The following is a 288,358-nucleotide window of genomic DNA, read 5'->3' as shown; positions in this document are numbered from 1 at the left end:
TCAGGAGACATTTATGTCTAATCTTAACACTAGTATGTCTCTTAAGCAACTGGCTTGTTTGTATCTTATACACATTGAATTGCTGGAAAAGTTAGAAGCAATGTGTAGATCAATAAAGTATGAATTTTTAGTGCCATTAGTGGCTCCAGTTTATGTCCCACCTTTTTTAAATTTTTCTATCTACTTTCAATATATGTTATCTTGGATCCTTGTAAGACGATCATGAAATCCTTCTGGAACAAGATGAACTATAAGGAAATATCTAAACAAGATCCCTAGCATTCAAATACATAGGACAGCTTACCGTTTTTTATGCAGTATTGTTACCAGTAGCTGCACATCAAAATCACTTTTAATGTTTTATTCACACTCAACTGTCCAAGCCTCTCTCTAGACTTACTGAGGATCTTGAGGAAAGAGACCCAGGAATTAGTATTGAAATAAACATAAAACTACACAAATTGCTCCACAAAAGATGATAATTGATCAATTGGACTCCATCAAAATTAAGAATTTTTTGAAAATACTGTTAAGAGAGTGAAAAGACAAGCCACAAAGAAGATAGTTGCAAATAATACATCAAATAAAGGACCTATATCCAGACTACATAAATAATTCTCAGAACTGAATAATATGAAAACAGTCCAGTACAAATACAAACAGAAGATCTAAATAATTATTCATTAAAGAAGACATACAGATGGTAAATGAGCACATGAAATAATATTCACTATCTTTAGTTTATTGTTGTTGTTCAGTTGTGTTGCTCAGTTGTGTCCAACTCTTTGCAATCCCATGGACTGCAGCATGCCAGGCTTCCCCGTCTTTCACTGTTTCCCAGAGTTTGCTCAAACTCATGTCCATTGAGTCAGCTAATCTTTACTTATTAGGGATATGCAAATTAAAACCACAATGTAAATTAAAACCGTATCTTTTAGAATGCCTAAAATTTAAAATCTGACAACACCAGGTATTGGTGAGGATGTGGCATAACTGGAACTCTCATTTGCTGCTGGTGGGAAAGTAAAACATTACAGCCATTTTGGAAAACAGTTTGGTGGTTTCTTAAAATGTTAAACATACATTTACCATGTTAAAGGCATACAGTCACACAAAGACTTGTAGTTGAATGTTCACAGAAGTTTTATTAGTAAAAGCCAAAACTGGAAACAACCCCAATGTCCATCAACAGGTAAATCAGACAAATTAGGGTATATCCATAAAATGGAAAACCACTCATCAATAAAAGAACTAAACTACTGATACACACTACAATATGAATGAATCTCAAAATAATTTTGTTTAGTAAAAGAAGCCAAACAAATAAAGGATACATGATGTATGATTCCATTTACATAAAACTCTAATAAACACAAACTAATCTATAGTGACAGAGGCAGATCAGCAGTTGCCTAGAGATGGAGGGAGGAAGAAAGGGTGCAGGGGAGGAATTACAAAGGGATATAAGGAAATGTGGGGTGATAGAGATGTTCATAATCCTGACTGTGGCGATGATTTCATGGATGTAAACATATGTCAAAACCTATCAAATTACACACACTTAAGTGCAGTTTATTGTATGTAAGTACATCTCAATAAAACTATTTTAAAAAACTGTATATATGGTCCTGATGAAGAACTAAGATTGAGAGCCACTGGTCTTCAGGATAAAAAACTCCGAGTATGCCATTTAGTACTTTCACAATCTTTTTATTCTACTTCTTTCAACTCTGTCCAAACCATCCTGTGTTACTTACACCTTTTGAGTATACCTTCTCCTTTGTGTCTCTGAGCCTTTGGACATGGTGTTTCCTCAGTCTGTAGGTCGTGTTTTCTTCTCCATTTGTTAAATTTCTACCTATCCTTCAAAAGTCAGTTAAAATGTCCCTAACTTCTGGGATCTCTTCCAAACTCCCCCTACCTGTCCTTACTCCCTATGTCCCAGGACACTCTTTGTTTAAGTACCACTATTTTCAAACTTACAATGCAACAATTCCACATTTTCTGTACATATCATGCCCTGTAACCAGCCTGAGCAGCATTTCTCAACCTTTAAAAAATCCATGTTCTCTTTAATAAACGTCAGGACTTTAGCCCTCAAAGCTATTCTTAATTCTGAGACTCTTTGCAACATCTGCATATACTTACTAGTCCCAAATTATTATTCAAGCTTTAATTTCTGTTGTTCACATTATGAAATAATATATTTTTGTCCAAATGAAAAATGATATTGTGTAACTTAATATACTTTAAGTTATACCTGTTTTCCCTCCCTCCTGCAACCCTGGAGGTTCTGACATACATCCCTCTCACTCCCAGTCAACAAATATCATACCAAGGAAGAGGAATATGTCTTTTTCTTCTTTGAATCCCAATGTTGGGCAAACAGTAAGGTTTGGAATGAAGGTTTGGAATATCTAATTGAACTTATCCTATAAGGGGCAAAGAGAGACTGTTCTAATACATAATAGTAAAATTCATAAGAAGGTTCAGATCTAAGTGATAAAATTGTTATTGTTGTTTAGCTGCTAAGGCATGTCCAACTCTTTTGAGATCCCATGGGCTGTAGCCCACCAGGCTCCTCTGCCCATGGGAATTCCCAGACAAGAATATTGGAGTGGGTTGCTGTTTCCTTCTCCAGGGAATCTTCCCAACCCAAGGACTGAACCCATGTCTCCTGCATTGTAGGATTCTTTACCAGTGAGCCATCAGGGATGCCCCAAATGACAAAATCAGTTCTGTTCAATCACTCAGTCATGTCCAACTCTTTGCGACCCTGTAGACTGCAACACACCAGGCTTCCCTGTCCACCACCAACTCCTGGAGCTTGCTCAAATTCATGTCCATTGACTTGGTAATGCCATCCAACCATCTCATCCTCTGTTCTCCCCTTCTCCCCTTGCCTTTAATCTTGCCCAGCATCAGGGTCTTTTTTAATGAGTCAGTTCTTCACATCAGGTGGCCAAAGTATTGGAACTTCAGCTTCAGCATCAGTCCTTCCAATGAATATTCAGGACTGATTTCCTTAAGGATTGACTGGTTTGATCTCCTTGCAGTCCAAGGGACTCTGAAGAGTTTTCTCCAACACCACAGTTCAAAAGCATCAATTCTTCAGTGCTCAGTTTTCTTTATAGTCCAACTCTCACATCCATACATGACTACTGGAAAAACCATAGCCTTGACTAGATGGACCTTTGTCAGTAAATTAATGTCTCTGCTTTTTAACATGCTGTCTAGGTTGGTCATAACTTTTCTTCCAAGGAGCAAGCATCTTTTAATTTCATGGCTGCAGTCACCATCTGCAGTGATTTTTGGAGCCCAAGAAAAGAAAGTCTATCATAGTTTCCATTGTTTCCCTATCTATTTGCCATGAAGTGATGGGACCAGATACCATGATCTTCATTTTTTGAATGTCCAGTTTTAAGCCAACTTTTTCACCCTCCTCTTTCACTTTCATCAAGAGGCTCTTTAGTTACTCTTCACTTTCTGCCATAAGGGTGTTGTCACCTACATATCTGAGGTTATTGATATTTCTCCCTGAAATCTTGATTCCAGCTTGTGCTTCATCCAGTCTGTCATTTCACATGATGTACTCTTCATTTATGTTAAATAAGCAAGGTGACAATATACAGCCTTGACGTACTCCTTTCCCAATTTGGAATCATTGACTACAAGATGGCAGAATAGAAGGACATGCGCTCATCTTCTGTGAGAACTCCAAAACTGCACCTAACTGCTGAAAAACCATTGACAGGAGAATGTTGGATCCCACCAAAAAAAGATACCCCACATCCAAGGGCAAAGGAAAAGCCCCAACAAGATGGTAGGAGGGGCAAAACTGCATTTAGAATTGAACCCATAGCCACCAGAGATGCTCAGAGGGCTCAAAAAACACCTTGTATGCACCAGGATGCAGGGAATCTATAAGAGACTAAGCCAGACCTGCCTTCGAGTGTTGAGTGTTTCCTGCAGAGGCACAGGCCAGCAGTGGCCTGCCGCAGGGACAGGGGCTCTGCCTGCAGCAGACCTGAGAGGAACAGCATGTGAGCCCCACTACAGAGCCACTGAGCAGACAACTCACAAACTGGAGAGCAATTATACCAAAGAATTTCTTGCACTGTTGCGAAAGTTCTATGGCCCACAACAGATTTCCCAACCTGTGGATTTGGCAAAGACACTGAGAATCCCCAGGGTATTTGACTTTCTGAAGGCCACTGGAATTTGATTATAGAACTCCCACAGGACTGAGGAAATGGACTCTTGGAGGGCACAAACAAAACCTTGTTTACACCAGGACCTAGGAAAAAGCAGCAGTGACCCCAAAAGACACTGACCCAGACTTGCCTGTGAGTGTCCAGGAGTCTCCAGTGGAGGTATGGGTTTACAGTGCTCTGCCGTGGGGTCAGGGGCACTAAATACAACAGTTCTGGATAAGTCCCTTTTGAAGGAGGTCACCATTACCGCCATTACCCCTACCATAGTATGGCCTCACACAAAACTACAGGGAGGGAACACAGCCCCACCCATCAACAGAAAATCGGATTAAAGATTGCCTGAGCATGGCCCCACCCACCAGAGCAAGACCCACATTCCCCTCACAGTCAGTCCCTCCTATCAGGAAGCTTCCACGAGCCTCTTATCCTTATCCATTAGCGGGCAGACAGAATGGAAACCACAATTACAAAAAACTACCCAAACTGATCACTTGGATCACAGCCTTGTCTAACTCAGAGAAATTATAAGCTATGCCATGTAGGGCCACTCAAGATGGATGGGTCATAGTGGAGAGTTCTGACAGAACATGGTCCACTGGAGAAGGGTACAGCAAATCACTTCAGTATTCTTGCCTTGTGAACCCCATGAACAGTATGAAAAGGCAAAAAGATATGACACTGAAAGATGAATTCCCCAGGACAGTAAATGCCCAATATGCTACTGGAGAAGAATGGACAAATAGTGCCAGAAAGAATGAAGAGGCTGAGCCAAAGCAAAAACAACGCCTAGTTGTCGATGTGACTGGTGATGAAAGTAAGTCCAATGCTATAAAGAACAACATTGTATAGGACCCTGGAATCTTATGTTCCATGAATCAAAGTATATTCAATTCAGTTCAGTCACTCAGTCGTGTCTGACTCTTTGTGACCCCATGAACCGCAGCATGCCAGGCCTCCCTGTCCATCACCATCTCCCGGAGTTCACTCAGACTCACGTCCATCGAGTCCGTGATGCCATCCAGCCATCTCATCCTCAGTTATCCGCTTCTCCTCCTGCCCCCAATCACCCCCAGCATCAGGGTCTTTTCCAATGAGTCAACTCTTCGCATGAGGTGGCCAAAGTACTGGAGTTTCAGCTTTAGCATCAGTCCTTCCAAAGAAATCCCAGGGTTGATCTCCTTCAGAATGGACTGGTTGGATCTCCTTGAAGGGACTCTCAAGAGTCTTCATCAACACCACAGTTCAAAAGCATCAATTCTTCGGCGCTCAGCCTTCTTCACAGTCCAACTCTCACATCCATACATGACCACTGGAAAAACCATAGCCTTGAATAGACGGACCTTAGTCGGCTAAGTAATGTCTCTGCTTTTGAATATACTATCTAGGTTAGTCATAACTTTTCCTCCAAGGAGTAAACGTCTTTTAATTTCACGGCTGCAGTCACCATCTGCAGTGATTTTGGAGCCCCCAAAAATAAAGTCTGACACTGTTTCCACTGTTTCCCCATCTATTTCCCATGAAGTGATGGCACCGGATGCCATGATCTTCGTTTTCTGAATGTTGAGCTTTAAACCAACTTTTTCACTCTCCTCTTTCACTTTCATCAAGAGGCTTTTTAGTTTCTCTTCACTTTCTGCCATAAGGGTGGTGTCATCTGCATATCTGAGGTGATTGATATTTTTCCCGGCAATCCTGATTCCAGCTTGTGCTTCTTCCAGTCCAGCGTTTCTCACGATATACTCTGCATAGAAGTTAAATAAGCAGGGTGACAATATACAAACTTGATGTACTCCTTTTCCTATTTGGAACCAGTCTGTTGTTCCATGTCCAGTTCTAACTGTTGCTTCCTGACCTGCATACAGATTTCTCAAGAGGCAGGTTAGGTGGTCTGGTTTCCCCATTTCTTTCAGAATTTTCCACAGTTTCTTGTGATCCACACAGTCAAAGGCTTTGGCATAGTCAATAAAGCAGAAATAGATGTTTTTCTGGAACTCTCTTGCTTTTTCCATGATCCAGCGGATGTTGGCAATTTGATCTCTGGTTCCTCTGCCTTTTCTAAAACCAGCTTGAACGTCAGGAAGTTCATGGTTCACGTATTGCTGAAGCCTGGCTTGGAGAATTTTGAGCATTACTTTACTAGCATGTGAGATGAGTGCAATTGTGCGGTAGTTTGAGCATTCTTTTGCATTGCTTTTCTTTGGAATTGGAATGAAAACTGATCTTTTCCAGTCCTGTGGCCACTGCTGAGTTTTCCAAACTTGCTGGCGTATTGAGTGCAGCACTTTCATAGCATCATCTTTCAGGATTTGAAACAGCTCGACTGGAATTCCATCACCTCCACTAGCTTTGTTGGTAGTGATGCTTTCTAAGGCCCACTTGACTTCACATTCCTAGATGTCTGGATCTAGATTAGTGATCACATCCTCATGATTATATGCATCATGAAGATCTTTTTTGTACAGTTCTTCCACGTATTCTTGCCACCTCTTCTTAATATCTTCTGCTTCTGTTAGGTCCATACCATTTCTGTCCTTTATTGACCCCATATTTGCATGAAATGTTCCCTTGGTATCTCTAGTTTTCTTGATGAGATCTCTAGTCTTTCCCATTCTGTTCTTTTCCTCTATTTCTTTGCATTGATCACTGAAGAAGGCTTTCTTATCTCTCCTTGCTAGTCTTTGGAACTCTGCATTCAGATGCTTATATCTTTCCTTTTCTCCTTTGCTTTTTGCCTCTCTTCTTTTTACAGCTATTTGTAAGGCCTCCCCAGACAGCCATTTTGCTTTTTTGCATTTCTTTTCCATGGGGATGGTCTCGATCCCTGTCTCCTGTACAATGTCATGAACCTCATTCCATAGTTCATCAGGCACTCTGTCTATCAGATCTAGGCCCTTAAATCTATTTCTCACTTCCACTGTATAATCATAAGGGATTTGATTGAGGTCATACCTGAATGGTCTAGCGGTTTCCCTGTTTTCTTCAATTTAAGTCTGAATTTGGCAATAAGGAGCTCATGATCTGAGCCACAGTCAGCTCCCAGTCTTGTTTTTGTTGACTGTATAGAGCTTCTCCATCTTTGGCTGCATAGAATATAATCAATCTGATTTCGGTGTTGACCATCTGGTGATGTCCATGTGTAGAGTCTTCTCCTGTGTTGTTGGAAGAGGGTGTTTGCTATGACCAGTGCATTTTCATGGCAAAACTCTATTAGTCTTTGCCCTGCTTCATTCTGCATTCCAAGGCCAAATTTGCCTGTTACTCCAGGTGTTTCTTGACTTCCTACTTTTGCATTCCAGTCCCCTATAATGAAAAGGACATCATTTTTGGGTGTTAGTTCTAAAAGGTCTTGTAGGTCTTCATAGAACCGTTCAACTTCAGCTTCTTCAGTGTTACTGGTTGGGGCATAGACTTGGATAACTGTGATACTGAATGGTTTGCCTTGGAGACGAACAGAGATCATTCAGTCGTTTTTGAGATTGCATCCAAGTACTGCATTTTGGACTCTTTTGTTGACCATGATGGCTACTCCATTTCTTCTGAGGGATTCCTGCCCACAGTAGTAGATGTAATGGTCATCTGAGTTAAATTCACCCATTCCAGTCCATTTTAGTTCACTGATTCCTAGAATGTCGACGTTCACCCTTGCCATGTCTTGTTTGACCACTTCCAATTTGCCTCAATTCATGGACCTGACATTCCTGGTTCCTATGCAATATTGCTCTTCACAGCAGTGGATCTTGTTTCTATCACCAGTCACATCCACAGCTGGGTATTGTTTTCGCTTTGGCTCCATCTCTTCATTCTTTCTGGAGTTATTTCTCCACTGATCTCCAGTAGCATATTGGGCACCTAATGACCTGGGGAGTTCCTCTTTTCGTATCCTATCATTTTGCCTTTTCCTATGTTCATGGGGTTCTCAAGGCAAGAATACTGAAGTGGTTTGCCATTCCCTTCTCCAGTGGACCACGCTCTGTCAGACCTCTCCACCATGACCCGCCTGTCTTGGGTTGCCCCACAGGCATGGCTTGGTTTCATTGAATTAGACAAGGCTGTTGTGCTAGTGTGATTAGACTGACTAATTTTCTGTGAGTATGGTTTTAGTGTGTCTGCCCTCTGATGCCCTCTTGCAACACCTACCATCTTACTTGGATTTCTCTTACCTTGGCGTGGGGTATCTCTCCACAGCTGCTCCAGCAAAGCACAGCCGCTGTTCCTTACCTTGGACGAGGGGTATCTCCTTACTGTCGCCGTTCCTGACCTTCAACGTGGGAAAGCAGTACTTGCAGAGGAATCTCAAAAACGATGAATGATCTCTGTTCGTTTCCAAGGCAAACCATTCAATATCATGGTAATCCAAGTCTATGCCCCAACCACTAATGCCAAAGAAGCAAAAGCTGAATGGCTCTATGAATACCTGCAAGATTGTCTAGAGCTAACACCAAAAAAAGACGTCCTTTTCATCATGGGAAACTGGAATGCAAAAGTAGGAATTCAAGAGACACCTAGATTAACAGGGAAGTTTGGCTTTGGAGTACAAAATGAAGCGGGACAAAGGCTAACAGAGTTTTGCCAGAGAAGGCATTGCTCATAGCAAACACCCTCTTTCAATAACATAAGAGAAGACTCTACACATGGACATCATCAGATGGTCAACACTGAAATCAGACTGATTATATTCTTTGCAGCCAAAGATGGAGAAGCTCTATACAGTCAACAAAAACATGACCGCTTGTGGCTCAGATCATGAACTCCTTATTGCCAAATTCAGACTTAAATTGAAGAAAGTAGGGAAAGCCACTAGACCATTCAGGTATGATCTAAATCAAATCCCTTATGATTATACAGTGGAAGTGAGAAATAGATTTAAGGGACTAGATCTGATAGATAGAGTCCCTGATGAACTATGGATTGAGGTTCGTGACATTGTACAGGAGACAGGGATCAAGACCATCCCCGTGGAAAAGAAATGCAAAATGGCAAAATGGCTGTCTGAGGAGGTCTTACAAATAGCTGAGAAAATTAGAGAAGCAAAAGGCAAAGAAGAAAAGGAAAGTTATACACATTTGAATGCAGAGTTCCAAAGAGTAGCAAGGAGAGATAAGAAAACCTTCTTAAGTGAACAATGCTGAGAAAGAGAGGAAAATAATAAAATGGGAAAGACAAGAGATCTCTTCAAGAAAATTAGAGATACCAAGGGAACATTTCATGCCAAAATAAACACAATAAAGGACAGAAATCGTGTGGACCTAACAGAAGCAGAAGATATTAAGAAGGGGGGGCAAGAATACACAGAAGAACTCTACAAAAAAGATCTTCTTTACCTAGAGTCAGACATCTTAGAGTGTGAAGATCGGCCTTAGGAAGCATCAAATGGGCCTTAGGAAGCATCATTATGAACAAAGCTAGTGGAGGTGATGGAATTTGAGCTATTTCAAATCCTGAAAGATGATGCTGTTAAAGTGTTGCACTCAATATGCCAGCAAATTTGGAAAATTCAGCAGTGGCTTCAAGACTGGAAAAGGTCAGTGTTCATTCCAATCTCAAAGAAAGGCAATGCCAAAGAATGCTCAAACTACCGCACAATTGCACTCATCTCACACGCTAGCAAAGTAATGCTCAAAATTCTCCAAGCTAGGCTTCAACTGTATGTGAGCAAAGAACTTCCAGATGTTCAACCTGGATTTAGACAAGGCAGAGGAACCAGAGATCAAATCACCAACATTCATGGGATCATAGATAAAGCAAGAGAAATCCAGAAAAACTTCTGCTTTATTGATTATGCTAAACCCTTGACTGTGTGGATTGTAACAAACTGGAAAATTCTGAAAGAGATGGGAATACCAGACCACCTTACATGCCTCATGAGAAATCTGTATGCAGGTCAATAAGCAATAATTAGAATTTGACCATGGAACAACAGACTGGCTGCAAATTGGAAAAGGTGTATGTCAAGTGACAAAATACATATTGACAAATCACTAGGATCAAGTGACAATCAGTAGGTATCCTAGGATTGACAGTCACTAGGATTGACAATCACTAGGTATCCTTCCAAGAATTTGGAAGACCATTATAAACTATGAAAATACTAGACTGTTTTCCATTATGTCTAATGTGTGATATCAATAAACACTACTTTATGGGAGGATGAACTGCTAGGGCATCCAACCATAAAACAGGCTTCCCAGGCAGCGCCAATGGTAAAAGAACCCGCCTGCCAATGCAGCAGACGTACGAGATGCAGGTTAGATTCCTGGGTCAGGAAGATCCCCTGGAAAAGGGCATGGCAACCCACTCCAGTATTCTTGTCTGGAGAATCCCATAGATGGAGGAGCCTGGCGGGCTACCGTCCATAGGGTTGCAAAGAATCAGACACAACTGAAGAAGCTTAGCATACATGCATGCACCAACCATAAAACATACTTTCGAAAGCAAACAAAAAACTTATGTTTTGGAGGAGGCTCAGCTAATAATGTAGAGTTGGACATGACTGAAGTGACTTAGCAGCAGCAGCAGCAGCAGGTAATAATAGACACTGGAATCTCACTTCCATTCCTGTAGTAAAAGTTAGGCTCTTAGAGTATTTAGACAGTAAAGTTGTGAAGGAGCCAAAATAAAATTTCTGAGAAATAAGGCATCTGCTTGTCCTGGCATATTCTGATTTTGCAGGAGTCTCAGAGGCATCACACTGCAGCTGTGGTTGAGTGGGCCTGTTCAACTCTTGTCTGGCAGGGAGGGGCATCTACACCTCCTGCCTGAGGATAAACCATGATCTCTCTGCAAGTGTGTATTTCCTTGGGGCAGAGAATGGGCCTGATGGCGATTAAGTACAGTGTGAGGAACAAATAGTAAATGTTTCCCATTCTTTAGTGCAAAAACGGGAGGCAGTTTTACAAATCTTTCAAATCACTTTCTCAGATGAACAAAAAACACTTGAAAAAACTTTATTCAGCTTCATCTAATCCACGGTGTGAGCATGGAGCTTTAAAGCTTAGTATGGTTTCATGATAAATAAAATCTATATGTATGAATCATCCTTTCATTTATTTTTCCAAAATGATTCCAGAACTAGTCTTTAGAATCAAGACATTGTCCTCATCTTTAACATACTTTCTTAATTATTAGCTTCCTTAGAGTTATACAAAGACAAAAAACACAGAGTTCCTGACTTCCTATTGCTCACAGTCTTTCCCACAACTACCTGTAATATTTCCACAGCTGTTTTTTAGGTGCCAAACAAGTTAGGGAACTTAGTCTTTTACTCTTATTTCCAGCCCCATGCCCTGCATTCAGGTTTTCTGTGATGCACAGCTGTTAACCTGTCTTGTATAAGTTGAAAACGTGTATGTCAAAGAGTGACTGTCAGTCATTGATCTTTCTAATCCTGGGTACAGTTCAATACATTTCAGTTTAATAAATGAATATTATGTCTCTCACATTACTCTTTGAGAAAATTCCAATTACCATTTTAAAAAAGCTAATGGAAAGTGTTCTCTTGCGGCTCATGGGAGACTGTATCTGCCAGAATACAATGTGGAAAGAACAGATAGAATATTCTGCTCTTTTCTTGTTATACATTTTTCCTTCTAAGCACTGAACTCTCAAGGACATACTTGGCCTAATCAGAAATAGGGACTAAAGTGTAACAAATGGAGGGCAACTTCAGGAGGAAAATCACAGTATTTAATTCAGCCCATAAGGTGTAATTCAAGACAGCTGCTGCTTTGTGTAACAGTAGCAGTCTTCTCAGGACAACACATCTTTCTTTGTTTCCTAGCACTGATGGCTAATATATGCACAGCTTGGAGAACAACATTTATTATAGTAACTAACTTCAGGTAGGACACAAGTGATAATGAAAATAAATAGGTAGTTAGGCTCCAGTGTATTTAAGCTTTTTAGGTTATAAGAAAAAGAACAACAAAAACAAAAACCCAACAACAACATGTGGGACACAAAACTAGATTGAGTAGTCATTTCGCATTTTTTCCTCCACAAAGAAAACCACTGCAGAAAAAGATGGTATCTCTACTCACAGTTGAAATTGAGCCAACAATGAAAAATTGAAGAATCATGTTTGTTACAGAATTAGTTTGAGAAGAGTTCATTGCACTTTAAGCTGTTCAGCTTAATTAGTGCTATTTACAGTTAAGACTCCACTGTTTCTTTCCTACATCATTTTCAAACTTAAAAGTTACAACTTGGTATTTTCTGGGCATATACATCATCAGATACTCCTGTCCATGCTGCATATGTCACACAGGCCAAAGATGTGTACCCAGAAACGTGGGAATGGGACAGATGGGGGGTGACTTGGGAAGACAAAGAGAAGGAAGGGATAGAAAGGTACACTTAAGTGCCTACTACATGCCAGGCACTCTGCAAGATACTTTATGCATTATCCAAAAGCTGGCCAATCTCCTCTTCTCTCCCACCCAAGATTTTCCATTTAGTAGGGGTAGTGTGACTACTAATGACATCATGCTACAGGAAGCACCAGGCCAATTAATCCCAGGCATTCTCAAGTTGTGGAGAGAAGATAAACTATGTCCACAGAAATGGTACATTTGAACTTTCTACCCTGAAGAGGAATTTATTGCTCTTGCAACAAAGATTGCTGCTTGCACTGATAAGGAAAGCTCCAAGAAGGTTTTCTCCCCCTCTGCATTTGTTGAATCTCAAATATCTTCAGGTTAAAATAATCTTTATACCAAAGTACTCTTAAGATGGCATACTCTGATCTGCTTTAACAATGAAACCAAAGCAATCAATCCACAGACAATCTATGGCATGATGTATATGTATGTATGTGTGTGCACACACATGCACGCAAAACAACGTCTGGATGATGCAGAGAAAATTGAGTAGTTTGCCTACAAGGCTCTTTCTTGCCCTCTTCTGGGTATTAATTCTTCCTTGAAGCTGTAGCTGAAGGGTCACTTTCCTACAAAGAAGTCTAGCCTTCTGTGACTATCCCAGCACCAATTGCTAGCACCATTTCTCGTCTGCAGTGTTGCTTTTGCTCGTGCAGCTTGTTGTTTGTTGGATTAGTACCTATCTCCCTTCTACATTAACTCTATGAAAGTAGTGACCATGTCTTTTCCCTCATAGTTGTATATCCAGTATCTGGCACTAATCTTGAGACATAATATATGGGCAATAAATATTTGTTGAGTGAACAAACACAGGAGTTTTAACAAGGGAGAGTATGGTAGACACTGAAGTGAGGCAGAGTTAAGGCAGACTGGGGTTGTCACCAAGGTGCTCTGAGTAGCCAGGGGTCAGCAGGAAGGTGCCAGGAAAGGATCTCTGAAGCAGGTAGTGTCATGTGTTTAGTCATGTCCAACTCTTTGCAACCTCATGGACTCTGCCAGGCTCCTCTGTCCATGGGATTTTTCAGCAAGAATACTGAAGTGGGTTGCCATTTTCTCCTCCAGGGAATCTTTCTGACCCAGAGGTCCAACCCATGTCTCCTGTGTCTCCTGCATTGCAGGGGATTCTTTGCCCACTGAACCATTGGGTAAGCCTGTGAAGCAGACAGAAAGGCACTCAGAGAAAGACAAGGAATCCCAAAGACAAACTTTGGCTCAACATGAAATAACGTCTTAGGTCAGCTGGTATATAAAATGCCTTTTGAAAATAATAAAATGAATCTTCTTTTGATAGCAGAATTTGGGTATAAGAAAATGTATGTTCAAAAACATTCTGGTTCTTTCTATAATACTAACTGTATAAATTAGTAAGTGACAAACATAATGAAAGCTCACTCTTAAAAGATGATTTTTAAAGCTCTGAACTTTTGGAGAAAAAGGTCTACTAAAAAAATGCAGCTTCTAGAAGGAAGCCCAGACAAAGAAAGATCTTTCTACAATAAGGAAGGACAGTGAAGTAATAAGCAACTCAGAATTTAGACCCAATTACTCAACATAAATGTTATTAGTAAACTGAAATATTTTAAGATTCTTGTATTCTTATAAACTGAAAATTACAAACCATGCATACAGTTGTATTGAAGTACTTGAATTAAATTTCTGTACTGAAATTGTACAAGGGAGCTGATATGTTTAAGAAATAGGCTTGAAAATAGGCAAAACTATGTGTGAATCCTGACACGTTGGATGGGATTCTTAACCCCTGAAAGTCTCAGTTCCTTAATATAGACTTCAACCATGAACATAATTATGGTACCTCAGAAAGTCATAAAAATGAAAGGAGACAACATATAAAAAGAGCTTGACTGTGCTTAGCATATGAGGGTTAAATATGTGCTAATCATTGTGAAGTAACTGAAACTACCCCTTTAAACATTTAAAAATAGTTCTTAAAAACTTATCTCTCCATCAGATTTGCTCTTCAATTTCACTGAGTTGGGTTCTTTCTCATCCGTAAGAAGAATATTTAAATATATTCTTATTTTTCCTATTCAAAGTTAGCAAAAATGTGTTCCATAAGCACGTAGGAGAGAATTTCTCCTTTTTTCCTTCCCAGGTTCCTTCTTGTACTGGAGGAATTATTTCCTCTCTCCTTTTCTTCTCCTCCGCTTTCTGAACACACCTAGGCTGACTACTTGGCTAGAGTTCACACTCACTGACTCCCTGTCACTGGTGTGGAGAGCTGAACTCATTCATTATAGAAGAAGGGTAGAGAGTCATTTTTTAATCAGTATTTTGAAAGGATACTAACTTAGCATTTATAAATTAACAATCTATAAATATTACATGATACATACTTACTCTTCTGTTTTAGTATTTCTAAAGTTCTTAATGCAACCATCCTGTAGATAATTTTTTTCCTAGAGTGCTATATTATAGGAAAGGTTTATCATGTTCTTCTGTTCTCCTCCTTTTTTTTTTTTAGCTTAAAGTTAGGCATCTTCCAGATGCAAGCATGCTTCAACTTAACTGAAGCTTAAGAATCACTGGTGCTGCTGCTGCTAAGTCGCTTCAGTCGTGTCCGACTCTGTGCGACCCCAGAGACGGCAGCCCACTAGGCTCCCCCGTCCCTGGGATTCTCCAGGCAAGAACACTGGAGTGGGTTGCCATTTCCTTCTCCAATGCATGAAAGTGAAAAGTGAAAGTGAAGTCGTGTCCGACTCTTCGCGACCCCATGGCCATTGCCTTCTCCGTAAGAACCACTTGTATCCTCAATTCATTTCCTGTCCCCTAATCTGAACCTTACAAGGTTTAACTTAGGTCACAGGGAGCAACTTGAACTGTTTAACACCAGGTTTTTATATGATTATACAGCAAGCTAAAGACATTTTAAAAATACATCAAGACAGAATGATGATGGTAACTATACACACACACACACACACACACACACACACACACACATATATATATTGAGAGAGAGAGAGATTAGGAAAAACAGAATACATATTTGGTAGCACAGTTCCCTGTTTGAAAGCAAGATTAATCATACTAACCTGGCTTAGCTAAATATCTTTTGAAAGGTATATGTTTTTCACAGACGGATCCCTTATTCTAAATTTTTATGTTCCCATTTCATTTTTTTCTCTGTGTGAAAATCAAGTAAGGAGATAATAAATATGCAAATTAAAAAATTCAGTCCCACTATAGGCCATTTTTCGGAGAAGGCAATGGCAACCCACTCCAGTACTCTTGCCTGGAAAATCCCATGGATGGAGGAGCCTGGTAGGCTGCAGTCCATGGGGTCACTGAGGGTCGGACACCACTGAGCGACTTCACTTTCACTTTTCACTTTCATGCATTGGAGAAGGAAATGGCAACCCACTCCAGTGTTCTTGCCTGGAGAATCCCAGAGACGGGGGAGCCTGGTGGGCTGCCATCTGTGGGGTCGCACAGAGTCGGACACGACTGAAGCGACTTAGCAGCATAGACCATTTTTAGGTGAATGACTCTACCCAGTTTTGAAGACGGCACATAAGTAAGTATTTTAGACTTTCAGGAGTCCTGGAGAAATTTTAATGGCTAGGATTTGCACATGATATTGCTGGTGCCAAATATATGTGTTGCTTCCTTAGATCCTGATCTGCATCCTTTCTTCTATGAAAATGGTGAACTTTAACCTGTCAGCCCCTCACTTTGTTTTCAATAAGGTGAGAAGCAAGTATGTCACTGACCAGCCACTTCAATGACCACATCTAAGACACTGAACTGTTTCATCAAGTAACACAGACATGACATAAAGTATGATCAGAGTTAACAGTATGAAAAAAATCCAAACTGTATGCACTGAATGTTGTTACTCACAATTTGAAAAAGCATGATTTATACTCTCAAGAGATATAAAACTGCACAAATGTGATCACCCCAAGCACAGGGAATTTTATTTTTTGTACTCGATATATTTCAAGTGCCTAGAACAGTTTCTGGCAAATAAATAGATGTTCAATAGATATGTCAATTGAGTGAATGATTAACACAATATAAATGAAGAAAGGGCATCACTCCTAATAGATTCTTGCATTCCTTGATTCATGATTACTCTAGCTCTCTCCTATGAGTACAACTGCTGTGCCTTTTAAAAAATTACGAGAACTAGTATATCCTGGAATCTTGAAAATCAACACAGAACCGGTAAATGTAAATAAGAGAAAGAAAATATAGTATTCATAGTCTTACAGAATGAGATATTAGGAACTGAAAATAAAAATTTAGAACAGAGTGTCTGAGATGGGGCCCTAAGGGCAAGGGGGACTCAGGGAACAATGAGGCAGGCATCCAAGACAAATGTTACCTACTTTGTAATATTCCTCATGGTCACTTGGATTCCCACACCACAAGCAAAGTGTGTTTAACAAGTAGAAAAATAGAATGAGAAATTCTATCTATTCCTATTGGTAATACAACTGGACAAGAATAGATGAAAAATGTGTTGACTGGAGATTTGTTTTTATCTTAGATCAGAGTAATTTTTACTTTCTTTTAAAAAATCATCCTATTAATAAAGGGGACTTAAATTGTGAAAATCAAATGTGTGACTTATTTTCATTGGCTGTTACAGAATAGACTTTTTAAAAAGATATATTTATAACAAGTATACATCAGAGCAGCATTACCTAAAAGTGGAGGTAAACTTGAGGACTGACCATAATCCAACTCTGTCAATTAAGAGGATAGTAAATATAAGTAATTACTAGACTATGGAACCAAAATACTAAATCAATTGTATTAGTTCACTTGAGGGCCAATATCTTTAGCTCTTTCTCTCTTAACCTTAGATAGAACTCATGATCTCTAGCACGTCTGCAGATGCATGTTGCAACACTTTACAACCAGAATAATTACACAGCCCTTTCAGACACATGTACAAACAAGTAGTATTTTCCAGACCATGATGTTCCAGACAGGCACATATTACAAAAAAAACAAAACAAAAATGAGCAATACATCATTGATGGGTATGACTCACAGGACATTAGCCAATGTACTTTCCAATAAGAAGTCTGATCAACACATGTCATAGGAAACAGGAGAATTTTCTCAGTAATTTTTCCAATTTCATATTTTCACACTTGAGAAAAACATATGGTTCTGTACTTAACAGACTTAGCAGTAGTGGGAGGCCTATGAAAACTGCTTGCAGCCATGACTCGGAGTATATCTTCAGGGTTTCTTCCAGAACTCTCTTAAGGACTTCTTCTTTTTCTAATGCTAAAAATAGATATTGTCCTATTTTATTCACTTGTATCATTATTCATTATGACCAGCATGAATATTATTAGAAGAATATTTCTATTTTTACCCAGAGAAATAAACCATCACAGTTCAGTTGTAGAACTTTTTTTTTTTAAAAAAAAGAGAAAGAAATAGTCTGCTTTCTTGTTGTTATTACTTTTTGTTATACTAATTCTGAAATAGTTTTCAAAAATAATTCAGTTCAGTTCAGTTCAGTCACTCAGTCATGTCTGACTCTTTGCGACCCCATGAATCGCAGCACGCCAGGCCTCCCTGTCCATCGCCAACTCCCGGAGTTCACTTAGGCTCATGCCCATTGAATCAGTGATGCCATTCAGCCATCTCATCCTCTGTCGTCTCCTTCTCCTCCTTCCCCCAATCCCTCCCAGCATCAGAGTCTTTTCCAATGAGTCAACTCTTCGCATGAGGTGGCCAAAGTACTGGAGCTTCAGCTTTAGTGTCATTCCTTCCAAAGAAATCCCAGGGCTGATCTTCTTCAGAATGGACCAGTTGGATCTCCTTGCAGTCCAAGGGACTCTCAAGAGTCTTCTCCAACACCACAGTTCAAAAGCATCAATTCTTCGGCACTCAGCTTTTTTCACAGTCCAACTTTCACATCAATACATGACTACTGGAAAAACCATAGCCTTGACTAGACGGACCTTTGTTGGCAAAGTAATGTCTCTGCTTTTCAATATGCTATCTAGGTTGCTCATAACTTTCTTTCCAAGGAGTAAGCGTCTTTTAATTTCATGGCTGCAGTCACCATCTGCAGTGATTTTGGAGCCCCAAAAAATAAAGTCTGACATTGTTTCCACTGTTTCCAGGTATACACAAATTTCACCTGCCTTGGCTACCTTCACATTTTCAAATCTCCTTTCTTTCTTTCTTTGCCTATCCAACCATATTGCCTTCTCTCCTGACATTGCCAGACTTCAGTATCACATGTAACTGTCTGTACAGTGTACCTGTAATTCTGGCCACTCAGATCCTAAACACAGATCCTCAGGCAAGAACCACAACAGCAATCAGACAAATAAAGCAAAGACAAAAAACTAACAAAACAAAAACAAAGAGCACAGGGTGGAGATCAGGGCCAGAGGATGTAGTGAAAAGAGGTGCAAATCTGGGCATGATCTAGCAGCCTAGCAGTTGGTACTGGGACACTGGGTCCATATTAACATCCCTAATGGGATTTCATGTCCCACTAGGGTTGATGCAAGGACAAATCACAGACTACAGAAGCCTATATTCTTTCTGTATTATCTCATGCATCCCCCTAATCCCAGAAAAACAAATGGGACAGAACTGTTTTATAGTTTTTCTTACTGACTGCATTAAATTCTTTGTGAAGCTAATGAAGTTTAAGCTTTAGGACCCTTCACTTGAACAGACTTGGGAGGGATCTAGCAACATGCTCACATACTGGTCAAATACTTTTGCAAACTTTGCAAAACTGAGGTATTCTACTGCCTACACAACCCAAGTAAAACTAGCCCCACTAGAGCTTCTCATACTTTTTCTTATGGTAAAGTAACTGCTAGAGTAACTGCATGTAGACTCAACTAAAGGAAATCTGAGTTGGAAATATATCTAGTTTGGGTTTAATTGGAATGTTCATGTGGTCTACAGTCACTTCTGAGTACATGTAAGTTTTTGCTAGCCATCTCAATGTAGAAATGCCTCCTGGGAATATTCCTAATTCATTCATGACATCAGTTGTATCATGTCCCTAAGGTAAAGGGGCCAGAGAGTGTATCATGCTGTGAACAGGTCCCACAGTAGCAAGCACAGAAGTATACAATTAGTGGAAGAAAAACTAGATTTGAAATGTATGGAAACAGAAGCTAGTCTGGGGGCAATTCTTCTAGTCATTAGATGTGTATCATTACAAGTGGAGGATTTAATTCTAACCAATGTTAGTCAAAATAGAAGTTCTCTTCTGTACAAATGAACTTGACAGTGTCGCTTGTATAATTATAAATACACTATACACTTTTTTCCATTTTAGTGAGAATCGGGCAAAATAGAATTTATCATTATTCTGGAATCCATGGGGAACAAACCTGTAGCAGTATTACAAATTTCTGTGTAGTATTTAATGCATCTCAAAGTATTAGCATATAAACATACTAACAAAAGATTTAAATTCTTTGCTGATTTGATATAAAATACTGAATCAATAAAGATATTATAAAACTCATAACGGGAAGAAATATCTGCAAGTCTATGGCCAATAGGCAGTTAATATCTAACATATATAAATAGCTCATAGAACTCAACATCACAAAAGCAAACAATCCAATTTAAAAATGAGCAGAAGAAATGAATAGACATTTTTCCAAACAGGAAATGCAGATGGCCAACAGGCACATGAAAAGATGTTCAACAATGGTAATCATCAGGGAAATTCAAATCAAAAGCTCTTACCTGTCAGTATGGCTAAGCATCAAGAAGAGCGCAAATAACAAATGCTGGGAGGATTTGGAGAAAAGGGGATCCTTGTACACTATGGGTGGGAATGCAAATTGGTGCAACCACTGTGGAAAGCAGTATGGAGGTTTATTTAAAAACTAAAAATATAACTACCATATGACTCAGCAAAATTTCACTACTGGATATATGTTAATAAAAACCCTAAAAACAAAAAACACTAATTCAAAAAGGCATATGCACCTCATTGCTCATAGCAGCATTATTTACAATTGCCAAGATATGAAAGCAACCTAAGTGTCCATCAACAGATGAATGGACAGAGATATAGGATATGTATATCACATATAGCACATATATATCCTATATATATATATATGAATGAAATTTTGCCATTTGCAAGGATATGGATGAACTTGGAGGGATATCATGCAAAGTAAAATAAGTCAGTCAGACAAATACTGTGTGGTGTCACATGTGGAATTTAAAAAATATAACAAGCTAGTGGCTATAACAAAAAAGAAACAGAGTCACAGGCATAGAGAACAAACTAGGGGTTACCAGTGGTGAGAAGGAAGAGGGAGGGATACCATATGGGTAAAGGCTTAAAAGGTGCAAACCATTAGGTATAAAATAAGCTACAAGGATATATTATAAACACAGGGAATATAGCCAGTAATTTACAATAACTAAACTATAAATGGAGTATATAACCTTTAAAATTGTGAACTGTGAATAACTATATTGTACACCAGTAACTTATATAATATTGTACATCAGCTATACTTCAATTTTAAAAAGCCTCATAAGATACCACTAAATGAGGACATCATTGACAATTCATATTAAGATTTGCTAAGTTACTTCAGTCATGTCCGACTCTGTGTGACCCCATAGATGGCAGCCCACCAGGCTCCGCCATCCCTGGGATTCTCCAGGCAAGAACACTGGAGTGGGTTGCCATTTCCTTCTCCAATGGATGAAAGTGAAAAGTGAAAGTGAAGTCGCTCAGTCGTGTCTGACTCTTCACGACCCCATGGACTGCAGCCTACCAGGCTACTCTAAACATAGGATTTTCCAGGCAAGAGTACTGGAGTGGGTTGCCATTGCCTTCTCCAATATTAAGATTAGTCCCTGTATAAGAATAATTGAAATTCTTCAAATTTTATTGCTTACATATGAAGAAAACTTAATAGAGCTTTTTCCTAAATCTTAAAAATGTGGGGTTTTGTTTTGTTTTGTTTTTTTGCCAAGCCAGGGACCAGGTATTGAACCTATGCCCCCTGCATTGGGAGTGTGGAATCTTAACCACTGGTCTATCAGGGAAATCCTTTTTAAAAAATTTCCAAATGTTAAAAACTTACATGACATTACTAATAATGAGTAGTGAGGCTGAAAGAAATTTTTGTAAACTTTCAATTTAAAAAATTATATTGATCAACTATGCTAGAGGTCTCTCCATTATTTCTATAGAAAAAATTGTTTGTATAGACATAATTATTCTATAGAATAATTAAGCTTTTATAATTAAGAATAAGTTTTTAAAAACTTAAATTTGTCATGATTTCTTTATTCATTTTCGTGGCTTCTCTGGTGGCTCAGTGGTAAAGAATCTGACTGTAATGCAGGAGACTCATGAGACGTGTGTTCAATCTCTGTCTCCAGGAAAGATCCCCTGGAGAAGGAAATGGCAACCCACTCCAGTATTCTTGCCAGGAAAATCCAATGGACAGAGGAGCCTGGTGGGCTACAGTCCATGGGGTTATAAAGAGTCAGACACGACTGAGCACAAGCATTCATTTTCATACCTGCTTTTCGTTTGTAATTTAATATTATTTTTTAAAAGAAGAACTCCAAATTATACAAGTCTCAGGTCACACAAAACATGGATCTTCCTCTGCCAATGCCTGACACAAAACCTGGAATATTAGATATTTGTCAGAAGAATACACAGGAAGGGATATTGGCCCAAGAATGGTGATACTCAGTTTAGTGAAGGAGAAGTCAGTATATGCTGAAATTCTTCAGAGTATCCAGCCTTCAGGCCTGAGCACTTTGGGAAACAATGGAACTACACCTGCTAGTAGAAAATCTGGACCCAGTTAGTGGGAAGCCAAGATGGCAGAGGCAGAGAAAATGAGGCTGCAACCTGCCATATTGTTTCACAGTCAAGAAATTTTTTTCCTTGTGTGTTCATTTTTTTTTTTAGCAGCTTGATTCTTTATTTATTTTTTAACACCCAAACCATTTTTATTGGGGCATAGCCAATTAACAATGTTGTGGCAGTTTCAGGTGAACAGTGAAGGGATTCAGACATACATATACATGTATCCATTCTCCCCCAAACCCCACTCTCATCCAGCCTGGCACATAACACTGAGCAGAGTTCCATGTACTATACAATAGATCTTTGTTCGTTATCCATTTTAAATATAGTAGTGTGTACATGACCTTCCCGAAGTCCCTAATTATCCCTTCCCCTCAGTAACCATAAGTTTGTTTTCTAAGTCTGCAAGTCTCTTTCTGTTTTGTAAGTTAACTTGTATCATTCATTTTTAGATTCAACATATAAGGGATGTCATATGATATTTCTCCTCTGTCTGACTTACTTCACTCAGTATGACACTCTAATTCCATCCATGTTGCTGCAAATGGTGTTATTTCATTCTTTTTAATGGCTGAGTAATATTCCATCACATATATGTAGTGCATCTTATATATCCATTCCTCTGTCAATGGACATTTAGTTTGCTTCCATGTCTTGGCTATTACAAATAGTGCTACAGTGAACACTGGATACATGTATCTTTTCAGGCCATGTGTTTCTCTGGATATATGCCCAGGAGTGTGTGTATTCATTCTTGAAGGATGCTGAAATTAATTTTAAAAAATTCTTCCTCTCCCCAAAGAGTATGAAAATTAACTTTCAAGTGTTTGGAAATTTTTTCTTTTGAGTTATGTTTCTCATTTGAAGAAACTGGGTACTCTTCCTTTCCTTTAAACTGAATAATGTGGAACATATGTGAATAGGATTACATCAAGTCCCGAGATACGAATGTTCAGAAGCAACTGAAGTGTTTCACATAGAGTTCCAAATTAAAATGCCTTACTTCAATAAAATGCATATTGTGTCCTGATATTGCTATTCTACTCACATTTCTACTTGACAATATTCTCACCCTAAAGTAATTTTTAACCTCAAAATTTCTAGATTGCTTAATTTCCATCAAGTGCTAAAAGTCTAGGAAACTACTAACTAAACACAAAGTAAATTCTAGATATACAATTTGAGTTGTTTCCTGATGGAGCTGCCTCTGAGGTCTCAGCTCCTGGAATTAAACCCACCCACCAGTTAAGGCATGGGCTTTCCTGGTGGCTCAGCAATTAAGAATCTGCCCATCAATGCAGGAGATGTGGGTTCAATCCCTGGGTCTGGAAGATTCCCTGGAGAAGGGAATGGCAGCCCACCCTGGTATTCTTGCCTAAGAAACCCAATGGACAGAGGAGCCTGGTGGGCTACAGTCCATGGGGTTGCAAAAGAGTCGACATGACTAAGGGACTAAACAGCAACAACAACCAGTTGAAATACACCCTGATGGGAGAGCTTTGGAGCAGATAGTCCTCTTTTAAGGGGCTGGGGCAAAGTATAGAGCACCATGATATCTACAGGCCCCAGAAATAGATAGATTCAAACAGTTGATATCATTTGGGTTCTGTCACTCAGAGTAGGGAACCCTACAAGAGGGGAAACAGGGAACTGAGAAAAAAGTAGTGTGGAAGTCCTAGTAGGCAGAGAATCAGTATCAGGGATGCCTATCAACAAGTAAACTTAGCTACTTGTCTGGCATTCAGGAATAGAGTCCAGTCTCTGAGAAAGATTGATAGTAGAGATGGATACTAACAAAACAGGACTCTGCTTGTTGAAGATACTAAGTCTGATACCAGCCACAAGGATGCAAGGCAGAAACTCAATTAAATAAACTGAAGCATAAGCAGGTCTTAGAAAATGAGAGGCTTGTAATAAGAATTTGAGCATATAGTCAGAGCTAGAATAGAACCAACCGTTGACACTGAATTCACCTAAAATTCAGTTTCTTTGCTAAGTTTATGACTAGCCTCTCTGTCAAAAACTTTATTCCCTTTCATGTCCTGCCCCATTCCCCTCTGGATTCAGTGCAGTTCAGATCAGTTGCTCAGTCGTGTCTCACTCTTTGCGACCCCATGAATCACAGCACGCTAGGCCTCCCTGTCCATCACCAACTCCCAGAGTTCACTCAGACTCACGTCCATCGAGTCCGTGATGCCATCCAACCATCTCATCCTCTGTTGTCCCCTTCTCCTCCTGCCCCCAATCCCTCGCAGCATCAGAGTCTTTTCCAATGAGTCAACTCTTCGCATGAGGTAGCCAAAGTACTGGAGTTTCAGCTTTAGCATCATTCCTTCCAAAGAACACTCAGGACTGATATCCTTTCGAATGGACTGGTTAGATCTCCTTGCAGTTCAAGGGACTCTCAAGAGTCTTCTCCAACACCACAGTTCAAAAGCATCAATTCTTGAGCACTCAGCTTTCTTCACAGACCGACTCATATCCATACATAACCACTGGAAAAACCATAGCCTTGACTAGACCCACCTTTTGTTGGCAAAGTAATGTCTCTGCTTTTGATTATGCTATCTAGGTTGGTCATAACTTTCATTCCAAGGAGTAAGCGTCTTTTAATTTCATGGCTGCAGTCACCATCTGCAGTGATTTTGCAGCCTCAAAAACATAAAGTCTGAAACTGTTTCCACTGTTTCCCCATCTATTTCCCATGATGTGATGGGACCGGATGCCATGATCTTCGTTTTCTGAATGTTGAGCTTTAAACCAACTTTCTCACTCTCCTCTTTCACTTTCATCAAGAGGCTTTTTAGTTTCTCTTCACTTTCTGCCATAAGGGTGGTGTCATCTGATATCTGAGGTGATTGATATTTCTCCCAGCAATCCTGATTCCAGCTTGTGCTTCTTCCAGTCCAGCGTTTCTCACGATATACTCTGCATAGAAATTAAATAAGCAGGATGACAATATACAAACTTGATGTACTCCTTTTCCTATTAGAACCAGTCTGTTGTTCCATGTCCAGTTCTAACTGTTGCTTCCTGACCTGCATATAGGTTTCTCAAGAGGCAGGTCAGGTGGTCTGGTATTCCCATCTCTTTCAGAATTTACCACCGTTTATTGTGATCCACACAAAGGCTGAAATAGATGTTTTCCTGGAACTCTCTTGTTTTTTTCCATGATCCAGTGGATGTTGGCAATTTGATCTCTGGTTCCTCTGCCTTTTCTAAAACCAGCTTGAACATCAGGGAGTTCATGGTTCACGTATTGCTGAAGCCTGGCTTGGAGAATTTTGAGCATTACTTTACTAGCATGTGAGATGAGTGCAATTGTGTGGTAGTTTGAGCATTCTTTTGCATTGTCTTTCTTTGGAATTGGAATGAAAACTGATCTTTTCCAGTCCTGTGGCCACTGCTGAGTTTTCCAAACTTGCTGGCGTATTGAGTGCAGCACTTTCACAGCATCATCTTTCAGGATTTGAAACAGCTCAACTGGAATTCCATCAACTCCACTAGCTTTGTTTATAGTGATGCTTTCTAAGGCCCACTTGACTTCACATTCCAGGATATATGGCTCTAGGTGAGTGATCACACCATCGTGATTATCTGGGTCGTGAAGATCTTTTTTGTACTGTTCTTCCATGTATTCTTGCCACCTCTTCTTAATATCTTCTGCTTCTGTTAGGTCCATACCATTTCTGTCCTTTATTGAGCCCATCTTTGCATGAAATGTTCCCTTGGTATCTCTAGTTTTCTTGAAGAGATCTCTAGTCTTTCCCATTCTGTTCTTTTCCTCTATTTCTTTGCATTGATTGCTGAGGAAGGCTTTCTTATCTCTCCTTGCTATTCTTTTGAACTCTGCATTCAGATGCTTATATCTTCTTATATCTTTCCTTTTCTCCTTTGCTTTTTGCCTCTTTTCTCTTCACAGCTATTTGTAAGGCCTCCCCAGACAGCCATTTTGCTTTTTTGCATTTCTTTTCCATGGGGATGGTCTCGATCCCTGTCTCCTGTACAACGTCATGAACCTCATACCATAGTTCATCAGGCACTCTATCTATCAGATCTAGACCCTTAAATCTATTTCTCACTTCCATTGTATAATCATAAGGGATTTGATTTAGGTCATACCTGAATGGTCTAGTGGTTTTCCCTACTTTCTTCAATTAAAATCTGAATTTAGCAATAAGGAGCTCATGATCTGAGCCACAGTCAGCTCTTGGTCTTGTTTTTGCTGCCTATATAGAGTTTCTCCAACTTTGGCTGCAAAGAATATAATCAATCTGATTTCAGTGTTGACCATCTGGTGATGTCTACCTGTAGAGTCTTCTCTTATGTTGTCAGAAGAGGGTGTTTGTTATGACCAGTGCGTTCTCTTGGCAAAACTCTATTAGCCTTTTCCCTGCTTCATTCTGTATTCCAAGGCCAAACTTGCCTCTTACCCCAGGTGTTTCTTGACTTCCTACATTTGCATTCCAGTCCCCTGTAATGAAAAGGATATCTTTTTTGGGTATTAGTTCTAAAAGGTCTTGTAAGTCTTCATAGAACCATTCAACTTCAGCTTCTTCAGCATTACTGGTTGGGGCATAGGCTTGGATTACTGTGATATTGATTGGTTTGCCTCAGAAACGAACAGAGATAATTCTGTCATTTTTGAGATTGCATCCAAGTACTGCATTTTGGACTCTTTTGTTGACCATGATGGCTACTCCTATTTAGAAAACAGGTAATCAAAACTAAGCAAAACCTTGTTGGGCCTTCTCAGATACAGAAGTTCCTCTGTGTCCCCCATTCCTTGTCTGCAGGAAAAAAACTTCAGATCACTACAGCATCCTACAGCACTTCAGATTCCTACAGCATCACTCCAGATGCTGTAGGAATTGTACTGGCAAACTAGAAAGAAGAGATTTGTCAGTCAAGACTGACAGAAAAATTAATTTTATTAAGCTCAGACTCTCTTACAGATGGTGAATATCTGCAAATGAATGCTTGCAAGCTCCTGTGATTGGAGGTGTGCTCCAGGATTGGTTGCTGACTCTGGAAGGCTCACCTCCTGCGCCCCTAACCCCATCTGTTTCTGTAGGCTTTGATTGCCATGCACAAGCCCTTCAGAACAGTGCTTTTGAAGGACTGAGGGCTGTTGTTGCACAGAGATCAAGCACTGAGCCTTTGGAGTGGGAGCACTGACTCCAAGACCCTAGACTACCAGAAAACTAACCCTAGGGAGTACCAAACAGTGAGAACTGACACAAAGGAAATCACTTGAATACAAGACCCAGCATCACCCAACTACCAGTAGCACCCTGTGCAGGATGCCTCATCTCAACAACTAACAAAAAAATACAAACCAAATCATCAGCAGACAGGGTTACCACCTCACTCAGCCTTGCCCATCAGAGGAAAAACAAACAAACAGAAACTCAGCACAAATCTCACCCTATACAAAGTTTACACAAACCACTGGACCAACGTTAGGAGGGCAGAAACCAAAAGGAAGAAAAAATTCAACAATGAACCCTGGGAAAAGGAGACCTCAAACACAATAAGTCAAAAAAAATAATGAAAAGGCAGATAAATACTACACAAATTAAGGAACAAAACCGAAACACAGAAGTCCAAATAAATGAAGAGGAAATAGGCAAACTCCCTGAAAAAGAATTCAGAATAATGATAGTAAAGATGATCAAGGTTTTGACCATCAAGATCATCAAGATAACAACAAAATGGAGAAAATGCAAGAATCAATTAACAAAGACCTAGAAGAATTAAAGAATAAACATACAGAGACAAACAACACAATTATTGAAATTAAAAATACTCTAGAAGGAAGGAATCAACAGCAGAATAACTGAAGCAGAAGAATGAACCAGTGGGCTGGAAGATAAAATGGTAGAAATAACTTCTAAAGAGCAGAATAAAGTAAAAAGAATAAAGAGAACTGAGGATAGTCTCAGAGACCTCTGGAACAATATCAAACACACCAACATTTGAATTATAGAGGTCCCAGAAGAAGAGAAAAAGAAAGGGTATGAGAAAATTTTTGAAGAGATTATAGTTGAAAATTTCCCCAACATGGAAAAGGAAACAGTCAATCATGTCTAAGAGGCACAAAGAGTCCCATACATGATAAACCCAAGGAGAAACACGTCAGTTCAGTTCAGTTCAGTCACTCAGTTGTGTCTGACTCTTTGCGACCTCATGAATCACAGCTCGCCAGGCCTCCCTGTCCATCACCAACACCCAGAGTTCACCCAAACTCATGTCCATCGAGTTGGTGATGCCATCCAGCCATCTCATCCTCTGTTATCCCCTTCTCCTCCTGCCCCCAATCCCTCGCAGCATCAGAGTCTTTTCCAATGAGTCAACTCTTCACATGAGGTGGCCAAAGTACTGGAGTTCCAGCTTTAGCATCATTCCTTCCAAAGAAATCCCAGGGCTGATCTCCTTCAGAATGGACTGGTTAGATCTCCTTGCAGTCCAAGAGACTCTCAAGAGTCTTCCCCAACACCACAGTTCAAAAGCATCATTTCTTCGGCAAAGCAACAAGTAACATACAAGGGAAACCCCATACGCTTAACAGTTGATCTTTCAGAAGAAACTCTGCAGGCCAAAAGGGAATGGCAGGATATATTTAAAGTACTGAAAGGGGAAAATCTACAACCAAGATTACTATACTCCACAAGGATCTCATTCAAAATTGATGGAGAAATAAAAAGCTTTTCAGACAACCAAAAGTTAAGAGAATTCAGTACCACTAAACCAGCTTTACAACAAATAGTAAATGGACTTATATAGTCAAGAAATACAAGAAAAGAAGAAAGATCTACAAAATCAACTCCAAACAATTAAGAAAATGGCAATAGGAACATATATATCAATAATTAGTTTAAATGTAAGTGTATTAAATGCTCCAACAAAAAGACACAGACTGGTTGAATGGATACAAAAGCAAAACCCATAAATATGCTGTCTACAAGAAACCCACTTCAGACCTACAGATACATATAGACTGAAAGTGAGAGGATAGAAAAATATATTTCATGCAAATGGGAAGCAAAAGAAAGGTGGAATAGCAATCCTCACATCAGACAAAACAGACCTTAAAGAAGATTACAAGAGATAAGGAAGGACACTACATAATGATCAGGGGATAAATCCAAGAAGAAGACATAACAATTGTAAATATCTATGCACCCAACATAGGAGCACCTCAATACTTAAGACAAACACTAACACACATAAAAGGAGAAACTGACAGTAACACAATAATAGTAGGAGACTTTAATGCCCCACTCCCACCAATGAACAGATCAGCAAAACAGAAAATTAACAAGGAAACACAAGTCTTAAATGATACATTAGATGAGATGGATCTCACTGATATCTTCAGGACATTCCATCCAAATGAAGAAGAATACACCTTCTTCTCTAGTGCATGTGGAACATTCTCCAGGATAGATCATATCTTGGGTCACAAATCAAACCTCAGTAAATTTAAGAAAATTTAAATTATATCAGGCATCTTATCTGACCACAATGCTGTGAGACTAGATATCAAGTACAAGAAAAAAACTACAAGAAATACAAACACATGGAGATTAAACAACATGTTTCTAAGTAACAGGTTACTGAAGAAATCAAAAAGGAAATTAAAAAAAATTCTAGAAACAAATGACAATGAAAACACAACAACTCAAAATCTATGGGATGCAGCAAAAGCAGTTCTAAGAGCAAATTTTATAGAAATACAATCCTCAAGAAAGAAGAAAAACATTGAATAGACAACCTAACTTTACACCAAAAACAACTGGAAAAAGAAGAACAAAAACCCTTCAAAATTAGTAGAAGGAAAGAAATCATAAAGATCTGAGCAGAAATAAATGAAAAAGATAATAGTAAAGATAGTAAATATTACTAGTAAAAATTAATAAAACTAAAAGCTGGTTCTTTGATTAGACAAAAAAGATTGATAAATTTTTAGCCAGATTCATCAAGAACAAAAGAGAGAAGAATCAACTTAACAAAATTAGAAATGAAAAAGGAGAGGTTAAACAGACAATGCAGAAATACAAAGAATTCTAAGAGACTATTATGAACAACTACCTGGCAATAAAACAGAAAACCTGGAAGAAATGGACAAGTTTTTAGATAAGTTCAGTCTTCCAAGACTGAACCAGGAAGAAATAGAAATTATGAAACCCAAATACAAGCACTGAAATTGAAGCTGTGATCAAAAATCTCCCATAAAATAAAAGCTCAGGATCAGATGGCTTCACAGGAGAATTCAATAAAAACATTTAGAGAAGAGCTAATGCCTATCCTCCTAAAACTCTTTCAAAAAATTGCAGAGGAAGAAACACTTCCAAACTCATTCTATGAGGCCACCATCACCATGATATCAAAACCAGACAAAGACAACACACAAAAAAGAAAATTACAGGCCAGTATCACTGATGAACATACATGCAAAAATCCTCAACAAAGTTTTAATAAACAGAATTCAGCAACACATCAAAAAGCTCACATACCCTGATAAACTTGCATTTATCTCAGGAATGCAAAGAGTCTTCAATATACACAATCAATGTGATACACCATATTAACAAATTAAAAGATAAAAACCATATGATCATCTCAATAGATGCAGAAAAAGCCTTTGACAAAATTCAGCACCCATTTATTATTAAAACTTTTCAAAAAATGGAAGGAACCCACCTCAACACAGCAAAGGTCATATATGATAAGCCTACAGCTAACATTATTGTCAATGGTGAGAAACTGACAGCATTCCCCCTAAGATCAGGAACAAGACAAGGGTGTCCACTATTATTCAACATAGTTCTGGAAGTCCTAGCTATAGCAATCAGAGAAGAAAATATAAAAGGAATCCAGATTGGAAAAGAAGAAGTAAATCTCTCACTGTTTGCAGATGCCATTATACTGTACATAAAAAACCATATTTATGTACCCGTAAAGGTACTATCAGAAAATTACAAGAGCTAATCAGTGAATTTAGCAAAGTTTTGAGATACAAAATCAATACACAGAAATCACTTGCATTTCTATAAACTAACAATGAAAAATCAGAAAGAGCAATTTAAGGAATCAATTCCATTCACTATTGCAACAAAAAGAATTAAATATTTAGGAATAAACTTACCTAAGGAGACAAAAGAACTGTACACAGAAAATTATAAGACACTGATGAAAGAAATCAAAGATGACACAAACAGATGGAGAGATATTCCACGTTTCTGGGTAGGAAGAATCAATATTGTGAAAATGATTATACTACCAAATGCAATCTACAGATTCAGTGCAATCCCTACCAAATTACCAGTGGCATTTTTCACAGAACTAGAACAAAAAATTTCACAATTCATATGGAAACACAAAAGACCCTGAATAGCCAAAGCAGTCTCGAGAAAGAAGAAAGAAGCTAGAGGAATCAACCTTCCTGACTTTGGATTATACTACAAAGCTACAGTCATCAAGACAGTAAGGCACTGGCACAAAAACAGAAATATAGACTAATGGAACAAGATAGAAAGCCCAGAAATAAACCCATGCACTTATGGGTACCTTATTTTTGACAAAGGAGGCAAGGCTATACAATGGGGCAAAGACAGCCTCTTCAATAAGTGGTGCTGGGAAAACTGGACAGCTATGTGTAAAAGAAAGAAATTAGAACACTTCCTAACACCATACACAAAAATAAATTAAAAATGGATTAAAGATGTAAATGTAAGACCAGAAACTATAAAACTCTTAGAGGAAAACATAGGTAGAACACTCGATGACATAAATCAAAGCAAGACCCTCTATGACCCACCTTCTAGGGTAATGGAAATAAAAACAGATGTAAACAAGTGGTACCTGATTAAACTTATAAGCTTTTGCATAACAAATGAAACTATAAGCAAAGTGAAAAGACAACCCTCAGAATGGGAGAAAATAATAGCAAATGAAAAAACTGACAAAGGATTAATTTCCAAAATATACTAGCAGCTCATATAACTCAATGTCAGAAAATAAACAACCCAAACAAAAAGTGGGGAAAAGACCTAAACAGACATTTCTCCAAAAAAGACATACAGATGGTTAACAAACATATGAAAAGATGCTCAACATCGCTCAATATTAGAGAAATGTAAATCAAAATCACAATGAGGTATCACCTCACACTGGTAAGAATCAGTCAGTTCAGTTCAGTCATTCAGTTGTGTCTGACTCTTTGCGACCCCATGAACCACAGCAAGCCAGGCATTCCTGTCCATCACCAACTCCCAGAGTTTACCCAAACTCATATCCATTGAGTTTGTGATGCCATCCAACCATCTCTTCCTCTGTTGTCCCCGTCTCCTCCTGCCCTCTTTCCCAGGATCAAGGTCTTTTCCAATGAGTCAGCACTTAACATCAGGTGGCCAAAGTACTGGAGTTTCAGCTTCAACATCAGTCCTTCCAATGAACACCCAGGACTGATTTCCTTTAGGATGGACTGGTTGGATCTCCTTCCAGTCCAAGGGACTCTCAAGAGTCTTCTCCAACACCACAGTTCAAAAGCATCAATTCTTTGGTGCTCAGCTTTCTTTATAGTCCAACTCTCACATCCATACATGACTACTGGAAAAACCACAACCTTGACTAGATGGACCTTTGTTGACAAAATAATGTCTCTGCTTTTTAATATACTGTCTAGGTTGGTCATAACTTTCCTTCCAAGGAGCAAGGGTCTTTTAATTTCATGGCTGCAGTCACCATCTGCAGTGATTTTGGAGCCCATAAAAATAAAGCCAGCCACTGTTTCCACTGTTTCCCCATCTATTTGCCATGAACCATCATCAAAAAGTCTACAAACAATAAATGCTGGAGAAGGTGTGGAGAGAAGGGAATACTCTTGTGCTGCTGGTGGGAATGTAAATTTATACAGCCACTATGGAAGGCAGTATGGAGATTTCTTAAAAAACTAGAAATAAAACCACCATATGGCCCAGCAATCTGACTTCTAGACATATACCCTGAGGAATCCAAAATTGAAAAAGATACATGTATCCCATTGTTCATCGCAGCACTATTTACAATAGCTTACTTCCTGGAAGGAAAGTTATGACTAATCTAGATAGCATATTCAAAAGCAGAGACATTACTTTGCTAACAAAGGTCTATCTAGTCAAGGCTATGGTTTTTCCAGTGGTCATGTATGGATGTGAAAGTTGGACTGTGAAGAAAGCTGAGCGCTGAAGAATTGATAGTTTTGAACTATGGTGTTGGAGAAGACTCTTGAGAGTCCCTTGGACTGTGAGGAGATCGAACCAGTCCATCCTAAAGGAGATCAGTCCTGGGTGTTCATTGGAAGGACTGATGCTAAAAGCTGAAACTCCAATACTTTGTCCACCTCATGCGAAGAGTTGACTCATTGGAAAAGACTCTGATGCTGGGAGGGATTGGGGGCAGGAGGAAAAGGGGATAACAGAGGATGAGATGGCTGGATGGCATCACCAACTCGATGGACATGAGTTTGGGTGAACTCTGGGTGTTGGTGATGGACAGGGAGGCCTGGCGAGCTGTGATTCATGGGGTCACAAAGAGTCAGGCACAACTGAGCAACTGAACTGAACTGAGAACATGGAAGCAATCTAGATGTCCATCAACAGATGAATGGATAAAGAAGTTGTGGCACATATACACAATGGAATGTTACTCAGCCATAAAAACAAACGCAGTTGAGCTAGTTCTGATGAGGTGGATGAACTTAGAACCTATTAAACAGAGTGAAGTGAGTCAGTAAGAGAAACATAAATATTGTATTCTAATGCACATACATGGAATCTAGAAAAATAGCACTGATGAATTTATTTACAGGGCAGCAATGGAGAAGCAGACATAGAAAACAGACTTATGGACACGGGGAGAGGGAAGAAGAGGGTGAGGTGTATGGAAAGAGTAACATGGGAATTTACATTACCATATGTAAAACAGATGGCCAACGGGAATTTGTTGTATGGTTCAGGAAACTCAAACAGGGGCTCTGGATCAACCTGGAGGGGTGGAATGGGGAGAGAGATGGGAGGGAGGTTCAAAAGGGAGGGGATATACATATACTAATGGCTGATTCATGTTGAAGTTTGACAGAAAACAGCAAAATTCTGTAAAGCAACTATCCTTCAATAAAAAATGAATTAAAAAGAAAAAAAGAAAAGGAAAGCATTGATAGCTTAAACAATGTAACAGTTCCTCCTCAAGGGATAGACCTAACAATCTGACCCATATCCTTGAGTTGTTTTGCAGAAATTAAGACTCCCACCCAGGTGGAGGATGATGACTACATGCTAACCACAGCACAAAGACCCCAGACTGAATGTAATGAGAAAGTTGATGACTAAGATTCCCAAAATATCACCCTGTTAACTTATTAACTACTGATCAAAAGAAAGATCATGAGCTGACCACACGTCCTTCAACACCCACCCTAATACTGCCTTTTAAGACTTCTTCCTTGAGAGTTCAGGTCTCTAGAACATGAGTTCCCTATTCTCCCTGCTTTGTGCCTTGCAAAAAATGCTGTACTTTCCTTCATAATATCCAGTGTCAATGGATACACTGACACTGGCACATATTTTTCTCTTGACATTGTCTGACTCACCAGTGAGATAAACTGTGATGATCCTAGAAATCTCTGGGGTCCACCATTTACCTTCTCTCCCCATATCATCATTCAATTTCTGGATCTAGAGTAGGAAATACACTAAAATATTCAATATATTTTAAGTGGGATGTAAGAATTAGCCTTGTTGTCATAGACTTGATATCCTGTGATTCCTGGGTGGCCATATGTTAGTTTCTAACCCTATCAACTTGGATACATTTCAACTTCTGGTCTTCAATTTCCGCCCCCTAAAATTTCAGTTCCTTGCTGGGATGGAGCTTTAGGCACTAAGACCCATTCCACTTGGCTGGACAGCTGACCTGTCTCTGGATCTGGATTCCTGAAAGTATGAATCCTATTTCCTATACTTTCAGCTTCTGATTAAAATATTTTTCGAAGATGATGATAACTCTAAGCCATGGAAATGATGTCTGTTTATCTTGGAACACGGCTTACTGTGTGAATATCTGCCTGGAATAACAGTGAGACTGGCACCCTCTCATCCTTAGGGATTAGGGAGGATCTCCATAATGTCTTACATAGAGAAAAAAAGCAGAGATCTGGAACCCGACAGACCTGAGGTTCATCCCAGCTCTGTTAATTAATTTTAGATAAATTACTGAACTTCTCTAAGCCCATTTTCTCATCCATTAAAATAAGGAGTGAATCCTACTCACATGATAACTGTAAAAATTAAATGAAATTAAAAATGTAAAGCCTCTAATACAGTGCTTGCATGTAAAAGTTTTTTTAACAAATGATAGCTATTTTAATTACTAGCAAATGTAAGAAAAGGTAAATTCATTCAGCCCCAAAAATGCTTATTAAGTGCCTTTTTACTGCCAAATATTTTACTGAGCTCTGGGAGGAGGTAAAAAGGCAAAGATGACATGGTCCTCTGATAGGGAAAAAGAATAAGCCAATAGACACCTTCAACAAAATTTGTAGACAGTGCAATGGCAGACATCAGTCCAGAGTGACATGTATATTCCTCAGAGGAGCATCTGAACTGGAAGTTATAATCCTGGATGAGCATCCTAAAGAAGAAAGCTGATTAGTAAGAAAGGGGGATGAAAGGTGCTCCTGGCAGAAGCATGGAAGAATTTGGTGATTGGGAAATACCAAATACTTCGTCAATGTGGTTGGAAGATGGACTGGGAGTAGGGAAGTAAGTCAGCAAGGGAAATAGAAAGGTAAGTAAGGGTCTCTCCTGATGGCCCTATGGCCGAGCTAAGGAGTTTGAGATTCAACCAGAGGGCTGTAAATGGCTGCTGATGTTTAAAGCAGAGGAGCAACATGATCAGATTTACGTTTTAGCAAAATCACTCCAAAGCACTTCCATTGTGCTGGATTTGAATAGCACTGAAAACAAAGGCAGAACCACCACAGTAGAAGTCCATATGCTACTCATGAAGTATGCCCCCCTCTTTTTAATTCTATAATGTGATGTCATGCCAAAATAATTTCAAAGGTACTAAGATAACGAAATAAAAACCATTTTAAACATGAAATGTATTTTATTGTGAGCTTCTTGATTTTTTAAAAAACAAAATTATACATCTTCAACGATTAAAATGAAATTCTAAAATCCTGACATATGCTTCCATATACTATGGTCTTAATACTGTGCAAGTACCCCTAGAAGCCACAGGTCTGACTGAAAGTAACTTAATAAATAAAAATTTTATTTAATGTGAAATGCTTAGTCACCCAGAGATTAGTGTAGAGCTATATCTACAATTAACTCTATGTTTTTGACAACTGGTAGATTTTAAAATCTTAAAATTCTCAGTTTTGTAAAATACTCAGTACTTTCTCACATATATGTCACACTATTATTTTTAGGATGCTGACAAAAAATTTAATTTTTGAGAAATGAATATAAAAGGATTTAAGGAACTGAATTATAAGAAAGGTATCTCTTGTATCATACTCACATACAATGGACTATTAGGTTAAAATATCAGATATTGGTTATACTTATTTCTTATGTGGTCAAACAAGTCACACAGATCATCCAGGAAAGGCATTTTCCAGCCAACACCCAGCTCTGAGTTGACCTGTTTCATGCTTATATTTTGCTATTTACCTTTTACCCCTAATGCTGGCTTCCACGTGTGTAGCAGACACTAAGGTGTCTCTTCAACATCTATCCCACCTCTTGACACTGTGCATCTGCCATTTGGTTTAAGGAACTGACCTACGCAAGTGAGGCAAGTCCTGATCAATCTGCCTCAATCAATACAATCAGATCTTTCTTGCCTATAACTGGTCTAGGACCTAATGCTTAAACCTGCCAGCACATGGAATTCCTTTAGAAACAGGAATAGGAACATAATTGTTCCTAGAACAATAAGACATGCCAAGAAAATTATTTGGAGACTTCTGGGAAAAGTTCCTTCATTTACGAGTGATTCATTAGAAAATGGCTTAAAAAAAAAAAACAAATAAGAGTGTAGCTTCAATCATTAACACCACCCTATAACTATGAGGAAACCACTTTAGGATATAACTGATATTATCCCAGGTCCTTGATGACATTGTTGAACTGAGTTTTAACCAAACTTGAAGCCCAGTCTACCTCTGGACTTTGTTATCTAACCAATGAATTTCCTTACTGTTTATGCCACCACTTTCAGTTGGGTTTCTGTTATTTGCAGCTGAAAGTATTCTAAATGTAGCAATTTTCTACCACTTTTGCCTACCACTTTTGTTTCTAACATGATGAACCCACTGGCTGTTTTTCTTAGCCTTAACACTCAGCACTCATCTATCTAGACATTTACAGTGAACATTTTTGTTGTCTATCCAATATCCAGACCTATCTTCTTCCACTGGGTGATATCATGCAAGGATAGGTTGTATGAACCTGGTGCAGCCACAAAAGAAGCTAGCCTGATAACAAAGTTGATATCTTAAAATGACAAAATAGAAGAATGGAAAAAAAAAACAAGGCCTTGATAATTAGTGTCATTTAACTGATGGAACACTATTATCAGACTTCTATTATCTGAATAACAAATATTCTCATTGTTTAAGATAATTTGAGCTGGAATATTCTATTGTTTGAATTTGAAAATGACTAAAGTATTGTAGCAATTTCTAGTACTAGAGAAAATGGTAGCAAGAATCAGAATGCTAGTATATGTTGACTACTTCTTATGGTTTTCACTAAAAATGTACAACAAAGAGGAAGCTTAGACTGAAAAGAGAGAAGGAAGTGGGAGGCAGTAATAGGAGATAAACTTAGTTGCCAAAGTTTCTTCTATGGCTCTCCTGCTGAATAATCTACATTAGACAAAGGCAGTTAGTTTTATGTCAAATACAGGTTTACAGAAGGGGCGTCTCTATCTACATTCATTGTTTTCAATTATACTGGTGACATAGGTCATCAAAGTGTGAACCAGGGGGAATGGGTAAATCTCAGAGAGATGTCTATGGTTAGAAGACTGAAGTGCTCAGACCCAAGGACTGTGTCTAATTGGGTTTTCTAACCTTTTTTACTGATCTGTAGAATCAGCCAAAAGAAATCAGGATCTACTAATTTTGCTAAGTCTCAGGGAAATTATAAGCCTGGCCAATTCACAGCAATGAACAATTCTATGACAGTTCAATTCCTAAAGCACCCTTCCAGAAACTCAAACTCACACTAACAAAAAGTGCTAATCCAATACTTGTGTCAAATGTGGCTATAGAAGACAATGAACAAGAAAGATGTTCTCAAAAGAACAGAACTAAGGGTGATAGAAGGCAATGTTGTTTAGTTGCTAAGTAGTATCTGACTCTTTGTGGTGTCTGACTCTTTGCAACCCCATGGACTATAGCCCATCAGGCTCCTCTGTCATTGGATTTCTCAGGCTAGAATACTGGAGTGGGATGTCCTTTAATAGAAGGCAATCAGTTCAGTTCAGTTCGGTTGCTCAGTCATGTCCGACTCTTTGTGACATGAATCGCAGCACGCCAGGCCTCCCTGTCCATCACCAACTCCTGGAGTTCACTCAGATTCACGTCCATCGAGTCAGTGATGCCATCCAGCCATCTCATCCTCTGTCGTCCCCTTCTCCTCCTGCCCCCAATCCCTCCCAGCATCAGAGTCTTTTCCAATGAGTCAACTCTTCGCATGAGGTGGCCAAAGTACTGGAGTTCCAGCTTTAGCATCATTCCTTCCAAAGAAATCCCAGGACTGATCTCCTTCAGAATGGACTGGTTGGATCTCCTTGCAGTCTAAGGGACTCTCAAGAGTCTTAGGTTATCCCAAAAACCAGAATCAGAGACTACCATTCTGACTGACCAAGGGACTCATCACTAATGAGTGGGCAGTCCTCTCTTCTTTCTAATAGGATACAATATGGGCTCTAGGCCAATATCCACTGAATGCCATTTCCATTCTCCCCTTTCCAAATAAGAGTTACATTTATATCTATTTTGTTCCTTCTCAATTATTTCATATTGAAAATGAAGTAGAAAACTTATCTTTAAGCCATGGGTCCCTGAGTCACAAGAAGCCAAGTCCAGACCTGATAGAGAACTCTTGTCCTTGGAGCTAGATGTGGTTACTGGCTGAGACTTTGGGTTGTCTCCCCTGGGGAGACAATGAATGTGTCTCACATAAGTATGGACATTTTTTTAGATTGTATGTGGGAAAAAGGATGTATGAAGTTGACTTATATAATAGTGTTGGTTTTCTATTTTCTTTATTTATTTTAATTTTTATTTATTTTTTTACTTTACTCCATATCCATTTTCCCTTCTTACTTATTGAAAGAGTCCTACTTTTGTTCAGGTATCCACCCCTTTCTACATGCCCATGTGCATCAGGAGAGACTGGTCTCATGCCCACTCCCATGAGGTAAATCCTGACTAGTCTAGGCTAGTCATGATTTTTCTATTCTTCTTTCTGGTAACTATTTTAGACATGGGCATATTGAGCAATGACACGAGGAGAAGTTTGCTAGAAAACTTCTGGTAAAGATTTCCCTACTTTCTAAAAAATTACACAAGGAAGTCAGAGCTTCTCTCTGTGCATTTTATCATGTCAGGTCATGATACACATGCCTGCTGCAGCCATCTGGTAACCATTTGGAGAGCTTTGTGCGAAGTACAAAGCTGACATACTTAGGTGATGAAAACAATGAAAAGAAACAGGATCTTTCAGACAATGAATTAAATAGTCTTACAGACTCTCTAGCTCAGGATTTCTTGTCATGTATAATAGGAAATATCCTTATGGTTTAAATCTATTTAAACTGAGAACATCTTTTCCTCACAGTTCAAAGGATCCTCACTGATTTATCTCTGTTTTCACCTGATTAATATTTTGTAATATTTTATAACGCAAACTTTTCTAGAGGCACTTTATGGAATGCAGAGAGACTGGATACTGACCTAGATACTATCTTCCAGTGTACTTTTTGGAGCATGAACACATTTATTCAGTTATGCCACACAAATACTAATTCAGATCCTAGACTTTCAGTATCCCTTATGAATTGTGACCCCCTAAAATTGATGTGTTGAAGTTCTAACCCCTAGTCCCCTAGAATGTCTTATTTGGAGATAGGGTCTTCACAGAGCTAATCAAGGTAAAATGAAATCTTTAGGATGAGTCCTAATTCAACATGACCAGTGCACTTAAAAGAAGAGGTATTTGGACACAGACACAGAAAGAGAGAAAATAATGTGAAGACATATGAGAAGAGAGTCATCTACGAGCCAAGGAGAGGAATAAACTCTTCCCTCACAGACTTCAGAAGGAATCAATTCTGCCAATACCTTCACCTCAGACTTCTAGCCCCAGAACTGTGAGACAACACACTTCTGCTGTTTAAGTCACTCAGTCTGTAGCACTTTGGTATAGTAGTCCTAGCAAACTAATACAGTCTTTGTGCTATTTCTGCTAGGAACTAGGAAGAAGTCTTTCTTTCTTAACAAGTGCTAGTCACTTATTTACATATACAATTTAATTTGACAAGCATTTATTGAGCAACTACTATGTCCCAGGACTTGTTAAGTGATAGGTTCACAGAGAAGTACTCACTTCTTGTTCTCAAAGAGCTCAGTAAAGTAGCTGTGTGTTCTTTAAGAGAAGAGTTATTAAGAGAAGAGATAATCTCAAACACTTTAGAAGAAACTATTTAGAATTCAACAAGTCAGTGCTCACTTCGGCAGCACATATACTAAAATTGGAATAATACAGAGAAGATTAGCATGGCCCCTGCACAAGGATGACACGCAAATTCGTGAAGCATTCCATATTTTTAAAATACTTAGGAATATATCTACCTAAAGAAACTAAAGACCTATATATAGAAAACTATAAAACACTGGTGAAAGAAATCAAAGAGGACACTAATAGATGGAGAAATATACCATGTTCATGGATTGGAAGAATCAATATAGTGAAAATGAGTATACTACCCAAAGCAATTTACAAATTCAATGCAATCCCTATCAAGCTACCAGCAGTATTTTTCACAGAATTAGAACAAATAATTTCAAGATTTGTATGGAAATACAAAAAACCTCGAATAGCCAAAGCAATCTTGAGAAAGAATGGAACTGGAGGAATCAACTTGCCTGACTTCAGGCTCTACTACAAAGCCACAGTCATCAAGACAGTATGGTACTGGCACAAAGACAGAAATATAGATCAATGGAACAAAATAGAAAGCCCAGAGATAAATCCACACACATATGGACACCTTATCTTTGACAAAGGAGGCAAGAATATACAATGGAGTAAAGACAATCTCTTTAACAAGTGGTGCTGGGAAAACTGGTCAACCACTTGTAAAAGAATGAAATTAGATCACTTTCTAATACCGCACACAAAAATAAACTCAAAATGGATTAAAGATCTAAACGTAAGACCAGAAACTATAAAACTCCTAGAGGAGAATATAGGGAAAACACTCTCTGACATAAATCACAGCAGGATCCTCTATGATCCACCTCCCAGAATACTGGAAATAAAAGCAAAAATAAACAAATGGGATCTAATCAAAATTAAAAGCTTCTGCACAACAAAGGAAAATATAAGCAAGGTGAAAAGACAGCCTTCAGAATGGGAGAAAATAATAGCAAATGAAGCAACTGACAAACAACTAATCTCAAAAATATGCAAGCAACTTATGCAGCTCAATTCCAGAAAAATAAATGACCCAATCAAAAAATGGGCCAAAGAACTAAACAGACATTTCTCCAAAGAAGACATATGGATGGCTAACAAACACATGAAAAGATGCTCAACATCACTCATTATTAGAGAAATGCAAATCAAAACCACAATGAGGTACCACTTCACACCAGTCAGAATGTCTGTGATCCAAAAATCTGCAAGCAATAAATGCTGGAGAGGGTGTAGAGGAAAGGGAACCCTCCTACACTGTTGGTGGGAATGCAAACTAGTACAGCCACTATGGAGAACAGTGTGGAGCTTCCTTAAAAAATTGCAAATAGAAATACCTTATGACCCAGCAATCCCACTGCTGGGCATACACACCGAGGAAACCAGAATTGAAAGAGACACATGTACCCCAATGTTCATCGCAGCACTGTTTACAATAGCCAGGACATGGAAACAACCTAGATGTCCATCAGCAGATGAATGGATAAGAAAGCTGTGGTACATATACACAATGGAGTATTACTCAGCCATTAAAAAGAATACATTTGAATCAGTTCTAATGAGATGGATGAAACTGGAGCCGATTATACAGAGTGAAGTGAGCCAGAAAGAAAAACACCAATACAGTATACTAACACATATATATGGAATTTAGAAAGATGACAATGACAACCCTGTATGCAAGACAGCAAAAAAGACATAGATATGTAGAACGGACTTTTGGACTCAGAGGGAGAGGGAGAGGGTGGGATGATTTGGGAGAACGGCATTGTAACATGTATACTATCATGTAAGAATCAAATCGCCAGTCTATGTCCGACACAGGATACAGCATGCTTGGGGCTGGTGAACAGTGATGACCCAGAGAGATGTTATGGGGAGGGAGGTGGGAGGGGGTTCATGTTTGGGAATGCATGTACACCCGTGGTGGATTCATGTCAATGTATGGCAAAACCAATAAAAAAAAAAAAAGAATTCAACAAGTCATAAGCCTATGGCAAATCATTCTTATGTGCACATTAAAGCAGATTTCTCTTATTAATGTTCATGATAAATAAATGTTATATTCATGAGAGGAATAAATTGTATTAATGGTAAAATATTTCATAATGAATTCAGATTGGATTATATAATCAGTCCTAAATGGTGAAGTTTTACCCAAAAAATTTGCAATGAATAACTTTTTAAAAGTTGCTCAAGACTATCAATCAAGTTCCCAGGATATAAAGGTTGTAAAGGAAGAAGGATAGTAAAAAAATATTAAAATGTGGTATTGTCCTCACTTACATAATCTAATAGAATACCAAGGCAATGAAAAAAGATATTATTGCATCTATAAAGTAAGGTGTAAGGAAAAGAAACTCTAAATGAAGAAAAGAAGCTAGCACTAGAAAGAAACAGTCTTAGAAGGCTCTCTGTGTAGAAAGGAATAACTTTAATGCTGGGTTTTAAAGGAGAGGAACAAACATTTTACAGCCATCATTGGTCATTGTTCCATTTCTCTCCTCTGTTCAAAGTCAGAAGTTAGATCTACATTTACCTTGCCAAGCAAATACCAGGCTCCTCTTGTTACTAGACTTAACAGCCAGTCTCTGCTCCCTGAGAACTTGCCTTGGGCCAAAATGTGGTGAGCTATAAAGTTCTTTAGTCCAATTGATTTCACACACTTTTTCAAAATGAAAAAGTGCAAGTTTTACCAATGAAATAAGTGGTAATTAGGACAATAATATGTTAAATTTTATTTGAAATCTATTTATACTGAACTATACTAAGTTTGTCTGCATATTATAACCTATTAACTACTAGCAGGAAGTCATAATTCTTTAACAATTGAATTTTTTAAAGAAAACAAATTGATAAGTAAATAGCATATTCAACCTTATATGAGTATGTAAAAATAAGGTTCTTCATTTTAAAAAAATTAAAAATACCATTTTAATGTTCAAATGTTTCCTTTCTTCCAGAAGAAATTTATGACTAGGAAAATTAAATAAAAATAAACCTCTTTATCTGAGATTGCAAATAGACCTCAATTATCATAATTAGAGAACTTCCCCAGTGGCTCAGCAGTAAAGAATCTGCCTGCCAATGCAGGAGACATAGGTTCTATCCTTGGGTCAAGAAGATCCCCTGGAGAAGGAACTGGCAACCCACTCTAATATTCTTGCCTGGGAAATCCAATAGATAGAGCAGCCTGGTAGGCTGCATACAGTCCATGGGATCTCAAAAGAGTCAGACACCACTTAGTCAGTAAAACAACAATAACAACAAATCATAATTAGATATCAAATTAAAGTCTAAGATATCTTTCTTTTGACCAAACGGTAATAATTCTATACTTAGCATCTCTAAAGGTTTACATTTTTCAGTTGAAATGATAACAATCTTAGAAGTACTTATTTTGAGTTTTGGAAAATCATCAGTATTATAGATTTAAGATCTGTCCATGATCTGAAATGTTTTAAAAGTGAACAAATGTGTACTTCCTACTTTGCTTCATTATTATATCTATCAAGAAAACTTCAAACTTTAGAGTCTCCAAATGCAAATAATAGTTTTCTATTTATGGAATTTTCCTATTATGTAAATCAACTGCATTTCTGAAGAGCCATTTTGGTCAATGTGAACAGAGATGTCCAAGAAATTTAACCTGTGAGGAAATTAAGAAAATCTATCAATATCTTACTAGTTGTTGATTTTAAGAGGAGAAAATGAAGCTCCCTCCTTTTGGAAGTGCCAAGTAATCACATTGCTTCTGATAGCCTTCTTGTGACTAAAGTTCCAGTGCCCAAGATGACATATTAGGAAGACCTTGAGCTCACCTCCTTTCAGAGGCACACCAAAATTACAAAAATTGCAGAGCAATTATTGATGAGAAAGACCAAAAGACTAGCAGGAAAGATCTATAATTAAAGATACAAAGAAGAAACCACATTAAGTAGGAAGGGTGGAGATGTGGTATAAAGACCCAGGGCCTTGGGGTTGGCAACTCAAAAACAGGAGATAATTGCAATTGCAGAGATTCTCTCCAAGGAATAAGACCACTAAGCCTCACATTGGGCTCCTCAGCACTGGGGAGATGAACCCCCACAACATTTGGCTTTCAAAGTCCACAAAGGCTTATTTTGGGAGAGCCAGAGAGTGGTTAAAAAAAAATTACATTCTTAAAAGGTGCACACAAAATCTCACATGCTCTGGGACCCACAGCAGAAGCAGTAATTTAAAGGATCCTGGGTTGGACCCACTTGCTGATCTTGGAGAGGCTCCCAGAGAGGCAGGAGACAATTGACACTTACCTGGGGACACAGACATTGGAGGCAGCCATTCTGGGGAGCTGGTTTTACCATGTGGAAACTGGTTCTGGCAAACACCATTTTGGGATCCTCCCTCTAGCTTAATAGTCTCAGGACTCAGCCTTGCCCCAACCCACCTACAGGCTGACTTTCAGTGCCCTGGGACCTAGCCCTGCCCACCAGTAAGCCAACACTAGACTCAGGACCAGACTCATCCACCATGTCAGGGACTCATGGGCCCTGCAGCCAGCAATCTCAGGTCCTGGATCCACCTACCAATGGGCTGACAGCAGCTCCAGGACCCCCACAGCCCTGCAGCTAGAGCTGTCAGAACATAGCTCTGCCAAGCAATGGATCAGCACTAAACCCAGGGTCTGACCCCACCCACCAGTGAGAGGGCACCAGCCCTGGGATGCCCTGGGCCCCAGCCCTGCTCACCAGCAGGCTGACACCACTTCCAGACAGCTTAGGCCCCTCAGCTAGCTGCCTTGGGAATCTAGCCCCACTCTCTAACAGACTAACACCACCTTTAGGACACCCTAGAACCTACAGCCATAAAGTCAGGAATTAGTCCTTCTCACCAGCAGGTCAACACTAGATCAGGCACTGAGAACCCCAAAGTCAGCCACCCTGGGGCCTGGCTCTGCCCACTAGAGGGCTAGCACTAGCCCTGGGATACTCAGGAGCTCTGCACCCAGCAGGCTTGTGACCCTGCCCTGCCTACCAGGAGCTGGCAGTCACCTCACAAGGCAGGGCCTGGAATCAACTGAACTGGGGACCTGCCAGGCTTACCAGACTATCCACAGTAGTCAGCCTGCTACCACAAAAAGGCTTACTCAACCCACATTGGGGGCACCCCTAGGGTATATAGCTCTGGTGACCGGAGGGCAGTGCACTACTGGGGCACATAGAATGTCTCCCACAAAAGATGACTTCTCCAAGACTGGGAAACAACCAACCTACCGAAACAGAAATAAAAATAGTGAGTTAGGCAAAATGAGGCTACAGAGAAATATATTCCAAACAAAGGAATACAATAAAACCCCAGGAGACTAAGTGAAATAGAAATAGGCAATCTACCTGATAAAGAGTTCAAGGTAATGATTGTAAAGATGTCCTAAGATCTTGGTAAAAGAATGAACACAATGTGAACTTTAATAAGAGTTACAAATATAAAGAAGAAACAAATAGAGCTGAAGAATACCAGAACTAAAATGAAAAATACAATGGAAGGAATGAACATTAGATGATAGAGAGGAACAAATTGGCAAGTTGGAAGACAGAACAGTGGAAATCACTCAAGCTGAATAGAAAAAGAAAAAAATTTTTTTAATGAACATAGTTTAAGATATCTATAGGACAAGTGTACTAACATTCATATTATAAAGGTCCCAGAAGGAGAAGAGAGAAAGTGGCAGAGAACATATTTGAAAACATAATAGCTGGAAACGTCCCTAACCTGGAAAAGGAAAAAGACATTCAGGTCCAGGAATCAGAGAGTCCCAAGCAGCATCAACCCAAAGAGGAAAATGTCAGGGCAGACTGTAATTCAAAAGGTAAAAAATTAAAGACAAAAAATCTTAAAAGCAACAAGGGAAAAACAAGCAATGTATAAGGGAATTCCCATAAGGCCATCAGCTGACTTTTCAGCAAAAATCCTTGCAGGTGGCCAGAAGAGAATGGTGTAATAAATTTGAAGTGATGAAAGGGAAAAAACCTACAACCAAAACTGCTCCACCTAGCAAGGCTTTCATTCAGATTTGAAGGAGAGATCAAAAGTTATATAAGCAAGCAAAAGCTAAAGGAGTTCAGCAACAGAAAATCAGCTTTACAAGAAAAGTTAAAGGGACTTCTTCAAGAGAAAATAAGAGGCCACAACTAGAATTATGAAAATTATAAAAAGAAAAATCTCATTGGTAAAGGTAATTATATAGTAAAGATAGTAAACTGACCACTTATAAAGCTAGTGTAGAAAGCTTAAAAGATAAAAGTAGTAAAATCATCTATATCCAAAATAAGCAGTCAAGGGTATATAAAACAAAAAGATGTAAAAGATGTAAATGTGGGTGGGGGTGGTGAGTGAAAATGAAGGGTTGTTAAAATACATTTGAACTTAAAAGGTGAGCAACCTAAAATAATCATATATGCTATTTATTTTATATATGTATATAAATTTATGATATATATATAGTTACTATATATAAACCTCATGGTAATTACAAACCAAAAATCTATAATAGATACATATACAAAAAAGAGAAAGGAATCCAAACATAACACTGAAGTTAGTCATTAAACCAGGGGAGAAGAGAAGAAATGAACAGAAAAGAACTACAGAAACAATCCCCAAACAATTAACAAAATGGCAGTAAGTATCTACATATCAATAGTTACTTTAAATATAAATGACCTAAATGCTTCAACTAAAAGACATAGAAATGGTACATGTATATGTATGGCTGAGTCCTTTCACTGTTCACCTGAAACTACCACCATATTGATAACCTTAATACAAAACAAAACATTTAAAGTTTGGGAAAAACAAACAAACAAAAAAGACACACAGTGCCTAAATGGATACAAAAACAAGACCCATATGTATGTTGCCTACAAAAGACTCTTCAGATCTATAAACACACACAGACTAAAAGTTGGGGGATGGAAAAAGGTATTCCATGCAAATGGACAGAAAAGCAAAGTTGGAGTAGTAATAATTATATTAGAAAAGTGTGTGTATTAGTTGCTCAGTCATATCTGACTCTTTGCAACCCCATGGACAATAGGGCACCAGGCTCCTCCGTCCATGGGATTTTCCAGGCAAGAATACTGGAGTGGGTTACCATTCCTTTATCCAATGGGTCTTCCTGACCCAGGGATAGTACCCAGGTCTTTTGTATTGCAGGCAGATTCTTTACCATCTTAGCCACCATGGAAGTTCATATTATACAAAATAGACATTAAAACAAAGCCTGTAGTAACAGACAAAGAAAAATATTACATAATGATCAAGAGATCAATCCAAGAAAAAGATATAACAATTGCAAATGTATATGCACCCAACATAGGGGCACCTAAATATATTAAGCAAATATTAACAGACACAAAGAAACTGACAGTAACAAAGTAAGAATAGAGAATGTTAACACTTCATTTACATCAATAGATAGATCATCCAGAGAGAAAATAATAAGGAAACACTGACCTTAAAAGACACATTAGATCAGATGAGCTGATGTATATAGAGACAGCATTCCACCCAAAAGCAGAAGAATACACATTCTTTCAAGTGCATATGGAACATTCTCCAGGATAGATGACATGCTAGACCACAAAACAAATCTCAATAAATTTCAGGAAACTGAAATTATACAAAGCAGCTTTTCCAACCACAAGACCCTCAGACTAGAAATTAACTATAAGAAAAATCTGCAAAATCCATGAACACAATATCCATTAAACTAAACAATATGTTACTAAATAATCAATGGGCTCACTAAGAAATCAAAGAAAAAAATTTTTTTAATTCCTGAAGACAAATGAAAACAAAAACACGATATTCCAAAATCTATGTGACATAGCAAAATCAGTTCTCAAAGGGAAGTTTATAGAGATATAAGCTACTTCAGGAAACAAGGGAAAAAACTCAAATAAACAACTTAATCTTTCACCTACAGGAAAGAGGAGAATGAACAAAACCCAAAGTTAACAGAGATAAAAGCTACTTCAGAAAACAGGGGAAAAAAACCTCAAATAAACAGCCTAACCTTTCACCTATAGGAAAGCGGAGAACAAACAAAACCCAAAAGTTAATAAAAGAAAAGAAATTATAAAGATCAGAGCAAAAATAAATGAAATAGAGACTTAAGAAGCAAGATTGAAAAGATCAGTAAAACTGAGCTGTTTTTTGGAAAGATAGACAAAGTCAATAAACCTTTAACCACATTCATCAAGAAAAAAGAGAGAAAACATATCAATAAAGTAAGAAATGAAGGAGAAATTCCAACCAATACCACAGAATTACAATCATAAGAGATTGAAAAATTATATGCCAATATAATGGACAACTATATAGAGCTTCTCCATCTTTGGCTGCATAGAATATAATCAATCTGATTTCGGTGTTGACCATCTGGTAATGTCCATGTGTAGAGTCTTCTCTTGTCTTGTTGGAAGAGGGTGTTTGCTATGACCAGTGCATTTTCTTGGCAAAACTCTATCAGTCTTTGCCCTGCTTCATTCTGCATTCCAAGGCCAAATTTGCCTGTTACTCCAGGTGTTTCTTGACTTCCTACTTTTGCATTCCAGTCTCCTATAATGAAAAGGACATCTTTTGGGTGTTAGTTCTAAAAGGTCTTGTAGGTCTTCATAGAACCGTTCAACTTCAGCTTCTTCAGCGTTACTGGTTGGGGCATTGACTTGGATAACTGTGATATTGAATGGTTTGCCTTGGAAATGAACAGAGATCATTCTGTCGTTTTTGAGAGTGCATTTCGGACTCTTTTGTTGACCATGATGGCTACTCCATTTCTTCTGAGGGATTCCTGCCCACAGTAGTAGATATAATGGTCATCTGAGTTAAATTCACCCATTCCAATCCATTTTAGTGTGCTGATTCCTAGAATGTCGACATTCACTCTTGCCATCCATCTCTTGTTTGACCACTTCCAATTTGCCTTGATTCATGGACCCGACATTCCAGGTTCCTATGCAATATTGCTCTTTACAGCATCGGACCTTGCTTCTATCACCAGTCACATCCACAGCTGGGTATTGTTTTTGCTTTGGCTCCATCCCTTCATTCTTTCTGGAGTTATTTCTCCACTGATCTCCAGTAGCATATTGGGCACCTACTGACCTGGGGAATTCCTCTTTCAGTATCCTATCATTTTGCCTTTTCCTACTGTTCATGGGGTTCTCAAGGCAAGAATACTGAAGTGGTTTGCCATTCCCTTCTCCAGTGGACCACATTGTGTCAGACCTCTCCACCATGACCCGCCCGTCCTGTCTTGGGTTGCCCCGCGGGCATGGCTTGGTTCATTGAGTTAGACAAGGCTGTGGTCCTAGTGTGGTTAGATTGCCTAGTTTTCTGTGAGTATGGTTTCAGTGTGTCTGCCTTCTGATGCCCTCTTGCAACACCTACCATCTTAACTTGGGTTTCTCTTACTTTGGGCGTGGGGTATCTCTTCACAGCTGCACCAGCAAAGCAAAGCTGCTGCTCCTTACCTTGGACGAGGGGTATCTCCTTACCGCCGCCCTTCCTGACCTTCAACATGGTTTAGCTCCTCTAAGCCCTCCTACGCCCTCGCAGCCACCGCTCCTCGGGTTGCTCCTCCAGGCCGCTGCCCCTGGCCTCGGGTGCCACTCATGGCATCCAGCACCTGGTGGCTCCTCCCAGCCGCCACCCCTGGCCTCGAGCATGGGATGGCTCCTCAGGGCCACTGCCCCTGGCCTTGGGCGCGAGGTGGCTTCTCCTGACCGCCCCTGACCTCGGACATGGGGTGTCTCCTCCTGGCCACCACTGACTTCAGACGGGGGGTAGCTCCTCTCGGCCGCTGCCCCTGGCCTCGGAGGCGGGAAAGCTCCTCTCGGCCCATGCCCCTGACCTCGGACACAAGGTGTCTCCTCCCAGCCGCCACTGACCTCAGACGCAGGGTAGCTCCTCCTGGCCGCCGCCTCTGACCTTGGACTTGGGTAGCTCCTCTCAGCCGTTCCTGCGCTGTCGCAGCCTGGCACTCTCAGCCACTGCCCCTGACCTCGGAAGTGGGGTAACTCCTCTCGGCCACGCTTGGCGCGCCCGGTTGCAGCCACCCATGCTTAGTGGAGATGCACTATACAGTCAACAAAAACAAGACCAGGAGCTGACTGTGGCTCGGATCATGAGCTCCTTATTACCAAATTCAGACTGAAATTGAAGAAAGTAGGGAAAACCGCTAGACCATTCAGGTATGACCTCAATCAAATCCCTTATGATTATACAGTGGAAGTGAGAAATAGATTTAAGGGCCTAGATCTGATAGATAGAGTGCCTGATGAACTATGGAATGAGGTTCGTGAGATTGTACAGGAGACAGGTAACAAGACCATACCCATGAAAAAGAAATGCAAAAAATCAAAATGGCTGTCTTGGGAGGCCTTACAAATAGCTGTGAAAAGAAAAGAAGCGAAAAGCAAAGGAGAAAAGGAAAGATATAAGCATCTGAATGCAGAGTTCCAGAGAATAGCAAGAACAGATAAGAAAGCCTTCTTCAGCGATCAATGCAAATAAAGGAAAAGAACAGAATGGGAAAGACTAGAGATCTCTTCAAGAAAATTAGAGATGCAAAGATGGGCTCGATAAAGGACAGAAATGGTATGCACCTAACAGAAGCAGAAGATATTAAGAAGAGGTGGCAAGAATACATGGAAGAACTGTACAAAAAAGATCTTCATGACCCAGATAACCATGATGGTGTGATCACTAATCTAGAGCCAGACATCCTGGAATGTGAAGTCAAGTGGGTGGGCCTTGGAGGGCATCACTACGAACAAAGCTAGTGGAGGTGATGGAATTCCAGTTGAGCTATTTCAAATCCTGGAAGATGAGGCTGTGAATGTGCTGCACTCAATATGCCAACAAATTTGGAAAACTCAGCAGTGGCCACAGGACTGGAAAAGGTCAGTTTTCATTCCAATTCCAAAGAAAGGCAATGCCAAAGAATGCTCAAACTACTGCACAATTGCACTCATCTCACAAGCTAGTAAAGTAATGCTCAAAATTCTCCAAGCCAGGCTTCAGCAATACATGAACCATGAAGTTCCAGATGTTCAAGTAGGTTTTAGAAAAGGCAGAGGAACCAGAGATCAAATTGCCAACATCCGCTGGATCATGGAAAAAGCAAGAGAGTTCCAGAGAAACATCTATTTCTGCTTTATTGACTATGCCAAAGCCTTTGACTGTGTGGATAACAATAAATGGTGGAAAATTCTGAAAGAGATGAGAATACCAGACCACCTGACCTGCCTCTTGAGAAATCTGTATGCGGTCAGGAAGCAACAGTTAGAACTGAACATGGAACAACAGACTGGTTCTAAATAGGAAAAGGAGTACGTCAAGGCTGTATATTGTCACCCTGCTTATTTAACCTTTATGCAGAGTACATCATGAGAAACGCTGGACTGAAAGAAACACAAGCTGGAATCAAGATTGCCAGGAGAAATATCAATAACCTCAGATAATGCAGATGACACCACCCTTATGGCAAAAAGTGAAGAGGAGCTAAAAAGCCTCTTGAAAGTGAAAGAGAAGAGTGAAAAAGTTGACTTAAAGCTCAACATTCAGAAAACGAAGATCATGGCATCTGGTCCCATCACTTCATGGGAGATAGATGGGGAAACAGTGGAAACAGTGTCAGACTTTAGTTTTGGGGGCTCCAAAATCACTGCAGATGTTGATTGCAGCCATGAAATTAGAGACGCTTACTCCTTGGAAGGAAAGTTATGACCAACCTAGACAGTATATTCAAAAGCAGAGACATTACTTTGCCGACTAAGGTCCGTCTAGTCAAGGCTATGGTTTTTCCTGTGGTCATGTATGGATGTGAGAGTTGGACTGTGAAGAAGGCTGAGCGCTGAAGAATTGATGCTTTTGAACTGTGGTGTTGGAGAAGACTCTTGAGAGTCCCCTGGACTGCAAGGAGATCCAACCTGTCCACTCTGAAGGAGATCAGCCCTGTGATTTCTTTGGAAGGAATGATGCTAAAGCTGAAGCTCCAGTACTTTGGCCACCTCATGAGAAGAGTTGACTCACTGGAAAAGACTCTGATGCTGGGAGGGATTGGGGGCAGGAGGAGAAGGGGACAACCAAGGATGAGATGGCTGGATGGCATCACAGACTCGATGGACGTGAGTCTGAGTGAACTCTAGGAGTTGGTGATGGACAGGGAGGCCTGGCGTGCTGCAATTCATGGGGTGGCAAAGAGTTGGACACGACTGAGCGACTGAACTGAACTGATAATGAACAACCCTAGTGCAATTTAGTCAATAATTTTAAAAACTCGCAACAAAGAAAATCTGGGACCAGATGGCTTCACAGGTGAATTCTGTTGAACATTTAGAAAAGAATTAACATCCAACCCTTTGAAAATATTTCAAAAAACTGCAGAGGAAGGAATGCTTCTCAACTCATTCTACAAGGCCAGCATGAGTCTGATGCCAAAATCAGACAAAGATAACACACAAAAATGGAAATTACAGGCCAATATCACTGATGAACAAAGATGCAAAAGTCCTCAATAAAATATAAACAAGCCAAAATATAAACAATTCAATCATATAGTAAAAGGATCAGGCATCCTGATCAAGTGGGACTTATCCCAGGTATGCAAGGATGATTCAATATCCACAAATCAATCAATATAATATACCACCTTAACAAACTGAAGAATACAAACCATATAAACAACTCAGTAGATTCAGGAAAAGATTTTGACAAAATTCAATATTGATTTACAATTTAAAAAATCTCAACAAAAGGGGTATAGAAGGAACATAACTCAACCTAATAAAATCCACCCACAAGCCTACAGCTAACATCATACTCATTGGTGAAAAGCTGAAAAGTATTTCATCTAAGGTCAGGAACAAGATAGGGATGCTCAGTCTCTCCACATTTATTCAACTTAATATTAGAAGTCTAGCCACAGCAATCAGACAAGAAAATGAAATAAAAGGAATCCAAATTGGAAAGGAAGAAATAAAACTGTCACTGTTTGCAGATGACATGATAGTATATGCAAAAAATCCTAAAGATGTCACCAAAAAACTATTAAAACACATCAATGGATTTAGTAAAGTTGCAGGATACAAAATTAATATACAGAAATCTGTTGAGTTTCTATACAGGAACTATCACAAAGAGAAATGAAGAAAGCAATCCCAGTCTTTCACAACTGCATCAAAAATAATAAACTACCTTAGAATAAATCTATCCTAAGGAAGTAAAAGACCTACACTCAGAAAACTATAAGATATTGATGAAAGAAACTGAAGATGACACAAAGAGAAATATCATGCTCATGGATTGGAAGAATTAATATTGTTAAAATGATCATACGACCCAAAGCAACCTACAGATTCAATGCAATCCTTATCAAAAGTAACAATGGCAGTTTTCATAGAACTAAAACAAATAATTCTAAAATTTGTATGGAAATGCTAAAGACTCTAAATAATCAAAACAATCTTGATAAAGCCAGAGGTATCATGCTCCTTGGTTTCAAATTATACTACAAAGTTACAGTAATCAAAGAAGTATGGTACTGGCACAAAAACAGACACCTAGATCAATGGAACAGAACAGAGAGCCCAGGACTGAACCTATCCATGTACAATCAATTAATAATACAACAATGGAGGCAAAAATATATAATGGAAAAAAATACAGCCTATCAATAAATGGTGTTGGAAAAACTGGATAGCTACATGCAAAAGCATCAAACTGGAGTACTCTCTCACACTATTTAAAAAAATAAATAAATTCAAAATGGATTGAAGACAAATATAAGACCTGAAATTATAAAAGTTCTGGTAGACAACATAGGCAATAATCTCTTTGACATCAATCTTAGTAATTTTTTTGGATATATGTCCACAGAGAAGTGAATTAAAAGCAAAAATAAGCAAATAAAACCACTTTAAACTAAAAAGCTTCAGCACAGCAAAGCCTGCCCAGAGAATAAGAGAAGATATTTCCAAATGATATATCCTATAAGTGGTTAATATCCAAAAATACACAAAGAACTCATACAACTCAACATCAAAAAAACAAGCAGCATGATTAAAAAATGGGTAAAAAACCTAAATAGACATTTTTCTAAAAAAGACACACAGATGGCCAACAGGCACATGAAAAGATGCTCAACATCACTAATCATCAGGGAAATGCCACATCAAAACCACAGTGAAATAGTACCTCACACTTGTCAGAATGGCTATTATCAAAATACAATAAATAAAAAGCATTGATAAGGATGTAGAGAAAAAAACTCTCATGTACTGTTGGTGTGAATGGAAATTAGTACAGTTCCTATGGAAAACAGTATGGAAGTTTCTAAAAAAATTAAAAATAGAACCACCTTATGTATGATCTAGCAATTTTACTCCTGAGTATTTATCCCAAGAAGACAAAAACATATATTTGAAAAGATATATGCACCCCTATGTCCACTGCAGCATTATTTACAATAGCCATGATATGGAAGCAACCTAAATACCCATCAATAGATGAAAGGATAAAGAAGATGTGGTATTTATATACAACAGAATATTATGCAGGCATTAAAAAGAAAGGAATCTTGCCATCTGTGACAACATAGATGAAGCTAGGTATTATGCTAAGTGAAATATCAGGCAGAGAAAGACAAATACTATATTATTTCACTTATATATGGAATCTAAAAAACAAAACCAGTGAATAAACATAAAACAGAAACAGAGTTATAGATTCAGAGAAAAGCGGTTGTCAGAGGAGAGTGAGGAGGGATAGGTGAGGGAGATTGAGAGGTACAAAATTTCAGTTGCAAAATAAATATGCAAATGCATGTAAAATATACAGTGTGGGGAATAGTCAATAATTATGTAATTTCTTTGTGTACTGATGACATCTAGACTTATCATGCTGATAATTTTGTAACATGTAGAAATAATGGATCAGTATGTTATATAACAGGAACTAAGATACTGTTGTTGTAGAAAACCCATCAACCAAAAACAAACCCATATAAAAAGAGATCAAATTCATGGTTACCAGAGGCAGGGGTTAGGGTTTCCCAGGTGGCTCAAGCGGCAAAGAACCTGCCTGCCAATGCAGGGGATGCAGGTTTGATCCCTGGTTAGGGATGATCCCAAATGGAGGAAACGGCAACCCACTCCAGTATTCCTGTCAGGATAATCCCATGGACAGAGAAGCCTGGCAGACTACAGTCAATGGGGTTGCAAAGAGCTGGACATAACTGAGTATGCACAAACAAGAGGTTGGGGGTGGAGAAAGAGGGAACTGAATGAAGGCAGTCAAAAGGTATAAACTTTCAGTTATAAGACGAATAAGTATTAGGAATATAATGTACAACATAATAAATATAATTAACACTGCTGTATGTTACATATGAAAGTTGAGAGTAAGTCCTAAGAGTTCTTATCACAGAAAAAATATTTTTTCTATTTCTTTAATTTTGTAACAATATAAGATGTTGGACTTTCACGAAACTTACTAGTGTAGTTGTTTTATGATGTATATAAGTCAAATGATTATGCCATACACTTTAAACTTAAACATTGCTATATGTCAATTATATCAATAAAATTGGAAGAAAAATACCCTGTAATAAAATAGGTTAAAAAAAGAAGAAAGAATTTAAAGGAAAGTAAACCATAGAATGTTGGTGGTATTAGACTCTTAGATTTGGAAGTGACCTCAAGCTGATAGGCAGGAAGTTAGCTGAAGGCAAGGAGAGGTGGTTCCTTCAGCTAATCATTCAATAACTGCCTAATCCCACCAAGCAATTTACCAGCCCCACCACTGTCAATCAATGACCCCCGCTGGATCATGCAAATGACCTTGCCTTAAAAACTCTCCACGCCACCCCCCCAGGGCCATTTGCCTCCCTTGGGATGGCCCACTTCACTCTTGAGGAGTTCTCTCTGTTCTTTCTTTGTGTATGGTTAGTCATCTCCAACTTTTCGCCACCTATTCTTTCTTTTCTTATTGTTAGTAAACTTTCTTGCAATGGGTAAGACATTATATTCTTCTTTGCATCCTTACCAAGAACCAAGCCCCACAGGAGGAAGGGTCTCCAGATTTTCCTACTAACAAAAGCATTATCAACTTATAAATAAGGTACCAGGCTCATTGAGATTCAGTGACTTGCCTGAAGTTTCAGAGGTACTGGAAATTGAAGGAATACACCAAAGTAGTCTCAAGTGTAATCTTCATTGGCACTAGTTAAGAAATGATAACCAATCCACAGTAATCTCAATGACTTGTAGCAGTATCAGTCTTTTCTGAAGGGGTCTAATTCCAGGCTGACATAGATAAGATGTTTGCAATCTTTTTCTTTTCTGTGAGTGTCAGATAGTAAATATTTTAGGCCTTATGGACCACAACCAGTCTTTGTTTCATTTTTCTTTTTTTATTGCAACCATTTACAAAAGTAAAAACCATTATTAGCTCAAGCTCCAGTTAAAGGCTGAAGGCTGAATTTGGCCCCTAGACCAGCAGTTTGCCAGTCCTTATTATGGGTCAGAGAGTGTTGGTCAATATACTTTTCATTGACCCAGAGCAAAGTTTAAAGATAGGGTAATGTAGTGAGCTACGTTCATTCAGTTTAAAGAATTGCCCTCTTCTCTGAGTTCATGTCCTTCCTCCATTTTGGGGGTGAGAAATGTATTAAAATCTTCTCTTTCTTATTGATGATATAGGTATTGATATAGGAATATTGATGATATAGGTAGTTTTTTTTATTATCTCGGTTAAAAAGGAAACTAGTTACCTATGTTCCCATAATTAGAAAGCATATGTTTTTACCTCAAAGTCTAAAAGAGTCTTTGTGGGTATTTCCTGCTCCTAAATATAGTATTTTAGGTTGTTAGAGTGTTTCCAAATGCCATTTACAACTGAATGCAACACATAACTTAATACTAAGAAACCCCAATTGAAGTCTGGCAATTACTTCAGAGACATTTGACAAGCTCTTATGTTCCCTTTATTTGGATGACAGACTGTTCTTTTGTCCAAAGACTTATGAGTTCAGGAACCAATATGACTTATGAGATCAGTAAGAACCAATCTTGCTCTTACGTAATGCAAATAGCCTTTCTCAAGACCGATTGCCACTGCTTTGGTGTCACATATGAAGAGAGACCATATTTTGCCCATATTTTCAACCTCCTACAGCATCAAGCACAGTCATGAGAAATACATTTTTTTTCTGATTTAATAAATAAACAAAATGATCAGAAGTTCAGAAGAACATTGGCAGGATTACTGCTTTTAGCAGAAATGAATTTAGAGAAATTTGGGGAATACTGCAGGCTGAAATATATGTGTATTCCAGGTAGAATAACAATCTGGCATCTTTTCAAAGCAATATCTAAAAAATATATGTTCATCACTTAACCAGAGGTAAGTAAGGCTCAGTTCTTAATGGCAAAAGAGTGTATTACTTATTGATTGCTACACAACACATGACTCAGCAGGTTAAAACAACATATATTATCTGGAAATAACTGTAGGTCAGGAATTGAGAAGAGGCTTAACTAGGTGTTTTCTAGCTCAGGGTTTTTCATGAGTTTCTAGTTAAGCTGTGAGTTGGCACAGTTATCAGATGAAGGTTTGACTAGGTTGGAGGATATACTTCCAGGATGGCTCATTCAAAAGAAGACTCAGTTCTTCATCATGTGGGCCTCTTCATAACATTATTTGAGTGTCCTCTTGGGATGGGAGCTAGCTTCCTCCAGAGGAAGTGATCCAAGAGAAGAGCAAGGAGAAAGTCACACCTTTTGTAACTGAGTCTTAGAATTGTTTCTCATGCTATAGCCTATTCATAAGAAGCAAGTTGCAAAGTCCCAGTCAACACTCAAGCAGATGAAATAGGGAAGATGGTAAGAACCACCTGTTCAAGGGACGAGCATCAAAGAATTTGTCGATATGTCTCAAAACCACAGAAAATAACAAAGAACGGCCTCTCCTCCATTGTTCTGAATAACTTAGCTTTAATCTCAAACTTGCATATCCTATCATCACCGTCAAAGATGGTTTAGTATCCTTAGCATGCCCTATGGGAAGGAGGCTCCACCCACCAGCCTCAAACAGTTAACCCAAATATTTCTTTTAACCCATAAACATCAAACACCATCTATACAACTTTCTCCATAAAATATTTTCAGTGATATTTTAGTCTCACAATGAAGTCTATAAATGTCCTAAGTTAATGTCCCAAAGAACTGCCTTGCTGAACTTTAGCTCTGACTAAAGGCAAAATATTATGGAAAATACTGGACTGAGTTAGGAATCAGTGAACTAAAATGGACTGGAATGGGTGAATTTAACTGAGATGACCATTATATCTACTACTGTGGGCAGGAATCCCTCAGAAGAAATGGAGTAGCCATCATGATCAACAAAAGAGTCCAAAATGCAGTACTTGGATGCAATCTCAAAAATGACAGAATGATCTCTGTTCCTCTCCAAGGCAAACCATTCAATATCACAGTTATCCAAGTCTATGCCCCAACCAGTAATGCTGAAGAAACTGATGTCGAACAGTTTTATGAAGACCTACAAGACCTTTTAGAACTAACACCCAAAAAAGATATCCTTTTCATTATAGGGGACTGGAATGCAAAAGTAGGAAGTCAAGAAACACCTAGAGTAACAGGCAAATTTGGCCTTGGAATGCAGAATGAAGCAGGGCAAAGACTAATAGAGTTTTGCCATGAAAATGCACTGGTCATAGCAAACACCCTCTTCCAACAACACAGGAGAAGACTCTACACATGGACATCACCAGATGGTCAACACCAAAATCAGATTGATTATATTCTTTGCAACCAAAGATGGAGAAGCTCTATACAGTCAACAAAAACAAGATCAAGAGCTGACTGTGGCTCAGATCATGAGCTCCTTATTGCCAAATTCAGACTTAAATTGAAGAAAGTAGGGAAAACCACTAGACCATTCAGGTATGACCTCAATCAAATCCCTTATGATTATACAGTGGAAGTGAGAAATAGATTTAAGGGCCTAGTTGTGATAGATAGAGTGCCTGATGAACTATGGATGGAGGTTCGTGACATTGTGCAGGAGACAGGGATCAAGACCATCCCCATGGAAAAGAAATGCAAAAAAAGCAAAATGGCTGTCTGGGGAGGCCTTACAAATAGCTGTGAAGAGAAAAGAGGCAAAAAGTAAAGGAGAAAAGGAAAGATAAAGGCATCTAAATGCAGAGTTCCAAAGAACAGCAAGAAGAGATAAGAAAGCCTTCTTCAGCGATCAATGCAAAGAAATAGAGGAAAACAACTGATTGGGAAAGACTAGAGATCTCTTCAAGAAAACTAGAGATACCAAGGGAATATTCATGCAAAGATGGGCTCAATAAAGGACAGATATGGTATGGACCTAACAGAAGCAGAAGATATTAAGAAGAGGTGGCAAGAATACACGGAAGAACTGCACAAAAAAAGATCTTCACGACCCAGATAGTCATGATGATGTGATCACTAATCTAGATCCAGACATCTTGGAATGTGAAGTCAAGTGGGCCTTAGAAAGCATCACTACAAACAAAGCTAGTGGAGGTGATGGAATTCCAGTGGAGCTATTTCAAATCCTGAAAGATGATGCTGTGAAAGTGCTGCACTCAATATGCCAGCAAATTTGGAAAACTCAGCAGTGGCCACAGGACTGGAAAAGGTCAGTTTTCATTCCAATTCCAAAGAAAGGCAATGCCAAAGAACGCTCAAACTACTGCACAATTGCACTCATCTCACATGCTAGTAAAGTAATGCTCAAAATTCTCCAAGCCAGGCTTCAGCAATACATGAACCGTGAACTTCCTGACGTTCAAGCTGGTTTTAGAAAAGGCAGAGGAACCAGAGATCAAATTGCCAACATCCGCTGGATCATGGAAAAAGCAAGAGAGTTCCAGAAAAACGTCTATTTCTCCTTTATTGACTATGCCAAAGCCTTTGACTGTGTGGATCACAATAAACTGTGGATCACAATAAAATTCTGAGAGAGATGGGAATACCAGAGCACCTGACCTGCCTCTTGAGAAATCTGTATGCAGGTCAGGAAGCAACAGTTAGAACTGGCCATGGAACAACAGACTGGTTCCAAATAGGAAAAGGAGTACGTCAAGGCTGTATATTGTCATCCTGCTTATTTAACTTATATGCAGAGTATATCATGAGAAACGGTGGGCTGGAAGAAACACAAGCTGGAATCAAGGTTGCCGGGAGAAATATCAATAACCTCAGATATGCAGATGACACCACCCTTAAGGCAGAAAGTGAAGAGAAGCTAAAAAGCCTCTTGATGAAAGTGAAAGAGGAGGGCGAAAAGTTGGCCTAAAGCTCAACATTCAGAAAACTAAGATCATGGCATCCGGTCTCATCACTTCATGGGAAATTGATGGGGAAACAGTGGAAATGGTGTCAGACATTATTTTTGGGGGCTCCAAAATCACTGCAGATGGTGACTGCAGCCATGAAATTAAAAGAAGCTTACTCCTTGGAAGAAAAGTTATGACCAACCTAGAGAGTATATTCAAAAGCAGAGACATTACTTTGCCGACTAAGTTCCGCCTAGTCAAGGCTATGGTTTTTCCTATGGTCATGTATGGATGTGAGAGTTGGACTGTGAAGAGGGCTGAGCGCCGAAGAATTGATGCTTTTGAAGTGTGGTGTTGGAGAAGACTCTTGAGAGTCCACTTGGACTGCAAGGAGATCCAACCAGTCCATTCTGAAGGAGATCAGCCTTGGGTGTTCTTTGGAAGGACTGATGCTAAAGCTGAAGCTCCAGTACTTCGGCCACCTCATTTGCAGAGTTGACTCATTGGAAGAAACTCTGATGCTGGGAGGGATTGGGTGCAGGAGGAGAAGGGGACAACCAAGGATGAGATGGCTGGATGGCATCACAGACTCGATGGACGTGAGTCTGAGTGAACTCCGGGAGATGGTGATGGACAGGGAGGCCTGGTGTGCTGCAATTCATGGGGTAACAAAGAGTCGGACATGACTGAGCGTCTGAACTGAACTGAACTGAGTTTCTTAGAGGAACATTTCCTCAGTTCAGTCCAGTCACTCAGTCATGTCCAACACTTGGCGACCCCATGGATTGCAGCACACCAGGCTTCCCTGTTCATCACCAACTCCCGGAGCCTGCTCAGCTCATGTCCATTGAGTCGGTGATACCATCCAACCATCTTATCCTCTGTCATCCCCTTTTCCTCCTGCCTTCAATCTTTCCCAGCATCAGGGTCTTTTCTAATGAGTCAGTTCTTCCCATCAGGTGGCCAAAGCATTGGAGCTTCAGCCTCAGCATCAGTCCTTCAGTTGAATATTCAGGATTGATTTCCTTTAAGACTGACTGGTTTGATTCTCCAACACCACAGTTTAAAAGCATCAATACTTTGGTACTCAGCTTTCTTTATGGCCCAAACTTAAAGTTTCAAGTTTAGAGATTAGAACTTTCAAGCCTCATTCAAAATTTTTTAAATCACTAAGATAAATTTTCTAGACTTTCAGCAGTAATACTAGATGCCAAAATACATGGAACTATATCAAAGTTTTGAGTGAATATAAATTAGAAACCTAGCATTCTACTCACCCTAAGGTCAAACAAGTGGAATCAAAATGTCATAAATTTTTTAAGCTAGGCAAAAATTCACAAATTTTCTAAAATATATATTAAAAATTATATTATATTATAATTACATTATAATATATTATATATATATGTATACAAAAGCTTTTCTTCTACTCTTGATAAAGGCTTGAGAAAAAATAACAACAACAAAAAAGGAGACAGAGAAATTGGAAACAAGCTAAATGAAAAGGGAGAACTGAACATGAAACAGAAAAAGTGCAACAAACTAGATAAAAGTAAATGATCATCATATAGTCCAGTTGTTTCTAAACATGACTGCTCATTAGACTAAAACAAATATATTCTAATTTTCCTTGTTATGGCCTCTCAGATACATCCACCATTTAAAAGTGGACACTTAATTCCAATACATGGGATTTTGTTTAAAGTATCTTTAATATCAATTTTTTATTTTGATACTAATTTCTCATTTAAATGCTTCCTTCTCTGCAATCACTCTCTGTGTTTTTTTCGGTCTAACTTTATTGAGGCTTTCAATGGCTAAGTCGAAGATCTCTCCTGGTAAATGTCATATTGCACTTGAAAATATGTGGCTTATTTTCAAATATCTCTTGATATTGATTTCTAACATAATTCCACATTGATAAGAGAACAGACTCTGTATGATTTATATACCTTTAGGTTATGAAATTTTTGTACCTTCGTTTATATCCCTGGATATGTTCCAGCGTCTCTCTAGTTTACAGTCTATGGGAACTTGAATAGAATTTGTATACTACTGCTGTGTGAAAATTGTATAAATCTTAATTATGTTGAATTGGTTCATAGTGCTTTTCGGGTCTACTATATCCTTCTACTTCTCCGTATATTCATTCTATTAATTTTTTAGATTTTGATATTGAAACCCCAACTAAAAATCTTAATCTACTTAAAAAATAACTGTAATATATAGTATATGTAGGACTATTTAGGAACTATAAGTAACCTTGTCTGGTATTCTCTAAGTCTCCTGTAAATGTGTTATACTTTCACAATTAAAAAAAAAAGTTTTTAAAAATCATTCAATGACAGGAAAAAAATAAAATAAGACTAACGTAAACCAAGGGCTTCCCTCATAGCTCAGTTGGTAAAGAATCTGCCTGCAATGCAGGAGACCCCGATTCAATTCCTGGGTCAGGAAGATCCCCTAGAGAAGGGATAGGCTACCCACTCCAGTATTATTGGGCTTCCCTTGAGGCTCAGCTAGTAAAGAATCCACCTGGTAAAGAATCCCCCTGTAATGTGGGAGACCTGGGTTCTATCCCTGGGTTGGGAAGATTCCCTAGAGAAGGGAAAGGCTACCCACTCCAGTATTCTGGCCTGGAGAATTCCATGGACTGGACAGTCCATGGGGTCGCAAAGAGTCAGACATGATCGAGCAACTGAACTGTACATAAGCCAAAAGTTGAAAGTTTTGGTTCTTTGCTTAAATAACTTTGGGTGGTGAATTACATAATTTACCAGCATTTACCATCTGCTATAACCCCTTCCTTTTTATTTTCCTTTGTATTTAAAACTGTTTTTCTGGGTACTTTTTAATATCTCTTATTATAGAAATTATTATTCAAACATTACACTTATGATTTTTCATTAATTTTACAAAATAAATAATATCTTAGTTCATTCAGGCTGCTACAATAAAATACCATAGGCTGAGCTTATAAACACCAGAAATTTATTTCTCTTCGTTCTGGAGGCTGAGAAGTCCAAGATCAGGGTGCTTGCAAATTCAGTGTTCTAGTAAGATTTTGTTTCCTGATTAATAGATGGCCATGTTTTCCCTGTGTCCTCACAAGGCAGAAGTGGGGAGGAAGCTCTCTGGGTCTCTCTTACAACGACTTTAATCCCGTTTACAAGGTCTCTACCTTCATGACACAGTCACCTGTGTCAAAGGCCCCATCTCCAAATGCCATCATATTGGGGATTAAGCTTCAGCATGTGAATTTTGCTGGGACACAGTCAGTTTACAGAAGACACAAGGGGGAAAAGTGTTATTTCCTAGAGCTGCACTCAGTCATGTCCAATTCTTTGTGACCTCATGGACTGTAGCTTGCCAGGCTCCCCTGTCTGTGGGAGTTTTCTAGGCAAGAACACTGGAGCAGGTTGCCATTTCCTATTCCAGGGGATACAGGGATTGAACCCACATCTTCTGTGTCAGCAAGTGGATTCTTTACCACTGTTTTCCTAGTGCTGTCATTTCAGTCATGTCCAACTCTTTGCAACCCTGTGGACCATAGCCTGTCAAGTTTCTCTGTCCATGGGATTCTGCAGACAAGAATACTGGAGTTGGTTGCCGTGCCTTCCTCCCAGGGATCTTCCCAAACTAGGGGATCCTTGTCTCTGGTATCTCCTGCATTGACAGGTAGGTTCTTTACCACTTACTCCACCTGGGAAACCCCATTTTCTAGTAGCTCATCTATTTAATATGACTGAGGAGGTTATACAGTTCAGACTTGAGCTCTCCCTCAGTTTCACTCACCATATTCTAAAATTCAGAATATATAGATAAGAGATTTTTCATACAGGCTTTGGGAATTTAAATTATTGAACACAAAAACACATAATTTCAGTATTTACTTTTAAATACATACTTAGCATTGCTGATGATTAAATACCATGTTACCATATTTAATTTCACATTTTTCTTTCAGCCTCCTAGTTTCACATCTCTTCTATCACCAGAAAACTACAGGTAGCAGAGTGAGAAAAACTGGCACTGAAATGAAATTTGTGGGAATTTTTCTTTTTTTAATTTATTTTTTAATTGGAAGAAAATTACTTTACAAAGTTGTATAGGTTTCTGCCATACAACACACAGTTCAGTTCAGCCGCTCAGTCGTGTCCAATTCTTTTTGACCCCATGGACTGCAGCATGCCAGGCTTACTTGTCCATCACGAACTCCCAGACCTTGCTCAAACTCACGTCCATCAATTCGGTGATGCCATCCAACCATTTCATCCTCTGTCATCCCCTTCTCCTCCTGTCTTCAATCTTTCCCAGCATCAGGGTCTTTTCCAATGAGTCAGTTCTTCACATCAGGTGGCCAAAGTATTGGAGTTTCAGCTTTAGCATCAGTTCTTCCAATGAATATTCAGGACTGATTTCCTTTAGGATGAACTGGTTGGATCTCCTTGTAGTCCAAGGGACTCTCAAGAGTCTTCTCCAGCACCACAGTTCAAAAGCAGCAATTCTTCGGTGCTCAGCTTTCTTTATAGTCCAACTCTCATATCCATACATGACTACTGGAAAAACCATAGTTTTGACTAGACAGACCTTTGTTGGCAAAGTAATGTCTCTGCTTTTTAAATATGCTGTCTAGGTTGGTCATAATTTTTCTTCCAAGGAGGAAGGGCCTTTTAATTTCATGGCTGCAGTCACTATCCACAGTGATTTTGGAGCCCAAGAAAATAAAGTCTGTCACTGTTTCCATTGTTTCCTCATCTATTTGCCATGAAGTGATGGGACCAGATGCCATGATCTTCATTTTCTAAATGTTGAGCTTTAGGCCAACTTTTTCACTCTCCTCTTTCATCAAGAGGCTCTTTAGTTCTTTTCCACTTTCTGCTGTAAGGATGGTGTCATATGCATATCTGAGGTTATTGACCTTTCTCCCAGCAATCATGATTCCACCTTGTGGTTTATCCGGTTGGCATTTCTTATGATGTACTCTGAATGTAAGTTAAATAAGCAGGGTGACAACATACAGCTTTGACATACCCCTTTCCCAATTTGGAACCAGTCCATTGTTTCATGTCCATGTAATGTCCTGTTCTAACTGTTGCTTCTTGACCTGCATACAGGTTTCACAGGAGGCAGGTCAGGTGGTCTGGTATTCCCATCTCTCTAAGAATTTTCCACGGTTTGTTGTGATCCACACAATCAAAGCTTCAGCATAGTCAATGAAACAGAACTCATTTGTCACTTCCACTGCATAGTTGTAAGGGATTTGATTTAGGTCATACCTTAATGGCCTACTGGTTTTCTCCACTTGCTTCAAAAAGTCTGATTTTCACAATAAGGAGTTCATGATCAGAGCCACAGTCAGCTCCTGGTCTTGTTTTTACTGACTGTGTAGAGCTTCTCCATCTTCAGCTGTAAAGAATATAATGTCTGATTTCAGTATTGACCATCTGGTGATGTCCATATGTAAAGGCATCTCTTGTGCTGTCAGAAGAGGGTGTTTGCTATGAGCAGTGCGTTCTCTTGGCAAAACTCTGTTAGCCTTTGTCGTGCTTCATTTTGTACTCCAAGGCCAAACTTGCCTGTTACTCCAGGTATCTCTTGACTTCCTACTTTTGCATTCCAGTCCCCTATAAGGAAAAGGACATCTTTTTTTGGCATTAGTTCTAGAAGGTCTTGCAGGTCTTTATAGAACCATTCAACTTCAGTTTTGTCAGCATTAGTGATTGGGGCATAGACTTGGATTACTGTGATATTGAATGGTTTGCCTTGAAAATGAACAGAGATCATTTTGCCATTTTTGAGATTGCCCCCAAGTACTGCATTTCAAACTCTTTTGTTGACTATGAGGACTACTCCATTTCTTCTCAGGGATTCTTGCCCACAGTAGTAGATATAATGGTCATCTGAATTAAATTCATCCATTCCGGTCCATTTTAGTTCACTGATTCCTAAAATGTCGATGTTCACTCTTGCCATCTTCTATATGACCAGTTCCAATTTACCTTGATTCATGGGCCTAACTTTCCAGGTTTCTATGCAGTATTATTCTTTACAGCATCGGACTTCCACCACGAGACTCATCCACAGCTGGGCATTGTTTCCACTTTGGCTCAGCCTCTTCATTCCTTCTGGAGCTATTTCTCCACACTTCTCCAGTAGCATATTGGGTACCTACTGACCTGCAGAGCTCATCTATCCTGTCATATCTTAATAATCTATAAAAGACTTTTACTAACCTCTGTTAAACATATTAGCAAAAAAACTAATAAAGTTTAAACCACCATAAGTGTTTTTTCTCTTCTCAATGTTTTATCACAACAATTTACCTTACATGTCAAATCATGAATAATTTAACAAACTTACTTTGAAGGAAGTAATAGTGGAAACCAAACTGCTCTATATTAAAGAACTTTAAACCTAAGAAAATGAGTTTTGCTTGCAATTCAATTATAAATGATAGGACTTTGAAAATAAAACCTCAGGTAATGATTTCTCCAGAATCATGAAGTTCACAATTGTCATATGGAAGCCATCAGTTAGAAAGCAACCAAATCAACTAGGACAGTAACAGATCCATATCATAAGTGTTCAATGTTCTTGTTGAATTATTACAAGGACTGACTTATAAAATCTGATGAAATTAGGCTTTTAGCTCTGACATTAAGATCTTTAACTCATTCAGGGCTCATCATTTTAATAAAATACCTCAGGTCACAAGATATGAGTTTACATATTATGATCTTTAATAAAACTGTTATTTAGAACAGGAGTTTACAGAAATGAAACTGGTAGGATACTGAAAAACCATTCAAGTTGGCCAAATCATGAAAAATAAAATCTTCTATCTAAAGTTTCAAAATTTAATTTCCTCATAAGAAATATTTTTTCTTTAAATGAAATTTTTTCATGTATACTATACCTTATTGAGACTACAGTCAGACTCCAAACCACTCTACAATATTTGTCTAATCAATCTAGTAAAGAAAAAAAAGTAATTTTTTAAAAAAGCAATATAAAAAGCAGAAAAGTCCACAAGAAGCTGCAAACACAAGGTTAAACACTTCATTGAGCATCTTAATTAGAGGTTCTATACTGCCTTGATTTGAACTTTTCTATTCTCTTTTGGATGACGTCATCTACTCTTATAATTTCAAATATCACCTTATATGTTAATTACCTTCAAACATGTACTCCAGCTATCACTTCTTTCCTGCTGTGTTAACCTGTATTTCTCTTCCCACAGGGCAACATCTTTAAGAGGTTTACAGTTTCATTAAAAAAAAATAAAGGCATGTAAAAAAATTATGGAAGTGTTATAAACATTAATAATATCAGTGTGTATAAGGTACTGTGAGTACAAAAGAAAGACAGACAGGAAAAGCTTCATAGAGGACATAACAGAAGTAGACATTTAGGGGAAGAAGTAACAGAAGGGGAGGAAATAGACTATCATTGTAGTGAGTCAAGCTCCTGAGTCATGTATCAGCCTACAAGATAGTTCCTTAAAACATGGGCACTGGAGTGCAAGTGGGAAATGGCCAGAAACCATAAAAGGACCAGACAAGGGAGGGTGTTACTTATTATACTTGGAAATTTAAATGTATTTCATATTTCTTATGCTTATTGTGAAGAAACAGAGAACAATTAAAGGGCTTTTTAAGCAAAGGAGAAACAGGATCACATTTGGATATAACAGGAAAAAGTTTTTCTATTTTAATGCCTACTGCCTTCTAAATAGCAAGAGTGAAATCTGTTCTGCTGATCCCCTGAAGAGATTTGGCTGTACATATTTGTGAGTAGAAAGCTGGAAAAGCTGAACTGCTGTGCTTTCCAGGGGACGAAGGAATTCCTTAGAACAACTGTGGGGAAGTGGGACAGAAGTGAGAAAAGCCAGCAAAATAGCCAAAGGCAGTGCCCCTATATTTTCCAAAAAGTACTCACTAACAAACACTTTCAGTCATTGATTCTTCACTTGTTTAGGTAGAAACTAAGCTTCAAGGTCATTCCCAGAGACAGTGCCCCCAGAGCAGACCTCAAGGATAGAGAAGACTATGAGAGTACTGTGACAGACAGACTTAAGGTGGCTCCCCATGTTCTTTACCTCTGGTGTTCATATTTCTGGAGATCAGGCCCCTGTGGATGTGGGCAGGATCTGTAACTTGATTATAATAAATATACTATAGCAAAGGCTTTCACTCCCACGAATATACTGCTCTGTCTTGCTAGCAATGTCTCACTTTAAGAGACTCTCCTTGTTGGTTTGATGAAGTAAGCAGCCATATTGGGCAAAGTCCACATGGCAAGTAACTGTGGGTGGCCTATCAGAGCTGAGGGCAGAATGAAGTGGGGCTCTAAGTTATATAATCACAAGCAAATACATTCTAACCGCAACCTGAGCAAGTTTGAAAGCAAAGTACTTTCCCAGTTGAGCCTTCAGTTGAGAACACAGCCAGTTCTTTGTACTCTTGTAAAACTCTAAGCAGAAGATCCAGCTAAACTGTGCCAGACTCCTGATAGTGAAACAACAAATGTGTATTGTCTTAAACCTCTAAAATTTGGGGTAATTTGTTATACAGCAATAGAAAACTAACACAAACAGTAACAAATCCCCTTCTCCATCTCCCCTTTTACCAAATTGGCAGATATTTTCTAATCTTTGGCTTTAATATGATCTCAAGGTTATATAAACTTGGAAAAGTCATGTCTAAAGTAGCTGAAAAGATGGATTAGAAGAGTGGAAAGTACAGAGACAATGGCAATAGCCCAGGTAAGAAATGGTGAGGGGCTAAACCAAGTCAGAAAAAAAAAGGAATAACAGCAGGTTTCAGGAGAAATATAATGAGACCATTTGGAACACACAGTAAGTTCAAGATGTCTGTAGTACCTCCAAGATTTGGTTCTAATTGTGAGAGATGTTAGTTTTGATCTGGCAAAATTCACATTGTCCTGGACATAACAACAAAACCTGACAGTGCCTTTTCAGCCCTCACCATGTATTCTATAGTTCATGGAGCTACTTTATGCTCCAAAAACAGAATATACATTCACACTTCCATGTATTTGCTCATGTTGTTCTCTTTGAATGAAATGCATTTCCCAATTGTGTGTATTTATGAAAATCCAATTCACTTCTTAAAATTCAATTAAAATGTTCATATGCTTTATTAGAATGTAGGCTTCCTCAAGGACAGAACGTTTTGTTTCGTTCACAGATGTATTTCAAAACTCCAAAATAGTATCTGTCACATAGTAGCCAGTCAGTAAATATCTCTTGAGTAAATGGATGAAGTCTTGGAATCAGTCATTCCTAATTCTCTCTCCACTTACAGAGTAACTAGTGTATTCCGCATGCTTAACAAATGCTTGATAAGTAGTACAACCTCTATTATGTTTATGAACAAATGAGGAAAACAAAATATAAATTTAATAGGAAAGATAATGGGTGTATATCTGAATTTTAGTTCTGCTGAACACTGTGGTTAAATTGCTAGTTCACTACTGGTGACTCAAAAGTAATTCCTAACCCTTCTCTCTTGCCTTTCTCTCATTACAGAGGTGAAGTAGAAACTCATTTTCTAAGCCTCCTTTACAGTTATTGATAGTCATGTGACACCATTATGGTCAATGAACTGCAAGGAGAAAACTACTGGATAGATGATTTGACAAAGATAAATCTTTTCTAGTAAAGAGCTTTGCATCCATCTTGTGACTATGAAGAGAAGGCAAAGGGAATCACAGAGCTACCAACCCAAGCTCCCTTACATTAAGCTGCTAAACCAGTGCCAGCAAGCATCTATTCTGGATTTTTTTGTTATCTTAGACAAACAAGCTCCTCTTGCTTAAGATCTTTCAGTCTGTTATTTGTAGCTGAAAATACTCCCAAACAAGTAGAGGAGGTTTAAAAGTTTGGATAATAATACAATCTGGTAAATAATGCTATATAAGAAATGCTTTCAAAATGCCTGGTTGAAATTGTGGTTTTGAAAGTAGCATCTATGTATCTTTTAAAAATATGCATCATAAGTTACACTATCTCATATTTGACTGTGCTATCAGTCTTCACTGTCTCTTCTGTTAAACCTTATCCTGTAGACAATTGTGTCAAAATGAAGAAATTATGATTTCAACAGAGTCCGTTCCTCAAATCTGATTTCAGAGAAAGGTCTATTAAAATTAAAGGGACAGAACAAAGTAAAAATGGAAAATTAGGATTAGTGAAAATTCCAAGTTTATCCACCCAGAAATTTCAAAGTAATTATACTCCAAAATAGTAGAGCTGTTATCTACATTTTTCAAAGAGTTAAGCAAACTTTTTGATTTATAGACATTGCAAAAGATTGAGGTAGTAGTGACAGCATATTACATAATTTTGTTCCTATTTTTAAAACTCCAAACCATCTTACAGGAACAGTTCTAAGTTGTCCAAGTATAACGAGAACTCTGTGCTTTCTCTGTCACACTTGTCAAGTTTCATCAGGGCTTGAGTAGTGTTTTAAATTGCTTTTATAAACGAATAGTGTAGCCAATCACAAGTTTTTAGTATTGATGAACAAATGAGGCAAAGCGGCAATAAGAAACTACCAGTGTAACAAATAATAATATGAAGACTTTCCAATAGATTTAAAAAGGAATCATTTATTAAAACTATTTGTAAGAAATTTATATCAATTGAAATTACTCTATATGAACAGAAATCAGCATCATCCTTATTTTTTATTCACAGGCATTATTTAGTCAGGAAACATTTATAAGCATTGAGCTGGGCCTGGAGTTGGAGGACACACAGATGAAGAAGACAGAGTTCCTCTTCTGCAAGATGCTTTTGTTTTAGAGCAGCAGCCAGCCACATACATGCAAAAACCTCTAAACCACTTCCCAGTATTTCTGTTAAGGTGGCAACTACCAGAATCTAAGGGTAGAATATCCCAGATGAATGGTCTTGTTTATGAAGGAGATGTATTTAAATCCCTTACAATGGAATGGTCCATGTTAGTCAGGCCCATAGTGAGATAAATGTATCAAATTTAGCCACAGGTGATGGCTATAAGCACTAATGTAAAGTACCAAAACAAAAGAACTGACATAATAGAGTCAAACTGTGCATTTGTTTTTCACTTTAATCAAGTATTTCTATTACTTTGGCAAGCCACTTCAGTATTCTTGCCTTGAGAATCCCATGAACAGTAGGAAAAGGCAAAATCATAGGATACTGAAAGAGGAACTCCCCAGGTCCTGGAGATCAGTGGAGAAACAACTCCAGAAAGAATGAAGAGAAGGAGCCAAAGCAAAAACAATACCCAGTTGTGGATGTGACTGGTGATACTAGCAAGATCCAATGCTGTAAAGAGCAATATTGCATAGGAACCTGGAATGTCAGGTTCATGAATCAAAGCATATTGGAAGTTGTCAAACAAAAGATGGCAAGAGTGAATGTCGACATTCTAGGAATCAGCAAACTAAAATGGATTGGAATGGGTGAATTTAACTCAGATGACCATTATATCTACTACTGCGGGCAGGAATCCCTCAGAAGAAATGGAGTAGCCATTATGGTCAACAAAAGAGTCTGAAATGCAGTACTTGGATGCAATCTCAAAAACGACTGAATGATCTCTGTTCGTCTCCAAGGCAAACCATTCAATATCACAGTTATCCAAGTCTATGCCCCAACCAGTAACGCGGAAGAAGCTGAAGTTGAATGATTTTATGAGGACCTACAAGACCTTTTAGAACTAACACCCAAAAAAGATGTCCTTTTCATTATAGGGGACTGGAATGCAAAAGTAGGAAGTCAAGAAACACCTGGAGTAACAGGCAAATTTGGCCTTGGAATGCAGAATGAAGCAGGGCAAAGACTAATAGAGTTTTGTCAAGAAAATGCACTGGTCATACCAAACACCCTCTTCCAACAACGCAAGAGAAGACTACACATGGACATGACCAGATGGTCAACACCAAAATCAGATTGATTATATTCTATGCAGACAAAGATGGAGAAACTCTATACAGTCAACAAAAACAAGACCAGGAGCTGACTGTGGCTCAGATCATGAACTCCTTATTGCCAAATTCAGGCTCAAATTGAAGAAAGTAGGGAAAACTGCTAGACCATTCAGGTATGACTTCAATCAAATCCCTTATGATTATACAGTGGAAGCGAGAAATAGATTTAAGGGTCTAGATCTGATGGAATGAGGTTTGTGACATTGTACAGGAGACAGGGATCAAGACCATACCCATGAAAAAGAAATGCAAAAAAGCAAAATGGCTGTCTGGGGAGGCCTTACAAATAGCTCTGAAAAGAAGAGAGGCGAAAAGCAAAGGAGAAAAGGAAAGATATAAGCATCTGAATGCAGAGTTCCAAAGAATAGAAAAAAGAGATAAGAAAGCCTTCTTCAGTGATCAATGCACATAGAGGAAAAGAACAGAATGGGAAAGACTAGAGATCTCTTCAAGAAAATTAGAGATACCAAGGGAACATTTCATGCAAAGATGGGCTCAATAAAGGACAGATATGGTATGGACCTAACAGAAGCAGAAGATATTAAGAAGAGGTGGCAAAAATACACGGAAGAACTGTAAAAAAAAAGATCTTCATGACCCAGATAACCATGATGGTGTGATCACTAATCTAGAGCCAGACATCTAGGAAAGTGAAGTCAAGTGGGCCTTAGAAAGCATCACTACGAACGAAGCTAGTGGAGGTGATGGAATTCCAGTTGAGCTATTTCAAATCCTGAAAGATGATGCTGTGAAAGTGCTGCACTCAATATGCCAGCAAGTTTGGAAAACTCAGCAGTGGCCACAGGACTGGAAAAGGTCAGTTTTCCTTCCAATTCCAAAGAAAGGCAATGCCAAAGAATGCTCAAACTACTGCACAATTGCACTCATCTCACATGCCAGTAAAGTAATGCTCAAAATTCTCCAAGCCAGGCTTCAGCAACACGTGAACTATAACTCCCTGATGTTCAAGCTGGTTTTAGAAAAGGCAGAGGAACCAGAGATCAAATTGCCAACATCCGCTGGATCATGGAAAAAGCAAGAGAGTTCCAGAAAAACATCTATTTCTGCTTTACTGACTGTGCCAAAGCCTTTGACTGTATGGGTCACAATAAACTGTGGAAAATTCTGAGAGAGATGGGAATACCAGACCACCTAACCTGCCTCTTGAGAAATCTGTATGCAGGCCAGGAAGCAGCAGTTAGAACTGGACATGGAACAACAGACTGGTTCCAAATAGGAAAAGGAGTACGTCAAGGCTGTATATTGTCACCCTGCTTATTTAACTTATATGCAGAGTACATCATGAGAAACGCTGGACTGGAAGAAATACAAGCTGGAATCAAAATTGCCGGGAGAAATATCAATCACCTCAGATATGCAGATGACACCACTCTTATGGCAGAAAGTGAAGAGGAGCTAAAAAGCCTATCAATGAGAGTGAAAGAGGAGAGTGAAAAAGTTGGCTTAAAGCCAACATTCAGAAAACGAAGATCATGGCATCTGGTCCCATCACTTCATGGGAAATAGATGGGGAAACAGTAGAAACAGTGTCAGACTTTAGTTTTTTGGGCTCCAAAATCATTGGAGATGGTGACTGCAGCCATGAAATTAAAAGACGCTTACTCCTTGGAGGGAAAGTTATGAGCAACCTAGATAGTATATTCAAAAGCAGAGACATTACTTTGCCGACTAAGGTCCGCCTAGTCAAGGCTATGGTTTTTCCTATGGTCATGTATGGATGTGAGAGTTGGACTGTGAAGAAGGCTGAGCACTGAAGAATTGATGCTTTTGAAGTGTGGTGTTGGAGAAGACTCTTGAGAGTCCCTTGGACTGCAAGGAGATCCAACCAGTCCATTCTGAAGGAGATCAACCCTGGGATTTCTTTGGAAGGAATGATGCTAAAGCTGAAACTCCAGTACTTTGGCCACCTCATGTGAAGAGTTGACTCATTGGAAAAGACTCTGATGCTGGGAGGGATTGGGGCAGGAGGAGAAGGGGACGACAGAGGATGAGATGACTGGATGGCATCACGGACTCAATGGACGTGAGTCTGAGTGAACTCCGGGAGATGGTGATGGACAGGGAGGCCTGGTGTGCTGCGATTTTTGGGGTCGCAAATGTCGGACACGACTGAGCAACTGAACTGAACTGAACTGAAAGAATTAAAATCAATGTTTCCTGATTTGAAACTTGTTTGTTTCTTGATAGTATCTTGAGGAACAAAAGGAACATACTTATTAGAATTCCCTACCTTGCCTCTTGGCAGTACTAAGTTTTCAGTGATACAAAATGTTTAGATCCGCTGTATGCAGGTTGATCAATCCTTACAGAAATAGTGAGAATTACAATTAAAATGTCATTCATGGTAATTACCACTAAAAAGAAAATCACATCTTATAGCAAGATAATTAGAACTGGAATTCAAAAACTGTGAAGCTGAAAACATATCCACAAAAAGCCTTGGATAAGAATATTCATAGCAGCATTATTAATAATAGAAGAAAGGAAGGAAGAGAGAAAGAATTCAACTGTCTGTCACTAGGTAACTGGATAAACAAACTGTGAGATTGTGGTGGGCTGAACGGTGGCTCCCAAAAAGATATGTTCACCTGGAACATCTGAATGTGACCTTATTTGGCAAAAATGACCTTTGCTGATATAATTAAGGATCCTGAGATGAGATGATCCTCAATGAGGATGGGCACTAAATCCAATGACACTGTCCATACAAGAAATAGAAGAGAAGTAAGAGGAAAAGGTTATGTGAAGTCAGGGGCAGAGACTGGAGTTAAGCTGCCATGAGCCAAAGAACAATTGGGCCACCAGAAGCTGGAAAAAGCAAGGAAGGATTATCCCCCAGAGTCTTTAGAAGGAGGGAGCATGGCCCTGACAACACCCTGTGGCCTCCAGAGCTGTGAGAGAATAAATTCCTGTCATTTTAAGTCCTGAAGTTTTAGCCCTAGGAAGATGTACATGCTAAAGTCCACCAAACTCCTCTGTCCTTGGGTATTCTCCAGGTAAGAATACTGGAGTGGGTTGCCATGCCCTCCTCAAGGAGGCCCTAATAGTCTGTAATTCTAATTATGCTCAAAGGTATGAATTAGCAATGTTTGCTCTGAAGCTTGAAATGTCTCTACCCATTTAGGTGAGATTTTTAGCTAAATCTTATGATTCTTAGTGTATGAGTCCATTTTTCTTTAGTTTGCCATTTTTCAGCAAATTAATTGTTCACTTTAAAGCTATGACAAGTCTAGACAGCATACTGAAAAGCAGAGACATCACTTTGCCAACAAAGGCCCATATAGTCAGGGCTATGGTTTTTCCAGTAGTTATGTACAGATGTGAGAGCTGGACCATAAAGAAAGGTGGGCATTGAAAAACTGATGCATTCCAATTGTGGTACTGGAGAAGACTCTTGAGAATCCCTTGGACAGCAAGAAAATCAAACCAATCAATCCTAAAGGAAATTAATCCTGAATATTCATTGGAGGGACTGATGCTAAAGTTCCAACACTTTGGACTTTTCAACATCTTCACGTGATGTGAAGAGCCAATTCATTCAAAAAGACTCTGATGCTGGGAAAGATTGAAGGCAAAAGGAGAAGGGGGCAACAGAGGATGACATGGTTAGATAGCAACAATGACTCAATGGACATGAATTTGAGCAAACTCTGGGAGATAATGAAGGACAGGGAAGCCCAGCGTGCTGCAGTCCGTGGGGTAGCAGAGTTGGACACAAATTAGTGACTGAACAAAAACCATGAACAACAAAATAGTTCACTATTGCACTGTTCAAAAGTCAGTGGATACATGGACAAACTTTCGTGTGTGTGTGTGTGTGTGTGTGTGTATGCATTTATTTATATGGTCCCACCTGTCAAGTATGTTAGAAAGTGAAGGAGTTCAGAGTATGCCACCACTATGCTTCTTTGGCATATTACCTATTTTAAGTTAAAGGCACTTGAAAAATGAGAAAAACACTGATCTTTCCTTGCTTTTCTTAAAAGCAGGAGATGAAATTCCTATATGAAAGATGTCTTTCCTATACCAGAAGGGATGTAACATTCTCATCAAGACCTATAAATTAAGACCAAGAAACTTCTATACAAACAGTCCTTGTTAAAATAATCCTTATCTGCTTTTAGCACCCCCTACATAGTCACTTTTCTATATATGCTCTCTTTGTTCACAAATATAAAAGCACATAGGTTTTGCCATTTCTTTGGGTCTTCATTCTTTATGAAGGCTCCATTTCATATAAAACTTGCATTAAATAAATTGGTATGCTTTTCTCCTGTTGATCTGTTTAATGTCAATTTCTCAGCCATCCAAAAAGAATCCTAAGAGGGTAAAAGGTGGCCTCCTCTATAGAACATCAGTTCCCAACCTTTTTGGCATCAGGGACCAATTTCATGGAAGATCATTTTTCCATGGACTGGGGGGGGGGGGGGGGGATGGTTTCAGGATAATTCAAACACATTACATTTACTGACCACTTCATTTCTAATCTAATGCTACTGCTGATCTTATGAGGAGATACCAGTCCATGGCCCAGAGGTTGGGGACATCTACTATAGAACTTAACAGTTAGTTACAGAGAAATGAAAGAATTGGCAACATATGGAGCTAAGGCTAGGCAAACTTAGCCAGTGGCTGAAGTAATCTCAAGGGGCTGTGGGCAGTGATTAAGGAGCGCCTAGGGTTGGAGAAGGCAATGGCACCCCACTCCAGTACTCTTGCCTGGAAAATCCCATGGACGGAGGAGCCTGGTAAGCTACAGTCCATGGGGTCGCAAAGGGTTGGATACGATTGAGCGACTTCACTTTCACTTTTCACTTTCATGCGTTGGAGAAGGAAATGGCAACCCACTCCAGTGTTCTTGCCTGGAGAATCCCAGGGACGGTGGAGCCTGATGGGCTGCCGTCTATGGGCTCGTACAGAGTTGAACACGACTGAAGCGACTTAGCAGCAGCAGCAGCAGCAGCCAACTTGCTTGGACTCCTGCAGGCATAGATATCAAAGGAGTCTAATCCTATGATCTAGGAACTCTCGAATAAGAGTCTTTGAGCTTAGAAAGTCAAAACTATCACCAGATAGGGCTTTTCATTGTCCTCAGAATAAAAACCAAAAATGTGTCACTGCCTACCTCCCAGCCTTTTTTCTTCCTCTCCTACTACAACTTCGTTTAACAGGAGTACATGATCAGTGTTGACTTTCAGAAGAATCTGCTGGCAGCAGCTGGGGAAAGCCTGGAAATGAGGAGGTTAGAGACCACTGGGATAACTTAATAAGGAATCATTTAATGAATGTCTGAAGTAGGAGAGTGACAGTGGGAATGAAGAAATGAGGGATTCCAGAATAAAAAAAATGTTTATTATTCACCCTAATAAATGAAAACTAAATAGCAATGAAAATAAATTATGGTTACATTTGGCAATATGGATGAATATCCAAAATATAATGTCGAGCAAAAGAAGCAGGACACATGAGGATATAAACAGTATGATTCTTTTCATAAGAAGTTCAAGGTAGGAAGAAACTAACTACATTGTTTGAGAATGCTTATCAGTTCAGTTCAATTCAGTCGCTCAGTCGTGTCCAACTCTGCGATCCCATGAATCGCAGCACGCCAGGGTTCCCTGTTCATCACCATCTCCCGGAGTTGACTCAGACTCACGTCCATCGAGTCCGTGATGCCATCCAGCCATCTCATCCTCGGTCGTCTCCTTCTCCTCCTGCCCCCAATCCCTCCCAGCATCAGAGTCTTTTCCAATGAGTCAACTCTTCACATGAGGTGGCCAAAGTACTGGAGTTTCAGCTTTAGCATCATTCCTTCCAAAGAAATCCCAGGGTTGATCTCCTTCAGAATGGACTGGTTGGATCTCCTTGCAGTCCAAGGGACTCTCAAGAGTCTTCTCCAACACCACAGCTCAAACGCATCAATTCTTCGGCACTCAGCATCCTTCACAGTCCAACTCTCACATCCATACATGACCATAGGAAAAACCATAGCCTTGACTAGGCGGACCTTAGTCGGCAAAGTAATGTCTCTGCTTTTGAATATGCTGCCTAGCTTGGTCATAGCTTTTCTTCCAAGGAGTAAGCGTCTTTTAATTTCATGGCTGCAGTCACCATCTCCAATGATTTTGGAGCCCAAAAAACTAAAGTCTGACACTGTTTCTACTGTTTCCCCATCTATTTCCCATGAAGTGATAGGACCAGATGCCATGATCTTCGTTTTCTAAATGTTGAGCTTTAGGTCAACTTTTTCACTCTCCTCTTTCACTTTCATCAAGAGGCTTTTTAGCTCCTCTTCACTTTCTGCCATAAGGGTTGTGTCATCTGCATATCTGAGGTGATTGATATTTCTCCCGGCAATCTTGATTCCAGCTTGTGTTTCTTCCAGTCCAGCGTTTCTCATGATGGACTCTGCATATAAGTTAAATAAGCATGATGACAATATACAGCCTTGACGTGCTCCTTTTCCTATTTGGAACCAGTCTGTTGTTCCATGTCCAGTTCTAACTGCTGCTTCCTGGCCTGCATAGAGATTTCTCAAGAGGCAGGTCAGGTGGTCTGGTATCCCCATCTCTTTCAGAATTTTCCACAGTTTATTGTGATCCACACAGTCAAAGGCTTTGGCATAGTCAATAAAGCAGAAATAGATGTTTTTCTGGAACTCTCTTGCTTTTTCCATGATCCAGCGGATGTTGGCAATTTGATCTCTGGTTCCTCTGCCTTTTCTAAAACCAGCTTGGACATCAGGCAGTTCACGGTTCACGTATTGCTGAAGCCTGGCTTGGAGAATTTTGAGCGTTACTTTACTAGCATGTGAGATGAGTGCAATTGTGCAGTAGTTTGAGCATTCTTTGGCATTGCCTTTCTTTGGAATTGGAATGAAAACTGACCTTTTCCAGTCCTGTGGCCACTGCTGAGTTTTCCAAATTTGCTGGCATATTGAGTGCACCACTTTCACAGCATCATCTTCCAGGATTTGAAACAGCTCAACTGGAATTCCATCACCTCCACTAGCTTTGTTTGTAGTGATGCTTTCTAAGGCCCACTTGACTTCACATTCCAAGATGTCTGGCTCTAGATTAGTGATCACATCATCATGATTATCTGGGTCATGAAGATCTTTTTTGTGCAGTTCTTCCGTGTATTCTTGCCACCTCTTCTTAATATCTTCTGCTTCTGTTAGGTCCATACCATATCTGTCCTTTATCGAGCCCATCTTTGCATGAAATGTTCCCTTGGTATCTCTAATTTTCTTGAAGAGATCTCTGGTCTTTCCCAATCAGTTGTTTTCCTCTATTTCTTTGCATTGATCACTGAGGAAGGCTTTCTTATCTCTTTTTTCTATTCTTTGGAATTCTGCATTCAGATGCTTATATCTTTCCTTTTCTCCGTTGCTTTTTGCTTCTCTTCTTTTCAGAGCTATTTGTAAGGCCTCCCCAGACAGCCATTTTGCTTTTTTGCATTTCTTTTTCATGGGGATGGTCTTGATCCCTGTCTCCTGAACAATGTCATGAACCTCATTCCATAGTTCATCAGGCACTCTATCTTTCAGATCTAGGCCCTTAAATCTATTTCCCACTTCCACTGTATAATCATAAGGGATTTGATTGAGGTCATACCTGAATGGTCTAGTGGTTTTCCCTACTTTCTTCAATTTAAGTCTGAATTTGGCAATAAGGAGTTCATGATCTGAGCCACAGTCAGCTCCTGGTCTTGTTTCTGTTGACTGTATAGAGCTTCTCCATCTTTGTCTGCAAAGAATATAATCAATCTGATTTCGGTGTTGACCATCTGGTGATGTCCATAGACATGGCTTAATAAATAAAAAAGGATCACAAGAGTCAAGATAGTGGTTACCACCAGGGAGAAGACAGCCATAAAGGGGCTGCTGTATGTATGTTATATCACAATTTAAAGCAAAGTTTTAAAAAGTATAAATCCTACAGAAACAGTTGAAGTATATATAATTAGAATTTATGTACAGAAGGTAAGGAGGGGACCTGAGTTCAAACTGTGATTCTGTTATTAACTAGTGGTATGACCTTGAACAGTTATTTAACCTAAGCTCTGATTCCTATTAAGGGAGCTAACAGAACTGTTATTTACATTTAAGTTATTTTCTGTCTTAGAGGAGCTACCCTCGCTGGTTGGTCAGCTGATAAATCTCCCTCAATTTATTGTTTATTTAAATACATTGCAAGTTCCTGCAACCTACTAATGGAGAGGAGTTCCTCAGCACCTTTTTAGGTCAGCTGGTTGAGGTTTCCAGTAGGTGGGGATATTAAGCTGTCTGCTCTTACAGTTCTATGGTTCTTAAACTTGAAGACATAAATCACAATTTCTTGGAGGTCGTATTAAAACACAGCTTCTTGGGCCACATTCCCACAGGTTCTGATTTATAAGCAGTGAGGCCCAAGAATTTATATTTCTAACAAGTCTAAGAAGTTCCCAGATGATCTCATTGCTACAAGTCCAGGGACAATCTTTTGAGAACCTCTACTCTAATATTCTATACTTTATTCTCAGGCTCTCCAAAAACAAGGGAGAGAAACACTTTACTCAGATACTTGGAAGGAAAATTATTCCATTCACTTGTGCAGCCCTGTTTTTCCCAAAGAGAGTTGGCTTTTCCCAGGTACTGACCCCGTTTGTCCAGTATCTACCCTCTCCTATGAATGTCCTCAGAAACATATATTACAAGCAAAGGTTTGCTGCTCTTTGCTGCTAAGTTGCTACAGTAAGGAATTAGAGGAAGGAAAGAAGGAGATGGGGCAGGGTCAGGAAAATGTGTTCAAGTCACCTTCTTCCCAGAAACTCCTGTGAGAAATAAAGAAGACAAAAAAGCATAGCACGTGGGACATTAAGGGCACTCAAACAAATGTCAGTCACCACTGAAAATCCTATGGTGGAACCTGAAGCACTTCAATCCATGGGGTCACAAGAGTCGGACACGACTTAGCCCCTAAACCACCATCACCACCATTATTGCTATGACTTTAACTTTTTTTAGGAGCATGTTTGCCAAAAAAAGTATCAAATATTAATTTCAATATTATTTCTTTATATGCTTTACACACTTTAAAAATACCCTGAGACATTTACATAGGTTCTATGAATTATACAGACCTCCTTAAAGTAGAAAAGAAACACTACATAATTTAAAAAATAATAATATATATATTTAACTGAAATCCATTAAAAATCATAATACAAACATTTGCAAAATTTTAGCAACCACTTTTTAGTTTGTATTTTAAGGTCAAATTATGAACCTATAATTTTAGAAAACCATGTAGTGGATATTCTTAAAGGTAAAATGAAATTATTAAATCATTACACATGATTCAGTTAAATGCAATTCAACATTTATTTGTTGTGTGACTGGTAGATGCAGGGGACAGAGAGGTGAAAAAATGATGAGGTCTTTGTCCTTAAGGAGTTCATGTTTGTTTGTTTGTTTTTAACCTGTGTTTGATTATTTGTTTCCACATCTCTCTCCCCCACTTGATAATAATTGTCTAGTTCCTAGAGGAAGGGGTGACTGACTGCCAGGCAGTCTGAACTTGCAGTTGTCACTATGGAAGTGAACTTTGAGTCAGCATTTGAAGGATGCTAAGAATTGGGGTGGGGTGGGAAGAGAAGCGCAGGACATTGTAAACAGGATAACAAGTGCAAAAGCTCGGATATGAGAAATAATTTGTTGAGACTGACAAGTACCTCTGTATAGCTGCAGCTTCTGTGCTCATTTTAAAGAGGGGTGCAACTGAAGATAAAAATGTAGGGGGGCAAGATAGTGAAAGGTTCTTCTTCTGTTCTAAAGAGTTTTGACTTTACCTGCAGGTGACTGGGAGCTTTGCAAGCTGTAGAGTTAGATGAGGGTTTGTGTTCTGGCAACAACTGCATGATCAACAGGACAGAGAGTGAACCATAGTGAAATACCTGGACAAAAGTCAAGTTAGGATTAGATCACAACATTTCTCAGGAGACAGAATGCTGTCCACCATTGTTTCCAAATATTTGATTTGCCTGTAGCCTTAAACTGTTTTCAGCAGTTATATAAAATGGAACAATTGCTGGAAATGAACTGAAACTGAAGGCCCTATCCATTGGACAGAAAACACACACACACACACATTAGGTATGAAGTTCAGGGGTAAAGATAGGTGTATTTCTTTGGTGTTCAGTAAAATCATTTTTAGCAGCCTTATAATTAACATAAAATTAAAATTTGAACCATCTTCATGTAAAGGCAGAGGAGTATGATTGCTAGGATGTGCAGTAAAATAATTAGACATTTTATTCAAAAAAGTACAAATAAGATTTGAGGTTTATGAATCAGTTTGATCTTTAGAAGGAAAAATATGGGAAATAACAATAGTAGTTACATATAAAAGATGTCAATTTACATAGCACACAAAAGTAGGCAGAATAATTTTATACAATAAACAGTCATAGGAGATGCTAACAAAGTACTGGATAATATGCCACTTAGTAAAGGAAAATAACCTACACAAACGTTAAAAATTGACATAAACCACCAACATAACAATTATGAAAGCTAAACCAAATTGGGAAAATATTTATAAGTATTGCTATACAGAAAACTCACATACACCTGTAAGAAAACTTTGATTCTAATAAATGAATTAGCAAGAGAAATTATTTCAATTACAAAAGGAATGGCTTAGAAACATCTGGAAAAGTCAGCCTCATTAATAAAAAATGCTAACTAATAGATTTAAATTTTTTTTGGACCTATTAGTAGTTTTTTTCCCCCTCACTTTGCTTTATTTTTTAATGTGCACATCCAGGATGGTCAAGACTACTGTGAAAGGGCCATATTCATCCTTGCTAGTGGGTGACACTTGGCATTAAATATTAAAATGCCCATAACTTTTGATTCAGCATGTGCATTTTGAGGACACTTGTTATGCTGAAACACGTTTTATTTAGCTCATTGTTGCTCAAACTACCGCACAATTGCGCTCATCTCACATGCTAGTAATGCTCAAAATACTCCAAGCCAGGCTTCAGCAATACGTGAACCGTGGACTCCCTGATGTTCAAGCTGATTTTAGAAAAGGCAGAGGAATCAAAGATCAAATTACCAACATTAGCTGGATCATCGAAAAAGCAAGAGAGTTCCAGAAAAACATCTATTTCTGCTTTATTGACTATGCCAAAGCCTTTGACTGTGTGGATCACAATCAACTGTGGAAAATTCTGAGAGAGATGGGGATACCAGACCACCTGACCTGCCTCTTGAGAAACCTATAATGCAGGTCAGGAAGCAGCAGTTAGAACTGGACATGGAACAATAGACTGGTTTCAAATAGGAAAAGGAGTACATCAAGGCTGTATATTGTCATCCTGCTTATTTAACTTATATGCAGAGTACATCATGAGAAATGCTGGACTGGAAGAAGCACAAGCTGGAATCAAGATTGCTGGGAGAAATATCAATAACCTCAGATATGCAGATGACACCACTCTTATGGCAGAAAGTGAAGAGGAGCTAAAAAGCCTCTTGATGAAAGTGAAAGAGGAGAGTGAAAAAGTTGGCTTAAAGCTCAACATTCAGAAAACGAAGATCATGGCATCTGGTCCCATCACTTCATGGGAAATAGATGGGGAAACAGTAGAAACAGTGTCAGACTTTATTTTTTTGGGCTCCAAAATCACTGCAGATGGTGATTGCAGCCATGAAATTAAAAGACCCTTGCTCCTTGGAAGAAAAGTTATGAGCAACCTAGACAGCATACTGAAAAGCAGAGATATTACTTTGCCAACAAAGGTCCATCTAGTCAAGGCTATGGTTTTTCCAGTAGTCATGTATGGATGTGAGAGCTGGACTGTGAAGAATGCTGAGTGCCGAAGAAAGAATTGATGCTTTTGAACTGTAGTGTTGCAGAAGACTCTTGAGAGTCCCTTGGACTGCAAGGAGATCCAACCAGTCCATTCTAAAGGAGATCAGCCCTGGGTGTTCTTTGGAAGGAATGATGCTAAAGCTGAAACTCCAGTACTTTGGCCACCTCATGTGAAGAGTTGACTCATTGGAAAAGACTCTGATGCTGGGAGGGATTGGAGGCAAGAGGCAAAGGGGATGACAGAGGATGAGATGGCTGGATGGCATCACCGACTTGATGGACGTGAGTCTGAGTAAACTCTGGGAGTTGGTGATGGACAGGGAGGCCTGGTGTGCTTCGATTCATGGGGTCGCGAAGAGTCAGACATGACTGAGCGACTGAACTGAACTGAACTGAACTCCTTGGAAGGAGGGTTATGACCAACCTAAATAGCATATTCAAAAGCAGAGACATTACTTTGCCAACAAAGGTCCAACTAGTCAAGGCTATGGTTTTTCCAGCAGTCATGTATGGATGTGAGAGCTGGACTGTGAAGAAAGCTGAGTACCAAAGAAAGAATTGATGGTTTTGAACTGTGGTGTTGGAGAAGACTGTTGAGAGTCCCTTGGACTGCAAGGAGATCCAACCAGTCCATTCTGAAGGAGATCAGCGCTGGTTGTTCTCTGGGAGGAATGATGCTAAAGCTGAAACTCCAGTACTTTGGCTACCTCATGCGAAGAGTTGATTCATTGGGAAAGACTGATACTGGAAGGGATTGGGGGCAGGAGGAGAAGGGGATGACAGAAGATGAGATGGCTGGATGGCATCACTGACTCGATGGACGTCAGTCTGAGTGAACTCTGGGAGGTGATGGACAGGGAGGCCTGGCGTGCTGCAGTTCATGGGATCCCAAAGAGTTGGACACGACTGAGCAACTGAACTGAACTGAACTGTATCAGGAGTCCTGTTCAAGCTCCATAGGATTATACAGGGTTTAGTGTTAGAACCCATGGGACATGGAATCGTAGAACCAAAGAAATTCTAGGGATCCGGTGCTCCCTCTCATCACTCTCTCACAGCATCTCAGATTTTCTCTGCAAGTCTGTACCACTCTCCCCTCTCAGCTAACTGGCTGTTTCAGCTAATCCATAGTTTGTGACTTTACACAAGTTCAGATGAGGTTAGCAGGGAATTCTGTTCATTATCACTCAGGAATCCAGGCTGATGGAGATTCCTCATGCAAGTGCTTCTTTGATCACTGTGGCAGAGGAAAGGAGACATGAAGAACTGTGCAGGGACACTTAAAATATCTGCCCAGAAGTGCTGCCAGAAGTATTATTGCTGCTCACATTTCACATTTCATGGCAACAACCAGCTCCAAAGTGGGCCAGGAAGAGCAACCTTACCAATACCCAGGAAGAGAACTGAAATATCTGTGAACAGTCCTGTGTTTCCTCATCAATGTGTTGTGTGCTCACATATTTCTCATGCTGTTGCTGCTGCTTCTGCTAAGTCACTTCAGTCATGTCCGACTCTGTGCGACCCCAAAGACAGCAACCCACCAGGCTCCCCCATCCCTGGGATTCTCCAGGCAAGAACACTGGAGTGGGTTGCCATTGCCTTCTCTGAAATTTCTCATAAATGAAGATTAAATTGAAAATTATGGTTTTGCATTTCTGTTAATCTTTTTTTAAAATTAAGACATATCAGCACATTTACTGACATAAAATTGTACAAATGAGCACAAATCCATAACATACATGCATCATGCTCAGTTAAAAAACAGTTAAATGTTCAGACATATCATGTGGCAAATTCTCTGTTGAGGCAAAACAGCCAATTATGCAACAAAAACAACAGACTTAACAAGTAAGCAAGTGTTATGTCATAATACTGTATCCTATTATAAGCATTTTATGCAACCCTTGTAACTTTTAGTTCTGTCTTCTCTAACCTTTATATATAAGATAATTACTTTCAATAGTAGACATGCTTAATGGTTTAACTTTTAAATAAAATTTTGGAAAATCTACTATTCCTTTCTCAGGTTCTGAGTCAGTTTAATTCAAAAGTATCCTAAAATTACTATTTGCAAATGCCCATCTTACTCCTGCATAGCTAAACTAAATAGAGAAATAAACTAAATCCTGATGATGATAAAAGATGGAAACTGTCATCAATAACTCTTGATTTTAAAATTTTAATTTGTTCAACAAACACACTAAAGGTAGCATCCTTCCTCTTCTCCTCAACAAGCAAACATTATAGAGTTACATTAAAAAACCTATAGTAACAAATACATTTGTCTAATTTACATAGTGAAATTCTCTGTAAGGTTTCATTTGGAAAAAAAGTTCCAATGCTAAAATTAATTTTGAGAACTACTATTGTAGACTACTATTGAATACTACTACTATTTTCTTTGTCATGAATCCATTTGGTATTTATTTGGCTTTAAGGTCTCTTTTCTTTTGAAAAATCCTCTAAAAACACAAACACAGTTTCTTGTGTCTCATGACTTTCAGACTTTCTTCTCCTTCTCCTTTGTAAGCCATCCTAGCAAGACTAGTTAACAAAATACCTGAATTTTAAAAGGCGTTTTAACTACATATTTGTAAATATTGTTTCCATAGAGAATGAGGCAAGAGTTTATATTCTACAATTCCATGCAACTTTATTACATGGCAAACAAAATTAAGCTCGCCTTCTAACCTTATATCATAGTTCCTTCTCAACCCTTCAGCTTTGGTTTTATTGACTAAAACATGGTGGAAGAATCTTTTGTTCTTTCTTAGAATTTCCAAAAAATGTAAATATTACTATGACCCAAATGTTTCAAACTAATTACTGCTCTTGTAGTCTCAACTGCATTTTTGGTTACACATTAGCTTTATTAGTCACATTCATCTTCAATAAGCAACATTTTAAAAATTCAGTGTAAGATCATGGTTTCGATGATAAGCTTTTTGAGAAAGTGAGCTGGGTTTTTACCATTTCTAGTCAGATCATTTTGGTTGCATAAGACAGACAATTCAACTTAAAATGACTTAAATAAATTTTTAAAAATGTATTGGCTTACATAATTGAAAAATCTAATTATGTAATTATTTTTTAACATAAATTTTTTTACATAATTTTTTTTTTTTACATGATAGGAGAAAGAGATAGGAGAAGGTGGGTCTCAGTTGTTGTTATTGGTCAGTCACTCAACTGTGTCCAACTCTTTGTGACCCCATGAACTGCAGCATGCCAAGCTTCCCTGTCCTTCACTATCTGCCAGAGTTTGCTTAAACTCATGTTCATTGTCAGTGATGCCATTCAACCATCTCAACCACTGTTGCCCCCTTCTCCTCCTGCCCTCAATCTTTCCCAGCATCAGGGTCTTTTCCAATGAGTCAGTTATTTGCATCAGGTGGCCAAAGTATTGGAGTTTCAGCATCAGTCTTTCCAGTGAATATTCAGGGTTGATTTCCTTTAGGATTGACCGGTTTGATCTCCTCATTGTCCAAGGGACTCTCCAGAGTTTTCTGCAGCACCATAGTTCAAAAGCATCCATTCTTCAATGCTCAAGCTTCTTTATGGTCCAACTTTCATGCCCAAACATGACTATTGGAAAAACCGTAGCTCTGACTATACAGACCTTCGCCAGCAAAGTGATATTTCTGTTTTTAAATATGATGTCTGGGTTTGTCAGAGATTTTCTTCCAAGCAGTAAGTGTCTTTTAATTTCAAGGCTGCAGTCACTCTCTACAATGATTTTGGAGCCCAAGAAAATAAAATCTGTCATTGTTTCCTTTGTTTCCCCATCTATTTGCCATGAAGTGATGGGTCTGGATGCCATGATTTTAATTTTTTAATGTTGAGTTGTTTTTTTTTTTACATGTGATATATGATGTAGTTAAAGAATAGTATTTTTTTAAATTTTACTTTACAATACTGTATTGGTTTTGCCATACATCAACATGAGTCCACCAAGGGTGTACACATGTTTCCAATCCTGAACCCCCCTCCCACCTGGCCTCCCCATACCATCTCTCTGGGTCATCCCAGTGCACCAGCCCCAAGCATCCTGTATCCTGCATCGAACCTGGACTGGCGATTCATTTCTTATATGATATTATACAAGCCAGCTTTCACTCTCCTCTTTCACCTTCATAAAGATGCTCTCTAGCTCCTCTTCACTTTCTGCTATTAGAGTGGTATCATCTGCATATCTGAGGTTATTGATACTTCTCCTGGCAATCTTGATTCCAGCTTGTGCTTCTTCCAGCCCAGCGTTTCTCATGATGTACTCTGCATATAAGTTAAATAAGCAGGGTGATAATATACAGCCTTGATGTACTCCTTTCCCAATTTGAAACTAGTCCATTGTTTCATATCTAGTTCTAACTGTTGCTTCTTGTCCTGCACACAGGTTTTTCATGAGGCAGGTAAGGTAGTCTGGTATTCCCATCTCTTTAAGAATTTTCCAGTTTCTTGTGATCCACACAATCAAAGGCGTTAGCATAGTCAATGAACCAGAAGGGGATTTTTTTCTGGAATTCTCTTGCTTTTTCTATGATTCAATGTTGGCATGTCAGCAATTTGATCTCTGGTTCCTCTGCCTTTTGAAAGTCCAGCTTGTGTATCTGGAAGTTCTCAGTTCACATACTGTGAAGCCTAGCTTGAAGGATTTTGAGCATTACCTTGCTAGCATGCAAAACCAGTGCAATTGTGTGGTAGTTTGAAGATTCTTTGGCATTCCCCTTCTTTCAGATTGGGATGAAAACTGACCTTTTCCAGTCCTGTGACCACTGCTGAGTTTTCCAGATTTGCTGGCATGTTGAGTGCAGCACTTTAACAGCATCATCTTTTAGGATTTGAAATAACTTGGTTGGAATTTCATCACTGCACTAGCTTTGTTAGTAGTAATGCTTTCTAAGGCCCACTTGACTTCACATTCCAGGATGTCTGTCTCTAGGTGAGTGGCTACAACATCGTTGTTATCTGGGTCATTAAGTTAAAAGGTTCAAACTCTTATAATCAAAACTCAGTTTCTTTTCATCCTTCACTCTCCCTTCCCCTGTGTTGGCTTCCCTCTTGTGTTCCACGTGGTAGTCCCCAGAAATTTCAGGCACATATTCACTCAGATTCAAATTTAGTAGAAGAAGCATAGCCTCTTTCCTGTCGTTCCTTAACAAGTCTCGGGATCCACTCTGACTGCACCATTTTAATCATGTATCCTTGACCAAAGGATGCTAGGACTTGTATCAGGGACCAAAGGAAGCTAGGACCTGTATCCAGAATTCTCTAGGCTACAAGTAACAGAAAAATCTAACAGTAGTTTAAACAACGTAGACATTTATTATCTCATTTAACTAGAAAATTGAAGGTAAGTAGTTCAAAACCTAATTGGAGAAGGAAATGGCAACCCACTCCAGTATTCTTGCCTGGAGGATCCCAGGGATGGGGGAGCCTGGTGGGCTGCTGTCTATGGGGTCACACAGAGTAGGACACAACTGAAGCGACTAAGCAGCAGTTCAAAACCTATCACTCTTTATTGACGTTCATCCTTCTTCAGTCATCTATGCTATCCACCTGGCATAAATCAAGTTACCATATATGTATGGATCAGTTTCTTGACTCTATTATAGTTCCACTGGTCAATTTTTTATTGCTGGGTCATTGCCAATATGTTTTACTTAATATAAATTTATAAGAAATCTTGATATGTAATACAGCAAATCTTCCCTAGTTATTCTTGAGGAATATCTTGGCTATTTTGGGGTCTTTGATTTTTCACATAAATTCTCTCAAACTTGTCAAGTTAAAGAAATTCATCTAAGATTTCAATCAAAATTTGGATAGATCAATTTTGAAAGACTTGTCTTCTTCACAATATTATCTTTCTAGCCAATGATATGTTTATATTTCTCAATGTATTTCTCAATATATTCATGTTTTCATTAAAGTTTTATAATTTTCTCTATAAAGCCTTGCCTAATATCCAAAGGATGTTATATTTTTTCTTGCTATTATAAAAATTATCTCTTAAAATATTATCTTTCTTAATTGCATATAAAATGCATTTAAACTTTGTATATAAACCTTGTATTGGACATTTTGACAAATTCTCTGATTAAGTCTAATGATTTGTCAGCAGACTGTTGGATTCTTTTATGTAGACAATCATATCATCTGCAAATAATGATCGTTTTATTAATTTCCTTCTGATCCTTTGACTTTTCTTCCTTCTACCTTATTGTAGAACTTCTTCTTTTACTTACTTAAGTATTTCTACATCTTCATATTAGACATAGTTCCTATAAATTCAATTCAGGTACATTTTTATTTTTTTATATTCAATCTGATAATATCTAATTTTAAATTGGTGAATTGAGTCAATTTACTGATATTTTTGGATTTATTTCTTACTTTATTTCATGCTTTTCTCTTTAAAAGTTAAATAAACTCTTTTTACTTTAAAAAACCTTCTTTTTCTCTTGCTACTATCTGTTGCATTAAATAGACTGTGTTTACCTTACTCTGTATTATATTTTGGAATAGTACATTCTACATATATCCTTTAGTTATATCTTTAATATAAACATTTATAGAGTCTAAAATTGATAAATATATCTACCTTGATTATGAATAAAACAAAGACCTAGGATAGTTCTATTAATATGTTCACTCTATCCCATTATACATGTTACTACCATTAGTATTTTAGATTTATCTTATTTTTATATTCCCTGAAGAGTCATTATTATCATTGTTTTTATATAAATAAAAATATAAAAATTTGAGTTTGATATTGGTAGATTTAAAATAATGGTACTAGCCTGCTGTGAATAAGTAAACAACATAAGGACCAATATACAGAGGGCATCTTTAACCTATTTATTTAACAACTGACAGCAAAGAGATCCAACCAGTCAATCCTAAAGGGAATTAGTCTTGAATATTCATTGGAAGGATTGATGCTGAAGCTGAAACTCCAATACTTTGGCCAACTGATGCGAAGAACTGACTCATTTGAAAAGACCCTGATGCTGGAAATGATTTAAGGTGGGAGAAGAAGGGGACAACAGAGGATGAGATGGCTGGATGGCATCACTGACTCAATGGACATGAGTTTGGGTAAACTCCGAGAATTGGTGATGGACAGGGAGGCCTGGTGTGCCGTAGTCCATGGGTTCGCAAAGAGTCAGACACGACTGAGCGACTGAACTGAATCTATCTTTTCTCTTTGCATATTTTTAAAATCTCCTTTTTATCTAGGTATAGAATTTTTTTCTTTCTTCCTGCCACTATATCTCTTAAATTTCCCAAGACTGTTCCCAAGTCAAAGTTTTTGTGTGTCCTAGAACTGCAGCTTGGAAAGAATTTCCTCCAGGTATATTTTTGGCTTGCTGATACAACTGGTTCAAGTCTCTACTCAGTTCCTCAGAGAGGCCTTCCCTGATCCCAGTGTCAAACTTTCTTCTCTTACCCTTTATTTTTCTTCATAGAACCTTTTACTACTTGACATTTTTAAAAATATTTATTTGTTCATCATCTGCCTCCCTCTCCCAAGAATATATACCCACAAGGGCACAGACTCAGATTTATTCACTGCTATATCCCTAGTATCTAGAATAGTACCTGGAACAGCTGGCACTTCATAAGTATTTGTTGACTTAATGAATTAATAGTTTTTCATCTGTGCTTTATTCTTTCCTTTTAAGGTAGCTGAATTCTTTTCTGTGTATGTGAAGAAGTGAAGTGAAGAGAAGTCACTCAGTCGTGTCCGACTCTTTGCGACCCCATGGACTGTAGCTCACCAGGCTCCTTGGTCCATGGGATTTTCCAGGCATGAATACTGGAGTTTGTTGCCATTTCCTTCTCCAGGGGATCTTCCCAACCCAGGGATCAAACCCAGGTCTCCCACATTGTAGGCATTAGACGCTTTACCATCCAAGCTACCAGGGAAGCCCCAGAGACAATAAAATTGCAGATAAAATGTACTGGTGGAGTAAGCCACTTCGAGGAAGTCCTTTGCAAATACAGAACCTCATATTTTCCATGTCATAAGTCCCAGGTTTTAATCTTGCTTGTACTGCTTACTAGTTGTGAGCTACTGGGCTAATCATTTTACCTCTTTACTCCTTTATGCTCTTCCATGTAAAACTAAAGGGGTTCAGTTAGATGATCATTAGTTCTTTTCAGCAATAAAACTGCATGATTCCACAGGGGCAGAACATCAGCAGCTAAGATCACAAGACAGGTGAAATCAGGCCTTTAACCTAGGTCTCTTAAACTTCTTCAATGATGACATTACCTGGCATCAGAGATACTCTACAGCCAACTGCCCACATATCTGAAAAGCTACAATACCTGAAAACTCTTCACAGGTCAACCTATACACTTGAAAGAGTCAAACTTTTATTCCAAATGTACCTGGTGCTAGATAGATAATTCACAAAACTAAACCTTTAGCACGGTTTTAATATCTATATCACATAACTTTGGGTTAAAAACACCTCAGGAAAAAAATTCCAACTCTGGAGAAACATTCGTCAAAATGCCTTTCCTCAAAATCAACTCTGCGAAAAAACCAACCCACAGGGAGAGTTTTTAAAAAAAGAAAGGAAGAGGACTTCCCTGGTTGTCCAGAGGTGAAGAATCCACCTTCCAATGCAGGGGATACAGGTTTGATCTCTGGGAGGGGAACTAAGATCCCACAGGCTGCAGGGCAACTAAACTTGAGCACCACAACTAGAGAGAAGCCTGCACACTGCAAATCCTAAGCCTATGCACTCTGGAGCCTGCAAGCCACAAACAGGGAAGCCTGCAGCCACTGCAATGAAGGTAAACTTGTCAGTTACCTCTGGTGCCAGCACAGCCAAATATTAAAGAACAAAAAAATAAAAAGAAAGAAAAAAGAATGTACAAGTGAATAGCAGGACAAGAACTGTAAGAGGAAGCATATGGAAAGGAGGAGGTAACTTAGCTTCTAGATCTAGCATTTCTTAATGGTTTCAGCCTGTTTTTTCGAGGGGGGAGGGGGTGGTTTCTAGGACAAGGAGAAAAATGACTAGCCAACCTCTTTGCCTCTCAAACTTATACCTTCAAAGTGGCAGCTGAAAGACCTGACATGGGGAGAATGGAGGCTTGGAGGCTTTTCCAGTTGAGGCATTCAACAGTGAATAGGAGGAGTGAAGAGACTAAGGCTTTACTTCTATCAGAGTGCCAGACAGCTCTTATGATCATGAACAGGTGGCCATATGACTTATCATCCAAACCAGGACCTTTTTAGGAATGAAAGAGCACTAATAATTGTATTAGGGCTATGGGGAAACTGCCTCCCAAGTAAATCAGATATATGGTCATCTTAGGTGTTAAGGGCCCCAGCAAAGGCAGGGGTGCTTCCCCAGTGGCTCAGCAGTAAAGAATTCACCTGCAATGCAGGAGACATGAGTTCAATCCCTGGGTCAGGAAGATCCCCTTGAGGAGGAAATGGCAACCCACTCCTGTATTCTTGCCTGCAAAATCCCATGAACAGAGGAGCCTGGCGGGCTACAGTCCACGAAGTTGCAAAACAGGCAGGCATGACTTAGCAACTAAAGAACAACAAAGCAAAGGCAGGGGATCTACAGAGTTAGCTGATCGACCATATAAGGAAATCTTACCTCACCTTATCAACCACAGGAGCCCCAGCAGAAGCAACAGGGAAGATAGAAATCAGCCTTTCAGCTAATATCATCTCTGCTCCTTGGGTACAATATAAACTTGTCAGTTACCTCCGGTGCCATTTTCTTTTGATTCCTATGTGTCCCAGCCCTCTGGAATAAACTCCTTTAGGATTGGTCCTAACAGGAAAACAGTACTCAAAGCACACAGACGTGATCTCCAATGCATATCAACTCTGTATCCCAAGAGGTACATGACAGAATCTCGGGTATCTAACACTGCATAGTGCAAGGAGTGAGCAAGGTGACAAAGGAAGTGTGAACATGAAGGCATGGGAAGAGCAGGTATCTATATGTATGGGCCAAATATGGCTGTCCCAGAATGATATCCTTATTCCCCAGGGGATCAGTACAAAATGACCACCATTTCTCAGTTCTAAATTCCTAGGAGAGAAAGTCTGACTAGTACAGATTGGGTCTGGAGTCTCCTTGGTCAAAGCAGGTATGGCTAGGTGTGTACTCTGTTTAGTTGCTCAGTCGTGTCCAACACTTTGCAGGCTATCAGGGAAGCCCTTATAGCTCAAATGGTAAAGGACCTACCTGCAACACAGGAGACATGGGTTTGATCCCTGGGGAAGATCTCTTGGAAAAGGGGATGGCTACTGACTCTAGTATTCTTGCCTAAAGAATTCCATGGACAGGGGATCCTGGTGGGCTGTACTCCTTGGGGTTGCAAAGAGTCAGACATGACTGACTAAGTGACCAACACTTATGGCTAGGTGGTAGGTCACAAATTGCACATGGCCACAGAGATCTCACCCCAGTGGAGTAGAAGCTTTTAGAAAATGGAGGATCTGGGCAAACAGGTGCTCTAAAATTGTATCATATTTGATGCAAACTGAGGAAAGTTGAAAGTCACCATAGAAATGCAAGCAATTATATTGTTCACTGATAGATAAAACATTACATAGAGACAATAAGGTAAAATTATTTGTTGATTCAAGGTCATTCTTAGTATTGGGTTATATCCTGAAAGTGATATTTGAACTTTTATTTCTTTTATCCACTTAATCTTCTCCTAAAGTCTTAAATTCTTGGCCCTGCCCCAGGCTTCCCTCTCTTAAGCCTTAAGTAATCTTTAAAACTTGTTGTTAATTTTTCCTTTCTTGCTAAGTGATGGTAAGATTGCCTGTCATTCTGTTTCTTAGGAAAATTGCCTAATATCTGCTTTTGTTAGGAAATATACCACATTATCTTATGGAAGCTTATGAATTTTTTAATATATTAAAAAAGATACATATTTTTAATTATTACAAAATTAATACACGCATGAGTTAAAAATTCAAATACATGGAGTAGAAAAATAAAAGATTAAAATGTTGCCCAACTACTGTCTACAACTTAGTTCTACTTCCTGGATTACTTTTTTGACGAGGACCCAAGTAGTAAATACACTTTACACCCACATACACACACACACACACACACAGATGATAAAAGTTTCAAGAATTTCACTTGTTCATACTTTTTCTTTTTTGCCCTTCTAATGTAGACTGTAGCCCACTAACTTGATTCACTCCCACAGTTTGAAAACCACTACTCTAAAGATAGCTATGTGAAACTGTTTTTTAGTACTTCTGATAGATACCTCTGTCCTTGAAAATAATACACACATACTGCCACATTTAGATTCAATTCCTGACTTTTTAAAAATTGACTCCACACTTTGAAAAAGAACAATAAGAACTTAGCTTACTTACATCAGCCTCCATTTTTCTTTCCCTAGTCTCGTCTTTGCAATTTTTATTACAGTACATTAAGTTCTATTTCTTACTTAATTGCTTTAAATATATTTAAACCTCTATTTCTTTTTTATTACTTTATTTAATTGTAGGCTAATTACTTTACAATATTGTAGTGGTTTTTGCCATACACTGACATGAATCAGCCATGGATGTAAATGTGTTCCCCATCCTAAACCCCCCTCCCAACTCCCTCCCCATCCCATCCCTCAGGGTCATCCCAGTGCACCAGCCCCAAGCACCCTGTCTCATGCATCGAACCTAGACTGGTGGTCTGTTTCACATATGATAATATACGTTTCAGTGCTATTCTCTCAGATCATCTCACTCTTGCCTTCTCCCACAGAGTCCAATAGACTGTTCTGTCTGTGTCTCTTTTGCTGTCTCGCATATAGGGTTATCATTACCATCTTTCTAAATTCCATATATATGTGTTAGTATACTATATTGGTGTTTTTCTTTCTGACTTACTTCACTCTGTATAATAGGCTCCAGTTTCATCCACCTCATTAGAACTGATTCAAATGTATTCATTTTAATGGCTGAGTAAGACTCCATTGTGTATATGTACCACAGCTTTCACATCCATTCGTCTGCTGATGGACATCTAGGTTGTTTCCATGTCCTGGCTATTATAAACAGTGCTGTGATGAACACTGGGGTGTTCATCATGTGTCTCTTTCATTTCTGGTTTCCTCGGTGTGTATGCCCAGCAGTGGGATTGCTGGGTTAATGGCAGTTCTTTTCCAGTTTTTTATGGAATTTCCACACTGTTCTCCATAGTGGCTGTACTAGTTTGCATTCCCACTAACAGTCTAAGAGGGTTCCCTTTTCTCCACACCCTTTCCAGCATTTATTGTTTGTAGATTTTTGGATAGCAGCCATCTGACCGGTGTGAAATGGTACCTCCCTGTGGTTTTGATTTGCATTCCTCAATGAGTGATGTTGAGTATCTTTTCATGTGTTTGTTAGCCATCTGAATGTCTTCTTTGGAGAAATGTCTGTTTAGTTCTTTTGATTGGGTCGTTAAACCTGTATTTCTTGACCTACCGTTTGAAAGTGTTCATCCACACATTTTAAAATGTCTCTTAATTCCTCCATTATGTAAGATTAGTGCATTTGCATCCTTTCACTTCCCTCCACTTCCCAACTTCCATTAGCTGTACCACTACTTTTACACAGCCAATAATTACAATATTTACTGTGTCAGGATAATTGCCTTTTGTATTTTGTCCTTCAACTTATTTTTAAAAGTGATTTTTTTTCAATATTACAATTTTGTAAATCTTATTCACTGCTGAATCAACTGTACAAACAGACTTGTAAAAAGACAAATGTAAGCCATATTATTAAATTTATGCTTATTGAAGAAGAATGTTCTAGGTGTCAATGTCAAACAGATTCTCTTTTCCATTGATTACTCATAATACTGTCACATCTTAGTTTCATATTTGGACCATGAGTTACACAATTTTTTGCCTTTACTAAAGATTTTAATTGTCTTTTTTTTGCGGGGGGGTGTTGATGGCAGGAAAAACATGTCATTCTCATTAAAATTATTAAGGTTTTTTAAACATGCTATTGTATAAAATGAATCTACTTTTTTCTTAAAGATGTTCTTCTGAGATCCTTCTTACTTTTCATTCTTATTATTACCGATCACTTGGAATTCTAAACATTTGCACTGAAATATCTTTTTTATTGCATTCATAGAGCAGATCCTATTACCAGCTTCCCAGGTTTCTTTTTTTTCTGAAAAGATATATGAGAGGTCAAAAAAATAGTTTAAAATTCCCTCATTTGCCCTCATCCTTCAACGCTTTGTCTGTCTATACGATTCAAGGTTCAGAATTAATTTTCTCTCAGAACTCCGAGGTTCCACTGCCTTCTTATAATTAGTATTGCTAAGATAAATGGCAAACTTCAATCTCCCTATTTCAATCTCCCTATCACCCCTATGAAAGTAACAATCTCAATTTGGCTCCCTTTTCTGTACTCAGTTTAATTAAACTTTCATAATTGGCCTTTTCTGATACTCTCCTTGCTGGGCTCTATACTGCACACTAGGCTGGTTTTCTTCAATAACTGGCTACTCTTGCTCTTGCTTATTTGTTAGTTGTTCAGTCTTTGTCCAATGCTCTGTGACCCCATGGACTGTCCACAAGGCTCCTCTGTGTCTATGGGACTCTCCAGGCATGAATATTGGAGTGAACTGCCATGCCCTTCTCCAGGGGATCTTCCTGACCCAGGGATTGAACCCATTGGCAGGCAGGTTCTTTACCACTGCTGCTGCTGCTAAGTCGCTTCGGTCGTGTCCAACTCTGTGTGACCCCATAGACTGCAGCCCACCAGGCTCCCCCATCCCTGGGATTCTCCAGGCAAGAACACTGTAACACCACCTTTTCTAATGTGAGTCTAAATGCTGTAGTTCCTGTACCCTCTTTTCTCTTCTATATGTCTTCTCCCCTATATAAGTCCTCGAGCTTTAAAAACTATCTGCTGACAATTCCTAACTTTATATAGGCAGGCTAGACTTCTTTTTGACCTCCAGATTCACAACTTTAAACGTCTACTTAGCATCTCCTTATGTCTCCTAAGCATTTCAGACTAAACATGACCAAACAGAATTTTCTCTCTTTGAATCTGAATCCCCCTCAGCCTTGACCATCTCAATACCTGGTGCTATGATGAACTGCCACTTTTGACTCTTCCCTTTTAATTCACTCCCCATGACTCCTGCCATCCATCCAATTCTACCTTCATCCAGTTCATTGTTAATTCCTGTTATTTCTATTTTCAAAATATAGCTCTATTGTCTTTAAAAAATGTAAATCAGATCATGTCAGTCCCTTGCTTTAAATGAAGGAGAGGATAAAATCCAAAACCTATACAGCTGCCCTGAATGTCTGATTCCTTCCTACTTCTCCAGATGCATCTCTCACCTCATGCCACTCTTCTCTTATTTTCTCACCCCAGCCTCCTGCCATCTCCTAGAACACACAGTGCTCTTTCTATCTCAGAGCCTCTGTAATTTGATATTTCTATCTGGAGTACTTTTTCCCTTAGGTCTTTACATGACTGACTTGACTCCTTTTTATTCTTCAGGTTTTGGCTTAAATGTTCAGAGCCTTCACATTAACCCACACATGGATTCTTTGTAATTAGGAAAAGGTACCTTTCTGGAGAGCACCATATGGACTATATTTGAGCCCCTACAGGCAGCAGCTTAAATGCCCTCAGAGAGGCTTTTCTTGACCATAATACCATATTAATGCTCCTTCTTATTCTGGATCACAGCACTCAATTTATTTTCTTCACAGCTTTTCATTCAATCTACAGTATTTAACTATTATTTACTTGTTTATAGTCTGTCACCTTCGCTTAGGTCAGGAACTTCTCTATCAAGTTTGCTACCATAAACTTATGGCCTACTAGTGTCTGATTCATGTAGGTGTTCAATGAATATTTGTTGGATGAATAAATGAATGAAACCATGCTTGGAAATTTCATAAGAAGGTGAAAAATAAAATGGTTTAAGTTGTCCAGTTATGTTTTTCATTAACACACTTCATCTGAAAACTGTTTTCCTCCACATTTTATTTAATTATTTCCACCCCTTGAATTTTTCTGTTACCTGAAAACTTTTTTTGACACATCACAGGATTTGAGTAGGATTTACCACATTGCCCCAGAGTTGGTGACATGTCAAGCTGAGCACAGAGGTGTTGAGTATCTTTCATTTTAAAGAGAAAGCTTCAATAATTGGAACTTTGTTGCTTCCAATTCCAGTCCTTCCCCACCTATCCCCAGTCGCTATGACCTGAAGACTGAGGAATGATAATGAAAACAGAAATTGTCTGCATTGTTGTAGGCCAGAGTACAGCACCTTTTCCATGGGGAGCAGGGAAGTGGGTTTCCTACTTTCCAAACCAGGGGAGGTATAAAGACTGAAAAATCACTTCTCAGAAGAAGGTAAGACCAACATCAACTTGTTGGATGTTTTTTAGGTTGCTATCTTTCTTACAATTTTTAATTGGAAAATAACTGCTTTCCAATATTGTATTAATTTCTGCCAAACAACAGCACAAATCAGCCGTAAGTATGTACGTATGTATATATATATGTGTGTATATATATATATATATCCCTTCCTTCTAGAACCTCCCTCTCATTGCCTCCCCACCATCTTACCCCTCTAGGTCATCACAGAGCATGGGCACTCTGTGTTATACAGCAGCTTCCTACCAGCTATTTATTTTTAAAAAGGTAGTGTATGTATGTCAATGCTACTCTCTCAATTTGTCTCACCTTCTCCTTCTTCCACTGTGTCCATTCTCTATGTCTGTGTCTCCATTCCTGCCCTGAAAATAGGTTCATCAGTATTAGGTAGCCTTCCTGTTGATCTGCCCTGCACTACTTTAAGTGGAGAAAGGAGAAAAGAAAGAGATGACAGAGTGGAAACTAGGAAGCAAAGGAGAAGTATATTATCAGACTATTTGGTGTGGCAAGGAAGTAGGATTTCCTCATTAGCCAACAGACTCCTTGGAAGGAAGCAGGATTTAAGTCATCCTGCTAATGTTCCACCTAAGAGAGCAGTCTTTGGGTAAGGGGATCCTTAAAGCAGTCTGTGGGTGTGTTACAAATTATCAGAGCTGAGGTAGGGTAAAGAAGTCGAGTTTGCACCGGATCTCCCAGGTCAGGGAACTGCATAGCTGGAAGACATTGCAAGCACCCTCCTCCTGTTCTCACAAATCTTATAAATGCTGCATTACAAAGCTGGCATTTACATCTTTGCCATATAGAAGTAAAGCAGTAACAACTAACAAAGAACTGTAATTGCAAACCAGGGAACTAAAAAGGTATTTATCACTCTCCCACATTTTTCCTCCAGTCTCTCAGCTCCTGAGGAACTACGACCAGAAGGAGAGGGAAGAGGAATGAAAATACAGACCATGCTTCTCCCTCTACTGCAAGTTCCTGGAGCCAGAGGTAAAGCCTGAGCAGAAGTAATGGGGGGAGCAGGGTGGGAGGGGCGGGTAAATGAGAGTTAACTGGACTTTTCTCCCCACTGAAGATAAAAGGAATATTTTTCCATGTCAGCATATATACAACCACCACACCTTTTAATGACTGATAGTATCCTCTTACGGAGAAGGCAAAGGCAACCCACTCCAGTACTCTTGCCTGGAAAATCCCATGGATGGAGGAGCCTGGTAGGCTGCAGTCCATGGGGTTGCGAAGCGTCGGAAACGACTGAGTGACTTCACTTTCACTTTTCACTTTCATGCATTGGAGAAGGAAATGGCAACCCACTCCAGTATTCTTGCCTGGAGAATCCCAGGGAGAGAAGAGCCTGGTGGGCTGCTATCTATGGGGTCGCACAGAGTCGGACATGACTAAAGTGACTTCACTTTCACTTTTCACTTTCATGCATTGGAGAAGGAAATGGCAACCCAGTCCACTGTTCTTGCCTGGAGAATCCCAGGGACGGCGGAGCCTGGTGGGCTGCTGTCTATGGGGTCGCACAGAGTCGGACACGACTGAAGCGACTTAGCAGCAGCAGCAGCAGTATCCTCTTATGTTGACTTTAAACATACCTATTATAATTTAACTACTCTTCTACCTCAAGTGGGCTGTCATTTTCCAGTAAGCTAGGATGGGCTTCACATAGTGATGTCAGGGAAGCATTTCAACAGACGAGATGACCTACTGGAAAGTTTCTTAAGGCTAAGGCCTAAATGTCACACAACATCACTTTGGCCTCATTCTATTGATCAAAGAAAGTCATTAGACCACCCAGACTCAAGGTAAGGAGGAAAGATTCTACCTCTTAATGACAGGAGTGGTGAAGTGATGTTGCAAAGGAGCAGAGCACAGAGGTAGGAAGAATTATGACCATCTTTGCAAATATTCTATTACAACAAACTTGTTTTGACATGCCTCCTTTAGAATTCCAGAAGTAAAATTATAAGTCAATTATTTACCATCCCAAATATGTTTCCTAAAGAAATTATGGGAAAACTCTAATGTAGACCTGTATAGCACTCCACTGCTTTTAAAATTCATTCACAAATATCTCATTTGATAACTTATTCAACAAGTTTCTTTTGAGTGCCTATTATGTGCCAAAGACTGTGATATGCTCTGGGGATACAAGATAGATATGGTCCTTGTTCTCAAGGAGCTTACAGTCTGTGGAGGGAAAAACAAATATTTAATAAGTAATTACAGTCAAGAACTGATTCATTGGAAAAGACCCTGATGCTGGGAAAGACTGAAGGCAGGAGGAGAATAGGATGACAGAGGATGAGATGGTTGGATGGCATCACAGATTTGATGGACATAAGTTTGAGCAAGCTCTGGGAGTTGAGATGGACAGGGTAGCCTGGAGTGCTGCAGTCCATGGAATCATAAAGAGTTGGACACGACTGAGTGACTGAACTGAACTGAACAGTCAAGGAATAACACATACAACATTAATTTATGTCAAACAATACAGGAAACCATCAGTTGAAATAACTATCCTGCCAACAGTGACCAAGATGATCTTTATGATATCTGTAGGAGGCAAGACAGGATATTAGTTGTTATTTTCATCTTTCAGTGAGGAAACTAAGGCTAATAAAGTTAACCAAGTAATTTATCCAGGGTTTTCAAGTTCTAAGTGGCAGACGAAAAATAAAAAACAGGCTATTTTCTAAAGTCTGCTTTTTCCAATACACTCTTCTGCCTCCCTAGAAATCAATACTGTTATAGACCCTGAAACAGAAAAAAATACCAATAAATTAAAACAAACTAACCCTTGGATGAAGTGAAGTGAAGTCGCTCAGTGGTGTCCAACTCTTTGCGACCCCATGGACTATAGCCAACCAGGCTCCTCTGTTCATGGGATTTTCCAGGCAATAGTACTGGAGTGGATTGCCATTTCCTTCTCCAGGGGATCTTCCCAACCCAGGGATTGAACCCGGGTCTCCCACATTGTAGACAGACACTTTACCATCTGAGCCACCAGGGAACCCTTGGATAATAGTACATATTTTGTAGGGATGCTTCTAAAGGGACTTCAGTGTTTACAGCTTTAGAAACTGATCATGTATAGTTGATCCTTGAACAGGAGTTTGAATTGGAAAGGTCCACTTATACACAGATTTTTCTCAACATAGTACCTTAATTTTCATTTTATAGATCTTTAAGTGTGGGGGAGAGTTTGTGCTCAATTAGAGATCACAATAGGTGGAATCCTAAGAACTAGAGTTTCAGTCTTGATTCTAATTAAATTGTTTTAGCTTCCTACCCTTGGGTGAATCATTTATCAGTCTCTTTGTTTTTGAGACAGAAACAGCAGTAGTTGGATTTTCCACTGTATAGGTAGAGTCAAAGCCTCTTCCCCTGCCACCACCACGTTATTCAAGGGTCAACTCTAATGTATAACACACCTAATCTAGTATACCTAATATACAATAATGAAGTTCACTTACTTCCTAAATCTCTCTGAACCCTAGAATCTGGACTGTTATCATTTGGGTTCACTCTAATGAGAAAAAGCCATTTAAAAAATAAAGCCTAAAGGACTCCTTTAACATGGCTATCTATAGATAACAAGAAAGATTAGATGAGAATGATGAAACTGAATTTCCACTACAGAATGAATTATATTCATTGCAATTTACTAAGCAATGAACTTAAGAATATATGTGTCTTGGCCTCAAATTCTTTTTGGAATAAGAAAGTATATAAATTATAAACAAATATATGAAATATGCATGTATACCAACATACATACACATATACATGAAAATTTCAAATAATTATTATTGTTTTATTCCTTTTCACCAGGAATAAAAGCCCTCAAGCTAACATGACTTGAGGAAAGTTACGGTCTAGTTAGATCCTTTTTTCTTTCATTATCCTCTTACTCCATTTGTGCCTTTATCTGGTCTCTATCCCATGCTGATTTGTGTTAAAAAAGCTTACATATCAAACAACTTAAATCTCTAAATCTGTCTGTGATGCTCCAAATTCAGACAGTAGTTCTTCAATAAATTTATTTCTATTATTTGAATAATCTTAGTTTTTAATTTGTCCATGCAAAGCCAAACCTTCAGTAGGTTTGTCAACCTCTAATGTTTTCTCTGTAACATTCTTTTTGAAAGTCACTGATAACTGAGAATAGCCTCTATCTCCTAGCACTGCTCTCTGCTCCAAATTCTTATTTTCTTGGCATACTACACAGCAGTTGTGGGAGGAGTAATACAAACCAGAATTTCCTAATTTTGTTTTGAATGGCTTATAGCTGTGAAGCATGATATTAAGCCTTTCAGGCCTGGGACAGGCAGTTGCGAACCCCTGGACTGGCTGCCTCCAGCTGCTCACAGGCTTTATCAGAAGATGGCCCAAAGAAATCAGAGGTGGAATGGGTGATAAGAAATGTCTAGTAGTTCCACTAGGCCTCTTATCCAAGGTGAATAGCAGTACGCTCAGCAGTTGGCTGCTGAAGTAGACATCCAGATGGTAGAATACATCCTTGGCTGTACTCAGCACATTGTCACCAGCATGGAGCTCCAGGATGGTGCCACTCTGATGGCTCTGAAACTCTGACTTCACAGACATCAGACTCTTCTGATTGTTTGCAGCTGATGTGCCCTCTTAATGTCGTCCGAAGTAGTTTCAGCCTGATTGATTCAACAATGCACGTGTGTTTCACAAGCTAAAGCCTCAACATTATTTTAAAATACTTGCTAGAAAAAACTTCAGTTGGATTCAAAAATCCATTTGCCTTAACATAATACTGTGTTCATAGATAAAAAAGCTGTCAGATTCTTTGAATAGAATATCAATCATTATACATTTTTGAACGGTTGCAAAAGAAAAGGTTTAAATTTTTTTTTTACCTTGTATTTGTGCAATGTTCCTCATGAATGATGACTGCATCAGCTTCCTATGACTGCTGAAACAAATTACCACAGTCCAAGTGATATATAACAACATGTATGTATTCCCTTACAGTTCTGGAAATAGAAATGGATTTCTCTGGGCTGAAATTAAGATGTCAGAGGGGCCACGCAACCTTTGGAGGCTCTAAGGGACAAACTTTTCTTTGCCTTTTCCAGCTTATGGTGGCCATCTTCATTCTTTAGCTCATGGCTTCGAATCACATCATTTTTTCTCCCTCTGCTTCCATCATCACATCGTTTTTTCTTCTCTGTCTTCGAATCTCCCTCTGTATACATTTATTACGGACACTTGTGATTACATTTAGGACCTACCCAAATAAACCAGGATAATCTCTCCACATGAAAATCCTTAAATTAGTTCCATTTGTGAAGTCCCTGTTACCAGACGGGATAATACTCATAGGTCCCGGGGATTAAGAACTAGATATCATTGGGAGGCATTTTCCAGCCTACTACAGTGACTCTCAAGAATTTGAAGAGATTAACAGTTGAAAGTCTTTATCAGAACCTATGTAGAGCTATTTCAGGCATAAAACTTGATTTTAAAATAATATGTTCAGGCACAGAAGTTCAAATTTCTCATTCAAAAATTTGAAGATTTCATCTCAGTTCAGTTGCTCAGCCGTGGCTGATTCTTTGCAACCCCATGGACTGCAGAATGCCAGGCTTCCCTGTCCTTCACTATCTCATGTTTTTTTTTTTACAAATTTAAGTTAATATTTTTCATATTACTTTACATTTATTTTTATTTTCATTATTTTATATATATTTTTAAAGTGGTTAATTTTTTCAGCAAGTCCAGTATAGATATCTACAAATTCCCTTCAGGTTACCATAGGATACCATATTCTCTCTGTCTTACCATGAGGAAAGGTTGGGAAATATAGTTCTACAAAGTTTAGGAGACTAAAACAATGGAGGAAAGAATGTCCAAGGGATATGTGAGCAAAGTCCATATCTATTATAACAAGAAGTTAAAATGTACAATAACAAAAATCCAGAAACCAAAGAAATAGCAGAATAAGCACTTAAAAATAACGATCAGGTATAACTGAGGTAAACTGCCAGAAGAATAATGGTCGCCTTGCGTAACAGGATTGGAATAAAGAAAGGCAGAGCAGGAGAGAACTGCTATTCCTTATAGGCATTTTGGTACATTAGTGTTTTGTTTTGTTTTGTTTTTTAAGTTGAGAATCATTATTGAAAAGTTTTTTAAAAGTTTAATCAAAAATGATATCAGAACTTAACATATACCACCTTTTTTCCTATGGTCTTTTCTCTAATATGACAGTCCTACTCCTTTTCATTCTAAGAAGGGGAAAAAAAAAAAACAGTTTTTGTTTGCTAATCATATTACCCATTTTAATGGCACAGTTACCTAGTTATTTAAGCTTCATCCAAAGAACAGTCCTGAGGATCTTTTCTTTAATATTTAGTTAGGGTGGTGAATGTAAATGCTTAAAATAAATTCCCTGAGCCTAAGTGAGAGAACAGAAATTCTTTATCCTTTCCTTCCCAGTGGTGGCACTGGCAGGCAATTTAATAAGTTAGACCAGAGGCAGAGATGTTTGGAAAGCTATCAAAAGATGTTTGATGGAATGCACAGTGGGGAATCTTTAATATGTTTAAAAGAGGAAGAAAAACAGGATTAAACTGAATACTTTTCTATTTATCAGTTCTTTTTGAGGATTTCAAAGTCAATAAGTAATTTATCACCTATGTATACATCACCTTAGCAAAGAAGTATAAGGTTTATTTTATCTTATAAGTTTAGTAAGAGAAATGGCAACCCACTCCAGTGTTCTTGCCTGAAGAATCCCAGGGATGGGGGAGCCTGGTGGGCTTCCGTCTATGGGGTCGTACAACTGAAGCGACTTAGCAGCGAGAGATGTATTATTCCTTAATGAGTTTTTTCATATTTCTGAATTATGACTATATAACAATCTATGTTTATTAGAAACTCTGAGTGAATACAGACTATTCTTTACAGTTATTCCTGGGCCTGTTCATTATGCCTCTATAATCAAGGGGTTATATGCAGTTTGGCATAGAAGTGAGATTTAACAATTTATGGGCATCACCATTTGTCACCAACATTCTCCTCTGGACAACATGTAGAATAAGAGTAACAGGAGACAACACAGAAAAAACCTGACTTCTATGCAACTTTCAAAGGAGAACCGGGAAGGAAATTATCCATAAGCATGAACAAGATGATGCATGTTGTGGTTAAACTGCATTTTTGCAAGCCTGGTGACTATTAAGACTACTCAGAAGACTGGTTTACCAACTCTTGAGATAATGTGAAAAACTCTGTTTTTAAAAACATCTTATTTTAAATAATTGCTGTGATATAAAGCAGTATTGTTGTGATATAAAGTTATATAACCTTCAAATGTAATTTTAAAAATCATACTATGAATAAATGGAAGGATATGTTATAATTGAAACTCACAACTTGTTTCAGAAAACTTCCTGACTCATTAACAACAGGGTGTTGGCAACAGGAAAGAATGAAGTCTTTCTCTTCCTCAAGTATTTGGAAACATCATTCATTTCCTCTAGTAGTCTATTTCACAGATATTACTTGATATCATTTTCCAGTTAACCCTGTTTGGTCACTTTTTGACTCAAGTAAAATGCCCTACTGTTATGTCTAGTCAATAACTGGCAACTTCTGACTAATTAATAGTAGTCCCCTTTTTCTTCTTTCAGTGGGTGGCCTAGGATTTAGATGAGTATAGATGGGTGCCAATGTTGAGCGTGGGCAATAGTTTAGTGTGTAATTGTTGCTTGGTCTCTTGGCTAAACTTTGGGCATGACATAGAAATTTTTATGTCTTTGACATGTTCTCCAAAACTGCACTGCTTTATTTTCTTGTGTGTGGGGAACAGGGTCAAGATAGGAAAAGAATTAAAAGACCACACACATTGCTGATCTGTACACTAATTTCATACTTTAGCAATTTCTAAATCACCCCATATTAGATAATGCTTATGGTGGGTAGTTAGGAAAGCTTACTGTCAAGTCATCAGGATGGTGCATTTTCTGTTATTACTCTTTTACATTGGCCCAAGTTCACATTCTTGGTGGAAATAACTGAAACTTAAAAATTCTTTACCTCTAAATTTAAGTTTAAAATGTAATCTTATTTACAGCTCTCAAAGGGTAGAGACTAGGATACAACACTGTAAGTTGAAAAGATTTATTAGCACTAGACTGGTCACAAAGAATAAATTTATTGAGTTCTTGCTATGCACCAGATACTATGTCAAGCATTAAATCTAAATAGGCACCAAAAAAGGGATGCTTAGAAATAAGGCAGCAGCCATTATTTCCTTGTGTTGATAGAATGTTCCTGTTTAAAGAAAAAGATACAACAAGGTTGTTATATATCCCAGACATAGAATTGGGTAAATTAAACTGAATTTTCTCAAGTTTCTACTCAGAAGTAGAAGAATGAGAAAATTATAAGCAGAATTTATATCATCCTTGGATGGTAGTATATAGTACCAGTGAAAAATTGGCTTCCAGCATTCTTTTTAGTTTACAGTTAATTTCATTTCAACTCATCCCTGTATGTACACACACTCCTTCCCAGGTCACCATTTACTTCTTCCTTTAGATTCTGCCCCCGCTCCCCACACATACACCTAAATTTCTTTAAAACTTTCATCTGTAAATCTATCCATTTACATTACAAATATCTAATTTTACAGACTATCAGTGTCATGGACCCTAAATGAAAATTCCACAGTAGTGTATTATGAAAAAAAGACCACGCATACACACACAAAATGACTTTTAAGCCATTAAAATATATAAATATATTTCAGAAATAGACAATAGCCTTCTAAGAAGACTTGAAACTTCTCCATGGCCCTGATATTTTCCCCGTAATCCCATCTTGTCTGCCAAGTAAGATTGTTTCTAAAGGTTCTGAGGGAGTAAGAGGCTCTTTTACAAAATGTTTGGGGGTTCAGAATTTAAACTTAAAGCACTGTATACAGAAATTCCATTTTACAGGGCACTATGGAATTCCAGTTGAGCTATTTCAAATCCTAAAAGATGATGCTGTGAAAGTGCTGCACTCAATATGCCAGCAAGTTTGGAACTCAGCAGTGGCCACAGGACTGGAAAAGGTCAGTTTTCATTCCAATCCCAAAGAAAGGCAATGCCAAAGAATACTCAAACTACTGCACAATTGCACTCATCTCACATGCTAGTAAAGTAATGCTCAAAATTCTCCAAGTCAGGCTTCAACAATATGTGAACCATGAACTTCCAGATGTTCAAGCTGATTTTAGAAAAGGCAGAGGAACCAGATATCAGATTCCCAGCATCCTTGGATCACTGAAAAAGCAATAGAGTTTCAGAAAAACATCTATATCTGCTTTATTGACTATGCCAAAGCCTTTGACTGTGTAGATCACAACAAACTGTGGAAAATTCTGAGAGACGGGAATACCAGACCACCTAACCTGCCTCTTGAGAAATCTGCATGCAGGTCAGGAAGCAACAGTTAGAACTGGACATGGAACAACAGACTGAAATCGGCAAAGGAGTACATCAAGGCTGTATACTGTCATCCTGCTTATTTAACTCATATGCAGAGTACATCATGAGAAACGCTGAGCTGAATGAAGCACAAGCTGGAATCAAGACAGCCGGAAGAAATATCAATAACCTCAGATATGCAGATGACACCATGCTTATGGCAGAAAGTGAAGAATTAAAGAGCCTCTTGATGAAAGTGAAAGAGGAGAGTGAAAAAGTTGGCTTAGCTCAACACTCAGAAAACTAAGATCATGGCATCCGGTCCCATCACTTCATGGCATCTGGTCCCATCACTTCATGGCAAATAGATGGGGAAACAGCAGAAACAGTGGCTGATTTTATTTTGAGGGGCTCCAAAATCACTGCAGATGGTGACTGCAGCCATGAAATTAAAAGATGCTTGCTCCTTGGAAGAAAAGTTAGAACAATCTAGACAGCATATTAAAAAGCAGAGACATTACTTTGCCAACAAAGGTCCGTCTAGTCAAGGCTATGGTTTTTCCAGTGGTCATGTATGGATGTGAGAGTTGGACTATAAAGAAAGCTGAGCACAGAAGAACTGATGCTTTTGAACTGTGGTGTTGGAGAAGACTCTTGAGAGTCCCTTGGACTGCAAGGAGATCCAACCAGTTCATCCTAAAGGAAATCAGTCCCGGGTGTTCATTGGAAGGACTGATGTTGAAGCTGAAACTCTAATACTTTGGCCACCTGATATGAAGAACTGACTCATTTGAGAAGACCCGGATGCTGGTAAAGACTGAAGGTGGGAGGAGAAGGGGATGACAGAGGATGAGGGGTTGGATGGCATCACCAACTCAATGGACATGAATTTGAGTAAACTCTGGGAGTTGGTAATGGACAGGGAAGGCTGCGTGCTGCAGTCCATGGGGTCGGCAAGAGTTGGACATGACTGAGCGACTGAAGTGAACTGAACTGATTTGAAATAATATTTGGGAATACAGCTTGTAGAGTTTTACTTCTCTAAGAGCCAGCCTCTGAATTGATATGATTTAACCACTGAAGACAGGCAGTTTCTTTTTAGAGATTTCTTGAGGCAGCAAGTGTACAACATCCTTTGATACTATATCTTAATATATAATCACTCATAAACCAAGATGTCATTCTTAAATTTTACCAAAAACTCTTGCTGCAATTAAAACTCAATTCCTCTCCCTTAATTTTTTGGTAGGTAGAAAATAACTGATCATCCTTCTTACAATAAAACCTCCATAATTAAAGACTCTTCCCCACTGTTCAACTTTATTACCTTTCAGCTAAGCAACGGAGAAGGCAATGGCACCCCACTCCAGTGCTCTTGCCTGGAAAATCCCATGGACCGCGGAGCCTGGTGGGCTGCAGTCCATGGGGTCGCTAAGAGTCAGACACGACTGAGCAACTCCCCTTTCACTTTTCACTTCCATGCATTGGAGAAGGAAAGGGCAACCCACTCCAGTGTTCTTGCCTGGAGAATCCCAGGGATGGGGGAGCCTGGCGGGCTTCCGTCTATGGGTTCGCGCAGAGTCTGACAGGGCTGAAGCGACTTAGCAGCCGCAGCAGCAGCTAAGCAACGCTATGGGGCTCAAATTTTTGGTAGTATTTTATTTTGGTGTTGACGCTGATGGATAAATACTGCTTACCTAGTGCTGGAAAAATTCCTCTACTGTACATAAAGGCTTCTATTGAAGGGTAGACATTTGGATTCTACACACTTCTTTGGTTTTATTTGTGGAAACTACTTTTATAGCTGAGAGGTTTTGGGGTGTGATCTTTTTGGACTTCACAGAAAAAATATTATATGAAAGGTTATCGTTCTCCAGTATGACAAATGAATCACTGGCCTTTTCTATGTTACTTCAGTAACATTCCCATAGGAATATGCAGCAGTAAAAAGATTAGTTTGTTTACAGAATGAGTCACTTAAAAACTCTCGCTTACCTTGGTTGATTAGCGTTTTCCAATGCCTCAAACTCTTCTAGAATGACTTGATTTATAGAAGGCACCTTAAGATAGCGCTGACAGTTCACTTGTCCCAGTGCAGGCGGGTTGAGTCATGACTTGTAAAGTCTGAGATACACCCAATGGCCGGCGCACTGGGTCATATAGGCTTGGCAATACCAGGTGTGATTTAGCGGCGTTGGGCGGGCCTTCTTGCAGTCTCCGAGTCACTGCCAACGTTCTAGCTTTTAAAATCCTCTTTCCTTGAGGACTTCAAGAGTCCACTAAACGGTAAGCATCTCATGATGGGTAACCTAAGCCATTTCCCCTTTTATCAGAAAAGGAAACCGTCTAGCACAGCGAAAATCTCTGTAGGAATTGGAACCGGGGTGGTATTCTGGTGCGAGAGCCTTCACATGGCATTTTCTCCGATGCCCTACATTTCTCCTCCTGTTAGTAAGTACCACACATCCAACTGCTTATTCCTTAACCCTCCCGACACCAGCTGTGTGAGAAGAGTTTGTGTTTACTGAGAAGGGCCTGGCTCTCAGGGTAGTTGCTTTTGGGGCGGGGGTGGGGGGGGCGGAGGGCGATCTGGCTCTATCCGCCGGGTACACAACTATCTTCAATCTCTGGTAAGCGGAAACATTTTTAAGCAGTACGAAAATAACCAATCGTGCTTCAGGTTCTCTCTCTTGCTAAAGTATCTGTGGAAGGCTGGGAGTTGTACTGGTGAAACACTCCTTTCACAACCGCAGAACGCGCGGCTCCCATCCCAGCTTCGGCTCGGCTGGGCTGCCTCAGGCCGCAGACGCCCTACCCCCTGCCACCTCCGTGCGTCTCATTGGCCAGGCCCTGAACCCGCCTCGGCTCCTGACTGGAGGCTGCTCCTGTCTGTCTGCGAGGTGGGGACATTTCCGCATTGAAGGGGCTGCTCCAAATGGAGGGGGATGGGAGGTGTTTAGGAGAAAGTGGGGGCTTTGGCTGTCGGAATCCCGCAGCTAGGTGGACGGACAGGGTCAGCAGCTGGGCTGTGACAACTAGCGAGGGGCTCGAGGTGTGCATTTGTGAGGGGAGAGAGGGAGAGAGAAGGGTGCCTCAGAGGTGACATTCTCTCAGCCTGCAAGCCTTCTTCCAGGGGCGCCACAAACGCCCCCAGTTTCCCAGCTGCTAAAGGAAGAGGAGGAAGGTGGGTCTCGGTGGCGGTTTGGGGAGGGGCCGGGGCGGGCTTCCCACCACTCTAAGGGCGAGTGTGTTGCCCTTTCTGAGGCTTGTACAGCCCGTCTACTCAACCTGCACTTTGGCCCCGGAGGCCGAATTTGGGGTTCGGCCAAGAGAAACTAGAATGTGTGAGGGTTGGGGCTGACTCCTGTCCCTCGGATTCGGGGCGGCACACGGGTTCTCCCCTCGCGGGTGGCCCCCTAGTGTCCGCTGCGGGGGAGGGGCTCTGTAGCTTTCGGCCCCTCCCGGGAAAAAGCCGCGGCCGCTCGCAGCTGGGAGGCTGGCGTCTGGAGGCCCCGGCCCGCCTCCAGACTGCACGCCGAATTCTTCGCGCCTCCAAGTCCCGGGATGTTTCTGAGCGGGTAGAAACGACTGCATCGCCCCCCTTGGCAGGCCTCCCCCTCCTCCCGATCCCTGCTGGGGCGGGGACCGCTGTTGGCCTGAGTTTCCCCGGGAACCGTCCTGAGGCCGGAAGGCAGCAAGGGGAGGGGGTGTAGGGGTGCGGCCCGCCTGTGCCTGCGGCTGTCCAGCCCCCGAGGGCGTGGGGACCCGGCGGAGGGGGGGGGGGGCGGTGAAGCCGCTCTAGATCCGCCTCTTTCATTGATGAAATTTAAGTTCGTGTGATTTTACCTTTTCCGGGAGCCTCCAGCTGGCCCTCATTTGTGTCAGGGGTGCAGTGTAGGCTGGAGTTCCAAGCAGACTCAGTCGCACCAAGTTTCTGTCTTTTGAAAGTGGGGAAGGGGGTTAAGTTTTTTTTTTTTTTTTGGAGGCAGTTTTAGTTTTTTGAGTAAATACTCTAAGTGGCCAAACATAGGAAGAGAAGAAAGAATTCGTCATTTGTTAAAGCAGAAGTGGAAGAAAAACCTCTATAGCGTTGACTCCTCTAGACATTTAAATATATTTGTAAGCCAGAGTATTTTAATAAATCCCTAAAATGTCGAGATTTGTACAAGGTAAGACACGCTTCTTATCTCCCGGGTTGCTCTAGCAGTACCGAACTTGGGGACCGGCAGTGGAGAGGTTGGTGGGTGGTTTGGAAGTGGAAATGTTCATTTGAGATACTATTTGCGAAACCCTTTTCTATAAATTGACATTTGAGCTGTCTTGAGCTGCTGGGTTGGCGTTTCAGATAACGTATCATTTATACCCTTGTACTCTGCTGCATTTAGTTCTGCCTCCCTGAAATCAGGTTAGTAGCACCCTGGCTTCCCGGGATAGTGGCTGTGAATGATGATAAAACAGGATTTTGGCTGCCGATTGATCCCTGTTCTCTTTTCGTGGTCGAAGTCGAGGTAACTCTGGGTGTGGACGGGAAGGGGAACTGAGAGGGTTGAGGAAAGGCAGGTGGGTTTAGCCAGGACGGTTGGGGAAGCTGTAGTGTTCTCAGCTTCTCCGTTTGTGTGTACGTGGTCTGAGTCTCAGATTCATTTATTGCGAAACAGGGAGTAGCTCGTAGAAGTTGGAGGTCATTTCAGCAGAAGAAATGACTTTGCTGCATTGCTGTTTGTTTGTTTGTTTTTTCCCTCCTTTGAAATCTGTAAAGATTATTACGGTTTCTTTGAAATTAGCAAATTGCTCTCTTAATTCTACGTGTGTGTTTGGAAAAGGTTTAAAGAATGCATCTCAACTGAATTAAGCAGTAATGTTATGTGTGTGTATGTGTGTGTGTACACTTTGAAATTGGTGCTACCTTAAACCTCTGACATCAGTGTGTAGCATGGGACTTGTCTTCTCTGTATGCAAGGAAACCCTTTTTTTGAGGACCCAAGAGTGTGAAAGCTTCAGCCATCTTGCTGAAAACACAGCTAGTAAAGTTCACAACCACTTAATGTGGCTCTGAATAAATGCAGATGTACTTTTAAAAAATTGTGTCAATAATGGCCATCATTTGGCCCTGGGAATAAAAATGTCATAGTAGGTTTTATATCACTTTATTAACTCTTGAGTTTTATATAATAAGAGACTTTGACTGCCTGCATTATTTTGAAAACAGATGGGATTCTTATCTGCCTTTAGCACTAAGCTCAGAAATGTCACTTTTCATTAAACTTCTAAATTCATATTATGGTTTATATGTGGTGAAGGATGCTTCTTTATGTTCAGACTGAATAAATGTCTTAGTCAAGAACAGAAAGTAGAGGTAACTGTCAGAAGTTTGCTTGTTTTTTTAATGATAACATTTAATTACCAGAAAGCCAGTATTGAAATAATGTGCTAGAGAAAAGTGGATAAGTCATTTCTTTTTAAGGATTGAGAATATTATTAAACTCCAGATGTTCCTTGTTGTTATGGTTTAGAGCAGCTTACAGAAGGGGTGCTGCACGTTGACTGGTGTCAAGTCTTTTGCTGTTAATGGCTAACTAACTGCTTTCAGGAGATATTAAGTGGCAATACCTGGGTATGTTGTTATTCCTTTCTCTTGTCATCCACTTTTTCTTTTTTACTAAACTTTTTTATCTTGGGATACCTTTAGATTTGTAAAAAAAAGTCTCACATACATCAAAACTAAGAAATTATCACCAGTAACGTTACTGAACCACAGACAGACTTTCCATGATTCAATCCAACACTGCATTTACTTGCCATCCAATTTTGCTCTAAATGGTAGTTTTCATTTTTAAATTTGACAATTTTGCACAAAAAGATGACACACCTCTCCCCTCTGAAAAAAAATTATAACATGATTTTGCTCCTGTTTATCATTGTTTAAATTTGTACTTCAAGTACAAGTAAATTCTCTGTGTATTAACTCTGTTGCTGTGATAAGTGATAAACTTTATTGGCACATAAATCCATTGTCTCCACATATCAGTTTTTTAAGTAAAAGGGTTGGGATTTTTGTTTTTGAATTTTTTGGTAGTAGATGAAATTGATCTTTGCTGTTGTACTTACTGATATTTCTGTGCATTGATACTTAGCTTGTACCACTTCATAAGGAAAGGAATGGACAAATATTAGGCCCCTAAGGGAGGCCTGCAATTCATGGGGTCACAAAGAGTCAGACACAACTGAGTGACTGAACTGAACTGAAGCTGTTTTTGTATGTTGTCTCATTTAAGCTTCACAAGAACCCTGAGAGGTAGTATATTTACAGGTGATGAAATTTAAGTATCTTAAATTCGTATATAAATGTGTCTTAACACTTGTCCATTCTAGTACCTTTTGTTGCCTCCTAAGCTAAAAACTTACCAGGAACAATGGCTCCTTTCTCCAGCTAGACTGTTAGTTCCCTGTGGGCAAAGATAATATTATATCCCTGGGGGAAATACAGTGTCTTGAAGTGGTAGATGCTCTGAAAGAACCTGTCACAGATGACAGATGAGAAACACAGCACTTTTCTTGTACTTTTTTAGTAGTTTAGCCCACATTTGGTTGTAGTTTATTAATAACACCTCTAACATAGTTGCTGAGAAAGGAAAAAGGGATGGACCCAGGTTTGAATCCTGTTACTGATAGGTGATCATAGACACATAACTTTTCTGAATCTTCATTTCTATTAATACTTATATAAACATTGGGTATTAACAGTTATGCCATAGGGTTTTTGAGAAGCTGAAATGAGACGAATTATGTGAGTGCAGTTTGATGGGCAGTAAACTTTCCTTTCCTTTCTTAAAATGATGATGGCTTTTTGGATAGCATTGCCACCATAAATATAACCACATGTCACCAACAGAAGCAGAACAAGTCACCTATGACAGTTCTTTATTTTCCTATTCCAGTTTTGGTGTTCAGGCCTTCAGCAACTTGGTGATACATATATTTTTAAAGTATGGAGTTGGAGGGGAAAGCTTGAACAATGATGTGAATACATAATTGGTGACAGTTTTTGTTTCAGTCCAGTCAACAACAAAATTTTGAGCTCTTCTAATATGCTAAATTGGGATTTCTCTTGTATCCCTTATGATGGGCACAGATCTGGGTATTATATCTGTGTGTTGTGTGCATGTATATTTAAATGTCCTGAAATCTGGTTTCTACACTTGGCTTGAATCTCTTGTCTCAAATCTAGGCTCTGTACATTATTAGAATGCTAAGTATCTCCATTCTTAAGCACTTTGACTGTAAGTTATTAGGTAGAAGTATTTAACTAATAAAAATATTTAACATCAGTAGGTAGGAGAATTCTCAGTATATGTAATACTCAGCCAGAAGAAGATTTAACTTACTTTGGGCATCTCTCAAGTCTGTGTTCCTCAGGCACTTAAGATTCCTTCTCATAGGAGGATTGTTTATTGGATCTCTGGCTTAATTCCCTAATTGGTGTATTCTGCCCTCATGTCACCTTCTGTCTGCCTGTAAAATTTCATCTCCATTTGCTAGGTTTCTCCATCCCAGGGGTTGTTGCAGGATCCTCAATTATTCTAAATAAATGTGACTACTATTTGATTGAGTACTAAATATAAGTGTATCTACTACTTGTCATAGTTGGAGGTGACACCTCTTCCTGTGACCTGCTGGTTCATCAGCAGCTAGGACTTTTGCCAGGTGTGTCAATGGGTGTATTTGGAATTTGGCTTCCCAAAGGGTCTGAGAGCTACAGGGCAATCTCCATACATGATTTGAAACTTATAAATGGTGCTGGGCCTATTGTCACCTAGCCAACTAAGGCTGTGTTATTTACTTATGCTGTAATTTAGAGGAACTTTGAAACATCTCTTTCTTTCTTTTTTTTTTTAAATTAAAAAAAAGTTTTTTTTTGTCTGTTCCGCATGCAGGTCATAGTTCCCCAAGCAGGGGTCAAACCCATGCTCCTGAAATGGAAGCGCAGAGCCTTAACTATTGGGCTACCAGGAAAGTCCCTAGAGGAACTTAAAAAAAAAAAACTTAATCTATCTGAATTATATAAAAATGTCCCTTAATATTCTTAAGTTGAAGTCCTTCCTTCTATTTCAGGAAAAGCCATTTGAGTGCCTCTGTGTCACTTAAAAAATATTTGAGGCCTGTCAACTTTTCCATTTGTTGGAATTCTCTTTTCGTGACTTTAGTTTGGTGATTCTTGTTTGGTCAATGGCAGCTAGCCAGGGAAGATTAGTTGAACTAATTATAACAGGAGGGGTCTCAGATGAACATCAGGGTGAGAAGCATTCTGGGGCTTGGTTGTAGAGGTCAGGCCTAAGCCTGGTTCTTCTCAAATCCTGAGACCAAATTTAGCCTGTAGCTGACTATTTAGATGACTAGGATGTTTTCAGCCCAGGGAGCTTGTGGCATGGATTTGAGGCAAGGCTAGAGGTGCCAAAGCAATGATTAAGGCACACTTCTCATTTTTTAAAGATGTAGCTTAGCATTCATTATGTTGCTTAAGAAAGAGAAGGATTTAGTTAAATTCATAGACACAATTATACATGAAAAATTAAAAGAAATTCAAAGAGTTGTACTGATGAACACTCTTTGTTTTTTAATGTGGATCTTGGTCAGATCATCTTTGTTCCAGTAAAATGGGTGATTTTGATAACTGGGTCTTTCTTCCAGTAAAATGGATGATTTTCATTTGTGAGAGTCTACCAGGTGGCTCAGTGGTAAAGGATCCACCTGCCAATTCAGGAGACCCAAGTTTGATTCATGGGTCAGGAAGATCCCCTGGAGGGGGAAATGGCTACCCACTCTAGTATTCCTGCCTTGAAGATTCCACGGACCGAGCCTGGAGGGCTACAGTCCACAGGGTGGCAAGAGTCAGACACGACTGAGCTGAGCACTCATAAAGAAAAGAAATTGAACATTAGAGAAATAAGAAATATTAACTGGTATACTTCTTGGAAGTGCCATTTTAATATTCTGAAGGTAAATTGAAAAATAACTTTAAAAGGAAATTACAATGTTAATTTTGTAATATTGAGGCTTCCCTGGTAGCTCAGTTGGTAAAGAAACTGCCTGCAATGTAGGATACCCTGGTTTGATTTCCTAGGGCTGGAAGATCCCCTGGAGAAGGGATAGGCTTCCCACTCCAGTATTCTTGGGCTTCCCTGGTGGCCCAGTTACAAACTATTAATTTTGTAATATTATGTCACATTTTTCTTGTAATATACTAATAGTTCACATTCACAGTTCATAGTCACTTCCCATTCTCTCTGTATTTATTTTTCTTCATAGAAAATTCCAGTAACTTGTGAATTGTAATGACTTTGCTTAAAAGATACTTATTTGTTTGAGGAACATTAGTTGGGCTTGTAATAAAAATATTCTGAGTCAAAGAATAATATACTGTAATTTTCCAGCTTCCACCAAGTTGAATTTGGTACTTTTTGTGGAAGTTCAGGTATTAGGAGTTCCATCGGATCTCTCCATTTCTGAAAAATTAGTATAAACAAGTATTTGAAAGTTTAACTCTGGATTACCTGTAAATATGAATAATTAAGAGTTGACTGTATTAACCTTGTGTAACAGGATTCATCCTCATATCCAGAATTTATGCTAGTGGGGAAAATCCCAGTGATATTAGAATAAAATTGTTAGAGAGATCCTCTGAAAATTTGGGATTTAATGAATGTGGAAATGTAATTCACTTTCCACCCTTTTGATTGCTTGGGATCTCTGTAGAAGCTTAGCTTTCTAGACTGTGTCCTTTTGTCACAGCCTACAGTTTCATTTCTGAACTATCATGTTTTGAACTTCGTGTAATGGTATTTGGAATTTTGGACGTCTTGGTCTTGGGTAATTTGATGGCTTATCCCAGGCACAGTGACTATTAATTGAAACCATATGTCTTAGATCTCTAAAATTCTACCACCAGCCATGCATCTTTCTATTAATAGCTTACTAAATTCTTTGCAAGTTGGGTTGCTAAACTATTGAAAGAAAATTAAACTTTATGTGTTTTTCAGTTGGGTTTATGTGTGAAAAGGGGGATAATGCTCTGTTTGAAATCTGTTTCCCAGTTCTCATGACTGGTGATGCAGGCATCTCCTTTAGTTTGTTGAGCAGTAATTGTCTAGGACTCAAATTCTGCCTCTGCCAATAGTCCCATTGTTTTTCTCAGTCACTGCCAAATGAAATTGACTGTGCCCCCAAAACCATTTTGAAAAATTAAGGATGGTTTTTGAGAGCCACGGAGAAATTGACTGTTGTCATCTTAGTTACTTATATAAACAACAAAATGTTTTGTTTTCCAAACCTTGCTAGATGCTTGTTAGTTTTTCTGTATAAATCAACAGAGTTCCATGTTTCTCTGTGATTTTTTAACGTGTATCTTAAAAAAAAAACAAACCACTATTCGTTATATTCATGTACATATTCATTATGCTCAGTCTACTGTTTAATTGTTAGTCTTCAAATTGTAAAAAATGCTATTCTAGGGGACACTCTGTTTAACAATGGTTCTACTTGCTCTTTGGCCACAAAGGTAATTGAAGTTTGTGTTTCTCTCTGGTTGTTGCCCTGGCAAAGGCTGATGTGATTTTCATTTATGTTACAACCCTACCTAGGATTTTAAAACTTCCAAAGAGTGCAGGAAAACAGAGTAACACAATTCTGCATTGTGGGTTCATTTGCAGGTTCATTTATGCCAATGGTAAAATGCTTAGTCCTGGTAATAAAATATTTATAGAGTACATAAAAGCTTTCTTCGATTTTTCATTGCCCAGAAAATAAACAATATAGAAGGAAAAGTGAAGAGCACAAGAGAATGTTTATTCTGATGTGTAGTTTTTCATTTTTCACCTTATGCAGTAACCTCACTTAATAGAGATATTTGAATTTTTGTCAGTTTTCCTTCAGATTTGGTAGCATACAACCTGGAGGTGGCAAGCCACGTAAATAAACGCACTGTAACAGAGAAAGGGGAGAACTTCCTCCAGGAAGGAGAAGCAGGGCACCAGGCAGCAGGGTTGGGATTCCTGCTTGTCACTGTCACTGTGTCCTTTGGCAAATCAGCATCTCTAGGGCCCTGTTTCATTTTCAGTGGAATTAGACTCATCCAGTTATTTCAAATCCTAAAAGGTGATGCTGTGAAAGTGCTGCACTCAATATGCCAGCAAATTTGGAAGACTCTGCAGTGGCCACAGGACTGGAAAAGATCAGTTTTCATTCCAATCCCAAAGAAAGGCAATGCCAAAGAATGCTCAAACTAGCATACAATTGCACTCATCCCACACACTAGTAAAGTAATGGTCAAAATTCTCTAAGCTAGGCTTCAGCAATACGTAACCGTGAACTTCCAGATGTTCAAGCTGGTTTTAGAAAAGGCAGGGGAACCAGAGATCAAATAGGCAGCATCTGCTGGATCATCGAAAAAGCAAGAGAGTTCCAGGAAAACATCTCTTTCTGCTTTATTGACTATGCCAAAGCCTTTGACTGTGTAGATCACAATAAACTGTGGAAAATTCTGAAAGAGATGGGAATACCAGACCACCTGACCTGCCTCTTGAGAAATCTGTATGCAGGTCAGGAAACAACAGTTAGAACTGGACATGGAACAACAGACTGGTTCCAAATAGGAAAAGGAGTACGTCAAGGCTATATATTTTCACCCTGCTTATTTAACTTCTATGCAGAGTACATCATGAGAAATGCTGGGCTGGGAGAAGCACAAGCTGGAATCAAGATTGCTGGGAGAAATATCAATAACCTCAGATATGCAGATAACACCACCCTTATAGCAGAAAGTGAAGAGGAACTAAAAAGCCTCTTGATGAAAGGGAAAGTGGAGAGTGAAAAAGTTGGCTTAAAGCTCAACATTCAGAAAACTAAGATCATGGCATCCGATCCTGTCACTTCATGGCAAATAGATGTGAAAACAATGACAGACTTTATTTTGGGGGGCTCCAGAATCACTCAAATGGTGATTGCAGCCATGAAATTAAAAGACGCTTACTCCCTGGAAGAAAAGTTATGACCAACCTGGACAGAATATTAGAAAGCAGACAAACATTACTTTGTCAACAAAGGTCCATCTAGTTAAGGCTATGGTTTTTCCAGTAGTCATGTATGGATGTGAAAGTTGAACTATAAAGAAGGCTGGGTGCTGAAGAATTGATGCTTTTGAACTGTGGTGTTGGCGAAGACTCTTGAGAGTCCCTTGGACTGCAAGGAAATCCAACCAGTCCATCCTAAAGATCAGTCCTGAGTGTTCATTGGAAGGACTGATATTGAAGGTGAAACTCCAGTACTTTGGCAACCTGATGTAAAGAGCTGACTCATTTGAAAAGACCCCAATGCTGGGAAAGATTGAGGGCAGGAGGAGAAGGGGACGACAGAGGATGAGATGGTTGGATGACATCACTGACTAAATGGATATGAATTTGGGTAAACTCCAGAGCTGGCGATGGACAGGGAGACCTGTAGGTGTGCTATATAGCTTATGGGGTCGCAAAGAGTTGGGCACGACTGAGCAACTGAACTGAACTGACTTTAAAGCCTTTCCAAGGTTAAGTTTTTTATATAAATGTACATATATCAAATTATAGGACAAGCCTATTAAATCATTTTTTAGTCCTTTATGTTGGTTTTATACTGTATCCCTTTACTGTCCTCTCAACAAATGGGTATGATAGGCCCCTACTATCCATGAAACTTGATGCCAAGTGATGTTATTTAACTAGTTGGCATATCTCTCCTGAATGTTCTATTTTCCAGAAATGATATTTTCTGGGTTTTTCTTTTTATTTTTAATTGCTGTATGTTTGTTTTTTGTTTTTGTTTTTAGTTTTAAGAGCTACCATCTTGTATGAGAGCAAGGTTAAGCATAATTATTAATGAGAAATCTGGTTTATGTATAAATTCTAACAGTTAAAAAATAAATAAGCATGCAATGCATGATTAACAAAAATCTTGATAATCAAGTATCTCTGCATATCTGGTGCTAGAACAGTTCTGAAAAGCCTGGTTGGTACCTTTTAATTTTTGTTAAAACTCATTTATAGCATTCATATGGCTTTTACCTGTGCAAGTGTTAGGATATACATGGATGAGTTATTTAAAAGTCTTTGCAAATGTAAATAATCATAGTTTATAATATAAAATAATTAACACTAATAGGTTAAAATATAAAATACAATACTTTTAATACTAAAAGATCACATAAAATTGTATAAAATCAACTAATTGATTTTTCTTCATGATTAAATGACACGGACTTTATTTTTCTGTATTTTTCCTGAATCAAGCTAAATTAAAATATATACATTACCCATTTTTGTTTAATCTCGAAAGTTTGTGAAAACATTACAGTGACATTTATACACAATAATAAAGAATTAAAAAAACTTTAACGATCATTTTGTCTAGGCCTACAAGCTTGAAATTTCTTTGACCACATCCCTGAAACTGCCTGATAAATCAGCCTCTACTTGAGAAACCTTAGGGACTTCAAGTACTCAAGACACTGTCCCTACTTTTCTTAGCCCTTCTTCTCCATGGCTGGAAATCATGGCTGTTGACACTGTCTCTTTGACCTTACCAGGTACTACCTCCACTGGACTGGACCCTAACATCTTTATACCCAGAGATAGTTGTATCATAATAGACTCTTACTCATTGATTTAATAAACATTACTTGAGAATCTGCTATGTTCCTAACTCTGTTTTAAGAATGCATTGGGATTACAGAGGTGAACAAAATACATATGATATATTCTTGGATATTACTGGGTAAGATATACATTGAATAAATCTAGAAAATATGATATCATAAAGGGGAGGTTCAAGGATCTACCACCTGAAAACATGATGGGCAACTGTGCTTAGTTTAGAAAGATTTCTAGGAAGAGGTTACATTTAAACTAAACACTGACAAATGATATATTATTGGCTATTGAAACCACTACAGTGCTACAGACAGGCATCTCATCAAAGAATTAGTTTTGGGGGGTTTTGATATGTGTCTGATACAGTACAGATTAAAACCTCCACATAGCAGAGTTAGGGTAAAAAGGGGGACCTCTTTGAATGTTCAGAAGCTACTTACTACCTAGAACTCTAGGAGTGCCACCCCCGACAATAGCAGATGCTAACAGGTCACACAGAGTTTAGGCTTTGGGGGGCTGAGAGATCAGAGAGGTTTCCCAGTTGTTGGGATGATTCTTATGATTTTGGAATTCACAACTGGGCCTTTAATTTCTATTTTTTCCTCCTCATTTCTGCCCACCCTTCTCTAAAAGCATTGAATGACACTTGAGATATGTGTTTTGGAACAGTCTTACAATAGTTAGGATGGTTTTAATTTTATACAGCAGAAAAATACTGACTCAGTTGGCTTAAAAAAAAAAATGAGACTTGAAGTGGGATGTTCCAGAGTTGTTTAATTCAGTACAAAAACAGCATCAGTTCTTTCTTCTGTCCTTTTAAGTATGTTTGCCTCCTTCTTGGGTCAGCTTTCTTCAGAGTCACTAAATATCAGAAGAAACCCAAGGTGAGGGGTAGACACATACTCATTTTTCTCAGGTTTCTGTTCTTTCAGTGAGGAATGCCTTTATCCAAAGTCCTTTGGCAAACTATATCTTTGAGGCTCACTGGCCAGAATCATTTTATGTTTCACATTTAAACCAATCCTTGGGAAGGCTTTCAACCAGTCTGGGCCTAGTGCCATCTTTGAAGGCCTTGAAACAGAGAACAGATGACCAGAATAGCACTGGGGTAGGAAGACCATTGACGTGCATGGCTGCTACAAACATGTTTAGGTAATTGGAGTATAATCTATATCAGAGCTACTCAAGGCAATAGTAGCAACATTCAGTTATTAGAAATGCAAATTCTCCTCACACTAGACCCAGAATCAGAATCTCCGGGAACTTGCCCCAAAATCTATGTTTTAACAAGCCCTCCAGGTGATCTGTATGCATATTAAGGTTTTAGAAGTCCTATTGAAACAGGAACTTGGAACCTTTAGGCTTTCTTCTTGAGCACTTTCATTAGCTTTGGCTACTCCAAAAAAGTACTTCAGCTTGGCTTTTAAGATGTGCCTGGCTCGGGAATTTGTATTTCTTTTCAAGTGAAAATCCCACCAAATGGAGAAGAGAAGTGATATAGTTAGAGTTGCAGTTTTAGGGGAACAAATCCGTTCTGCCTGGTATCACCAGATTAGAGTGACAGATGGGTTGACTAGTTAGAAAACTATTGTCATCATGACCAGAAGAGTGAAATTAAGGTCACAGCAATAGGAATTAAAAGCAGTAAATGGAATGGTAGTGATTCAGTTAAGTTTGGTATTGGATTTGGATGTAATGTGAAGAGAAAGGAAGGACGAGCCAACTGGCTGAGGTTTCTAGGTCACCTACCAGTGATTAGCAGAATGTCAATGCCGTGGAGGCCAGGGCAGGGAGATGAATTTAGTTCAGATGATGAGTTTGGTTTCCATGTTGAGTTTGAGGTACCCAACTGGGTGTCCAGGTGGAAAAGGTCTAGAAGGTGGTAGGGAATGTTAACCTGGAGCTTAGGAAAAAAGATCAGGATGAGGGGCATGTATTTGGGAGTTATCAGTAAGGAGAGCAATAAGGGAATGAATGAAGGGGAAAATAGTCTGGGAACAGAATCTTTAGAAACCCAGAGAGTAGGAGAGGAAAGGAAGAGCCAGTTATGGAAATTGAGGCATAGTTATAATAAGAGAGAGGAGATGATGTAGGATAATACTGGGTAGCTGAATCCATAGAAGAAGAGTGTTTTTAGGAGGAATATTCACAAACAGCTGAGTTTAAAGGACTGCAGTAAGAGCCCAGGAGAGGCTGGTTAGCTTTAATAGGTCATAAATCTAGTCAGCATATATTCTCAGCTTTGTGCGTGCGTGCTAAGTCTCTTCAGTTGTGTCCAACTCTGTATGACCCTCCATGGACTGTAGCCCGCCAGGGTCCTCTATCCATGGGATTTTCCAGGCAAGAATACTGGAGTGGGTTGCCATGCCCTCCTCCAGGGGATCTTCCCAACCCAGAGATCAAACCTGTGTCTCAACTGTATTGGCAGGTGGGTTCTTTTATACTAGTGCCACGTAGGAAGCCCATCCTCAGCTTTGTTCATGCTTATTTCTGGTTGCCACTGCATTCTTAGAGTTTTATGCTTATTTGGATCGCAGGTCATTTCCTGGTTTAAGTGAGCTCGCCGGTTCTGTGACTTTGGGTACCTCTCCTTATGCATTTTCAAAGAAGGTTAGGACTAATTAGATCTGAGTGATAGGAGGTGGCCTGGGAAGGAGGGTTCCTCACTTCCTTGCTCTTGGTGTTCTCTCTGGCCTGCTCCCTGTGAAGCTAGCTTTCTGCTTTGAAATGTGAAGTTGTTTTGTCTGTGTCTGTATCAGAATATCAGGGGAAGGGTATTATGTATACTTCTTAGTTGCTGAAATGGATAAAATGAAATAACAGAATTAAGAAACAAAAACAATCATTTGTTTGATTGAATATCTCATACTTGTCAGTTCTGTTGCTTTCCTCCTCCCCTTTTCCTCCCTTTCCTGCTTTTTTGGCACCACTTGGATAGGGAAAAGTCCATGATGTTCAAATCTTAGTACTCAGGAACAGAAAAGTTAGGAAGTTGAGGCAGGGGAAAGGCGTCTAAAAAGCTACTGCCTGTTCTATCCTCAGTTGGCTGAACTGTCATTAAGTCAACTAAGACAATACTTGTAAACCCAGTTTGATATGAGCTTCCTGTAATAAGACATTCTGATAGAAATGCTTTTGAAGGAGAATGTTACTTAGGGATTTTGTGCCAAAGATTAGAGAGAGCCAGACTAGTTGGAAGAAATGAGCAGGATATTTCTACCTCACTGTGGTGGAATTGGGCTCAGAATAAACTGGCTTTGTTTCCAGCATTAGCCTGCTCTGTGACCTTGGGTAGGTCATTTAACTTTTCAACCTCAGTTTCCTCATTTGTAAAATGTTGAGGGTAGATTAAATGCTCTCTCTCATCTCTAAAAATGTCTTGATTTTATGAGTGAGGTAATGAAGTATTTTGTCCCTAAAATGCTCTCTATCTGAAGTGGAGGGGGATCAATTCTCTATTGTTAGGAAGTGAGGAGGGACAAAACATCTTAGGTTCTAGTTTGTATTAGTCAGTGGATTCTTTAATTGACCTTCCATTAAAAACACAGCTGCCATTGCCAGAAATGTAACTTGAGAATGTTAGGTCCAAGAAAGCTTCTAAGTTCTATACTTCTTTTCCTACCAGAAACTCCAAATCTTTCTTAAAGAATTCAGAAATGGATAAAAGAGGTCACTGCAAAGGGAAATGGGTTCTAGTGCTGTGCTTCTTAGTCTGTGCCAGGTGCTTAATAATAGACATTCTTCTTGATTAAACACACTTCCTTATTCTTCAAAATTCTTTATTCATTGAAAGCCCTGTCTTAAATGACTTAAAATCAGAACTTTGTAGTAGCACCTCACACAGGAGAAAGGGAAGGAAACAGCAGTGGAAAGAGGTGGAAGAGGTAATGGGCTTGTTGGTTCTTCTATTGTAAAAGCTGTTCAGATTTGTAGAGGGGTAGAAGAAATGCAGGTTGTTCTTTATTTGCTTTTGGTGCCATATTAACAGGAGGAATAAGGTTTGGAATATTTGTCACAACTCAAGTTTGAGTCTTGTGTTTGGGTTTCTTCGAATCTGTTCTTGAAGTTTGGACCTACTGCAGCTGGCAAAGATCCCATGTAGTATTTTTTTTTTTTAAGTATTTATTTGTTTAGTATTAAATGTGAGGCTTTCGGTCTTTCTTTGCTAGGCTTGGAAGGGAGGATAGTAACATGGGTTCTGTGCATTTTTAGCCTTCAATCACATATATTGATAGGCTATTGTTTGGCAGGATGAGTCTCTAAAGTTTGGTGTGGTGTTTTGTCTTTTTTGTTTGTTTGTTTTCTGGGCTTTTCTCATGTCTCAAACAGCTCAGACTTTGTAATTAAATTTAATTTTATCTCATTTTTGGCATTTGCCCAAAATATAAAGTAAGTTAAATGTTTCCATCATTATTTGGAAGCATGTGACTATGCAGGCTGGCTTTCAGGATCTAACTTCAACAAAGCAGAGTCTTGTAGATGTTTCTCAGTCTAACAAAATACTTTTTAAATTGTTTTATAGTAACTTCATGATCTGTTTTAATCAGTTTGTGACATAGAATCAAATGATATATATGTTCTTTAGGGGTTTTATATTTAGTAGAATTTTATTCCAAGTCACTTTTTATTTAATATGGGAGTTAGTGGGGGTACTTAACCTATGACAAACTCTAAATTACAGCTAAGTTAGCCAGAGGATAACATGTGTGGTTGATGTCACATTAATTCTAGTTTAAAATGCTCTATAGGGGTTTTTAGTTACCTGTCACAGTAATAGTGGTGCTGAACCCCAAAGTGCATTGGGCTTTAATCTCTTGAATACTGTGGACCCATTAGAAGACTGTTTTTTGATTGTTACAAATTGTAGTGCCTGAAAACATTCTTAAGATGATTGTCGTAGGGAAAAAAAAAAGGTTCTCCAAAGACAGAACAGGAAAAATTCTTTTAACAGAAAATAATTGTGGTAGAAATGTCTGGTTCTTTAGAAATGCTGCACTTTTTGTATTTTCCATCGTGTTTCAGTTTGAACGAACGTGTATAGTTCAGAGGTCTTTTTGTTTGCATTTTAAAATTGGTAAATTACTTCATCTTTCAAGCTTTAATTCATTTTTAATTTTAATTTTACTTTGCACAACATGTAGATGGTTACCTGTTCTCTGCATTTGTAAATATAGACAGTATCAATTTGTTAATTCTGTAAGTAATTTTTATAATTATGTGACTCTATCCTATCCTTAAAACACGTAAACTCTTTATGTGTAAAAAAGTTGTATCAATGTGCTCATTCATTATTATCATTTTTTATAGATTATAATCAAATTGCAAATTGCTAGTTGAAACATATCTTTGTTTATGGAACATAACTGTGTGTGTTTCTTATGATGTTTCTTAGCTCACATGTAAGTTATTTATGAACCACAGTTTGAGTCATTTTGGTAGTTTTACTGGAGTCAATAAACTTAGCCTTTAGAAAGAGTACAGTTAGAGTATACTATTTTAGGATTAGATTGTGTGCTTTCACCAAATTCTTCTTCTTTTTTTTTTTTTAAGATTTTAACATGGTGGAAATTCTGTATAGACTTTTTTTGGAAGAGCTATGATAAATATCTCATTTATTAACATTTTTCAGTATTTGGGAGAGGCTGTTGGCATTAAATCACCTCAGAAGTTAAATATTTACTAATTGTTAACAGTAATTTAATTTCTGCTCTGAAAACTATCTTTAAAATGTTGATTATCTTGCCTTTAATTTTGTCTATGTGTTTACTTCTGCCCAGATAACAAATTAAGGAATGTATGGCATGTGGGAGTGTTTTTAGCTATTATTGATATATGATTTTTCTAAATTAACCAACATTTGTAGAACTGACTAGCTATCAGTGAAATGTAGCTTCAAAACACATTTGTAACATTGAGTTAGGTATTGAAGATGGGGGACGTGAACAATCATCTCTTCCTTATTTTATAAGAAGTAAACAGAATTTCTGTCTAGATGATGAAGTATGTTAAACAGCCTGTGTTAGTATCTTTCTCCCAAGGTACTTGGATCTGGGTTGTTTCCTTTTTCTGTTTTTCTATTTTTGTTTGTTTTCACCTAATAGACATTTCTGTCACCTTTAGTGAGATCCATCTGTTACAGAGGTGCCCGGCTATGCCAAAAGTCCTGATAGTCTTGTTCGTCACAGATAAGCATAGAAGTTTAATTAGGAGCTAGAAACAGGGAGGCGGCCCTGTGCCCTTCATTTAAAATGAAAATTTTTAGGCCAGGCAAGTGGAGGCACTTTGGAATTGCCAGTATCTCTCAAGAGTTCTTCTTTAGGGAAGAATATAAACTGAAGTGACCCCACTTCTAAAATGGAAAGGAATCCTTAAATTTTTCATCTGGCCTGGAGGAAGGAGTCTTTTGTTTCAGTTGCCAAACCTTCAGCTCTCTTATGAGGCAGCAGATCCCTAAGGACATATTGGCATATTGAAAAGCAGAGACATTACTTTGCCAACAAAGGTCCGTCTAGTCAAGGCTATGGTTTTTCCACTGGTTATGTATGGATGTGAGAGTTAGACTGTGAAGAAAGCTGAGTGCCAAAGAATTGATGCTTTTGAACTGTGGTGTTGGAGAAGACTCTTGAGAGTCCCTTAGACTACAAGGAGATCCAACCAGTCCATTCTGAAGGAGATCAACCCTGGGATTTCTTTGGAAGGAATGATGCTAAAGCTGAAGCTCCAGTACTTTGGCTACCTCATGTGAAGAGTTGACTCATTAGAAAAGACTCTGATGCTGGGAGGGACTGGGGGCAGGAGGAGAAGGGGACGACAGAGGATGAGATGGCTGGATGGCATCACTGACTCGATGGACGTGAGTCTGAGTGAACTCCGGGAGCTGGTGATGGATAGGGAGGCCTGGCGTGCTGCGATTCACGGGGTCGCAAAGAGTCGGACACGACTGAGCGACTGAACTGAATAGAATGTTACCAGTGGAACATTTCATGCAAAGATGGGCTCAATAAAGGACAGAAATGGTATGGACCTAACAGAAGCAGAAGATATTAAGAAGAGGTGGCAAGAATACACAGAAAAGTGAGAGTGAAAAGTGAAGTCGCTCAGTCGTGTCCGACTCTTTGCGATCCAGTGGACTGTAGCCTACCAGGCTCCTCTGTCCATGGGATTCTCTAGGCAAGAATACTGGCGTGGGTTGCCATTTCCTTCTCCAGGGGATCTTCCTGACCCAGGGATTGAACCCAGGTCTCCCGCATTGGAGGCAGACACTTTAACCTTGGAGCCACCCATACACAGAAGAACTGTACAAAAAAGATCTTCACGACCCAGATAATCATGATGGTGTGATCACTCACCTAAAGCCAGACATCCTGGAATGCAAAGTCAAGTGGGCCTTAGGAATCATCACTACGAACAAAGCTAGTGGAGGTGATGGAATTCCAGTTGAGCCCTTTCAAATCCTAAAAGATGATTCTGTGAAAGTGCTGCACTCAATCTGCCAGCCAATTTGGAAAACTTAGCAGTGGCCACAGGACTGGAAAAGATCAGTTTTCATTCCAATCCCAAAGAAAGGTAATGCCAAAGAATCCTCAAATTAGTGCAGAATTGCACTCATCTCACATGCTAGTAAGTAATGCTCAAAATTCTCCAAGCCAGGCTTCAGCAGTACGTGAACTGTGAACTTCCAGATATTCAAGCTGGATTTAGAAAAGACAGAGGAACCAGAGATCAAATAGCCAACATCTGCTGGATCATCGCAAAAGCAAGAGAGTTCTAAGAAAGCATCTATTTCTGGTTTATTGACTATGCCAAAGCCTTTGACTGTGTGGATTACAATAAACTGGAAAATTCTGAAAGAGTTTGGACTACCAGACCACCTGACCTGCCTCTTGAGAAATGTGTATGCAGATCAGGAAGCAACAGTTAGAACTGGACATGGCACAACCTACTGGTTCCAAATTGCGAAAGGAGTATGTCAAGGCTGTATATTATCACCATGCTTATTTAACTTATATGCTGAATACATCATGAGAAATGCTGGGCTGAATGAAGCACAAGCTGGAATCAAGATTGCCGGGAAAAATATCAATAACTTCACATATGCAGATAACACCACCCTTATGGCAGAAAGTGAAGAAGAACTAAAGAGCCTCTTGAGAGTGAAAAAGTTGGCTTTAAGCTCAACATTCAGAAAACTAAGATCATGTCATCCAGTCCCATCACTTCATGGCAAATAGATGAGGAAACAGTGGAAGCGGTGTCAGACTTTATTTTTGGGGGCTCCAAAATCACTGCAGATGGTGACTGCAGACTTGAAATTAGAAGATGCTTACTCCTTGAAAGGAAATTTATGACCAACCTAGAAAAAACAAAGACATTAGTTTGCCAGCAAAGGTCTGTCTAGCCAAGGCTATGGTTTTTCCAGTGGCCGTGTATGGATGTGAAAGTTGGACTGTGAAGAAAGCTGAGTGCCAAAGAATTGATGCTTTTGACATGTGGTGTTGGAGAGGACTCTTGAGAGTCCCTTGGACTGCAAGGAGATCCAACCAGTCCATCGTAAAGGAGATCAGTCCTGAGTGTTCATTGGAAGAACTGATGTTGAAGCTGAAACTCCAATATTTTGGCCACTTGATGTGAAGAACTGACTCATTTGAGAAGACCCTGATGCTAGGAAAGATTGAAGATGGAAGAAGAAGGGGATGACAGAGGATGAGATGGTTGTATGGCATCACCAATTCAATGGACATGAGTTTGCGTGAACTCCGGGAGTTGGTGATGGATAGGGAGGCCTGGTGTGCTGAAGTCCGTGGGGTCAGAAAGAGTTGGACAAGACTGAGTGACTGAACTGAACTGAATGTTATTCTGAATGTTCTCATTTGTCTCCAGCTTTGATAGCTAGGACAGAAACATTAATAGAGATGGAGCAATTTAATATATGCTCAAATGAAGATCAATCCTTTTACTTCCACCTGCACCATCCTTTATTATTTTAGATACATTCAAAAAGCATATAGATATACCGGACAGTCATATTTGAGCCAGTATGATTATCAAGTCGTAAGTAGTTGGCAATGCTAAAATCCTCCTTGAGGTTGATGGGACCAGAGAATTGAGCCCTTTTCATCTAACTGACACACCAGAAATAAATTGGTTGTGGTTTACCAGCTGTTTGAATGGCTTCAGTTCTCAGTTTGTGGTTTTTACATTTTTGTTTTAGATCTCAGCAAGGCAATGACTCAGGATGGTGCTTCTCAGTTCCAAGAAGTCATTCGACAAGAACTAGAATTATCTGTGAAGAAGGAACTAGAAAAGATACTCACCACAGCACCATCACATGAATTTGAAGTAAGGACCCTACACTATGGTTTTGCTTTCATCCATCTACATGCTGAGTTGTTATTGCTACCACTGATCATCTAGCCTGAAATAATTACAAAACGTAATGGTATATTTTAAAAATTAAGATTGCTTAATAATTAAGGATTTTCAGTATTGCTCAGTATAAAACCATTATCTTTTTAATATTGTAAATTCTGATACGTTTCTAAAGTTAAAAGAATCAGAACAAAGTTACAATTTATTTTTCTGTGTTTTGATATCATTGGGAGGAAAAAATGGATATGTGTCCAGTTAAAATTGTGAGAAGTTAATTTATCAACCTTATATCCTGGATGCCTTTTCCAAAGAGCCTGTTCTAACAGAATTGGGCTACTCTGACAGCTATGATAGAGGTTTCCCAGAAAAGGTGAGGTTTCCCAGAAAAGGCAAGTGTTTACTTTTCTACTTATAAATCAACAAATTATCCTTTTCATTTTCAAATTTAAATTTGTACTTAGTGTTTTGAGGTTAGCTGTGTTTCGTTCTTTCTTATTCTTTTGGTGAAGATTAATTTGCACCTAAAGGAAGTAGAGAACTATATTGGTGAGTAAATGTAGAGAACCAGTTGGAATTCCAGTAGACCAAATGGTATTCAGATTACATGATACTGGTGGGAGATGGGGATTTTGCTTGTATTCCTTTAAGTATGTTTCCTATTGGCTTTCTTCCTCTTTAGTTTTAAATTGGAGTGTAAAAAAGTCTCTGCTGTACTCCATGTTTTAAAGCTGTAAGAATTTCTCTGAAAGGTATTTTAAATGTACAATATATGTCTGTTTTTATTAAATACTAAGCATTCTGTTAGCTATAACAATGACTTCTGTTCTCATAGCACACTAAAAAAGACCTTGATGGATTTCGGAAGCTATTTCACAGATTTTTGCAAGAAAAGGGACCTTCTGTGGATTGGGGAAAAATCCAGAGACCTCCGGAAGATTCGGTAAGTTTTAGATAAAATGTAGGAAAATGTAAGGTAATTTAGAACACTGTTGTCACTTTTGGGGGTGGGGTACTATAGGGTACCTGTAGGAACCATCACTTCAGACTCTGAAACTACAGAGATAGCCTTCTGCCACTTCCTTTGTTAGATTCATCCATCCTGTCCTGCAGAGCACTTATGAAAGTCTAATTTCCCTATAACACTACCTCATAACTTAACATGATTTAGTATGAGGCAGTTCTTTTGTTCAGACACACAATAAGAGCTTCATTACATTCTCTTCCTTCTTTCTCCAACCCATCTAATTTCTTATTGTCCTTAGGGTCATGTACAGACATGAAGTCAGCTACTCAGAGCTCTTCCCATGCTTTCAACCCATATTTCTGACTGTATATCCCTTACCTGCTTTTCTTGAACCAGCCCAACATTCCCTCCACACACATAGGATTTCCCTGCTTCTAGTCTTCTGTGTATGTTGTTTCCTTGGAACATTATAGGCTCTTCGCCTGTTAGTCCTACTCCTTCTTTGAGGCCCAATCTAAATGCCTCCACTTCTGTCTTCAGCCCCCTTGAATAAAGCTGCTCTGAAGAGATGCAGTACAGTAGTCTCAGAGGTTCTAATCCCAGCTCTACTGCTTTTGAGCTTTATATAAAATGAGAATAATACCAAGTGCTTTCTGTACTTTATAGGATTTATGAGACTCTGTTCAGAAACATCTGGAAATATGTTAAACCATGAAACATTTTGCTGAGTTTGTGGTTATTTCTATCATACTGTGTTACTTAGTTGGCCTAATCAGTGGTTTGTATGCATGTGTTGTCTTCCTACTAGTCTTTGAGGCCAAGAGACCATGTATCCTGAGGTGAATGATTGATCTAAACAAAGAGATTTTTTCAGGGACACATTAGGTTAACACATTGACTTTTCTTTCCTTTCCAGCAATTTTGATCACTGCTGCTTATGGCAGTTTTCACTAAAGGTAGATAAGACTTGATGGCATGGAATAATTGTATGTAGATAGCTTATCTGTTATGTAATAAGAGATAATCTAATATTGGTTTAAAAACAGGTTTGTTTTGAGCAGGAGTTTGGTAAACTACTGTCTGAAGGCTATACCACTGCTTGTGTTGGTAAAGTTTTATTGGACTATAAATGCATGTGTTCATTTGTATAGCGTGTCCCAGCTGGCACAGTGGTAAAGAATCTGCCTGCCAATGCAAGAGACTCAGGTTTGATTCCTGGATCAAGAAGACCCCCAGGAGAAGGAAATGGCAACCTACTTTAGTATTCTTGCCTGGAAAATTCCATGGGTAGAGGAGCCTGGAGGGCTGCAGTTCATGGGGTTGCAAGAGAGTCCGACACAACTAAGCATGCACACATTCTCTTGTATACCATATCTGGTGGATTAAGCTAATGGAGTCCTTCATATTTTTTCAAATGAGAAAATCTTAAATATAGTTTACTGGTAAAGAGTACCTCTTTAATGTCTTTCAGTTATTAAACTTTTAAAAATTATGAATTACATGCTAATGGTAAAAAAAAGCAAAGAAAAAAAAATGCTGCCTAAGAGTTCACCTTGAGGAGTCTCTCATTTTTGATGTTAAAGTTAAAATTTCTCTTGTCTGTAGTGCTTGTCAATTATAGCATGCTTTTTTTTAGGGTCTTATATTTTAGTTCTTGATTTCCTTTGCTCTAGTAATGTATTGTGATTTATTTCTTTGTTTTTAAGTGGTAGAAGTAGTCATATTTTCTCTTGAGAAAATTCAAGCAATCTTCTGGATAGGTTATATAATTTTAAAAAGGATCTAGTTGTAAATTCAGTCAGATTAGAAAAAAGAATGTTTGGGAGCAGGCCTAAAATTACAATAAAAATTTTAGACATTATGTATTTTTCCACTTTAAATACTTAATATTTTTGCTTGGAATTTATTCTTTGTTGATATAGCCTCACTTTTTTGATTAATGACATACCGAGGATAAAGGTGTGATTTTATTCTAAATTCTTGCTGACTTGGAATTTTTTTTTCTTGTTAGACAAACTTAACCTTTTTATGATAGAGCCTACCTTGAAAGAAGACCCCCAAATTTGTTACTTTCACTATATTTTATGATTCAAGATTCTGCTTTGCCAATAGAGAAATCTGCCTTTGTGTATTTTGAGAGATTATGATAGATAGTAGGATTTCTTGGAGTGGGGATTGGAGGATGGGGAAGGAAGCAGGTATAGGAGTCAGAACCACCTAGGGCCTTTTCCAGTTCAGCACCACCATTCCAAACACCATGCCAGCAACAGATCCTTTCAGGAGGCTATGCCCCTGCAGTGAACCATGGTTACTGATAGAAATACTAAGTTGATATAGAAAAAAAAAGAATAGAAAATAGAATTCTGGGTATAATATGATTTTATCAAGTCTTTTCTCTTTTTGTTTATAAAAATGTAAATCTCCATTAAAAATATGTCTTTATTTATAAAGCCTAGATTTTTTAAAAAGAAATGCTTACAATCCCATATGTCTATAATGTTTACAGTTTTGAAATGCAGAGGGAAAAAACAGGTTTGCTCTTTTAACTATGTCATGAGTTTTTGAGGGTACAAGTGGGTCTTATATACTCTGTATGTTAACTACCAGCTTTTGCAAATAGTTCTGAGAATAGAAATTGTAGATTAATATTCATTCACTTTGCTTCCCCTATACTCCTCCAGTTCCATCCCTTTTCTCCTCTCCTTTCCCCCAAGCTTTTTTCTCTCTGCTCATAGAGTTTATATAGAGATCAATTTTCCTTTCAAAATAACATTATATAGTATACACAGGTTTTTATTTTTTAAATGCAGGTAATACTTTACCCTCTTAACTAAAAAGAAATTATTGTGGGAGAATAGCCATTTAGAGTGACATTTCTCATGTCATGCTTGCAACAAAGGTGTGTACAAAAACATTGTTACAACAGAGGATCTATATTTTTGAGTAGAGCTGGCCACCTTGTTTTGTAAATAAAGTTTCATCAGAACACAACCACACTTACTCTTTACATATTGTCTGTGGCTATTACAATGCTGTAATACTTCAATGGCAGAATTAAATACTTGTGATCAAGACCTTACAGCTTACAAAACCCAAAATATTTCCTTTCTGACTCTTTATGGAAAAAGTTTGTTGACCCCATTTTAGTATATTTATTTTTGGAAGATCTTCAGTAGTTTTCCTTAGTTCTTTGGTCCCAGAAAACTGACCTCACATGCATTTCTCCTGTCCAAGTACTCCGATTCCAACCAGGCCCAGCCCTGCTGGTCTTCCAAGATCAGACGAGATCCAGCACATTCAGGAACAGATTCAAATGCCTTTCTCAATTCAGATGATAACGCTGTAGATAACACTTTTTATTTTCATAAATAGTAGATTGGAGAGTATACTTATAGAGAGACATTGACATTTTATGTTGTCAAGTTTTACTTACTCACTCTTGCTTACTTTGTTGAATACTTCATTTTAGCTCTGTCTAAAATGAATATATAGATATATATATTCATTTATATATATACATAGAGAGAGGGAGGTATAATTGCCATACAATATTTTAGTAGTTTCAGATATACAACATAGTGATTTAATTTAACATTTATATGCATTGGTAAATGATGACCAGTATAAGTCTAGTTACCATCTTTCACCATACAGAATTAATACAATGTTTTTGACTGTATTCTCCATGTTTTTCTTTGCATCCCCATGACTTATTTATTTTATAACTGAAAATTTGTACTTCTGGATCCCTGTCACCCATTTCGCTCCTTCCTCCCCTCTGGAAACCACTAATCTGTTCTCTGACATACATGTTTTTTGAAAAGACTATTGAGTCCATATTTTATTGACTTATGCTAAGAGGAAGAATGCATTTTATGGAGTTATCCCATGGATAATGCTCTGCTCCCATTTTGTGAGTGTTAACTAAATGAATGTAGTAATCAAGATTATCTTGATATTTAGCCGCTTAAGGAAAGGAAAGTTTTTTAAAAAGCATACTAAGGTTAGGTTTAGACTAGCAAGGAGGGACCATCACCATGTACAGTGTCTTTAAGAGTATCTTGTTCTTGGCCAAGCTTAATGTTTAAGCTTACATGTTAAGAATGGAGAGGGATGGGAAATAGAAAAAAGAGACGGGAAGACACAGAGCCTACTCAAGGAGGTTTTGGGCCTGACAGGTTCTTTAGAATCATAACATAAAACCTGTTATCTCTTGGCTGGCCATGACTTCTGGTGATAATAAAGGACATTATCATGTATGTGAAAAATACTCTCTAAAGGCTTTTTCATTTAGATAGGAACACAGAATCACTGGTTGATTTACGATTGTCATTGTTCTCGTTTTAAAGCCCTCAAAAGGGTGAGAGTGTATTTGTGTATGGGGAGGAGTTATATAGGGTTAACTCTTTTTGTTTGTTTGACCAAGTCAGAGAATTGGTGTGGAAAATATATATATCTTGTGGTATTTAGCTTCAAAAGATTTTTTTGTTTGTTTTGCCCTACAAATTAACTGAGAGCTTTTCTTAGTCTTATCACTACAAAATCATTAAAATGTGAACATGTGTTTTTAAATAATAAGACATTTTGAGAAAGTTACAGTGTTTATGTACAGAGTAAAAATACAGGTTTTCTTACTTGTTTTCTGGAAGGTGAATCACAATATATTCTGCAGCTAACATTTGCACATCTACTTTGAAAGCCTTACTGGAGGCAGTTTGGCTAAGGATCTGCCATGATGTGACATAGGATGGTTTGCTTTGAACATGGTGAAGATTTCCCAGTTGTCGCCAGCAGCTAATGGCAAAGCCATTAGTGACTTGTTTTGTGTGTGTGTAAAAATAATATGAGATCCTGAATGTACACATATTCCACAAAAAGAACATAGGTAGTGACATTTAAGGAAATTATTCTGGGGACATAGGTGGCAAGAACCTCATCCTTTTCTTGATGTAAAATTTTAAAATGGTAATATATAGAATTACTAATATAAACTAATACACTGATACTTTTTAGCAAATATTGCTAAAACTCTTGATTCCCTACCTTTTGATTCCAAAATGAATTCAGTAGTCTTTTAATTTTCCCAGAACTATCTTCCTTCACATGCCTTTTTAAACAGGAAATTTATTTCAGGAACGGGTTGTGGCTAAGGAGGCTGACCACAGGCCTATGAATCTTCCTTCTGTTCTGGTTATTTATTTATTTCACTTTCAGTTCAGGTCAGTTGCTCAGTCGAGTCCAACTTTTTGCGACCCCATGAACTACAAAATGGCAGGCTTCCCTTCCATCACCAACTCCTCGAGCTTGCTCAAATCCCATGTCCATCAAGTTGGTGATGCCATCCAACCATCTCAACCTCTGTTGTCCCCTTCTCCGCCTGCCTTCAGTCTTTCCCAGCATCAGGGTCTTTTCCAGTGAGTCTGTTCTTCGCATCAGGTGGCCAAAGTCTTGGAGTTTCAGTTTCAGCATCACTCCCTCCAATGAATATTCAGGACTGATTTCCTTTAAGATTGACTGGTTTGATCTCCTTGCACGTCCAAAGGACTCTCAAGAGTCTTCTCCATCACCACAATTCGAAAGCATCAATTCTCTGGTGCTCAGCCTTCTTTATGGTCCAACTCTCATATCCATACTGGAAAAACCATAGCCTTGACTAGATGGACCTTTGTTGACAAAGTAGTGTCTCTGCTTTTTAATATGCTGTCTAGGTTGGTCATAACTTTCCTTCCAAGGAGCAAGTGTAATTTAATTTCATGGCTGGAGTCACTATCTGTAATGATTTCAGATCCCAAATAAATAAAGTCTGTCACTGTTTCCATTATTTCTCCATATATTTGCCATGAAGTGATGGGACTGGATGCCATGATCTTCATTTTTTGAATGCTGAGTTATTTCATTTTGAGTGAGTGAGTGAAGTCGCTCAGTCATGTCTGACTCTTTGTGACCCCGTGGACTGTAGCCTACCAGGCTTCTCCGTCCATGGGATTCTCCAGGCAAGAATACTGGAATGGGTTACCATTTCCTTCTCCAGGGGATCTTCCTGACCCAGGGATCGAATCCGGGTCTCCAGCATTGGAGGCAGACGCTTTAACCTCTGAGCCATCAGGGAAGACAATAGTTAAATAGTAAATATGTGGCCACTTTAACATCCATCCCGAGGAGAGACTCTAGGTAATAGTAGTAGACCAGGGTCTCTAACCACTTTCTAGAGTTGGGAATGGTTACATCCCACGGAATCAAGTTCTTGGGAAAATCATAGCATGAATATAGGTAGTAGCACCATTTGTTTGAACATTACCCTTCCCCATTCCCCAGTGCCCCAGAGAATCTTTTTGGACCTTGGCTTATGTATTGCAAGGCCTAATACAGATCATTTTATTATTATACTCTCCAAGTATAGCTTTTATATAAACATTTTGTGTCTTATAATCAGATGAGAAAAATACATCTATGAGGTTCTCGTATCCCACATCTTCATCTGTGTATAATGTGAGGGAATTTTTATTATTTTTATTTAATATAGGACAACCCTGAACCTGCAAGATTGGTACTGGGAGAATTTTTATAAAATATAAGATAGGTGGCCCATACCTACCCTTAAACCTTTCTGCTCTGTAATTCATTGGGGATATTTTACTGATTCCTTTTACTTATTCTAAATCAGATATGGACAACTGACTCTGCTTACCCCATTGTAGAGCCACAATGAGACTGGAATAAGTTTACACCTGGCATTGACCCCAGGAAGTCTCTGCAGGGATTGTAGGCCCTAGATAGATTTCTTGAATGTATAGGTAAACCTGTATTTAAATGTTCATTTTTTTCAAAGTGGATAGAAGTACCATTTTAGGATATTATTCAAGAAACTTCTTTTGGGTGCTTCCTCTCTGCCAGGAACTAGCTGGATGCTGGAACTACAAAAAAATAAAATCTTGGTCCTTCTTCAGCATTTTGGCCTTGAGTTTGTAAGAGGAAATGGATTCAGAAACAGCTACCTATGAAACAGCATGAGAAGCAGTCCATAGTGTGCTATGGAAGCTTCTAACTGGCATGGGAGCTCAGGAAAGACTTCCTGGCATTAAGGTAGATTCTTGGGATAACTATGAGGCAAGATTTCTCTGAGGATGGGAGGATAATCAAAGAGAAAAAAGCTTTGAGCATAATAGGAGTCTAGAAATAAATAAGCTTATAGCATGTAGTTTCTGTTCTAGTTGTGGAGCATATGGTAGATGTGTCTGTTTCTCCGTGTCTAGAGCAGGAAGAAAGATCCTGAGAAAGCCGTATGCTGAGTCTCTTTGCCTGACATTGCAGCTCCAGTCGCTGGCTGGGAACCTCAGCTGCTGGGTCACATGCGAGAAATGTCACAAACTCAAGTTTCCATGTAAGAGAGACAGTAATGGTGGAAGATGGGAACAGAATTTCAAAACCATGCTTCATTATATACCTCAGAGAGTTTGGTTAGATTTTTCAACATGGTAAAACATCCCAAATAGTTAAAAGATGCTGTTCTAAAAGCAAAAATAACCAAACTGGACCTAATTAAAGTGAGAGCTTTTGCACAATAAAGGAAACCCATCAGCCAAACAAAAAGTTTCCATGCAAGAAACTTTCAAAATGGGAGAAAATAGTTGCAAACAATGTGACTGGCAAGGGATTAATTTGCAAAATATACAAACAGCTCATATGGCTCAATATTAAACAAATAACCCAATCAAAAAATGGGCAGAAGATCTAAATAGACATTTCTCCAAAGACATACAGATAACAGGCACATGAAAAGATGTTCAACAATGTTGTTTATCAGAGAATTGCAAATCAAAACTACAGTGAGGTGTCACCTCACACTGGTCAGAATGGCCATCATCGAAAAGTCTGCAAATAATAATAATATTAATAAAAGAGGGTGTGGAGAAAGGAAACCCTCCTACACTGTTGGTGGGAATGTAAACTGGTACAGCCACTATGGAGAACAGTATGAAGGTTTCTTAAAAAACTAAAAATAGAATTACCATGTTGTTTTTGTTGTTGCTTAGTGACTGAGTTGTGTCCAACTCTTTTGCAGCTCTATGGACTGTAGCCCGTCAGGTTCCTCTGTCCATGGGAGTTTTCAGGCAAGAATATTGGAGTGGGTTGCCATTTCCTTCTTCAGGGGATCTTCCCAATCCAGGGATTGGACCCATGCCCCCTGCTTGACAGGTGGATTCTTTACCACCGAGCCACCAGAGTTACCATATGATCAAGCAATCCCATTCCTAAGCATATGTCCTTAGAAAACTGTAATTTGAAAAGGTAACTTGGCATCCCTATGTTCATAGCAGCACTATTCATAATAGCCAAGACGTGTCAACAAGCTTAAGTGTCCATTGACAGAGAAATGAATAGAGATATGGTATAAACACACACACCCACACACACAGTGGAATATTACTCAGCCATAGAAAAGAATGAAGTAATACCATTTGCAGTAACATGAATAGACCTAGAGATTATCATACTCAATGAAGTAAGACATAGAAAGGCAAATATATGATATCACATATATATGGGATCTAAAAAAATACGAATGAATTTATTTACAAAACAGAAATACACAGACATAGAAAACAAACTTATGGTTACCAAGGGGGAAAGAATGGGAGGGATGGATAAATTAGGAGTTTGAGATTAACAGATACTCACTAGTATATGTACAATAGGTAAATAAAGTCCTACTATATATCACAGAGAACTATATTTGGTATCTTATAATAACCTTTAATGGAATTAGAAAATACATATGACATATATATAATATATATATAAAAACAAAATTTATATATGATTGAAACACTTTGCTGTACACTTGAAACTGACAGAACATTGTAAATCAGCTGTATTTCAATTAAAAATACGTTCAAGTAAACAAAAGATCAGTAACCTCAGATATGCAGATGACACCACCCTTATGGCAGAAAGTGAAGAGGAACTAAAAAGCCTCTTGATGAAAGTGAAAGAGGAGTGTGAAAAAGTTGGCTTAAAGTTCAACATTCAGAAAACGAAGATCGTGGCATCTGGTCCCAGCACTTCATGGGAAATAGATGGGGAAACAGTAGAAACAGTGTCAGACTTTATTTTTTGGGGCTCCAAAATCACTGCAGATGGTGATTGCAGCCATGAAATTAAAAGACGCTTACTCCTTAGAAGGAAAGTTATGACCAACTTAGATAGCATATTCAAAAGCAGAGACATTACTTTGCTGACTAAGGTCCGTCTAGTCAAGGCTATGGTTTTTCCAGTGGTCATGTATGGATGTGAGAGTTGGACTGTGAAGAAAGCTGAGTGCCGAAGAATTGATGCTTTTGAACTGTGGTGTTGGAGAAAACTTGAGAGTCCCTTGGACTGCAAGGAGATCCAACCAGTCCATTCTGAAGGAGATCAGCCCTGGAATTTCTTTGGAAGGACTGATGCTAAAGCTGAAACTCCAGTACTTTGGCCACCTCATGCGCAGAGTTGACTCATTGGAAAAGACTCTGATGCTGGGAGGGATTGGGGGCAGGAGGAGAAGGGGAAGACAGAGGATGAGATGGCTGGATGGCATCTCCGACTCAATGGACGTTAGTTTGAGTGAACTCCAGGAGCTGGTGATGGACAGGGAGGCCTGGCGTGCTGCGATTCATGGGTTTAACCTTTAAACTTTTAAAGGTTAATCAGCATTTTAGTTGTTAATAACTGTTTTTAGTGTTAGGTTGATTGGGGTATAATTTACATATAGTAAAATTTGTTCTTTTTAGTGTAAGTTTTCTGAGTTTACAAATGTATACAGTTGTGTAACTTACCATCACAGTCAAGATATAGATCTTTTCCATTATCCCCAGCAACTTCCTTGCTCAGCTTTAAAATATGCTTCTTCTTAAACCCTGCAGGGCTTGATTTCCACTTTGCATCTTGCCTTAAACACATATGCTAAGCAAATATGTCTTCCTAAAGTCTTGCCTTTTTCTTCATTTAAATTTCTTTAAGAAGAAGGTCAGCCTAGCCTCCACCCTCAGTTTTATATCAGGCCTTTGTCTTCCTCCTACACCTGCTCTTTAATCTTCCATAAAACTTTCTTTTAATAGCCTCTGGCCTTTCCTCCCTGCCCTACCTTCACTTCTCCAGGGCTGCTCCAACAGTGTGAATTATATAATTAAAGTAACAATGCTCACTGCTTTAAACACTTTAATCACACTGCTATTTAGTACGTTAGAGTTTAAAGCAGTGTGTGTGTTAGTGGCTCAGTCGTGTCTGACTTTAGTGACTCCACAGACTGTAGCCTGCCAGGCTCTTCTGTCCATAGAATTCTCCAGGCAAGAATACTGGAGTGGATTGCCATTCCCTTCTCCAGAGGATCTTCCCAACCCAGGGATCGAACCCTGGTCTCCTGCAATGCAGGCAGATTCTTTACCATTTGAACTACAGGGAAGTCCTAGAGCATAAATAGGATTTGATGTTAGAAGCTTCAGTTTTATTTTTTAGGAAATTTAGGATTGTCACAGTTATTTGGAAGCATCTTTTGTCCGCAGTTATACTAACACGAGAGTTGACTTATATGGGAAAGGTGATTTTGGTAAAGAGCTAGTCCTCATCACATACACAGATTCTTCTGTTAGAATTCCTTTCCAACTCTCTGATCATCCGCCTTTGTCCTTTCTAATCCATACTGAAGTGGAATGTTCTTTCAAATCTACCAGCTTAGCCGATAAGGACATGGGCCAGATGTTTCACAAGGTTGACAAAGTTTATGATTTCAGCTTGCTTCTATAAAAGGATGATGAACATATGTTTGCAATGCTTGAATTTTTTTACTATCTGTAATGTATAACTTCTGCCTTTAGCAGTTAAAAAAATACCTTTAAGTCTTTGAACTTCCTAGAGTGTCTATTAAAAAATCTAGATTATAGTAAGGTTTAGGGAGTGGTTGGCACCTTTTCTTCACAGTTAACTTCCTCCTTTGTAGGATCATTGCCATCTGTAATCACTCTGTTTAATGTTTTGGTCATCTAAGTTTTCTGTCAGTTCTTTTACTATCATCTCATTTCTAGTTTATGAGGTTTAAAATATACAGTTGTAATAAGAGTATTGTGATTTTAAATCTCTGGCATTTTGGAAGTTACTTCAGTTTTTAATGGGAGGGCAGTGAGAATGGGACTTTGAGAGGCAAAATTATTGAGTAAGAAACAAAATGCTATATAGGTAGGTAAACACATGAGAATTATAAGTTAACAATTTATAGTATGAGTTTAAATAAACTTTTAACTTCAGAGTAGTTTGATTTCTAGAAAAATTGCAAAGATTCACTGTGTTTTTAACTGGAAACATTACCTAGCTATCCAAGCTAAGTTTTGTTACCCATATCCCATTTTTAAACTTCCTGCTGAGTCAGGAGAAACACATTGCTGAAAATGCTGATGGAATGTTTCTTCCATGCTCAGGAAAAAAAGATAGCTGAGAAAAAACATGGAAATGCCTGAGGGGTACCTATGACTGGACTAAATATGGAAAAAGATGGAGATAAGCCTTTAAAAAAGATTTCTTCTTATAGATAGGCTTGTGGAAGAGAAGTGTCTTCATTGTATACCGTCCTAAAGCCCTTGGGAAATTGGAAAGTTTTCTATTGACTGGACTAAATATGGAAAAAGATGGAGATAAGCCTTTAACAAAGATTTCTTCTTATAGATAGGCTTGTGGAAGAGAAGTGTCTTCATTGTATACCGTCCTAAAGCCCTTGGGAAATTGGAAAGTTTTCTATTATTTCAAAAGAGCATGAAGCAAACACCATTCTAGAAGTTTTCATTTTTTAATGAAGCAGAGCGCTAAGCATTTTTCATTAAAAACCTTATAAAAACCTATGTCTGCACAGCTGTATATTCTGTAGTTAATGCTTAGTGTCATGTTAGGGTACATGTTATGTCAGATGTAGTGAATCCTTTGTGTTCATGATCTCATTTAATATTCACAACAGACCTGGAAGATAGATGCTATTACTATGCTCATTTTTAAAAGAGGAAACTGACATTCAGAGTTAGTGACTTGTCTGAACGAAAGAAATCCCTGATATGAACCAGGTGACAGACTCCAAAGACCTGGTTCTTTGGTATCCCTTAGTAATGATAATGGAGCTCTTCAAGGCGTACAGTCCTGTCTTCCTCTCTAGTGCACATGTGGAATGTGGTGTACTTTGTGCGCTTATCAACAGCAGTAATAATAGCAATAACAGCAGACATTTGTTTTACAGTAATGTGCCAAGCATTTTCCTAATGTGCATTTTCTTATAAGATCTTCAAATGATTGTAGGAGCTCACTGTTATCCCTGTTTCACAATAGAAAATTCCAAGACTTAGTGGTTTACTTAGCTATTAAGTAAGAGGCGGAAACAGAATTTAGGCCCAGATCTGCCTGAGCTCAAGCTCTTAACCACCCTGGTATGTTATAGAGCAGTCACCAGTTGCCATCCGTGTTTTGAAAGGAACTTGAAAGCCTTTAAAGCGTGGCTTTTCTATCATTACTCCATCTTTCTTTGAGCAGAACTGTTAAGTAGGCTCTATCTCTTCCCTTAGAGCTTCAAATTCCTCACTTTGAAATTCTAACAGCAGCACATTTAACAAATATTTATTAAATGGCTACATGGCTACTGAGTGGTAAGCATTTTTCTAGGTATCAGGATACAAGTGAACAAGATAGACAAGGGCCCAACACTCACTGGAGCTTCATTCTGGTGGGAGAGAAATAACTTAGAAATGTGTAAGTAAATAAGATTATTCTAAAGGCTTATTTCCCATTGTTGCTGTCCTGACCCATGCTAAGGTCAATGGTCATGTCTGTCTCCCTGGCTGAAGTCTTTTGTTTACCTGTAGTCACTGTGGGAGGCTATGAAGGGTCTCTTTTACTTAATTACTTTTATTCTACAAATTTATCAAATATCCACTATTTTAATTTTGGGGAATGCAAAAATAAAGACAGTCACTTCTCTTAAATAGCTTACGACTTTGTGCAGTGCTTCCCAACCTTTCCAATGTAATGACATACACAGAAAATGAACTTAGTTAATGTGAGAGTCTGTTTAGCTAGGAAGAGGGCTCTTGCTGCCTCAGGCTCTGTGCAGCTGCCTGGAGGGTTAAAGATATCAACAACACAGGCATGCATTTTTTGAATTTTTGCTTTAGTGGGGAATTCTCAGTTTACACAAAGATGTGGTTATAGTACAAAAGCTATGAGGGTAGTTTCAGAGACAGTTCACTAACTAGCTTCTGTCCTAGAGAGATTAGCTGGTGTTTGCCACTTTCTGTGAATGCTTGGGTCTGTTCTTTATAAGCTCTGTCTTACTAAGTGAAGTGATTTGTTCACCCAAACTTAACTGTGTTCCCAAACTTGTTAATACTAGTTATATTTTTGTGATGATATAATTTTATGTACACCAATGAAATGGGCTTTAAAAAGTTATTTCCATGAAAATTGGGTTGAATGCTTTGAGAAAATTGGATAAAGATGAGTAGCCTAAAAAAAAAAAGGTAATTAGGTGTATATGATAAGTATGAAAGATTGAGAAAATCAGTCTAGAATGATTCTTCTGCATGCAGATTATTTCACAATTGACTAAATTCTTAGTCCACTTTGAAGAAATGAAACTGGAAATCACAGATAGTGTATTATTGGTGTGGTTACATAAGTTGACAGCTCTGGTCAGCAGATCTATATCATACCAAAGGAAAAGATCTCTGTGAATGGTTATGTTATTATTTGTAAAAAGCTAAAGTAATTTAAGTATCTAAAACTTTTTCATCATTCCATGTTTGAACCTGTGTTTTAAATTAACTGCCTACCTGTCCTAGAGTGTTTCGGATAGACGGATTTCTGGTACAAGTGTAGCAGGAAAAGAGTAGTCAAGGAGTTGGAAATCGAAAAAGCAAGAGAGTTCCAGAAAAACATCTATTTCTGCTTTATTGACTATGCCAAAGCCTTTGATTGTGTGGATCACAATAAATTGTTGAAAATTCTGAAAGAGATGGGAATACCAGACCACCTGACCTGCCTTTTGAGAAACCTATATGCAGGTCAGGAAGCAATGGTTAGAACTGGACATGGAACAACAGACTGGTTCCAAATAGGAAAAGGAGTACGTCAAGGCTGTATATTGTCATCCTGCTTGTTTAACTTCTATGCAGAGTACATCATGAGAAACGCTGGACTGGAAGAAGCACAAGCTGGAATCAAGATTGCCGGGAGAAATATCAATAACCTCAGATATGCAGATAACACCACCCTTATAGCAGAAAGTGAAGAGGAACTAAAGAGCCTCTTGATGAAAGTGAAAGAGGAGAGTGAAAAAGTTGGCTTAAAGTTCAACATTCAGAAAATGAAGATCATGGCATCTGGTCCCATCACTTCATGGGAAGTAGATGGGGCAACAGTGGAAACAGTGTCAGACGATATTTTTTTTGGGCTCCAAAATCACTGCAGATTGTGATTGCAGCCATGAAATAAAAAGGCATTTACTCCTTGGAAGGAAAGTTATGACCAACCTAGACAGCATATTCAAAAGCAGAGACATTACTTTGCCGACTAAGGTCCGTCTAGTCAAGGCTATGGTTTTTCCTATGGTCCTGTATGGATGTGAGAGTTGGACTGTGAAGAAAGCTGAGTGCCGAAGAACTGATGCTTTTGAACTGTGGTGTTGGAGAAGACTCTTGAGAGTCCCTTGGACTGCGAGGAGATCCAACCAGTCCATTCTAAAGGAGATCGGTCCTGAGTGTTCATTGGAAGGACTGATGCTGAAGCTGAAACTCCAATACTTTGGCCACCTCATGCGAAGAGTTGACTCACTGGAAAAGACTCTGATGCTGGGAGGGATTGGGGGCAGGAGGAGAAGGGGACAACAGAGGATGAGATGGCTGGATGGCATCACGGACTCGATGGACGTGAGTCTGAGTGAACTCCGGGAGATGGTGATGGACAGGGAGGCCTGGCGTGCTGCTATTCATGGGGTTGCAAAGAGTTGGACACGACTGAGCGACTGAACTGAACTGAAGCAAGTCAGAGATGAATAGGTAACAGTAGAACTGAGACTAGCCAAGGTAAGTAGGGACCATGTCTGCAATTCATTGTCAGTTTGGAGGGGATGCATTAGGCTGAGCTAAGAAGATGCTGAAAAATACAGAAGGTGAGAGGTTCTTAGCCTTGTTCAGCAGGCTAGCTGGAATGTATTTTTAGGAGGTAAGTGATGAATGGCTCACTCACTCTGAATTGTATTGGAAATTCTGATTTCTTGTAGTTCTTGGTCACCACTGAAGAAGTGACTGCTTCTTATTTTTCCTGTTTTGTTTTTGTTTTTTCAACACCCTTTATAAGGGCTAGTGTCTTCCTTGCAGTTTAGTTTCTATACATTAATGATACGTATTGAGCAATTTTTTATACTTTAAAAGTACTCTGCATGCATACTCAGTTGCTTAGTCATGTCCTACTCTTTGCAACCCCATGGCCTGTAGCCCACCGGGTTCATCAGTCCATGGGATTCTCCAGGCAAGAATACTGGAGTGGGTTGCCATTTCCTCCTCCGGGGGTTCTTTCTGAACCAGGGATAGAATCCACGTCTACTGTGACTCCTAGATTGGCAGGCAGGTTCTTCTACCAGTAAGTCACTTGGGTAGCCTCTGAAAGTCTCTAATCTCATGCTATTGAGCTGTAATATTCTTAGTCATATACTTAGTCAGTGGGTGAAACTCCAATACTTTTGCCACCTCATGTGAAGAGTTGACTCATTAGAAAAGACCCTGATGCTGGGAGGGATTGGGGGCAGGAGGAGAGGGGGACAACAGAGGATGAGATGGCTGGATGGCATCACCGACTCGATGGACATGAGTTGCGTGAACTCCAGGAGTGGTGATGGACAGGGAGGCCTGGTGTGCTGTGATTCATGGGGTTGCAAAGAGTCGGACACGACTGAGCAACTGAACTGATGTGAGAAATTACCTCATGCTCCGTGTCAATCATTAATATATTCCACCATTACAAAACCACCTCAAGATGCACACTGAGTTCATTCTGCCTTAAGTGTACTTTTTTATTTTTTCCAGTTTTACTGTAAGGGCAGTGAGGTCGAGAATACAGATGAGAGTTTTAAATCCCAGCTTCATTACTTCTCAGCCATGTAACGTTCAGCAGGTTATTTAACTGCTCTAAGTCTCAGTCTCCTCACTCATAAAAAGTAGACATAATAAAAGTAAGATTTTAATGACTATTATTGAGACTGCATGTAAAGTATTTGCATTTACTCAATAAATGTTTGCTGGAGAAGATTGAAGGCAGGAGGAGAAGGGAACAACAGAGGATGAGATGGTTGGATGGCATTACCAACTCAATGGACATGAGTTTGAGCAGGCTCTGGGAGCTGGTGATGGACAGGGAAGACTGGCGTGCTACAGTAGAGTCACAAAGAGTCGGACACGACTGAGCAACTGACCTGAATTGAATAAATGTTTACATTCAACAAGTGTTTACTAAATACCTCTTAGATGTCAGGTGCTATCCTGGACACAGTGAAAACAACAGAATTGTATTAAGGATACAGATGGTATTTGTTTTAAAATTCTATAACTTTCATATTTAAATATTCTTTGTCTTTGATTTTTAATATATTTTTATCAGTATATTAATATTTTAAATTTGATATATATTTTATTTATGATCATGAATACCTTAATTCTTTCTATGTTTCTTAGTTTTTGCAAAATATTCCAAGTAAGTAAACCATAATTTCCATCCCTGTAATTCTTTCGTGTCAAATGGATTGGTAGTTTGCAGTTTTTGTTATAATAAAGTTCATTTGTCTCTAATGATTTTTCCTGATTGCAGAGATAAAGTTTAGGAAATTCCTACACTTTCTGGATTATAGGAGGTCTCTGCTCCTGTGGCTATAAAATGATCTCCATTATGAAAATGATTAACTGTACTGTTCTATGAGTTACATTGAAGATCCACATAGTGAAAGCCCTAGGGTATCTGTAGAATTGTCTTTGACTGGCAACTCCATCCATATTTATGGATTTTTTTTATCTACTAAACTCAAGATAGATAAGAAGAATTGGCCTTATTTCAGCTACTATGGTAGCTATTAAAAGAATTGGGCTCTCATTCTTATACTGTGTGGATGTTTAGGTATTTCAAGGATTTGTGTGTTCATTGTGGGGTGGGCAGGGGAGGCTTTGTTAAGTGTTCATAGCATTGTATTATCAAAGCTTAGGTGAAAATAGGAAGGATAGCTGATGACCATTATAGGATTCTTTGGTCACTTGTCATTGGACATGGCAAAACTTTGGAAATCAAATGTTTTTTCTTAAATTTTTAATGGTCAGAAATAAGATAATGACTCTACCTCACCACTTGAAGGAAATGTATTAGTAGAAACAGTTGTCAGAAGTGTGAGAGCTGGTAGTTTATACAAGTGTATCAGTGTGTGTATTCCTTCCGGAGAGTCTCCTATAGTTGGACATGTAGGTTACTCTTACTTTTTTGCTGTTAAAAGAACTCTGTAGTGAATATACTTATATATAAATCCTTGCATCTCAGAATTATTTCTAATAATAAATTTTCAGAAATGGTTTTGTGTTCAGAGGCTATAAACTTATTTTAAGTTTCCGGTTAGGCATTTCAAATTGCTTTACAGTTTGTACTCCTGTTCACATTAATTTTGAGCTGTTATTTTGAGTGCCAGCTGTGTATTAGTAGAGAACCGTACTAATAAAGGCCTGCCTTCATCTAGTTTCTAGTATCTAGAAACCTCTAGTAGAGATGTAGACAGTAAAAGATATGAAATGTAGTTTCAAGTAGTGATAAGTGACATGCAAGAAGAAAGGGTACAGGGAGTGAGGGAGTAGAGGTGATGTTGTAGCTAGAATAGGCAGAGAGAAGAAAGGCCTCTCTGAACTAGCATTTAGTAGAGACCTACAATCCATTTTATTGTCAGTCTTGCTACATTTGTTAAAGCATTAAGTATTATTATTTTTAAAACTGTTTGCCAGTTGAGATGAAAAATGTTTTAAAATTTTTATTTGATATTTAAGTTGATTTTTTTCCTTTGGCTTATTTGTATTAGCTGTTGGTTATTGGATTTGAGTTGCGATGATCCTTACCTTTATATAACAAAAAGGCACAGTATTCAAGTTTGGCTCCCCCGAGAGGGCAATATGAGACCTAAGATGAAAAATAAGTGATTTTTATGAATCTGGCTCCTGGTTCTTTCTGAGATTTTTGCTAACATCAACTTTAGTAACTGAGATAGCAGATTGTAATGAAGGATATTGTATGTATGTGAATTGTTGGATAGGTGCTGATGAGTATAACTGTTTAGAGAACAGTGTTGTTGCCAAGACTTCTGATTTATTCTTTGAAAGGACCTGTTTACTTGCTCTGTTACAGATTTTTGCTTTGGGATATGTGTAGACTCAGTGTATGAATAGGACAGCTGGTTTTCTTCTATTACTGGAAAAATTACCCTCATGTTTTCCTGTCTGTAGGTCTACTTTAAAATAATTAAAATAAAAAAACTCAAAAGATGTAGGAATTAATATCTGGCAAAATTAAAATACATACTTGATTTGATAGTTTGTCCTGTGTTTTTATAGTTTATAAGTGGAAGAAGACAAAAGAACTCTCTTAGGAAATGTACTTTTCCAGGCTCAGCTTATAATTTTAGTATGTGATCATTCTATTTGTTTCTTTATCATAGAGGGATCTTTTTAAATTATGACACTAAATTATGGCTTGTAAAAATTATTTTTTATGCAGAGCATAGTTTTAGATTTAGGTTTTCTTTATGAAGATTGTATGTGATGTATTCTAATTCAGTACTTTTTAAAAATTAAAATAATGGTTGTTTGTAATCAGCTTTCTAAATAATGATGGCACCACTGTTGTTTCACCCTTAGTATTTAATAAGATAAGAAATAAGTTCCAGAGAATAGATTTCATTTAGTAACAGCTGTCTTTGCTCCATTCATTTATTCACTTATCTACTCAACAGATGAGAGCTACTGAAGACTACGACACATAATTAAAGGTGATGGATATGGTGGAGGGAGTATCACATGGCTGGTACTGCCTTCCTGGAGTTTACAGTCGTGTAACAGATACAGAGCACCAGACAGACAAATTGGGAGGCGGTGTAATGATTACTGATAGCAGCTGGTAGTACCTGAGCAGGAAGTGAGTGCTTTGTCAGATTCACTCCTGGTCGTATGAGGGCAACAAAAAGTGATTTTGTTCTGTGGTTCTCTGACGCCTTGACAGAGTGTACATGTATAGCTGCACGTGTACATGCACACAGAAGACTGACTTTTTAAAAAATTCTTCTAATTGTGGTAAAATACTCATATCAAAGTCTACCATCTTGACCATTTTTAAGTGTGCACTTCAGTAGGGTTAAATATATTCCCCTTGTTGCGCAGTCTCCAGAACTTTTTCAGCTTGCAAAACCAAAACTCTGTAGCCATTTAACACCACTTTCCCTCTCCCCTTCCCCCGAGCATATGGCAACCACCATTCTGCTTTCTGTCTCTATGAATTCGACCCTCATGTGAGTAGATAAACGTCTTTTTAATCTTAGGTTTACTTTCTATTGTTTTGAAAGTTGCCAGAGTTCTGCTACCAACTACAAATCCTTGCTTTTGCTTTCCTGGATGAATATGAGGAGACGAAAAAACCCCAGGGGGTTATTCTGTGGCTGTGCTGTTGCCAGTGGCGCCACAGGCCAACATCGCCGGTGGCGGCTTCAGGTCTCTGCCATCCTGAGAAGTCCGTACCCAGCACGGAGCCTTAGGAGGAGCAAAGTTTGAACAGGCAGAGATGTTATCAAAACTTGGGTTTTTATCACCACGGAAGACTGTCTTAAACCAGGGTTTGGCAGACCTTTTCTGTAAAGGACCAGATGGTGAATATTTTAGGCTGTGCAATCCCTGTCACAGCTGTTCACCTCAGCCACTGTACCATGAAATCGGCCATAGATGCTGTGTAAACTTACAGGAGCAGCTGCCTTCCAGTAACTCTCTGTGAAAACAGGCCGTAGGTCCAGCTGTCCCACAGGCTATAGTTTGTTGACTCTTGTCTTGAAACTATCCTCAGGCTACACATAACTGGAGAGTGATGAGGTAGAACCCGTACCTCGGAGATTGCTAAGCTGGTTGGTGACTTGGAGCAGAAGGAGATTCAGTACCATATTTATGAAATTTGTGCCATTGATTATAAGGTGTACCTTTTATGTACCGCTGAGAAAGGAAAAAAGTGCAAACAATTGATAAGATTGCACTGGCTGTATGATTCATCCTGGTTCTAGAAATGTTAAAACGTGTGGTGGGGTGGAGAATGTGTCTGAATAGGTGACGTAGTGCTAGCACAGCCAGCACATGGATTCTTCCTGTGGGCCGCACACTGTGCTGAGCACTTCACATGCATTGTCCTGCCCCTCTGCCACCCTCAGCACATCTCCTTACGGTCCCCGGTGGCCGCCTGAATGAACTCTAGTCACCGTGTCTTCGTTCCACACAGCAGGAAGGAGGAGATAGGGCATGTTGTCCCCTGCCCTTTCACAGCGACTTCCTGGGAATCTTTCAGCTCACTTCCAGTTAATCTCAGTGACCAGGACTTTGGCACAAATAGCTCTAAGCGAAGCTGGACATGTGGTCTTTTATTTGGGGTGGTGGTGTGCCCAGCTGAAAGTCGGGGTCCTAAAATGGGAGGGGGGAAATGACATTGGGGTAGGCAGCTAAAAATCTCTGCTGTGCTGTGTCATTGCTTTGTTTTGTGAATGATGTAATCAGGAGAGAAACATCTTCAAATTCTCTTTTCCAAAAGATCACCACCTGCAAGGTGGAGTTTAAGGTGACCTCTATCTTAAGGTGACCTCCGCCTCCACCTCCCTAACCTGGAGGGAGTTAAGGTGACTGGAGGCCACTGCATTGATGAGAGGTAGGTGGGATGGCAGCCGTGGCAACAGAGAGTTTCCTGAGGCTGAGAGGCCTCGGTCATTGGTCAGGTGTGAGCAGGCTCTTGGCTTGGCAGTTGAGTATGTTCTGGTGCCACAGAGACAGGAGCAGATTTCCAGAAAGAGGAAGTCTACTTAGAAGGAACTTGAAAAGGAACAGGCAGAAAGAGAGGGAAAATAGAAAGTGGCCTTTCAAAAGTCAAGAAGAGAGCATTTCAAGGTCTAGGGAGTGGTCAGTTGTCTCAGATGCAGCTGAGAGCTCAAGTTTAAGAGAAACATTGTTATTATTGACCAGATTTAGCAAGGAGGAGGATGTTAATGACCTTGGTAAGAGCAGTTCACTGAACTATGGAGAAAACAAGATTGTAGCAGGTGTTTGAGTGAAAAAGAGGTGAGGTGAGGAAGTAGAGGTGAGTGCAGCAGCTTTTTAAGCTTTGACTTTAAGAAGATGGAGAAAAAAGGACAGAAAGGGGTGAGTGTATGTTTTGCTATTTTCTTTGTTTTTTAGATGTAAAATATTTGAGTGTGTTTGTGTCTATGGAAAGGAATAGATAGGGAAAGGCTGACTCTGAGGCTGGGAGGTTGATGAAGTAGGAATCTTAGGTGGGCACTAGCAGAGAGATTACTTTGGGGCAGGGGACAGCTATTCTGTGACCAGAAGGAAGGGTAAGCAACAGAGGTGGTGATGCGGGAGGGTCCTGAGGATCTGTTCTGGAGGCAGAAGGTCGAGGGCACTGTAGTAGGGGATGGTTTTGTTCGCCCTGTGAATAGCAGCTGAGCTTATCTCGGTGGCTGACAAGGTGTTGGCAAGTTTGCTGGTAGATCACGTGATCATGTATGTGATTTGCCAGCTTTTCCTGAACAAGAAAACAAATCTCTGGTCTAGGTAATTGGTTGGAGCATTCACGTGACCCAAATTTTGGTTGTTACCTTTAGAAATGTGAAATGAAGACACGAAGTGAGAAAGCACCTAGCACAGGCCTTGGCACACAGGCTGCCCAGTGAGGGCTTGCCGAATACGCGGATGTTCTTGGCACACTTCCTGTACATATGCAATGTCATTTCAACCTTGTTTTACTGTTTACACAGCTCATTTTCTTTTTGGAAAATTTGCTTTTGTTGGAAAAAAACAACTTTCTCAATAATCATACCCTTCTGAACCATAACAGGGCAGGTACTGTTAGCTTGTTGTGGGTATTTGGCACTGTCTTCAGGAATAGCAGGAATATGCTACCAAGAACTGGGTTATACTATTGCTAATGGGAACAGTGTGTCTCCATGACTGTGTAATGAATTCAGCTTTTCTTCTAACTGGAAACTAAGTTGTGAACAGACTTGGCAAGGTACAGGTCATAGTAGACAGTTTTTAAAAGATCTTTTAAAAAGTATTTCAGTTTCTGCAGAAAAACTAGATTACATCCTAGAGGGAAGAATGTTGTTTAAATTATGATTTTTCATAATTTCACAGCTACTTTCTTTGTTCATTCTGCAGAGGAAGTTGGGTATTTGACACATTGTTTTCTCCCACTGAGAGGATAATGTGAGTGGTTTTGTCTCCCCTGCACATTTTGCCATGGGGTCGCTAAGAGTCAGACACGACTGAGGGACTTCACTTTCGCTTTTCATGCATTGGAGAAGGAAATGGCAATCCACTCCAGTGTTCTTGCCTGGAGAATCCCAGGGACAGCGGAGCCTGGTGGGCTGCTCTCTATGGGGTCGCACAGAGTGGACACAACTGAAGTGACTTAGCAGCAGCAGCAGCACATTTTGCAGGGAGCCTCCTGAGGTTTGCCCCACCTTACCTGTAGAGGTTGCCCTGCTGTATATTTACAGTGCCACAGAGGTCTTCATAGAACACTGAATTCTATTCATGTCTTGGAGAAAGAGAAACACGGTGATCAGGCTTGAAAGCAGAGATAGCACTGTGCGTGCTAAGTCATTTCAGTCCTGTCTGACTGTGACCCTTTGCACTGTAGCCCACCAGGCTCCTCTGCTCATGAGATTGTCCAGGCAAGAATACTGCAGTGGGTTGCCATGCCCTCCTCCAGAGGATCTTCCCCACCCAAGGACTGAACCTTTGTCTCTTACTTCTCCTGCATTGGCAGGCGGGTTCTTTACCACTGACGCCATCTGGGGAGTACTGTGACTGACTAAAGTGACTCAGTGAGAGTAACATCTAGGCTGTATCCAGCAGTGCATGGTACTCCCTGTCATCTCCCAACCCCGTCCATCTTTTCCTGAGTGGATGTCTTTGTGCATTCTCCTGGGGGAGCTCAGAGGGGAATAGTGGAGAACAGATCTAATAATGTCCCTGGGACTAGGTGTGTCCAGCATAACTTCAGCTGTTGCCAAACAGTCTTCTAACACAGGTCCTCTTGGCTCTGGAAATAAACCGAGCTCTGTGGGATTGCTTGGTGAGGTCCCTGGTGGTGGGTGTGGACAGCATCAGCCACAGAGGGAACTTGTATTGGTATATGGGGTGATTTATGTGAGGAAAGCTGAGCTTGCCACCTAATATAAACTGCAGTAAGCTGTAGACCAAAACTGTCTTGGCTTCCTTCCATGCATGACTGCTGCCTTTCTGTGTGTTTGTGTCTGTGTGCGGAGTCGGGTGAATTTAAGCTGAAATGTAAGTGAAAGTGGAGGTTTCTTTCTTTTTTTTTTTTAAAGTGGAGGTTTCTAATAGCAATGCTGACTCAATGACTCTGGACATCTTCTCCCTGGCTGTACGTTGTTACTTCACACCTTGTGACTTCTTCCCTTTCTTTCCATAGTCCTTTTCTTGTTAACAGTCAGTTCTTCAGTGGGGCCTGTATTTAATTAGCTGCTATATTATAGCAAGACAAGTAGGTATTACTGAAAGCACCATCTAAAGAACCATGGTTCCTTGACATTTGTAGGGGTTAGGTGACTCCCTACCCACTTAACTTGGTGTACAAAGTTCTAAGTAAGGCACTTCACAGAATTCTGGGCTCCCACCTAAATGATGAACAAGTTTCTACTTGGGAGTTGCCTGCACCTGGGCCCAAAAGTCTCCATTAGCTCAGTTTTGGAATTTAACATTGTTCTTGGATCAGCTTATTTTATTTCACCCCAAATATTTGAAAGCTAATTTAGAAGTACATTTTAAATTTAAACTGAAGTTCTCAAGATACCATTCTTGGGAAGATTTGAATCAAGACCAAAGTGTATTTAATATACCTTTTGGCTGAAGGCAGATGGCCTAGTGTTAAAGTCATTGTGAGGCTGGGACCTTTGATCACTGTTACATAGAGAATAAAGGAGGATACATGATCATCATTATATATAGATTAAATTTGGGGGATACAAGAAAATTTGTTTAGCCTCCATAGACTCAGTCGTAAGGAACTGTCTTAAAGCATTCTAGTAAAATGCATGTTTTGAAGTTTAATATGAAGAAAACATTTTTTTCTCTAAATACTTTATATTCTTTATCATATGTGGATCAAAGATGTTTTGTAATGAATATATGTAATATTGGGGTTTTTTCCTTTCCTGGTGAAACTTTAAGGCTCCAGGGTTGACTTTTGGTTTTTAATTCATCTGCACAGATGATATGAGTCAGTGTCATTGAAGTTAAAAAGAAAAAAGGTTATATTGAACAAAAAAAGGATTTTGGCAGAGTTTTATTAAAACTGAAACATAATTCTGATTGTTTGGTTGATATTTTTTAACAGGCCATCTAGAACTGCACACGCTGCTAGCCATGTATGTTGATTTACATTAATATTAAATAAAATTAAAATTTCAATTGCTCAGCTGCATTTAGCACTGTGTCTGGAGGGTGACAAAATGGTGAAAAATGCTATCCTGTTGATCTTTTGACTGCATACCTAAAAATATGAAGAAATTTCTTTTTACATTGTTTACATTTTTGTAAATTTTCTGCCCTGAAATGACAGGCTGCCCATTCCTAAGAGATAATGGAAAACTCATAACTCAGATGTTGAATAGTGTCTGAAACCCTAAGCCCTGCCATTTTGTACTGTTATCAACTGTATTTGAAAGAGCAGCGTTTTCTCAGACTCACACTTTTAGAACCATGGTTACACTTGTAGTATTATTTTTCATTCTTTTAATCTTTTAATTCAAAGCTGAGGGTATACTGTTTCTTAAAATCAAATGAAGAGAATCCATTTTCTGATTCACTAAACTAAGACTTCAGAACATGTATTCTATTCAATTTTAATACCTACAAATGGAATTAAAAAAGTTACTTAAGGCTCAATTTGCCATAGAATCTGTCAACCTGTATTACATTTCTTTGTCAGTCTCCTCTTCTCTCAGATCTGCTGCATACACAAATATCAACTTTATTAAATGAAAGCATTTGTCTGGAAAAATCTGCATTAATTTGGAATCTCCTGAAGCATAAATAAGTCACTTTAAAAAAAAGAACACTAATTAAACCTTGAGGACATTGTGTTAAGTGAAATAAGTCAGTCACAAAAGACAAGTCCATCGTGATTCATGTCTGAGCCACCTGGAGTAGCCAGACTCATGGAGATAGAAAGTAGAAAAGTTTTTTCTCATTGTTTCTCATTGTTTTCTAATGAATTTAGGTCCCGTTTTGCAGGATGAAAGAGTTCTGGTTTTATTTCTTCAGTCCCTTTAAGTATTATCTATCCTCCACCATGATGTAACTAAAGAGTACATTTGATGACCTATTTCATAAAAGAAAAGTAACAACAAGTGTTCTGTAAATGGATAGAAAATACACTGTGATCTTTTTAAAAGCTCCGTTCTTGTTGTAAGATGTTTAGGTTTGTTTGTGCCTCTCCTTCTAACAGAAGAATTTGAGCTTCCACTGTCATTGTTCCTTTCCTGTGAGGAAGAAATTGAAGATTAAGCCTCTGTGCTCATTTCAAACTTGTTTTACTATTTACACAGCTCATTTTCTTTCAGGCAAACTTGCTTTTGTTGAAAAAAAACTTTCAGATTGCAAAAAATCAAACCCTTGTGAACCATAACAGGGCAGGCATTGGTAGCCTGCTCCGAGTGTTTGGCCCTGTCTCCAGGAATTTCACGAGTATGTTACCCAGAACTGTGTGACCATATACACACTTGTCCAGAACCTAAGCAGACTCATAGTGCACCAGAAACATGTACAGATGTGAATGAGTTTGTGCATCCTGTTTGCTATGTTGATGTACATTGAGAATTCAGTGCTTTTGAAGGTAGTCCAAGAGAAGTATATTCTCACCAGCCAGCCAAAATATTTGTAGACTGTAACTTTCCCCCCTCTTGTGCTCCATTGTACTGTAAGTGAACCGCTGAACTACTTCTGTGTGCAAGGGAAGTTGCTGATAAGAACTTAATTTTGACCATAAGGGCCCTGGACATTAAAGAAAATGTAGCTGAAACTCTACAGAAAAAGCAAACCTCTTCAAGGAAGCATGGAAATAACCTTGGTGTTGATTTGGTTTAACCTCTTAACAACTTTAAAAATTTTTTCAGATTCAGCCCTATGAGAAGATAAAGGCCAGGGGCTTACCTGATAATGTATCCTCTGTGCTGAACAAGCTGGTGGTGGTGAAACTCAATGGCGGTTTGGGAACCAGCATGGGCTGCAAAGGCCCAAAGAGTCTGATTGGCGTGAGGAACGAGAATACCTTTCTGGATCTGACCGTTCAGCAAATCGAAGTGAGTTGGAACGTTGAGCCTTTCTCATGAGCTACCAAAATGATTTTCAGTTTTCAGGTTATTGTAAATGTTACCTTAGAAAATAACAGATGAGGATTTGAGCTAGTCAAGGAGCATGCTATCTTTAGTCTCTTTATTAGTGTGTTAAAAAAGGTTTGGTGTTCCTAAAAGCAAATCCTTAGAGTGATGTGAAAGCTTTTGATCTTTAAATAGCATTTGTGGTGCTGGAATCTCTGGATCTCTTCAGATTCTCCTTTGATCTCCCTGCCTCTCTCCCCTCCTTCTCTCTAGGGGTAGCCTTCATCAGAGCTGGGATGATCTGACTTTATTAGCCCCCTTTTGGAGGCTGGGGAGAATTTCATGTATCTGGCTGGGTACCGTGGATGCTAAGAACTGTCACTGACTTCTCTTTTACATAAATCATAAAGTCCTTAGTCATAGACCATAAGCTCTTAAAGGGCAGTGGCCCCTGTCTTTTTCATCTCTATATCCCTAGTTTCTCATACAGTGCCAGCAATCATTATAATAGCAGTAGCAGCAGCTAAGGAGAAGGCAATGGCAACCCACTCCAGTGTTCTTGCCTGGAGAATCCCAGGGACGCAGGAGGCTGGTGGGCTGCTGTCTGTGGAGTCGCACAGAGTCAGACACGGCTGAAGCAACTTAGCAGCAGCAGCAGCAGCAGCAGCAGCTAACATTTATCCAGCACTTACTAAGTATCATTCTGAGCTCTTTATATGAATTGACTCATTTGTTCCTCTCAACAACTCTGTAAGATAAGCACTGTTATCATCACCATTTTACAGATGAGGAAACCAAGACACAGAGAGGTAGATTTATGCCCAGGCCTCCCTAGCTAGTTAGTAAGTGCAGAATCAAACAGGGAACACAGAGCAGTCTGACTTCTAAGATTATATTTTCTCCTCACTTTGTGCTGCCTCTTAGCTCTTCCTAGAGATAGAAAAGATATCAGTTAGGCTATTATTCACAGTCCTTCACATGATTCCTGAGAATAGGGAGACGTCTTTGTAACATTTGTACTTTCGTTCCCACAGTACTTTGGACACAGAGTAAATACGTAGTCTGTATTTGCCCATCCAGTGAGGCCACAGGGCACTGTGGCTTGGCACACAGCCCCAGAGTTGGACTGTGGGGGCTGGGAGGGGTGTCCTGGCTCTGCCACTGACCTGCTGCTTCTCTGGGCCTCAGTTTAGCCATCCATGAAATGGAGGCGGTAGTTCCTGTCTCACAGGATTGGGATGTAATAAGCAAGTACATGGTGAAGATGCCAGTTATCGTTTATTTCAAGTCTATATATTCTCCTATTATAGATGATATGAACATTTTGTGATCAACCATTGAGAGTTAATTTTATACTTTGAAACAAAAGAATAGTAAGTCTGAGTGACCTGATTGTCGTTTTCCTCCCTAGCACTTGAACAAAACCTACGATACTGATGTTCCTCTTGTTCTAATGAACTCTTTTAACACGGATGAAGATACCAAAAAAATACTACAGAAGTATAATCACTGTCGTGTGAAAATCTACACGTTTAATCAAAGCAGGTACAAGGAGTAAAACAATTAGCTCTGTGGGATGTTACTTCCGGAAAGGACTTCTGTGTTTTGTTTAAACAGAGCAGCCTCAAGATGTACATGTGCCAAACTGTCTACAGGTGTTTAATGCCTTTAAAGGCTAAACATCAGTTAACAGATACGTGGCAGTTATAATCACTCTGTGGGTATGTAACTTGAACTTCTTAAAAGAGAATCTGCCTGAGATTTTGGTTCTCAAAAGTGGTAAGAAGCAGACATCCCTGAGTACCAACCTGCTGTTGATTTTCTGGGAAAGGAAGAGAACCACCCCTGAATATATCTATTGGTAAGAATGGACAGCATTTCCCAAATAGAGAGCATTTCCTTTTTTTTCAAGGAAAAGAACAACCTCACCACCAAATAAGTTTGAGAAAATTTACTTAATATGTCTTTCCTTTTGAAGAGTCATAAAACATATGAATATCTTAAAAATATGGGGTGTCTTCCCATCTGAATGACCCTGGAATAATTCTTTTTTGCAGCAAATATCACTATGTAGGAAGCTGGTTTTTTGGTCAACACAGATAATGAGAGATTTTCTTAAATAGATTGACTTATGATTAAATTACTATGATGGATTTAAAAGGAGGGAAATTTTATTTAACTTTACATGCATTGTTTTTTACTCAAACATCTGGAATACTCTACAGAGTTGATACTGAAAAAGAAATTTTGTTTTCTTAAGGTACCCAAGGATTAATAAAGAATCGTTACTGCCTGTAGCAAAGAATGTATCATACTCAGGGGAAAATACAGAAGCTTGGTATCCTCCGGGTCATGGAGATATTTATGCCAGTTTCTACAACTCTGGTTTGCTCGACACCTTTATAGGAGAAGGCAAAGAATATATTTTTGTGTCCAACATAGATAATCTGGGTGCCACAGTAGATCTTTATATTCTTAATCATCTCATGAACCCACCCAATGGAAAACCTTGTGAATTTGTCATGGAAGTCACAAATAAAACCCGAGCGGATGTAAAGGTAAATACTGAGAGGAAGCAGTTTGGGGATTTACATCTTCACATTTCATAGTTGCAATTCTTTATTGAAAAGTTTCTAAGCTTAGAAACTTGATAACATCACTGTAAGCTAGAGTGGGATAGTGTTCTAGAGTACCCTAAGTTCTATCTGATATAACAGTGTGTGTAATATGCATCCAGATTTAATAGTAGTAAAATCATTTTTCTTTTTCAAACAATCTATATGGGCAATTTTAACTAAAAAACAATTCCACACATATTTATAGGATTATCTGAAATATATGTGAAAACACTGTGTTTGTTCCAACCATTAATATTCTTCTAGTTGGATGCTTAAGTGTTTTTAATTGTTCTTTTAATGGAAATTTACTTCTATTTCTACAGTATGTATTTCTCTCTGTATATGTTTTATCACTGTAATAATCTTTTGTTACAAACCAAAAAGAGCAGTTTTATACAAAGCAGAAGTTAGTTTTTTTCATCTTGCATGTTTAGTGATGACGATATTTGGCCTTTGATCAAACAGTACACAAGGTTTTTCACTTAGCTCCAGGGCGTAAGAAAAGTGGGCAGTGTGTGATACTATGGCTGGTCCTTGGGCTGGGTTCTGTTTCTCTTGCAGATGTCGCCCTCACACACCAGTGAACATTCCCCTTTGCCTGCACCTCACGGCCTCGAGGCTAAGGCCACTCTGAAGTCTTTTCTCTTCCACTTGTGCCTCTGTCTTGACTTTACTCCCCTCATCCCAGAGGCAGTGAGAGCAGGGTCTGAGGTGGCGGGATTGGTCGTTTGGTGATGGACGGTGGTTTAAGAATAAGAGGAATGTCTGTGTCTGGAACAGTTGTTTGGAAAGTAAGGAGAACGCTGAGGTACCCCCAGGACTTTTATTATGGACAAGAGGGAGTATAAAACAACTGACAACCTGAATTATTTTCTTTGGTTCTACTTTCATACATGTGTTACTTTGTATCCCAGATCGAATCACTGCCATTGCCTTTTATTTCTGGGGGATTTTGTCATCAGTGACTTTTCTGTATCATTCATAGACTGTAAACAATGTGGTTTGGTTATAATTGGGAGCGATGTGGAAGCACTCACTCTTCTCTGCCTTTCTAGGGTGGGACACTCACTCAGTATGAAGGCAAACTGAGACTGGTGGAAATTGCTCAAGTGCCAAAAGCGCATGTTGATGAGTTCAAATCTGTATCAAAATTCAAAATATTTAACACAAACAACCTATGGATCTCTCTTGCTGCAGTTAAAAGACTGCAGGAGCAGAATGCTATTGACATGGAAATCATTGTAAATCCAAAGGTAAGCCAAAGTTGCAGACCACTGGGCTCCCTGGTTCCAGTCACAGCACACCACACACAGACTCACTGTCCACTGCCTCTGGCCCATCTAGTCCATGGGCCACTCCTTTCAGCCTAGTTAGTTTCTTCCGTTCCTGGCTCTCTCCTTGAGTCAACACCCATCCCTTAGTTTGCCAAGCAGTCCTTACTTGACCCTGGGCTGTGGTAGCGGCAAGAGCACTGGGACCCAAACTAGAGGATCTACCTTAGTCTTGATGCTCTGGTACTTAGAGGCCTCTTGGCCCCAGTCATCTGCATGGGTTTTCTGAACCTTCAGCTCTTTATTGTATAATGGAAATGTTACTGAACAAGAGAGTTATGATGCTGAAAAAGATCACATATGTATAAGCACCTCCCAGTGCTTCAGAGATATCAGCTCTCAAAATTTGTTTCCTTCAGTGGATCTCTGAAACCACTCCCCAAATAACTAGCCCATATAGAACCAAGTTACTAAAACCTGTTTCTTTCTCCTGTTCCCTTTCTTACAGACTTTGGACGGAGGCCTGAATGTCATTCAGTTAGAGACTGCAGTAGGGGCTGCCATTAAAAGTTTTGAGAACTCTCTAGGTATTAATGTTCCTAGAAGCCGTTTTCTGCCTGTCAAAACCACATCAGATCTCTTGCTTGTGATGTCAAACCTCTATAGCCTTAATGCAGGATCTTTGACAATGAGTGAAAAGCGGGAATTTCCTACAGTGCCCTTGGTTAAATTAGGCAGTTCTTTCACAAAGGTATGTAATTATAAATATGATATACACGTGAATTTGTATTTCTTCATGTGTAATTAGAAAGATAGGATACACACGTGGAGTCTGATTAGTCTTTGCTGCTAATCTATTATATTCCTCCAACCCTGATATCTTTTAATCAACCATAGAAGAGGAAGATGTAACTCACTTTTTAACTGCTTGCTGTAATAGAGCAGTAAAGAATGTTTCCATTTTAAGATATTATATCTTATGTCTCGTCTAAGACCATTACTGCTCTCATCAGTGAGAGAATGTTAATTCTGATTTAACAAAACCTATTGAGCTTCTGCCATGTGCAAGGCAGTGTTCTAGGTATTTAGCAGTAAATAAAACAGGCTAAAATCTTAGCCTTCCTGGATATTCTAGTGGGGTAAGAAGCAAGTAAGTCAAACGTATAATATGCCAAGAGGTGGCAAATGCTAAATAAAGGAGTGGGGAACGTGTAGGCGTGGTGGTGGTGGTGACATTTTACATTGGGTGGCCTCAGAGGTTTATCTGCAGGTATCTGGGGCACAATCTAGGCAAGAGGAATAGCAAGCATAGTAAAACCTGACCCTGATGTGTTAAGTGGAATCCAAAAAAATCTAATCACATAAAATGTTGTGAGGCTAATGAAGTGACAGGGTTTAGCGTTTGTGTGGCCTATGCCATCCAAGTCTATTCTAGTCCTGCTTGTAGCTTAGTGTCACCTGGTTCGGGTATCTGCACTGCCCTTATACATTCCTGGGCTGTGATTCTGGGTCCTGTGGCCGGGTTGGAATTTCCAGGACAGCATCATGCATTTTAGAAGTCTCCCTGTCGTTGGTGCCTCCCTCATCTGCCTGCTCGGGCTGGGAAAATCATGGTGCTACATGGACCCGCCATCTTCCCAGATCCTGAGATGGAATTACTAACCATTTTCCACCTAACCTCATCTTCCCTTCCTTCCCTCCCACTCTTTCTAGCCTCTTCCATACCCTGCAAGAGATAAGAACTTTAGGCTGTCTCAGTTTGAGAACAGGGGCTGAGAGGGCAATGGCTAGTTGCTCTGAGGAAGAACATGTTTTAGGGTTCCTAAAGCACAGTGAGCAAATGAGCAATGGGGGTGGGAGATAGATGGTCAAAGACGTAACAGGCCAGATTGTGTAGAACCTTGTAATTGAGTATTGGGAGTGTGGCTTTTTTCTGCTCGGGGTTGAGAAGCCATTGGAGAAAGTCAATGAAGGGATGAAGTGACCAATCTGGTGAGCAAGGGTAGAATCAGGGAGACCAGGGAATAGGCTGTCGCTGGAATTCTGGCTTGGAGCAGGGAGGCTGCAGGGGAAATAGTGAAAAACGTTAACATTATGAAATATTTTGTAATTTATACCTACAGGATTTACTGGGTAGGAGGGTAAAAGAGAATAGTACAGATGGCTCTAAGGTTTTTGGCCTGTGTGACTGGAAATGTGGAGTTGTCTTTTACTGAGGGTGTGGAAAGCTTGGATAGAGCAGGTTTAGGGGGAGCATAATGGACAGTTAAATTTTGGAGACAGTGTACTTGGACCTTCAAATGGAGAAGCTGAATATATGAGTCTGGAGGTCAGAGGAAAAATCTAGAAACAAGGTAAATTTGAGAGTTGTCGGTTTATAACTGGGTATTTAAAACCATAAGGATCACTGAGGGAGTTAATGGCATGGTAGGGAGTCAAGAACTGTGCCCTGAGGAACGCCAAGGCTAGAGGATGCGGATATGGTGGAGGAAGCAGCAAAGGTGACTGCAGAGCTGCAGATGAAGAACTGGGTAGACAACCATGACTGTGTGTGGCCTGAAGCCAAATGAAGAAAATGTTTCACGAGAGAGGAACTGGTCATTTGTAGTCAAGTGCTGTGGCCAACTCAAGGAAGATGAGTGAGAACTCACAATTTGCTGTAACAGTATAGAGGTTCTGGAGCCTGACTGGCATGGATTTAAGAGAGAATAGAAGAGAAATTGAAGATACTGAATGCGAAAACTTATTCAAGAGTTTTGCCTTAAAGAAAAACATAAAAATGAGTCTATAGGTAGAGAGGGATATAAGGTTTTCGAGTTCTGTTTTTAAGTTGGGAGAATTTGTAGCATGTTCTATAATGGCAACCCACTCCAGTACTCTTGCCTGGAAAATCCCATGGACGGAGAAGCCTGCAGGCTACCGCCCATGGGGTCACAAAGAGTCGGACATGACTGAGCGACTTCACTTTCACACATTGATGCGAATTGATAGAATCAAGAGGGAAGGAGCACTGAAGAGGGAGAAAGGAGCTTGCTTCACAGTATCTTTAGACAGTAACCATAAGAAGGGTTAGTCTTAAGTTGAAATAGAAATGGTCCGACCCCAGAACTAGGAGGGACAGGTAACTCCAGAGCAAGTGGGTGGTAGTGGTAAAGGCCAGTGTAAATTTTCCTGTTGCTTCTGTGCTTCTCAGCAAAATAGGAAACAAGGCCATAGAGGACAATTTCTAGTGCCAGTAAGTCTAAGGAAGTAAGAGGCAAAGATAGTGATCTTGATACTTTGTGTTGTTGTTCTTCCGGAACTGTATTCCATTTCTTCTTAATCCTACCCATTTCATAAAGCTCAGCTCCAGTCTAGCTTGCTTCAAACCATGATGATCTCTTTTCCAACTAACTCCAGATTATGTGAACCACTCACCTGGCTTTTAGCATGGTGGTTATTTTTTACTTATTACTGTTTTAATGTCCAATCTACTCAGCTGTAGTGTAAACACTTGATTGTGGGGACAAAGTTTACCTCCTGGTCTCTCCTACACAGGCTATATAAGCTCTCACTACTCACATAGTGAGTCCTTAATAAATAAGGTTCTTCCCATAAAAGGCCTGAGCTTGGCCATAAACAGAATGTTAAACTTGAACTGTAAACCTTGTTAATTTAATCCCTGTTTTTCTGTTAACCCATTTTTGAAACAATTTTTATGTTTCCATTTTTCTTTCAGGTTCAGGATTATCTAAGAAGATTTGAAAGTATACCAGATATGCTTGAACTGGATCACCTCACAGTTTCAGGAGATGTGACATTTGGCAAGAATGTTTCATTAAAGGTGTGTTATGATGAAAATTATAGTTCTTATAGTTTTATAAGACAGGTTTCATCCTCTAGTCCTAAATTTACCTTTATTTTAAGGAATATTTCTTACTCTATACCAGATTGCTTATAAGATACGCATTTTCAAAATGAAATAGCTTACTTCAATATTTAGTATTAATACTGTCATCCATAGACATACAACATAGTCAAAATATAATCATAATTGTTGTGTATAGGAATTTTGTGGAACATAGCATTCAAATGGAAAGCAAACACTATTAAATAATTGAATTGGTACTATTTTATTGAAATATGACAGTCTTTAAAATTGAATCACTGATAAATTAGCATTCACTAAAGATGACTATTTGAAAGTAGAAAAAAATAACAACTCCATTTATACTGACTATAATCTATTCCTGTTAAAGTAAAATGTCATCAGTATGACGATGTTCGTTCACATTACTACAGTGCTTGGGTACTTTGAGTATCATTCCAGCCTAGCATAAGGAATAGGAAGGACTATGGGTATGAATATTCAAGTTCAGAACTAAAGATACAACACTTTTTTCCTAATCAAGTATTTTTTTAATTTCATACCTAGATTTCATGTGTTCTTATTAAAGTGACTTAAAGATCTTGAAAAAACAAAAAGATATATGTATTTATATATAATTATTGCTGATACTGCCTTATCTAAACAGTGTTACTTAAATATGAATCATTAAACTGTTCTTTAAAAACCAAACAAACCTGTATGTAGATAAAAACCAAGCACCGTGTAGTTTCTGAAGGTAGATAATGCTGGTGGCCTTGCAAGTAGTTCTTCGGAAGAGCCAGTCATGCTGTGGCACTGGTCCACTTCCCACTCCTAGATTCCTTGCCTCCTTATCAGAGATGGTGCCAGAACTACTGCTAGCGCTGTGACAGGACACATCACAGTTTTCTTTAACAGGTCATTTGTTTTCCATATTTCATATTGCTTATAAATATGCTTACTCCACTGTAAGTGAAGTTCTACATAAACCTGATAACTGTATGAAAATCAACTGCATTTCAGCTTGCCGTTGCAATTACTCGTTTTTTCTGTCACTTAGGGAACGGTTATCATCATCGCAAATCACGGTGACCGAATTGACATCCCACCTGGAGCAGTATTAGAGAACAAGATTGTATCTGGGAACCTGCGTATCTTGGACCACTGAAATGAAAAATACTGTACACACTTTATACTCATTATGGGCTAAACAGTTTCTCACAATGAAAAGTTCCTCTAAGATTATAAAATAGGCAGGTACTGTTCTATGTTACTGTACCCTGCAGTGTTAATTTTTAATGTAGAGTTTTCTGCAGTATGCTTTTAGTGTAAGAAAAGCACAGATGGAAGCAATACTTTTCTTTTTGGAAGAAGATCCTGAAAGTTAATTCATCTGAAAGTGCAATATTGTTTAATCTTAAAACTGAGGCAGCTCTGCTGGAAAATCTTTTAACAGAGGCCTCAGTGATGGTCATTTTGAACTGCTTGTGATTTCAAAAATAAAGCTGTAAAGCAATACATGTGTACACTCATACTTTTCAATGCTAACTTTATGAAATGCTGAAGAAAAAATTTGGTTTACTCTTGCCAAACAGTTGAAAGATTTACTCTATCAATTGAAAGATTTGCTCCTGGAATATAAAAGTACTCACTGGCCAGTTACCTAACAAATCCAGTTTTTACATTTCTGAGAATTAACCATGTCATTATTTCCATAGGAATTAAACTTGAAGGTATATCTTTCATCTAGTTCTGAAACTGGGATGCCTGCCATGCTTTCCACAGACTCTCCATTTACTGAAACAAAGTGGTATTTCTTTTCCCAGCTGAAGGGGGTGGGGTGGGCAGAGGTAGTGCATTTCTTTCACATCCTTGTTCTCTAGTATAGCAGGGTGAGGGTGTAACTTTATAAAAAGTTCCCTTTCCTTGAAGCTTCATTGCTTGAAGCTGCTTTGCTGTCACTGAAAATGTTCTTGAATAACCTTCCAAATCCAGGTCTGCTGATAGTTTGAATTTTGGCTTTTCTCTAAGAATCGATTACATTTTTCAGTTCTTCCATGCTTGTTTTTGAGTAAGCTGCTTATTTTCTTTAAAATTTACTGTATACTATTAAAAAAAGTTGTCTTTTAAAGTCTGGCAATTTTTTACAGCTTTATTTTAGACAGACAGTTTAAGAACCAATGACATACCTCTGTAATAAGGATAAAGGAAAGAAAGAAAACAGGCTTTCCTTTTAGAAAACCAAAGAGCACAAAATAAGACTATTTCATTGTACATAATCACCACAAGGTTAGGCACTCTGACAGGGTTAGGCAAGATTCCTGGTGTGAAGTGAGGCACAGGCACTTTCATTTAATTCTAATTTTGAAGGTAGGTATTATAAAAATCTTTAATTTAAATAATTTACTCATCACCTTATATTTCTGGCCCCAACACAGCAGCCTATATTTTAAAAGTTCTATCTATCCCTGGTCTTTGTTCATATACACACTGAAAGTAACTTACAAACAAGAACCCAAGGAGGCGGGGGGCATACTTCAATGTTATCTAAATGTTAAAATGAGAACTCAAAATTAGGCAGAATATATGAAAATGTATTCTTGCCCCTAAAAATAAAAAGGAAAGAAACACCCCAACCCTTCATAGATACTTTTATAAAAATACAGCTGTTAAACTGCAGGCTTTCATATACCACATCTGATAAGTATTTAAATTAATAGTTGCATAAATAAACACCAAAATCTTACTCTTTAATTATTACTTGTGATTAGCCTTTCAAGTATTTAGACTATTCTGGAAGGCTTTACGCAGTTGACATAGAGCGGTGATAAAAAGATAAAATTTGCAACACACAAAGCCTGAAACTTAACATTGGTCACTAAAACAAAAACTGAATTCCTAAATCCAAGCAATCAAAAGATGTTTATTTTTTATAGAAAGATCTGTAAAAAAATAATTTTTCAAACAGCTTTACTTTCATAGAGAAAACTTTCTACAGAGGTTGAGTAAGATTTTAATATTTTAAATTGTACCATAATTAAATAAAGTGGGACACCATATGAATTTCATTGCACTGGAAGAAATGCAAAGCATTTTTTAATATAAAGTATACAGAGCATTCTAGTCAACTACAGCTGTGTTACAGCTATGTGTTCTTTTGGATTTGGTCCAAAGAAACCTGAGTCTGTTTCCAGAGAGAATGAAAAATGTTATAGACACCTGATCAGTTACCCCTCACTGAAGGAAGCACACAAATGGCATTCTGTAGATCCCACTGAATCCCACTTTCCCTACACTGACACACTCCTTTTCCCCTTCCCCAATCCCGGTTCACGGTGGGCTCGAGATTCAGTTCTTGAGTCACAGGCGTCCATGTTTCCATCATAAATACACATCCCCTGGTCAGATGAACTACCCAGTTTTCCAGTATGTCATCACCTTTTCTGTTCCCAGATCTCGGCCATATTTAGGTCCAAATCTTGAAGGCCTTTTAAGGCTTGAAGATTTCCAGTGTAAAAAGCTACATCTGCTGTGACCAACCTGAACATTGGAGAGAAAATTTTTTTAATCTCATGCTTTCATTTCAAATAAAGTAGCTGTGCTCACAAAGTAAAAGACCTATCCTAGCTTCTAGACTGACTGTGATTTAAAATTTGGATGCTCTAGGGACCAAATGTCAATATATTTCTTAGTAGGATTCCTACTATCATATAGTTAGATCATATAATGCTGTCTCTTTCAACAGTTTTGTTGAAACAATTCTGTCTCTCCAAAAGACTGGAGTCAGTTTCACAAATAAATTTATCTTAAAACAGTATGAAACAGAAAAATAATGGTGTAAGGTTTTTTTTTTTTTTGATCAGTTGTCACTAGAGTATAAGTGTATGTCACTAGTGAACTCAAGAAAAAGAAAGACAAGGTTTCCTGAGTTCCATCTTAAAAAAAATGAAGGCTGGTACTCACATGTAAGTACTACTGGATACAAAACTTGATACTGATAATATAACAATACTTGACAAAAAGCCAAGAATTACACTTTTGAGTATTTAGCTGTCATATTAATGCTTATCCTTGAAAAAACACTCCTGGAAAGAAGGCTCAGATAAATATCATAGCTCCACACACAAGAAATAGGGACCAGTCTGATGAGACATATACGTTGACAGATGTGGCCCACAGAGAAAAAAACAGATCTTGATTTAGTATTTTATAAAGAGGAAACAGCTTTGATATTTTAAAGAGCATGTAAGGTCTGGACTGCTGGACTACAAGGGGGCAAGGATATTTTTATGTACTAGAGTCTATAGATACCTTTGTACTTGTGTACTTAATGTTTCAGCTTTTGTCACATGGCAGAATTTAGTTACAGCCATATTTTTGTTTGAAATTTCTGGTTCAGAGTGCTTTATAATTCATAAAAGAATAAATTATGTTTTCTGTGATAACAGGATCAGTCAATACACTGAAACGAACAGCAGAGGCTCAGAAAAGAACAAAGTCTTTTTAAGGCAAGTTTCCCACATTAAAAATTAAGCAAAATTAACATAAATCTCCATTTAAAAAGATCAAGTTATGTTTAACAAAACTACAGTCTATAGAAGAAAGTATATAGAAAGTATATGCTGTACATCAAAGTTGAGAATTTTTGTTTGGTAAAAGGACAAAAAAGAAAAGCAAATATGTGCAATATATGTAACCAATGAAGGATTAATTTGAAGGCATATGCAAAAATCTAAAATCAGAAAGAAAAAAAAACACCCAGAGAAAAAATGGGCAAAGTACAAAAAGTCACAGATGAAAACACATGAATGACAAATATGTGAAGACAGACATTAGGAAATGCAAATCAAAACAAAATACCATTGTATCCATTAGACTGGCAACAATTAAAAAATGTAACAGCAAATGCTGGCAAGATGTAGAATAAAAGGGAATGTAAACTTGGTACAGCCACTTTGGAGAGCATTCCGGCAAATCCTAGTGGAGTGAAAATGTACATCTGATTCACTTCTAGATATGAACCGTAAAGAAAACATCACATCATTAGACATGTATAAGGGAAGATCTTCACTGTGATTGTAATGGAAAAAAATAATAAACTAAAATCAATCACTAGGTGAAATGGATACATTAATATGGTTGATTCATGTGGAAGAATACAATAAGGCAATAAAAAATGGATGATTTTTATATATCAGCATAAATAAATAATAGAAAAAGCAAGCAGCATATGTACAAAATATCATGTAAATAATAAAGCAACTCCACATTTTTTCTGAGATAAAGAGGTAAATGAGAAGAACTTAAAGGATATAGACCAGATTTACTAGAAACACTGCCGAAGGGCTGGGAAAAAGAGAAAAGGACTCAAGATAAGGGTCAAGGAGTATTCAAGCTTTGTTTGGAATGCCAATTTTAAAAAATGCTGAACTTTGTTTTCAAGTGAAAATTAAAATTGTTAATACTGATCAATTCTAAGTAACACAAATACAAATATTCTCCATACGTCTCCGTATTTTTAAAATGTCTTAAAATAGAGAAAAAGAAAATCACATTAAAAAGAAAATGTGCGGGAAAGGGGAGAAGGAAGGGAACATTGCTTAATGGGGCTTTGGAGGTGGTGCTAGTGGTAAAAAACCCACCTGCCAATGCAGGTGACATAAAAGATGCACGTTCAATCTCTGGGTGGGAAAGATCCCCTGGAGGAGGGCACCAGGCTCCAGTCCATAAGGTCGCAGAGTCGGACACAAGCATGCACACTTAACAGGCCTGGGATTTCCTCTTGAGGTAGTAAAAACTTTCAGTTCAGTTCAGTTGCTCAGCCATGTCCAACTCTTTGCGACCCCATGGAGGGCAGCACACCAGGCCTCCCTGTCCATCACCAACTCTGGAGCTGACTCAAACTCATGTCCATTGAGTCAGTCATGCCATCCAACCATCTCATCCTCTGTCGTCCCCTTCTCTCGACTTCAATCTTTCCCAGCATCACGTTTTTTTCAAATGAGTCAGCTCTTTGCATCAGATGGCCAAAGTATTGGAGTTTCAGCTTTAGCATCAGTCCTTCCAATGAACATTCAGGACTGAATTCCTTTAGGATGGACTGGTTGGATCTCCTACCTGTCCAAGGGATACTCAAGAGCCTTCTCCAATGCCACGGTTCAAAAGCATTAATTCTTTGGCACTCAGCTTTCTTTATCGTCCAACTTTCACATCCATCCATGACTACTGGAAAAATCATAGACTTGACTAAACGGACCTTTGTTGGCAAAGTAATGTCTCAACTTTTTAATATGCTGTCTAGGTTGGTCACAACTTTTCTTCCAAGGAGTATGCGTCTTTTTATTTTATGGGTGTAGTGATTTTGTAGCCTAAAAAAACAAGGTCTGCCACTGTTTCCACTGTTTCTCCATCTACTTGCCATGAAGTAATGGGACCAGATGCCATGATCTTTGTTCCTGAAAGTTGAGCTTCCAGCCAACTTTTTCACTCTCCCCTTTCACTTGCATCAAGAGGCTCTTTAGTTCTTCGCTTTCTGCCATAAGGGTGGTGTCATCTGCATATCTGAGGTTACTGAGATTTCTCCCACCTATCTTGATTCCACGTTGTGCTTCATCCAGCCCAGCGTTTCTCATGATGAACTTTGCATATAAGTTAATAAGCAGGCTGACAATATACTGCCTTGACACACTCTTTTTCCTCTTTGGAACCAGTCTGTTGTTCTATGTCCAGTTATAACTGTTGCTTCCTGACCTGTATACAGATTTCTCAAGAGGCAGGTCAGGTGGTCTGGTTTTCCCATCTCTTTCAGAATTTTCCAAAGTTTGTTGTGATCAACAAGGTCAAAGGCTTTGGCATAGTCAATAAAGCAGAAATAGATGTTTTCTGGAACTCTCTTGCTTTTTCCATGATCCAGCAGATGTTGGCAATTTGATCTCTTGTTCCTTTGCCTTTTCCAAAACCAGCTTGAACAGCTGGAAGTTCACGGTTCATGAATCATTGAAGCCTGGGTTGGAGAATTTTGAGCATTACTTTGCTAGTCTGTGAGATGAGCGCAATTGTGCAGTAGTTTGAGCATTCTTTGGCATTGCCTTTCTTTGGGACTGGAATGAGAACTGACCTTTTCCAGTCCGGTGGCCACTGCTGAGTGTTCCAAATTGGCTGGCATATTGAATGCAACACTTTCACAGCATCATCTTTCAGGATTTGAAATAGCTCAACTGGAATTCCATCACCTCCACTACCTTTGTTCGTAGTGATGCTTCCTAAGGCCCACTTGACTTCACATTCCAGGATGTCTGGCTCTAGGTGAGCGATCACATCATTGTGATTATCCGGGTCGTGAAGATCCTTTTTGTACAGTTCTTCTGTGTATTCTTGCCATCTCTTCTTAATATCTTCTGCTTCTGTTAGGTCCATGCCATTTCTGTCCTTTATCGAGCCCATCTTTGCATGAAATGTTCCCTTGCTATCTCTAATTTTCTTGAAGAGATCCCTAGTCTTTCCCATTCTATTGTTTTCCTCTATTTCTTTGCACTGACAAGGCTTTCTTATCTCTCCTTGCTATTCTCTGCATTCAAATGGATATATATTTCCTTTTCTCCTTTGCTTTTGGCTTCTCTTCTTTTCACACCTATTTGTAAGCCCTCCTCAGACAGCTATTTTGCTTTTTTGCATTTCTTTTTCTTGGGGATGATCTTGATTCCTGTCTCCTGTACAATGTCATGAACCTCCATCGATAGTTCATCAGGCACTTTGTCCATCAGATCTAGTCCCTTAAATCTTTTTCTCACTTCCACTGTATAATCATTAGGGATTTGATTTAGGTCATACGTGAATGGTCTAGCGGTTTTCCCTACTTTCTTCAATTTGAGTCTGAATTTAGCAATGAGTTCATGATCTGAGCCACAGTCCTCTCCCAGTCTTGTTTTGGCTGACTGTATAGAGCTTCTCCATCTTTGGCTACAAAGAATATAATCAATCTGATTTCGGTATTGACCATCTGGTGATGTCCATGTGTAGAGTCTTCTCTTGTGTTGTTGGAAGAGGGTTTTTTCTATGACCAGTCCATTCTCTTGGCAGAACTCTATTAGCCTTTGCCCTGCTTCATTCTGTAAAATGTGTGGAACTAGACAAAGCTGGTGGTTGCACAGAGGTGGTGGTTGTGAAGGCACTAAGGGCCACTGAATTTTTAACTGTGAAATGTTTATGTTATGTCCTAATTTCAGCTTGAAAAAAGTAAAATTTTAGAGCCATTTCAGGAAAAAAAATTCCTGTCTTTGGCTAGAGTCTAGAGTTAAGTTTTCAGGAAATTCTATCCATCAAGGGATCAGTCAAAGACATATTTGACTTACTAAGTATTACTGTTTTTAAAAGTGTGAGACAATGAAGATCTTGAGGGTGCCAATCCCCAAACAGTTATATTAACAAAGACAACAACAGGTGATGAATTAATTTGGATGCGTTGGATCTACTGGTCTGAAAACAACCAACTAGCAAGATTCAGTTATGGGAATAAAAGTAGAAATATATGAGAGGAATGGGACTTTAAAACAGTATCAGGTTTCTTTGAATAGTGTCTGAGAGATATTTGGCATTCATTATACTGTCATTAAACTTTTCTGTGGTTTTGAAATTTTTGAAAATAAAATAATTCTTAAAAAAAAGAAGAACCAGGTAATAAACAAAAGAAAATCAGATTTTTACATAAAACTTAAATTCAGCCTGGCAGACAAATTCAGCAGTTTGAAGCTTACAAATAGTTTTCTGCAAAATCAATTTACTGTATTCTCCAACATCACAGGTTTTAACTGTGTGGGTCCATTTTTTAAAAATAGTAAATATTAGAGCATTATATGATCTGCAGTTGGTTGAATCTGTGAATGTGGAATTGTGGGTACAGAGAAACCCTGTATATGGAGGGCCAAGTCCTTAAGTTATTCTCAAATTTTTCAACTGCTAGAGGGCAGCACACCTAATGCCCTTCCCTACCGTTCAGGGGTCAAACATACTGTTTTTTTTTTTAAGGGCAAAGCCAACTTCTGATTCCAAAATACGGTTTTTACATTTGTCCCTGTAAGTTTGAAATTTAAGCCTGAAATGTCTTTAATGGGGAAAAAAAATATTCCATTCCTAAAAATCCATGAACAGGTAACAGAGTACAGAAATCATACTAAGGTGTAACTTATATGATCAGTGCCTTGCATTTTATATAATCTTTAAATTCATATCCTAAACTACATTGCTCTTAAGAAAAATTCTGTGACAGAACTTATAATTCCCAATATAAGAAATATTAAGGCTCAGAGATATTAAGTGACTTGCTCAGTTATAGAGCTAGTAAGTGGCCAAACTTAACCCAAGTTTTCTGATTCTAAATCTTATGTTTTATATGTCATATTATTTCACCAATAATACATAAAATTTGTTCAATGGCTTACAAGAAAATATATGCACATTATTTTTTGTAACCCTGTGGAGGAATTAAAGAGATTTTATCACTCTCATTTTATACATAAGGCAGAGTTTAAGTGACTTTCTCATGGTCATACAGGTACAAAGTAGGACTTTAAGTCCTGTCTGGACAGCTGAAGACTACTGGGTGACCAACCTAAGGAGGTGCTACTAACGCACACTGCCTCAAAGTAGACCTGTAATGTCAGTTAACTAACTGACCATTTATAAAACACTTTAACATAAACAGACAGATAGATATAGAGATACAGCACCTCCACAGAGGAAAAAAAAAAAGGCAAAAGATTGCTGATTTTACAACTGTGGGGCCCTGGCAAGATTACAGTGGTAAAGGACAGTGTAATGAATAAAAACTAATCAAACAACTCAATATGGTAGTATGCGGTAAAAATATGTTGCAAACATACCCATTTTGAGGTCCTCCATCATTTATCACATTTAAGTGAGATAACTGCTTTTTCAAGTGGAGTTTGTAACTTGCATTAATTCTTAAAAATAACATCTGGAAAAGAAACAAAACTAAGTTTCTTAAAGCTCTACTGACACAGAAGATAAAAGTAATTAATATTATTTGGAGAAAATCTTTTTGCTTTGGCATATACTTTTAAAATGCTCCTCTGAAAGTATAGAATTGCTATTTCAGTATAGTTTTTCTCCTTAGTTGGGTAAAAGCTCTTTTTGCCTTTCACAGCAGTACTCCTTTTAGTGATATGATTTACTACTGCCTTTCTGCCCCTTAAAAGTCTTCTGGAATATGTAAATGGGATGAACCATACAGGTAAAAAGAATAGAGAAAAGATGGGAGAATTCTGCATTAACTAGGAACCTGATAGAGAAAAAAGTCACAATGGTAAAAGGAAGGCTATTGTTACCCTTCTAAATTACTTGGAAGTATTTTATCACTCCATATGCAGATTTTTAATGCAATGGCCCAGTAATTCTTTGGGAAATGCCTGACTTGAAATTATATAAAATTAATCTATGGGAACAATTTTGTGAAATATATTTTCCATGACAAAAATATATAAAGTCATCTATGAAGAAGTTTTATGGAATCACTGGTACTCAAATGACAATAACGACATAAAATCTATACTTTGTGCCCAGGTTTGAAAAGAGTTCACTTTAAATGAAGATGCAGATAAAAATACACGAAATACCTGTGTATTCAGCTCACTGACCTGGCTAAGTCCTGCTCCAGAATTAGAACTCAGAGGGCAAATTCAGAAGGTCAGAATGTCAGAGGTGGGGGATCTTGCATATGGAATGAAAATGATGGTTTGGCTAGGAAGACTGAGAAAGGAAAAAAGAGACCCTAGTGGGTGCTCCATATCTCAAAGCTCCTCCTAAGTCCTCAGTGAGCCCCAGAGATGGTGGATGATATTTATTCATAAAGTTAGTATGATTAATAAAAACCTAGGAAAACATGAGAAGATGGTAATAGCTAGTATAAGATGGAAGTTTAAGGTGGTGTGGAAAAGGAGACCAGCAGAAGAAAAAGCAGGGAAGAGACACTACAAAACCTACACTTTGCTCCCAAATACCAATGCTATGCAGTCAACCAATTAGAGACAAACTGAAATAAGAAATTTGTCTGAAGAGCAAAAATTCCAGTGAAAGCTAAGATCATTAGTCATATAACAACTAGGCTTGTACTAATTATAACACTGTGTTTGTTAAGTCGCTTCAGTCGTGTCCGACTCTTTGCAAGCCCGTGGACTGTAGCCCGCCAGGCTCCTCTGTCCATGGGACTCTCCAGGCAAGAACACTGGAGTGGGTTGCCATGCCCTCCTCCAGGAGATCTTCCAGACCCTAAATACAGCTAAGCTTGATTGATCACCTGGTATAAAGGGAACAAACTAAGGTGGATAAAGAAGACTGAAAAAAAGAAGTACTGGAACCTTTAAAGTACTACTAGGAAATGGAATTGAGGGAAGTCAGGGGTAGGAATGTCATGGAAAAGTGAAGAGAACACTGATGATAGTGTAGGGAAAACAGTAGAGGCAGAGGGTGGATACTTCATAGGCAAGAGATGCTAAAGTCTACCCATTTTGCCATTTTTCCTGATTTGTGCCTACTACACATCGTTTATGCTGACCTAACAAACATTAAAGAATACTGATTTGAGTTATTAAGTCAAACAGTAATTCCTTCCCTATCCAATTTGGATTATAATCAATGTGTAACTTATTCTACTATTCACTGGTTAAATGCTAACCCTGATTTTCAAACCAATAATGTAATAAATAATGTTGGTAGAATCTGGGACTTCTGATGACCCAATGGACAAATAAAAATGTGCTTTTTAGAATGGCTGACCACAGAGCAAAGCTACCACTGCACTAGCCTGTCAGGGCAAGGAGGGCTTTGAAATCAGAAATTTCTATCCATGTTCCACAAGTCAATATAACAACTGGAAAAAAATAATAATGATCATATTGGAACATGAACTAAGCTTACATGTGCCAACAGTACATAAAAACACTTCAATTCTGCTTGTATATTATGATATATATAATAGTTTTAGGAATTACTACTCACTTGCGTTTGTTCTTCAGGAAGGAGATCAAATATAGCTTCATGCATTTTTGCCATTTGCTTACAAATATTCCTGAAACAGGCAGAAGGAACGGGAGCTTTCACTTCATACTGGCAGGGAAAAATAATGAGAATTATATTCATGTCCTCTGTAATATGTACTATCCCCACTGTTCCCTAAAACATATTATTTTCTGCCCTTACACATCTAACTCTGATATAGTTGAAGCTTACACTTCAACTATATTCTGTGCTACTCATGCAAATCTCAAAATTTTTTCATCAAAAATTCTAATCTACTTTGAGACAGCCAGCATAATTTAGTGGCTAAGAACACAGACTGCTCCCCTTCATAAGAGGGCCGTGTGATGCATTGCTCAGTCACGGTCTGACTCTTTGCGACCCCATGGACTGTAGCCCACCAGGCTCCTTTGTCCATGGAATATTCCAGGCCAGAGCACTGGACTAGGCTACCATTCCTTACTCCAGAGGATCCTGACTCAGAGATGGAACTGCATCTCTTGCATCTCCTGCACTGGTAGGCAGATTCTTTACCATGGTGCAACCTGGGAAGCCCTAGAGATGGACTGCTGCTGCTGCTGCTGCTAAGTCGCTTCAGTAGTGTCCGACTCTGTGTGACCCCATAGACAGCAGCCCACCAGGCTCCCCCGTCCCTGGGATTCTCCTGGCAAGAACACTGGAGTGGGTTACCATTTCCTTCTCCAATGCATGAAAGTGAAAAGTGAAAGTGAAGTTACGCAGTCGTGTCCGACTTTTCGCAACCCCATGGACTGCAGCCTACCAGGCTCCTCCATCCATGGGGATTTCCAGGCAAGAGTACTGGAATGGGGTGCCATCGCCTTCTCCAAAAGATGGACTGCTTAGGTTCAAATTCCAACTCTTAAAATTCTTATCTATGTGAGATTGGGTGAGTTACTTCTCTGTATTAGGTGAGCTTATTTCTCTATATCTCAAAGGGCTTGTTCTGAGGATTTTAAAAGATGGTTCACAAGAACTCAAAACTGTGTGTGATATAAAGGAAGTACTCAAAAATGTTAGCTATTATTCTGACTCAATATAGAATAATGAATCATTAAAGTAGGCCCTTCAAATTAACAGTTTGTTTTTTAAACATGATTTTTAGAATGTGTTCAAAGTGGTCATATCTGAAATCAATATAACTGGTAGAACTAAAATGTTCTTTTTCTTTTGTAGATGGGCCAATATTGTAATCATATTTACCCTAATTTTCAAGTATCTATACTAAAAATTTTTAATTAGGTAAATTCATTTATTATTCTTACATCTGGAACAGTACACTGGTATGATTTAGATAATCCTAAAGATTATCCTAGGATTATCCAGGCAAGAACACTGGAGCAGGTGGCCATTTCCTTCTCCAATGCATGAAAGTGAAAAGTGAAAGTGAAGTCACTCAGTCGTGTCCGACTCTAGCGACCCCATGGACTGCAGCCCACCAGGCTCCTCCATCCATGGGATTTTCCAGGCAAAAGCACTGGAGTGGGGTGCCATTGCCTTCTCTGCTCCTAAGTGCAAAGGAACTTTAATATTAATCCTCTCTTATCTTCCTCACATTTCTCTTATCAATGTTGTTCAATCCCATGACTTCTAATATATCTCTAGTTATGAACCACTTTATTACATGCTCCCCTTTATTACATTCATTACATGCTCCAATCCACATTTGAGCTTACCATGAGCTTTCCCAAACCTGCTCTCTTACCTGTTTCAATTACTATTACCAGTATTACCATCCTCCTGGTTACACAGACTTGAAATCTCCAACTTAAGTTTTTAACCCCTTCTTTTCTTTGTTTCCGTGTATTGAATCAGTGACTAAGTCTCACCAATTATACTTTTAAATTATTTTACACATTAGTTAGTACTCTAGGTCAGAATTTCTAAACCTCTACACTACTGACATTCTGAGTTAGATAATTTTTTGTTGCGGGGGCTGTCCTGTGTATTGTAGGATATTCAGTAGCATCCTTAGTCTCTACTCACTAATTACTAGTACCATTCCACACGAAACTGTGACAACCAAAAAACTGCCACAGATAAGGTACGGATGACAAACTAACACATGAAAAGATACTCAACGTATTAGTCATTATAAAAATTAAAACCACAATGAGATATCACTCAATGCAGACCCACTAGAAGACTAATGTTAAAAAACAGACAACAGAAAGAGCTGGTGAAGATAAAAGAGTATCCAGAAGTCTTATACATCATGAAATTGTATAGTCACTTTGGAAAATAATTTGGCAGTTTAATAAAGTTGCCATAAAGTTTTACATTTCTATGCCAACATCAATATATTCAAAGCATTTACACAAAAGAAAACACATGCCCATACAAAGATGTGTCCATGAATGTATATTATTCATAACAGCCAGAAACTGGAGAAAATCCAAACATCTATTTATCAAATGGATAAACAAATAGTAGTACTTCAATCAATACCACTTTATAATAAAAATGAACAAGATATTAGCACATGTGATAACATCCATGAATTTCAAAAGCATTATGCTAAATGAAAGGAACCTGGGACAAGATGTTAATTCTGTATAATTCCATTTTTAAGACATACTGGAAAAGACAAAACTAAATAGAAGAAAATCACATCAGTGGTTGTCATGGTTTTGGGGTATTGGGAAAGGATTAACTTCAAAAATGCCCTAGAGGGTGTTTAGTAGTCCTTCTACTACCTCATTCAGGTTAACATTCATCAAACTATATACTGAGGATGACTTTTACTCAACATAAATTATACCTCCATCAACCTGACTTAAACTGCTTAGCTTTCCACTGGTAGTCAACGCCCTCTTCTACCTTTCCAACATATCTCCCACTCTACTCTTGGGCTTACCCACCCTAATACATTAGCTATATAGAATTACTTACTTTTGTTATTATTAAAAACAACAGCAAAAGCATTAGCAACCAATGTTTACTGGAACTGTCTCTAGTCAGATACAAAGATATGATAAAAGAAAAGTGCTCCACATATATTCTCTCATAAATCCTCATTACATCTTTATGAGATTTTTATTATCATCCCCATTTAGAGATAGAAACTGAGGCTTAAATAAATTAAGAATTTGCTGAAGGTTCTTCAATGGCTCCTGTGTGACAAACATGGAATTTGAACTTAGGTCTGCTGCTGCTGCTAAGTCGCTTCAGTCGTGTCCGACTCTGTGTGACCCCATAGATGGCAGCCTACCAGGCTCCCCCATCCCTGGGATTCTCCAGGCAAGAACACTGGAGTGGGTTGCCATTTCCTTCTCCAATGCACGAAAGTGAAAAGTGAAAGTGAAGTCGCTTAGCCGTGTCCGACTCTCAGCGATCCCGTGGACTGCAGCCTACCAGGCTCCTCTGTCCAAGGGATTTTCCAGGCAAGAGTACTGGAGTGGGGTGCCATTGCCTTCTCTGAACTTAGGTCTACCTAACTCCAAAACCTGACACTAAACTTCCTTATTATGATTCCAATCAATATGTCTACTCACGCTGTTACCTCAGTGTATCTCTTTGCCTCAACTTAATCGGCTCTACTTGTTGTTGTTTAGTCGCTAACTCATGTCCGACTCTTTTCTGTCCATGGGATTTCCTGGGCAAGAATACTGCAATGGGTTGCCATGTCCTTCTCCAGGGGATCTTCCCAACCCAGGGACTGAATCTGTGTCTCCTGCATCAGCAAGTGGATTCTTTACCATCAAGCCACCAGGGAAGCCCATTCTAATTGTGAAAAGCAAAATTTATATGCATGCCTCATCTATTAAGCTTTCCCAGACCTACTTCCCCAGCTAACAACCATGTCTTTCAAAACATTAAAAGCTTCAACAGCACTGAATCATTTCCTTACTTTATTATGAAACTTTATATAATCTACCTCCTGTAATAGTTACTGATATAATTATCATACTAGATATTTTACTATTTGGGGACAAGATAAAAGGTTTCTTCACTTTTGTGTATCTCTGTTAACCTAACACAATTTAACTCAACATGAATTAATGGTGGCTGGGACATTAGTCTAGCCAGTAGTATCATTAGATGTTAATGCTTTATTCTGCTCAAGGAAACGTACCCTTACTTATTAGCTTCTTAGAATCAACCTATATTTTATTACTATGCTATTCCTCTTTCCCCAAATTAAAATTCCAGGTAAGAAAACGAAAAGCTAAAAATTGAGAGACTAACCCAAATCACACACTCTGCTATTTTGGTATGAATTAAAAACTGGACCAAACTCCTGGGCAACCCATGGAAGCAAGTAGAGCAGGGAGTGGTATACAGACTTGATAATACAGGGCTTCCTTTGTGGCTCAACTGATAGTGAATCTGCCTGCAATGTGGGAGAGCTGGGCTTGATCCCTGGGTTGGGAAGATCCCCTGGAGAAGAGAAAGGCTACTTACTCCTGTATTCTGGCCTAGAGAATTTCATGGGTTGTATAGTCCATGGGGTCACAAAGAGTTGGACATGACTGAGAGACTTGAAGAGGGCATGGCAACCCACTCCAGTATTTTTGCCTGAAGAATCCCTGGGGACAGAGGAGCCTGGCAGACTTGAGTCATGGGGTCGCAAACAGTTGGACATGACTGAGCGCTATACAGGGAAAATGTAACATGTAGGGGTAACATGAAAAGTCATCAGTGGGGATGGTAGTAAAGAAAACACAAAGTTGCAAATGTCTAGCCACATTCTTAACATTAAAAAAAGACATAAAAAATGGGGAGGGAGGTGTTTGAAGTTTATAAAAGACTTAAGAGGCATAATAACCAAATGTAATATGTAGATCATGTAAAAGCCTTTGTTGAAACAAATTATTGTAAAATAACTTCTTAGGACAACTGATAAGTTTCAAATAGGAATAAGTATTAGATGATAATAAGGAATTATTGTAAATTTTGCTGGTTTGATATAGTCATGTGATTATATAAAAAAGTATCCCTCCCCAAGTTTTTAGAAATATATTCTTAAGTACTTAAGGATGAAATGTTACAGGGCCTCAAACTAACCACAGAATATTTCAACAAAAAAAGAAAAATGTTAATGATAGTTAAATACACGTGATAAATACATGGGAAGTCCATTACATTATTTTCTTTATTTTTCTTTACCAAAAAGAATGCAATAAAATGTTATAGGAAAAAGTCTAGCCATAGTCCCAATTCTTGTTCAAAAACTCTGGATGACCTGACAGAATAAAGAAAAGGTTTTAAGAGTACCAGCATTTTTTGGATTTGCTTCATTCTATTCCCCAGCTCATTATTAGTCTCACTATTTAACATTTACCTTACTCTACATTTGGCTCAGACGGTAAAGCGTCTGTCTACATTGCGGGAGACCTGGGTTTGATCCCTGGATCGGAAAGATCCCCTGGAGAAGGAAATGGCAATCCACTCCAGTACTATTGCCTGGAAAATCCCATGGACAGAGGAGCCTGGTAGGCTACAGTCTATGGGGTCGCAAAGAGTTGGACATGACTGAGTGACTTCACTTTCACATTATCACCCTGGTGGCTCAGATGGTAAAGAATCTTCCTGCAATGCAGGAGATCTGGGTTCTATCCCTGGGTCAGGAAGATCCCCCTGAAGTAGGAAATGGCAACCTACTCCAGTATTCTTGCCTGTAGAATTCCATGGACAGAAGAGCCTGGCAGGCTGCAGTTCATGGGGTCATAAAGAGTTGGATTCAACTGAATGACTAACACTTTCACTTTCACTTTATATTGTTAGGTGTTAAGTCCTCTGCTGTATTAGATGGTAAACTTCTTAAGGTAGTTACATGTATTATTCATTGACTTTTGGCACACAGAAGAATGTCATATATCAAAGAGGAAACTGGTGGAATGGAACTGTTTTTGAATTTAGCTTCCATTTCACAACCATGAAGAAAATAGAGAATTTCTAAATAATAATTTTTCTTCACACAAAACTAGTAATTTAGAGGGCATAATATAGGTATGTCTGCACACAACTGTAAATTCCTTAAGTTTCTTTATTCTTTTAAAACAAATTTTTATTTTTAATTGGAGGATAATTTCTCCACAATGTTGTGCTGATTTCTGCCATATAACAACATGAATCAGCCATCTACATACATATATCCCCTTCCTCCTGAGCTTGCCCTGAAACCCCTATCCCACCCTTCTCAGGTTGTCACAGAGCACCAAACTGAGCTCCCTGTGCTCTACAGCAACTTCCCACCAACTATCTATTTCACAAATGGTAATGTATCTATTTCAACACTACTCTCAATTCATCCTACCCTCTCCTTTCCCCACTGCGTCAGATCCGTTCTCTACATCTGTGTCTCTATTATTGCCCTGCAAATAGGTTCATCAGTACCATTTTTTCTAGATGAGTTTTAAATCTTTTTAGTTTTAATTTCTAATATGATACTCACTAATAGCTATATCTGCATAAACAAAAGCTATTTGGGGGTCCTTAATTATTTTTAAGAATGTAAAGGGGGTCCTATGACCAAAATGTTTGAGAACTAAACATTAAACACCACAATCTTATTTTCCAATCACTGCTTTCTCACTGTCAACTTCAAAGATTTGTGTGTTAATGGGCACCACTGTATCTTGTCTTTTTATAATTTTTATGTGTCTGCTGCTCTTGCCATCTCAGAATTTGAAGGATCCAAGTGGAAGGAAAAACATATCAAAGTGCCTTGCTTTATGAGATTACTCTAAAAATGCTCTGGGGCAAAAGTATAAACTAAACAAAGCTTCAAACTCCCAAGTTATGAGATTTCTGCTTTCTCTCTAAAACATGTACTGAGTAATTTAGGGAAAGTAAAGAGTGAGAGATAGAGCAAAAGTGACTAGGCCTGATTAAGTGACATTTTTCTGAAGATACTTTCCCCGTGTGATTAAGAATTCTTTAGAAAACAGTGCTACTTTTAATGACCTATTTAGAATGGGAAGCAAATAAGAAACAAATACTGAAACTGAGTATCTATGATAGAAATAACCCAGCACTTCAGGCTCTGCTTTTTAGCCTAAAAAATAAAGTAACACACTTTATCACAAATAATTTAATTTTTTCCCTATTTTGATTTTTATTTTCTCAATTCTATCTCTGGAAGCTTTCAAACTAAAATGTTTTTAAGAAGATACATAATTTTCAATGCAGCTAATATAAAATTACTTCTATAAAGCGTCTCTCTCATCTTTGAAATCATCTTCCCTCATCCCTATCCTCAAATCCCTTAGGAAATGAAGATCAACTATTTGGGTGATCTGAACATTTAAGTTTTTCCCTAAATTCTGAAGAATTTTGACTTGTTAGAACTAACTGTGAAAAGTCACAACACTTTTAAGCAAAGCTTAATAATTTCCATAAATCATTACCTTAGATAACAGCTTGTCAAATAAGCTATCCATTATCGCTACAAGCTTAGCTGATATTTCAGCTATGTGGTCATGGTAGTCCTATAATGAGAAATAACATTGTACATTAAAGACCTGGGACACATCTAAAATACTTAACAATTAAGGAGTTAAAATTTATGAAATTCCAGTAGAAAATACATGAAAAGGTACCTTAGTGATATGATCAAAATGCCTAAGCATACTGTATTGCTTAGGTTGCAGTCGAGCTTCAAAATGAGCCCGGATCACAGGAATGTAGTGCACAATTAACTGCAAACAGCGTGAAGAAAGAGCTGAAGATCCAGGAGATGGACATATCATGGAGGAAAAAAAGGTATTAGCTGACTTTAATTACCTATCAAATTATGTAAAAAATCAATTTTCTACAGACCCAAGTTTATTACATAAACGGAGAACACAGTGACAGAAAGCAACATATTTCATTTTGTTGAAGAAAATCATTTGATACTGAATGATGTAATGAATTATGCTAATTTTCCCAATGGACTCAAGCTGTGGGTAGAATGGCATGAGGAAGCTAACGGGACAACTGATTCTCATGACATTGATACCTTTCACCCCATACACACTTATGTACTTAATACATATTATATTTTAACATTTTTTTAACAGTAGTGTAACTTCTAATAACTTACATTTATTAAACTAAAAATTCCTTGTAACATTTCTCCAGAAGTTATTTTTCAATTATGGCAATACAAAAAAAAAGTAAAGTAGAACTGCTACTTTTAGAGCCTTTGGTTAGAGGCACAAAAAAACCACATATAATAAAAACCTAAGCATAGTGACATCACTGAAATGCCTCAGCATGTAAATTAAATGCAAGAATCCATACCCAAATTTTTTGTAGTTATTGTTTTTAGTCCAACAACTTGCAGTGCACCAGCTCCAAGAACTAACTGGCAACTTCTTGAATTGAAGTACTAACAAAGGAAGGAAGAGAAAAAAACCAACAATTTATTAAAAACTACACTTTATATGCTGGCAATGTGTTAATTCTAATAATACATTCCTCTTTCCTCTTATTCAAGGACGAAATGAATTTTTCTAGTAGGAGCAATTAGGATTTGTTTATGTAATGACAGAAAAAAAAAAGGGGATGTTTCCCAATAATTGTATTTACAGTCTGGTAGGAAAAAGTTGAGAAATTCTAAAAATCAGTTGTTCAAAAATTAATCTTGAATTTGCAATCATAAAACTTGTTGTTTTAGTCTTTGTAATTGGATAGTCCTATTTTCAAAAGGGTAACAAAATCTTTCTGGACTAAAATATGACAACTTTGGGATAGAATTAATTGATATATTAGGTATTTGAAAAAATAAAGCCTTTTTTCTATCTAGCAGTTTAAAATATCTATTAATATGAAATGGCTGAATAAAACTATCACCACAGTTTCACTTCACATCAATGGTTCTGAAAGAATGATTTAAAGAAAAATCTCTAACCTTAGTGAGATGAATTTTGTAAAGTTCAGTGAATTCCTTCCATGCACATTTGAAACCAGTCCAGGTTTTTTGACCTAAGTGGCCTCAGTCATGTTCAGCACCTAACGAACAAATCAACTCCTGTCTCCAATGTCATTAACAACTCTATAGGTGTAATGAGGAATCACTAAACGTTGAGTGAGAAGGAAGCAGGTGGCCTTCAGATAACATGTTGTGAATCAACCACAGCCAAATGTCACAAAATTAATGTCTTAAAGATACCATGACCTTGAAATGTCTAAGAGTTGGAAGATTACTCACACCCTAATCTATTACTTCTTCCAACTATTTTTCCATAAAAGTGAAATCATACATACCTTCAATAAGTCTGATAGACGAGTGAGCATGTCAGTAGTCACAGATGGGATATTATCCACACACTGGCAATATTCAAGGATAATTCTTATCAACAGCAATACAGTTCTACCAAAAAAAAGAGAGAGGGAGATGAACCAGTAGGCACTCAAAACAAGAAAAATCAAACTGATTTCACATACAAAAATCAATACTGATTTTGGCAACTGTTCAATGATGGGTTTTACCTATAAGTAGAGCAAGTAGGGACTAGAGTAAGGTAACAGAAAACCTCTAGGGTGTAAAATTAAGAAGGCACTCAGTTTCAAGGTTGTGCAACTGTAGGGCATGCACTTTCATGACACTGAGAAAGGGTACTTCGTTAAATTTTGTGCTATGAGCACATCACTCTCTGTGTGACACTTGCAGTAAGTCTTTTCAGTAAGGCAGGTATCCCATTCCTTGGCCAATTTAAAAATCCTTGGCCAATACTGAAAAAAGTTTAAGCAGTGTTTCTGATTATGTAGCAGGTTATTATAAATGTTGAATTAAGGAAGGGCCTAGTCCAGATTTTCTAAGTGAGATAAAAGGAATTGTGGCTTCTGAGAACAATGTATCTCCTAAGAAGCTTATTGGTAAGTCACAAAAGGTTTTCCAAAGATGAGAAAGTTATAAGCTCATTAGCAAGATATGTCACAAGCTGAAAAGAGACACCACTGGGAGGTTAAATAAGGTTGACATTAAGGGGGAAACAGCCATTCATTACAGGACATCTAAATTCAATGAGATTCTGAGAAATGAGTGATCCATGTAAAATAATGTTTTATAAAAGTCTGAAGGAGAGAGAGCAGTGCTTCAAGGAGGAGACTATCTAGCTTTTATAACAGCTTAATTGTTAGACTATACATTACTCTCCATGCATAATCCTACAGTCTGCTTTATTGGGCAGCAGTCCATTGCTATCTTTTGTAATCTTCTTGCTGAATATATAATACTTCCCCTTTAGCCAGAGAGTTCATCTTTTTGGCAGTAGTCTCTTAGCTTAAAGAGCAAGAAAGAGATAGCTAGAGGGGACCATTTCCATTAAGTAAGGGAAGAGTAACAAGACACAGTCCTTCCTCAGTATTCCCAGAGGACTGGTTCCAGGATACCCTGTGAATACCAAAACCCATGCATGCTCAAGTCCTTTATATAAAATGGCTTAGTAAAGTCTTCCCTCTATATCCATGGGTTCTACATGCTGGTTAGTGGGATGCAGAACCTGCGGATATTGAGGGCCAATTGCAATGGGTAATTATGGAAAGAAATGACAATTAGACCGAAGGAGTAAGATTACAGTGAGGTTGAAAAAAGTTTTGTCCTACTAGAAATGGAAAAGAATTCCAGTAAAGAAAGGAATGGAAGCTTTAGCTTACAATGGTTGTACTTTGGAGTTTTGGAGAATATATACAGGTTGAGAAAAAGCATAAATTCTATTCACACTAATTGAGTGCTTATTAGGTGCCAAGAAAAATTAAAATGGTAAATGAGACCCATCTTTGAGGAATTCAGATAATAACCAGGGAGATATATACACAAATAAGTAACTCTACTACACTGCAGAAAGCCATGATAGAGGCACACAGAGTTACAAGGCGAGGATCATTCATTCTTCCTGGAGGGGATGGCTACTTCAGAAAAGACTCATTTAGTGACAAGAAACCAGAGAAGGCGATGGCACCCCACTCCAGTACTCTTGCCTGGAAAATCCATGGACGGAGGAGCCTGGTAGGCTGCAGTCCATGGGGTCGCTGAGAGTCGGACACAACTGAGTGACTTCACTTTCACTTTTCACTTTCATGCATTGGAGGAGGATATGGCAACCCACTCCAGTGTTCTTGCCTGGAGAATCCTAGGGATGGGGGAGCCTGGTGGGCTGCTATCTATGGGGTCCCACAGAGTCAGACACAACTGAAGTGACTTAGCAGCAGCAGTGACAAGAAACAAAGAAGAAAAGCGAAAAAGAATTCTGGTATAGATAATGGGAGCTAGATTTTGATTCTAATTCTGGCTCCATGTGAGTAATTTTATATTAAATACTTAAACTTCTAAGCTCCAATTCTCTTAACCATAGAAAGGGAACAATAATACCTGAAATGTCTATTTCATAGTGTGGTTGGAGAGATCAAATGAGATCATATATATGAAAATACCTAAACTATTAAGTGTTATGAAAGTATATGAAGATATCATCTTAAGTATCTATTAATAAAAGGCATAAAGCCCTAGACAAACAACACTGGAATTTATATTTTTCTTAGCTAACTTGAATTTGAAATACTGTTATTGGTAAAAGAATAAAAGACCTAATGACAAATGATGGTAATGGAAATAACTACCAACAACTATCAAATTCTTGTTAGGTGAACTAGAACTGTGCAAGATGCTTTACAGGAATTACCTGTTTCACAATAATTCTAAGTACAGTACTATTGCCCAGATTTTGTTTTACAAAGAAGGAAACTAAGGCACACAGAGTAACTTGCCCAAAGTCACAAAGTAACAGAGTTGCTGGGATTCAAACCTAAGCAGTTTGACTCCAGAGCTCACAACTTCAATATGCTGCACATTGCACACCAAGAAAAGTTGCAGGTAAAAAAGACAGAAAGAGCCTGAGACATTTACAGCAGAGAGCCACTGTAGCACCCTTGCTGCTGCTGCTGCTATGTCGCTTCAGTTGTGTCTGACTCCGTGAGACCCCATAGACAGCAGCCCACCAGGCTTCCCCGTCCCTGGGGTTCTCCAGGCAAGAACACTGGAGTGGGTTGCCATTTGGATGTACCTCAAAGTTCTTGTTGTATGAGAAAAATCAACCAACACCTTTTTTGTTTAGCCAGTGTAGTCTCTAATGGATACAGAATACTACAAAATAAAAAGGAATCCACAAAATTTATTTAAAATTCTTTGTAAGATTTATAGTTGTTAATCTAAAATTTCCAGTTCACATCAAGGGGTAACTAGAAGACCTATATTTTAAATACTTGACCTAACTAACAAAGAAAAATGTGTCACTCACCCAACAACAGCATACTGTTGCCCCTCAACAGTAAGAACTTCAGCTGGTTTTCTTTCTTCTGTAGCTAAAGAGTTAAAACAAATAAAGAGACATGGGTATAAGATGAAACAAAATACTGTATAAAAAATTTAAACTAGGAAAAAAACTGAAAAAGTTCCTATTTAAGGCCTGGAACAACCTCGTTTTTGCAAATAAACCTACTTCTTGGAAAACAATTTAGCACAAAGTAAGTAAAGTATATTGGATTTGGAATCAGAGAAATTTGAATTTGAGTTCCAGTATTACCAATTACTGGATAAATGACTTTGGACCAATTACTTCTTTAGAGTCTCAGTATCTGTATCCATTAAACATAGACAACGGTATCTATCTTTAAGTGTAGTTGTCAGTGAAAGAGATAATGCTTACAAAATAGCTGTCCTCTAGGTCTGGTACATGGCAGATGGCTGATAAGAAGTAAAAGAGTGTTATTATAAGAAGTAAAAGAGTGTTATTAGCTGGAAAAGCATAACTAGCATTTCAGCTGGTTTTATTATAATCTTTAGAATACAAGTTAATACCTAAATTCAGTGGAGAGATTATATATTTAGTTTTTATGATATTTATCCAAAAGTTACTTTATTTTCAGTACATGGTATTTATTATCATTAAAAAACAAAATTCAGTATGTTGAGGTGAAAAGAACAGTGGACTGGATTACTGTCTTGAATCAGCCAGTTAAACAGAGTACCATGGGCAAGTAAGTCATAATGATTCCCTAAGTTTCAACTCCCTTTGTTCTAAGACATTAAATATCTACATCTTCATTTCTTTCAAGTAAAGAAATTCAGTGTGATATAATTTCTAACCACAATTCACTCTATATGTCAGATTAAAGTTTCTTGAGGACAGGGATTGTGTCTTAACCAACACTCAATACTGCAGAGAAGTGACTTAGCACAGTAGTTAAAAAGGGGCCCTAACATCAGTCTGCCTGCAGTTGGATCCCAGCTCTACTACTTTCTAGCCATGTAACCTTAGGTATGTTGCTTAACCTCTTTGTGCCTCAGTTTCCATATCTGTTAAATGGGAATACTACAGCTCCTGGACCTGTAAATGAGATAACCATGTAAAGTGCTTAGAACAAACTGTCTAGCATTGGGTAAACACGAAATCAATATTTACTGCTATCCATTAAACTTCATCTCCCCATGCCTCAATAAGTAGTTAGTAACTCAATAAATGGATGATAGGTGAATGAATATAACCCAGGATCCTTCACTTTGCATGAACTAGTAAAATATTAATGAATTTCTAATGGCATATACTTTCTTCCTGGTCAGAGAAATACAAAAGACAGAGCAGGGTTTGTAAGAGAAACTTTCTACTGTCCGTATCCTACAAAGAGGAAGTGAAAATAAAGAATTCACTCTGTGGGGAAAACACATGATAAATTAAATCACTTTTAGAGTTATGATTTTAATTCAAAATTGGAATGTGTTCAGGATAGTGAACTCCAATCAAATACAGCTTGAAAGAACAGATGGCTAATAAGTCCTATAGTTTTAAGTTTGTGATTTAGGATGATCAGAGTATCTTATTTTTCTTTTAGTCTTTACCACTTAAACACTTTTGCTTTGCTAATATCATACAATCAATTTAAAAATTGTGACTACCACCTAACACTGTTATCTACTAAAAATGGTCACTAAACAGAAATTTACTTGATTTCTTTAATTTCTCTCTCGACTATATTTGAATTACTCTAATTTTCACCTGTTCCTCACCCCCTCTAGTTACAGTGGGCAGAGGGAGCCCCTCTCTTGAACTGTGGATTCAATTCCAGGGGTCCTACCCCTAGAATCATTCTATGTCACTCTTATTTTAAATCAACCTTCTTCCTCTTTCTATTAAGCATAAAAGTATAATTCAGTTTCTCTTATCTTAAAATTCTCTCAATTCCCTAAGGAAATTTAAAGGTAATAGTCTTTCTAATAGCTCTTGTGTCTCTAGCTGCCATTTCATCATTTACTTTCCCTTCAGGGCCAAACTTGAAAGGCCTGTTCGAAAAGGTAGCCTTACACTTGTCTGCTCTTCCTTAACTTTTGAATTACTCAGCAATGAACTACAATCTGGCTCTATCACTCCATTGAATTAAAAAGACTGTAAATTATCTCCTGTGTGTCAAACAAGTGGTCACTATCACTCTTTCTCTTGCAATACAGTTGTATTTTATGATACAGTATACAATTTTAAAATATTTCTATGTAAAAATATTAAACTTTCATTAAATGCATAAAAACTGAAAGTGCAACTGCCTCCTCCATTAAAAACATTCAAGAACTTCATAACTACAATGCATCCTGGTATTACACTTTAACTGGCATACAAAAATAGTTCTAGCCATTGTGTATCTTTCACAAGAAACCTGATTGATATATAATACCAATGACAATTTTCTTTTCGAAACTCTAATTTTTTAACTTTTGTCTTCTAGATTGTCCTGCCTCCCTGCCCTTCCTCTGTAGTCTCCTTCATAATTTTTTTTTCTATGGTTCTTTACATTTTGGTTTTCTCTAGCATATCACTACTACCTTACTTATGATTGCTAATAAATATATTTTTCATTAGACTTAGCCCTTTTAAAGTAAAATTATACCTTTATCTATGTCTCAATATGTCTCATATTCTCTAAACAATATAGTACAGTGGTTAAGAACACAGCTATAAAATTACACAACTGCTAAGTCGCTTCAGTCGTGTCCGACTCTATGTGACCCCATAGACAGCAGCCCACCAGGCTCCCCCATCCCTGGGATTCTCCAGGCAAGAACACTGGAGTGGGTTGCCATTTCCTTCTCCAACGCATGAAAGTGAAAACAGAAAGTGAAGTTGCTCAGTTGTGTTCGACTCTTCGCGACCCCATGGACTGCAGCCCACCAGGCTCCTCGGTCCATGGGATTTTCCAGGCAAGAGTACTGGGGTGGGGTGCCATTGCCTTCTCCAAACCACAGATCTTCATTTATACCAAATTCTGTAACCCTTGGCAGCCTCATGCCTCCTCAATATTAAATAAGGTAACAATAGTATCTTTATCATAGGGTGTTGGGAGAGTAAATGCATGTAAAGCGCTTGGTCCAATGTTTGGAATATGGTTAATAGTCAATAAATATTTTAAATTATTATAAATTGCCACATACTTTTCAAGTCAACTACTTACTAACTAAGCTGGGAATATGAGTTCCAAGGTTTCTAAGAGGCACTATCAATTAAAAAAATATTAAGCACTCTTATAAAATTAACAAACAATATAAAACTGAAACAGACTGTGAAATAGTACACATACCTCCTGATTTTTTTTCAGGTAAAGCAATCTTTCCATCTGATATAGAATCAACAAGATCCTGAAATTCTGCAGGAACATCAGCTTGCTTCCAGCGTTCATTGTCTAAGAGAAGGCTATTCAAAAGTAAAAAGAAAGATAAACTTTAATAATATTTCAACCCTATCTCTTAGGGTGAAAAGAAAAAGAAAAGCCAAGTGAGTACTTAAGACTTATATATTTAAGACTACATGTATCTTAGTTAAATTCAAGTAGAGCCCATGCAATACAAGGCATTTGACTTTCTAAACAGTAATGGTCATAGGCTGTTGCTAGTACATGAGACTTTTAAAAAGTGCTGAACAGCTTAATAAACTGAGGTCATTCATAAATAGTACAAATAGTTTCAAGAAATATTTTCCTTTTTATATCTCTTAGCCTAGTCAAGAAGAATGGTAAAACATAATTAACTTCACTTTGAGTGGGAAAGCAAAAGTCAGTCTATCAGGATAAGTACTTTCATGGAAATAAACATTCTAACTCCACTTTCAAAAGCCAAGAAATGGTGATTTTAATTACACAATGTCTATAATTAAAAAGAAAAATAACTGTCAGGGGTTTTAATTGGCCAATCAATGAAGTTTCCTCTTTTAAATATAACTGTGTTTTATATAGAAAAAGGAGAAAAAATGACATGGTAATAATACCTGAGTTTGGTTTTTCTCTCTTCATGAAACCTATTTACAAATTTATTTGCTTGGCTCTGAAGTGCTCCAAGTAATGACATGCTTTTTCTTCCACATATCTGTTCAGTTTCTAAAATGAATGCTTCTATTAATCTGGAAAGTGATATGAATTCCGTGGAATTTAGCTTATCAAGAAAACCATCCTAAATTTTAAAGATAATATAATATTTATGAGTTAGTATAATACAAAATATGGAATAGCTATAAAACCAACTTAATATTAATTTATAATACTTATACTAATTCCTAAAAATTATTTGAAGATAATTTTTAATGAAATTTCCCAATACTTTAGTCCCAGAGATCAACCATTAAAAGTTTAAGATGTCTAAATTTTATTCTGATCCCTTTAAGACAAAGTAACTCAAATAAATTCAGGTCATACTACACAAGTTTCATAATACTGGAGAATGACTAATTTTCTTAATAAATTATTTGGTTAGTAATACACATATATATGTATAAAAATAGCATATTAATTTCAAATATTTATTAAGTCTTTTAATCATTTATTTGAAATTCAAGCTTCAGTTTTACTATTTCTTTTATTTGGATTATTTTGCATTTTAGCACCTCCCTAATAGACCACTCCCTAACAGACCACACTAGTGGTCTATTAGATGTTAAAATAGTGGTCTATTAAGTGTTAAAAATATACATTATGCAGAATATAGGGATACAAGCAAGGATATATTCTATATTTTCAAAGTAATTTTACTATGTAAAAAATATCTAAACTTTATCAAAACAAATAACCTTTGCTCTTGACATGAGAAATTTGACGGCTCGATCATGGCATATATCTGAGGCACTATACAATAACTCCTGGGTATTGTTTGCCAGCTTTCCTAGCTCTAAGTCAGTTAATTTCACATCTTCATTGACCCTGAAAATGACAAAAAGAGATTAAGTCAAGAAAAGCTGTGAACACACTGATCTCCACAGATGACATACCAATAAAAAACAAAAAGCTGTAAAATTTACATTTAAGGGAAAAATCTGTTTTGATGTGTCACACAGTTTTAATTTTGTGGCAGGGCATCATATAAGCAAGTTCAGATAGTACAAATAAACTTCTCCCTAATCTTTAATAATAATCTTCTCTCTCTGCTGTAGTATTTTTAACACTTAATTCAGACTCTGACTGGAAATTCTGCAAAAACTATAGCCAAAAACAAACAAACAAAACAAAACATTAGGTACAAGGTCATAGCTATGGCAGGTTGTACACAGGTTGCCCAGGATGACATAGTGGAAGGAAGAGGAAAGAAATGGAAGGAAGGAACAAACAGGCCCGCTTTTTGCTTATAATTACAAATGACTAATAACAGTTAGATCAACTGAACTAATATTTCTTGAGCATTTATTGTATTTAAGTACTAGACACTGGAGGGAATATGTTTTCTTAAGGAACTTACAATTAAATAGGAGTATTTATAATATGTAATGCATTTATTCCAATTTTGAGGAAGAAATGTAAAGACTTTTTGTCTTTTTATGCATTCCCCACCCCACCCCCTCAGAGCATGTATAAAGACCACTGATTTTGTGCCAAAAATTCAGCTTAGTGTTAAAGTGCAGTGCCTTAGCATAATTTTTCTACGTGGTGGCTCAGCAGTAAAGATTCTGTCTGTCAATGCAAGAGACGTGGGTTTGTTCCCTGGATTGGGAAGATGGAGAAGGAAATGTCAACCCACTCCAGTATTCTCGCCTGGGAAATACCATGGACAGAGAAGCCTGACAGGCTACTGTCCATGGGGTTGTAAAAGAGTCAGACACAACTTAGTGACCAAAGAATGACAACTTTCAAAGACATTTCAAAGAGGATGTGATGTCTATTAATTTGAGGCAAACCACTGGGTTAAGGTATTGAAGAAAGTTATTACCTGCTATCCTTTAAAGTTATGTCATTAAGTTTATTTACTAGTACTTAAAATAATAGAAGGATTAATATTTTCAAAACACTTTCAGATACAGTATCTTAACTTGGTTCTCACACTCTGAGGCAGACAGATAAGCTCCTACTTAACAGAGGAGGATACTGAATCTTGAAAGTTTAAGTGATCTACCCAAGGTCACAAGGTTAAAAGCATGAGACTAGAACCCAGAATTAGTCTAATTATATTTCTAACCTGCTAAGCTTCCTCTATTCCAATATTTACTTCTATAAACAGCCCAAGTGCTATTTCAGTACCACGTCCCATAAAGCTGGGAAGTTTGAGCTTCATAAATTATTTAATTGTTTGTAATTTTGCTTTTAAAAAAGATTTTTAAAATTTTGAGTCTAATTGGATCTCTTTACTGTTGACAGGAAAAACAAAAAACTGTTCACAAACATGAACCAGTGTCTGGTTACATATACAAAAGAGTTGAAAGCAGGATCTCAAAGAGGTATTTGCACACTCATGTGCACAGTGGCACTATTTAGAACAGCCAAGGGATGGAAGCAATCCAAGAGTCCACTGACAGATCAATGGGTAAAATGTGGTATATACCTATAATGGAATATCATTCGGCCTCAAAAAAAGAAGGAAATTCTGACACACTACAATACAGATGAAACTTAAAGACATCTCTGTGCTTAGTCGCTCAGTCCTGTCCGACTCTTTGGGAACCAATGGACTACAGCCCACCAGGCTCCTCTGTCCCTGAATTCTCCAGGCAAGAATACTAGAGTGGATTGCCACTTCCTCCTCCAGGGGATAGTCCCTACCCAGGGATCAAACCCAAGCCTCCTACATTATCAGGCGGGATCTTTACCACTAGCGCCACCTGGGACACCCCTAAAGACATAAATGCTGAACAAAATAAGACACTCTCAAAAGGACAAACAGTGTATGATTCCACTTATATGAAGTACTTAGAGTCACTGAACTCATAGAGATACAAAGTAAAAGGGTAGTTGCCAGGGGATTGGTAGGGGAGGATATGGAGAGTTACTGTTTAATGTGCACAGGGTTTCAGATTTGCAAGAAAAAAAAGATCTCGGGATTGGTTGTACAACTATGTGAATATATTTACCACTACTGAACTGTGCACTTAGAAATGGCTAGGATGATAAACTGCATGTGTTTTTTCAACCATAATTTAAAATAAAAAAGTTTTAAAAATCTATAATACTTTCTAATCCCATCCATTATTTTTTCTTTCCCATTTCCTGCCTGGGAAATTAGTTACTCTTTTGTGCCCATATCTACATTGCAATAAACTTACAAAGTTGTAGGTTATTTTGATAATATAAGAAAACAAGGAAAATCTAATACTAACAAAGATACAAAAATCAGACATCATTTCTGCATGTACTGTATCTGTGACACTATTACATACTGAAAAAACACTTGACACAGGGAAGAACTAGTTAGGCTTAAATGTATAAATACATTCAATCAATCCATTGCCCCTTTGGCAATGGAAAGTGGGTAGTTTCCAGACATTTATGTACCTATGAAACATGCTGCTGCTGCTAAGTCACTTCAGTTGTGTCCAACTCTGTGTGACCCCACAGACGGCAGTCTACCAGGCTCCCCTGTCCCTGGGATTCTCCAGGCAAGAATACTGGAGTGGGTTGCCATTTCATTCTCCAATGCATGAAAGTGAAAAGTGAAAGTGAAGTCGCTCAGTTGTGTCCAACTCTCAGCGACCCCATGGACTGCAGCCTTTCAGGCTCCTCCATCCATGGGACTTTCCAGGCAAGAGTACTGGAGTGGGGTGCCATTGCCTTCTCCACTATGAAACATAGAAGGAACAATTTATAGATGCTCTGTAATCATGCTATGGGAGCACGTCATTGTGGAAAGCCAGAGAAGCCCTAAAATGCATAGTGAGCCACAATGGAGGTGGGAGGGGTGGGTTAAAATCTGAGACTGCATTTGGTTTAAAGGAATCCCAAACAGTACGGGCACATTTTCCAGCTATCTTTTAATATCTCGTCTTTCTTCTGCCACAGTAACAGTTTTAGCTATCAAATAGCCAACAAGCTATACACTATTTCTCAAGCCTCTCTTATAGCTATATACAGACATGTGAAAATATTCTAGCCACTAGAACGTGGGATTGCAAATTCTGAATTGTGCTCTTAAATGGAAAGGAAAAATATGAACAAGTTTATGTGACAGTAACAAGAGAGCTAACAAAGCTAAAATATATACAGATTTGTAACATCTAAGGCATCTTAGGAGAACAACAAAAAGTAGGAGAAATTATCAGATATTAAGGCTAATTAAAAAGATATCATAACTAATATAATCTTCCTTAATGGTACTGGTGCAAAGAAAGACAACTGAACAAAACAGAGTCTAGAAACAGACTCATTTATATATGAATATTTAATTTAAGGCAAGAATGGTACTATATAGCAATGGGTAAGACAGTCTTTTCAATAAATGGTGTGAGGTCAAAAAAATAACTACATGGGAAGAAAGAAAATAACCGTTGTACACAAAAATCAATTTCAGATATGTTGTGGATCTAAATGTGCAAGGGACATCAACAAATCTTCCAGAAAAAAGCAAGAGAATATCATCAAAGTCTGAGGGTAGTGAAAGATTTTCTTCAATAGGACACACAAAAAACATAAACCATTAAAGGAAAGAATGAATCATAAGATTATATTAAAGTTAAGAACTCTTGTTCACGAAAGACCCCAATAAAAAGTGAAAAGCCAGCCCACAGAGTGGGAGAAGGAATTTGCATCATGGACCAACTGACAAAGGATTGTGTTGAGGCTACATAAAGAATTCCCATAATCAGTAAGAAATAAAAGGCAAACCAAGAGAGAAGTGGGTAAAGGATTTATAGGCACTTCACAAGACGATATTCAAACAGCCAGTAAATATATGAAAAGGGTCCTCTTACCAATCATCAGGGAAATAGAAATTTACACTATTACATGTGTGACATGCAAAAATGTTTTACTAACATGTGAAAGACTAACAACACCAAGATGAATGAAGATGTGGAGAGACAGGAATGCTTCCACACAGCTGATAGGATTGTAAAGGCATATAATCACTTTGGGAAATTATTTGGCTTTAGTTAAATTGACTATTCACATACTTATTCATTTTTAGATATATATTCAACAGAAATACTTATGACATGTACACCAAAGACATCTACAAGAACAGTCACAACAAATTGAAAATAATCCAAACCATTAACAGCAGAATGATACACACATTGTCGTGCAGTCAGAAAGTGGAACATCTATATACAAATAAACTACTGCTATATGCAACAACTTAGAAAAATATCACAAATATAATGGGAAATGAAATTAGAGACTAAAGACCATAATTTAATGGTTACATTTACATAAAAGTTTAAAACCTGGAAAAAATCAATAGTTTTAATGGTTTTCTTTGGGAAAAAGTGAAAGCACAGTGGCAACAGGGTGCTTCAAAAGAGCTGGTAATGTTCTGTCTCTTAACCTGAGTGGTGATTACACCGGCATGTTCATTTTGTTATAACAAATTGAGCTGAATGTTATAACTGGTGCATTCCCCTATATATGCATTACATTCCAACTAAAAAATCAAAACAAAAAAGTAAGGAGAGTATCAGCCTTTGTCCTCTCCTTCCTGCTACTACAGATGGAAATGAGATGATAAAACTGGAGCAGCCTCCTAAGACACAGGTTGAAGCCACAAAACGAGATGGTAGATTTACCTTCTCAGCTCCAGAAAAAACTTCCTACCTCTTAACTCTTTCAGGAGAGAAACAAAATTCTATTAATACATTGCTTAAACTATAAATGTTTTAACATCTCTTTTAACAGCAATATATTTAATCAATAGATGTGAAAATATAAGCCTAAACAGAGAAAGAAAAATTTATATTTATAGGTAGTTCAGGGTTTGCTTGACTGATAGTGGGGAGAGGAGGTGTTATAGTTGACTCTACACTATAACTTCAACCTTTATAAGCTCCTAGGCCATAATCTGACTTATACCAAAATGAACAAAAACCTGAGTTGCTATTACTCTTAATAATTACAAAATGTAAACGATGTTCTCAGACCAGAAAGATTTTATTGGCTTTATTTTGCTTTTGTTCTTTCTATTCAAAACACTTAATGGAGTGTATGGATTAGATGGTAATAATCGGTCAGTGTTCTCTTGATTTTCACTAGTATACTGCAGTTATTAGAAAGTGCTATTGTATTTAGGAAATATATGCTGAAGTATTTGGGACATCAAGTCTGAAATCTACTGTCAAATGACTGCGTAAAAATTTTAACATGAGAGACAAAGAAAGGAGAGATGAAAACAGAGCGAGAAAGGGAGAAAGAGGGCAATGTGATATAGACAACTGGGGAAGCAAGGTGAAGGGTATACTAGAGATTTTTTTTTTTTTAATAATTCTGGCAACTTTTCTGTAAATCTGAAATTATTTCAAAATAAGTTTTAAAAAGTAATATTTAAAAAGACAGTGTGACCCACTTGGAAACTCATGCCTTTGAACAACTGAAAAGTGTAAACCAAATACATCTTTACTATATACAAAATACAAAGGTGATACAGTAAAAGAAAGAAACATAACCAAGGAAATATTGACCTGAGTTCCAGGACAGGTTCTGCCACTAATGACTTTAAACAAGCCATCTAAACTCTCCAAATTGAGGGCATTTAATTAAATGGTTTCTTCCCAGACTTAAAATTCTACAATTCTCAATTATTTCCAAAACTCACCTCCTTAGCATCCATAAATTTTCAAAAATATGTATGTTTCATAAAATTTATTTATTTTTGTTAAATTCCAAAAGATAGAACTATACACGGTTTTTCAATAAACTGAATAATCAGTCTTATTTAAACCATTAATAAGATGACTCAAAGTTCTGTTAATCTGGCAACAGTCACGATACTCACATAATATCCACAGCTCCTGGAGTAACAGATGATGATATCTGCTCTTTGCTGGATGAAGAATCAGTAGTACATTCTGGTTCAGATACAGAATCACTGCTGCAGGGCTCACTATTTGGAGATGCATTTCTTTGAGAGGTAGTATCTATGGCTATAGGTGTTAATTCACTCTCACTGAATGCATCACTTATAAACATGCCTTCATGGATTAAATAAGCCACTTCTGTGTCTAGTGAATTATCTTTCGCAGCATTTTTCTGTTGTGAAATCTCTTCCAATTCTCTAGTCCTTTGGTTTTTGTCAAGAACTGAGAGAACAACACTGTGAATGATATTTAAGGTTGCCTAGAAGAAAACAGGATACATTTTAAATTGGTATAAAATATTTTGTACCCAAGGTTTCAAAAGTGAACTGTATGTGTATGTTTGAACATTTTACAAATGAGTCAAGGTCATGCATATCAGAATTTCTATCTTCAATTACACAATAAAGGTTATTGGTGAAAAACAAACTGCTGAAGAGATGGGTTCCCTTTAAAGTTTAGGCATAGGGCTACACTTACAAATTAATTTTTTAAATGGTGATCTCCCTACAATAAGTGCATATTTCTCTCACTTAAATAGGTTACATTGAACATAACTTGCCTATAAGAGGATCATATTCATTGATGTGCTTACTTAAAAAGAAAACACAATCCGTATTCCTTACCATATCTACTTTTATATCCATTTCTCCCCATCTCACATCTATTCTCACTCATTCAGTGTTCTCGAGACATTCTGGTTCTCTTCCTATTCTTTTAAACTTCACTGTTTCCATCTCAGTACCTTTGCTGTTTCCTCTGCCGGGAATGCTCTTCACCTTGATGTTTACATACATCTTTCCTTTTCATCACTAAGGTTCTTGCACAAATGTCACTTCCTCAAAGAAGCCTCCTGTAACCCCTACCAGTTAATCCTATCCCATTAATCAGTTTTTTAAAAGTATCAGTTATCGCTATCTTTTAATTTTTTAGTTCTAGGTCTCTTTCCACTACAGTGTTAGCTCCATGAGATACTGTATCCTACTGCCTAGAACAGTAAGTACTGTGCATGGAGGAGGTACTTAATAAATACTGAAAGGTAGATGAATCAAGAGCAAATTTATGTAAATCAATGTCTTCATGGACTATTAAGAAATAAGGAGCTATATTCCTACTTTAACATTCTAGGTTGAATTCTCATAACTTGCTGTCCCTTTCTCAAAATTCTTGATTTCTTTTTCAGGATCTACATGGTTCTAGGCAAGTAGACTCCAAATGTAAGTCTCCAAAGATAGGATAAGGGTCTAAGGTGGGTCAATCAGCCAACAAACCACCTGAGCTTAAAGCTAAAGATACATAGAACACAACTGAGAAAAACACAGGGGAACAAAACTAAGGCTTGATAATATCATCAACTTCTCTATTAAACACCTAAAGGTTGACCTACCTACAGATTTTTTTTAGTTATATGAACTAATAAATCCCCTTCTTTAAAACACTCTGTTTCCTGTTTTCAGTTCAGTTCAGTTCAGTCGCTCAGTCATGTCCAACTCTTTGCAACCCCATGAAACACAGCACACCAGGCCTCCCTGTCCATCACCAACTCCCAGAGTTCACTCAGACTCACGTCCATCGAGTCGGTGATGCCATCAAGCCATTTCATCCTCTGTCATCCCCTTCACCTCCCGCCCTCAATCTTTCCCAGCATCAGGGTCTTTTCCAATGAATCAGCTCTTTGCATCATGTGGCCAAAGTATTGGAGTTTCAGCTTCAACATCAGTCCTTCCAATAAACATCCAGGACTGATCTCCTTCAGAATGGACTGGTTGGATCTCCTTGTAGTCCAAGGGACTCTGAAGAGTCTTCTCCAATACCACAGTTCAAAAGCACCAATTCTTCAGCACTCAGCTTTCTTTATAGTCCAACTCTCAAATCCACACATGACCATGATCTTAGTTTTCTGAATGTTGAGCTTTAAGCCAACTTTTTCACTATCCTCTTTCATTTTCATCAAGAGGCTCTTTAGTTCCTCTTCACTTTCTGCCATAGGGTGGTGTCATCTGCATATCTGAGGTTACTGATATTTCTCCCAGAAATCTGGATTCCAGCTTGTGCTTCTCCCAGCCCAGATTTGCTCATGATGTACTCTGCATAGAAGTTAAATAAGCAGGGTGACAATATACAGCCTTAACGTACTCCTTTTCCTATTTGGAACCAGTCCGTTGTTCCATGTCCAGTTCTAACTGTTGCTTCCTGACGTGCATACAGGTTTCTCAAGAGGCAAGTCAGGTGGTCTGGTATTCCCATCTCTTTCAGAATTTTCCACAGTTTATTGTGATCCACACAATCAAAGGCTTTGGCATAGTCAATAAAGCAGAAATAGATGTTTTTCTGGAACTCTCTTGCTTTTTCGATGATCCAGCAGATGTTGGCAATTTGATCTCTGGTTCCTCTGCCTTTTCTAAAACCAGCTTGAATATCAGGAAGTTCACAGTTCACATATTGCTGAAGTCTGGCTTGGAGTATTTTAAGCATTAACTTGACTAGCATGTGAGATGAGTGCAATTGTGCGGTAGTTTGAGCATTGCCTTTCTTTGGGATTGGAATGAAAACAGCTTTTCCAGTCCTGGGGCCACTGCTGAGAGATCATTCTGTTGTTTTTGAGACTGCATCCAAGTACTGCATTTTGGACTCTTGTTGACTATGATGGCTACTCCATTTCTTCTAAGGGATTCCTGCCCACATTAGTAGATATAATGGTCATCTGAGTTAAATTCACCCATTCCAGTCCATCTTAGTTCACTGATTCCTAGAATGTCGATGTTCACTCTTTGTCATCTCCTGTTTGACCACTTCCAATTTGCTTTGATTCATGGACCTAACATTTCAGGTTCCTATGCAATATTGGTCTTTACAGCATCCAACCCTGCTTCCATCACCAGTCCCATTCACAACTGGGTGTTGTTTTTGCTTTGACCCCATCCCTTCATTCTTTCTGGAGTTATTTCTCCACTGATCTCCATTAGCGTATTGGGCACCTACCGACCTGGGGAGTTCATCTTTCAATGTCCTATCTTTTTGCCTTTTCATACTGTTCCTGTTTATTTGGGACTAAATGTAATCTAAGTGAATATTCCATACAGTATTAGACAGAGATACTGAGCCTTCAAGTCTGTGGAGACTGTACATCTTCTCTGCTCATCAGTAACTTCTCTATTGTCACAAACCTGCTCCCTGCTAAACGATTCCACTGCTGCTTTTAATCCTTACTGCTGTCTTAATCTTTAATATGCTACCTCTCCCATCTTCATTTCTGCCTTTCTTCTCCCTTATCTCTTCTCTCTTGGTGATTTTCTTTCTCAAAAAATTTTCTCATTAAAAAATAATTAAACATAGTCTTTCTCTCCTCCAGCAACTAATCTGCACCTCACCCATAGGCCAGCTATGCAAAACTGAGTCCACCTTCCAGTTTCAGGTTCAGCCCTGCATAGCCACCCAATATGCTCCCAAACCTCCTTGCCACAGGATTAGAAATAAGAAGAAAATCCAGACCCAAACCAATCAGTGCATAGCATTTTTTTTTACCACAGTGATTGGGTATGTGACCCAAATTAGCCCAATGGTTTAAAATGAGGGACTTTCATTTGATGACTGAAGAAGGAAAAAATCTTGTTCTAGGAGGTATAGTATACAAATGTGGAAGACTTGAAACTGTTATATTTAGATATTTTGCTGTAATTACATTAGTTACTTTAAAAGTGAAGTCAAAAAAGAGGAGGTAGAAATGAAATAAAACAGTAAAACTAATCAAGAAAACAATGACCACACCAAAACTGAAGGCTATCTTTTTTGGACTATTTTAAGTTCCTCAAGCCAATGCATTTCTTTTATTGTTTAAATTAGTCTGATTTGGACATTTTGCCACTTTTAACTGACAACATCTTAGCTAATACAATAAATTTTCTCTATATAGTGTATTGGCTGTATCTCTTAGGGGTTCTTCTTCACTGTTTTCACGATATCTGCAAGTTTTAAAGGTTTGTGATTTTTTTTTTTTTAAGCCCAGAATCATTCTTGTTTAAGAATGCCAGAAGATTTCACAATACATAATAGATTCAACAGTAGGGCAAAGCAGCTATACCCCAATAAAAAATTTCAAAATAATAATAATAAAAAAATAATGTGCTCAGAACAGTGCCTGGCACAAAGTAACTAGCTAATAAATGCATTAAAAAAAAATGTAGGCAGATGATTTACTTTCTGAACTTTCCTATTGCAGCAATTTTAGTTAAGTTCATGTTTAAATAACAGAACAACTAAAATAAATTTTTCCAGTCTTGAGAATAGTGAATAAAATACTCTGGTAACCATATTGATTAAGCCTCTAAAATGATAGTCCAGATCTGTCTATGTAACAAATTGAAAATCAGAGTTAAAAATTTCTTGAAAAGACTGTCAAGCTGCATTTAAGGATTATTTTCTTTTTCAGCTATACAAATCATACTAAACTATGGGGTATAAACAATAAACAAAAATTCAAAATACAATTAATGCCCCCAAATAAACATACACACTTGTGGTCAATTAATCTACAATAAAGAATACAAGAATATACAATGGAGAAAAGACAGTCTCTTCAACAAGTGGTACTGGGAAAACAAGCTACATGTGAAAGAATGAAATCAGAACACTCTCTAACACCATCTACAAAAATAAACTCAAAATTGATTAAAGAAGTAAATGTAAGACTGGATACTATAAAACTCCTAGGGGAAAACACAGGCAGAATGCTCTTGGAAACAAATTACAGCAGTATTTTTATGGAGCTGAATCCTAGAGTTATGGAAATAAAAACAATAATAAACAAATGGGACCTAATTAAACTTAAAAGCTTTTGCAGAGCAAAGGAAACCACAAACAAAATGAAAAGACTGGGAGAAAATATTTGAAAATTATGTGACCTACAAGGAATTAATTTCCAAAATACACAAACAGCTTATATAGGTCAATTAAAAAAAAAAAACACCAAATCAAAAAATGGGCAGATCTAGACAATTCTCCAAAGAAGACACACAGACAGCCAAAAGGCATATGAAATGATGTTTGATACTGCTAATTATTAGAGAAATACCATCCATAACCACAATGAGGTATCACCTCACACTGATCAGAATGGCCATCTTCAAAACGTATACAAATAATAAATGCTGGAGAGGATGTGGAGAAAAAGGTTCCTTCACACACCACTGGTGGGAATGTAAATTGGTGCAGCCACTATGGAAAACAGTATGGAAGTTCCTTAAAAAACCAAAAATAGAGTTATCATATGATCCAGTGATGCCACTCCTGGGCATATATCTGGAGAAAACTCTAATTAGAAGAGATATATGCAACCCAATATTCATAGCAGTACTATTTACAATAGCCAAGACATGGAAATGTCCACTGACAGATAAATAGGTAAAAATATGTGGTAAATATACACAATGGAATATTATTCAGCCATAAAAAGAATGAAAAATGCCATCAATCCATGCAGCAACATGGATAGATCTAGAAATTGTCATACTAATTGAAGTAAGTTAGATACAGAAAGACAATACCACATACCACATGATGTCACTTATAGGTAGAATCCAAAGAAAAAAGAGATACTAATGAACTCATTAACAAAAAAGAAACAGACTCACAGACATAGAAAACAAACTTATGGTTACCAAAGGGGAAAGGGCAGGGCAGGGGATGGATAAATTAGGAGTTTGAGATTAGCAGACACAAACTATATAAAACAGATAAACAGTGGTCCTACTGTATAGCACAGGGAACTATATTCAACATCCTGTAATAAGCTATAATGGAAAAGACAATAAAATGAATACATGTAACTGAATAACTGAATCACTTTTCTGTATACCAGAAACTAATACAACACTGTAAGTCAACTATACTTCAGTTACAAAAATGTAATGACTCTTTCTGTAGAAAACTTAGGGAAAAGAGAAAAGAATGAATAACAAGTTTAAATTACACATAATTCTACCATCTAAAGGTAACCACAAAAAGACAGGCTGTCTCTGGTCTATGCAGATTAAGAGGTAAAAAAATAAAAAAAACATTTTTAACACAGCTAAGAGCATGCTACATAAACAGGTCTCTGTCTTGTTTCTTCACTTAATGTTATAATGTATGCATTTTCTTCAATCATTAAAAATCCTTGCCTGCATGACATTCTGTCCTAGTGAGTATACTAGGCATAACCAATTTTACCATTTCTATGTTAGACATCAGAGTTCTTTCCGATTTGTAGTTATTTAAAAATCTTCATTAAAAATGAGGTTTCTAATATTATGTTTCAGTGAAATCATGCCCTAGAATGAATCATAAACTTGTCCAAAGAAAAATTACTGTATTTAGAAATCAAACATCATCTTCAAAGATGTTTTACAACAATATTAGTTTAAGTGGTCTAAATGTGAAAATGAGAAGCTACAATTAGGACAAATCACTGTTTTCATATAGCACATACATCAAATAGTAATTTGGCTTGTTTAACTGATATAGAATCTAAAAGTAAGATGGCTATTTAAAAAATTACTGGCAAAAAGTTGGCCAACTCCAACTATGCAATGTAGGAGTTCTATATATCCAGAAGTGTGTGATGAAGTCATGGTGGGAATATAAGAAAAAGTAAAAACATGCCCTTATACTGTACAATTCACAGATACAGGTTTGATATCTATCACTATCAATAGATAAGATCAACATTTGGGTAGGAGTCTAAATTAAATGCAATGTTATAAAAGTTATAAAAGTTATAAAACTTATAAAAAAAGTTATAAAAACTTTTCCCATTTCAACCAGAAAGCTTATAGATGTGACGTAGACCATCATCCCAATTTTATTAAGAAAGTCATATTATAGATAAATACCTAAGTCCCCCAGATCATTTTAAATATGAAACTCAGGAGATGCCAGGGATCTTGACTAGAACATTGACACTTGATAATTCAAAGAATATCACATTTCACTAACAGCCTCTTATATTCAGTAATTCCTAAGGACTGTCTTATTAAAACAGTTATGACACGTTGATAATCCCAACAAACACATACTAGAGTCTATAACATCTTTTCTTCTGAAAAATGCTGTGTGACATGTGTTCTTTTCCTTATATTGATTGGATGAAAATTAACTGGCTTGACCACAAAGTAATTAAATATGATGCCTGATACATGATTGGACCCCAGGCTTAAAAATGAAATAAAAACCTGCAATAAAGAACATTAGAGCTATATAAATATGAACTGTATGTTAAAAATACTATGGTATCAGCATAATATTAATATTAAATTCCTAGAAAAATTAAGTGTTATGGGATAGATTTTTGAGTATTTCACAATATTTTAACTACAGATAATCAAGATAGATTCAAGCATCACAAAATCACAAAAGGAAATATTACTTATAATATTTAATGCCTGGTCCCATCACTTCATGGGAAATAGATGGGGAAACAGTGGAAACAGTGTGAGACTTTAGTTTTTTGGGCTCCAAAATCACTGCAGATGGTGACTGCAGCCATGAAATTAAAAGACGCTTACTCCTTGGAAGGAAAGTTGTGACCAACCTAGACAGCCTATTCAAAAGCAGAGACATTACTTGGCCAACAAAGGTCCATCTAGTCAAGGCTATGGTTTTTCCAGTAGTCATGTATGGATGTGAGAGTTGGACTGTGAAGAAAGCTGAGTGCCAAAGAATTGATGCTTTTGAACTGTGGTGTTGGAGAAGACTCTTGAGAGTCCCTTGGACTGCAAGGAGATCCAACCAGTCCATTCTAAAGGAGATCAGCCCTAGGTGTTCTTTGGAAGGAATGATGCTGAAGCTGAAACTCCAGTACTTTGGCCACCTCATGCAAAGAGTTGACTCATTGGAAAAGACTCTGAAGCTGGGAGGGATTGGGAGAAGGAGGAGAAAGGGATGACAGAGGATGAGATGGCTGGATGGCATCACCGACTCGATGGACGCGAGTCTGAGTGAACTCCAGGAGTTGGTGATGGACAGGGAGGCCTGGCGTGCTGGGATTCATGGGGTCGCAAAGAGTCGGACACGACTGGACAACTGAACTGAACTGAAGCATATTTCTTTTTAAAATGAAATAAATCGTTCAGAATTATTTTTTAAAAAGTTACCAAAATACTCTGAAGCACTTCAAATCTTATTTAAAACAAAGCTCCTTTAGAAAAATTGCAAAAATAAAAAATTTTGTTTTATTCAAACTTTTGTGTCTAGAAAGAGGACAATTTTAGGGATATCCTGGACAAACTGATAAATCACATAAGCTTACCTTAACTCTCTGTAGGAAAATTGTAAACTTGGAGAAAATATCCGTTAGTAAATCAAACCACTGAGGAAAATTCAACATTCTCATCTGATCTGCAAGCCTAGAAAAAAAATTCAAACAAAAATAATGACTGTCTTGGGGCCAGTATGATATTATCTACAAGTTGGAAGAAACTACACTGAATACTATCTAGTAACAAAAGAATAAAATGCAATTTAATCTACAATTATACAACAGAGATGAAGAAGTCAATTAGTAAACAACTCCTGTTTAAACATCTCTAAGACATCTTTGCTATGTCGCTTCAGTCGTGTCCGACTCTGTGCGACCCCAGAGACAGAGGCCACCAGGTTCCCCCCGTCCCTGGGATTCTCCAGGCAAGAACCCTGGAGTGGGTTGCCATTTCCTTCTCCAATTCATGAAAGTGAAAAGTGAAAGTGAAGTCGCTCAGTCGTGTCCGACTCTTAGTGACCCCATGGACTGCAGCCCACCAGGCTCCTCAGTCCATGGGATTTTCCAGGCAAGAGCACTGGAGTGGGTTGCCATCGCCTTCTCCCTAAGACATCTTTATCATGTATTAATTCCATGTGAACATGCTTTGTGGTCATTTGATTAAAGGGATAGAGAAATAAACTAATTTAGGTTAAATGTAGAAAAGATATATGCTAGAATAAAAATGAGAAACATAACAGCTCCCCTAAAAAACTTAATAACCTATTTTTCTAACTATAAACTAAAAGTACTTTTCTATATATGAAGGGTAACATGGCATAGTGGCTAAGAGTATGGGCTCTTGAGCCACAGTGTCTTGGTTCAAGATCCAGCCCTCCCACTTAACTAATTGTATGACTCTGGCCAAGTGACTTAGTGAGTGAAAGTCTCTCAGTCGTGTCCAACTCTTTTCCAACCCCATGGAAGATAGGCTGCCAGGCTCCTCTGTCCTTGGGGATTCTCCAGGCAAGAATATTGGAGTGGGTTGCCATTTCCTTCTCCAGGGGATCTTCCCAACCCAGGGATTGAACTCATGTCTCCTGCATTACAGGCAGATTCTCTACCACTGAGCCACCAGGGAAGCTCATATGGAAAAAGTGATAGAAGCTACCACATATGGTAGATGTTAGTATTAACCGAGTCAATAAGTACTCAGGACATTGCACAATTAATTAAAAAAATGCTATGTATTAGCCAATATTTATATCTACAATGTTTTATATATATATACACACTAAATATTATATTAGTATAATATATAAAAGTATAGCCAATATTTTTATAGCTGACATCAATTTTTAAAATAAACAGAATTCCATAAAGGTATTTCAGAACAATATAATGACTTATTACTCTAAATTTTTAATTAATGATGCTACAACTTAGGAATTTATTCTCAAAAGGTACTCCTATATACTTGAGATATAGGATGTTCTCTAAGTTAAGAAAATTTCATACAGAAGAAAAAAACTAAAAACTGACTCTCCATGTATGTAGGACCTTCAGCAATGGTCCAGTAACTTAATTTTTCTAACTACTAGTGATCCCTGCTTTATTAGGACTGCTTCAACTAATTCTGAACCTGAGCTTTCACTAGGTAAGTGTGCAAATTAAAACTCCACAATTCTCATTCTATGAACTTGGCCCAGAGAAGTTTTACAGTTGTCCATATTACTATTCATATCTTAGACCAGTTAATAAAACTTATATATGTATATGAACAAGAAATTCATAGTCATAAAACACTTATCACTATTTTTCTCAAAGTAGAAGAACAGGAATTTCAAGGGACAAGAAAAAATTACAGACATGGGCAATTCTAAGTCATGCATTCAAACTTCTCAAAGTTAACTGCATTTTAATTATATGGCTAAACAAACTTAGCACTGCTATTCTTCTTCAATTTCCACCCTCCGTATCTATGTACATCTCCACCCTCTCTCAGCCCTGGGAGGCTGACCTGTGGACTTGGCCAGTGAGGAGCCCTTGCAAAAGACTGAAAGGAGCAAAGGTGCTGATAGTTTCATCTCTGCCCCGGAGTGGTTACCACAGAAAGACTGGCCCCCTCCACTGAACATCAATTCAATTACTACAAGATTATTCTAACTACTTACGTTGTTTTCTCCTTCTGAATTCTATTAATGGCTCTCTTTGCCCCTTAAGGCTTCCCTGGTGGCTCAGACGGTAAAGCATCTGCCTGCAATGCAGGACACCCAGGTTCGACTCCTGGGTCGGGAAGATCCCCTGGAGAAGGAAATGGCAATCCACTCCAGCACTCTTGCCTGGAAAATCCCATGGACGGAGGAGCCTGATAGGCTACAGTCCATGGGGTCACTTTCACTTTGCCCCTTAAAGGTACTGCACTTGTGATTTTCCTATACTCTGCCCATACTTTAGTAAATAATTCCTTAACTAAATCCTCCTTATTCTATCCTTATTCTAATGTGTTATCTTTTCCCTGACTGGTAACCCCAACTTAATATTTATACTTACTTCAAAACAACATCTGTGTCTATATCTTCTATTTGTGAAACTTTATTAATCACACACTGCAAAATTTAAGGAAAAAAAATTAATTAACATCTTTAGAATTGTAAGTACTACATGTTCATTGTTTATTAATAAGGGCCTCAATGACTATGATAATCATTTTACCAAACCTCTCTTTTGACTCTTACAAATTGCAGCAGTACCCTATTAAATAATTACTCCAGAGAATGCTTAAACTGTACTAATTAAAATTTCCTACTGTTTAAAACTGTTCAAAACTGTTCAAAGTTACACATATAAACAAACACACAACACATGCACACAAAAAGTCCCCACAGAACTATAATTCTTAGGAACATAGTTTAAGCTTCATGCTAAAATTCCAAAAGAAATTCACTTTGGAGGTCACACTTCCTCATAATACATTCGAAAGTTTAAGTTTTAAAAAAATAAATGCTCAGACTTAGAAGTCTAGCAATTAAAGCACAGCAGTTTTTAAAAACTGTTTAAAATATACATACAGAAAACTGAACAAATTATACTTATAGCTCAATATTTATTTTACAAGTAGAGTACACCTATTTAAACAGAACTCAGATTATGAAATTGAACATTACCAGTCATCCCCTCTCTTGTTCCCCTCCTGGTCACTACTTCCTCCCCAAAGCCATCACTATCCTAATTTCTAACATCATAGACTAATTTTGCCCATGGTTGAATTTTTAGGTCAGTGGAATCATACAGTGTGTACTCCTCTGTGTCTGGCTTCCTTCGCTCCACAGTATGTATGTGAATATCCATGTTGTTTGTTTCATGTAGTTATTCATTCTCATTGCTGTTACAGAATTCAGTGATGCAAATATGCTACAATTTTATTTACCTTTCCTACTGATGAAAAAATTTGGGTTTTTCCACTTTTTTTTTTTTTAAAATTACAAATATACTGCCTGAAATGCTTGTGCTGTTTTGGTGGTCTATGTACAAATTTCTGATGGGTAAATTACTAGAAATAGAATTGCTAAGTCATAAGATACGTGTATATTTAGTTCTTGCTTGTTTTATTTAAACATTAAAAACTAAAAAATGTACATTTAACCTAACGATGATGATCAGTTAAGCCTAACAAATACATTCAAAATTGTTATTTTTCAAATACAGAAAAACTAAAGTTCAGTGAATGAGATTTATTTGAAAAGTCAAAACAAAAATCTAAGATACTAAAAAAAAAAAATAGATTTTAGTTTACAATGATAATTTCTTAGAGCTCAGGATAAGAAGAAATGCTGATGTAAGTATATACTATTGGTAAAATCTTTTTTTGGTAATAATAAAAAAAAAAGGCAATTCAACTCCATGCATCAAACAATTTAAGAATACTTTTCACTCTCTGACCAACAATTCTACTTCAGGAATCAGTTATTAAGAAAACAGTCTTAAATATGAAAAAACTAAACAAACAAAACTTTATACCAAAGTTGTTTGTCACAGTGATCTTTATACTACCAAACAGAAAATGACCTAAATATTTAACACAGAGGAAAGGTTAAACAGGCTTAAGTAACAGGATGTTGATGGAATTTTATATAACCTTTAAAAGTGATCTTTATGAAGGCTTATGAGGAAATGTTTAGGTTATGATTCAAAGTGAAATATTTGTACAATTAATGAAAAACACCAGTAACTACCTACACTTTTAAATAGTCAAATGATAATCTTTTTGACTAGGTGGGCTATATTTTTCTTTGTTCTAGTTTTCTATATTTAAAATTTTTAAATAAATGAGAAAATATTATGATACTGAATTTATTACAAGATAATGTAAAAATAAACTTCACAAAAGATTCTAGACCAAAATTTATAAAATAAAAAAGTACAATTACCTGTTTAATGATATTCTTTGCTGTAATAATCATTTCTTCACTATATATTTCTAAAAAATTAAGTTTTCTTTGTTTTAAAAGTCCAAATACAAGAGAGATTAGTCTTTCCTATTTAAAAAAAGGGTATACAATGTCACAATTTAAGTACAAAATAATCTCACTTAGAAGTAGAAATAATCAATTGTTTAACCCTGAAATCTCTATATTGCATATGGTATTTTCTAGAAGCCTTAACAACCCCTTTCCAAAGCAATCTTGTCATCAGATTTTTGCAGTCATTATTCTAAAACAGGCAAATCCCATCCTACTACAGTGGATCAAATGAAGCTGTTTTGGGGGCAGAACAATTTATTTTAGTCTAGTTTCAATAAGAAACTAGAAAGTATTCTTCTCAAACCCTGATGACTAATAAATATTCTATAAGCCCTGTGCTTTTAAATTAGTGGTCTACAACACTGGAATGATGACCTGGATTATTTGTGGAAAGACTCCTGAGAGTCCCTTGGACTGCAAGGAGATCCAACCAGTCCATTCTAAAGGAGATCAGCTCTGGGATTTCTTTGGAAGGAATGATGCTAAAGCTGAAACTCCAGTACTTTGGCCACCTCATGCAAAGAGTTGACTCATTGGAAAAGACTCTGATGCTGGGAGGGATTGGGGGCAGGAGGAGAAGGGGACGACAGAGGATGAGATGGCTGGATGGCATCACTGATTCAATGGACGTGAATCTGAGTGAACTCCAGGAGTTGGTGATGGACAGGGAGGCCTGGCATGCTGAGATTCATGGGGTCGCAAAGAGTTGGACACGACTGAGCAACTGAACTGAACTGAACTGACTGAACTGCTAACACAAAAATCTCTTTAACTGATTAGGCTGCTATCAGGACTTTTTGGATTCTTTACTATTAATAGTTCTTGGCAGTAATCAGCATTAAGAAGTTACCAAATAAATTAACAAATATGATACATTTGTGCATGCACATGCATAAAACATGTTCATAACAGGTGCTCAGTGAATGTGAATGACAGGTAAAATACCATACAATAACGATCACTTTTTATATAAGACACACTCCATTATATGCATACACAAGGATATAAGTTAATCATCCTATATCTACATTTGGAACTTGGGTTATAAGCTATATAAAGACTTTAATTTCCATTTTTAATTAAGCTATAAAATTATTTATTCTCTAATTTCAAAGGTTAATAAACAAGTATAGTGCTTACTAAAGTCACATAGTGAAAGATTTCATAGGTCTCACACAGACTGATACTGAAGATAATTTTGCCCACTATAACCTAAGAAGAATGTTCTATACAATGCGTTAGCAAATAACACTAAGCAATGAGATCAATTTCATTCTAGAGTTCAAAGGACATACCTCTTCTAAAATTTGACAGTCATCTTCCAATGGTCTATTTAAGTCACTGTGAGAATAAGTAGAAAATTCTGCAATCATCATTTTATCTATCAGTTTTTCTAATTCACAAAGCTGTGATCCCAAATGCCTACAAAGGAAGAGGGAAATGTTACCTACATTTACTAAAAACCCACATTTACTCCACAATCAAGGGATCAACTAGGCAGCAAAACTTTTCTAGTTGATAGTACTTGTGCAACAAGGTGACATTTTAATAAAATGAAGTCTTTTAACAAAAATAACTGTGACAGTTTCACATTGTCGCCCAAATTCAATTTTTCCCTTTCTATCTTTAACCTCCAAACAGTTAAATATGCTATAGGAAACCTAGTTCTACAAAACTTCATGACTGTTTTTTTTAGTCCTTTTTGCACAGATGAAATAATCAGATATTCTAAAATCCTTTCCTCATTAACCACTTACTGAATATAAATGTCAGTAGCTCCTCAGTCATTTATTTATGGAATAAATTTAAGCGCATACTGTATACCAGGCCCTGTTCTGGGTATACATAAATATCTGAAGAACTATAGGGATAGTCTGATGCAATTAATCTCCGTCACAATCAGTTTGAGTTACTGTGCAACATCCCTCAGGCTGTTAAACTGAAAGTCATCAGAACTTAAGAATGAAAAAATAAAAATACTGAGCTACAATCTATCCCTGGAACTTTTTCTCATAAAATATAATGTTCCTTTTTAACTTACCTCTTTAATATTTGCAGATCCTAGTTAGGGTTAAAGTGAGAGGGACTCTAACTTGAGCAAAGTTGTGCGGGTAACAAGGGGAAGTATTACTAAAAAAATGTGGAACCTTTTCCCTGGAAAAAACATGTATGGTCCAAATGACAAGAAGGGTTCCATGTAGTTAATCCCTGCTCTTAAGGGAACTAAGGATGAATAGCTTCATATCCAAAGGGGGTTTTGCCATAGTTTCATGAAAACAATGGGTTGAAGAAAACCAGGTAATCTAATTGGTACAAAGCATTTCAAAACTTAAGTGAAATCTCTCTTAAATTTAAACATTTATAATTAAATAAAAAACATTTTAAAATCTTATGCTACATTTACTTGAAAAACAAACTCAATGTCAGCAATTGTCCTGACTACAACCAGATAGATTCAGCACATTTAAAAAAATTAGTCTAAAGCATGTGGCCTTTTAGACAGATCCATTGCTTTTCATTTATGAACGACATATGGTAGTAGTATAGTGATAATTTGAAAAAGTCTGATAAGTGAAATTTTATAATATGAAAATTATATTTCTTACAGCTAATTAGAAGTCTAATAAGGTTCTCATAAATGGTGACATCTCATAATGAACATATCCACTATTATAATTTAGAACATATCCACTATTATAAACTAAAATACTACCATAAAAGGAATTTGACAGTGTCCTGCAAAATTATAGGCAATTGGCCTTTGACCTAGGAATCTCACTTTCAGAATCTGTCTCAAAAGTATATAGGAAAAAATACAAAAGAATGTACATTCATTGCAGCACTGTTGATAATGGCAAAGGAATGGAAACAACCTAAATGCTGACGAACAGAAAGCTAGTTATATCATGCTGCTGCTGCTAAGTCGCTTCAGTCGTGTCCGACTCTGTGCGACTCAATAGACGGCAGCATAACAGACCCTATATGTCTGCAAAATATAATCTGCAAGACCCTACTAACCTGAAATTAATATCAATTCATGGGGTCACAAAGAGTTGGACATGACTGAGCAACTGAACTGAACTGAATATACTATATACTGCTACAGAGCAGTTTCTCAACCTTTTTGTCATTATTGCCTCCCCAAAACATCCTTTTAGATATTTTTATTCCTAATCATCCCCCATGAAGTTTTAATATCACAGATATACTGTATATCCATTTAGGTACCATGGCCTTTGGAGCACAACAAACCATTGTAAAATTCAAGACTTTTTTTTTACCTCAAGAACCAATTTCCCCTCCCTGAGGTGATATTCTCCATTGAGAATGTGTACTATGGCATGAGTAAGGTGGAGAAAACTATGTACAATATGCAATTGCTTATCTAAGACGAAGGACAGATAGATGGATAAATATAAACTAAAACTTTTTTAAATGATGACTAACAGGAGTAGAGAGGAAGGGGACCAAGACAGAAGTTAAATTTCTCCGAATTATCTTCTTTCATAGATCTGACTTTGGAACCATGTAAGCACTTAACATAGTTGTAAAACAATGTTACACCTAAAAACAGCAACCCTTAAATATCAAAAGCAAATCAAATAAATGAGCTTAACTATGTATTAAACTAGAGGCAAATCTACAAAAGAGGAAATTATCTCAAGTGACTTTAAAACATAGTAATTTATCCATTCATCCCACAAGGGATATACCTTTAGAAAAACAAAAAGAAATCCAATGTGTTTGTAGTAATAATACTGTTAGTTCTGAGAGCACTCTATGTATGTTTGTGCTAAGTCACTTCAGTCGTGTCCGACTCTGCAACCCTACGGACTGTAGCCCTCCAGGCTCCTCTGCCCATGGGATTCTCCAGGCAAGAATACTGGAGTTGGTTGCCATGCCCTCCTCCAGGGGATCTTCCCAATTCAGGGATCAAACCTGTGTCTCTTACATCTCCTACACTGCCAGGCAGGTTCTTTACCACTAGCATCACCTGGGAAGCCCAATTCTGTGTATATTGTTGGATAAAACAAATGAGTAATTATGTTGGTGTCATTAGGAAGCACAGTTTTTAGGCTGCTGGAAAGGTAAATATATATGCAAAGTTGAAGAAACAAAAACTCTACAGTCCTAAATTTATCAGTACACAGTGGAACTATCCTGGAACAAACTCATATTTTTTCTTTAAGAAGAAAACTTTATTTTCTAGCTCTACCCACTAAAAAGGCTTGGTGATCATGACCAATCAACCTTTGATCAGAGGTGTAGCAAGGAACACCTTGCTACAAGGAGCACCTAGACTATAATTTCTAAGTACCATTTCCTAATAAAAGAAATTACGGCTCCTTAGAGAAATGGCAGTTTGCAAATCTGGAACATAAAAAGTGTAACATGAATATCCCATCATAACATGAAGTAAGAAAACCATCAACAACTACTCAAAGAATCAAAAGGATTTGAGGAGGTTCCTATATAAGAACAAAATGAATACCAATGAAAATTTTTAAAAGCAAAAAACTTGGGGCTTCCTTGGTGTCTCAGTGGTAAAGAACCCTCCTGCCAATGCAGGAGACAAGGGTTTAATCCCTGATCCAGGAGGATCCCACATGCCACAGAGGAACTAAGACCATAAGCCACAAATATGAGCCTGCTCTGGAGCCCAGAAGCAACAGCTACTGAAGCCCATGAGTCCTAGATCCTGTGCATCATAAGAGAAGCCACCACAACGAGAAGCTCACATACCACAACAAAGAACAGTCCCCACTCACAACTAGAGAAAGCCCACTCAGTAACAAAGACTCAGCACAGCCAATAAAGCAAGCTTAAAAAAAAGACAAAAAACATTGATACTTCAAACATTTATAAAACCATGTACTTATAAAACATTTGGATTTCAATTCATTATTTCAAAAACTGCCAGATAAAGGAAAAGAACCTAGAATTTATCTTGTCTATCCTTGTAAGAACTGTCCTTCAGAATTACCAAATAATTGTTATGGAGAAATATGGCTTTACAGAAATATTCCATTAATAAATGAATAAGGAAGTTTAGAATTAGAATATCATGATTTGCAAACCACAATGAGATGATAAATCTAGGCAACGATCATCAAATGGCTGCTTATATCATAAAAAGAGACAACCAGATATATGATTTCTAAGAAAAACTTAAACCTGATCAAGCCTTTAAATCTAACTACAAGTTTATAGAAAGTATAGGCAACAGGAAAACCTGCAAATAAACACGTGGATGAAGTCGGCAAAATTCAGACTGTGAGAAGCACTACAAAGATAATTTCTTCAATAAATATTTTGAAAGGGGAAAAATGAGAAGAATGGAGAACAATATCAAAAGACACATGAAATATATCAATCAGTTGTAATATATAGTTATATTTTGGACCTATTTCAACAAATACACTATGAAAAGAATTTTGAGAAGTAGGAAAATTTGAACACTGACTAGCTATTTGAAACTATAAATGATATTAGAATTATGTTTTTAAAGATCCTTATCTTTCAAAGATACACAATGGAATACTTGTGGATAAAATGAAATGATATTTTGGATTTGTTTCAAAATAATCCAAGAATAGGGGGAGGAATATGGAGAAAACAAAGTTGGCCATGAGCTGATAATTCACAGGTGATATGCAGTTTACCCAGCTTCATACAACTCTCTTCATATAATTTCCTCTATTTTTGTGTGTTTCAGTTTTCAACAAGCTTTTTAAAAAGTAGTAATAGGGTAAGATATAAATCCACACAGAACAATGCTTGGTTCTCAATTAATTTTTACAAAGATCATAAATTCCTTTTGAATGTAGACTAGAGGTTACCACTCAAGTATGTCTTACCTTCAGGTATAACAGTCCTCAGCAAATCCCAACAAATAATTACGGTAGGAAGTCCACAGGACTGTATCTAGTGATATTCAGCATAATAATTTAAATGTGAGGTTCTATTCAACCTCAGATATTATGAAAATAACTGAATACTTTCATTTCTATGCATCTTAAAGTAATTTTAAAGTCTGATAAATAAAGAAGAACAGATATGAATTTCAATACTAGTATCAAATAATATTTATTATGTACTCACAGGTATAAGATAACATATGTTAAAAGATTTAAGTGAATTCTTAAACAAAACTTCTAGAATTATAAGGTTTTATAAGATTCACCTTTTCGTCCTTGCTCTGTGTTTACAATATTTTTGACTACTTTATCAATAGATGCAATTATACTGAACATTATTAACCTTACCAAAAATATTTAAACATAGATCCATTAACAGTTCATTTTAAAAGTATGAGAAGAAGTGGGCAGCAGAGGATGAGATGGTTAGATAGCATCACCAACTTAATGGACATGAATTTGAGCAAACTCCAGGAGGCAGTGGAAGACAGAGGAGCCTGGCATGATGCAGTCCATGAGATCACAGAGTTGGACACGACTGAACAACAAAAACAACACCACCACCCTAATAATCACATGCAGTAATTAAGAGTGGTGGAAGAAATATACTGGAATGAAAAATAACTAAAAATAACTTTCTAAAAACATACATAGGTCCATATATCCAGCTAAATAAATCAGAGCAATTCTAATACTTGCTACTTTAATATGCCTCAATTTGTACATGAGTTCACCTCTTCTACTAAGCTGTGGGTTCACAACAATGACTTCTGTGCTGCTTTTATCAGAAAAACTTACATATCAATAAACCCAACAGTAATACTATTTTCATCAAATAGCAGAAATTTTGTTGTTTTGAGTTCATCTCAGAGCATACAATGTGGATGTTTTTATATTATAATGTTTTGAAAATCTAAATTATGTAAGACCATATCAGAAGCAAACAAGGTATTAAATACGTTTTAATACTTCCAACAATTAAAATCCCTTAAGTGGAATCCTAAGGTGGCCTCTCTGATCAATAAAATCATATTACAGTAAACTGGAACCTGTAATTAACTCTGAATGTTTCCCACCTTTTCTTTCAAAAAGAAAAAGAAGGCGGCAAACAACTAGAAAAACTAGTTACATTAATTTTTATCTTAAAATCTATTACTATGGTAGGTTTCTCGCTTAGCAAATCTGTAAATTGCCCACAGTTTAACACCTCTTGCACTAGAAAATTAGCACTGATGTTCAGAGTGATCTATTTGAGATCCTATAAAACCTCAATAAAATATATTAAAAAGTATACATAACCCTTGGGTCCAATGAGATCTTGACTGAATTTTGACTCTACTGTTTTATAATGTTCTCTATGACTTGGAGCAAGTTATTTGTATAACTTGCAACAAGTTATCTAAGATTTTCAATGCTTTATCTTTCTTATCTATTAAAATGAGGTAAGACTATCTTAGAGGGGTTTTCTGGAGCGGGGAGCGGGGTCAAATAATATCAATATGTACAATATTCTTAGCATAGTATCTTGTACAGAATACCAAAGTATTCAAAAAATGTTCTTGGATTTTATAGTGGTGTGGTAGTAAGTAGTAACGAAAAGAACTAACAACAGTGAAAACTGAGAAGAGGTTCTACATAAACCTTTACAATACGACAGAGCAAATAACATTATACCCCTGAATTTCAACATAACTGAATCTTTTCTACATGAAACCTGCAATATTTCAAGGATCAAATATATTTTCATATATATTTTATGTGAAGAATAAATGATCTTTATAAAAGTGCAGGTCTTAAAAAAATATTAGAAAGATACATGAGCAAAAGGTAGACAACTAGAATATTTGAAAGTCTTTAAAAATTATGTCATTTTTTATGAAGAATATTTTGTCCTTCTGAGTTAAGATATAAACAAAAAGTGAGCCTGAAAATAAAGGTAAACTCTTCCTTGTGTTCTAGCTCAAGATGATTACAAGATTATAAAATTTTCACTTTGCCTTCCAATAATATTCAACCCTGTTCTTAAATATTTTCCAGATAGCTTTGGATAACTATACTTTTAATCAATATTATTGGGCATAAACTTATGAGTCAAGAAAATGAAATAAACTACATGACCTTTGGAGTAAAAATTAGAATAGTTTCAGAATTTGCGTTCAGCAGGCAAGCATTTAATCTTTGTTTCTATTTCTCTGTTCAGAGGATAAAGCATTCTACTTTGTAGAATCAGTTGCTAATATTCATCAACATTTTAATTATATAGTAGTGACAAGTGAAAAACATCTGTTATTACAGAAATCCATCTTGCTAAAATACTGACAAAATTATTAATTTAAAAAATATATTCCATGAACACATTTAAAAGAGAAATATTTAAAATTTCAGAGGTAAAGGAGAAACTAAAAATCATTTAGTCACCCTGGGTTCCCATGCTGAGAAATTCAAAGCAGACTCCAAAGGACTACAAACCACCCAAAATTGATTGCAAAATATTATGTACAGGTATATTTTTATGGAAAGAAGGTCTGACCACAGCTTAAAACAGACTTTCAAAGAGATCTGTAATCCAAACTTCTGTAAACATAAATGTCTGGAGAAGGTTTTTCCCCTAAGGTTAAACTCCATAGCAATCCGTACATTCATCATTATACTGTACTGCACCATATGATAACTACCTAGTAATTTCTGTATCCCTACTGACAAATAAATTGCAGAAACAGAACAAGAAGCATCTCTGCTTTGTTCACGGCTATAGTCCCAGTATTCTGCCAGGTGTCTCTCATGTAACAGATGATCAATTACCATTTCTAAAATAAATGAATCAATCTTGCATAATTAAATTTGGGCCAATTTTTTTAAAGTGCTTTCTAAATAAATATTCCAATTACCTACTCTTAGTAAGAACTTATAATTCAATTAAAATAATTTTATATTTAAGATAAAGTAAAAGTCGCTCAGTTGTATCTGACTCTTTCTGACCCCATGGCTGTAGCCTGCCAGGCTCCTCTGCCCATGGAATTCCCCAGGTGAGAATACTGGAGTGGGTAGCTGTTCCCTTCTCCAGGGGATCTTCCCAATCCAGGAATCAAACTCAGGTCTCCCACATTGCAGACAGATTCTTTATCGTCTGAGACATCAGGGAAGCCCAAGAATACTGCAGTGGGTAGCCTATACCTCCCAGGAATTGAACCATGGTCTCCTGCATTGCAGGCTGATTCTTTACCAGCTGAGCCACCAGGGAAGCCCATATTGAAGATTTCACTCAGTTAAACAGTCCTGCAAAGTCCTTGTTGAAGACTTCAGGTGGGTTTCTGCTGAGAAACCCACCTAAATCTTACACTACTGAGTGACTACAGAGAAGTTTTATGAAGATGTGCTCTATAACGTAATATATTCTGAAGGTTTTCAGAATATATTAAAAAATTTTGATGACTTAAAACTGGTCTGATCTGCAAATTAAATAACTGATATGATTGCAAATAAAATAACTAAAACTATAATTTTAAAGGTATTTTCAAAATAAAGCCTCAAAAGAAATTGGGTATCTTCCATCATCATGTGAATTTTTTTGCAATGTGACAGACTGCAAATGAGAAATGAATTTTAATAATTACCTAATTTAAAACTTATTCAATAGCTTTTAAAATGAAGTGGTATTCCTCTCTCCATTTTCTCTACTTTGACACAAAGCCGTTTCAACGTTTTCAAAATGTTATCAGTTTCAAAGTTGTGACTGGCCCTTTATCAATTTCATCTAATAGAGAATTTAATTTTACTTCTTTATCCAAATATCTCTTTCAGAATTTTCCACAGGTTATTGTGATCCACACAGTCAAAGCTTTTGGCATACTCAATAAAGCAGAAATGAATGTTTTTCTGGAACTCTCTTGCTTTTTCGATGATCCAGCAAATGTTGGCAATTTGATCTCTGGTTCCTCTGCCTTTTCTAAAACCAGCTTGAGCATCTGGAAGTTCACGGTTCACGTATTGCTGAAGTCTGGCTTGGAGAATTTTGAGCATTACTTTACTAGCTTGTGAGATGAGTGCAACTGTGCAGTAGTTTGAGCATTCTTTGGCATTGCCTTTCTTTGGGATTGGAATGAAAACTGACCCTTTCCAGTCCTGTGGCCACTGCTGAGTTTTCCAAATTGGCTGGCATATTGAGTGCAGCACTTTCACAGCATCATCTTTCAGGATTTAAAATAGCTCAACTGGAATTCCATCACCTCCACTACCTTTGTTTGTAGTGATGCTCCCTAAGGGCCACTTGACTTCACATTCCAGGATGTCTGGCTCTAGGTGAGTGACCACACCATAGTGATTATCTGGGTCGTGAAGATCTCTTTTGTACAGTTCTTCTGTGTATTCATGCCACCTTTTCTTAATATCTTCTGCTTCTGGTAGGTCCATATCATTTCTGTCCTTTATTGAGCCCATCTTTGCATGAAATATTTCCTTGCTATCTCTAATTTTCTTGAAGAGATCCCTAGTCTTTCCCTTTCTATTGTTTTCCTCTATTTCTTTGCATTGATTGCTGAGGAAGGCTTTCTTATCTCTCCTTGCTATTCTTTGGAACTCTGCATTCAAATGGGTATATCTTCCTTTTCTCCTTTGCTTTTTGCTTCTCTTGTTTTCACAGCTATTTGCAAGGCCTCCTCAGACAGACATTTTGCTTTTTTGCACTTCTTTTTCTTGGGAATGGTCTTGATCCCTATCTCCTGTACAATGTCACAAACCTCTGTCTATAGTTCATCAGACCACCTGACCTGCCTCTTGAGAAATCTGGATGTAGGTCAGGAAGCAACAGTTAGAACTGGACATGGAACAACAGACTGGTTCCAAATAGGAAAAAGGAGTACGTCAAGGCTGTATATTGTCACCCTGCTTATTGAACTTACATGCAGAGTACATCATGAGAAACGCTGGGCTGGAAGAGGCACAGGCTGGAATCAAGACTGCAGAGAGAAATATCAATAACTTCAAATATGCAGATGACACCACCCTTATGGCAGAAAGTGAAGAGGAACTAAAAAGCCTCTTGATGAAAATGAAAGAGGAGAGTGAAAAAGTTAGCTTAAAGCTCAACATTCAGAAAACGAAGATCATGGCATCCGGTCCCATCACTTCATGGGAAATAAATGGGGATGGGAAAACAGCGGAAACAGTAGCTGACTCTATTTTTTTGGGCTCCAAAATCATTGCAGATGGTGACTGCAGCCATGGAATTAGAAGATGCTTACTCCTTGGAAGAAAAGTTATGAGCAACCTAGATAGCATATTAACAAGCAGAGACATTACTTTGTCAACAAAGGTCCGTCTAGTCAAGGCTATGGTTTTCTAGTAGTCATGTATGGATGTGAGAGTTGCACTATAAAGAAAGCTGAGCGCTGAAGAATTGATGCTTTTGAACTGTGGTGATGGAGAAGACTCTTGAGAGTCTCTTGGGACTGCAAGGAGATCCAACTAGTCCATCCTTAAGGAAATCAGTCCTGGGTGTTTGGAAGGACTGATGTTGAAGATGAAACTCCAATACTTTGGCCACCTGATGAGAAGAGCTGACTCATTTGAAAAGACCCTGATGTTGGGAAAGATTGAAGGCGGGAAGAGAAGGGGAAGACAGAGGATGAGATGGTTGGATGGCATTACCAACTCAATGGACATGAGTTTGGGTAAACTCCGGGAGTTGGTGATGGACAGGGAGGCCTGGCATTCTGTGGTTCATGGGTCGCAAAGAGTTGGACACGACTGAGCAACTGAACTGAACTGATCTAAATATCTGTGAAAATATTGGTCCTTATGATTTTTTTTTATTTTAGTAAGACTAAAATTTCCGAATGATAATATTAAACAGGTCAATCTAGAAGACAAAAATACCCATGTAACTCTAAATACACTCTTACTTTTTCAGTTTTCATTACACACTAAAATTTATCCTTTGAAAATTTAACATTATTTCTAATGGCTTACTTAATGGACATACCGGAAGCTATGAATGCCCTGAAGTTCCTGCTGTAGAACCTCTTGTGTTGTTGCTATTAAATCCAATGCTCCAACAAATTCAGAAGTAGATAACAACACCTGTACTGTAGGCTGAGTCTGGTGTACAGTGGCCATTAACTTCAGTTTATTGTATACTTTAACACAATTATTTCTGGTAAGTGCCAGTCTTAAAATGTGTAGTGATCCTTCACACATTACTTTATCAATCTGTGCAATTTTATCTCGAAGTATTTTTACAGCCTGGGAAGTTTTCTTGAGGTAGTCCTGCAATTCGTGTTGAGAGGTCATTGCATGAAAAAATGCTTCTGAACGTAGAGAGATCTGGTGAGCAATGTTTACTTCCACAATATCCAGATAATGGCTCAGCTTAAGAGGAAAAAAAAATAATAGAATTATAAGTATATTTTAACTATCCAAATGTTTTCTGAAAATGATACAATATTTCTACATGTATTTTAAATCCCATTGTATGAACCATTAGATTATATGATGCTTGATACTAGGCACACAAAATAGAAAGATGATGAAAGGTAGAGCCCAAAGATTAATAAATGTAAGACAAAATCATAGTAGGTGATTTACCTTCTTCCTCTGCTCCTGTTACTACTGCTCTCCAAATACAAACTACTTTCTAGAAAGTAAAAGTATCCCACAGTCACCTCAGAGTATAACCTAGTTTCAGAAGTTCTAAGATCTGAAAGAGAGAAGACTGATTTCCTTAACCTCTACATATCATCGCTATCACCAATATCAAGTCATTTATCTAACTGAAAGATAATTATAGGTTATTATTTATTGACTTCTTCCTTCTATGTATTAGGCTCTGTTATTTTATATATGTATATATATATATATATATAATTTACTAATTTCAACAGTCTTAGAATACAGGTTTTATTATTATTTCCTTTTAGAAATGAAGATACTAAGGCTCAGAAACATTAAATTACTTGAATAAAGTCATATAATTAGTAAGCAGAAAAACTGAAATTTGAGTTCAGGTCTGTCTAACTCAAAAACTGAAGTTCTTTCTACTGCACCATGCTGCCTCAAAACACTACAGAATTCATGAAAGACAGATTGGTGATCAAGTCACCAATTATAGAATGTACCAGAATTCATTTGGATCTTTTTTTTTTCCAGGGCTGTTTATTTTACATTTCAGCAATTATTATTTTATAAATTTGTAAAATCCAGGTTATTTCCAATGTGCTTTCCTCTTAAATGGTTGATAGATGCCTGAAACAATTAATTCATATATATTTTATCAGTAACACTATCAAAATTAATTCCTAGAGTAACATATATTAAAAATGCTTTCTAATTTCAAATATGGACTCCTAAAACTTGAGTTGTCTTTTCTTCCTTCAAAACTGCATATGTCTTTTATTGGCTACATTATCTTTCTATTTGTCTCTCACTTTTTTACTTTTAGAGTCTTCAACCCATAGCTCAAACTTTCAGAATTATCTCTGAACATCTCAGAAGAATTCAGTGTTAAAGGGTTAATGAGCTTTCTACATTTAGGACTCATAAAATTAGGAGATTATTTGGTCACCAAGCTTGTTTCCTTAAAACTATGCAGGATGATGCATATCTTCAATAAGGCTCCTTCAATAATCTATTCATAAATAGGTTACAAACAAGACATTCTTTCATGGTTTACATCTCTTGCATTTATACTATTTTGCTGTTGTTCTTTTTATCTTCAATGACTGCTCATTTATTTACCTAAAAAGCTAAGGAGATGAAAGTACTTAGTTACATCACAAGCTAAAGTAACTCGATTTTCAGAAAATGGAGAACGAGTAACTCCTTTAGGACAGTGCTACTCGGAATGCAGTCCATATGCTGCTGCCAGTTTGTGAACTGTTCAAGAGGTCCATGACGAAATGAGGAACTTTGCTAGAATTTTTCATAGAAAGACTTTCTTAATGAAGGAAACAGTACAATGATTTACATTCTAAACCAAACTTGTTCATCTCATCGCAGAACACAACTTTGAATAGCAGCACTTCAATAAGATATAAATTTCTCTAATCCTTGCTAGCATCCCCTCTTTAAAGCTAGCAAGATAAAACAATTATCATCAATCATATAGTGAGTTTGAATCTTGTCTTGGAATCCTGTTTTCCATTCCTTTTCTAAGAATAGAGCAGAGTAAGAAGGAAACAAAATGTAACAGTAACAAAGCTGATTTTGCAACTTACCCAAAAAAAAATCCATTAGTCACTCTACCATTTAGCATGAGAAAAGTATTTCATTTGAGTTTCAAAGATTTTTGCAATTTATCAATATTCCATTGATATATTCTTTTCAAAGACATAATATTTTCATAATTAATTTCCTATTAAAAATTCTATAAAGGGAACAATTTTTTAAAGTATTCATAAAAATATTTGTATAGATTGATGAAATTTTTATTGGCTTCTGTTATTTTTCTCTTTTAAGGTATACAAGGGGATATACTTGGAATATAAAAAAGCAGTCTGGGAGTGAGCCTATGTCCATAAATCTACCCTTTTCCTAAGATTTATGAATTTATTTTAACTCAAGGAAAAACTTCATAAATGAAAATGTTGCCCCCCCCCAAAAAAAAGGGAACTCGTTTTCAACTATGAGGAAGGCATACTCATAATTCTTTCCTCACATTTCTTCTCCTTTCCTAAGTCGCCCTTTCTTCAGTTGAAGAGGACTAGACCCAACTTATTGAATAGCCCACATGAGACAAGCTTTCAAACTGCCAAGAGTTGTCATTAGACTACAACAGAATGTTTCATCTCAGTTTAGGAACCACAGTCAGTTTCAGGAATGTTCTAAACTGAGTGCTAGGAAAGAACAGAGATCAAAGGTCTTTATTTCCTATTCCAGTTTTAAAAGAGTCTTGATATGTGAGTTCTGTTTAAAGTTTTACATTTTAAATGACTTTCAGGTGTTGACTTCTGAAATATAGAACATTACAAAATTTTGAAAAACTGCAGACATGCAAAAGGCTAGGCTTTGCAAAGCTTTACAAAGCTAAATGAACACTGTAATTTTTAACTATGATATTTTTGCTTCAAAATAATCATCATTACTATGTGTAAAGGAGGAAAAATAGTTTCTTAGGAAAAGTTCATTTTCTGTGATTTAAATCATAAAGAATATAAAATTAGCCAATATATTGTTTGGAATAAATTGAAAACAATTAATTACATTATCTACTACATCCTTTCATCTGCATTTCTGTCAACTGCTGATGTGGATAAGAAGCACTCAAACAATAAGCTTTTCCTTTTCAACAGCACAACTGGTATTGCATTGAAACAAAATACTGTTACTTTATCAGTTAAGATTTAAAGGGTTCAAATTATCAGTAACAATAAGGATGAAATTAAAGAAATTAGTGCCTACTAAATAACTATGAACACACACAAATATTGGGTTGGCCAAAATGTTCATTCAGGTTTTTCTGTATGATATCACAAAAAATCTGAATGAATTTTTTGGCTAACCCAATTGTATCATTTAATTAAAATAGTTTTCTACATGGAAAAAATTAAAATTACCTTTTCTTGTAGCAACTTTGAGGAAGCTGCATCACGATTTCCTTTTCCACCAGCAGTATTAAAATGAGACCATGGTAAAACTGAATTAAAAGTTAAGGAATCGTCCAAGGCAAAATCTGGCTTCATAAAAATCTAATAAAAAAAAGCATTTCCCTCAATTAGATAAACATTTTCTTTACATCTAATATCCCCTTCATTAAAATAATTAACTTGAATCTCAGACATATACAGAATAAGGAAGTGATAACAAGCTATGTATACAAAAATCTATCTCTGGATTACAGCAAATGGCTACTTACTGATATCCTTCCCTAATCCATGCTCTATACTACTGTCAGACATACCATTAAAACACAACTGTAACTATTATCATCAACTTCTCTTTTTAAATTTCTCAGTGAATTCCCATGACTGACAGACCAAACTCTCTTAGAAAGTTTATTTATTTAAGTTTATTTATTTAACCCCATCTCTAAACACAAGTGGCTTCCCTTGCGGCTCAGCTGGTAAAGAATCCACCTGTAATGTGGGAGACCTGGCTTTGATCCCTGGGTTGGGAAGATCCCCTGGAGAAAGGAAAGGCTACCCACTCCAGTATTCTGGCCTAGAGAACTCCATGGACTGTATAGTCCATGGGGTCGCAAAGAGTCAGGACACAACTCAGTGACTTTTACTTTCACTTTTCTAAACACAAGTATACTTATTTATCTCATACTTCATAAATATTATTTATTTAATATGTACATCTCCCCCCAGAGACCATATGTTCCTATAAGACTCGATTTATAGATTATTAATCTTTGTATTCCAGCACACAGAATAAGGCTTGAAACATGTTTTAATCAATTAACATATTAATTAATTTCTATATTATATTTTACTATATTCACTGATTCATATGACCCATATCTAAAATTAGTATGAATATGATTGGGAAAAGATTGAAGGCAGGAGGAGAAGAAGAAAACAGAAGATGAGATGGTTGGATGGCATCACCAACTCAATGGACATGAGTCTGAGCAAGCTCCAGGAGTTGGTGATGGACAGGGAAGCCTGGCGTGCTGCAGTCATCATGGAGTCACAAAGAGTCAGACATGACTGAGCAACTGAACTGAACTAAATGACTGGGAAATCTAACTAGGAACTAGGGACATGAGTATATTTTCTAATCCCTCTAGTATAACTAAAAGGATTGATTAATTCAATATATGTTTATGATTATGATTTATTCTTATGCTAGGCACTAAGGTGGAAACAAAGCTAAATTATTACAGAGATCCTAATCTCAAGGATCTTTCACCACAGAGATGTGATAAAACATATACATAAATATTTTATAGGTAAAAGAGTAACAAATGTCTTAAAAGGGACAGTAGGGATCTAGATAAAATGCTATGAGAGTTTGGCAAAGGGTCCAATGATCTTCACTTGGGGGGAAATGTATTCATACAAGTTGCCATTTAAGCAAGAAACTATACAAGATAAGATGTGGAGATATAAAAGTCTTTCAGGCTAAAGGAACAGTGCAAATAAAGCATGGAGCCAGCAAAAAGTTTGAAGTAAAAAATGTGTAACAAAGAAAAAATAAAAAATGTCTAAGATTAGTAGGCAAAAGAGTATGACTATGATGGAAATGAATAATTAAGGGCCTTATATGACAGAGTTTTAATTTTGTTTTGTAGAAATCAAAGAACTTTAAACATGACTGCCCTTTCCAGTTTCTTTCATCTTTCTGTCTCTTCTTACCCTAAAAAGCAGTTATCATAGACCTCTGAGAATCTGATGAATGCAACGGACTCTTACCCCAGAAAACAAAAACACACTCATCTATTACACTCCTCTACACAAATTTTCATGCAAAGAAGATATCTCTAATAATTTGGTGGGGTAATAAGATCAACGGGGGCTTCCCAGGAGGCTCAGTGGTAAAGAATCAGCCTGCCAGTGAAGGAGATGCAGGAGATGCGGGTTCAGTCTCTGGGTTGGAAGATCCCCTGGAGGAGGAAATGGCAACCCGCCTCAGTATTCTTGCCTGAAAAATCCCACAGACAGAGGAGCCTGGCAGGCTACAGTCCATGGGGTTGCAAAGAGTCAGACACGACTGAGCAACTGAGGATGCAATAAGATCAAATTTTTTTTTAAAGAGATTTAAACATAGTTGTAGGTTTTGGTGATAAAGAAGAGACTGATAAAGCAAAAGAGAGCAAATAAAAGTGACGCAACAAAGTCCCAGAAAAATCAAAGTGGTCAAAGCATCAGAAAACAGCCCAGGGAAAGTTTCTTTCAAGACAAAATTTAAGATCAAATATTAAAAAGCTGTATTTCATTTTTCAGGCTTTGTTACCTTAGGTACTTGCTCCAGATCTGTCCTGGATTTATCTATTTTTAAAAAGAAAAGGAAAAATATGATTTTTTAAAACTTGTTTTCACTTTATTTCCATAAAACATATTTGACAGATTCAACACTATACTAGGTCACAACTAAATAAGCACTTAAGTTTCTTTCTTCAATAAATAAATACCTCCTTATGTCTGCTGCTGCTAGTAGTAGGCAAAGTGCTGAATAAGACCCGTTTCAAGTAATTTTTATTAATTGTATAGTAGCAATAAAACAACTAAATACATTTCAAATCTTTTTAAAATGGACACAGAAAGCTTGGTACTATCTTACAGAAATACTATTTTTATTGTTCAAAATATCCACCATCCCATCCAGAATTTCTTCGATCAAAGTTTTTTCAATACCGTATTAGTTTTCTTCTTAGACATCTTAATTTGTATCACCTACAAGCTTCTTGAAAATGAACCTCTTTTATCTTCATCTCGCCAATTAGATCTCATGACAAGGCACCCTCCTTTCCAAACTCAGCGTTCTGTACTTGGACTCCATCCTCTCCTGCCTCTTCTCTGAGTTCACTTCATCAACTACCCTGCCTCTCCATACTTTTAACCTTTTAGAAGCCCTTTCCTCTTGGCATACAAACATGCTCAGTTCTCTTCCATTAAAAGAAAAAAAGGTGATGATGAAGAAAGATAAAACCCAGGGCCTAGTGTAGATTAAGGCAAAGGAGAATCTCAGGTGCAAAATTTCAGGAAGCACTCACTCTCAGGATTATGCAAATATCTCTCTTGCCTCATCTAATCCTGGCCTTGCAAAAACATCCTTCTACCACAACTACTAGTAGAAACAAACTAGAGAGATTCTGTTCCCTCTAATCAAAACTTTACATCTCAGATCAAGTCACATTCATACTGGCAGTCTCCACTTCTTACTTTTATACTTGCTCCTTTAGCACACAGTATTGACGTTTCTGTAACCACTACTTCAGTCTAAATGTTCTCCCTAAGATCTCCCAAATTGCCAAATCCACAGAGAGCCAACTTGCTCTATCCCTGAAGAATTCTGACACTGTGGACTAATCATTCACATTTCTTTGAAATTCTAGCTACCTTTTATTTTTAAGGTGGAACTCTCTCTTGGTTGACTCTCCTACTCTCAGACCACTACTTTTTAGTCTCCAAGTACCTCATTTTCTACTGCCATTTAAATGTGACAGCTTTCTAGTGTTCTATCATCAGTTCTTTTCTCCTTACTACTCACACCTTCCTAGGTGATCCCACCTAGGTCCTTGGATTCAACTACCATGCTATTGGCCAGCATGTGGTCTATGATAACATCTATTATACTTGGTATCTCCAGCCTAAATCTCTTTCCTGAGCTTCGGGTTAAACACCAGACTTCTCCTTCTCTGCAAAACCTCAATTAAACCACCCTCCATCTCCTCCAGAATTCCTCCTTCTCCAATATTACCTCTCTCACCAAACTGTACCTCTCACCTGGCCGGGTATCCAAGTAAAAAATCTGTGAATCATCCTTTAACCATCTTGCTCCATTACTAATGAATGACTGATAACCAAAACTTGTGTCTCCATTTCTGAGGCATATCTTAAAGATCTAATTTCTTCTCCATCTTCATTATAACTGCTATTAGGGACACATGATTCCTCAGTTGTATTATGGCAATAGCCTTCAACTGTATTCTTGCCTCCAGTTTTATCATCTATAAATTTACTATCCACAACTGTTTTTACAGTGAAATGAATAATCATAACTCTGAGCATGTCTGATTTAAAATATTTTGGAGCTCTACACTACTTTTAGAAAAGAAAAATTCCTTAGCATGATATACAAGGCTCTTCATGATCTGACTCCTACCTACTTTTTCAGCTCATTTCTGGTTCCCAGGAGAGCCAGCATACTAAGTTCTTGCAGGTCTAGAACATGATAATTTCCCTTTGACTCTATGACTTTGCATAAACTGTCTCCTTTCCTGGAATGCCTTTTTCCACATAAATATTTCTTGATAGTTTAAAACACAGACAATCCTCATTAACCAGGAGTTTTCATAAACCTAAGTTAGGAACTCTTTACAATATTACCAAGCTGAACTTATTGCTCAATATACAGTGCTGCAATTGGTTTGTTTAACTTTGTTCAGGAGACCATCAGCTTAGTGAGGATAGGCCTATTTCTTATTCATGTATTTTTAGGCAACAAGCAAAGTACAAAGTACCTAAATATTAACTATTTGTTGAACTGAAGGATAATACTACCATCAGATCCATGATTTTTCTTTTTAACTGTTTTACAAAAGATTATGATTGTAGGCTATAGAAATTTTGCTAGAAATAAAAATTAGATATTACAGTTAACAAGGTCCCCTAATTAAGATTCTGTTCATTAATATTTATGCTATGCTACAAACAGCAAATATTCTTACCATGAGTATGTAAGAGAGTTCTGTCAAAGGTATCTTTAGGGGGACAAATATTCTTGCATCTCTCATGAATCTTCTCTCTCTATTAAAAAGACAAATAAATATTATCAATGCTATGTGGCAATATGAGTATTCAAAGCATTAAAATATTTAACAACAGAATATCAGAATATACCAAATAAGTTCTAAAATTTTCTAATATGAAATCACTAGCCTCTTGAACTTAAATACAAGTAACAAGTATGCTTAATAAACCAAATATCACTTAGATGTATGAATGTCTATATACTTACCCATTTTATACAGTTACAGCAAAATCTCCATAAATTTGGAATGAAGTGGAAAAGTCAATTTAAAAAACCCTTATTTTTATAACAAAAATCAATGGGGGGACTTCCCTGGTGGTCCAATGGTTAAGAATCTGCCTTCTAACATAGGGGACATGGGTTCAATCCCTGTGGAGGAACTAAGATCCCATATGCCTTGGAGCACCTAAGAATGTGAGCTGCAACTACTGAAACCCCCGCACTCTGGCACCCACCCACAACTAAAGAGAAGCTCAAGCCTGCGTGCCTCCCTGAAGCGTCCATGTACTGCTAAGGAAGATCCCAAATGCCGCAATGAAGACAACTTTTTTAAAATAAGGTAGAAAAATTTTAAACCTATATACCCAAAATAGAAAGACAGATTATTAGTTAATACCTCCTCTGAGTCCAAAAAAAAAAGTCAGAAAGAAACCCCACTCTGATTTCAGATTAGATGACCACTAACTATACTGCTATCTTTTCAAATACCATACATAGGACATATGGGAAAGCGCAATGTGGTAAGGAAAAATAATGCTGGGTTAGTAATATTCAGAATTCTGATGGCAGTATTCTAGAACTATCTTCCAAAGGGGCTGTACCATTTTACATTCCTATGTATGATGAATAAGAGTTCCTATTAGTCACATCCTTGCCAGCTTTTGGTCTTGACAGCTTTTTGGATTTTCATCATTCTAAAAGACATGTAGTGGCACCTCATTTTAATTTGCAGTTCCCGACTGACATATGATATTGGACAACTTTTCATATGCTTACTGCTGCTGCTGCTGCTGCTGCTGCTAAGTCGCTTCAGTCATGTCCGACTCTGTGGGACCCCATAGACAGCAGCCCACCAGGCTCCCCCGTCCCTGGGATTCTCAAGGCAAGAATACTGGAGTGGGTTGCCATTTCATTCTCCAATGCATGAAAGTGAAAAGTGAAAGTGAAGTCGCTTAGTCATGTCCGACTCTCAGTGACCCCATGGACTGCAGCCTACCAGGCTCCTCCATCCATGGGATTTTCCAGGCAAGAGTACTGGAGTGGGGTGCCATTGCCTTCTCCGTCATATGCTTACTAGCCAACTGCATCTCTTCTTTGATGAAATGCCTGTTCAGATCCCTTGCCTATTTCTTCTGTGGTGAAATAACATAAAATTTACCATTTAAAACCACTAGTGGAGGTGGCCAAGATGGTGAAGTAGAATCTGAACTCACCTCCTCCCACAGACATACCACAATTACAATTATTTACAGAGTAACTATCAATGAGAACCTGAAGAATAGCAGAAAAGATTTTTCACAATTAAAGACATAGAAAGGAAACCACAACAACATAGGTAGGAGAGGTAAAAGTATGACCTATACCTGTAGGTCAGGGACCCACAAATGGGAGAAATATCACAATCACACAGGTCCTCCCCAAGGAGCAAGGGATCTGTGCCCCACTTCAGGTTCCCCAGTCCAGGGTCCTGCACAGGGAAGACGAGCCTCCAGAATGTGTGACTTTAAAAACTAGAGGATCTTATGTTCAGGAGAGCTGGAGAGCTATAGGAAACAGAGACTCTGCTCTGAAAGGCTGTGCACAAAATCTCATTTGCTCTGAGACCTAGCCATAGACAGCTATCTGAAAGGAGCTTGCTCGAAACTCACTGGATAAACTTGGAAGAAGCAGGAGGCAACTGGGATGCCTCCAGGGAATGGAGATAATGGGAGCAGACATTTTGGGAGCATGCTGTACTGCAATGACACCAGTGCTGGTAAGCACCGTTTTGGAACCCTCCCTCTAGTCTATTAGCACGGGGAACCCAGCCCTGAGCCCACCCCAGGCTGAGCAGACAGCCACATGGGGACTCAGCCCCACCCCTCCAGTAGGCCCACAGCTACTGCCTGAGTCATAATCTCACAGGGGCCATGTGAAGAAGACATACAAATGGTCAACAGACACACGAAAAGATGTTCACCATCAGTAATCATCAGGGAAAAGCAAATTAAAACCACAGTGAGATACTACCTCACACCTATCAGAATACATCAAAAAAGAAACATTTCACTTTTGACCTATTACTTCAAGATTAGATATTACCTGAGAGATTTCCTGTTGATATACTGTAAAATGTTCCTTGCTGATCTGTGGGAGGTAGAATGAAGGTATGACTTCAGTGTCCACAAAGTCCAATCCCCATGTTTTTGTGAAGAAGTCAGATTCTCTTTTTGCTAATCTAGGATCATTTAATGCTGCTGGGAGATTTACTTTGGAATGATATATAGTCCATCTATGTTGATCTGTAACTAGAGATGGGGCAACACATAAACTATTTGAATCACCTGCAAAAAGTAAACAAGAGAACTTTGTAAAGTAAGTTTTAGGTTTGAAAGTACATTCTAGAAAAAAAGATGTTTAGATTACACAAAGCAGCTAAACTCTCCCTTCTATAATAATTGTCTTAACCTTCAGCTTTCAATATCAACTGCCAAAGGGGAGGAAAAATATGTACAAGACAAAGGATATACAAAATTTGAGGGTTATAATTGAACAGTGGGGTGAAGAACGTCTTTCATTAATCTTGTCCCTTAATGTACAATTAAGGAAATTAATCTTTTTTCAAAATAAAAACTTTTTTTTCAACATCAAAAGTCTTCTACCTTCTAATGTATATTTTCTATTCTTTATTAGAATTTTTATTTTTATTAGAATTTTTCCGATTTTTTCATGGTTGGCATATTTTTCTATTGTTTTATGGCAGACCTGGTTCCAATATCCTTTTTGCAGCTTATAATTAGATAACTGAAATGCTGCTGTAACATCAACCATAGAGGAAAGAAAAACATGCAGTTGGTTCTCGTTATTCGGTTTGTTCTATAGTCACTAGAACATGTAATAAGCAAATAATGAACCTTTGCTCCATGGGAAATACAAGGTTCAGTTCAGTTCAGTTCAGTCACTCAGTCGTCTCCGACTTCTTGCGACCCCATGGACTGCAGCACGCCAGGCCTCCCTGTCCATCACCAACTCGCAGAGTCTACTCAAACTCATGTTCATTCAGTCAGTGATGCCATCCAACCATCTCATCCTCTGTCGACCCTTCTCCTCTTGCCTTCAATCTTTCTCAGCATCAGGGTCTGTTCAAATGAGTCAGCTCTTCACATCAGGTGGCCAAAGTATTGGAGTTTCAGCTTCAGCATCAGTCCTTCCAATGAATATTCAGGACTGATTTTCTTTAGGATGGATGGGTTATATCTCCTTGCAGTTCAAGGGATTCACAAGAGTCTTCTCCAGCACCACAGTTCAAAAGCATCAATTCTTTGGCACTCAGCTTTCTTTATAGTTCAACTCTCACATCCATACATGACCACTGGAAAAACCATAGCCTTAACTAGATGGACCTTTGTTGGCAAAGTAATATCTCTGCTTTTGAATATGCTGTCTGGGTAGGTCATAACTTTTCTTCCAAGGAGTAGGCGTCTTTTAATTTCATGGCTGCAGTCACCATCTGCAATGATTTTGGAGCCCCCAAAAATGAAGTCAGCCACTGTTTCCACTGTTTCCCCATCTATTTGCCATGAACCATGAACTTCCAGATGTTCAAGCTGGTTTTAGAAAAGGCAGAGGAACCAGAGATCAAATTGCCAACATCTGCTGGATCATCAAAAAAGCAAGAGAGTTCCAGAAAATCATCTATTTCTGCTTTATTGACTATGCCAAAGCCTTTGACTGTGTGGATCACAAGAAACTGGAAAATTCTGAAAGAGATGGGAATACCATACCACCAGACCTGCCTCTTGAGAAACCTATATGTAAGTCAGGAAGCAACAGTTAGAACTGGACATGGAACAACAGACTGGTTCCAAACAGGAAAAGGAGTACGTCAAGGCTGTATATTGACATCCTACTTGTTTAATTTATATGCAGAGTATATCATGAGAAACGCTGGGCTGGAAGAAACACAAGCTGGAATCAAGACTGCCGGGAGAAATATCAATAACCTCAGATATACAGATGACACCACCCTTATGGCAGAGAGTGAAGAGGAACTAAAAAGCCTCTTGATGAAAGTGAAAGAGGAGAGTGAAAAAGTTGGCTTAAAGCTCAGCATTCAGAAAACGAAGATCATGGCATCTGGTCCCATCACTTCATGGCAAATAGATGGAGAAACAGTGGAAACAGTGTCAGACTTTATTTTTGGGGGCTCCAAAATCACTGCAGATGGTGATTGCAGCCATGAAATTAAAAGACGCCTACTCCTTGGAAGAAAAGTTATGAGCAACCTAGATAGCATATTCAAAAGCAGAGATATTACTTTGCCAACAAAGGTCCATCTAGTCAAGGCTATGGTTTTTCCAGTGGTCATGTATGGATGTGAGAGTTGGACTGTGAAGAAAGCTGAGCGCCAAAAAATTGATGCTTTTGAACTGTGATGCTGGAGAAGACTCTTGTGAGTCCTTTGGACTGCAAGGAGATCCAACCAGTCCATCCTAAAGGAGATCAGTCCTGGGTGTTCACTGGAAGGAATGATGCTGAGGCTGAAACTCCAGTACTTTGGCCACCTCATGAGAAGAGTTGACTCATTGGAAAAGACCCTGATGCTGGGAGGGACTGGGGGCAGGAGGAGAAGGGGACGACAGAGGATGAGATGGCTGGATGGCATCACCAATTTGATGGACATGAGTTTGGGTGAACTCCAGGAGTTGGTGATGGACAGGGAGGCCTGGCGTGGTGCGATTCATGGGGTCACAAAGAGTCGGACATGACTGAGTGACTGAACTGAACTGATTGAACTGAACTGATGGGACCAGATGCTGTGATATTTGTGTTCTGAATGTTGAGCTTTAAGGCAACTTTTTCACTCTCCTCTTTCGCTTTCATCAAGAGGCTCTTTTGTTCTTCTTCACTTTTCCATAAGAGTTATGCATAATACTGAGTTATGCTCCTACAAATCTCCAGAACTTTCATCATCCAATCAACATATAATCTTATTTTGTACGTGTTTCTGTTTAAAGACACCTTATTTAATAAATATTGTTCAGTCTTTAACAGTGTACTTTTGGCTAATACCACTGTAACTCATACCTGAATAAAGCTTACACAACATATTTCCCTCATGTAGCCCTCCTGTGCTTAGAGACACTAGAAAGCACTTCACTGCTGTGTTTAGAAACCATTTTGAACAGCAAAATCATGAGCAAAAATACAAAAAAGTGTGGCACTAAACAGACAACAAAAGGGACATGTATTTACAGCTTAAAAGCTAAAAGAAGGCAGAGTGCTGCTTTGTTCAATTTCAGGTGAGAACGTGTACATCAGGCAATTCAAATTTTTCATTCCTTTGTGTGTGTCTGCAAATGACCATGAAAGTGCCACAAATAGTGATTTGAGGGTGACAACTAAGTGTTAGGAATTAGGTAAATTTGCAAATGTAGACTCTGCAAATAATGAGGATTGACTGTACTATGTTTAACTGAAGAGCTTTCAATCTATACCCTCATCTTCAATTTTTTTTTTCGATTTCTCTAAGTGACTTCTTTTATGGAAACGTACAAAAAGAACTATATTCCAATTTCCCAATCAATTTATTTCCAAATTATATGTCATCCTAGTTTTCACATTAACTCTTTTAAGTATATGGAATCTAACTATTCTAATCTAACTATCACAAATTCACAATAAAATTCCTTTAAAAAAAAGCATTACCTGTGGGTTCCTTGGGACACACATCTGGCAGTGACTGCACAGGTCGAATGCGTTTTGTCGGGTCTACCTCTTTTTTAAAGAAAATATCACTGCTGCTTCCTTGAGGCACTGGTGAAGAACTGTGGCTTGAAGCCATTGCATAAATCACCACTCAACTGAAAATGAGCAAAAAACAATAATCAAGACACAATACAAGTCATAATTTACATAAAAGTATTATTATGCATGTCATAAATTTTCTTTCAAAAACAGACTATTTAAAATCCATCAAGGTGTAAGCACATAATTTGAATACTATTAATTGTGGGAGTCATTCATTATATTTAGTTTGCTAAGAAAGTTATTGGTCCTTGTTTAAAAAGCATTCTCCTCAAAGTGCAATATCCTTAGCCTTTTATCCAAAGTGAAACTAGATACCAAAACTGTAACCCAATATATATTAAAATTGAAAACAGTCCATTCATTCAACAAGTATATAATTCAGCATTACAGTAAAATGGGTAAATGCATGGAATTTTGAAATCTGACTAAGCTCGTATCCCAGCTTCACTTACCAGCAATATAACCTTGAGGAAATTTATTTAACCTTTGTATGCTTTACTTCATCTGTAAAAATAGAGATGAAAAGGATTCATCTCATAAACATTTTGTAAGAATTAAAGGAACAGATGTATGTAAAGCACTTAAAACAATGCCTACCTCAAAGTTAGTGTTCACAAATGTCAGTTATCATTATGGTTACAATTACTATGTGACAGTCACTATATTAAATGTTTATAAAAGAAGTGTCACTCTTCAAGGTACTCACAATTATATTAGGTAATCAAAATAATCAAATCTCTAAACAAAACACAAGTTAATCTATGTCTACACTTTTTAACAAGTACAGAAAGAATTTGTGGGCAAGACAACATAATAAAGGCTACAATGTCAGGTAAGACTTTACAAACGAAGCAATACATAACCTGGATAATGAAGAATATGTATTATTTTATTATTGGACAGTAGAAACTCTTACATTGCTGATCATATCAACCAAACACTAGGCATTCAATAAATATTTTTAATGAAGGAATAAATAAATGAACATAAACAGAAGCCTTTATTTGAAAAGGCACTTAAGAGATCACCGTGTCTAAGTTCCCCAGTACTAGAGATAAGTATAGCAAGGCCCAGAAGGAATCATACATGTGGTTTAACAAGTTTTTTGCAAAGTCAATTTAGGAAATGCGGTGAATAGAAAAATAAGAGTAAGATATAAGAAGCAAAGATGTAAGAGTAAGACTGGTGACAAAAAAGTTATCCACTCTAACTCCTCTGTAGTTTGATAGTAAGTTTAAAATTACATATCCCAGACTTCCCAGGATACCTGTTTCAGTCCTGCTAACACAAAGGAAACACATTCAATTATATTATTCACTGAGACTAGTAGAAACAAGCTGCTAAGAAAAGAACAGAGATAAATAATTTCCTCAAAATTCCTGAACAGAAAGCAAAAACAGCATGAACAAAAGTTGAGAGACATGAAATAATCATAAGACTGTATGGAAACTGACTTGGCTAGAGAGAAATGTTTGCTGACAAAAATGCTACCAAAAGTACTGACAAGTAAACCATATTTGCACACACACACAAAGACAGTATGCCCAGACTACAGGCGCCATTAGAAGTTTAGGGGGAAAAGAATACGATGATGAACATATCTGGGAAAATTAATCAGGGTCTTGATTTGAAAGGCACCACTGGCCCATTGCATTTATACCCTTTTACAAGGAGATCCAACCAGTCCATCCTAAAGGAGATAAGTCCTGGGTGTTCATTGGAAGGACTGATGCTGAAGCTGAAACTCCAATACTTTGGCTACCTGATGCGAAGAACTGACTCATTGAAAAGACTCTAATGCTGGGAAAGATTGAAGGCAGGAGGAAAGGGGATGACAGAGGATGAGATGGTTGGATGGCATCACTGAGGCGATGGACATGAGTTTGAGTAGGTTCTGGGAATTGGTGATGGACAGGGAAGCCTGGTGTGCTACAGTCCATGGGGTCGCAAAGAGTCAGACACGACTGAGTGACTGAACTGAACTAAACATTAAGTATACAATTACTTCTGTATAAAAGCATTTGTATGTTTAAGAAAAAAAGAAATATCTAAAAGATAGGAAACAGTGATAACACAGAATCCTGTACATTAAGTGTTTGGTAAAGACAATTGTAAATGTAACATTAAGTCTGTTTAACATTTTTGTTACTTTCAACAGATAAAATGGCTAAAAGAAACATGTTCTGACACTTAAAGATGTAGGCTACAAATATATGGAAAATGTATTTATGTCAAACACCCATTGCTTGATGTCAGATAAATTAAACACTGATTCCAACAACAGCACATTAACATTTCAATGTATTCTATTTACCATCACGTTGTTTTTACAGTGAGAATAAAGTCTAATTGCCATCTTAGGAATCTAGAAATACTTGGGAAAATGAGGGCTTAAAAAAAAAATTTCTAGACTCCTATAAGTTACTTCTCACTCCTGGGTGGAGAAATAAAGATATCTCATTTACTCCTTAAAGTTTTTGAATTGGTTAACATATACAAGTTTCTGGGTTTTTTTCCCCTACATCCTTCCTAATTCCTATGAAAAGAGGGACAATCTCTAGCTATAAAGAGATTATGTAAAATTAGAGTACTACCTACATGACTGAGCCCCAATTTCTAACCATCTCTCAAATCCTCTCACCACCCTGTTTTTATTAAGACACAGTAAAAACCAAACTTTGTATTAATAATCACATAACAAGTATGATACAGACATTTAATAAGTATAATCATTGGTAATAAAACACACTGGATTTATTCAAAAAGCATGGATGTATAAACAAATACAGTAAACCTACATGGCCTCTAAACCACACAATTTCAGGAGAATAATCTTTCAAAGAAATAATCTTTCACTGAAAGGTTAAAGAACAGAAATGATGAGGTATCATAGTAAAAAAGTTTTAGTGTAAGCAAAGAACAGTTTATTCAGAAAAAAAAAACCACCACAAACAAAAACCACAGAATACAGGAAAAACGAAAGCTCTCAGCACTAAACGCAGGCAACTCCTGATTTCTGTTAATAACACTTGCACTTGTAACTGCCACCTAGACGCCAACTGGGCACCTAACCAGTGGTCACCAACAATGAGAATCTATAAAGAGATCTACCCTTCTTCACATGGTAGTCTTCTCATAACTACATCAATACTATATCCAAATATCTTCTACTGAAGCCTTCTTTGATTTCTTACACTTAGTCACTGTTTATGTATTTCTATTTTGTACCAATCATGCTGAAATTTTGGTTTTCATATACATCATTCCTATTAGACTGTGAACTTCTTGATGTTTCCATTTCCCTGTGTATTCTACACGCCTAATACAGTTCCTGTCACATAAGCAGTATATAATATTCTACAGAAGAATGAAATGGGTGTTATGTAGGACAGATCAGAAGAGAGAAACATTAGACAATTACCAATAATCCTTGAGTGAACAGATAAAAGCATAGGTCTGGGCTGATAAAGGAACAAACAGACTCTTTCATTTCAAAAGCAAGAAACTGGAAGGATGAATAAATCAGAAACATTTGATTTTCTTTCCTGTAGTTCAAAATATCTTTTTATGCTAAAAGTTTAGTTAAGATGTTCTATTAAAATGGGCTAGAAGTAGTGTCACTCCAAAAGCAATGAGCACACCAACTGCTCAGACCCCGGTTTCTAAATACCATTCCCTATAAAGAAACAATGATTCTTTAAAGATATAGTTGACTCCAAACCTGGAGCATAGAAAAAACAAGTCGATCATGAGAACTCTTGTGTCAGAAAGCAAGGAAATCCTCTAAGACCAGTAGGATTTATCAAAAGGACCAAGGACCAAGTTAAAGGGGCTCCCACTGGTCACATTTATGATAAGTTGAGCACCTAAACAAACAACCCTAACTGAGTGTAACATACTGAACAAACAAAAAATGAATCTATCATCATACTTGGAGGAAGAGGAATGAAGAAGAGGGGTGGAGTGGGGTAAGTAAAGGAAATCTCTTCTTTACAGAGGAATGCCAGTAAGTATGAAGAAATGACTGAAACAGAAAATCAACATTTTGTAATCCCCAATGTAAAAATCACCAGTGTATGCTAAAGCTATTAGGTGAAAGGCTGCTCAAAAACAGAAAATTCACCTAATACCTAAGAATTAATATCACCTTAAGATTATCTTGCTATGCAAAGGGGAAAATGTATCTCTAAAACAGAAAAATCTGGCTGTCACCACCTTAATTAACCAAGTCATCAAACTTGACATCATTCATAATAGTAAGACAACTTGATATTATGTGATTCATGAAATAACAATATGAGGTAAATATCATTACCTATGAAGCACTTTCACCAAAAATGTTTAACCCAATCTAATCAACCCTCTAGATTGAGGGTCAAGCCTCTGTTCTGTGGATTCCTTCAGCCCTCTGGTGAAGTCTACAGAACCCTAGCAGAATAATGTTTACAATGCATAAAATACATAAGATTACAAAATTACACTTAAATATAGCTATCAAATTATCTTTTTAAATATAATACAGTAATAATTTGGGGGTTTTTTCTGTTCGTTTTTTTATTTTTTTACTGGGTCTTTTTATGTGGGATATCTTTTTTAAATAGGATCCAGCATCTTCTTGTTGATGGTTTTTCAATAGCTAGTTGCGATTTTGGTGCTCTCACAGGAGGAAATGAGTGTATGTCCTTCTATTCCACCCTTCTGAACTGCCTCTATTTTTGCTTTTTGATTATGCAAATCTATCTAACTCCTTTAGGACTGAATGGGGAAATCAATCGTGACTATTCACTCGAAGAACTGTTACTGAAGATGAAGCTCCAATACTTTGCCACTTGATGTGAAGAGCTGACTCAATGGAAAAGACCCTGAGGCTGGGAAAGATTAAGGGCAGGAGAAGAGGGCAGCAGAGGATGAAATGGTTAGACAGCATCATCAATTTAACAGATATGAATTTGAGCAAATTCCAGAAGATAGTGGAAGACAGAGGAGCCTGATGTGCTATATAGTCCATGGGGGTCACAGAGTCAGACATGACCTAGTGACTGAACTACAACAACAACATCTAATTCTTAAGCAATAAATGAGCATAAATATTTTGAGATACTTGCAATGATTTAATATGATATGAAAACGTGAAATTTCACTTGGTAACAAAGTTATAGGTAGCATTATTATCTGTGTGAGGGGTTTCTTACATTCACAATTAAAGGAAATGCTAAAATTCAGTTAAAGAGGGGTTTCTCAACCATGACACCATTAACACTGACATTTTGATCTACATAATTCTTTGATGTTGGGGGTTCTCCCTCTGTACATTGTAGGATCTTTAGATGCATCCCTGGCCTCTATCCACTTGATTCCAATAGCAGCCTTCCACTCAGTTGTGACAACTAAAATGTCTTCAGACACAGCCAAACATTCCTATGTGGGGAAAGAGAAGTAAGAGGACAATTCACCCCAGTTGAGAACCACTGAATTAAAACAAAGATGTAATTTTCTCCTCATCCAAAATTCAGACTCCCTGAATTCTATTCACAGACTGTAAAGAATATGTGAACTGCAGGTTAACTACTTTTGCTCTAGACCTACCTTTCAGTCTAAGAAAATAGATGGAAATAGGATATTGGGATTTAAAACAAACATGGGGAAACAAACTGAGAATGTGAGAGAATCTATGAGAAAACTGGCCTGGACACTTAGATCAATGCCATTTTTGAAAGGTGGGAAAGTATTCTATATTAAAATAAAGACAAATAAAGGCAATTGTGAGCCTTGACTGGATGCTGGCTCAGAAAAATTTTGCTCTAATACACTATTGGAACAATTGGAGAATTTTGAATGTGGACTGGATGTTGTATGAGATTTTGGAATTACTATTTATTTTCTTAGGTGCATTAATGATATTGAGATTATGAGAAAATTGTCCTATATTCAGGACATGAACACTACAGTATTCAGGAGTGAAATATGTCACCTACAACTTATTTTCAAATGATTCAGTAAAACATACACACGGATAAAATGTCAAAATGTTAAAAATGGTTTATCTAAGTCAAGTACATATGATTATAACATGTTCTATTCTTTCACTTTTCTGTATGTTTTTAGTTTTCACAATAAAAAGTTGGGGAAAGAAACTTTTCATATTTTTCAAACATTAAATAAATAATATGAAATAATCAGAGAGAAGGAAAAACATTAAATTTGTCATTGCTAATTTGCCCTGAAGATGGCATTATCGTACAACTTCAAATATGAAAGAAAAATCAACAAATTTCAATCAGGTTTTAATGTTGTAGAAGAGTAACACCATTATAGAACCTGGAATTCCTTAAAAGCTGAATGAGAAGGAAACTGAGACAGAGAAACATTTACTAGATGCATTACCCACGTACTATGTAAAAATCTCCTTTGCTTCTATATTAAAGTAATAGCTGCTTATACACAACATTGATATTACAAAGTCACTCACAGCCAACTCTTAACTATCTATGGAATTGCCTATTACAGGTAAAGTAATAGCCAGACTTTTTTTTCCCCTCTACCATTTCAATGTACACAAAACATTTCACCAAAGTGGTTAACACAGATATACTAACTAATCATTTTACTTCCCTTCTATTTTTCAAAAGTGATTACTCTACTTTATAATATACCCTACTTTATAAAATCTAAACTTGCTTGCCCTCTATTGACTTTCTATCATACTGTGGTCCTCTAATTGGTCTCTCTGCTTCCAGTTTAAACCATTCTGCATTGCTTCAGGATTAACCTTTTAGAATGTTCTCATTCTGTCATACTTCAGATCAATAACCTTTAAAATTATTTATTATTTTCCAAACAAATGCCAAGCTCTACAAGTTGGTACTCAAGGAATTCCACAGTCTGATGCTTACCTTCCTTTCTAACCTTATTTCCTATTACCCATGGATAATCTCTGTTCTAGATAGGGCAGTCTAAATGTCACTTTAATCCATCAGGCTATCAAGGCTTCCTTGTCTTTGTTAAGGCTGTGCCACCCTGGACTATTCATACCATCTTTCTACCTATTCATTGCCTCTTCTCCCTTCAAAGTTCATTTCAAATTTCATTTCTAGATTATATATATTAAAAATATACACACATTCTAAAATATGAATAAAAATAATCTCAACATTATTTTTAAAAGTGAAAAAGTTGAAACAATTCAACTCCTAAATCAGAAGAAACTGGTTACTTAATAAGCTACAGTACAACCAATGGATTACACTATCATTAAAAATAGGATTGCAAACTTTACATCCATTGGGATGGTTACCATCCAAGAAAAACAAAACCAACCAATCACACAACAACAAAAAGTGTTGGCAAGGATGTGGAGGTACTAGAAGCCTTATGTACTGTTGGTAGGAAGAAAAATGGTGCAGCCATTTCAGAAAACAGCAAGGCAATTCCTTCAACGGTAAAAATAGAACTACCATATGATATAGCAATTCCACTTCTATGTATATCCCCAGAAGAACAGAAAGCAGCATCTTGAGGAGTTATTTGTATGCTCACATAACAGCAACATTATTCATAATAGCCAAGAGGTGGAGGCAACCCAAGTGTTCACTGACAGATGAATGGATAAGCAAATGTGGTATATATACATAATAGAGTATTATTCAGTTCAGTTCAGTTGCTCAGTTGTGTCTGACTCTGTGACCTCATGGACTGCAGCATGCCAGACCTCCCTGTCCATCACCAACACCCGGAGTTCACTCAAATTCATGTCCATCAACTCAGTTCATCAAGTATTATTATACTATATTATAATTATATTATACTATTTATAATTATATAAGCATATATACTTATATGTAAACATATAAACACTAGTATATACTATATATAGTATATTATATATACTATTATACTTTATTATAATTATATTATATTATACTATATTATTAGGACTTCCCTGGTGGCTCAGACAGCAAAGTGTCTGTCTACAATGCAGGAGACCCAGGTTCGATCCCTGGGTCAGGAAGATCCCCTGGAGAAGGAAATGGCAATCCACTCCAGTACTATTGCCTGGAAAATCCCATGGACAGAGGAGCCTGGTAGGCTACAGTCCATGGGGTCGCAAAGAGTCGGACACGACTGAGCGACTTCACTTCACTATACTATATTATTATTATTCAGCCTTAAAAAAGAAAGAAATTTTGACGTTTGCTATAGCATGGATGAACCTTGACAACACTTTATGAAGTGAAATAAGCCAATCACAAAAAGATAAATGCTGCATGATTCCACTTACACAAAGTACATAAACAGTGAAATTCACTGAGACAGAAAGAATGTGGTTGTCAAGGGCGAGGGGTGGGAAAATACGGAGTTGTTTAATATGTTATAATGTTTCAGTTTTGCAAGATGAAAAAGTTCTGGAGATTGGCTCCACAACAACGTGAAATATACTTAACACTACTGAACTGCACACCTAAAAATCATTAAGATGTAAATGTTATGTTACATATATTTTTACAATTTAAAAAAAAGTCTAATAGAATCGCAAAATACTGAATGACATAAAAATGTTTAACATATTGTTAAGTGGAAATAGGTCTTATGTCAGTATGATCCCAATTTTCTAATTTAAAATAAGCATACATATTTCAAAAAAAATGCACAGACATATACCACAATTTTAACAATGGTTACCTCCAAAGACAAAGTTACAAGAAATTTTTATTCATTTGTGCTTTTTTGGAATTTTCTAAATGTTTTCCTACGAAAACTTATTACTCTATATATATTAGTCAGGGTCTCCAGAGAAACAGACTCAGTAGGATATTTACAAGATAGTTATTCAAGGAATTGGCTCACCAACCTGATATGGAGGCCAAGAAAAGTCCCACCATCTGATTTCTGCAAACTAGAGAACCACGAAAACCAAAGGTATAATTCAGTCTGAGGTCGAAGGCCTGAAATCCAGGAGGCCACTGGCATTAAGACCCGAGTCCAAAGGCCATGAACCAAGAGCTCAGATGTGTGAGGGCCAGAGAAGATAAACGTCCCAGCTCCAGAGGAGAGAACAAATCACCCTCCTTTGCCTTTCTGTTTTATTCAGGCCTTCAAAGGATTAAATCATGATGATGCCCGCCCACACTGGCAAAGGCAGCTATCTTTACTCAGTCCACTGAATCAAGTGCTAATTTCTCCCAAAACATCCTCAAAGACACACTTGGAAATAATGTTTTACCATCAATATGGGTATCCTTTAGCTCAGTCAAACTGACAGACAAAATAAATTAACTATGATGCTTCATTAATCAGGAACAATGCTATTATTAAACAGCAAAAGTTCAGGTTCAGCCTTATACCTACCTCCACTATAAATCTTTTCTAATGGCTATTAACCCTCACAGGGCTTCCCTGGTGATTCAGTGGTTATCGGTCTGCCAGTGCCAGAGAAGCGAGTTCAATTCCTTAATCGGGAAGATACCTTGGAGAAGAAAATGGCAACTCACTCCAGTATTCTTGCCTGGGAAACCTCATGAACAGAGAAACCAGGTGGGCTATACAGTCCATGAGGTCACAGAAAGAGTTGGATACAACTTAGTAACTAAACAACAATAACCCTGAGAAAACCAGCCTTCCTTTGATCTGGGATACTTATGATCCATATCAGCAATTTACAAACTTTTTTGATCCTATAGCCCATCAGCTAAAAAAACTTTTTAAGAATCATCATTTATAAATTATGTAGGGTACAACATGCATTATATTAATGCATGCAATATAAAATTATGTTAAATGGAAATTTTTTAAAAGAGAAAAAACATTTAAAATAATCTATTAATTGCTGGCAAAAAAGTACCTTTTTACTCTGTTTTTAATAGATAGTACTGTGATTTCCAGTGGTCATGTATGGATGCGAGAGTTGGACTGTGAAGAGCGGTGAACACCAAAGAATTGACGCTTTTTAACTGTGGTGTTGGAGAAGACTCTTGAGAGTCCCTTGGACTGTGAGGAGATCCAACCAGTCCACCCTAAAGGAGATCAGTCCTGGGTGTTCACTGGAAGGAATGATGCTAAAGCTGAAACTCCAATACTTTGGACACCTCATGCGAAGAGTTGACTCATTGGAAAAGACCCTGATGCTGGGAGGGATTGGGGTCAGGAGGAGAAGGGGATGACAGAGGATGAGATGGCTGGATGACATCACCAACTTGATGGACATGAGTTTGGGTGAACTCTGGGAGTTGGTGATGGACAGGGAGGCCTGGCATTCTGTGGCTCATGGGTCGCAGAGTTGGACATGACTGAGCGACTGAACTGTACTGAACTGAATGTGATTTCACTATGATTCATTATTATTAAAAATCTTGATTTGAACTTCATGAATGGTGATTCAAAGGTTGGCTCTGAGTTCAATTTATTCTTATACCTGGTTTTAATGCTTGTTATTGGGGCAGGGGGCAGTATCTCACATATGAATGTAGAACCAAATGGAAGAAATCACCGATCACAATGTCTAAACACTCTATTCTGAGATTTTTAAAACAAGGAAGAAAACTCCACTCTGGGCTTTTAAAGAGATTCATCATTTAACAAAATAGCACAATGATGGAATATTTCCAAACATCCATTTTTTAAAACAGATTTACAATAGCTTGAGTGTTTCTAAAAAATCAACTATTCTATTTTTTCACTGTACTTTACATATAAAACTTTATATATAAAACTTTTTTATTTATAAACAAACAAAAATACCCTGTGGGGACAGATTTAAAATGTCTATCTGTCTGTGTCTGTGTATTTCATTCTATCTGGTTACATATTATTGTCAAGTCACATGCCATTTCTGGAAAAAAAAAATTAGCAAGTTTGGAGTGCTTTTTCTTCTCACTAATAAAAACATACATAACATATTCTTGAGTTTAACACATTCTTGACAGCTCTTTTGTACTTTTAATATATGGCTATGGAAAAGCTTGTATTAAGAGTAGGAGAATCCAAGTCTGTGCTTTGTTATTTACTGTGGTTACATTATTAGTATTTATCCAAGATGTGACTTCTCTTTAGGAGTTATTGAACATTTTCTAAGAGTTGGTTTATTTAAAACTAAATAATATAATTTGTAAACCTAATTAACTACTCATAAAGGCTTTATATCCCAAGGATAAACTAAGTGAAGGATACTGTTAATCTCTTAAGCTTACTCACTTATCTATATAATGTGACTATCTGATAAATAAATGTGGACTGATTGAAGATGTTGGTATCAAACTTCATAACAAATATTAGTAAAAGTCCACTTCTTTTTTCTTTAGATAAAAAATGAATATTCCTTAAACTGTGTGCAATTTGACCATGGAGTTTAGACTTAATCCACAAGACTGTGGTGAGCCATTATAGCCTTAAGACACTGGTGCTGAATTGATGATACATCATTCCAGAAGAGTATTAGTAAGGAGGGCCAAGTACAGTACAGGGCCAAGGGGACTCCAACAACATTTCTGAAGAAAGAAAGATATAAAGAAAAGCTTGTGATAAAGAAGAGAAGGAATATCAAAGAAGGTAGGAGGAAAAAGGGAAGAAAAATCAGCTCAGAATTCACAAATAAAATATTAATACTAAGGGACAAAACCTCCTTTACATTTTGCAATTAGGAAGTAACCACATTACACTGGGAAGCAATGTCAAGTCCAATAGTGGGGGTGGAAGCAGAATGCAGAGGTTGGAGTGAAACAGGTGAGGAAATTAACACACAATGGTTATTGTTTCAAGAGACTCAATTATAAGATTACAAAACAGAATACATAGTACAATCTCATTTTGATATAAAAATGTATATATAATGTATGAAAATGTATATGACAAAATGTTAATGATGGTAAATAGCAGGTTTTTCCTGACCATAGTATTCAAGTACTTCCTCCTCTTACCTTATCCCCCATCCAACACACATATCCTGGTTACTCTCTACTACTAGCCTTATGGTTTGTGATCTTTATAGCACTTTCTCAAATTATAACTGATCATTTACCTGCTTATTTCCTGTTTTTCTCACTACATCATAAAATTATACTTCTTTCTATACCACACCTATCATGGATGAATGTTCAATGAATGAATGAACAAATGAATGACTATCATGGAAAAAAAGGTAAGCACAAACAAGCCACTAATAATGTTTCTTATAAGTTCAGGTTCAAAACAATCTAAAAACCTAAGTCAAAAATATGTTACCTTGTTTGTATAACATTATCTGACATCCTAAAATTTGATTCTAGATTTTTATCTTTCCTTTAACACAGTATAATATATTGGTTAAGAAAACTGACCATAAAGTGAGTTAGACCTCTGTCATTTATTAGTAGTGTGAGCTCTGACAACTTTCTTAGGTTGCTCTCAGTTTCCTCATTTGTAAAATGCAACAGCAACAGTGTCTTCCTCATAGCAATGTTGTAACATTTAAATGAAACATAATTTCATAATCTATGTAAATCTTGGCACATAGTAGACATTCAACAAATAATTGCACTACTACTTACCATTATAAACATCTTAAGTCTTAACATTTGGACTGTGCCATACAAAGTTTTAAAATTAAAGTTTAGGATTCCAAACCTCCTCCATTGCTTCAGTGCCTCTAGTTTGAGGTGGAGGAAGCAAACCAATATGGGCAGATAGATAGAATTTACTATCCGAAAAGTGGTCAAAGCAACGGCGGTCCTCAAAGCCATGCCAGTCAAAGGAAAGAAAAAAAGAGTAGTGAAAAACAATGATGAAACTTTAGCAATTTTTGATAAGAGCAAAACTGTGAGAAAGAAGAGGGATGATGAGGCACAGAAGCTAGAAAAACTATTTTTGGAAGACATTTAATAATGGTCAAAATTCAGTCCATAGAAATGGAGCGGATGAGATAGTTGGACCAGACTTTAAAAGATCATCTGTCTCAACTGTTTATCAGTATATGAATCCTTTCTACTCGGGGTCTCTCTGCCTCCATTTGAAAACCATCAGTAATGGAGAAGTGACTGCTTCAAAAGCAGATTATTACTACAAAGCAACTATAATTGTTTTAGGAAAAAAATTATCTCTTGTAGTAAACAGAATCCCGCTTCCCTGAATTTTGCATCATCGTTCCTAGTTCAATCACATTACAGGAATAATAAATAATTCTAGTCACAGGAAAGTAACATTACAAAGGAAGAAAGTGCTGAAAAAGAGGGCTAATGAGAGCTCAGAGCAAGGAATGGGGCAAATACACGTAAGAGGTAAGGAAGAAAGCAGTCAGAAAAATCATCCTACAGAAGCCGAGGGAGAAGGGTCCAGAAGGAAAGTATGAACAGTAGTGTCAACATGCTGCAGAGAGAGAGGTCAAGGAGGTTTTTATCCTCAGAAAGGACGCTGGATTAGAACAGTTTTAGGACGATGTTTGGGGCAGAAGCCATACCACAAGAGGTTAAGTAAATAATGAAGTAACAAAGGCAACAATATCAACATATTTTTGGTGATGAAAGAAAAGCAATTAAGAGTTGAGCAGGAATTTTTTAGGCCAGGGGAGACGAGAACATTTATAGGCAAACAGCAAGAAACAACTGGAGGTGAGATTAAAAGAAATAAGAAAAAGTGGTAGAAAAAGGAGATGAGAGAGAAGGAAGAATTAGATTCTTAGGGGGATGGGATGGAATGGATGGAGAGGAGGAAGCAGGAAAAGATACTGAATAGTTATACCCACAGACTATGAGGCACCTTGGGCTATGCCCTACTTTGAGAAAAATAGGACTTTGTCAGGCAACAGAAGAGTTGCCTTCCATACTACTCTTCTGCCTAATGCCCTTATTCATGATGTGCAGGGAGATCACCTGGGACTTGGGTGAACCTGGACTGCCTCACTCCCACCACTAGTTCTGAAAATTATCTGAAGTCCTAAGATCAAAAGGGCAATGAAAATATGTTATCCATGAAATAAGGAAGGATGGCAGGGTAGAGGGAACCAACAGAAAAACAATAACAATAATAATTACTAAATACTATATGGTCCATAATTGCTTACTTTCATTTATATGATTTTGCCGTTCCTGCTAACAACCTTGCAAGAAAAACATTTCTGAATGAATCCATAAATGAATGAATCAGTGATCCCTATCCTGTGATGGAGAAACAAGTTCAAGAGTAACTTGGCTTCACACCATTTAGCTAGTTAGTTGTGAAGATGTGATTTGCACTCAGATCTTCTGATTCTAAATTTTATATCTCTGTCCCCAAAGCACATTGCCTCTCTGGAAAGAAAATAAAATATATATATATATATATATAAGTTTTTCACTACTGCCTCCCATCCATATCAGGCACCCTGTACTTTACTTTCCTGTCTTCTTTTTCTCATCAATTACCAATCCAATTATTTAGAAGAACAATTATTATTTAAGTCCATCTTATATTAAAAATAAATGGCAACAATAATTAGTATCTTTGATAATTTTTTAAGGACTATTTTTAGGGCAGTTTTAGGTTCAAATAATTTTATAAGACTGAAATGGGTAGAAAATTATTACTTAAGGAAAAAGACACTATATATTTTCATTAGTATAATTTACCATTTTTCTAAGCAAAAGGGTAATTCCTAAAGCTGCAATGAGGGATAAATATGCTACAACCAACATGAGAAGACAAGTACTTATTTATATGACAGCATTAATTTGTTAGTATTTTTTGAAAGCTCAAATCTTTATGTTTAATAGTTAGCTTCATTATTGAGATCACTGTAAGCAATAATATATATGATATATAATATTTTATAACTTAGCTACTTTAAAAATTATTATTAAACTAGACTCTGTCAGATGATAAATCTTACATAGTGGAGAAGTATATTATTTTCATTTTAGCTGAAGGAAAGAAGCTTAACTATACCATTAGCCAGAAATTGGCTCTTAAAATTCCAAGTGTTGTGCCAAGTGTTTCTTAGACTATGACATACTTGAGATATTTTAAATTTACTAAATTTAAATTTACTAAATTTAACTAAATTTAAATTTACTTTATTTATTAAAAAATAATCTCGAATAATTTTTATCAAATCTATCTTTGGTTGGATATTAGAGTGCTTTTTTTCCCTGCACATATCAGTATTTCTAAATTGAGGGAAATCAAGTTGAAACTAAAGAAACACAGAAAATAAGAACAGAGTTATGCTAATCTAATTTGCTTTTTCCTTACACTCCCATTTGACATTTATGAGACCCTGTGCCTTGCAGGAAATTCTAAATATATGTGTTTCCTTAAGTTCCTTACTTACTTTTGATTTAGCAACAAAAAAGGAACAATAAAAGAGAACCTCATCTGGAAGGATAAGAAATACAAATATGTACAATATTAAATTTATATATCTTAAATGGCTATAAAGTAATATTTAATATGTGACATTCTTATTAGGAATAAAATCACAAATATCCTCAAAATACAATATAAATACATTTAAAAAATCTAGATGTTATCAAAAATAACATCCCCCAGCATCTATCATACAACATGCTAAAAAAACATACTATAGCAGCCACTGAAATTAAGGTTCATAAGCCTGGAACTGAATGATATAACTGTACTGTGAAAAATCTGTCTCTAACATGTAAAAAAGTTGAATGTAAACAAAATATAACTTGGATGCTTTATTTTACTCCTTTAGAGCACTGATATTACTGTATTACTAGTGAAATTTTGTCAGAGTGAATCAGATAAGAACATGGTATTCTATTCTTGGTGTCTTGGCCAAAGAGTAACAAATCCTAAAATCACTCATTCAAAGTTACTGGAGAATACAAATGTCTAAAATATGTAAATCAGTAGACACTTATTAACATGTCCATAAAAATAGCAAAATTAAAATAAAATCTATATAATCTACCCTACCTTGAAAGTAGTTTCTAAAAGAAAATTAGATATTAATGTATTCTCAAGAAGGACAAAAATGACACTAGGATTTATCCACTGTTTGGGTTACCCCGCCTTGCTTTTTTCTAGAGTAAAAATAATCTAGTGTTAAGTCTATCTTTATTAATAAACTATATATGTTATCTAGGTCCTTGAAGGGAAGGGTCTTCAAATATCTAAACAAGTATGTACTCTATAAAAAGTAATAAAGATGATGCTGTTAAAAAAAAATTTTAGAGAGAAAAATAAAGCAAAATAGCTAGAAACTCATCTGCAGTGAGTCAGTGAGTGATTTAAGAATGAAAATATTTAAATGTTAGTTTGAGGTATAAAGTAAGTAACTGTAACTATTAAGTTCATTACTACTATAACCCCAAACCAACAATGAAATAGCATTTTAATGAATTACTGCTTGGTATTACCTCTATATCTCTCCTCACTGTTTAGGTCTCTTAGCCTGGAGAATCCCAGGGACGAGGGAGCCTGGTGGGCTGCCGTCTATGGGGTCTCACAGAGTCGGACACGACTGAAGCGACTTAGCAGCAGCAGCAGCAGCAGCCCAGTTCTGACTTACAAGCTTCTCCACTTAGCTTGGATCTCATGGTCAATAACTTCAACAGTCTCCCTTGCATGTTTAATTTTTCTCCTTGCTCATCCATCTTCAATACAATCTGTCTTTGCTTTTGTTCCTGGCTGCAGAACACTGCCAGAGAAAATTTATGTAAAACATGCAGATTATACATTTATGAGTTCCAATCTCAAATGAGGTTCTGCTCAGCAGTGCTTTCACTTATTTATCCTCAAGCACTTTGCTTTACCAATCCCCACAGTGTTTATAACAAACTTCATTACTTTCATGTTCCCTAGCTTACCTCCAATCTCATGCTCAAAAAGTAACTATCTACCACATATCAATAAAATTAAGTCCTCAGATATGACTTCTTCCATTCATACCCTAACATACCTAATTCTCACCTATACACTCCTAAAATTTCTGAGTACAGTATAAGATGTCCGCTCTTTTCCAGAGCTAATCCCCCAAACTGCTCTCATCTTTCTCCACTCCAAGACCTTGTTCTATGAATTATTTCCTGACTCTCCTATTGTCAATTTCACCAATTCATCAAAAAAAAAAAGTCAAGTACTAAAGTTCTTTCCTTCAGCTCTATCTATTCAAGCTAATTCATCTTCTCTCTCTTCCCTGGCAAACCTCTATTCTCTTTCTTGTCTACCTCCTTAGCAATCCATCTTTCATCTTCACCACTTACTTGACTCTGGAAAAGGTGAGAAATGACTTGATTTCTAAATTCAGTTGCTTATATTCAGCATTCCTGCTCTCATTGCTCTCAAAAGTCAGCAAAAGTAATAAATGTAGACAGAATGAAAGAATTAGAAATATCACTATTTGTAATGCTCCAATGCAATGGCTGATTCAAGCAATGGTTATTAATGGGGACGCTAAAACCAGAAGTTTAAAAGATTGTTAGGAACACATCCATCAAGTCAGTGATGCCATCCAGCCATCTCATCCTCTGTCGTCCCCTTCTCCTGCCCCCAATCCCTCCCAGCATCAGAGTCTTTTCCAATGAGTCAACTCTTCGCAGGAGGTGGCCAAAGTACTGGCGTTTCAGCTTTAGCATCATTCCTTCCAAAGAAATACCAGGGCTGATCTCCTTCAGAATGGACTGGGTGGATCTCCTTGTAGTCCAAGGGACTCTCAAGAGTCTTCTCCAACACCACAGTTCAAAAGCATCAATTCTTTGGCGCTCAGTCTTCTACACAGTCCAACTCTCACATCCATACATGACTACTGGAAAAACCATAGCCTTGACTAGACGTCTGAGTGATCTCCGGGAGTTGGTGATAGACAGGGAGGCCTAGTGTGCTGCGATTCATGGGGTCGCAAAGAGTCGGACACGACTGAGCGACTGAACTGAACTGAACTGAGGAACATGATATTTACATGGCCACAAAGTATCACAAAGTCAATCATGTATTAAATAGTAGAGATCTGTCAGTTCTTACCAAGTGATCAAGCTAGAGTCACCAACAGAGGACAGGTATTAGGTGTCTCCTAATGTGATAAAGTGATAGGTATATTTATATCACCTGTTTTGTATTCTCGTCAGAAATATTCTACCAGAATCGAATCATAAAAAAAAAAGACTAATTCAGAATATGGAATATACCTGAGGACAAACAGCTCTACTTTTCAAACGTTAAACCCAAGAAGAAAGGGAGACAATGAGACTAGTCCAGACTGAGAAAGAGTGAAGAGACATAGAAGCCAAATGCAACGTATGACTCTTGACTGAATCTTGCACAAAAGGGAGAAAAAAAGCTATAAAAGAATTTTGGAAGGAATAGGAGAATTTAAGTATGGACCATATGTTGAATAATGTTATTGAGCAATTGTTGATATTATTAGGTACCATAATGGTATTGTGGTTATATAAGAGAATGTCCCTGTAACTGGGAGATTATTAAGAATGAACCATTGTAATATCCATATCCTGTTACCAGGTTTGGCAAAAGGTTTGTGTGTTCATTCTACTATTCTTTTGACTTTTTTGTGAGTTTAAAACTTTTCAGTAATAATAATATGAACCAAAGGACAATGAAGGCTTACTAAGAACTGAAGATTAGCAGAAATGAGTGTTAGATGCAGGGGAGAAAGAGTGTGATAAGGAGAACCCTTCAGAAATAGGGAATAGCAAGTACAAACAAGGGTATGGAGGGAAGAGAGAGCCTACTGTCAGAAACCACAAGTAATTCAATCTGTTTATTTAAGGGGAACAGGGAGTTGTGGAGAGTCGCTGGACTCGAGAGTTAAATTGGGAAAAGAACTTAAATGAATTTATAAATTTGCAAAAGCAATAAGGAATATGGATTTCATCATGAGGATAAAAGAAAATCACAGAAATAAATTAACTGAGGAAAGATATAATCAAATTTTCCCTTAAGAAAGATCACTGATTGTAACACTGAAAATGGACTGGAGAGGACTAAGACTAGAAGAGATGAAATAGGAAATTTGTAATAATGTAGGTGAGAGATGACAACAGCCTAAACTCAGATAATAGTAGAGAAGATGGAGAAAACTAGATGGATTTTATATTTTCTCTATTTCTAACTGCTTGTCAGTAGTCCATACCCAAATTTGTAACTGCTTACTGGGCGTATCTTTACCTGCAAGTCTCAGAGACACCTAAAATTCAAGATATCCAAAACTTAAATTCACTATCTTTATCCACCTTTCTCTACCTTCCTTCTCTATCTAGCTTACCAAGCTAAAGACAAATAGGGCCAACTGAACTCTTTGACCTCTCTACATTCTTCAATTTCTACACCAATTTGAATTGTCCTATGGACTCCACTCTTAATCAGAAATCCAGCCTTGCTCTCCATTCCAACTGACACTGCTGTAGCTTAGGATTTTACTTAGCCAAACTGAAAGACAAAACAAAACAAACCAAGTCACAAACTTTCTTAATCACTATTATGATTTCAAAATTATTCACTCCATAGGAGAAAAACATTATAAAACATGACATATTATCACAATATTCATACACAAACACCCACTCTCTGAACTTAGTTTTAATCAAAAAGCTAACTAATTGAACATAAATTACTCAAATCAGTAGCATTTATGACATGAAAATTTGCCCCCATTTTCTACAATCTGATTTTTTTGTTTTTTGTTTTTGTTGGCCATGCCAGCTGTGGCTTGCAGGATCTTAGTTCCCCAACAACTGAACCTGGGTCACAGCAGTGAAAGACTGGATTCCTAACCACTAGACCACCAGGGAACCCCCTACAATCTGATTATTTTTTAAGTTCACCATGAAGTGAAAGTGAGAGGGAAGTCGCTCAGTCGTGTCCGACTCTTTGCGACCCCATGGACTATAGCCTGCCAGGCTCCTCCATCCATGGGATTTTCCAGGCAAGAAGTTCACTATACTTTTTTAAAAATCCTACCAATACTACAACATGACTTATTTCGAATACTGTCTCCAACCATTCTATGCTCCTGCTGTCCAAAAAAAATCTCACTGGATAGCTGAACTCTGTTTTATCTGCAGTTTTACTTTTGTATGATTGTGAAGGAAAACTGACCAGTTTAACAAAATTCTAAGATTACATTTCTCCCCGTTCATTTCAAGTATTTCAGTTAATCCAATTCTAAATGCACAACAATGGACTACCAAACATACAGAAAAATCACACCATCTCTTTATTGTATAAAAAAGGATGCTGAAAAATAATAAAGAAACAAATCTAGAAATAAGTAAGATTTTATGAATAGTGGATAGGTTTAAAACCCCTATGTCTTCAATTAAATCCTCACATGTGAAGAACAATTACCAGTGGTAGAAAAAAGGAAGGCATGAATAATAAATGAAGGCAGAAGGAATTATTCCCAATAAGGGAAATGATCCAGGATAACTATAGTTTACCCTTGGTAAGGTCAAAACTCTTTGTATAAGGCACTTCTGAAATTTTTAATTCTTAAATTATACATTTTTTATGGCTTTCAAAAAGCATATTTTGAAAACAAGGTAATCTTTCCTTGATAACTCACTTTCACTATTTTAATAATCTGTTTTATATTATGTTGTAATGGTGATGTCCTCAGGTGCTACTGAAGGAAGTCAGTCTGCCCCTAGGTCAAAGAGCTTCAAATTATGGTGATAATACTAGCTCCAATATTTTGGCCACTTGATGTGAAGAATTGACTCTTTGGAAAAGACCCTGATGCTGGGAAAGATTGAAAGCAGGGAGAAAAGGGGATGACAGAGGATGAGATGGTTGGGTGGCATCACCAAATCGATGGACATGAGTCTGAGCAAACTCAGGGAGCTGGTGATAGACAGGGAAGCCTGGTGAGCTGCAGTCCATGGGCCTGCCAAGAGTCAGACATGACTGAGTGACTGAACTGAACTGACTAGTTCTTTCACTAGTTTGTTATCAATATATTTTTAGAACTCTCTTCTCCCTAGAGAGGTTTTCAGCAGTTACTTCTCTGCCTTGCTTTCTATATTCTTGCTTCGGCACCATCTATATCCCTTTCTAATTTGAATCCTCTGAAACAAGTAACTCTTTTTTTTACTAATTGAAGCATAATTAACATACAACATTATATTAGTTTCAGATACAGTAACTAACTCATATATATTTTACAGCTGACATAGCATCTTAACATATTACCTCATTTAATTCTCACAATAACTTTAAAATACAAAAATTACCACTATTCCTACCTTATAGATGAGAAAACTGAGGCTCAGAAAGATTGGGTAATTTACCTAATAAAGTCATAAGGCTGGTAAATAACAAAAGTGATTCCAACTTTTCAATCTCCTTTCATCACCAAATTAAACTTGCTACAAAGAAATTAAATAAGAGTCAAAAGTGAGGCCTAGGACTTCCCTGGTGGTACTGTGGTAAAGGGGGCTTCCCCAGTGGCTCAGATGTTAAAGAACCTGCCTGCAATGCAGGAGATCCAGGTTCGAGCCCCAAGTCAGGAAGAACCCCAGAGAAGGGAATGGCTATCCACTCTAGTATTCTCACCAGAAGAATCCCAGGGACACAGAAGCCTAGCAGGCTACAGTCCAGGGGGTCACAAAGAGTCAGACAGGACTGAATGACTAACACTTTCACTTTTTACTCTCACTGTGGTAAAGAAACTGCCTGCCAATGCAGGGGCCACCAGTTCGATCCCTGGTCCGGGAAGATCTCACATGCCTTTGGGGCAACTAAGCCCATGCTCCACAACTACTGAGCCCATATTCTGCAACTACTGAAGCCTGTTCACCTAGAGCCTATGCTCCACAATAAGAGAAGCCATTGCAGTGAAAAGCCTGCAAACCACAATGAAGAGTAGAACTGCTCACTGCAACTAGAGAAAGGCTGCATGCAGCAATCAAGACTAGCACAACCAAAAAGAAATAATTTTTTCAAAAAGTGGGGCCAATAAGAAAAAAAGATGAGATTCATGAATAAGCTCTGAATTTTTCTGTATCATAATATACATTATTAATTAATTAAAACACAGCTTACTTCTCTTCCTTGGCAGTTGAAGCTACCAGAAAAAAAAATAATCTAGGTAAAGAAAACACTATCTATTTTCAATTCAAAAACCTATGTACCAGTAATGAACAATTCAAAACATAATAGCTCAAATCTGCAATAAAATAAGGCTGCCATTTACAGAAAGAAAATCAATTCTTTTACTTCAGATCTGAAGACAACTAAGCAGACTAAAAAAATATCTGCATTATGTCACAGATTCTTCCCTCACTGCCTCCTCTTGCAAAGACAGAGAACTGCCAAAGGACCTAAAGTTTAATCTTACCCACCAAACAGCACCCAATGAGAATATTTTCCCATCTGGTGGAAGTCAGGAACATTAGCTCAGGCCCTTACCAGAATCATGCAAAGCACAGGATTAGAACATTACTGATATTTAGGGTCAGATAATTCTCTGTTGTGTGTGTCAGGAGGTTGTGGGGGAGGCAGGGTGGAATAGGATATGTCTTGCACATTATAAGATATTTAGCAACATCCCTGGCTAGAGGCCAACACCACCCAACCCTCAGCTGTGACAATGAAAAATGTCTTTGGACATTTCCAAATATCCCTCGGAGGGCAAAACTGCCCCTCTTTGAGTACCACCGATTTAAAAGTTAGGGTCCTAGGTCTTGAAAAAGGAGGCCTCCAACCAGCCCTGTATAATTTTTTTTTTAATTGTTTCTAAAATGTGGATTTTTTAAAAATTAAGATGGTAACAGTACAAAAAGATACCTAAATAATATATATGCCATCCTCCTTTAGCTTAAAGCATTTTATAGGATTTTGTAATATGAATCACATGTATCGTCCCCTTCCTCCCTCCATCCCAAAGATGGGGAAATGTCCAGTTCTCTCACTACTCTGCTAGTAAAATGTCAAATACATACATCCATATATATGTACATACTTATATACACATAAGATCTTAACAGTTCTAACTTGCAAATCCCCATTTCTTGCTTTACATGGTAACACTGTGGTTCTTAAGTCATGTGTCCTAGAGATTCAAGCTTCCACTCCAGATTTCCTCATCTGGTTCCTGCCATCTATTTGTGAAGGAAGTAGGAAGTAAGCAGATGACCTCAACTCAACATCCAATGGCAAAAACACTCCTTCAACTTTTACTTACTGACTCCCAGCTGACTAAACCACCTCCTCAGATCACTGAAGTCATTCATACTAACTTTTTTCTTTCTCCAGTAGTAATCTATGATGAATACAACCAAACAGGATGTCAACCATTTAAAATACCACTTTTTAATACCAGTGATCAGTTGATTATTGCCTGACTCAAACTATTTTAAACATGGAAATTAATTTTAAAAGAAAAATTTTTCAGGGAGTAATACTGTATATATGAGTGAACCATAACAGGAAAATATTGAGATGGAAAGTAGATTAGTGGTTACCTACGTCTGGGGGTAGGGTGGAATGGGGAGAATGGGGAGTGACTGCTAATGGGCAGAGGTTTCTTTTTGGGGTGATGAAAATGTTCTAAAATTAGATTATGGTAATAGTTGCACAACTATGTAAATAACCTAAAAATGGATGAATTTAACACTTTAAATAAGTGTACTTTACTCAATAAATATTGTAAAAAGCTTAAAGCAGAAAAAGAATTTTAATCAACTCATTGATAGGAAAGGAATATGATTAAGAACAAATTCTGCAAAGTTTCCCATTTCAAGAGTTGTGTAAGATTTGATTTTAACTCTGACATAAAAACTTAATACCTATCCAGAAATTAACTTTTCCAGAAAATAAATACAAATTTAATCATCTTTTCCTAATAAACTTTGGATAACTTAAATGCAATGAAAACATTTCAGAAACCCAAATGTTAAGGTAACAATACCTCTCTAAGACCAAAATATATTAATATCATCATCAACAACAGAACAGAATACAACCAAACAGGATGTCTTTTTAGTTTTGTTGTAGTGCACTCTTTATAAAGAAAACCATAGAGATATTTTTAATTTCTTTTAAAAGTGATCCTCAAGTTGTAATGTCTGTCCTGATAATGCAATAATTCTAAAATTAACAGAGTATCATTTTAAAATAGCCAAATCACAATAAAATAGCAAACATCTAATCCCTTAGACCATAACTATCAAGCACCCAAAATTTGCACATATTTTTACCAAAACCTATCATAAGCAATGATGACAACTATGAACAATCAAGCAATACCTATTTCTAGGAAATCAGAATCTGACTGCAATCAATCAAATCCCATCATTCCATCTTAGAAATCATTAAGGTTCTCATGCTACTTTTCCAAATAGAACACTTCATCAGGTATAAAAGTCAACCTTAATGTCCGTCAAAATCTGCAATTTAAGTTACCACAATAACATTTCTCAGTACACTATCATGACATCACTTGCCTTTTTAAAGCATTTACTATTAAGACTGCTCTGGGGTTTGACAAATCAGACACAGAACCAATTAAAAACAAAACCCAAAAACATTCCAACTGAATTCTTCGAAAGTAAAGAGAGCCTAAATAAAGACCAAAATAAACCTAGTTAATGGGGAACTCTTAAAAACAAACTGCAACCCGGGTCAGCCAAAATTCTAAAAATACCATCCCAAACTCAGCACACGGACAGACCAAGTGTTAATTATAATGGGCTGGCAAAAGTTCCCCTGTCAACGACAGGAGGGCAGGTAAGGCCTGCCTTTGCATCAATGCAGAGACGGAAAGACGTATAACTGAAGAAAACTAACTACTGAACAAAATGATTGCGAGCTAAACTGCCAAACTGCAAAACATCGAGTTAATTTCTGGGGTGGCCATCTCCAGGAAGAAAAATGACTTTTTAAATTTAAATTATTCCAGTAGGATCAAAAAGCGGCTTAAGGGCCCGGCCAGAAAAAGAAAGGGAAAGTTTGGAGGCAGCGTCTAAGGAGGGTGGTGGAAGTTCCACAGCCGAAATCCCAAGAGGGGCGAGAGGGGCGAGAGGGGCGAGAGGGGCTAGCGAGGCGAGAGCGGCGTCGCAGCCGCGGGCTAGGGGCGAAGAGTACAGCTGCCAGCCCGGATCCCGGCGGGAGAGTGAGAAGAGGAGGAGGTGGTGGCCGGGAGGAATGGAAGCTTCGGCGCTGGTCAGTTGTGACCGAAACTCCGCCGGCTTGGGCCTGGGAGGAGACAGAGGGGGTGGGGTCTCGGTCCTCCCTCCAAGGGAAGTCGGGGCGAGGGTGGGCCACGAAGCGCTGGGGGCCGCGTGGGGCCGGCCCGACACCTACCTGCGGGTCCCGGGCAGCCGCCCCAGAGCGAGGCCTAGTGCATCGCCGCCGCCTCCAAGCCTCCACGTCGCGCCGAGGCTGCTGCTCCGCGGCCGCCGCCGCCCGGAGCCCGGCTGGGCCCGAGCCCGGCTTCCCGCCCCCGCCCCGCGCCGGCTGGCCCGTCGGCCGGGGGAGCACAGGGCCGCCCTCTCGAGCCCAGCTCCGCTCGCGGGTGAGAGGCGGCAGCGGCGGCTCCCTCACGTCTCTCCCGGGTGTCCTGTCAGCCAGCAGTTTCCCCCGGGTCCGCAGCGCCGCCTCCGCCGCTGCTGCCACCGCCTCTCCCACATCCCCGGCCTCCAGAGGAGCCGCCGCCGCCGCCGCCGCCGCGCCGCGCCGCGACCACTACCCCTAGCGATTCTGCTCCCTGCTCTACTGCTTCTCCTCACCCCGCCCGCCCGCCCGCCTCGGTCTGGCTAGGTCTGGGGAGACAGTGCCGGAGGCCGCCGCGAGGCCGCCGCAGCCCCCAGCCCACAATCCACCGCGCGGCTCCACCGGGGCGGGAGGCCGCGGCCCGGGCCGGGGGGAGCGCTTGCCGTCTCGGGAGAGGGCCGGGCCTGGAGCGGGCGCCGCCGGCGTTACCCCGGAGCGGGGAATACCCCGCGCGGCTGCTCAGCGCCTCCTCTAATCTCTAATAACTCCCCAGGCAGAGACAGAAACCCACGCTGAACTCGATTTTTCCCTACGACCCCTCCCCCACCCCCAGGTGCTCTCGGCTGCAGCCAGGTACCGCTTGCCGCCTTCCCGGGTCGGTATGCGACCCCTCAGGGTGGCCCTCGCCCAACCCCTAGACCAACCGACACCAAACATCCCTCAATCACCCAGCACCTATTAAAGTAGATACTTCCACAACATTCCACCTGTCCTTTCACCCCTTGAAAGTGAAGGCTATTCAGAGTATCCCGGTTAAGTGTCCTTTGAAAGGTTTAAGGTCACCCCCTCCCCAACAATCCACTGGACTCTGGAAACAGTGCACTCCCTATGGAGGCCTTCTCCCACCAAATCCCAAGTTTTCCCAAGTTCCAGGCCTTCCTCTCAGGCACCTATCACACTTCTCTAGCCGTGGAATCAGTTCTTCCTGCTCTTTGACTGAAATACTTGAAGAGTGTGTGTGTGTGTGTGTGTGTGTATTATTAATACCTCCTCACTATGATTCTCAACAGTAATCCAATTTAGCCTGGTTTCCTAGGGCTGGTGACCTTAATCCAGTTAATAGAATCCACAAGAAAGAGAATGTGTTAGGATACATTTTAAAAGAGAGAAAAGGGCCTTTTGAATGCTTATTTTATCACGTAGTGTGTTTTATGTGTTTTATCAAATCAAAAGTGAAAATGTAACTCTTACCGTTGGAGATTGAAAAAAAAAAGTTTCCAATTTCACTTCTAAGAAGTCATTTTGAAAACTGCAAACATAACTCTTTGTGAAATAGTATTTTACCCACTAAAGAGCTAAAGTTGGGGGAAGGGAAAGACAATAAAGAAGAAAGCAACAGAAATAGTTGAGAGGAAATTCTTACTTTATATTGTTCTAAATTCAATTCTCTACAATTTTGTAATGAGAACAGTAATCTCCAACATTAACTATATTTTAACTATAAAAATAATAAAGAAACCCTCCTAAATCCTGGATAAAACCAGATGAGTTTACATTACACACATTACATACATTACACAGGAAAGACTCACCAAATTTCACCAAAGACCAGAGAGGAAAATAATTCACTTTAAATCTAGAATCAGTTCATAGATTATACTATGAAATGGATGCAACAAGTTCCTATATTTTGAAACCACATCAGGAAACCAACAGTAGTTCAAAAGCTGCCTTATACCCAGTGGTTTGGCCTTTTAAAAAATATTTGCAATTATACCCGACCTTGCTCTGAAAAAGATTCCAGGTTGCCATAGTTGGCACTTGGGTTAGAGAATAGCTATGAAGTATCTCTCAGACACTAGCACAAGAGAGACAGGTTTGCCTTCCTCATCATCCATTTGTAGATAACAAACCATAGGAAGAAAATACATGTTGAGTATTGCACTTAGTTCTTTCAGGGATCCAGCATGATTTTATTTTTACTAATCCACAGAACAGTTCATAATCATGAATCTAAATCTAAAACTGAATGCTGATAATCAGGTTTGCCAAAAACATAACAAAAAACTATTAACTGGCTAAGGAATTTAATTTAGAAGTAGGTATATTTCAGATTAATATGTTCACTTGTTATCCCTTAAATCATTGCAGTATTGAAAAGACACAAGGGACCAAGAGACTCAGGTTTGATCCTTGGGTTGGGAGATCCCCTGGACTAGGAAATGGCAACCTACTTCAGTATTTGTGCCTGGAGAATTCTATGGACAGAGGATCCTGATGGGCTATAGTCCATGGTGTTGCAAATAGCTGGACGTGACTGAGTGACAGCATGCACACGAGTATGAGCTATGGAGTAAGTTAGAGAACTTGAATGGGTTTTCATTTGATAGGTTTAAGGTTTGCTATTTAGAAAAAGATCTTCCCAGGTGGCTCAGTGGTAAAGAATCTGCCCCAATACAGGAACGTGGTGGGCTACAGTCCATGGGGTATTGAAAATCATTGCCAAATTGAAAACAAATGTGTAGAGATATGTAATTAGTATTAATTTCCAGAAAGCACAGATCACAGAAAATTGAGAATAACTGATAGCAATCATTATTGCCCTCAAATGAAGCAAATATCAAGTCAATATTTAGCTACCCTATTACTAACAGTGTATCTGGCATTATCTTTATTAAACCTGTTGAGAATTATGAATGGTGATAGTCACCGGGGTCAGATATTCTCATTAGATGGAGAATGGGCAAATTTTCTAATGCTGCAACACCTATGAAAGGCCTATGTCATGTTTGCTATATGCTCAGCACATATTTGTGTATGGGGCAATTGTGAGACTAACATGTTTCTCAGTAAGTGAATACCATTTTTAATGATTTGTTTGACAGAAACTATACTTTCATATGCCAATATAAATACAGAAGGGAAAGGGAACATAGTTGTAGGAACAATCAGAAAAATAATTTTGCAGTTTAGTTAGATATGAGCACTAGCCCCTCTTTTCTCTACAATATGCACACTCAGTCACATCCAACTCTGGGACCCCATGGACTGTAGCCCACCACGTTCCTGCATTGGGGCAGATTCTTTACCACTGAGCCACCTGGGAAGATCTTTTTCTAAATAGCAAACCTTAAACCTATCAAATGAAAACCCATTCAAGTTCTCTAACTTACTCCATAGCTCATACTCGTGTGCATGCTGTCACTCAGTCACGTCCAGCTATTTGCAACACCATGGACTATAGCCCACCAGGATCCTCTGTCCATAGAATTCTCCAGGCACAAATACTGAGGTAGGTTGCCATTTCCTAGTCCAGGGGATCTCCCAACCCAAGGATCAAACCTGAGTCTCTTGGTCCCTTGTGTCTCCTGCATTAGCAGGTGGATTCTTTACTACTGTGCCAACTAGGAAGCCCCTAAATATGTATAATTACATTGTGTGTTTTTCTATTAATATAACTTATCATTGGTACAAAGTCAACATGCATGCAAGCACTAAAAGTATTATGCTGGTAGTAATTTCATCAGGGTTTGATTTTTTGATCCAGTGCCCTGAATTATTTGATCCATCATGTTTCAGCTGTTCTAAGATGTAACAGTGTTTTAAAATCACAATTTATAGCATGATAAAACTTGAAACTATGTTTTAATATCCCTTCATATCTAATGTGGGACTATTGGAAAACTTTCCAGTTTACTTTGAGTATGGTATAAGATAGTAAAACTAAATGTGTGGATAAGCAACAGAAATGTTATAATATCTCATGAGATAATAATATACTCAATAATTGTTGGGACTATATAATTTTTCAATATATCATCATTGCTTGCATCTTCTAAATCAGCTGCTTGATTACTTTGGAAACAATTATTTAACTCTATTAAAATGCCCTGTTACATTTATCTTTCATGCTGATATTCCAAATTTTCATTTGATTACCATAAAAATAGCAACTACCACTTACTAAGAATTTACTGTTCTCCAAGATAGGGAAAACTAAGGTAGCATGGTGTATGAGTCTTCTGTTACTGTGTACAAATTACCACAAAGTCAGTAGTTTAAAATAACACATACTTATTATGTTATAGTTTCTGTGAATCAGGAGTCTGGGCACAGCCTAGCTTGGTCTGATGCTCAGGGTCTCATAAGGCTGCAATCAAAATATCAGTCAGGCTGTGTTCTCATTTGGAGCTTTGACTGGGGAAGAATCTGCTTCCAAGGTGATGCATGTTGTTGGCAAAATTCCTTTTCTTAGGATTGTACGAGAACCATAGTTTCTTGCTAGCTGGGGACTGCCCTCAGCTCCTAGAGGCCTCCTGCAATTCCTTGCCATATAGGTTTTCTCATTACAGCTGATTACTTCATCCAAACAGCAAGGAGGGTCTCTAAACTCTCTAAAGAGAGTCACCTAGCATCATATTCTATCTTCACCATGATGATATTCTATCTTTACCATGTTCTATGGGTTAGAAGCAAGTTACAAGTTTTGCTTACACTCAAAAAGAGGGGATTACACAAAGTTGTGACTATCAGGAAGTGGGAATCATGGGGCTACCTTGGAATCTGTCTACCACCTGCAGTGATTAATTTGACAGGCTTTGTAATTTAAGTCTGGGTTTTCAGCTCTGCTTTGACACTTTATGTGATTTTGATCTCAATTTCTAATCCTTTATTTCTTCATCTGCCAATTAGGAGTAATATTTTCTTGGCAGTTTATTTTTCTCCTGAGTAAAGTGAGGATAATAATAAAGTTGTAAGGATTAAATGAACATTTTAACACAGTAACTAATAACATGAAAGACTGAAAACATACTTGCTAGTTTTCTTCCTCTTCCCTCCTTTTTAAAATTTTGATCTTGGTCTACTAGAAGTTCCCATTGTTATTTCTACTTTCAGTTGCTACTTTGTTAGCCTGTGTTCAGAATATGTGTATGTGTGTGTGTATACCTGTGTCTGTGACTGTTGTTCAGTCACAAACTCGTGTCCAACTCTTTGTAACTCCATGGACTGCAGCACGCCAGGCTTCCCTGTCCTTCACTATCTCCCTGAGTTTGCTCCAATTCATGTCCAATGAATCAGTGATGCTATCTAACCATCTGATCCTCTGACACCCTCTTCTCCTTTTGCCTTCAGTCTTTCCCAGCATCAAGGTCTTTTCCAACAAGTTGGCTCTTTGCGTCAGGTGTCCAAAGTATTAGAGTTTCAGCTTCAGCATCAGTCCCTCCAATGAATATTCAGGACTGATTTCCTTTAGGATTGACTGGTTTGATCTCCTTGCAGTCCAAGGGACTCTCAAGAGTTTTCTCCAGCACCATAATTCGAAAGCATCAATTCTTTAGTGCTCAGCCTTCTTTATGATCCAACTCTCACATCCATACATGACTACTGGAAAAACCATAGCTTTGACTATACAGACCTTTGTCAGCAAAGCAATGTTTCTGCTTTTTAATAACACTGTCTAGGTTTGTCATACCTTTCCTTCTAAGGAGCAAGCATCTTTTAATTTCATGGCTACAGTCACCATCCACAGTGATTTTGGAGCCCAAGAAAATAAAATCTGTACCTGTGTTTGCTGCTGCTGCTGCTGTTAAGTCGCTTCAGTCGTGTCCGACTCTGTGCAACCCCATAGATGGCAGCCCACCAGGCTCCCCCATCCCTGAGATTCTCCAGGCAAGAACACTGGAGTGGGTTGCCATTTCCTTCTCCAATGCATGAAAGTGAAAAGTGAAAGTGAAGTCACTCAGTCGTGTCCAACTTTTCGCAACCCTGGAGTGCAGCTTACCAGGCTCCTCCATCCATGGGATTTTCCAGGCAAGAGTACTGGAGTCGGGTGCCATCGCCTTCTCCGGTACCTGTGTTTAGGGGCATACAAAACTAACTCTAGTATCAATACCTTTAAAAATAGGACTATATTGCAAAATGTTATCTCCTAACTTCAACTAAGCAAAATTAAAAATGGATAAATCCATGATATTAGAAAGATAATTATCAAACATGGAGGCTTTGAGAGTTTAGAGAACTTTGTTGGGATTGTCTTCCCCCTCCCTCTGAATCATATTAAATATGCATATAGTACAGAAGGACATGTTTACATAGTAGTCTTCATGCACTTGGAGTTTTCATCTTAGCTCTGCCACTTTCTGTCTGAGTTACTTCAGGCATGTTAATCTTTCTAAAGCTCAGTTCCTCATTGGAATAATGATAGTACCCACTTCACAGACCTCCTAAAGTATATTTAAAATGTATTTAAATAGCATCACATAGTGCCTAGCCCGTAGTCAGTACTTAAAAACGTTAGATATCCTACCCATTATTATAATCTTTACTATCTCATCATTATTAGGAAAGCTATTAATGAAAACCACAGAACAGGAAGCAGCAAGACTTGACTATGAATGAAGTGAGTTAAGTAAGGCATGAGAAGTCAAAAGATCTCAGAACTTCCCGTAAACCAAAGGGCTGCAAGGAAGATAGGTGGTCAGAAGTATGAAAATTTGCAAATCAGAAGTTGGACAAGTAGGAACTAGGGCCAAGGTAAGACTGTGAATTCTCAACCAACCTGTGAGGAATGTAACGTAAGACATCAGCAAGAGAAGGGCATGTGAAACAGATAATTCCTACCTCAAACATGAAGTCTTTTATATATTACACTTCCTCCTGGAGCAGGAGTCAACCATAGAGCATATCTATTTGCATTTGAAACAGGAAACACATGAGTCCTTTAATATCAGAAAATGGTTAATAAATTGTTGAATAGCAATATAGCAATGAAAGTGAAAGTCACTCACTTGTATCTGACTCTTTGTGACCCAGTGGACTGTAAACCACCAGCCTCCTCTGTCCATGGAATTTTCCAGGCAAGAATACTGGAGTGGGTTGCAATTTCCTTCTCCAGGGGATCTTCCTGACCCAGGGACTGAACCCAGGTTTCCTGCATTGTAGGCAGATTCTTTACTGTTTGAACCACCAGGGAAGCCCCAGTAGAATATAGCAATAAAAAATATGGCCATATCCTGACAAACGTAAAATTATTTTCAAATTGGGCCATTTCCCTAGAGAAGTAGTTATATATATAGTATCTAATCCACCCCATTATAATATTTTTTTCTTATGTTGCTCTATTCAGTACTGAGTCTTTTCTTTATGGAAGCTTTGTGTAACAAACTAGTTATGTTTCCAAGACAGGATTTTCTGTTGTTGCTGCTATTGTACTCTTCAAATATCCTACAGAATCTGGAACAAAGTACTACAAAGTAGACTTTCAATAAATGTTTTTTGAATTAAAAAATAAATATGAATTATTCCCCCTTCAGTTCACTTCAGTCACTCAGTCATGTACGACTCTTTGTGACCCCATGAATCACAGCATGCCAGGCTTCCTTGTCCATCACCAACTCTCAGAGTTCACTCAGACTCACGTCCATCAAGTCAGTGATGCCATCCAGCTGTCTCATCCTCTGTCGTCCCCTTCTCCTCCTGCCCCCAATCCCTCCCAGCATCAGGGTCTTTTCCTATGAGTCAACTCTTCACATGAGGTGGCCAAAGTACTGGAGTTTCAGCTTTAGCATCATTCCTTCCAAAGAAATCCCAGGGCTGATCTCCTTCAGAATGGACTCGTACCTCCTTGCAGTCCAAGGGACTCTCAAGAGTCTTCTCCAACACCACAGTTCAAAAGCATCAATTCTTTGGCGCCCAGCCTTCTTCACAGTCCAACTCTCACATCCATACATGACCACAGGAAAAACCATAGCCTTGACTAGACGGACCTTAGTCGGCAAAGTAATGTCTCTGCTTTTGAATATTCTATCTAGGCTGGTCATAACTTTTCTTCCAAGGAGTAAGCATCTTTTAATTTCATGGCTGCAATCACCATCTGCAGTGATTTTGGAGCCCCCCAAAATGGCATTTAGTTTAATGAAAAATAATAATTCATGAAAGTAATGGATGACCTTGAAATCATACTTGATTCTTTCATATTCCACATCTACCATGTCAAAAAATCCTATTAGTTCACCTTCAAAATATATCTTGACTGAACATTTCTCACCATTCACATTGCATCCACCCTAGTCCAAGCCATCTTGCCTATGGGCCACAAACTACAGCTGTTGTGCTATATACTGCTCATTACAGGAAGCACCATTCACAGCCATAACAGGTGAATGATGCTTCTTGGAGTTATGTAGTGCAATGATCCTACTTGCCTGGATTACTGCAAAAGTCTCCTAGTCTTTGTCCCCTACCAGCTTATTGTCAACATAATAATCAGTTTGACCTTCAGTTCAGTTCAGTTCAGTCACTCAGTCGTGTCTGACTCTTTGTGGCTCCATGGACTGCAGCACACCAGGCCTCCCTGTCCATCACCAACTCCCGGAGCTTACTCAAACTCATGTACATTGAGTTGGTGATGCTATATCAACCATCTCATCCTCTGTCATCCCCTTCTTCTCCCGCCTTCAATCTTTCCCAGCATCAGGGTCTTTTCCAATGAGTTGGTTCTTCACATCAGATGGCCAAAATATTGAAGTTTCAGCTTCAGCATCAGTCCTTCCAATGAATATTCAGGACTGATTTTCTTTAGGATGAACTGGTTGGATCTCCTTGCAGTCCAAGGGACTCTCAAGAGTCTTCTCCAACACCATAGTTCAAAACCATCAATTCTTCAGCACTCAGCGTTTTTTATAGTCCAACTGTCACATCCATACATGACTACTGGAAAAACCATAGCTTTGACTAGACAGACCTTTGTTGGTAAAGTAATGTCTCTGCTTTTTAATATGCTGTCTAGGTTGGTCATAACTTTTCTTCCAAGTTTGATCTTGCTAAAACTTAAATCAGGTCATGTCATGTCATTCCTCTGCTTAGAACACACCTGTGGCTCTATCTCATTCACAGTAAAAGATAAAGTCCTGACAAGGTCCTAGTTGATCTCATATCACTCTTACCTCTCTAACTTTATCTCCTCCTGCTCCCCCCACTTCTCACTCTGCTCTGGTCATATTGGGCTCCTCACTGTTCCTGGGATGCCAGGCATGACCCTGCCTCAAGAGCATTTACACTTAGTCTTCCCTCTGCCTGGAAATCTTTTCCCTCAGATATCCATATGGTTAATTCGCTCACCTCCTTTGGGTCTTTATTCAGATCTTACCTTCTCAGTGAGACAGTCTATGACACCCATATTTCTTATTGCAACACAATGCCCTATGTGTTTTTCCACTTCTTCTCCATAGTCTTTATTATCATATAACCCACCCATATATTTTACCTATTTATTGTCTTCCCCCATGACGACAGAGAGTTTTATCTGTTTTGTTTATCACTTTACCCCTTCCCATACCTGGAACAATGCCTGGTGCGAGGTAAGAGTTCAATATATACTTGTTGAAATAATGAACAGAAGATAAAGGCAGACTAGTGCTTATAAACCACTTTTTTCCATATATTAAGCAGAATTTGTAACCAATTAGTCAAATGATTTTTCAAGGCTTGCCACTGATATGTTTGGAGAAGGAAATGGCAACCAACTCCAGTATTCTTGCCTGGAGAATCCCATGACAAAGGACCATTATGGGCTGCTGTCCATAGGGTCACACAGAGTCAGACACGACTCAAGTGAGTTAGCATGCATGCATGCATTGGAGAAGGAAATGGTGACCCACTCCAGTATTCTCGCCTGGAGAATCTCAGGGAGGGAGGAGCCTGGTGGGCTGCCATCTATGGGGTCACACAGAGTCAGACATGACAGAAGCAACTTAGCAGAAGCAGCGGCAGCAACTGATATGCTATAGGGCTCAGGATATGGCAAGAGTGAACGTCAACATTCTAGGAATCAGTGAACTAAAATGGACTGGAATGGGTGAATTTAACACAGATGACCATTATATCTACTACTGTGGGCAGAAATACCTCAGAAGAAATGGAGGAGCCATCATGGTCAACAGAAGAGTCCAAAATGCAGTACTTGGATGCAATCTCAAAAACGACAGAATGATCTCTGTTCGTTTCCAAGGCAAACCATTCAATATCACGGTAATCCAAGTCTATGTCCCAACCAGTAACGCTGAAGAAGCTGAAGTTGACCGGTTCTATGAAGACCTACAAGACCTTTTAGAACTAACACCCAAAAGATGTCCTTTTCATTATAGGGGACTGGAATGCAAAAGTAGGCAGTCAAGAAACACCAGGAGTAACAGGCAAATTTGGCCTTGGAATGTGGAATGAGGCAGGGCAAAGACTAATAGAGTTTTGCCATGAAAATGCACTGGTCATAGCAAACACCCTCTTCCAACAACACAAGCGAAGACTCTACACATGGACATCACCAGATGGTCAACACCGAAATCTTTGCAGCCAAAGATGGAGAAGCTCTATACAGTCAACAAAAACAAGACCGGGAGCTGACTGTGGCTCAGATCATGAACTCCTTATTGCCAAATTCAGACTCAAATTGAAGAAAGTAGGGAAAACCGCTAGACCATTCAGGTATGACCTAAATCAAATCCCTTATGATTATACAGTGGAAGTGAGAAATAGATTTAAGGGTCTAGATCTGATAGATAGAGTGCCTGATGAACTATGGAATGAGGTTCGTGACATTCTACAGGAGACAGGGATCAAGACCATCCCCATGGAATAGAAATGCAAAAAAGCAAAATGGCTGTCTGAGGAGACCTTACAAATAGCTGTGAAAAGAAGAGAGGTGAAAAGCAAAGGAGAAAAGGAAAGATATAAGCATCTGAATGCAGAGTTCCAAAGAATAGCAAAAAGAGATAAGAAAGCCTTCTTCAGCGATCAATGCAAAGAAATAGAGGAAAACAACAGAATGGGAAAGACTAGAGATCTTGTCAAGAAAATTAGAGATATCAAGGGAACATTTCATGCAAAGATGGGCTCGATAAAGGACAGAAATGGTATGGACCTAACAGAAGCAGAAGATATTAAGAAGAGGTGGCAGGTATACATAGAAGAACTGTACAAAAAAGATCTTCATGACCCAGATAATCATGATGGTGTGATCACTAATCTAGAGACAGACATCCTGAAATGTGAAGTCAAGTGGGCCGTCGAAAGCATCGCGACAAACAAAGCTAGTGGAAGTGATGGGATTCCAGTTGAGCTGTTTCAAATCCTGAAAGATGATGCTGTGAAAGTGCTGCACTCCATATGCCAGCACATTTGGAAAACTCAGCAGTGGCCACAGGACTGGAAAAGGTTAGTTTTCATTCCAATCCCAAAGAAAGGCAATGCAAAAGAATGCTCAAACTACCACACAATTGCACTCATCTAACATGCTAGTAAAGTAATGCTCAAAATTCTCCAAGCCAGACTTCAGCAATATGTGAACTGTGAACTTCCTGATGTTCAAGCTGGTTTTAGAAAAGGCAGAGGAACCAGAGATCAAATTGCCAACATCCGCTGGATCATGGAAAAAGCAAGAGAGTTCCAGAAAAACATCTATTTCTGCTTTATGGACTATGCCAAAGCCTTTGACTGTGTGGATCACAATCAACTATGGAAAATTCTGAAAGAGATGGGAAAACCAGACCACCTGACCTGCCTCTTGAGAAATCTGTATGCAGGTCAGGAAGCAGCAGTTAGAACTGGACATGGAACAACAGACTGGTTCCAAATAGGAAAAGGAGTACATCAAGGCTGTATATTGTCACCCTGCTTATTTAATTTATATGCAGAGTCCATCATGAGAAACGCTGGACTGGAAGAAACACAAGCTGGAATCAAGATTGCCAGGAGAAATATCAATAACCTCAGATATGCAGATAACACCACCCTTATGGCAGAAATTGAAGAGGAACTAAAAAGCCTCTTGATGAAAGTGAAAGAGGAGAGTGAAAAAGTTGGCTTAAAGTTCAACATTCAGAAAACAAAGATCATGGCATCTGGTCCCATCAGTTCATGAGAAATAGATGGGAAACAGTGGAAACAGTGTCAGACTTCAGTTTTTTGGGCTCCAAAATCACTGCAGATGGTGACTGCAGCCATGAAATTAAAAGACACTTACTCCTTGGAAGAAAAGTTATGACCAACCTAGATAGAATATTCAAAAGCAGAGACATTACTTTGTCGACTAAGGTCTGTCTAGTCAAGGCTATGGTTTTTCCTGTGGTCATGTATGGATGTGAGAGTTGGACTGTGTAGAAGGCTGAGCGCTGAAGAATTGATGCTTTTAAACTGTGGTGTTGGAGAAGACTCCTGAGAGTGCCTTGGACTGCAAGGAGGTACAACGAGTCCATTCTGAAGGAGATCAGCCCTGGGATTTCTTTGGAAGGAATGATGCTAAAGCTGAAACTCCAGTACTTTGGCCACCTCATGCAAACAGTTAACTCATTGGAGAAGACTCTGATGCTGGGAGGGATTGGGGGCAGGAGGAGAAGTGGAGGACAGAGGATGAGATGGCTGGATGACATCACTGACTCGATGGACATGAGTCTGAGTGAACTCCAGGAGTTGGTGATGGACAGGGAGGCCTGGCGTGCTGCGATTCATGGAGTCTCAAGGAGTCGGACACGACTGAGCGACTGAACTGAACTGAACTGATTAATTTATTAGATAATGACAGTCTTGCCTTATTTATCAATTGGAGTATTTTAGGTAATAATTATATGGAATAATTTTTAAAATATGCAATTCTATAATGAAAAGAAAGAATGGCTAAACATTTATTAGAAAAATATTTTTCACTTAAAAGTTTCCTAGGTTAAGGAGAATTTCTTTAAGACTTTTCCAGGAAAAATTATCGGTTTTTTAGAAACCATATATTTTTAAGAGAAACAGAAGCCATGGTTGGCCTCTCAATGGATTGCTTCAAGAACCACCTTCTACGTCAACTGGGTGTATGACTCAATACCAACCATCACTCAGAAAAAACCCTCAGAAGCAGGAATACAAATTCTTATACCACAATGTAATATTTTTAAAGAGAGAGAAAAAAATCAAACAGGAAATATTTTGGAAGCAAAATAAACAGAGACCAAAAAACCCCACTTGTTATCATAGAAACAGGACAATCTCACAACATAATCCAAAGTAAAAGATTGTAACAATAAATTGCAATTATATAATGGATTTTCCTTGGATACCAAAATACATTTAGTTCTCATGCTGGTCATTTTGGTTCCCATCTACCAGGAAGTAAAATATCTGTGTTTTCTTGCCTTATTCTCTTTATTTGTGTGAATTCCTGAGTGTTAAAAAGTTCTCAGTCAGAATTTTATTTTAATCTAGAAGTCTTATTTCAAAACATCTCATTTTAGATTTAAAACAGTATTTTCCCCTTCCATACTTTTATTTATTAACTTTTAGGGAGCTATATAAGATGAAAAAAATGAAAAACAAAACAAAACAAAAATACTTGAAATTGATGACTTTTGGAAGAAAAGAGGCTTTTCACTTGCAGATGAGGAAATGGAGGTCCAAAGGGCTGAGACAAATAACATGTTAGTGGTGGGAGCTGGTTTCCAATCAGAAACCAGTTTTAAGGACTTCCACTTTCAGTCCCATGCCCTTTGTCCCATATTATATTGTCACGTTGGAATGCTACAGCAACACACTACTGAAAAACAAATAATTGTGTTAAGTGGAATTATTTATTATTTGAATCCAAAAAATAGCAGATTCCCCTTCTCCTCCAAAGAAAAGCTAAGGCTTTCTTTAAAGTATGAAATTTGAAGCTTCTCATTACTTGTAAGAAAAAAAACATCTTGTAGGGAAGATTTTGCTTGGTAATAGATATCTAATAAATTAGGAAATAATCAATGAGATGAATTTAATATTTTAGGTATTCTTTCAGTTCAGTCAGTCAGTTCAGTTGCTCAGTCGTGTCTGACTCTTTGTGACCCCATGAACTGCAGCACACCAGGCCTCCCTGTCCATCACCAACTCCCGGAGTTCACCCAAACCCACGTCCATTGAGTCGGTGATGCCATCCAGCCATCTCATCCTCTGTCATCCCCTTTTCCTCCCGCCCCAATCCCTCCTAGCATCAGAGTCTTTTCCAATGAGTCAACTCTTCGCATGAGGTGGCCAAAGGACTGGAGTTTCAGCTTTAGCATCAGTCCTCCCAAAGAAATCCCAGGGCTGATCTCCTTTAGAATGGACTGGTTGGATCTCCTTGCAGTCCAAGGGACTCTCAAGAGTCTTCTCCAACACCACAGTTCAAAAGCATCAGTTCTTCGGCACTCAGCTTTCTTCACAGTCCAACTCTCACATCCATACATGACCACAGGAAAAACCATAGCCTTGACTAGATGGACATTTGTTGGCCAAGTAATGTCTCTGCTTTTTAATATGCTATCTAGGTTGGTCATAACTTTCTTCCAAGGAGTAAGTGTCTTTTAATTTCATGGCTGCAATCATCATCTCCAGTGATTTTGGAGCCCAAAAAACTGAAGTCTGACACTGTTTCCACTGTTTCCCCATCTATTTCCCATGAACTGATGGGACCAGATGCCATGATCTTCGTTTTCTGAATGTTGAGCTTTAAGCCAACCTTTTCACTCTCCTCTTTCACTTTCATCAAGAGGCTTTTTAGTTCTTCTTCACTTTCTGTCATAAGGGTGGTGTCATCTGCATATCTGAGTTTATTGCTATTTCTCCTGGCAATCTTGATTCCAGCTTGTGCTTCTTCCGGTTCAGCGTTTCTCATGATGTACTCTGCATATAAATTAAATAAGCAGGGTGACAATATACAGCCTTGATGTACTCCTTTCCCTATTTGGAACCAGTCTGTTGTTCCATGTCCAGTTCTAACTGCTGCTTCCTGACCTGCATACAGATTTCTCAAGAGGCAGGTCAGGTGGTCTGGTTTTCCCATCTCTTTCAGAATTTTCCATAGTTGATTGTGATCCACACAGTCAAAGGCTTTGGCATAGTCAATAAAGCAGAAATAGACGTTTTTCTGGAACTCTCTTGCTTTTTCCATGATCCAGCGGATGTTGGCAATTTGATCTCTGGTTCCTCTGCCTTTTCTAAAACCAGCTTGAACATCAGGAAGTTCACGGTTCACATATTGCTGAAGCTTGGCTTGGTGAATTTTGAGCATTACTTTACTAGCATGTTAGATGAGTGCAATTGTGTGGTAGTTTGAGCATTCTTTGGCATTGCCTTTCTTTGGGATTGGAATGAAAACTGGTATTCTTTACCAGATCACAAATCCAAGAAACTGTTCCCATATTTTGTTATAAGAATTAAGCATTTTACAAAATATATAGCTTATTTTTGTGTATTCGTCCTTTATAAAGAAGAAGCCTACTTCCACTCTTCTAAGATTATCCCTTTTCATACTCTTCATGGGGTTCTCAAAGCAAGAATACTGAAGTGGTTTGCCATTCCTTTCTCCAATGGACCACATTTTGTCAGAACTCTCCACGATGACCCATCTGTCTTGGGTGGCCCTACATGGCATGGCTCATAGTTTCATTGAGCTAGACATGACTATGGTCCATGGGATCAGTTTGGTTAGTTTTCTCTGATTGTGGTTTTCATTCTGTCTGCCCTCTGATAAGGATAAGAGGCTTATGGAAGCTTCCTGATGGGAGAGACTAACTAAGGGGGAAACTGGGTCTTGTGCTGATGGGCAGGGTCATGTTCAATAAATCTTTAATCCAATTTTCTGTTGATGGGCGGGGCTATGTTCCCTCCATGCTGCTTGACCTGAGACAAAACTATGGTGGAGGTAATGAACATAATGGTGACCTCCTTCAAAAGGTCCCATGCAGGCACTGCTGCACTGAGTGCCTCCAACCCTGCAGCAGGCCACCATCAACCCACGCCTTCACCAGAGACTCCTGGACACTCATGGGCATGTCAGGGTCAGTTTCTTGTGGGGTCACTGCTCCTTTCTCCTGGGTCCTGGTGCACACTAGGTTTCATTTGTGCCCTCCAAGAGTCTATTTCCCCAGTCCTGTGTAAGTTCTGGTGATTCTATGGTGGGGTTAATGGCGACCTCCTCCAAGAGGGCTTGTGCCAAACCCAGGTCTGCTGCACCCAGAGCCCCTCCAGCAGGCCACTGCTGACCCGTACCTCCACAGGAGACACTCAGGCACAGATCTGGCTCAGTTTCTGTGGGTTGAGCGTGCATTTTGTGCCCTTCTCAGGTCTGAGCAGCTCAGGCAACCAGGTGCTTGGTGAGCACACTGTTCCAGGTGGGCCATGTGTCTTAATCACCTCCCTAGTCCCGGACGCTTGGTTTCCTGGTTGTGCCACAAGAGCACTGTCTCATATGTACTGTATGTCTCCTCTGGAGAGCGGATCTCAGGCTGAGACCCTCCTGGTGGATATCAACCATTCAGGATCTCAGGAAAATGTGATTAGCAGCTGGGAGCCTGCTCACAGTTTGGTGGAAGATGCCTTTGATGGGGTTGAGATTGTAGCAGCCCCTTGCCTTCCAGCTCTGGCCTGCTTCTCTGCCTCTGGGGCGGGGAGGGTCTGGTACATAGCAGACTAACTCTTGATATTTGCTCAATCCTTTGTTCCATGAGCTGGCCAGGCTGCACCTTAGGTTTAGGTTAGCGCCTTTCATGGAAAGTTCTCTTTTCCGGCAGTCAGTTATGTTGCCTTCTGAGATTCCAAAACTCCCCACAGACCCACGTGTGAGAGGGTTTCCTATTGTGTGGAAACTTCTCCTCCTTCATGACTCCCTCAGCAGTGGCCACAGGACTGGAAAAGGTCAGTTTTCATTCCAATCCCAAAGAAAGACAATGCCAAAGAATGTTCAAACTACTGCACAATTAATTGTACTCATCTCACACGCTAGCAAATACTCAAAATTCTCCAAGCCAGGCTTCAACAGTACATGAACCATGAACTTTCAGATGTTCACGCTGGGGTTAGAAAAGGCAGAGGAACGAGAGACCAATTGCCAATATCTGCTGGATCATCAAAAAAGCAAGAGAGTTCCAGAAAAACATCTACTTTTGCTTTATTGCTTATGCCAAAGCCTTTGACTGTATGGATCACTACAAACTGTGGAAAATTCTTAAAGAGACAGGAATACCAGACCACCTTACCTGCCGCCTGAGAAATATGTGTGCAGGTCAAGAAGCAACAATAGAACTGGTCATGGAATAACAGACTATTTCCAAATCAGGAAAGGAGAACATCAAGGCTGTGTATATTGTCACCCTGCTTATTTAACTTATATGCAGAGTACATCATGTGAAATGCTGGGCTGGATGAAGCACAAGTTGGAATCAAGATTGCCAGAGGAAATATCAATAAACTCAGATATGCAGATGACAGCAACCTTATAGCAGAAACTGAAGAACTAAAGAGTCTCCTGATGACAGTGAAAGAGGAGAGTGAAAAAGTTGGCTTAAAACTCAACATTCAAAAAACTAGGATCATGGCAACTGGTCCCATCACTTCATGGCAAATATGTGGGGAAACAATAGAAACAGTGAGAGACTTTATTTTCTTGGGCTCCAAAATCACTGCAGATGGTGACTGCAGCCATGAAATTAAAAGACTCTTGCTCCTTGGAAGGAAAGTTATGACCAACCTAGATAGCATATTCAAAAGCAGAGACATCACTTTACCAACAAAGGTCTGTCTAGTCAAAGCTATGGTTTTTCCAGTGGTCAGGTATGGATGCGAGAGTTGGACTATAAAGAAAGCTGAGCACTGAAGAACTGATGCTTTTGAACTGTGATATTGGAGAAGATTCTTGAGAGCCCCTTGGGCTACAAGGAGATCCAACCAGTCCATCTAAAGGAAATAAGTCCTGAATATTCATTGGAAGGACTGATGCTGAAGCTAAAACTCCAATACGTTGGCCATCTGATGCAAAGAACCAACTCATTGGAGAAGACCCTGATGCTGGGAAAGATTGAAGGCAGGAGAAGGGACGATGAGGATGAGATGGTTGAATGGCATCACTGACTCAATGGACATGAGTTTGAGTAGGCTCTGGGAGTTGGTGATGTACAGGGAAGCCTGGTGTGCTGCAGTCCATGGGGTTGTAAAGAGTCAGAAATGACTGAGTGACTGAACTGAACTGAACTGAAGTTTATTCCAACTTTATTTTAACAGATCAGTATACATAGCAAAAGAAATGGTAAAGAGCATACAGGTCCCATTTACCAAATAAGTATTTTTGTGTCTATTACAAATTGAAAGTCAGACTAGTGATAGTTTTTTCCCCTGCAGATCCCTACAACAAGCATATATCAAATCAGTGAGCAAACAAAAAGCTTGTCTAATGGCTCTGTCTTTATGATTAAACTTTCTTGCTGATGCATGCCAGTGAGCAGTGCTTCTATTCCAGGTGGTCAGCACATCTTTAGTTAATGGCATCCAGAGGGAAATTCTTTACTGCCTGCCTGAGCTGCTTGCCTTTTACCCCAGTGTGCTAGAGGCTACCTCAGTACTTTTCCTCAGAATGAGGTTAATTTTTGTCAAAATCATGATCCCTTTTAGTGGTGAAAGAAATATTCTGATTCCAAATCTCTTATTAGAATGAAGAGATAGGGAAAATATTCGTATACCAACACTCCCTAACCCCCTTTTAGGTTAACCCCTAATCCTACTTTTCCAAGAGACAAAACATCCATTCAGACTCAGTGTATATGTATCAAACATATTTCTGGGTCCTAGATGCTAATGGTAAACAAGACTGATTCAGTTCATGCTCTCAAAGCGCTCACAATCTGGGGTGGGTTGGAGAGGGAATACAGAAAAGAGACATTCAACAAAGCATTACAGAACTGTCCAACAACAGTTGGGATACTTTGTCACGGAAAAGAAAAGAAGCTGTGAGAGCTTGTAAAGGTGAGTGTACTTTAAGGCAGGTGAGCAAGGAATCCTTGCCCATGGAAGCAGCATTTAAACTGAAAAATAAATAGGAATTAACCAAGGAAGGGGAATAGTGGTGGCGGAACAATGGTGGTGGAAGACTCACAGGCAGTGGAAATAGCCAACAGAAAGAAACTCAAAGACATGAAGCAGCTAGGTAAGCAGAAGGAACAGCGAAAAGGCCAAAGTAGGCCTAAGTCAGACCATTCAGGGAGTTATAGGTCATGGTAGAATTTGAACTTGATTATAAGTTTTTACAGGACTCTGTGGGAAAGGATGACACAAATGTGTTTTTAAAAGATCAGTTTGACCACTCTGTGGAGAATGAATTAGTGGACATAACCAAGAAAACATGTGGAACTGGCAACTAGAAAGCTATCTGTTAGGGAATGAATGTTTGTGTCCCCTACACCCAAAAGCATATGTTGAAGGCTTCATCCCCCATTGTGATGGTATTTGGAGGTGGGAATTTTGGGGGGTAATTAAGTTTGAATGAGGCTGTGAGGGTGAAATCCCCATGATGGGAAGAGTGCCCTTATTAGAAGAGGAAGAGTGGGCAATACCACTGTCTCTCCATCATGTGAGGATACAGGGAGAAGGTGGCTGTCTGTAGGCCAGGAAGAAGGCTCTCACCAGGAACTCAGTCTACCAGCACCTTAATCTGGTACTTCCCAGATCTCATAACTGCTAGAAATAAATGTCTATTGTTTAAGTAATCCAGTATGTTTTTTGTTATTGCAGCTGGAGTCTGAGTGGTCCAAGTACTGGGCTAAGGTGGTGGTGATAAAGACAAAGAGCAGTAAACACACTGAGAAGTATCCTTATAGACAGAATTGATAGTACTTAGTGACTGGTTGGACAAAGGAGCTAAGAAATAGGTAGATGTTAAGGATGATTCCTGGGCTTCCCAGATGGCTCAGTGGTAAAGAATCCACCTGCCAATGCAGGAGACACAGTTCAGTCTCCAGGTCGAGAAGATCCCCTGGAGAAGGAAATGGCAACCTACTCTAGTATCCTTGCCTGGGAATTCTATGGACAGAGGAGCCTGGTGGGCTACAGCCCATGGGGTTGTAAAAGAGTTGGACATTACTTAGTGACTAAAA

At 38.1% G+C, this 288,358-nt stretch overlaps 2 protein-coding genes, 1 non-coding gene and 1 pseudogene across 5 annotated transcripts; 2 read left to right on the top strand and 2 right to left on the bottom strand.

The window, feature by feature from the left end:
* Positions 1-7,197: 7,197 nt before the first annotated feature.
* Positions 7,198-45,555, bottom strand: LOC138074653 (craniofacial development protein 2-like; annotated as a pseudogene).
* Positions 41,208-41,314, top strand: LOC138093233 (U6 spliceosomal RNA). The gene has a single exon (XR_011146023.1). It is a non-coding gene; the product is annotated as a U6 spliceosomal RNA (small nuclear RNA).
* A 67,747-nt stretch (positions 45,556-113,302) lies between the features above and the next one.
* On the top strand, positions 113,303-170,827 carry UGP2 (UDP-glucose pyrophosphorylase 2). 2 transcript variants are annotated; one of them, XM_068980667.1, is made up of 10 exons: positions 113,303-113,516; positions 133,220-133,347; positions 134,210-134,317; positions 160,809-160,994; positions 162,424-162,557; positions 163,273-163,570; positions 164,686-164,883; positions 165,410-165,652; positions 168,620-168,724; positions 169,809-170,827. In XM_068980667.1, exons 2-10 carry the CDS (start codon positions 133,234-133,236, stop codon positions 169,914-169,916), a joined length of 1,494 nt encoding a protein of 497 aa, XP_068836768.1. In that variant the 5' UTR covers positions 113,303-113,516; positions 133,220-133,233; the 3' UTR covers positions 169,917-170,827. The 2 variants fall into 2 exon arrangements, with proteins under 2 accessions (XP_068836768.1, XP_068836759.1); XM_068980658.1 differs by lacking the exon at positions 113,303-113,516 and adding an exon at positions 114,189-114,501 and having other exon boundaries at positions 169,809-170,826.
* On the bottom strand, positions 170,524-243,126 carry VPS54 (VPS54 subunit of GARP complex). 2 transcript variants are annotated; one of them, XM_068980635.1, is made up of 22 exons: positions 242,991-243,126; positions 239,385-239,626; positions 237,001-237,079; positions 234,564-234,598; positions 232,220-232,351; positions 228,652-229,037; positions 218,049-218,175; positions 216,661-216,768; positions 214,784-214,839; positions 212,303-212,399; positions 203,940-204,280; positions 197,827-197,956; positions 197,032-197,213; positions 196,349-196,461; positions 193,024-193,087; positions 189,992-190,097; positions 189,026-189,113; positions 188,341-188,462; positions 188,149-188,229; positions 180,761-180,868; positions 178,627-178,721; positions 170,524-172,288 (listed from the first exon to the last, which is right to left on the bottom strand). In XM_068980635.1, the coding sequence occupies exons 1-22, from the start codon at positions 243,124-243,126 to the stop codon at positions 172,183-172,185; spliced, it is 2,934 nt and encodes a 977-aa protein (XP_068836736.1). In that variant the 3' UTR covers positions 170,524-172,182. The 2 variants fall into 2 exon arrangements, with proteins under 2 accessions (XP_068836736.1, XP_068836743.1); XM_068980642.1 differs by having other exon boundaries at positions 239,385-239,590.
* Between the last annotated feature and the right edge of the window lie 45,232 nt (positions 243,127-288,358).

The sequence above is a fragment of the Capricornis sumatraensis genome, chromosome 1, assembly GCF_032405125.1.
Source record: "Capricornis sumatraensis isolate serow.1 chromosome 1, serow.2, whole genome shotgun sequence".
Lineage (NCBI taxonomy): Eukaryota > Metazoa > Chordata > Mammalia > Artiodactyla > Bovidae > Capricornis > Capricornis sumatraensis.
Note: the sequence above shows the minus strand (reverse complement) of the source record. Positions and strands in the feature narration are given on the sequence as shown.

Coding starts and splice junctions, on each gene's coding strand:
- UGP2 (XM_068980658.1), top strand. Junction 164,884..165,409: donor AAATCATTGTAAATCCAAAG/GTAAGCCAAAGT, acceptor CCTTTCTTACAG/ACTTTGGACGGAGGCCTGAA. Junction 165,653..168,619: donor TAGGCAGTTCTTTCACAAAG/GTATGTAATTAT, acceptor TTTTTCTTTCAG/GTTCAGGATTATCTAAGAAG.
- VPS54 (XM_068980635.1), bottom strand. CDS start 243,126: ATGGCTTCAAGCCACAGTTCTTCACCAGTGCCTCAAGGAAGCAGCAGT. Junction 237,080..239,384: donor ATCAACAGGAAATCTCTCAG/GTAATATCTAAT, acceptor TCTTTTTAATAG/AGAGAGAAGATTCATGAGAG. Junction 193,088..196,348: donor ACCTGAAAAAAAATCAGGAG/GTATGTGTACTA, acceptor TTAACTCTTTAG/CTACAGAAGAAAGAAAACCA.